At 39.7% G+C, this 288,358-nt stretch overlaps 13 protein-coding genes and 1 pseudogene across 23 annotated transcripts in view; 5 read left to right on the top strand and 9 right to left on the bottom strand.

The window, feature by feature from the left end:
* The window catches only part of grhl1 (grainyhead-like transcription factor 1), a 21,133-nt gene extending 6,342 nt beyond the window's left edge, over positions 1–14,791 (bottom strand). The window contains exons 1-12 of one of the 2 annotated variants that reach the window (XM_066673614.1): positions 14,629–14,791; positions 11,587–11,773; positions 11,161–11,234; positions 10,709–11,087; positions 10,113–10,186; positions 9,679–9,835; positions 9,479–9,590; positions 7,921–8,015; positions 4,934–5,180; positions 4,548–4,675; positions 1,621–1,649; positions 1,320–1,405 (exon numbers count right to left, since the gene is read on the bottom strand). In XM_066673614.1, the coding sequence (XP_066529711.1) occupies positions 1,320–1,405; positions 1,621–1,649; positions 4,548–4,675; positions 4,934–5,180; positions 7,921–8,015; positions 9,479–9,590; positions 9,679–9,835; positions 10,113–10,186; positions 10,709–11,087; positions 11,161–11,234; positions 11,587–11,773; positions 14,629–14,648 (1,588 nt within the window). In that variant the 5' untranslated portion in view covers positions 14,649–14,791. The remainder of the gene's footprint in view (positions 1–1,319; positions 1,406–1,620; positions 1,650–4,547; positions 4,676–4,933; positions 5,181–7,920; positions 8,016–9,478; positions 9,591–9,678; positions 9,836–10,112; positions 10,187–10,708; positions 11,088–11,160; positions 11,235–11,586; positions 11,774–14,628) is intronic. The other variant, XM_066673622.1, reaches the window with a different exon arrangement.
* A 54,346-nt stretch (positions 14,792–69,137) lies between these two features.
* On the top strand, positions 69,138–81,192 carry ywhaqb (tyrosine 3-monooxygenase/tryptophan 5-monooxygenase activation protein, theta polypeptide b). Its single transcript, XM_066673603.1, has 6 exons — positions 69,138–69,278; positions 71,448–71,893; positions 76,282–76,405; positions 77,850–78,013; positions 78,100–78,195; positions 79,631–81,192. Exons 2-6 carry the CDS (start codon positions 71,600–71,602, stop codon positions 79,688–79,690), a joined length of 738 nt encoding a protein of 245 aa, XP_066529700.1. The 5' UTR covers positions 69,138–69,278; positions 71,448–71,599; the 3' UTR covers positions 79,691–81,192.
* A 2,766-nt stretch (positions 81,193–83,958) lies between these two features.
* On the top strand, positions 83,959–95,144 carry gcfc2 (GC-rich sequence DNA-binding factor 2). The gene is made up of 18 exons (XM_066673593.1): positions 83,959–84,376; positions 85,508–85,615; positions 85,713–85,850; positions 86,488–86,724; positions 87,105–87,205; positions 87,313–87,422; positions 88,137–88,320; positions 88,848–88,971; positions 89,970–90,030; positions 90,137–90,222; positions 91,244–91,443; positions 91,942–92,086; positions 92,548–92,669; positions 92,755–92,831; positions 93,469–93,535; positions 93,917–94,063; positions 94,174–94,313; positions 94,976–95,144. The coding sequence occupies exons 1-18, from the start codon at positions 84,028–84,030 to the stop codon at positions 95,127–95,129; spliced, it is 2,550 nt and encodes an 849-aa protein (XP_066529690.1). The 5' UTR covers positions 83,959–84,027; the 3' UTR covers positions 95,130–95,144.
* A 2,035-nt stretch (positions 95,145–97,179) lies between these two features.
* Positions 97,180–109,261, bottom strand: LOC136708963 (RAS guanyl-releasing protein 1-like). The gene is made up of 16 exons (XM_066683898.1): positions 109,189–109,261; positions 107,507–107,612; positions 107,006–107,068; positions 106,579–106,710; positions 105,152–105,302; positions 104,515–104,688; positions 103,980–104,096; positions 102,382–102,657; positions 101,548–101,628; positions 101,311–101,415; positions 100,738–100,847; positions 99,766–99,910; positions 99,647–99,683; positions 99,083–99,220; positions 97,977–98,299; positions 97,180–97,323 (listed from the first exon to the last, which is right to left on the bottom strand). The coding sequence occupies exons 1-16, from the start codon at positions 109,259–109,261 to the stop codon at positions 97,180–97,182; spliced, it is 2,175 nt and encodes a 724-aa protein (XP_066539995.1).
* Positions 109,262–110,774: 1,513 nt separating this feature from the next.
* Positions 110,775–128,776, bottom strand: LOC136699111 (zinc finger protein DPF3-like). Of its 3 annotated transcripts, none has more exons than XR_010803608.1 (11): positions 128,720–128,776; positions 120,740–120,900; positions 120,460–120,567; positions 120,043–120,143; positions 119,577–119,672; positions 119,318–119,381; positions 119,117–119,158; positions 115,806–115,949; positions 115,575–115,685; positions 114,295–115,150; positions 110,775–113,457 (listed from the first exon to the last, which is right to left on the bottom strand). XR_010803608.1 is itself a non-coding variant. In XM_066673578.1 (10 exons), the coding sequence occupies exons 1-10, from the start codon at positions 128,749–128,751 to the stop codon at positions 114,990–114,992; spliced, it is 1,020 nt and encodes a 339-aa protein (XP_066529675.1). In that variant the 5' UTR covers positions 128,752–128,776; the 3' UTR covers positions 114,291–114,989. The 3 variants fall into 3 exon arrangements, 1 of the variants encoding a protein (XP_066529675.1); XR_010803611.1 differs by lacking the exon at positions 128,720–128,776 and adding an exon at positions 128,183–128,267; XM_066673578.1 differs by lacking the exon at positions 110,775–113,457 and having other exon boundaries at positions 114,291–115,150.
* A 4,105-nt stretch (positions 128,777–132,881) lies between these two features.
* Positions 132,882–198,950, bottom strand: LOC136699102 (signal-induced proliferation-associated 1-like protein 1). Of its 2 annotated transcripts, none has more exons than XM_066673555.1 (21): positions 198,703–198,950; positions 170,793–172,431; positions 170,521–170,651; positions 167,250–167,438; positions 166,774–166,948; positions 164,399–164,502; positions 163,511–163,668; positions 155,738–156,317; positions 152,797–153,071; positions 151,749–152,018; positions 150,654–150,803; positions 148,763–148,893; positions 147,789–147,880; positions 147,280–147,701; positions 143,751–143,954; positions 139,674–139,833; positions 137,469–137,649; positions 136,742–136,891; positions 135,972–136,086; positions 135,467–135,545; positions 132,882–135,204 (listed from the first exon to the last, which is right to left on the bottom strand). In XM_066673555.1, exons 2-21 carry the CDS (start codon positions 172,234–172,236, stop codon positions 135,061–135,063), a joined length of 5,154 nt encoding a protein of 1,717 aa, XP_066529652.1. In that variant the 5' UTR covers positions 172,237–172,431; positions 198,703–198,950; the 3' UTR covers positions 132,882–135,060. The 2 variants fall into 2 exon arrangements, with proteins under 2 accessions (XP_066529652.1, XP_066529660.1); XM_066673563.1 differs by having other exon boundaries at positions 147,280–147,698.
* A 6,976-nt stretch (positions 198,951–205,926) lies between these two features.
* Positions 205,927–207,295, bottom strand: gpx2 (glutathione peroxidase 2). The gene is made up of 2 exons (XM_066683848.1): positions 207,074–207,295; positions 205,927–206,358 (listed from the first exon to the last, which is right to left on the bottom strand). Exons 1-2 carry the CDS (start codon positions 207,293–207,295, stop codon positions 206,005–206,007), a joined length of 576 nt encoding a protein of 191 aa, XP_066539945.1. The 3' UTR covers positions 205,927–206,004.
* An 8,587-nt stretch (positions 207,296–215,882) lies between these two features.
* Positions 215,883–224,662, bottom strand: LOC136699075 (protein max-like). Of its 4 annotated transcripts, none has more exons than XM_066673529.1 (6): positions 224,435–224,662; positions 224,131–224,157; positions 221,986–222,093; positions 220,750–220,812; positions 219,010–219,133; positions 215,883–217,765 (listed from the first exon to the last, which is right to left on the bottom strand). In XM_066673529.1, exons 1-6 carry the CDS (start codon positions 224,615–224,617, stop codon positions 217,581–217,583), a joined length of 690 nt encoding a protein of 229 aa, XP_066529626.1. In that variant the 5' UTR covers positions 224,618–224,662; the 3' UTR covers positions 215,883–217,580. The 4 variants fall into 4 exon arrangements, with proteins under 4 accessions (XP_066529626.1, XP_066529618.1, XP_066529639.1 ...); XM_066673521.1 differs by having other exon boundaries at positions 215,884–217,765; positions 219,010–219,148; XM_066673542.1 differs by lacking the exon at positions 220,750–220,812 and having other exon boundaries at positions 215,891–217,765; positions 224,435–224,656.
* Positions 224,663–229,404: 4,742 nt separating this feature from the next.
* LOC136665920 (uncharacterized) lies at positions 229,405–231,596 on the bottom strand. The gene is made up of 3 exons (XM_066643790.1): positions 231,497–231,596; positions 230,763–230,887; positions 229,405–230,151 (listed from the first exon to the last, which is right to left on the bottom strand). Exons 1-3 carry the CDS (start codon positions 231,497–231,499, stop codon positions 229,560–229,562), a joined length of 720 nt encoding a protein of 239 aa, XP_066499887.1. The 5' UTR covers positions 231,500–231,596; the 3' UTR covers positions 229,405–229,559.
* A 3,123-nt stretch (positions 231,597–234,719) lies between these two features.
* Positions 234,720–237,388, top strand: LOC136676949 (hepatic sodium/bile acid cotransporter-like; annotated as a pseudogene).
* A 4,456-nt stretch (positions 237,389–241,844) lies between these two features.
* On the top strand, positions 241,845–246,562 carry LOC136665034 (hepatic sodium/bile acid cotransporter-like). Its single transcript, XM_066642584.1, has 6 exons — positions 241,845–241,900; positions 242,546–242,972; positions 243,904–244,108; positions 244,665–244,843; positions 245,134–245,333; positions 246,182–246,562. Exons 2-6 carry the CDS (start codon positions 242,563–242,565, stop codon positions 246,232–246,234), a joined length of 1,047 nt encoding a protein of 348 aa, XP_066498681.1. The 5' UTR covers positions 241,845–241,900; positions 242,546–242,562; the 3' UTR covers positions 246,235–246,562.
* Positions 246,563–248,861: 2,299 nt separating this feature from the next.
* LOC136699058 (sushi domain-containing protein 4-like) lies at positions 248,862–260,688 on the bottom strand. Of its 4 annotated transcripts, none has more exons than XR_010803596.1 (12): positions 260,554–260,688; positions 258,443–258,589; positions 257,416–257,607; positions 256,599–256,793; positions 256,095–256,280; positions 255,765–255,962; positions 255,206–255,397; positions 254,905–255,099; positions 254,620–254,758; positions 252,401–252,789; positions 250,831–251,586; positions 248,862–249,535 (listed from the first exon to the last, which is right to left on the bottom strand). XR_010803596.1 is itself a non-coding variant. In XM_066673501.1 (11 exons), the coding sequence occupies exons 2-11, from the start codon at positions 258,558–258,560 to the stop codon at positions 251,561–251,563; spliced, it is 1,830 nt and encodes a 609-aa protein (XP_066529598.1). In that variant the 5' UTR covers positions 258,561–258,589; positions 260,554–260,688; the 3' UTR covers positions 249,592–251,560. The 4 variants fall into 4 exon arrangements, 1 of the variants encoding a protein (XP_066529598.1); XR_010803599.1 differs by having other exon boundaries at positions 248,865–249,535; positions 251,448–251,586; XR_010803597.1 differs by lacking the exon at positions 248,862–249,535 and having other exon boundaries at positions 249,592–250,966; positions 251,448–251,586.
* Positions 260,689–261,638: 950 nt separating this feature from the next.
* On the top strand, positions 261,639–277,951 carry mthfd1b (methylenetetrahydrofolate dehydrogenase (NADP+ dependent) 1b). The gene is made up of 27 exons (XM_066683824.1): positions 261,639–261,819; positions 265,230–265,314; positions 266,036–266,095; positions 266,215–266,268; positions 266,566–266,702; positions 267,141–267,241; positions 267,546–267,682; positions 268,571–268,682; positions 269,030–269,157; positions 269,970–270,067; positions 270,540–270,713; positions 271,296–271,432; positions 271,545–271,591; positions 271,682–271,789; positions 271,899–271,973; positions 272,393–272,495; positions 272,618–272,694; positions 273,046–273,186; positions 273,521–273,589; positions 273,827–273,938; positions 274,107–274,246; positions 274,667–274,708; positions 274,897–274,997; positions 275,948–276,125; positions 276,215–276,322; positions 276,508–276,660; positions 277,051–277,951. The coding sequence occupies exons 1-27, from the start codon at positions 261,782–261,784 to the stop codon at positions 277,138–277,140; spliced, it is 2,805 nt and encodes a 934-aa protein (XP_066539921.1). The 5' UTR covers positions 261,639–261,781; the 3' UTR covers positions 277,141–277,951.
* Positions 277,952–280,614: 2,663 nt separating this feature from the next.
* Positions 280,615–281,531, bottom strand: si:dkey-248g15.3 (holotricin-3). Its single transcript, XM_066641692.1, has 3 exons — positions 281,498–281,531; positions 281,356–281,369; positions 280,615–280,935 (listed from the first exon to the last, which is right to left on the bottom strand). Exons 1-3 carry the CDS (start codon positions 281,514–281,516, stop codon positions 280,702–280,704), a joined length of 267 nt encoding a protein of 88 aa, XP_066497789.1. The 5' UTR covers positions 281,517–281,531; the 3' UTR covers positions 280,615–280,701.
* Positions 281,532–288,358: the final 6,827 nt, after the last annotated feature.

Raw genomic sequence — 288,358 nt, 5'->3', positions numbered from 1 at the left:
TAAAACTTTAAAGCAACACAATCTTTGGGATTGCTCCACAGAGCTTTAACAGGGAGCACAGAACCTCTGTCATTGCTACTGCAGGCTCAGCACTGCAGAAACTGCACTATGTAATTTTTGGAGGAGGGTAGGAAACCACCACCCTTCCCTCTCCCCTCTGCCTTCATTTCAGGACACTGCCACAAAAGTGAATTACAGTCTACAGCTGTAGGGGGAGCTCAGGTGCAAAAATACCAAATCTTATCTAGTGTTGTTTTAACTGCTTCAATATTTGAATATTCAACTGTGGTAATGGTATCCCGTATTTTCTACACATTTTCTTTAATACAATTGTAAACACATTGAAATCTGGATGTTGTTATATGTCAGTAACATTCCATAAATTGTAAAAAAAAAACTGATTCAAATTGAATGCATGATTTTTTGACATCTGTAGCACTGAAATGTGACACATATTAATCATTTCTGACTTCTGTTTGTTCATGTAGGAGAAACACAAAACAGGGCAGAGCAGGTTGTCTTCTGGGACTAGGGTCGAGAACCACTCTCCTGGGTGTTTGGATGTTGCTATTCCTGTGTATATTCAGTGTATGAACATATGTGACTGATACTGACCGTGTAATGTATATAAAAAACTTAAATTAGCTTAAACGTGATGAAGCTTAATTTGCAAAAGTGTCACCAAAAGCATGCAGGGTTTGACCTACACCTGAACATGTTGTTCTACAAAATACAGTGTCTACACACAGAGGAAGGGAGATGCATTGCATCAACCGAGAGGGATTATTTGAGGTGACAACATTTGTTCTAATGGGACTGCACCATGGTGACAACAACAGAAGTATGACAACACACACACACACACACACACCTATTCAAATGATTAAAATCTACTGGAATCATTGATATTTTCATTATATACAGTAATAACTTGTAAAATGTGCATTTACATTAATTAATTACATGATTTATTTAATATTCAATATTAAAATTACATTTAATATGGTATGATATATAATGTTATCTTCTGCACTTTCCCAATGTTACTTATTATACAATAAAGAATTTGTGTACAGTTACTTTTTCAGTCTTGATGCCTTGCAGTTTCTCAACATATTTCAATTTTTCAAAGCTTAAAAACAATGAAAATCATAGAGGCCCAAGCCTATCATATTAGAAACTTACTGTACATTTAACTGTAGACAAACTTGTCCGTGTTTTTGAAAACATTGATTTCAAACTTTTGAACCGCTGTGTACATTTCGAAGCAGCGGCACCTAAAGTGTCAGCACAAAAATCAGCACAAAACCATTACACACCTTTTTTAGGTTCATCCACCCTGGCCATTTTATTGGGAGGAGATCCAAACTCCTCCTCTGAGTAAGGTAATCTCTTCATCCCAGAGCTGAAAGGTAGAGAGAGAGAGATTAGGTGGATGAGTTGATTTCTGAGAAAAGCACATCATCATCTATTGACCCAAATGGTGCCTCTACTTTTCCTGGTAGTGCTGCAGGCTCAGCTAAAGTTGACTTTTGCCCTACAGGACACATTCTGAACCCTCCCCTTACTCCCTTCACTGAACAAGGCATGATTAGCAGAGGAAGAGGAGGGCAAACTCACCCATCTTCGGCATCTTCGGGAGCGAAAGGCTGTAAGGAGAAAGAAGATAACAGAGGAAACAACATTACTCAGCTGTTGACATGGAGTGTGGAGAATATTAACACATAATGGGGCGATCAATCATTAAAAATAAATGTAAATATAAAAATGTAAATGGTGACTAATATAAGTAACACATTTATATTAAACACTAGACCTGTGGAATAGTGCAGGGTCATGACAGTGAAGCTCAGGCAGCAGCAACAATAAAACAACTCAAGCGAAATTACACCTTAATCAATTAATGAAGCTTTAAAATACAACAGGTTACGAGAATTATAATGTATTCCTATTTAACTCTTATCCTGGGACTCCACTGCTCCACTGTAGCAATATGAACAAATCTTTCTGAACAGTTTCAGTTAATACAAAACGTGAATCCAGTTATTGTGTTGCTTAATCATCATCATGAATCAGTCTCGTAAATTTCAAGATGAGGTCACACTTCCATGAATAAGGAATTACCTCTTTGAATTCCCATAAATTGGGGGTGGGGATAATTCACCAGTCTCAGCTAAAGGCAGTGCACTCCGAAGACAGAAATGACTGCACATTAAGTACAGCACAGGACACTCCTGTCATTTCTTTAATGAAATATTTGAAACCAAACCCTATCTCTGAATGTTATCAGAGCATTAAATCCGTTGGATGCTAGTTGTTTGGTTCGCACCGTTAAAGAGTTGAATCAGACATTTGACTTACTCAGCTCCCCATCACCGCTCTACACTACTTCTGCTAAAGGACTAAAGAGATCTTTATAAAACACTCAACCAATCACCAACTTGGTGTTTTCTTGGGGGAAAATGAATGAATAAATATAGAAACACATAAATGAAGCGGCATATTTACCTTTTACATGTTACATAAAAAACTGCTAAATCATTTATTTATTTGTTTGTTGGTTTTTTATTTAATTTTGACCAATAAAACTGTCCAAATATAGCTGTATGTAAATATTTGAGTACCAATGGTCAGATTTTGTGAAAAAATAAGTCCACTCTACAAAGAACACATTTGTGCAGGTGGAAACATATTTAAAATATCTTTAATGCACTAGAAAACAAATATATACACATATAAAATCTTTCATGTAGAATTTATGCCACATATTTAATGTTCTATTATTTTCCTGAATGTTAAACTGCATAGCAACTGCGTGCTAAAATATTCCCTGTAGAGAATGTGTAAATTGTTTCCACTGCGTGAAATTTGACCAGACGTGTTCTGAGTTTTTGAAAAGGACCAGAAACTGAAAACCATAGTGATATGCACCATGCACTGAGCAGTAAATGACTGCGCCTCAGTGTGCACTTTATTTAGGAGCAGTACTTCGCCACCTACTGCTTAGTAACTGAACCCAACAGGGGTTCAGTGGGTTGCCATTAGAGCTTTTCCAGCATTCTGAGCTAAAACAAATGTTTTCCTGTCTATGCTAGGACAGTAAACAGGCGAGAAGGTTTATTTTTGGCTTCTGCCTGAACTGCGGGTCAATGCCACATGATCACAGGAGAAAGACTGATCTCCGACCTGCAATCGTGCAGCAGGAGATGAGGTGAAAGGTCAGTTTCAGGGAAGCCTCTCACCTGTGCTTTAATAGAGGACGTGTGAAATCAGCAGTACGGGGAAGGGTTGAATGGAATGGATTGGGGAATTTCAAATCATACTGACATTAGAATGAATTATAAAGCTCTTAGGATTCAGCAGGAGAGGCAACGAATATCTCTCTTTGTCTATTTATTGTTAATATTAGAATCGCTATTCCCAGACCCATGGAGAAAAAAAAAGCCAAAGTGTGCCCATTTTGACAACTACCCAGTTTAGGAATCTCCTCCAGAGCTATCAAAGTCATATCTTACAACCAAAGGTCTGCCATAAAGAGCTCATTCTATGATACTGATAGAGCACGCAGTTCCCATGTGCTTCCAAAAAACGCTACTCAGGTCACTCTGACCTAACTGTGGGTTTGTTATCTTCAGTGTGAGTTTCCAGGAACATGAACTGCTTACATGAAAAGCACAGCACATGAGCATAACACTCAGAAAGTTATAACTTACACAGCAGGTAGCAAAAATGTATTCAAAATTGTCCCAACCTATTTACTGTGTACTGTATAATTAACACACATAAAAGCGTTTTGATATGGTTATCATTTCAAATAATTCCCTTTGAATTGATGTTTCATTGTCTTTATTAGACAGCTGTTACAGTTCACGTATGTAACATTGTGTAGATGTTTTAGATACTAATAAAGCTTGCTAAGTCACAAATATAAAATGTTTATTTATCTGTTTTCTGTCCAGCCCTTGGGACCCAATCCAATTATTTTCTGTAATCAAGCTTCCACATTTGCATGTGTCAAGTTTGTCTCCAGAGTGGACCCTCAAGTCCTACACTCTGAGTCCTAATCAAGTCAAAGTGGTATCTGGTTAATCATATAAACAAGTGCAGCTGGCTAATGAGAGCAAAGCTGGACAGACTCTGAATGGAATCTTAGACCTGGTTTACACCAGGACAGTGCTCTTAATGTGAAATCAAGTTTATTTCATGTTTTTCGTATTTCAGAGTCATGAAACGTGTGACTCAAGAATTAGTCGGGTCACGTCCACAACCCTGAAATGACTGTACATTTTTACCAGGTACTCAGAGTTCCTAATAGCTTGGCTTACGTTTTTTGGGGGCTGTGACAGAGCAAGTGTGAGCCATCAGATGGCCTTCAATTGGCTGAGTTGAGAAAGCCTGCTGTGTAAAAAATAGATGATGCATTGTGTCTGACTCAAATGTTTAGCACTGTGCTGGTCACTAACTCCACGCAGCAGCAGTAACTGCTGCTTTAAGGAACGAGCTGGTTTCGAGCATGCCTTGGGTAAGAGCAAGTCGCTGGTACTCACATGGCGCTGAAAGTTGGCAAAGTGGATGTCTGGAATGAAGAGGACGGGCTGTGTTTCCAAGTCTGTCATCATCTTAAAGGTGGTGATATCACTGCGCTTGTGCATGATGGGCACCTTCACGTCCACAACTGGTGGAGAATTGAACATGGCAATATATACATTTACTGAATTTACTCCCTATGGAAATATTAGATTTATTTATAACTGATACTAACAATCATCAGAATACCTACAAAATACTAGAATAATCCACTCAATACACTTTTTATTAATACACTTAACCATTAAGATGATTAAGAAGTCCATGGAAACATGGTTAGCATGTCCATGGTTAGCATCATCATTGCTCTCTACTTTCTTCTCTCATTATCACAGCACACACTCACATGAAGCCAGGCTGGGATTGACTTCAGGACATTTGCCCTTCCTGCGCGACTGCTTGCGCTCCTCATCACGGATCTTGCGCTCGGCTCCCTTGTCGCAGAAGACCTTGATCTGGCAATATGCTCGGTGGATGGGCTTGTTGCTGCGGTTGTTGTAGCTGTAGGTGTCAATCTGCAGGTTAAGGGGGAGACCCTTTACTCCCTTCTGAGAGGAAAAATCTGTGCTCAGGCAGTTCACTGAAATGAAGATCTGTGGAAAGTGGACAGAGAGAAATAAGGAGGCATTCTTAGATTTCATGGGGGAAAAAAAACAAAAACAGAAGAGAACTCTGCATTTGGTGTGTTCCTCCACTTAGTTTAATTTTTTTTGAATATTTGGACCTTTGAACACCTTAAGGTGGAAATCCAGGACTATATCATTAAGACTGTTAAGATAATGATTTTACAGTGGTTAGACATTTGATGAGAGACTTCAAAGAAATGGTCAAAGTGGTGGTGATAGGAACCTGATATCTGAATCAACTAATGCTTCTAAAAGCTACCACACAGACTACTACACAAACTGCATGTAAACGTACCCTGCCTGATGTCTGAGACATCGCTTTACAATAGATTTGTGTTATATTTTTTAGTCCTTAAAAATATATGTAAGCCAAGAGAGAGAACTAAGGCCTGTAAGGTTGAACTTTCACATTTGTAGGTCCCCTAGTTGTTTTGCAAAGTAATACATTAGCTTTGTATTATTATTATTTTTGTATTACAATCCCACCATTGTGAGGGAATGTGCCAGGAGGTGGTAAGGTTCACAGTGCAACAACTGACAGCAAACTGCTCGGAATGGCCTTGTTTGGATTACTCTGATTTAATTATACAGACGTTTTGGTCTTTAATCATCATGCAGTTGCTCTATCATTTACGTATTCCCAAACAATTGTGTAATCTGCTTGAGGTACTGCATGTACACCCGTGCGGAACACTATGGCTAGGAAAATGGAGTTGTGTCGCCCTCTATTGGTTCAATAACGCAAGAACACATTACTGCGGTTAAAAAAGTGCAACATTTAAACGCTTTAACATTGTAAGCAAGGTACAGAATGTAAGCACTGTAAGGAAAACTGATTAAAGCAAATTAATATATATTTTGAAAAATCATTATAATATTCGTACGAATAATGTATGTAAAATATATATAAATAATGCCTTAACACATCAAGAACATGATGGAGTGTTTCTATTCTTGACGAGTGCTCTGAGACGTACTGTAAACAGCTAAGAAGTATAATCAGACATTCAACAGAATAAAAAAAGTTGACAGTTGCCCCGACGACAGTTGACTGGTACTTCTAATGTGTCCACCACTAGGTGGCGCCAAATGCACATTTGTGTGTCTTCAACCTGTTTCACAAGTTCTGTTTCTGTTATTTTTCTATGACTGTAGACAAGTGAGTCGATTCTTTCAGTGGTGTGAACTATCAGTAATATTTAATGTGTTATTACTGTCCGGTACGATGATGTAATTCCTTGTTTCCTGCCATTATTATGTTCAAATTAACAAACACAAAAAATAATATCCTTGACTCTGACTCATTCTGTCTGGTTCCTTTGTCTGTTTTATACACACACACACACACACACACACACACACACACACACACACACACACACACACACACACACACACACACACACACACACACACACACACACACACACACACACACACACACACACACACACACACACACACACACACACACACACACACACACACACACACACACACACACACACACACACACACACACACACACACACACACACACACACACACACACACACACACAGTAAACAGACAGCACTTTGGAGACTTTGTGCACACGGATGAGTATCCTATGACCCCACGCATATCTTGTGATCTACATCCTGGATTTTAACACACATCACATTTAATTTTGGATATGACTCACACAAATACATTTTGTATTATCCTATTTAAACACAGATCTCTGTAAACACAAAGGGGTTCGTCCATAAAGAAAAAGATACCATGGACAACTACAGACCCAAAATTCTAAGTCAAACCGTAAAGAGACTGAACTAATCAGTGCAGGTTAATTACAGCCACAACCTGTCTGTCACTCTGTGACAAGTTGTGACAGACTCTTCTCGATGTACTCGTTGAGCGAGATTCCGAAAAAAAAGGCATCAGTGTCTAAGTCCTGGCTCTCTGATCCTCCACTTTGTTTCCTCATTCTTGTTTGTTCCGTTGCGTTAGTGAGCTGCGTCTCACTCAAACGTATTCATCTGAATGCATCACCTCAGCACACAATAGAGCTGACAGGTGAAATGGTCTAAGAGCTAATTCTCACCGACTAAGACACACGCACACCCACACACTGCACAATAAGTTTCTGCCTTTGTCCACCTCAGCCAACTGAATTTTCTGTTTCATCGACTGTTCGCCATGAAGTATTAGTCAAAACGGGAAAACAGTCCGAACAAAAAAGAACCTAAGGCTTGGAAACTCCCTGATTTGCACTCGTTCACACATTTCCAACCTGGAGAAAGATCGCTCTGGGTTTGTTTTGCCTGAATGACGCCCATTGTTTGACTAATCACATTGTGCCCATCTATTTTGAGTATAAATCTACAGCATAGTCCTTCATTCCTGAAAGGTCAGGCTTATTTTTAAGATAGTCTCCTACACGCATAACATAGCAACACTGTAGTTAAAAATAAGGAGGATATTTTTTTAATTCAGTTGTACACTTCGAATTTGTCTGTTATCTGAACCTGACTGCTGACGTGTTCTTTAAGTAATGCTAAAAGACATTTCAATGTCATGACTAACCAGAATAAGGTGGGTTGTAAACACAGTGTAATGTAGAGGGGCTGACCAACCGACCCAGTTGGAATTCTCACATGAACCCACTCAATCGAGGTTAACTGTCAGTGAAAAAAGTAAGTGCTACAATGACTTCAGGCCCTACCTTTGCCTCCTCGTTGATGTCCCATGTGAAGGAAATAGCATTGTAGGCGATCTCCTCAATGTTACTGATAGTATTGAAGCTTTCTTTGTAGTCAGCTGTGGGAAATGCAGAAGATGCAAATGTTACGAATAAAGCTGTGAGGGAAGTGAAGGACAGAATGAAGTTCCAGGAAAGAAGTGGAAACAACTGGAGATGGATGAGTAATGCAAAAAAAAAAAAAGAAGAACAACCACAAATTCTCCTAGACTTAGTGCTGTGAGCTATTAATAGAGGACTGGTAAAACTGGACTCCAGCCTGCTCCTCAAGGCTTCTGAGAGTGTAGAAAATCTATAGACTGTAGAATTACAGTGACCAGCAAAGTAAACACCACAAGTAGCCATGTCGGAGTTGCCTAGGCCTTGCCATTTATGGTTTTAATATAACGCCATCATCAGGGCAAGCAGATACTAACTAGAGACTATTAGCCACGCTGATGACCGCCTTTACTGTAAGTTACTAAATTTACATTCACAGACAGTTGCCATAGAGAGGAACCTCACAGCCTTCGTTTATGTTTTCTCTGACTTTTGTTTTGTGTTGAGCGTTTAGACTGCTCGCAGCCTCTCTCGTTTTCCAGGTAGGTTCAGGCCGTTTGCCTTGTCCCCACCTGCTGCCCCCATTGAGCTTGGTTTGTGGATGGTAAACAAACAGGATCATTAAGCCCTGTCTACCTTCACGCCCCCCCCTCACCCACCCACTTCCAGTGTAGCATGACTGTCCTCTTTGATCTACACTTCTTTGAGTCCCTCCCCAAGCTAATTGACAGAAAATCTCTTAATTGTTCCATCTCTTGGCTTAAAAATCTGTGAACACTCTTTGCAAATAAACAGATATTTACAGATATTTACTCTTTGTGAATGTTGGTTATTAATGTGTAAATATATCATATGCATAAACACCCTGTTTTACCTTCCAAACATAGTAAGTTTTAACACTTACCATGCCCATACCGATCAATTCAGATAGATAAACATAACTGTGAAAGCAGCTTGATTTAAATTCACTGTGTTTATGATGCACAAAAACATTCACATATATCTGCCAGGTTAGGTTTCCACAGTTAAGCTCCACCCACTCACTGTGAAGGTATAAACAGTGTATATGCTTTTTGAAAGAGTCACAACACTGTGCAGCCAATAAGAACAGTTTTCATTTACACATAACAGTTTTAAAGACACAGTTACATAAACAGCCTGTTTAATTTTAAAGAGAGGATGTATAATTATGTTTAAATAAATGACAACTCTGAGACCCAGGCCCAAATGAGACAAAACCAAAATGTAAATGGACCTCAGGAACAAAGAGATCATAAAAAATGTAAGATACGGCCCTTAAATAGATGGTTGAAAAATGTGGTTATCCTTGCTCTTTTGAACATGAAACAGAATAGTTTGTCAAAGCAGTAATAAGATGACGTCTAGTTATAACACATTGTTCACCAGTAAAAATAATGACAAACAGCAAGCAGGCTTTATGAGTGATGATGAAAATGACCAGTGAACTGATGAACCTCCTCACCAATGTCAATGCACCTCTGTTTGGCTGTGTGTTGTCGGGAATGCCAGTACTTCCAGTGCTTAAGCTGGTCATCTCTGCATTTCTCTTCACCGAATACTACCATCACTACACTCTGAGGAAAAAAAAGTGCATGGGGAAGGTCACATATATGCAGCACACCAGTGTGCGTCAATGAACCGTGTGTGTTATTCTCCACTTACCCTGACTTTGCAGATTGGATGATGGAGGACTTTGCTGTTGTCTGTCTCCTTTAGAGTGATGGGGTAAAACTGACCCTTATTGAGGTATGTCATGGTGCCATCCCCTGACTTCTGCCGCAGGGACTTTGAGGCTTCCAGTGTGTATTCAAAATTATTTCTGTGAAGCAAACAACAATATGTTACTGGTCCCACAGTGACACCAATGTACTTGTAACTAAACACATCTTCTTCAAACTTCCACTATGTTTGATGAGCTATGTAAATTGCCCTTTTCATACTTGCTGGAGGCTTACATTCATTTGTTTGCAGGTTTCAATCATTACATTCTAGCAGCCCTGTCAGATTTGCATAGGCCCTGACATAATCCGTTCAACGCCAGAGGGCCTGCCCTCTAGTGATGGTGTCTCTCTGGAGTCTAATGCATGGTGGCTTACCCTGACATGGTGTCGAAAGTGGGGTACTCCTCCTGCGACATCCGTAACTGGAGATCCCCTGGGAATGAGAACACCTGCAAAGCACAAAAGAGCAGGCGAGAGGACAAGGCATGAGTGCAAACAGCCATGCCGCGGCCCTGCTCCCAGCCAGCTAGAGAGCAGAGCCACAAGACAAACAACGAAAAAAAAAAAACAGCTCTCCTCCGCTCCCTGTGTGTGCAGGGTTTTGTTGGGTCTTTCTAAAGTAATCCCCCCATCTATGTTTAATTCAGACAAGGGGAGAGAGAGAGAGAGAGAAAAAGAGAGAGAGGGAGAGGGAGAGAGAGAGGCCAAGGCTTTTGTAGGGAGAAAAATACAGCACTTTATTGTGCCAGCGAGACAATGGCATAATGACATGCTAGCCGCTATTCTGGCTACGTTCAAATAACATTACAAGCAGCGCACCGCCCCGTTCTGGAGTCTCCTGTAAATGCGATATCATATGAGGGTGGGAGTCAGAGGGGGGGGCTCTGAGTGTGAGAAAAGAAGAGATGAGAATGATGTTTGGGACACAATGGATAGCTAAAAGAATCGTGGGTTACATCATCCTGACCCACCTCTTGATGGCCATCTTTGAAGGTTTCTGGGAAGGTGGAATCAGGTGTGCGAGGCTGAGTATTGGGGCTGAACTGACTGTGAGTGATCGGCCTGTCAAAAACCACCGCATGGTTATCTGGTTCTGAACAGTGTGGGTTGGGGACGGTGACAGAGAAACCATGGGAAGGTCCTTCAGTCTTGACCGGATAACTGGGTACTGTAGCGATGGACACTGTGACAGTGGTATCAGGAGAGGGGAAGAGCGCTCTCTTGTCCTGTGCCACAAGTTGGTTCCCTGGGAGGACGATGTTCCCCGGAAGGACGACACCCTTCAGAACCTGGATCCTGTTGTCAGCTGGCGCCATGGAGGTCTCAGGAAGCTGAGCCATGAGGTTCCTGCTGAATCGGAACACAGATATTAGACAACAGGTACAACAGCAGTGTACAACCACTGCTTTGAAGAAGACGTCACCTTTTGTTGGGATCCACATCAGAGCCCAGGATGTCGGTTTTTGGCTGGGATATTGTCCTCTTATCCCGTGGCACCTGGGGAAGGCAAACAGCCTCTGTCAACCATTTTATATAATCCGGTGGGCATGCAGTGCGTGTGGCGCCCCAGTTTCTAAATCAGGGAACTGCATTGTTTAATCTTACAACAGAAGGTTGGAGTAAATATTTTTGGTTTTGAAGTTGTGATGATTAAACAAATGACAAAAGCAAATGTCTTGTTTATGAGTCGTCTGCTGCACATTGCATGTACAACATCTTTTTACAAGTCTCTTATATTCTTCCTTTGAATTATTATGTATTCATAATAATGTATATGTATATAGTCATACAACCATGTTGTGCAAAGTGTCCAAACTATTATGGACCCTCCGGGACTCCGGTTTCATACCTTGTAATAATCATAAAGCAGTCCCAGAGCAGCTGCACTGTCCTCATCTCCATTGATGCTCATCATGGCCTTGGTGGCTGCCGTGAGAGGGTTTTCCAGGAAGGATTTCCAGGCTTCATCCTCGCTGGTGAAGGCACGGCGCTGGCTGTAGGCTGGATCATTCTGTAGGACCAGCACCGCCCGCTTACTGTTAGAAATAAAGAGGTGGATGAAAGAGAGAAGCAGTAATAGAAAACATATGCAAAGTTAAAAATCCCATGTGAAAGTATGTAATAGTAAAAGCAAGGGCTTGAGGAGAACCAAACTTAGGTAAACTTGGGTGAATATGGGGGCAGTAGAAACAAAAGCCTTGTTCAACTGAAAGGTGTCATGCTGGCTTGATTGTGTCATACTGCCTTCTGTTAAACTGAAAATGATAAAAGTTTTGCTGTTGCATAAAAAAAACAGTCAAAAGGTCTTTATCTCACAGATTTACCACAAAACCTGTCCACATGTGAAATAAATCTCAGCAACTTCCTGTCTGACAAGATGCTCTACTGGCTTGTCCAGTAAAACAGAAAAGTTCAGTTTCTCATTGGTTAGCTGTCAGGAATCTTGATGGAGTGATTGGTCTTGACATTCCACAGATTTGTGACAAATCCCTACAGTTTATTTTTTAAAACAATACTTTAACTTTACTTCAGTTATTATTCCTTTGTTGCCCTCACCTTCTTTTTCTATAATAAAATTTGACATATATTTGTCCAGCATTTTTTGCTTTGTTTACTATGCTGACTATAATTAGGTACAGAGTGCCTTTAAAGGGTGTAGCTGCTTAGGATGAGAGGTGTTGTACAAAGATGAAGGGAGTATTATTAACACCTTTAAACTGAGATATACAGCACTGCGTAATAAGTGTAAGGTATTTTGCTTGCGAAAGCGAAACTTATAAAAATGCTCAGAAATACACAACAATTAATGTAACAAGAGAGATTAAAGTTCATAAACGTAGAAGAACTCCACACTCATCGTGTTTTATTTTATTTACTTTCATGAAAAAAAACAGTATTGGTTAGGAACTATAAATGATACAGGGCTTTCTCAAGGAGTGGTTTGAAAATGGCTATAAGATTATACTTGTGTACCATCTTTACACTATTTGTAATGGTAATATTATGTGTATTTATTTTTAGCAAATAAATGCAAACAGCTTAGATACACAGCATGCTTTATGGTCTTTCTCAGGTACATGAAACATTTGCACAGGACTTTAGATTGTCCAGTTTAATTTATTTCATTTTTTAAGAAACATAGGAAGAACCAAGAAACCAAAGAGCCAAAAAACAAAGATCCTCGAAGCCAACCCTGAACCTTCACCATGGGAACAACTGATTTTATTTTGCTTGTCTGTTGGTTTGTTTTGGAGATGATCGTACATGTTCATTTCGGTTAAGTGGTACTGATTGACAGGCCCCCAATCAGGCCAATGTTATAATCGTGGTATCCAACTCTGAGTGCCTGAGTTGCTACGACGCGTCCATATAGGTTAAAGCAAAGAGGGATTATGAGTAATGTGATAACTAATTGTGCCATTCTTTAAATTTCTGTTTGATTTTATCCCTGCAACCCGATAGATCCGTTATCCTGGGACAATAAGCCCTGAATGGACACACAATCCCACCGCTAAAACAAGAGGGGTGACCAAGCACAAAATGTGTAATGACTATCCATGGTTTAAACCGCATCATGACCAAAATCCAAAAGGAAAAAACATAGTTTCTGCAGGAACTCCAGGTACAGAGATTCAATCTCCTGAAACTTCTGAAGGACCAAGGGATCACTGGGCCAGGGGAGTATTCCACAAAGCAGGACCCGGTTTAGGCAGATAGCTTAAACTTAAAGTCAAATATGGCCAATAAGACAAGAGCTAAGGGGCATTCCAATTAGACAATCCTCAGCTCTGCTAAATTAGAAAACCTACTTTGTACCCCACCCTTGATTGGAAGGCAATACAGTTGCATTTATAGCCTGCGACAAGTGCAGTGATTTGTCTGGGTTTTTTTGTGGTTGTTGTGGTCATCCAACGGTTTTCTGACATCGAACTGTGTTTATATATGCGAGTTTTAAACAATGTACAAAGGCCTTAAACACACTTTGTCCCGGGCAAGGAACAGGCAACGCCTAACAGGTGTACAATTTCACTGGAGTCAACAGCCTCCTCAGCTACAGCCTGAAAACAAGAAGACTAGACTGGTGCTAGAAAAAGTTTTTTTTTAATATAATTATTAACGATAATGAATATTATTATAAATAGAAAACTTCTTAATATTTCTCCATCTCCGTTTATCCTCCAAATTAAAAATAAATCGAGAACGTGTTTAGTGTCAGCTTTGAGGAAAGTTTTTCCAGGACGTTGGCTAACGTTATGTAGCTTAAATTGTTTCTTAACTTTAAATTTGTGGCTCCCTCAAAACAAAATTTGTCTAATTAAACATTTTTATTACGCTATAGACGTGACAAAAATATAAATAACAATAATATTAAGTTAAACGTATCACAGTTTCCGAATAACGTTTATTCCCGTATAAAGTATTTAAACGTTTCTGGGACTATTAAGGAAACTGAACATTCTGAACGTTTTCTAAACAAAATATCTCCATTATAGCCGACATACAACCGAAAAAAAACTCGACTCCGTGAGAAATAGGAAGATTTAAAACGAATCTCTCCTTCGCTGAAGCAGCCTAATAACGGCTCTGAGGCGGCGGTGTGGAGGCGCGCGCTCACTGCGCGTGACTGAGCTCGCTCCCGCGGCAGGTGCATTTACACCTGTGAACAGGTGAAAGAAAACCGCGCAGCTCCTCGAGACTGTGGAGGTGGCTATGAGGCCACGGGCGAGAACTACTTCTGAGAGGCACAGCTCCACTGCCGCTGGCCCAAACCACACACACAACCGACATTTTGTACAAAACTCGTCCGGGTCCGGTCTCTAGTCCTCTGGGAGAGAAGCAGGTCTAGCTCCGCAGTAGAGGCTACGCTGGTTTACTGACTGTACACACTTACTTGTCATGCTCCTGTGACATGTCTCTCGGTCGGACTGGACTTTCTTGTTGGTTCTGTAAATCCGACCCGTCTTCTTCTCCTCCGCAGCAGCGAGAAGGCGATGAGGGCTGTGGAGCTGCGTGTGTGAGAGAACGGGTTTTGGTGGCTTTTCTTGCTTTTTGGGATACACTCAAAATTCGGGGCCGGTTTTACCTGTGACTGGCCGCGGATTGGGTTACTCTTGAGGGGCGGGGCCTGGTATGCAACTAACTTCAAAACACTTGTGATTGGTTAACAAGCTTCGAGGCGCGCCGTAAAAACTGAGACCAAGAGCCAATCACGAGGCAGGATGAGTTTATAGCGGGACTCAGTGGAGTTGGATTATTCATGATCCTTCTCCATTAAGACCAGCTCCTTGTTTCTCACTCACTGTCCATGCTCTCAGATCCACTTTGTCCATACTTCTTTATCACAGTAAATTCACCAGTGTTAAATCAACACTATTAGTTTAATACTGAGAGTGTTAAATTATTACACTAATAGTGTTAATTTAACAATAATGGTGTTGATTTAACACTGGTGAATTTACTGTGTAGCCTACTTTTACCATGTGCTTCAGTGGTAAGGTCCACAACAAAGCAGGTATTATTTGGGTCAGTGCTGCTGTGACACTGACATGTTGGTGGCCTGTTAGTGTTTTTTGCACTGGAATGAGTGAATGTTTTTAAGTCCCTCACTGTTACTGCTGCACATGAGAATAGTTCACCAATCTTTAATATCCATCTAACCGCATCCTTTCGGCACCATCCGGTGTCTGGCGATGAAAGACTAGAGGACGACCAACACAAGCTACGGCAACAGAGTGGAGAGTGACAGGACACAGTGGTTGAAACGTCTGTGTCTGATCCACTCATACCAGTGCAACACACACTTACAGCTCACCACCATGTCAGTGTCACTGCAGCACTGACAATGATCCACCACCCAGATCATACCTGCTCTGTAGTGGTTTTGACCGTTGAAGAATAGGGTGAAAAAGGGCAGAGCAAAAGGCTGCACTCTGTAATAACAAGGAGGTGGTCGTAATGTTATGGCTGATATTGAATTTAGTACAACATGTATGTCATACTGCTATGTAGTGTAAGATAGTCTAAGATAGACTGACTGACTATAAATATGAAAGGTATAAATGAACATTCACTTCAAGCTCAGTCTTTGCTAAAAATAAATAGGTAATTGCTCATCACTATAGGCAAAATTTGCGAGACATTTGTTAACAGTTCTAACTGAAATTTTTTCAATGCCCGGTTGCAAATAAGTTAGGTGTTTCACCATCTAAAATACATTATATCATAAAAATATGGAAAAGGAGTCATGGAAAAGCTTGGTGCCAAAGGTGAAAATTGCTGCCGAATGTGTTTGACAATCCTTCAAGACATTACTCCTGGAGAAACCGTTAGAAATGAGAAAATGCTACTGTAATGGACATAGTCACATGTGTTTGGGAGTACCTTGGGAAATCATTGTCATTTATCACAGTCTGCCACTGCATCGAGAAATACAACCTGAAATTCTATTGTGCAAGAACAAGCTGTATGTTAAGTTCTCTGGGCCCTAAATCGTCTGAGATGGCCTGAAAGCCGGTGAAAATTTGTTCTGTAGTCAGAGTCCAAGTTTCAGCTTGTTTTTGGGAAAAAAGACAGGATTCTACATGCCAAAAATGAACAAGATCATCCAGAGTGTTACTAAGTGAAAAAAAAAAAAAAAAAACGCATCTGTGATGGCATGGGAGATATCAATGCACACAGCATAGGTGATCATGTGCTGCCATCAAGGTGACATCTTTTCCCAGGCACTCCATGTCAGCAGGACAATGCCAGGCCTTGTTTGGCATGACTTCAGTCCAGATCTGTCTCCTAAAAAATTTGTGTAATTAAAATAAAGGGTGATGTGACTCAGTGGTAAACATGTTCCTTTCCCAGCTTTTTGAGTGTGTTGCAGGCATTCGTTTTTAAATTTGTTTACTTTTGTCATCATTGAAAACACTGAGAATCTCTTTTTTGTCCTCTTGTCTGTTAAATAAAAGTTAAATGATTTGTTTAGATCAGTTTTTATTGCATTTCATGGAGGTGTCAAAGCGCTTCTGGAAATGGGGTCTGTACAATTTTCCATAAAGTTTATAACCGCTGTGTATTAACATTCAGTTTTAATGTATTGCCTCTTTCCAGATTGTCTTTATAATCTCTGATCTATAAGGCCAGAACTACATGTTCAGACCGACAAATCACAAAGCATTTCCTGCCTGGAGCCAATGAACAAGTTTCACATTTTTGCCTCTCATCCATTGCATATGAAAGGGGCAGTTACTTTCTGTTGAAACCACAATCAAAAGGGGGGCTATTATGCAAAGGGAGGGTATCTAGTCATTAAGAAAGTAGAGTTTTCCTCAGAACTGCCCATAAATGTAATTTTAGCTGTTTCCAGATCTTCCAGATCTTTTAGCCGGATTAATCTATTTGTCAAGAAAGGGCTACACACACATTCTCACAAGTGTCACATCCGTAAGAAAGAATGAAAGGGGTAAAATATCTGTTTTCCAAATAAAACAACAGCCAGATAAACAGACATATATATTAGTATGTATCATAGGTGTAAAGTGCTGAGAATGTGCTTGGAGATTTAAATCAAGGAAGTAGTTACGTAGTAATAAGTAGCAGCTTCACTATAGAGACCTAATCTGCACACTAGTGATAATTCTAACCCTAAACATAAACCTGTTGGTAATCAGCCATGTTTAAACATATTGTTAGCCATTTAAATTTGCGTAGAGTATCAGTAGAATTATCCATATAAGATTAGATTTTATATATTAAAAAACAATGATCATAATTGTGATAAAAAAATATTTTACTGATATTACGTCACCGTTTGCTGCTCTCCAGTCTGTTTGAACACTGAAAATCTGTCTAAAGTGTTTACGAAGTGGGTGTCAAGTAAAAAACAAAGTGGGTCAGACATGCTAGACATCCTCTCTCTGCTCACTGCAGAAAAATGGCCAAAAAATAATAACGAAAATAGATGAGGATAATGCTTTATTCCTGCTCCACACATGGTTAATACTGACTTATTTTTGCTGTTTGAGATTATTGAGATAGGAACCCACTCTAAATTCAGGGGAGTGCTGACAGCATGAAAATAAACACAGACCGAAAACTAAACAACTGGATTTAAAATCAAGTTTCTGTGGTATTTCAAACTTTATGTAAAAGCTTACAGACAGATTAAACTTCAGCCACATAATAACGGTTGTTTTTCTCCTTATAAAAAACCTAAGCTTCTGAACATACACAAACTAGCGAAAACTGCAGTTTCCCACAATCATATACATTCTATTTAAGTACTAGACAGATTCAGCTATTTTAGAATATCACTGTAAATACTAACTACCAAGAAATTCTTAGTGGCTTTAACTGATCACAGCAATTACATTACGTACAAAGTATGTTTGATGCCTTGAAAAGAATTCATGCCTTTAATGTACAAGTAAAATAAAAATCCTGAAAATTGGCATATAAATTCATATATTTAATACATTTACAACATTAGCCTTAATTTTGTTTTCGTAATGGACTCTATTTGGGGGAGATGCAAAAGCCAAAGTAAACTAGATCACCAGCAAAGTTTGTTTCCTAAACACACATTTGGACAGCAGCTACCAAAGAACAGCAAGGAGTGGGGGTGAGGGGGTACATTCCTTATGGATCCCCAGGGACACATTTGCATATGCTTTGACTTGGAAAAATATATGAATGTAAGTAATAAGCAGGTAGAGGTAACTTTGACAGTTACCCACACATAGGACCTATGATTTACTGATTTTAGGTTTTAAAAATAAATGAACGAGAGAAGACTTTCTGCATCTTATTGCATTTTTCTGCAAATTATATTTATATTTATCTGTTTTTTTTTATGTGTTTATTATTGTATGCTTTTTTAATTTAGTGGGTATTTGTTTATTTACTACATTTCAGATTTGATTAACGTGTAATGTTTTAACAAATGAAAGTGTATTATGTTTTAACTTAATTGATTTATTTAATTGATAGGAATTTATTGATTATTTATTACGTTGTATTATTTGAGTTGACTATGTTTTGGGTTTACATTTTTGTTTACTACTTTAAATATTTTGTATTTGTTTACTACATGAAACAATGTTTTATCTCTTTACTCTGTTTTTTTTATTTATTTGATGCATGGAGCACTTTATATGTGTGTTTATTGTACATTGTTGTTTGTTTTTATTTTTCAATATTTACTTTATTTTCTTTCTGGCAGAATTGTACATATTAGTTATGTTTACCATTTTATGTATTATCTGTGACATATTTTTGCGTTTACTGTGCATCTTGAGATGTTCTCACACTTCTTCGATGACTGCTCTTCAGGTATTAACTTGCACATGTACTTTTTTATTTGAATAACTCCATAAAGCTAAGATAATCAATTATTAAAACTTTTAAATTATGCACAGATAAGAGAGAAAACAAACAGCTCTTGCACTTAGTAGAAGAGGGCTTTAGAGATCATATCAGACAACTAGAGACATCACCCACGTCACACACACACACACACACACACACACACACACACACCTCTTCGTTCAGCGTACTTGTGTAGGGTTTATTTATCCTAACAGAAGGACACCTGCTTAAGCTGGCTGAGTGTTTATGTTTGTGCTCAGGTTCTGGGATCAGTTCAGGAAGAGTAATAATAACACCGTCTCTCTGCTCATCAGAGCCATACTCCACCGCATTATCATGAGCAAATGCAGTATACAGCTAAAACAAAAACCAAAACATGACAAACATGAGGTTGTTTTAAGAAGGTTGTTAATTAGTAGGGAGTGTGATTGGTGTAGCATGACACTGACTTCAGCAGAGTAGAGCAGGGTTCCATTCCCTGCCTGGGTAAACAAATTACACCTATAAGAGTCAGTCCTGAAGAGTTCCTACAATTTGTTTTTTTACCTCTGTATGATAATTAAAATTGAGTCAGTCTAGATAAGAGCATCTGCCAAATGCTGCAAATGTACATCATGTCATCTGAAGAATTTTAAAGATGTTTAAGACGATTTGCACGATTTTAATAAAAGACACCTTTTATGAAATCCTGAAGATGTTTCCTTACCATTTGCTGCTCTCCAGCCTATTTGCGTGCTTGAAACCCGTCTAATGTGTTTACGAAGCCCCAGTGTCTGTAAATGGATGTTTAAAAAAACAATGTGTCTCAGTCCAGTATGCTATGCTCTCTCTCTCTGTCTCTCTCTCTCTCTCTCTCTCTCTCTCTCTCTCTCTCTCTCTCTCTCTCTCTCGCTCTCTTTCTCTCTCTCTCTCTCTCTCTCTCTCTCTCTCTCTTTCTCTCTCTCTCTCTCGCTCTTTCTCTCTCTGCTCACTGCACAGAAAAGGCATCTTTAGACAATGAAGACAATCCCAAATGTTGAAAAGCATGAACCAAGATAATGATGTTGCTCTATTCCTGCTCCATAGGTGGGTAATATTGATTATTTTTGCTGTTATTATTTTGCCGTATCACCAAATTCAGGAGACAACTTACAGAAAGTACTAATTCCTGTGGTGATTCAAAATAGTGAATAAAAAAACACAGACAAATTACACTTCAGCTACTGTTCCTCAAACATATCAATCCACCTTAAAAGACGCAGAGCTTCTGAATCTAAACAAACCAGAGAGAAACGCTTTCCTGGGCAAATGTAGACATCCCCTTTAAAAAGGAGGTTACAGATTTGTGACCTCATGTAAACAAGCAAACTGTGTGTTACATAAAAACTAAACTTTCTGATGGCGTTGGGTCGCTCTCTGTAAGGAGTTTGTTGTGTTCTCTCTGTGTCTGCATGGGTTTTCTCTATTTTCTCCGGTTTCCTCCCACAGTCCAAAAGCACATGCTGATAGTTTTGATTGGCTATTCGAAAGTGTCCATAGGTTTGAGAGTGTAGTTCCCTGTGGTGGACTGGCACCCTGTCCAGGATGTGTTCCTTCCTTGTGCCTAGTACCCAACACAGAATGAAGCAGATACTGAGGAACTTTGACTAAATTAATAACCTTGTATATGGTGAACTCTAGAGTCCTCTAAACTGAAATGTCAGTTACCTCAAACTTTCTTTTAAAATACTGGCCAGATTTTATTTCGTTTTTTACCCTCTGTTCATTTGTTCTGCCTTTAGACATTGATTGAAAATGTACATTGTAGTATCAGTGAATCAACTGCAAAGAGTGAGAAATATAAGAAACAACATGGTGGCAGGTTCCAGGCTGTGATTTATTTATTTATTTATTTATTTATTTATTTATTTAAATCTTTGTTTACAAAACAATGTTACACACATTTTCATAAAAAAGTGAGACCAACTTGGTCACCCACTATTAAATTAACGAACAACACAGCAACACCCATGAATACACCCTACAAAACTATGAAATTACACACACACACACAAACAAACACACACACATACACACACCCTTTTAAACCTCAGGATAAGCATAAGTGAAATCATTCAGTTCAACAACAGCTATTTGAACTAAATAGTTCTCAAATGGACATTAAAAGCCAGTGGATGTGTTGGCAATTGCAATAGTCTATAGCATACACAGAACAGAGCAGACAGAACATGCTAAACAGCAATGAATCAATTAATAATTCTGTGAAGCTGCTTTGTGACAACATCAGTTGTGAAAAGCGCTATATAAATAAATTTGATTTGATTTGATAATAATCCTGACTTTAAATCAGATTTTCAGTTCAGTTCAGTTTTATTTATATAATGCTTTTCAAAATGAACAGTGTCACAAAGCAGCTTTACAGACATCCAGGTCCAGCTCTAGGAAAAGCAGCAGTGACAAGGAAAAACTCCCTCAGAGACCTTAGAGCAGAGGTCTTCATGTCCGAGCCTTGGATCCAGGCTCCGTGCTGGGGTTTCAAACAGGGCAAATAATTAGCGAATCAGGCTTAGGACTGGAAGGTTGATGGTTCGATTTACACTGGTTGAGTTTGCCTTGAGCAAGGCACCTAACACCCCAGCTTTTCTGGGTGGTCACTGCCCTTAATGTGTGATTGTGTGTTCCACAGATTGATTAAATGCACAAGACAGATTTAATTTATTCATTCATCCATCCAATATCTGTAAGCGCTTATCCAGTTCAGGGTTGCGGTGGGTCCAGATCCTACCTGGAATCATTGAGCACAAGGCGGGAATACACCCTGGAGGGGGCACCAGTCCTTCACAGGGCAACACACACACACACACACACACTTTTGAGTCTCCTATCCACCTACCAACACTGTGGGACTGTGGGAGGAAACCAGAGCACCTGGAGGAAACCCACGCAGACACTGGGAGAACACATCAACTCCTCACAGACAGTCACCCGGAGCGGGAATTGAACCCACAACCTCCAGGCCCCTGGAGCTGTGTGACTGCGACACTACCTGCTGCACCACCGTGCCGCCCACATTCCGTTTAACATTGTAAAATGATAAGTAATTGTACATTTGAGATTTGAAATGGCTGACCGAGATGAAACTATAGCTGCAACTGATATGTACCTAACTGGCCAGGTACTGTGTACTGGTAGCCATTTTAAAATTCCGGGCTGGAACCTAGATCCATTGTTTTTGAAGATCTCTGACATAGAGGCACCAAGACTCAACTAAAATTAATATCAATATATTATTCACAACACCTTTTGCAGTCTTTCAGTGTGTGGTATGTAACTGTCACCAATGGTGTGTATTGTTGACACCAAACAACTCTATTTGTACCCCATCCTGAAAATGAGCGTACTTGTTATTTGTTGACAATATCAGCACCTGATTTGGATGTTGTAGCTCATTTGGGACAAAGCTTAAAAGTGGTTCTACACTGACATACTTCCTCAAAGTGATTTGTCAATTTGCATACTGCATTTTTCAGGGCACAATTTTTTATTTATTTAATTATTTATTTATTGGCAGATACCAGACATAGCCTACAGCATCCAAACATATAGGGAAATATTTTATATTTTTCCACAGACATAGTTGAGCTAGCTTATTTCCACCAGATTACATTCATTTAAACTTTGAGATGGTTTTTATCCAACATCAAGCCACGACCCTCTCTCTCTGTACAATCTGATGCTAGTTAGCTTTCTGTTTTCTTAATATCAGGACATTATTATGTGTAACTTAAATACTAACTGACCTCTGATTGGCAAGTAGTGTCGCAGTCACACAGCTCCAGGGGCCTGGAGGTTGTGGGTTCGAGTCCCGCTCCGGGTGACTGTCTGTGAGGAGTTGGTGTGTTCTCCCCGTGTCCGTGTGGGTTTCCTCCGGGTGCTCCGGTTTCCTCCCACAGTCCAAAAACACACGTTGGTAGGTGGATTGGCGACTCAAAAGTAAGTGTGTGTGTGTGTGTGTTGCCCTGTGAAAAACTGGTGCCCCCTCCAGGGTGTATTCCAGCCTTGCGCCCAATGATTCCCGGTGGGCTCTGGACCCACCGCAACCCTGAACAGGATAAGCGGTTACAGATAATGAATGAATGAATGAATGAATGAATGAATGAATGACCTCTGATGGTGGCGTCTTGTCAGAACCTAAATTCAGATTGTTACTGCTGGTGGTAGATCACTCAGTGTTATGGTATAGCTCTGGAACTCTTAACCACAAAGCCATCACCTCTTCTCTCAGTCCTTCTGCACTCCTCTGCAGGTCTCTCTCTCTCTCTCTCTGGAGCTCTGTTAAAGTTTTGACTCATCTGATGTGCTTTCTTCCATTTATAAGGCTTCATTTCTAGCATTTGGCAGATGCTCTGGTCCAGAGTGATTTAGGATTTTAGCCTGATTTAATCAGAGTCAAGCTAATGAAGCATTAGGAGACTTTTTTTACAGGTTGATGATCCAGTTTTCAAAGCTGGGAACAGAACCATAGTCTTCAGTGTGGCATTCAGGGAGTTACCCAATGGTGCTTATTCACTGCATAGTACATGTTCTACTCAACTCAACTAGGTTCTACTTGCTTTTTGGTCCCTGGTACCTGGTTTGTTTTCACTAGCACAGTTTGTGCTGGATGTCTGCATTTAGTTGTGATTTACAAGTCTCTCTGGCCATTGAGTGCTTTACGTTTGGTCCCTACTCAGCTCACCTGGGACCAGTGAGCAGGGACTAAAAAAGCACCCAGTTCAAGGTACTAGGTGCAAAATATGCTAATGGGAAGCAAAAAAGTTGAGTAGAGGCAAGTAGAGCCATGTAGGTACCAAGCAGTGAAAAAGCACCACAATACAATATACCAACTGCTATAACTGCTAATGCTAATGGCTATATAATCAAGTATAACAAACATGATCGAGTTATAGGCTCTAAGGCAAATATTTCTAAACTTGTCTTGAAGCCACACTTTCACAGATCACAGAACTGAAGCTGATGTCTAGATTCAAACCCAAAATCAGGGGTCATCGGATTATTAGCAGTGGCTCCATTCATATGGTCAGTTCTTACAAGTAGTTTTGTGCATTTGGGAGAATGTAAAACATGCCCTGGCTGTTAGATTCTATGCAGTGTATGGACCCCTGTTGGGAATGTGGATTTTGTTTTTTCTTTTGGCAGTTAACAGTTCCCCTAGGATGTGCGATTCCTATCTATTTGTTCTGTCTATTTACTCAATAGGATCCAACTGTTGGGCAAGGAAAGTTTTTCCCCTCTCTCTCTCTCTCTCTCTCTCTCTCTCTCTCTCTCTCTCTCTCTCTCTCTCTCTCTCTCTCTCTCTCTCTCTCTCTCTCTCGCCTTAGACAGTCATGCTCAGTTGTCCACTCAGCACAAAGCTGTTCTCCACCAGGATGTCAGGATGGAAATAAGATGCAAATGGGGATCTCTTTCAAGGCTTGTCAAGGCTTATCACTACTGCCTTTAGGGGGCTTTAACTAGGGCCTCAAACTCTCTACACAGCCAAATGACACTGTCTATACAAAGCAGGGGTGGGTAAAAATGCCATAAGATGTTTCTTAAAGATGTTTCCTTGCTACAGAGTATTCACACCACTAGTATAATTGTTATCTGATTATTGATATGGAATTATCTGATTATTCAAATTGTTCTATTATATCATTCTTTTACTTTTGAGAAATCTGAGAAGGAGGCGTGGATTTTAGCTTAGTAATCTGTTTTTTCCGCACATGTGTACACTTATTCTGATAGCGGTCATTTTTCCACATGTTCTTTTCTACATGAGTGCTCCCATTGGTGAGTTAACTCAGCCTTTCTCACTCGGGGTACTGTGGCACACTGGTGTTCAGTCTGGCGTTGGTCTAATTTGAGGCTCAGAGCATTTACTACCATTGGCATAGGTAAAAGTGGTTGCTGTCACTATGATGAGTGTGGGGTGACGAAAACGAAGCTATGCCACAAGCTCCCCTCGCCTCCCCATGCTGCAGCTCTGAGTTTGACACATGGGAATGTGTACTGTACGGCATGTCTGCATTTGTACAGCATTTTATTCTCAAGCAAATTTATGAATACAAAACTCTTCTGTATGTGACCCAGATGCTTAATATATATATATATATATATATATATAATTGTGGTGACTTTAAATTCTGCATACGTTTAAAGGGTGGCGTGATCAAAAAACTTTGATAAACTCTGTGTTAATCTGATCAGATGCATTCTGTTAGTGAAAGTGTGAAAAGAAGCGGTGGGCTGGCCTCACACGTCTCAGAGGGAGCATGTGTCTGCCTCTGCGCTCCTGAGGTTCTGGGGGTGGAATTGAAGACAAAAAATAATAATAATAATAATAAATATAAAATATTTATTAGGAGAAAAATGACATAATATTTAAGTGGGGCACAGTGGTGCAACTGGTAGTGTCGCTGTCACACAGCTTCAGGGTCCTGGGGTTGTGGGTTCGACTGTCTGTGGGTGTGATCTTCCAGTGTTTCCTCCAGGTCCTCTAGTTTTCTCCCACTGTTGTAAACCACACGTTGGTAGGTGAAGCAACAATGCAAATGTGTCTACAGCTGTGAATGTGGGATGTCTGGTGGTGGACTGGCACACTTTTCAGGGTGTGTTCCTGCATTACGCCCAATTATTCTGGGTACATTTCAGATCACAGTGAAGCGGTTACAGAAGATGAGCAAATGAACTGGGTATTAGTGCAAGCTGCTAAGCATTGATAAACCAGCTTGTCCAATATTTAGAAAAAAAAAGTTGATTAGTAATTGGCTATAGCCATTGCTTATCAAGATAACAATAAATTATGATTATACTGTCGACTTCTAGAGCCAGGCATCGCTCTGCCAAAAGACCATTATCCGTGGCACATCATATTTACTCTGTGTAACGGCGCTTTAGTCCTGGCGCACTGTTTGACCAGTTATGCCCTCTGGACAAAAGCCTGTGTATGGAGTGAACATAGAAACACAGGTGGGTCCTGATAAACTCTGGATGTCAATACACCAACTGCTCTCCCTGTTGTTGTGTATGCAGAGTGTTTATTTATTATTATTATTATTATTTTTGTAGGATTCAGGAGAATAGACCATCCTCCAAAAGAGTCCAATTGGGATGAACAGCACTGTTTTTACTTTTTACTGTTTTTTTTTTTTGGGTGGGGGGGTGGAGAAGAAGCTTTCCTGGGAAGATGTTATCAGCGTGATTACACTGCAAACAAAGCGCGACACCCGTATGCCATCTACCCCCACTTTCCCCTCTTCCTTTAACCATGAGGTCAGCACTGTGGCAAGGCGTTCTGGGATTCTGAGCGCCTGGCCACTGCTTTGTTGTACATTTATACATGACTGAGAATGAGTCTGCCTTCAGGAAGGAGAGAGAGAAGTGTGTGTGTGTGTGTGTGTATGTGTGGTGGGGGGTGAGTATTATATGTAGAGAGATAGAGAAGGTGAAAGGGAGACGAAAAAGAGAGTAGAAGCCAGAGAGACAGGGAAGGAGGGAAACACAAAGATGTGTGTGTGTGTGTGTGTGTGTGAGAGAGAGAGAGAGAGAGAGAGAGAGAGAGTGAGAGAGAGAGAAAGTGTGTGTGTGTGAGAGAGAGAGAGAGAGAGAGAGAGAGAGAGAGAGAGAGAGAGAGAGTATACAGTGTGCCTGGAAGCCCAACAGTAAGCCAATAAAGGCCTGCATGTGTGATGTTCTATCAAGACATAATGAGGCTTGCAGGAGCTCTTGCCAACTGGGACCAGCAAATATTGACACTATTAATACATCTCATCAGTGGTTTAACCCTTGTGTTTTTTCTTTCAGCTGTGGAGTAAATCCCGGGTTCTGCTTTTCTGCTAAAGCAGCACGGCTACAAACATGCTTTAAACACAAGGCAATAAACTCCCCAGCCTTGGTGTGTATAAATATGGGGAGTTACTGAGGCTCCGAAACCACACTTACTGAGTGGATATAATTCGTACAGGAAAAGTGTTACCGTGCTGTTACAGGGCGGTGAGCACCCAGGTCCTATGTTTGCTTTCCTTCACTGGAGGATATTCTGTGAAATAAGCTGTGTTCACCAGCATGTCTGCCTGTAGCCATAGCACCTGATCACCAGAACATGCAAATCCACTGAAGCTAAGTAGATGGGGTGGACTGGGCAGTCCTTGGATCTGCGTCCTCCCAAATCCTCCTAGAGGGGACACCGCGCTGAATAAACCACACCACCCTTCAGATCAGATGTAAAATCTATAGGTCTTGGTTTTCTGAAGCCATAAAAGGTAATCAGTCCGTCTCATCATTTCTCTAATAGCTGATGTGTGCTGAAGGTACTGGTGAGGACTGGATGCTGTCACATCGTGCAGGTGGATGCTGCAAAGTGACAGTTGTTGAGGTGCATCCCTAATGTCCCAAAGAATGTAAAGCACTTGCATAAGCACTGTATTCAGTAAATGTAACTATCATCAACGTGCTGTAGATATGCTGAATAAGGCTGAAGTCGGAGGGTCACAGGAATGTGCTGAAATCTGCTACAGGCTCCAACATTTCCCTACACTAAATACTGAACTGCAGCAGATGGGGCATATTCAAATTAGCCAGTTACCACTCCGCTCTCTCTCTGTCTCGCTAACACACCCTTGCACCCTGCACCCTTATGTGGGGGTGTGTATATATATATATATATATATATATATATATATATATTCATTTATTATCTGTAAGCGCTTATCCAGTTCAGGTTCGCGGTGGGCCCGGAGCCTACCCAGAATCATTGGGTGCAAGGCAGGGACACACCCTGAAGGGGGCGCCAGTCCTTCACAGAACGACACACACACACACACATTCACTCACACCTATGGACACTTTTGAGTCACCAATCCACTTACCAATGTATGTTTTTGGACCATGGAAGGAAACTGGAGCACCTGGAGGAAACCCACGCGGACACAGCGAGAACACACCAAAGTCCTCACAGACAGTCAGCGATTGGGTACCTTCCCTACAGCCTACAGTACATCCTCAGCCATGGCCTGAAAGAGAAGGACAGTGCTGTCCCTTCACTCCCACCACCCCCATTTTTCTACCAGTTGTGGGAATCGAACCAGCACTTCACTCGCACACCTATGGACACTCTTGAGTAGCCTATTCACCTTCTAGGCATTAGTTACCATAAAATGATACATCTGATAAATGATCAATTTCAATTGTAATTGATCATATAGTTTTTAAATATTAATTGTATACCTAATATATTATACACTGAACGATCACTTGATTAGGAACACCTCGTACCTACACTCTGGCCACTGGCCACACAGGACCACTTTGTAGTTCTACAGACTGTACTCCACCCTTTGTTTTCCATACTTTCTTATCCCTGTTTCACCCTGCTCTTCAGTGGTCAGGACCCCCACAGAGCAGGTATATAGGACCAGACACAGCAGGGCGACTACCGTTTCATTGTGATATAAATTAAAATGTTGAATGATCTTCTGAAAGCAGTAGTTTAACAAGGTTAAAAGAGATCATTTAAGAGAAATAAGCCCAGCTCAAAGAACAGAAGTTGATGCTGAAAAAACACAGATACAAGAAGTGAGCTGGTGGAATGCTGAGGAACCGAGCACACAGCATTCCTCGCAGTCCTTCGCCATCAGCTTCTCCACAGAATCCTAACACCACAAAGTCCACTGAAGTTCTTATAATAACACTTTAGGAGTAATTGTCCAACACAAAACACAAAAAATTACTAAGACCCCGTTGCCTTTCTTACATGCTGCGCCACACTGCACCAACAGGTTGGGTTTTATTGTTGTCCCTCACCAGGGGAGTCACTAGTTTCCAAGGGCTGGTGTTCCTCCATGACTTGTGAGCTGGTTATATGGTAGCACAGGCAGAAAATATGGACCCCTGTGAGTAAATATTATAAATTATAATACAAGTTTACATGAAGCACATTGGAAAGCTTGTAGGACACCCACCCTGATTGACTTCCCATCTTATAAATCATTATTTGTCTTTTCTCTTGTGATCATATGTATCTCTTTAAGATCAAGTTTGTGTGTACACAGTTTCTAAAAGCATCTTCAGAAGTCCTTGATGAGCTGGATGTGGGTTATCACTGACCTCGGCAGGAAAACTGATCTCCAGGAGGAGGGTGGATGTTCAGAGATAGACAGATAGTCATTGTCATAACACTACCTTATCACTTATTTTTACAGTTAGAAAATGCCTGCTGCACTTTACAGTGTATAAACTTGTCATGCTGAACGGGCTGCACACAGCTTCATCTTCTCCTGCTAATGCTAAACCTTTAGACAGCTCAACACCCCAGAGGAGAAAGCAAACTGCCTAGTCCTATCACATCAGTTGAACAATGCTCATTTAAATGGGTATTTTTTTTAAGTTTTATTCATGTGTGCTGTAAGTATGCTTCTTTTTAACTAAAAATAAATATACATTCAGTTGAAATTTTATGTATTTATCAGTGTACAAAGCACAACTATACAACTATATATATGAGTCAAAAGTCTCAGGACACCCTTTTATATCTTTGATAAGCTACATGACCACTTTCCCACTGAAAAAAAAACACCCTTGATCCAAGATGGTGGTCATGATCTGGACACAGTCTAAAAGATAAGCCCCTCACCCTTTGCTTGCTGGGGTATTCCACTAAAAGTGTGTCTTGCGACTCACCCTGTACTTAGGCATAATAGATAATACACCGATCAACCATAACATTATGACCGCAGCACTGACAGTGATCCAATCCTACCCAAATCATACCTGCCCTGCTGTGGTTGTGACCATTTGAAGAACAGGGTGAAAGGAAGCAAACAAAGTGTAGAATATGGCAATAGCAGTCTGGGTTGCTGTTTGTGAGTTTTTGTAATAGGTCGGGAGGTTTTCGAGGTAACACACACACACACAAGGCTGTAGTACAATATGCATCGAGCCAAGTAAAGGAAACATTGCCTGTCGCTAGTTGTCGTCTGGTTCTTCCTCTTTCATACCTCTACACAAAGTACGCAGAGCATGGGATGAAGCACAGTCTGTAATTGTAGAACCATAAAGTGATCCTGTATGGTCAGAAGAGATGAGAGAAAGAGAAAGAGAAAGAGAGTATTGTTATTTCTTCATATCTCATGTGGATGAAGACATGAGGGTCACTGTAACATATGAATATAAACATGTATTTTTCCCACACTGTGTAGCTTCCTGTGAAACAACTGTGAGACCATGTTCCTCACTCACTCTCACACGTCTTACACATTGGCCCCGCATGCACCCACACCCACACACACACACACACACACACACACACACACACACACACACAAACACACACACACACACACACAAAGAGAGGATTTAAAGTTCCCTTTTAACAGAAAATGGGTTCAAGCTGTAACCGTTTTTATTCTCTCTCAATGCACAAACTTATACATATACAAACATATGATCCCCGCACGCTTCTACACTCAGCAAGTGATACATGATGCTAAAAGCCTGGCGAAATTATACGAATATGGAGGTAAAATTGGAGGAGCAAGTCTTAACAAGCTCAGGGCACGCCCAGTCACTTCACTCAGTGGATGTCAACACCTGAACTGTCACTGAATAACAAAGAAGTGGTAGATACTACTCATACCATTTCAATACCCAGTAATGCTAAGATTAAAGATATCAATATATAACAATGCAGAAATGTATAAAAATCTTCTTTGGTGCTTCTACAAATGTGACATCTACCATAAAATCCAGAAAACCTGGACGCAAAATTATATTTGAAACCTTTTGCATTTAGTCTTAAAAGAGCAACCAGTCGTTTCTCAAGTGATTCCTACTCTTGTCATGAAACAGCAATTATACTGACACCTGTTGGCCTAGATGTATTAGAGATTCTGCTGTGAACATGGCTCCATGTGGGCAAACCGCTCAGTGGAGCCTAAATATGGCCACTGAGGGACTACCAAGCGTTTAGCTTAAAGGATCACTACAAAGTATTTTTATCTTAAAATTGCAGCTTCAAAACCATTATGATGCTTTGATGAGCTGTAATAGGCAGAACAAAGCATTTGTTGTTGCTACTCTGTGCTCAGCACTGCAGAAACTACACTATGTAACTTTTGCATCTCTCAATTTCAGGACCGTGCTGCAAAAGTGAGATGCAATTTCCAACTGTAAGAGGAGCACAGGAGCAAGAGTACTGAATCTTACTTAGTGTCCCTTTAATCTCACATGAGATGGACTTTCTAAAAGAAAAGTAAAAAATAGTAAATGTTCACTTTCTATAATATTTCTTGGCTAATTTGGCTGATTAAAACTGGCTTTTTATTCAATTTAACAAGTTTCCAGAAATTGTGAAAGCATGAGGCCACAAAGAAAAATATATGTAACTTTAACCTCATAGGTGCATTCTGTCTAGTAAATGGCTAGAAAAAATATGCTTAAAGAAAAACACTCAATATCAGTTTTTTGTGTGCAAATTAATCCCCAAGAAAGTCCAGGAGGATCCGAAGCATTTATATTAGGAAATGCCCCAACCCTCAGGACTGGGCGAAGTATTGCTGGAGTGAATGGCTGAGATTGGGGCCTGTAGAACCAGCTACAGTGGAGAGAACGTGTTCCTCTGCTCTACCCGGTTTAGCCTCTTTTACAGCTCTATCAGGTTCTGAGACACTGCTGAATTCTAAAACACACACACACATACTCTTTTAGTGGACAGATTATAACACACTGGATGAGCACAGTGGTTTGAAGACTTGGTTAATCTCTAACACACAAGTCCTTTGGAGAGAATCCCTGTTTCAGAGTCACTGAAGGTTTGATTGATTAGGTATGATTCAGGATATTCCACAGTGCAGGCCTATACCACAACACTAGGGCTGGACAATAATTCAATATAAAAAAAATATCGCAATATAAAACATTTCAGTAATGTTGAAATGTTTTTAAACACATTTTCAATATTTAAATATACAGTAATTACAACATTTGTCACTAATTGTGGTTTAGTACAGGGAAAGGTCATCATACTATCTTGTGGCCTCAATATATTATTTTGTGCCCTCAAAATACTATCTTGTGGCCTCAATATATTATTTTGTGGCCTCAAAATACTATTTTGTGGCCACTATATAGTATTTTGTGGCCTCAAAATACTATATAGTGGCCACGACTTGCTAAATAAACCCACCATGTCACCTTAGGGGCTCCGCGGCGTTCATTGAACACGTTAATATTATATTTTTGTGAATGCTGAACTAAACGACTCGGTTTACAAATAATGAATGTGAACATGAGTGTCGTTCAGTCTAGCGCGACTGAACGTCGCTCACGTTTACGTCATGCCGCATGACGTCATCAAAACACAGCCAAGCATGGCATTCTTTGCACTTACGTGTTGACTCAGATGGGAAAAACAAGTCCGGACGTCGCCCGGACTGCATCGAATTTAAACCGACACATTGAGCTGAAGTATCCAAGCAGGAATACATGATAAGCATCGAAGGCACAGTAATGGAGGTACAGATTTGCACATTCATTATAATACATCCATGTTGTGGTATTGAACTGCTGCATAAGTTAATGTTGTCTAAATAAAATGTCATACAGTAAACTTTCTCATTGTCAGCACAATGTGATACATTGTTTAAGTATTAAGGCATTCTCAGTTTCAACATTGGTATAAGCCATTTTTTGGGAGTAGCAATGATTTTGGGCTGATGATGGATGGGAAGAAAGGTTCAATTGAATAAGAATAGCAGCCTATTTTTTTTAGGGAAAAGAAAACAAATGAATGTGAACTAGGTTATTTAAATTAGTATGAAGTGAACTTTGAACTACTTCATTTTAAGTGTAAACAGGCACAACACTGTATACAGTGACTAGATTGTGTAGGATGCTACACCATCACTCCTCAAGTATGATCTATGTCACTATATATCTCGTGACTCGTTTTTATGTGCTCTGACAAAATTAATTTGTTTTCAGCTGGATTGCTGGAACCACAGATTAAAATGATGGAAAAAGCAACAGTTACAGTCCCGATGCAAATCTCTCCCAGAGCAGTTAGATCCTTATTTGAATTGAAATGGTACACCAAGTGGATGATAGGGTTTCAAACCATTTTTATTATCTGATGGCTTTATTATAAAAAAAAAAAATCTACGCAAATAACTTAATAACACCTGGAGGGTCATGCTTACACAGGTTTTCAGCTCATCCCAAAATTAATTCAACACTCTTAAAAGAATGTCTAAGCCTCTGAGGCTCTTTACAGAAGCAGTTCTGAAAAAGGTGTCTTCCTTTTTCACATTTTTTGTTCTATATTTATATTTTACTTTGAGATGCTTTGTTAGCACCTTTCACACTAATCTTCAGTGTTCATGACCTACACAGGACCTCCTCCAAAGAAGCAGGTATGGCCCTGCAGTGACACAAATATTAAGGTGCTGTGTTAATGTGTGTTGTGCTGGATCAGACACAGCAGTGTTGCTGGAGTTTTTAAAAACTATCTCCACTCACTCTCCAGTCTATTAGACACACCCACCTGGTTGGTCCAACATGTAGATGTAAAGTCAGAGACAGTATCTCATGGGTTACTGGGGTTTGTATCCGTAGTTCTCTAGTCCTTCATCAGTGGACACAGGATGCTGTGTGGGACCCACCTGTACCAGTGCAAAACACACTGACGCACCCTCACAACAATGTCAGTGACACTGTACTCCATGACCCAAATCATACTCATGCTCTGTGGGAGTTGACCATTGGAGGGAGTCCTGACCACAGAAAAAAAGGGTGAAAGCGGGATAACAAAGTATGCAGAGCAACAGGTGGTCAATGGAGCAGATAAAGTGGGCAATGGTTGTAGAAACAAGCTGGTGTTAATGTTTAGGCTGAGTCTGTGTATGTAAAAGCCTCATTTTGTGACATCACATATCATTTTCATGTATGGGCTGTGGAGTGAATAGTATGTTATGTAGCTCTATTTCTAAAAACTTTAGGATGATTAATTTTTCCATAGTGTTCAGCAGAAGGGTCAGTCCAGTTTTTATTTCTTCACAGTGCACACCAGAGACTCTGCGTCTTTAAGAACTGGGACAACCTCAACAGGTGAGTTATGAACCACAAATATGTGACACTTCCTAAGAAACCTGGGCAAGATTTTGAGGGAGGGCAATAAATACACACTCAAACATGCAACGTCTTTTTTTTCTCTCTCTGGTAGAATAAAGCACCTTGTGGAAATATGATCACAAAAATGCCTAAATCCCTCCTTGATACAAAAAAATTTGCAATATGCCACTTTCAAGAATTAATGCTAAGCAAAAATATCCAGCAATGGCATTAGACATTTTCTCCTGATAACAAGTAAGAACTGTCTTGATGAAATTGACTGAGTAACTGTGTAATGTTCTAACAGCAATCTCATAATGAGAAATGCTAGATATAAGAAATATTATATATAAGAATTTAATGTGATTTCATTTGCTAAAATATCAGTTTACAGTGCTTAAACCCACAGGTATAAAGAATGGTAGATAACCCCACAAAAAGTCCAAAGAACCAACACTCACACACAGAAAAAGCTACTTCAGTAAAAGGACAACTGTTACAGTTTGTCTTGAAGGAGAGAAGCGGAGACCTGTTGTGTGTGAGCAGGTAGTGACATGCAGGAGTTTCACTTGTACAGCAGCCAACGTCTCCCCACAGAGCTGATCATCAGTAGTCACCTCACAAAGAGAAAGAAGCCACCAGTGGCCCTGCACAAACACACACTCACAAGCACACGCACACACACAAACACCTGTCTCACCTTCCAGGCCCTGCACCGCCCAAGTGGGTGTAGCTGCACAAAGAAAGAAACTGTCAAAGGAGCTCTGCTATGAAAACAAGCTGTCACAGAAAGTTACAAACCACACATTAATCAATTCAGAAACTTGACCTCTTCTCGGTCACCAGTGACTTTCAGAAGGTCAGCTGCAGTCTACCTAGTTACCACAGTTTAGAGGTAGTAGCAAAATGCTAACAGTAACATGGTAAAATCACTGTGCCAGACGGCCTTAGTGCTTTTATGAAGTATTAGCAATACACAGTGTGATCAAATATGTTCAGTGCGTTACTCATAATAATAAACTGTTTCAACAATAGTTCAATATTTCCCTCAATTTGTTAACACTTTAGGCTACAAGCTAAATACTGTAGAGTAATACTATCATTCAAAACAAATAAAAATTGATTGCCAAATATATATATATATATATACTGGATTCAGACATAGATTAACTTAATATTGCACGTACATATTTGTGACAGTACTAGTAACTGTGGTGCTACAGTTTCACTGTCATGTTCTTGGCCCCTGGATTCAATCCCTGCCTTGAGTCATAGTCTCTGGAGTGTTTGGTGTGTTCATTTCAGAATAAGGCAAATTCTGCGGCTTATCCTCTTGCTGTGTCATCAGCACTCATCAGCACTCAAATCTTTCACGACCTCTTAAGATTTCAAAGTATTAATAAGCAGCTGTTCTGTGTTAAAGAAAACATCATCTCCCCTTTTCCCCTGAAGTGAACCCAGTTCTGGCATCTGTGACATCCTTTACCAAAACACCACAGGGTCAAACACCACAGCTGTGTTCTCCACCATCTAAACAGCTCTGCCGGTTTAGCGCCTGTTCGTTTAAATGTGAATGAGCCACAGCTGCACAAGAGCCCACGAGTTAGAAGCAAGAAGCAGAATCTCTGGATTTTGGCCATTTTTACCTGGTGCTCGTTTTTTTTCTGTTCTAGTTTTTGCCATTATATAATTACTACTCTTTCCATGTTCATTGTGTTTGTATTGTGGTTAAATCCCTCCTTAGCTCACATAAACACATGTCCATGTCACATGTCCAGCTCTGTGATTGGAGAGACTAAGATAAGGGGGCGGGATTGTTCAAAAGTCTTCGAACTTGACATCAAAATCAACCCTGCGCATAGGCCTCTTTTCTGATTTAGGTATCTTATATAAATAAATAATACTGATTTTGTCTTGTTTCACAATTTGTGTGTTGGTGGGCTCTGGATTACTTAATCCATTTAAATGCGCACATGCGCTGGACAAGTTGTATTTATAGTTATTTTTATCAGGAAAATCAAATCTCAAAGAAGACCTCAAAATCATTCCTCAAATATTTACTGCAGTTAGAAAATGAATACACAAATCCTTCAGAAAGAAAGAAAGTCGAAAGTTGTTTTGAGGTTTTCTGTTGGTCTCAATCCAGGAGCCTCCTGAGTCATTTCTGGAGTATGACTGTCTCAACATGACGATTCAATCTCTCTCTTCTCACATTAGAATCCACTTTCTGTAAAGATATGAACAGATTAACCTCTTCAGCAGGTAGGTAGTTTTGTTTGTGTGTCCCCACTATACACAGCAAATTCATCCGTGTTAAATCAGCACAGTTTGTTTTGAATTAACACAAGAGTGTTGGTGAGTGTTAAATTCATTGACTCACAGTGTTAATTTAACACTATAAGTGTTGATTCAACACTGGTTAATTTACTGTGTAAAAAGTAAAAAGAGCGACTGTGCAGTTGAGCAATTCCCAGGTGGTTGCTAGAGTGTTGCTAACCAGTTTCTATTATATTTAAAGTGGTTGCTAGGTCATTTCTGTGGTTGTCTTTTCATGCAAGTCTAGTCTAGACCCCTCATAGTTTCTCTAAAAGTGACACTTTAAAAAAACATTTAGCATGAGAAAAAGTGGTATAAATCACTCCATGCTCCCTATGTAGTGCACTACACAAGTCAGGAAATTACTGAATCTTAATAGTGCTTTATATATTTGTCATTCAACATCATTTATATTTATTCATATGTGAGAATCTGAAATCTAGAGCTATATGCATGTATACATTGTAGTTTTATAAATACTTTTAAAACACATAAAAAATTGTGTTTTAAATTATTAATAAAATATAAAATAAATGTCACAGTAGTATAAACAATCCGAACATGTCAAAATAATTACAATACTACAATTACAATACTTGTAAATGATAAGAATTTGACTTATATAACACTAGCATATAAAAATATTTATATTTATTTATTAAAGTGTACTTAGAGTTGCAGAACTAACATATGACTAGTACACTCAGTATATGTATATTCAATGTAATTTAAATTACATAATAGTAATAATTAAGTACAAATTAGTGGTTCAATAATAGTACACTTTAAGTACACTTTCTTTTTCTAAGGTGTCCCCTAAGCAAGCTGTCCAGTGTTTTTGTGTTAGCAACAGTCCAAATAGAGATGTTTTGGTGTTTTCTCTCTGTGTCTGTGTGGGTTTCCTAAGGTCCTCTGGTTTCCTCCCACAGTCCAAACACACATGTAAGATGAATTGCTTATAAATGTGTCCATGGAGGACGGTATGGTCTGGACCCATCATGACCCTGAATTCATGAACATGAACATGACCCTAATGAGTATTAATAAAGACTTGATTTAAAAGAGGACTGTTTTTTTTTTTACTTGTGTTTCACCAAGCATGAATTCAGATTTTGCTACTTGTATTTAATAAAAGGTCCAAGTCACCTCTTCAATGTTTAGAAGTTAAACTCTAAATTTAAAGCCAATAGAAGAGGGTCCATAAAGTGTAAACAGAGCCCTACTCCACTCTCTTAATGATGCATTAATTATATTTAGAGAGTGTTAAAGGCAAGAAACCCATTTGCAACTTGAGTTGTTTAGTTTTGTAACACTTTTGGTTTGTGTTTACTTTCATGCAGTTATTAAAGTAAGTAAGTAAGTTAGTTAAGTAATCTGTAACAGCAAAAAAAAAAAAAAGTCAATATTACCCACATAGAGAGCAGGAATGGAGCAACATCCTCATCTTTTCAATATTTGGAGGCCTCTTTGTTATCATCTTCAGAGGCCATTCGTGAGCAGGGTGAGTGAAATTCTAGCATATTGGACCGAGACCCTTGGGTTTAATATTTGTTTCCAGCATGCAGTCAGACTTGAGAATGATGTGGAAACATCCTCAGAATTTTATAAAAAGTGTTTTTTGATTAAAAGAACATGAACACTACCTTTAAAACTGCAGTGTCATAAGTTACTCAGTTATGAAAGGAACAAAAGGTTATATTTTTACCATAAAAGTACAGCTTTAAAATCATTTTGATGATTCACTGACCTGTAATCATGCAAAAAGAGCCTCTGTCATTGCTGCTCCAGGTTCGGCACTGCAGAAACAGCACTAACTTTTGAAGGAAGGCAGGGAACCTTCCTTCCCCTCCCCCTTGATTTCAGGACAGTGCTGTGAATGTGAATTACACTCTACAACTGTAGGGAGAGCAAAAATATATTTTTAAGGTGCTACTTTTTTGTTTCCTCTCAAGTTGTGATTTTGGAAGGCACTCCTACTTTTACTGCACTCATTTTTGTTAACCTAATTAACAACACTCGAGCCCCTCCTCAGCCTCAGTGTGAATTTAAGATGAGCAATATGTTGTGACTTTGCTGTTCATCAGGATTTCTGGGTCGCTTAACAAAGATGCTTAGAAAGGAGTTTTTTTTGGACGACAGCACAAAAACAAACAAGTTTCAGTTGAACTTATGCCAAGTCTCTTTCCCCTTAAGGGTAGTGTGTGAGAGGAGGTGTGTTAATAGCTCTGAAGGCATTATCGAGCAGGTGATGATTCACCTTCATAATGACATGAGCACCTAATACAGATTAGATCATTCCCTAAACATGAGGCCTATGTTTTTCTGTAGAACCTGGTGCATGATTGTTGACTGGAAGAATGAAAATTTGAAAAATCTACTGAATTCGGTGCTTTCCTGGTTTCTGTACTTTCCTGGTGTGTGGAAGGTTATTTTCAGTGACAGTGGTGAGTATTGTGACTGAATGGGATATCCAGTGCCCCCTCTGGTCATAATGGTATCTGGAACTTTTAATCCACGCTTTCATAATTGTTGATGTTATGCTGAAGCTTAAAGGGGAAGTTTAGTTTTTCAATATTTCTGCATTTCAGGAAAAAGCATTTACCGAAGATGAATGAATGCATGAAATATTGGTAATATTTGCTTAAAATAACACTAGGTAGTATTTTTACATTCAAATTACAGCTTCAAAATAATTGTGATGATCCACTGACCTGTAACAGGCAGAATAGGGCCTATTCCCTTGTGAATCAGGCTTCAGCACTGCAGAGACTGCACTATGTAACTTTTTGAGGAGGATAGAAATTTGAAAATATTGGTTGTGTTGTCTCCAACAAAAATACAGCCATTTTAATACCATTCAAAAACAACTGTTAAATCTATACCTGAGCGTTGTGTGTAATGTTTCATAGTAAATGTAAATCTGAAAAAGTGGAAATACATTACCACTTATGTATTTCTGCATCACAATTTTAAAAATTTACTTTTGGGGCTAAACACTTATTTTAGGCCAAAAAGCATGTCTCAGGAAGCATGTATATTTTTAGTTCAAAGTAATGCCTTGGAATGTAATTAACATATCATTACTCTGTTTATTTCTTTATTGCACAGTGCCTCCAATAATAAAGAAGGTATTGTGCATTATTTTTTACAGTGAATGGGATTATGGCGCACACAGAAAGATCTGATTCTACTCTGATCTATTTCACTCTGCACAGCATGAACATGCACACACCAGGACCCCTCTATCGCCAGATTTAAACCAGGAGAAAACATATTTGTGCCAGGGTATTATTAGATTTTTTTTCACTTTTGCTGCAGTTCTAGCTTCTACTCTTCTGGGAAGATTTAACATTGTTGGAACATTTATGTGAGGATTCATTTGCATTCAGCCACAAGAACATTGGTGAGGTCAGTTACTGATTCTAACGGATAATGATTTTTAGTTAAAATTGCAGCTCCTCATTCCATATGAACTGAATGATTTTTAATTATGTTCTTGGCACAGGGCACGGTGACCTCAGGTGCATGTGCAGCTACTCCAACGGTGACTTTTCATTTCATGCTTTTGACTACAGATTTTTTACAGGTTGTGTATAAAGTTTTGGACAGTGCTTAAAATCCAACTTTTAAGATTAAACTCCACCTTTTTTCATCATGAGTGTGAAATCACTGAATACGACACCTCAGCTCTGGTTTTATGTCAAAGATGGAGTATCTTGTCATCACTTAAGCAATAAACAGATGTAAATCTATTGTCACTGAAAGTAAACCAGTTGGACTTGTCATGTACCTGCCTTTAACTGCTCTGTGTCAAATGCCCTTCCCAAGATCAAAATCAAAGCTCTGCAAAATAATTTCTTCCACTGTCAGGCTCGTACAAAATTATATTTCCTGGTCGACAATGCCGCCTGTTTTCCTAATGTTAGAAAGCAATATGTGGACCTAATGTCTGCATGTAACATCACTTTCTGCAGAGATACTTTTAAGTTGGATGATATGAAATGAGAAACAATATACATCTTAAAGTAAAATCAAAGGATTCAGCTACTTCAAAGTAAAGCATGCTAAGGCAAGTATAACAGAGCACCACATTCAAAGTGCTTTATATAAACAAGACAGTGAAAGCACAGACATATATAAATATAAAAAACACAAAAAAACATCCATCCATCCATTATCTGTAACCACCTATCCAGTTCAGGGTCACGGTGGGTCCAGAGCCTACCCGGAATCATTGGGCGCAATGCAGGAACACACCCTGGAGGGGGAACACACAAAAACATAAAAGAATAAAACATTTTAAAATTCAATAATAAAAAATTCAGCAGAACATCATTATAAAGCATACATATGTAATGAATATGCAGTGAATCCTTGCACCTTCTGGGCACTTGAGTAGATAAACTGAGGGTGTATATAAGTAAATCTCAGCAAGTCCTCATGCTTTTGGGCATGAGTAGATAAACATCTTAAGGCGCATATATGTAACGAGGCACAGCCATGTTTTAAAAAAAAAAATTAGAACATATATTAAGTTGTGGAATATTAAATGAATAGTTTGGAATTAAAAATAAAAAAAGAATAAAGTACAAAAGGCAATTAACTAATTAATAAAAACAGAGTTCCCTTGTGGCCAGTGATTCTGTAGGCCTCGGACCCACCCCAGCCCTGACTCAGATAGGTGGTTCCAGACAATCAATCAATCAATTAATTAAACACAAATTACTTAAACACAATAAATAACAAAATTAAAGGTATGCTAAGTCTTCTGGTAGTTTGTTCCAGCAGTGGGCAGCACAGTGACTTGGTCAATGTGCTTGGTCCTCTTTGTTCTAACATCTACGTATTAAATGGGCTGTAACTGTGTAACTGTGGACTTGGGAAGTTAAGCAAAGAGACCATTGCAGTAGTCCAGTCCTACTTGCTTGTATAGTCTCCAAAGAAAACATGCAATGAAATTGCTTTGAAGCAGCTGCACATGTGCTCACCATGCTCTGTTTCAGGCATCAACCAGAGGAATATAAAGCCCCCCAACAGTGGGCTGTGGAAAAATGGAACTGTGTTTTATTTAGTTACAAACCACCAGCTATAGGATGAGCTGTAGAGGTGTTTTTGATCCAAAACTAATTATTCAACATTAGTACATAGCCTTTCTGATCATGCTGGGGTTAAATGCCAACAAATCCTTACAGACATTTTCCAACACCTAGTGTTAGGCCTTCTCAGAAGAGTAGGAGCTGAGCAGCAAAAGGGAGAACATCCTTCATTTCAGAAGAAACGTTCAGTGACGTAAATACTTAGCGTAAAAATGCGTATAAATTTCCATATTGTTTTTGTCCAATGAAAAACAAGTATGTCCATTTTTGTCTGTTTTTTTAACCATCATTTGAGCACAGTAGCTGTCATTCACATTGTGTGAACAGTTTTTGATGAATGGACCAATAGAATGCTCCAAAATAAAATCATATTACATTGACCTCCATTGAAAGTTAAGAAGGTTTTTTTCCCTTCTCCTGCACTATTTTTGAGATACATGTTGTTCATTAGGCAGCAACGATATCCAACAGCCAATAATAACCTTAATACCCCCACACCCACATGCTGTCTGTCCTTGTACATTATTTGAGAGTTGGCTGGGATAGGCAGGATGGTCACCGTCGAGACCAATAACAGTGTATTACTTGTACCAACAGGTGGCGCAAATAGTTTTAACAGTGCTATGGTGTCGTTGTTTCTCTATAGGGTGCTCCTGCAAGGGCTCACCGCAATGGATCAACGGATCACTTATCAATCTGGACAAAATCCACACAGTAGACAGGTTTTACCTGGATTCTCCTCTTGATACAACCCTCCAATTTCACCAGGGCTTGGGACAAATACCGGTAGTGCACAAGCACAACTCTACACAGATGCTGTGTCCAAAATTGTGCCTTATTAATTATATATTACATTGTTTTGGGTACCGCCATTTTTTGTGGTGCCTTAAAAACAGCACTTTACAATGTTTTTGCTCTCAATCCTACATTTCACCGCAAAAGATAGTGTACAGCTGATGTGCACTCGCAGACAGGATACACATGCTGTGTCCAAAATGGCTCCATATACCTCATAAGTTTTAAATCCTCATTGTTTAACATATAATTTTAATTTTAAAAATCAAACATTCCTCTGCTCATTTGTCATTTTATGATAACTGTTGTGTAGTATTAAAAAAATATTGTCATTTTATTTCACACAAATAACCTACAAATTAAGCATTAATAGGCTAGGCTAACGATCGTTAACACTAACATCACCATTTTTATTTGTCTAAACCATAACTAATGTTCTTTTGGGTACAATATTATCCCCAAGAACAGAACAAATTGATGCACATGCTTTTGCAGGACTGTTTCCTTGATGGAGCTCATAACAAATGCAGTGACGAATAAATTCTTACTGGCCATCAAACTACTTAATTTTCAAGTTATGACTGTTGAATAAAATAACAACTGTCATCTGTAATACTACCCAGTATATACCATACCATAAATGGCATATATTACAATTATATGTTTATATGGATATGGATATACAATTATTATATTTGCAAACTCAATATTGTACACACAGGCCCATTTATATTTAGGACTTTGTTTAAAACAACAATTTGAGACATTCCATGAGTGCTTTTATATAGTTAGGGTCCTTGTGAGTGTGACCAAATTAGAGCATGTCCAACCAGACACGTGTAGAGCTTTCAGATCACAAATACGTGTGTCTGAACCAAGCACTCTTGAGGTCTGCATGAGGTTCACAGGGCTGAGGGCTCCATTTTGGACTGGACCTAAAATCAAAACAGTTGAAGATGTTGAGGTGTTGAAAACGAGTAACCTGTGATACTAAGGTTTAACCACTAGGGAGAAGCATTTATACAACCACACGTAAAACTACTTCCACTTCTTCTTAGTGTTCATAAGCCAGATTTTCTACATCTCTACATTGCACTTTTCTAAATTTGATTCTTTTTCTGAATAGGCTATATAAACTACGGGGGCCCAGAGAGTCAAACCCCAACAGCATTTGAGAAGTACTGAGATAAATATACATTATAGCCAAACCTCACACAGTACTGAGTTGGCTGACGCATGTCGGGTCTGTATCCTACTTTTTATTTCATTCATTGTCTTTAACCACTTATTTAGCTCAGTGTGTGGATCCAGAGCCTTCACAAAAACAATAGACTCTGAATCAACAAGCTTTGCATCCATATACGGACATGAAATTGTACATTCGAAACGTGAGAGTGAAGAAAATGTTATTTTCCTAGCCATATATGTCTTTTAAATCAAACAATGCATACACAATTTTTTTTTTTTTTGCACAATTCACCTAGGATGGGGGCTATCTGTCACTATCTGTGTTGTAATAACCAGGATTAAGGCTAGATGATGTGGCGTTATCAGCATCAATAGAACTCTGAATATAAACAGCATGTAAAGCTATAGTTACCTGATGCCACCTGTGCTGTTTGCCTTGGTTCCCACAGCTCTCTGTGGAAACCTGCATCAGGCGCTATACTGCTGATGCAAGTGGCAAGCTAATATGTACTGTCGTGTGCAAAAAATATAACAACCCTGGTGAAATTCCATGTTTTCTCCTAATAGTAACTGGTGCTCACCTCATAATAAATGATACACACCTGATAGCATTTGGCGCTGACATTAAAACTTCTGGTAGTTACTGAAATATATGGTGCTTATCTCTAATATCTGGTGCTCACTTAATAGTAACTGTAGAAGGAGCCCTACAAACCTTAAATAAATATAACAAATGAAAATAAGTTGCCCTGTGAAGGACTGGAGCCCCCTGTGCTTCTTCGTTCTAGTCTCTGCTCAGATTTACAGTTTTACTGCACCATGACCCTTCATGACTTACATGGCCGATGCTTTCTCATAGCCTGCAATTTTCACATTGATGTACTGATACTAGTCCTCACAGATAATTATAGCCATGCTCGGAGGTGGAGGAATCATAAAGCAATGTGGAGGTAGTAAAGACTTTACAGCACAACATTTTTTGCTGGAGATCAGAACGTGTGATGTACCATATTTATTATATCATTCCATGTGCAGATGAGCCATGTAAAAACCATCAATGTTGTCTTTCCATGAGCACCCCCCTCCTTTCCCCTGTTCATAAATTTACAGGGATCTTTTGTATTAGCTAAAGACATCATTATCACCATGGAGACCTGCATTCACTCTCGCAGCAACCAAAGCATAACTGTGATATGTGAATACATCATGAATATACTGTGATATCATGAATACACAGAGCCAGTCGTGGCCTAAAGGTAAGAGAACTGCTTTAGGACTGGAAGGTTTCCAGTTAGATCCTTTCAAATGGCAGGAAAACTGTGGGTGGGCAGGGAAGGAGCAGGGCTTTCTCCTCCCTAGACATCCACACTTAACCCCCAAATGCTCCTCAGGCATTGGGATGCTGCCTGATGCCACAGGTGTTTGTGTCCACACGGCCCATTTTGACTAATGTCTGTGTGTGTGGTTGTGTTTGCGAGAGAGAGACTATAGTGGTCACCTCCATGCTGTTTTGTGTGACTGCACCAGTCTTTTTCAAGACTGAGATTGCCAAGTTCATTTTTAAAAAGAAATAAAGTCCTTTGTCTTCCCCATGGGGCGGCACGGTGATGCAGCAGGTAGTGTCGTAGTCACACAGCTCCAGGGACTTGGACGTTGTGGGTTTGTGTATGTGTATGTTGTCATGTTATGTATGTTGTTTGCATTTAAAAAATGAATAAATTAATGAATGAATTAATAAATTGTAGGAGAATATGTTAGCGTTAAGTGGCATTGTCACTTGGAGAAAAAAATAAAACTTTGTTAATTTTTTTAAAACGTAAACAACAGAGACTTAAATGTCCAAAGTAGTCATTGACAAACATTAAATCTTATAAAATTTGTAATTTTATATGTGGGACACACTCTAAAAGCTGGGAGAGTGTGTGTTACATCACCTGTCCTTTTAATGGCAATTTTTAATAATTTGGAAACTGAGGATACGAATAGCTGCAGTTTTTTACATTCTTGTTTGAGACTTCAGCTGCTCAGTGGACATTCTTCATGATGTTCCCTAGGAGACAGATCTGGACTGCAGGCAGGCCGGACAAGCACATTCATTCTAAGTCTATAAAGCCATACTGTTGTACAGAATGAGTCCTAACATTGTCTGTCTCTTTCTCTCTCTCTCTCTTTTCCTCTTCTCTCTCTCTCTGGAAGAAGTGATTCTCTCTCTGGAACTCTGATTTCTCTCTCTGGTTTCATGACTGATTCAGTGGAAGAAGTGAAGCTTGTTTACAGTGTTTGGTAACCATAGCAACAGTTGATCTCCAAACACACACACAAACAGGCTGAGGAAGTTCTGCAAGGACATATTTCAATTTAATTCCACTGTAATATTGTGGAGCCCTGTCTGCCGTTGGTTTGTTTTAGCTGGTGTTTCACATTTGAAAGGACCTTTCCTGTTACACTGACAAATCCAAAAAACAAATTTGAATAATATAATTTTTCAGTGGGAAACTATAGTTATTTTTCTGTTGAAAAAATCCATTTCTATTCAGCCAGGCTAGGGATGGGCTCCTAGATCTGGACCCCCTCAGTCTCTATCGTAAGCACTCATAACAGGGTGTGATTTGAAGTGAAAGCAGCAGAAACTTCCCAGTGATTAATGTTTATGTGACAATGTAAGTGCCTCTTACACATCACCAGTACTATTATTATGTGTCCAGGGGAACCAGAAACAGCATTGAAACTGTAATATTATGCATAAAAAAAGTCAAACAAGTGTGAAATTACTACACATGATTTGGCTACACATACATTTGTTTGATTTATTGTTTAATGCAGGGCTTAAAGGGGGTGTCTGATTGTGGGGAAATGCTTTTCTCTCTTGTTTGTTTACTTTCCGAAGCTCTGCGTCTTTTAAGGTGGAATAGAGTGTTTGAGGGACAAAAATGAGTGTTGTTTGTATGAGGCTAAAGTCTTTAAATTTTTATGCAATCCTTGAATTAACACAGAAACTGTTTTGTAACTCGTTTTGTTTAGTTTTGTATTACTTTCAGTGATGTAGTTAGCAGTCAGAGACATTCCACCTTAAGGTATCCGAAACACCAAAAAAAAATTCAGTATTACCCATTTGTGAGGCAGGAAAAGCACAAGATCCTCATCTCAGTTAATGATTTTCAACGTTTACTGGACCAAGTCACATTGGTTTTGAGCACACAAACCGACTGGAGAGCTAGTAAATGGTGAAGAAACATCGTTAGAATTTTATATAAAAAAGTGTTTTGAACATCACCTTTATTTCTCAATAATAAAAATTGGGATGAAGTGTCAGTACTTCCTTCTGCTGCCAGTAGTAGTGGTAGTGATTCTTTTATTCAAAAGTAACTCTCTTCCATTTGGTTCAGGAACTGAAATCAAGTGTCTGTCTACACACAAACAGAATTAGAACCTGACACAGGAATAACCCATTCACATTCTAATGTACATTCAGATCAGTAATATGAGACAAATGACACTTTAGGCCTTCTGGATGTCCTAGACACACGGCTGCGTGTGAGTATGCATGCTAACCTGACCAGTGCATTTTAATCAAATGGAAAACTGTGACGGATAGCTTTATGCTAACGGATAGCTTTATGCTAACATCCTGAAGGAGTAACTGTAAAACACCTACATGACCAAAAAAAGGTATGTGAGTATGTCTGTACAAGCTGTGTTTAATATAAAATTCTGTGCTAAATGTTCTAAATTCATTCATTTCTACATTTGTGGCTCACAGTGAAGGGCAAACTGTACAGATGTGTCCTCCACTGCTACTGAAGTCGGTGAAATCACTAGAGACTGCTTCAGCATAATATAGATGTGTGTGAGAGAGAGAGAATATATAAGTGTCCCACTCATTAGCATGAGCCTGATCTCAGATGGTAGTTGTGACTAACTAGGGTGGATGGGAGACTTGAAAAGGTCTACATGGACCCTGAACACATCTTGAGAGTTGGTAGAGCATTGCTTCCCAATGATCAGAAAGCCTGGTCCATATGCTGCCTCTGGTGACATTTGTGGTTGTCGCTTGTGATTGCACACTCAGGTTCCATTGGGTCCAAGGCACTCCCTTGCTTAAAGGCAAGGCCACCCTGTTCCTCCAGGTGGGACTTTCCCCTCATCAGAAGTTCTCACCTTTCAAGTTTCTGAGTTTCAGAATTCCTCAGGGTCTGTGGGGCTGGGTCTGCAGGAGTGAAAGCAGACCGGCTGGAGTTTTTAAACACTGTGTCCACTCACCGTCCAGTCTATTAGACACATCTAACTAATTCGTCCACTTTGGATGTAGAGTAAAGTCATCTGAAGATGCACAGTTTGTATAGGTCGTCCTATAGGCCTCATCCTGACCATTGAAGAACTGACTGAAATGGAGATAAGAAAGTATCCAGAGCAAAGGGTAGACTACTGTCTGTAACTATAGAACTATATACTGCTCCTGTACGGTTAATGGAGCCAATAGAATGAATAATGAGCATAGATACAAGATAGATTTTCCTAATCCAGTGATTGCTCAGTGTAGTATGCAAATGTTTGAACCCTTTGGTTGATCTATAAAAGCCATTCATGCTTTTAGTTATAAAGTCTCTGGGACCATAAAGATATAAGTAGGTCTGTGCAAAAGGCAGTCCTTGCCCTAGTCTACCCCAGAGCTTTTCTGCAGACCTTGCACATTAAAAACCTTTTTTTTTTCTTGCCACTTATTGTATTACACAAGACTGTGAATCACTGCCTCTGCAGCAGGGTGCAGCATGCCACGGCATTGGCTGGCTGGGTCTTAGGAGAGATACAGAAGGAAGCATTAAAGAATGGAAAGTTCTGAGCCACACCCTGCAGCACTGTGTGTCTAACCCACAGCGGCTGATTCGGCTGTTGTGATTAAAGCCTTTTGAATGGGTTTTTAAATGGCCAGGCGTGTCCCCAGAACTGCCCAGAACTCTGCTGACTCAGCCGCACACCAGCCAATGGAATCCAACCAAGGAGCTGTCACTCACACACACACACACACACACACACACACACACACACCACACTTTCCCCAAACTTCCAAGCTCCTAAAGAGAAGACATCCCCTATCATTGGAACCAAACATGTTTTTTTCTTCTTCTTTATTTTCTTTTTTAAATATAAATCTCAGTTACATGTATCCAAGGACTTGTTTGATAAGATCTGGCAACCCAGGGAGGGAATTGAACACACTACAGCAAACATGTCCCCCCACCACACTATACCATCACTTCTCCCATGGGCAGTTGTCCAACAATTTACAGAAATTTTTATGTAATATAAATGAAACAAACACTGGAGATAAAATAAAAACGATGAACATGAACATGGTGAATAGAGGCCAAGTTATTTTTGGTATATTTTGTTAATGCTGATTTTGCTTTTATGCCACATTAAAGGAGCACTAGTTTTTTTTGTTGTTTTTGTTTTTTGTTCATGGGGCTCCTACTAGTGCGATTCATTTGTACAGCACTGTACTGTAATGTGAGGAGGGGGAGGGAGGGGTGGTTTCCTACCCTCCCCCACAAGTTATATAGAACAGTTTCTGCAGTGCTGAGCTCAGAATGGCACAGACAGAGGAACTATTCTCCCTATTTCATGTCAGTGGAGCATCACAGTAATTTTGAAGCTGTAATTTTAAGGTAACAATATTACATACTGTACCTTTAAACCATGTTTTGTTTGCCTGACTCTCTCTCTCTCTCTTTTTTTTATTTATTTTTTTTCTTTCTCCCTCTCTTCCAGCAACTGTGCAAGCTGTTAAAAACAATAAATGAATGAATTAATGAGTTTCTATTCTGTCTATCGTAATAAAACACACACAAACAGAGCACAAAGCCCATACTTTTGACAAAAATTTGCAGCAGTGCTCAGCGTTTATGGTGTGTCTTCTGCCTTGCAGCCAATGATTCCATGTAGGTCCTTGACTGACCAGTGACCAGTGACTGTCAGAATGAACTGGTCACATAAAATAACATTAAAAAATGTTTTCTGAGAAAATGGCCACGCATTAATGGAAGACTATCTGCTGGGTTCTCCTGTGATCCAGACCAGCTGCTCACCCTCCATCTACTGCTGCCAGCCTCGGACCCCTCACCTTTACCTACCACCATCAATTACACTGTAGTAGAAACAGACTGTTGGTTTTAGTAACACTCGGATGCTTCCTGTACTATGATTGTTGCCACTATCATTTTTTATGTATTATTATTATTTTCATTAATGTTACTATTGTTGCCTGAATGCCCATTACTTCTAGCATGTTTACATCAGTACTCTACTAACTACACTGAAGCATAATGACAGACTTAACATGTGATGCTGTTCTTTTCTATCAGTAGTTTGATCAGAGAAGAATGGGTTTCTTGGCTCCTCCCAAGGTTTCTTCCTCCAGCTTCGAGGGAGTTTTTCTACATTCGGCTTGTTTGCATGGGGCTTTCTGATCCACATTATCTGTTCTGACAACAGTTCTGTAAATCTGCTTTGTTACAACATCAGTTTTAAAAAGCACTATATAAGAAAATTATTGATCGATTGATTGATAAATTCAGCACATAGCTGAATGTGCACTACATAGTAGTAGAGTATTAAAATGATTAGAAATGTGTTTTCTACAGTGGAAGCCTGATTATTTTCACTTATAAAATCCTCAAAACCTGTCTTTGACACATCTGAAAAAACGTAGCACATATATGAACCAGCCAGCTTCATGTAAAGGAACAAAGAGAGTGGTGCATTCTGGGGAATAAAACTAATGTACTTTTTCGGCCATTAATGATGCCAAAGACCTACAGTATAATTTTAGAATACAAAGACAAGAACTTACATAAGGTTGGAAACGTCTGAGTTCACTTTGCATTGCGTGAGTGGGAGGGAATGTTGCTGAGTAAGGAGGCTCCAAAATCAGAAACTACAGTGAGTTGCTAAATCTGTCTCTTCAGTGCGACAAACTGCGGGTTTAATGACTGACCTATAATCTCCCGTTCTTTCCTTTGGCCTCTCAGTTTTCTGCCTGCAATGTTCAAAGTGTCTGCCTGCAAAAATGCATGATGTGGCAAAGCTCAAGGGTGCAGTTACTGTAATCGTTTGGTTTGATCTTGTACGGTAAAAGCCTCACTTCAATTTCACTGCATGCTTGGAGTTACCAGCTCCATGTTCTTCCTCAAATAATTTCTGTTTTTTTTTTTTTTTATTAAGCACGGATGCTGACACAGCGTTCAAATGGTTTCAAGGAATTCCTCTTGGGAAGATGTTTGTATGGTATGCTTTCTGTGTGTGTGTGTGTTTGTGTGTTATGCAAGTCAAGGTATAAACACTGTGGATAAGGGGTTGCAGAGATTTATGAGAATAGTATGCAGGAGAGAGAGAGAGAGAGAGAGAGAGAGAGAGAGAGAGAGAGAGAAGAAAAGGAAAAGTGCTCCAACCTACATATTACTGTACTACAGTCAAATCCATAACAGCTGGTAGGAGGTCGCCCACCTGTTGTGCAACACTGTTCCTCCTCCACATGGCCCAGCGACTCACTGCTCACACACTCCTGCTTCATCTTCCCACATGCTCTGGGCCATATTCCTAAAACTTCAGAGAACAGAAGAGCTGTTCCTGAACCAGTCTATTTACTTTCATTCCTGTTCTGCAATCTGATTTTGGATCCTTTATTTGGTTTCCTCCAGCGAAAACACCCAAGAACCAGAAGCTAGGTACCGGCGTGTTTTGCATATTGGATAAAAATTTGCCCCACGTTAGAAAGCCCTCCAGGGTCAGTGATTGGACCAGGATGGTAAACACAGGGCCAATATTGGCAACTCACTGGAAAACACAAAATTTTGAAATAAGAAAACCCAGTATAAAAAGGGAGAGTTACTGTGCTGCCTGCGTTTATCTGATATAGGCAGCCCATCTGATACCCCATCTAAAACACATCTAGATAATGTTCTATCCATGAGGTTTTCCCATTCAGACTTTGTACATTGACTACCAGTATTACCATGATAATTTGATATTTGTAGGTCACCAATAAAAGTTAATAGTTTTAACTGATTAATTTATTGTGTATAACTCCTGTTTTTGTGGCAGATGTGTGTGCTTTTTTATATAAAGTAAGCTGCAAGTGTGCTATTCATTTAACTTTGACACAAGGTATGAATTCCTCTCACAGCAGACGGTTCTCACACTTTTCTTTTCACTCATCATTGCTCTCTAGCAGTTCAACGCAGTCAGAAGGTTCTGATAATAGAGCTCCAAAAAGTTGCACATCTATCACCACTTGGACTGGCTATAGCTTCTAACATTCAGATATGTGTGTGTAGTAAAATTTTGCATTAGCTTCTGCTAGCTTTCATCATCCTAACCTGGTAGCAGTGTGTATAAGGGAAAGAAACTGTGGCAAAATTAGATCTACCATGACAATAATAGATAGCACTGTTCCACTATATGATACCTATTCTGCTCTGCCTGGCTTTTTTTGCTTTTCCATTAAGTAAATTTGCTCCCTGGTACCTGAAACTGGGTACTTTTTACTCACTCCTGGTTCCGAGTAAGCTGAGGAGGGATTAAACATGATTTGTAAAACATTGCAGAGTGCTGATTGGCCAGAGAGACCTGTCTGCACAATGATTGGAAACATTCAGCAGAATCTAGCCGCTTGTAAAATCTCCAGGTTATATCACGTATGTTTTAATCTGACTCACAATGGCAGCTTGCAAAATTACGCTGTGGTTTTTTAAAGTAAGTTCAAACATTTCTTGGAGATATGGCCAAAGAAACAATCCAGATACAGCTGGACGGTGCATCAAGGAATGAGAAAACTATACTGACCTGTCTAAACTGAGGCGCAGAGATGTATTCAGTCCCAAACAACAATAACACACAACAGCATGCAAATACACAGAGTAAATCATATCAAATCAAATCAAATTTATTTGTATAGCGCCTTTTACAACTGACATTGTCACAAAGCAGCTTCACAGTTTCAAAACAGAACATTTAAATCAAAGCCCAATGCAAGCAAGCCGAAGGCGACAGTGGCAAGGAAAAACTCCCTCGAGACTGGAGAAAGAAACCTTGGGAGGAACCAAGACTCACAAAGGGGACCCATCCTCCTCTGATCAAACTATAGATTGAATTTTAAATGATCACCAATGAAGTGTCATTAAGCTACATAATAATAATAATAAGGTGAGCAGCTGGTCTGGTCTGGTCTGGGCCGCAGGAGAATCCAGCAAACAATCTTCCATCAGTGGGCCACCATTCTCTCAGAAAACAGTAAAATAGTAAAGGGAAGCAGTTAGTTTAGTTGAGTGCAGCAGAGAATAAGAGCATGTGAATATTTTCTTTAGTGTAGGGAAACCAGAAGGAGCTCAGGCAAAGACATCCTTTCGTTCCAAGCAAGAGAAATTGTGAGCACATCATCCAGGTTTACCCTGATTCTCCATGTCCATGAGTTCCTGAAATGACAACCTTAAACTAGACAGAGGTTAGTTGCCAAAGGCTAAACTGAACAAGTGTGTTTTGAGCCTAGACTTAAACATAGTGACTGTGTCTGCATCCCGAACGCTAGCTGGAAGATTGTTCCAGAGCTGAGGGGCTTTGTAGGAGAAGGCTTTTCCCCCCGCTGACGTCTTATGTATTCTGGGTACTAGTAAGAGGCCGGCGCCCTGAGATCTGAGTAATCTTGGTGGTTCATAGTGTGTGATGAGGTCTTGCAAGTATTCAGGGGCGAGACCATGTAAGGATTTATATGTGAGTAAAAGAATTTTGTAATCAATACGGAATTTAACTGGAAGCCAGTGAAGGGCCGATAATACTGGGCTGATATGATCAAATTTTCTAGTTTTAGTGAGGACCCTGGCTGCAGCATTTTGAATTAAGTAAACAGCGCTTAATGTTACCACCGCCATTGTTGTGGTGTTTAAAAGCCTGCGGTTCCCAGTAGAGATTATTTGTAATGTCAGTGGCTACATTTCAGGGGTGGGGTTATAGTGGAAAACCTGCCAGCTAACAAGTGAGTAGAGCTGTGCAGAGCCAGGTGGGTTGGAGTTGAGTAGGTACCATGCAGTGGAAAAGAAACATAAGACAATCAATCCAAGATTTTAATACTTTATCATATCATAGTTCATCATACTGTGTTGAATGGGCACTTCATCCATGGTGAGTCCCTGCATTGGACCCAGTTATTTCCAAGTCAGCTCTGAACTCACCATAACCCTGAACAGGATGATGCATTTACAGAACATGAATGAATGAATGATATCATAGAAGCACCGTTTGAACATCTGAGAATACAATTAAGTTGTATTCAGAAAACACTGAAAAAAATCAAAACCCACAATACGTTGAGGCCTGACGCATTTTAACAAACCAGACACACTTTCAGAGAGCAATTATACCAACCAATGTTGATATTTTATCTGATATGTTTGTCACTCTATCTCACCCATTCCACTTACTTTCCATGCTGTCAGTCTATTTATCTCCTCTGGCTTGACTTAGCGAGCATGGGCCATGGGCTATGGGGAAGAATGGGTTTTGTTGTACAGTCTTATCTGCTTTTCAAACAGCTGTTAGATTCTCTGAGGTCCAGCTCATCAGTGATGCAGAATGAATGTTGCTGATGTATATAGGCAGAAAGTGTGAGATGTATTTCTGATGCCATTTCCATGCGTAGGCAGAAACATGTTGAAATTAATAAGAGAGTATATGTGCATCTACGTAGACACACAAGCAGAGTCCATAAGGTTCATTCCTAATACATTGCAGTCCATCCTGGATCTGAAACCCCTATGCCAATAGAAAATTACAGCCACACACACACACATACACAGAGTTCAACATGCATATACAAATCATTTAGTGAATGTATACTGTGTAAACCAATTAATATTTATAATGAACAGACACAAGTGTTGCAGCTTCCTGATGATTAATAATAAAAATAATAATATTTTATTTATAGAGCACTTTCCATGTACAAAGCATCTGAAAGTGCTTTATAATTTAAGATTAAAATTAAGACAAAAAAGCAGACACAAACAAAAATAATAAAACAGAAATAATTAAAAAATGATGATAATAAAATGGTGGGTTTGATTCCCGCTCCGGGTGACTGTCTGTGAGGAGTTTGATGTGTTCTCCCCGTGTCCGCGTGGGTTTCCTCCAGGTGCTCCGGTTTCCTCCCACAGTCCAAAAACACAGGTTGGTAGGTGGATTTGCGACTCAAAAGTGTCCGTAGGTGTGAGTGTGTGAGTGAATTTGTGTGTGTCTGTGTTGCCCTGTGACGGACTGGCGCCCCCTGCAGGGTGTATTCCCGCCTTGCGCCCAATGATTCCAGGTAGGCTCTGGACCCACCGCGACCCTGAACTGGATAAGCGGTTACAGATAATGAATGAATGAATGAATGAATGAATCATAATAAAATGACAATAAAATTAAATAAATAATAGCATTTGACAGTATTTTTAAATGAAGGAATTAGTAGACGTGCTGAGCTTAAAACAGCTATACCAAAAACAGGGAGGTTTTTCCCTCAATTGCCGCATTAACACCTTTTCTGCAAAACCTACTTGCCTGGAAACGCTATGTTGTAACATTAAACATTATTGAAACCATGAGTGTTCGATTGCTGTGAGCCATACTGAGGATGTAAATGAATCTATGGAGAAAATTCAGACTACATGTGTACTTGAGCCTCTGTGTTGTTGGATTGAGGTGTTGGTTGAGGTTGTCGAGAATGAATTAGACAGAGTCACACTCGTGTGAAGAGAGTAAGGATGTTTTATTTTAAAGTAGAGATGGAAAAGTTTACAGAGATGTTTCTTATTTGCGACTTGGTTACTCTCTCCCACCGTCAGTGGGAGCAAACACATATTATAGAAAATGTTATCACCCTCAATTGTTCCATAAACAATCTACCCCCCCCCCCCCAAGCATCAAGGTTATAAATCGATGATACACAGGCAAAGAAGAGACAAACAACTCTGAAAGAGTTCACAGTGACCTAAAACAAAGTATAACAGAATCAGAATAAAATATGGAATTAATATAAAATTAATCACTTTCCAACAATCCCCCTGTGATCATGTAATGAAAAAAAATGATCAAGGACATGCAGTTGATTAATTAAATTTAACACTACTACATATTCTGGACTAAGCTTACACACCCTGAGTTCTAAAAACTGAGTCGCTTGCTAATAACAGTTACAACTACATAATAATGATTTGATAAACTTGATTAATAAAAGACAGCACCCTATGGACCAGCTGTCCTCATCAGATCAGAATTTGATCAGATGTACCCTTGACATACCACACAGTGATTGGCTGAGCGGTCACAGTAACCTTGCGTTTAGGTAGTAATTGCAAAAACCATTTTATATTGTACTTGCACTAGTACAATTATCAGAACCAGGATGAGTAAACCCAAGGGAGTATAAATACCTGGGAGTTCACCTTAGCAATAAACTGGACTTGTCAATACACACAGATGTCTTGTACAAGAAAGGCCAAAATCACTTGCTGAGGAGGCTGAGGTCCTTTGGGGTGTGCAGGACACTGCTGAGGACCTTTTACGGCACTGCGGTGGCTTCAGTGATTTTCTACGCTGTGGTCTGCTGGGGCTGTGGAAGCTCTGATTGGGACAGGAAGAGGCTAAATAAACTGGTCAGAAGGGCTGGCTCAGTCTTAGACTGTCCTCTGAACTCCATAGAGGAGGTGGGGGAAAGGAGAATGTTAGCAAAACTGACATCAATTGTGGATAACCCCTCTCACCCCCTATATGCGACAGTGGGGGCCTTGAGCAGCTCCTTTAGCAGACGACTGTTACACCCACAGTGTAGGAAGGAGAGATACCAGAGGTCATTCATACCTACTGCTGTTAGATTATACAACACTTACAATATGTAATATATACTATTATCTTGCATATATTTTTTTGCATCTGTCTTTGCACTACCAGTATTACTACCTCTGCCCTTTTCCCAACAATGCTTCCCAACCATCTCTGTATGGTTGTATGGGTTATATGTTTTGTGAGTATGTAAGATTTTTAAGTCTTTTTCTCCATTGTTTTTATTGCGTTACTGTTTTTTTTTTCCACTTCTTGTCCAATGCTGCTGCAACAAGTGAATTTCCTAGATTGTGGGATCAATAAAATCAAGTCTAAGTCTAAAGTCCAAAAGAATATATTCCACAATTAATTTGCCCATTTCCCCAAGACTTTCAGCTAACCAGTCAAACCATCCACCCTGAGTAGATGGAATGTTATGGACCACCTGTAAAATATTTTGCAATTTGGAAACTACATTTTTTAGGTCACCACCATTGTCTGGAATGTAAGAACAACACTCAATACCCACTATAGCACATGCTCCCCCCTGGGCTGACAGAAGATAATCTAGAGCCATTCTATTTTGCAAAGCAACCATCCTAACAGCTGTCACTTCTTCTGTGATTTTACTAAAACCCATGGCAGTGCTATAGGCTAAAAGTTCCACTTCTTTGATAAATCTGCAATTTGATCTAGAGCAGACATAAGTTGGAAGTAGTGCTCCCTATCAGTAGGGTGAATACAACACAATGTGAGCAAATGAGAGTAAATCACATAATATGTTTAGTTATGTGAATCTGTGTGTAAATGATCTTCTGGTCTGTTTATGACTGTATGTCATGTAGAACAGACAGCGGAGGCTACTGGGGAGAGGTTACTAGCACTTACACCCAGTAACTTGTTGGTCTAGAAGTTTCTCCTCCTATCGCAGGATCTATCTTCCCCCCCGGTCACTACTAGGCGAAGACTGATGTGGTGATGTATCAACCAGGATAGAACAGACCATCCACCTAAACAGGGAGACAAAGAGAGAAACTCACTGCAGTATCTTCAAGAAAAATTCAAAGTACATCCACATAAACTTAGCATGATAACAAAATTCCGCCATAGCTGTCCCACGAGCAGGAACATAATATACCAGCATATACATATACACATACATATACAACATAATGTATCTTCATCCTTCTAGCAACCCACAGCCATAAGAATGCTGGTTCTGCTTCTTCTGCTTCAAGACTCTGACTGGCATACTGCCCAAACTTGCCTTAGTTAGTAGGCGGATTTGCTAACTTCAGATGATTGGCATGAATCCATTTATCTTTCTCTTTTAACTTTGCGGCTGCATTTGTTACCAACAAAACTTGATAAGGACCTTCCCACTTAGCTTCAAGAGCTATTCTTTTGGGTTTATGCACCATTACCCATTGGCCTGGCAATAAACTATGTCCCCCCTGAGGTAGCTCTTCCCATGCATCATGAACTTGACGTTCTGCTCGTCGAACCGCAGTGCTAAGAGCTTCACAGTATTCAATCAGAGTGTCAGAGGTCAAGTGGACATCAGCTTTGCGCAGATCAATAGTTCCTGGTAGTGACATTGGTTGTCCAGTAATCACCTCAAATGGACTCAAGCCAGTTTCCTTATTATGAGTAGCATGGATGCTACAAAGTACTGCTGGAAGGGCTACAGGCCATGGAATGCCTTCCTAATGCATCTTTGACAAGCATTCCTTGATGACACGGTTCATTCTTTCTGTCTGACCTGAGGCTTGAGGACGATAAGGACAGTGAAGTACCCAACGGATATTCAGCATTCTGTTTATTTCACTACATACCGCGCCTGTGAAGTGTGTTCCTTGATCAGAATCAATTTTGTCTGGGAGGCCCCATCTTGGTATGTCTTTCACCAGTACCTTCGCTGTGTGGGTTGCCGTTCATTGTCCCGTTGGAAAATGTTCCACATATCTCGAGAACTTGTCCACAACGACTAAGACATCTTGAAACCTTCCACATTTTGGAAGAGAGATGTAATCCATTTGAAGGTGTCTGAATGGACCAGGTGGAGCAAGTGAGCCTACAGCAGGAGTTACTAGGTAGGGAAGTAGACATTTCGGAGCCACTAGACATGTCCCATGTCACCAGATGGCATCTTTATGCAACTTGACACCATTCTCCATCCAGCTCCAGACTTCCTCTCTTGAAGCATCCTGTTGCATATGTTTGATATAAGAAATGGCTCGAATTTCCTTGTCTTGTTTGAGTTTAAGATGACAGACTTTGGTGTCTTTGTTCATATTTCCATTGTCATTGCCGCCATGTTCGTTGTTGGAATCTCCCTCTCTGGCAGCAAGTTTTGCATCGGTATCTGCTAGTGCATTTCCTTGAGCTGTAGGTGTATTTTCTTTTGTGTGGGATTTAACCTTTAATACTGTTACTTCTTTGGGCAGTCTTAATGCTTCCAAAAGTTCTTGGACAAATTATCCATTTTTCACTGGTGTTCCTGCAGTGGTTATAAAACCACGCTGTTTCCACAGTTGACCAAAATCATGGACGACACTGAAACCATAGCAGGAATCAGTGTAAATGTTAGCAGTATGGTCTTTCGCCAGTTTACATGCTTCAATCAGCGCTTTTAATTCAGCTTGTTGAGCTGATGTTCCTGGTGGCATTTGACCTTTTGCCAGGATATCCACTTTGGATGTCACTGACCATCCAGCTCGTCTCACCCCGTCTTCAATTGTTGAAGAACCGTCAGTAAAAGGAGTGAAGTCAGCATTTTGCAAAGGAATTTCTTTGATGTGCTGGTCCACTTCCAGCGTAGTCACAACTTCTTCGCACTCATGGTCGTCAGCCTGTCCAGGCATCATCAAAGTGGAAGGGTTGGACACACTGTCTCTTTCGAAAATAATGAGGGGTGCTTCCAAGACTGCTAACCAATTTCCCCATCTACTTGCCGTTACTTGAGTGGCTCTGCTCATTGTCAACAGAGCATGAACAGCATGAGGACATTTCACTGTTTGCTTTTGATCAAGCACCAGTCCAGCCACCATTTTTACTGCCAGATAAACTGCTTGGACGGTTTTCAAACATGGCCCAAAACCCAGAGCTACATGGTCCAATTTTGCTGAGTAATAGCCCACTGGACGTTGCTCACCACCATGATCTTGTGTCAATACAACTGTCATGAAGTCGCTCTTTTCATTGACATACAGAGTGAATGGCCTCTCGATGTTAGGGATACCCAGTGCAGGTGCTTCACACAGGGATTTCTCCAGCACTTTGGGGATTTCTGCCTTGTCATCGAGGACAATTCTCTCAATTGGATGAGGATTACCTTGAAGGAGTTCAAACAGTGGTTGAGCTAATTCAGTGTAGGCATCCACCCATGCATAGCTATAATTGCATAGGCCCAAAAATGATCTCAGCTCATGGATAGTTTTTGCCTCTGGAGTTTCATGGATTGCTTTGGTACGATCTGGAGTGATTGCTCTTTGCCCTTGTGAAATTTTCTGTCCCAGATAGATAATTTCTTTCTGCATAAGTTGGGCTTTTTCTAGGCTGACTTTATGGCCTTTGCTGCCCAAGTTGAGAAGGGCTTTAATGTCAGCTTCATGCTCACCTTCATTTTCGGAAGCAATCAAAATATCATCCACAAATTGGATAACAACTGATGTTATGTTGGGCATGTCTGAGGATCATAAATGTGTTTGCAGAGCTTGGTGGTACAAACTTGGGCTTTTGTGAAGACCTTGTGGAAGTCTTGTCCAGGTGTACTGGACAAGTGGGACTGACCAATAGCTGTTGGGCATATCGATGACCGAAAACCACTGATGTTCAGGCTTCAAATTGTTGAAGATTGTCAAAGGATCAGCCACAAGGGATGTTAGCTTTTCAATGCATTTGTTAGATTCACGATAATCAATCGTTAGCCACCAGTTTCCGTTAGCTTTCCTCACTGGCCACACTGGACTATTAGATACACTTTGGCTTTTGATGAGAACCCGCAAGCTTCAAGATGTTTAATGATTGGTTTGATACCAACAATTGAATCTCTGTTAATTGGGTATTGTCTGGTGCAAGGTGGTGCTGTTCCAGTCAGATGAACTGCATGCATGTCCAAAAGCCCACAATCATTTTTATCTGTTGACCAAATTTGGTGCTCTGAGAGATCATTTTTCTGTAGGCTTCTCAAATGCCAGGTGACCTTGCCTTCTTCAATACACAGAGTTGAGTTCAATTACACAATACATCCAAGCCCAGTAGGCAATAAATTCCACCTACCCAAATGCTAGTTTTCATATCGTAGGGTCCAATTGTCATCACAATAGGCTGGGTCTTTTTAATATTCCTATTTCCACCACCATTTACCTTTAATGCAGTCATTGGTTAATGGTAGGTCGAGTTGTTTTGCAAGCTCTGAAGTGATTATTGTTATTTCAGCGCCAGTATCTAGAAGGAAGTTGATGTCATGATTGTTGATAGTTGCACAAACATAAAAGCCATCTGCATTTTGTTGTAAGGCTGCTAGCAGAGGCTGCAGAGAGGGATCATCTAGTTTCCCTGAAATGCTGAATTCATCAGGGTTTGCCTCTGCTCTGGAGACAGTTGTTTGACCTTTCCAATAAGGTTGTCAAGTCCTGAATCATCAGGAGTTGCATTTTGTTGATCTTTGAACTTCTTCCTACATTCTCTTTCCCAATGTTCTTGTTTTCCACAGTAATGACAGTTTCCGAATTTCTCTCCTTTCTTGTTGGAAAAATCACCTTTATCTTGACTGTTTCCTTGTTCTTGTGATTTCCCTTTACTTCCATGGAACTTCTTTGAAGTTGCAGGTCCACTGAGCTGCAGAGCTCTAATTCTCACTTTTTGAGTCATCTCAATATCACATGCCCATTGTACAACATCTCCAAACCTTCTGGTTCGTTCATTCCATCCTTTGTGTTTTGTTTTCAGGGCAACAGCAATATCTGGTCTCAAGCCATTGATAAATCCACTCCTAAGGGGAGGGGCAATGACTTCATCCAGAGAGCCTGACTCAGTGTTGATACCAGCATGCTCTAACCATATTTGTTTAAATCTTTCTTCATAGTCTCTGACTATTTCATTTACATTCTGTGTACATTCTGAAATTTTGTTCCAGTCAATCTCTTCTGGTTTTAGGGCTATCAGAAAGAGTCTGATGAATTCCCATCCTTCATCACATCTTTCCTCCGTGGTTCCTACAACATGATTCACATGATCAGACAACTCTGTCCGCTCTTTGTCTTTCAATAGGACAGACAAGATCATCACACCATCAAAAGTATGCAGATGATAAATATGTTTCAGGCGTTTTAATTCGTGCTTTTCTTGGGCTACTATAAATATTTGGCAGTGTTTGTGACCACTTGTCAATCAAATCAGGAGTGGGAGGTTCATGATAGTACCTGGTTTCATAACAAGCTTTCTTTTGCCTTTGAACTTGTGGTCTAGATGCTTGTTCTAATCCCTCATCCCGTTCTTGTTTTGCCTGGGATGATGAACCTCCTCCAGCATTTTCATCAGCCTAGTCAGGTTGAGGATTTGGTTGTGGTTGAGTACCACTTTCCTCACTTTGAACTGTGACCTTTTCACACTTTATCTTGATTTGAGCTAGTCTTTTAGCTTTAGCATCAGATTTGATTGGTTTCACTTTGGCTGAGGCCATGTGAGTGTGAGAACTGGGAATTGGATCCTCCCCAGATGATACTGAATCATTTTCAGTGTCAGTTGATTCATCATTTGAACCTGAATCTGAATCACTTTCAACATCAGCACTTTCAACATCAGCACTTTCAACATCAGCACCAAAAGCCATCTCAGCTGTTAGTTCCCGATGCTCAGAGGTTGCTGCCTCAGTTTGTTTAAGTTCTTTAAATGGATACAATGATTTCTAACGCGTCTTTTTTGCTCGGCCCCTTGAGGCTTGTTCCTGAGCAGTGAGCTTGTCAGGCATTTTGGATGCAGCAATCACCAAGTTAGCTTCTCTCAGCTCTTGTTTCAACTGAGAAAATTCTGACTTCAGCCTGTTAACGTCAGTGACTAGCTCATTTTTTTCAACGTTTTCTGACTGAACCTGTCCTTCCAATGCAGAAACCTTTGCCTGTTCTGCTTTGATTTTATTTTTCAGCCGGTCATCTCGACAACGACTCATGTGAAGTCGAATTTTAGCTACAAGCAAAACATGTAAAGCATCTTTAGCGGCACTATTAGACATGCGCTGTGACTTTCCAAACATTCGTTTGATGTGTTCTAATTCCCAACTCCCATCTTCTTTCTGACTGATGGTGTATTTATTACAAATTTTTTTCACACTGCTCTTTAAAGCCAAACCTTGCATCAAAGTATTGGCTTATACATTCAAGCATCTCATCTATTGAAACTTCTGGAGGTGCAGAAACATGTTTCTCAGTAGTTGGTCTTTCAACAACTTCAGAAACTTTGTTTTCTTGCATTTCAACTCTGCCCTGCTCCATTATAGTTAACACAGAGACAAACGCACACACAAAGTGAGGGAGTCAAAAAGGGAGGGTGACAGATAAGACTTGCTGAGGGAGTCTAGAAGGCAATTTATAGCGATAAGATGTGCAGCACAAATGAATTTAGCCCCCCTTTTTCTCCACACGACTGAGACAAACACTTATGGGATAATTTGTCAAATGCTACAATAAACAGAAAAGGACTTATGTATTTACAAAGAAAGTAGGTCGAAATTTTTACAAGTATTATACTGGAGTCATTTCCAGCACCCCATGTGAGGAAGAAAACCACAGTTACCGCTTTCACGTTGAACAGCAGCCTTAGTCAATTTACCACTTTCTCTTTGAACAGCCGCCGTAAAAAATTGTATTGACTTCGAAGTCATGCCAACTTTTAAGCTGTTAATCGATCCTTGGGATAACCATTTACCAATATTTTTCAAACTTCCAAAGAGTTGATAAAGCTTAGGATCCCTATCTCATGTCTACAATCCTATTCCAATAACCTCATTAACCTCATAAAATGTAGTTAACTTAGCATCAAATAAGTTTTAATAATTAACCATTATTTGATTATTTCCTTCAGCAAAGATAGCACCATTCAACTCACCACTGCGTGGTTTGGACGCATGTTACTGTTTATAGGCCCTTCGTCTCTCACAGCACAGCAGGTGTTGAAGTCTGCACAGCTAGAGGCTCAAACCTGACTTTGGACTTTTTCAGAAGATGAATCTTGATTGATGTAAAGGCTCCTGGCTCTGGCTCGGCCAATTGTTGGATTGAGGTGTTGGTTGAGGTTGTCGAGAATGAATTAGACAGAGTCACGCTCGTGTGAAGAGAGTAAGGATGTTTTATTTTAAACTAGAGGTGGAAAAGTTTACAGAGATGTTTCTTGGTCGCGACTTGGTTACTCTCTCCCACCGTCAGTGGGAGCAAACACATATTATAGAAAATGTTATCACCCTCAATTGTTCCATAAACAACCCCCCCCCCAAGCATTAAGGTTATAAACCGATGATACACAGGCAGAGAAGAGACAAACAACTCTGAAAGAGTAAACTAAAACAAAGTATAACAGAATCAGAATAAAATATGGAATTAATATGAAATTAATTACTTTCCAACAGTGTCCACTATCAGTGCACTATAAAGTAGCTAAACCCATTTATTATAAGAGATGTCTACAAACTTTTGGACATATGGTACTAACATATGGTGCTATAACGAATTACAGATTAAACAAATTGCTTCTGTAGCAATGTTTGCTTAAAGAGGTGAGGCAAAAGAGACATAAGTGTTGACCTGTTAGAATATACAGCAGAGCAGAGGGCTTACAGTAAGTTATGCTCGTGGTAATTGAGCATGATTACAGTGGTGAAAGGGCAACGAACTGAAGTAGAGTAATTACAGCCCCCTCACACACACATACAGGCCATGAAGACCACCCCCTGCTCATTGAGTCAGATTGCCTACATGAAATTCCCATCATCCCACACATGTGGACTAACCCACTACACGCACACACACACACACATTAGCTAATGGCAGAAATGCTTTTTGGTATAGATGGGTATCTAATTAGCTGAATAGTAGCACTTTCACCACTGTCTTTGATTGTCCATACAAGGTTGTTAATGTAGTGTAAGCTAATGTAGTGTAGGCACTAATGCATCTATAAGTAAATATAATTTCTATATACATGTTCATATGAAAATTTCACAGTTTAATACACAACATTTTGTGTATTAAAATGGGCTAAGTTACATGGTTCTTTGTTAAGTTCACTAGCAATAACAAGTCCAGAACACCATCGTTTTAGCATGTAAACTGAGCTCAGAACTAATTAGTAAACTGCCACCAGCATCTTGCAGTCCATAGAAATATAGCTTCCAGTATAACATAAATTATTGAATCTAAATAAGAAACTATAACCCACAATGGTTGTTATTGGCTAACACAAGCTAATGTTTAGCAGTTTCTGGTTAGCCATGTTTCCCATGTCTTTATTTTTTGTGCTACCTATATCATTATGGGTTTTTTTTTACCAAGACTTTTATGGTTTCAAATATATTTAACAACTAATCTGTAAATTAAAATTAGTTTGTGCAGTGAAAGCTGTAGTGATTTATTATTGTGCAAACCTGGACTTAGTCAAAGCTACGTTTATGGCTACGTTTGGACTACTGCAACACTGCCCCAGTGATTACCCTTAGATTATTGAATTAAAGGTTACATCAGGGTAAAAGCAGACCAGGATGACCTAAACACTAATAGAAAAATACCATAAGCACTGATATATACGTGGCAGTATTAGATCGCAACATATCCTAGCCCTAACATAAACACTTCACAGATAACACAATGATCAAGTCTAAGTTGTTAGGGAAAAGCTGACGGGCTCCTTTCTCTGCGTCAACATGCTGATGTAGTCTATTGATCCCCCTTGGGGCAGTATGAAATGTGCTGCCTGCACCAAACTTCAAACCTCCGGGACAGACCTATCATTGCTGACTTAACTCTCTGATGGTAACTGTTCTTCAAATTGAACATTACTCCAAAAATTATTACTGTTAAGTTGAAGTGAAAGGAAACTGATCACTCTGGAGCAGCTGCACATGAGACCAATTTCTCCATGCTCATTGCCAAGCATCAGCTACAGGGGTATAATCTCTTAACTAGGGTGACGAGATCTGAGATGGTGAAAAAGAGGATACGTCTCCAGTGGGGGTGGGGCCACGAAGACGACTACTGACGTGCAGACTGACCAATTAAATGTTTACAGAGAAGTTTATCCACCAGTAACGGTAGCTCTACAGTCAGACCGTACAATACGAAGATTTTACGCTACTTCACCACTCCCCCTTCTCACACAAGCGAACCAATCGGAGTAGGGGAGGGAGGGACTAGTTTGTGAACGAAGCGCTTCTCGAAACTCTATGTAAGCTCTAGAAAAACTAAATTTTTGTGAAATTCCGCCCAGACATTTTTTTAAGCCTAAAAAAGAGGACATGTCCGGGTAAAAGGACATCTGGTCACCCTACCTTAACATTGAGCTAGTAGTGGTGTTTGTGATCCAGAACAATCCAATCTTAGCACCTGACCTCAAATGCCTTTATGGATTAATTCCATGAAATCCTCACAGAAATGTTACATTGTCGGGTATAAAGCCTTAGGTGGATTGCTACTACTGATAGCCTAATATTTTAGAACAAACGTTGGATGACTAGCTGTCCAGACCTGTGTATCAATGTAGCAGGTATCAGCTTAGCCTTTTTAGCATGTTAGCTATATTCAATTCTAGCTCCAGCTGAAAATGAAGAAAGCAAAATTCAGACACCAGTTTTGGCTGACTACGTCTGGAGTGAGGGTATAATAAAATGTAATGTAATGTAAATTAAACCATGTCCCACAACAAGTACTTTAATACGGATAGAATTCACAATGTAGCGCATTAAGGTTCCAAGCCATGCCTGTTCAATATGCTTTGAAGACAACACATGTTGGTGTGTTAATCATGAGCTGATCCTCATTTTGAGGGATCAAAGAAGCTTTATATGGGGCTGTTCCTCCATTATGTCTGTGGGTTTTTTGTTTGTGCTGACAAGAAGTCAGCAGTATTCCTTTTCTATGAATAAGAAGAGTAGCTGTACTCCAGCCAAACAGGGTGTGAACATACTGGGGGCAACAAAAGGTTGAGTCAAGCCAGCAGATGTGATTCAACACCAAAACCACTGAGGAGGCCGATGAATCAGCTGAAGAAAAGGGTGTTACAACTCAACAAATCAGCCATCGTATAAAACATGGAATGTAAGTGTGTTTCTTGGATGAGGCTGCGATTTCCATAGTTTCTGAGAGATTACGTATTACAATCTGAAAGATTTATTGTGCTCCAACATGAATGGCTACGTGTTCAGACAATGGTAAGTTGTCAAATGCTTTCTTTGTGTCATGTCACACCCCACCTTTAAACCAACTCTGATCCCTTAAAGGAAGTTGGGGGATGCCAAAGCAAGCTTGGACTTTTAAACAAAACAGATGTTCATGTACAACTGAATGATCACTGGATTAGGAACACCTACCTTGTGTCTGCACTCATTGTCCATTATAATCAGCTCCACTGACAATTACAAATACTTTTTTTTTTATTTTAAAGTGAGACTAGTTCACCAAACAAAAATATCCAGCCGACAGCATCCTGTGTCCACTGGAGAAGGACCAGAGAACGACCAACACAAACTGTCCAGCAACAGATGAGCTACTGTCTCTGGGCCAAGCAGGTAGGTGTGTCTAACAGAGTGGACAGTGAGTTGACTCCAGCAGCACTGCTGTGTCTGATCCACTTGTACTAGCGCAACACACATGCCCACAACACCACGTCCATGTCACTGCAGCACTGAGAATAATCCACCACCCAGATCATGCCGGCTTTGTGAGGGTCCTCTAGGGATCCTGACCATTGAAGAACATGGGGAAAATAAAGTATGCAGAGAAACAGGTGGAGTAATATAATTACAGAACTACAAAATGCTCCTGTATGGTCAGTGGAGCAGATAAAATAGACAGTGAGTGTAGAAAAAAGGTAGGCGTATTTAATCAGGTGATTGTTCAGTGTATTTCACTGTCACAGTTTCTCTGATGCCTTATGAGTATGTATTATGTCCTGTTCGCGCTTCAGCATAGTCAGGCCTTAATCTTCTCCTCCTCTTGGACATCTGTGCCCTGCCACACCCGGCTCTGCTCCGTGCTTTAACCATTATTCAGTGTGTCAGACAACGGAAAGCCTAACCAACCCAGATGAGTCACTCATGCTCACGTCTGCTGTCCTCTCCCTTCATCCTTTTATCTGAATGTTTAAGAGATTTTCACTACAACACCGCTCTTTGGTCCTTTGTCCTCTTTCCACTTCCTCATACATATTGTATGTAACAGTGCTGTGTCAGAATATTCCGGGAGTATTTTATGGGGTAAGTAATGTACCGTCTAGAAATGCAGTCCAGAAATACAGCAAAAACAGAGACTTTAAAGCATGTACAGCCTAAAGTACTGAATAACTAGAAAATAGACAACCGGGTTGTCTCTGACTTTGAATGTTACTGTGTAAACTGTTATACTACCCATTAGAACAGAAGGGATTCCATGCAGTAATAGCCTAAATAAACAGATGCATACAAGAACTGTTTTACAGCACAGAACCAATAGGCGATACAGCACAAGGTTGTGTACATTCCATTGTTTACAGACTGAAAGAAATTACCCACTTGACTGTATATTGTATTGTTTGGTAGAAAATAGCTCAGAGCATGTAGCAGAGAAAAGTATTATTTTCATTGTCAAGGTTCTCATTAGTATTGTAAACTCTTTGAAACTATGACTTTTGGAAAGGCAAAGGCTCTAGCAAAATACAGCATATGATCTCACCGACGAGAACGAGACCCGGGTCAAAGCTGATTAGACATTCATTTATTCATTCATTTACTGTAACCCCTTCGTCGTGTTCAGGGTCACAGAATGCCCAGAGCGCACACTGAATCTTTTGGTGCAAGGTAGGAACACATCCTGGACCAAGTGCCGATCCATCACAACGTTTCACACACTCACCCAGTCGCTCTCACACTCACACCTCTGGACAATTTCACACACTTACCCAGTCACCTGTGTGAGTGACAGGCCGAGTATGTAATGCCCTGCTGGTGTTCCCTTTTTGCACCCAGTGATTCCAGGCATGATCCAGATCCACCATAACCTTGATTAGGATTCACTGGTTACAGAAGATTAATTATTTCACATCTTGTGGTATCACAAAACAGCATTAGCACAGAGTTTGACGGAAAGGGGGGTGTTTGGCAATGGGTGGGCTGGATTTTTGTTTTCCATTTCATAATATGGGGGGCAGCATCTCCTTGCATCCATGCTTAGTTCACTAACCTACTCCAGAGAGGAGAGGCTGCTCTACTCTCAATTCCTCATGATGCTGATGATGCTGGACGGGGGAGGGGGTCGCCATGGCAACAGTGACGTCGTTCCCCTTGCTCTAATTGGAGGAAACCCCGTGTGTTCGCGGTCGCGGCCTTCGGGCCGATCGAACATGAGGTTTCGGTCCCGCCCCCTGGCCCACCTCCGCTGGACGCGTATTGGCGGATATTTTGAACACTAACGGTGAGGGGCGGGGGCTGTGCGGTGTGATTGGCTGGAGGGTGACGTAAGGCGACGCCCTTCAGCAACACTTTCGGTTGATGGTGACTAATGTATTTTCTGATCATCTCGAGTCTCCGAGCGTAAGGAGGGTCATCGCTGCAGAGCGGATATCATCGCTTCTCTCGGAGGTTAGAACTGTTTATCACCTTCTGTCTAACTCTCAGGGTTTTGGGGCTGTTATTATACGGTTATCTGGCTCGAGTCGGGTAAGTGGGTTAATGCAGGTCTGCAATCTGCTTCATTAACGTTCACGTTTACCTCAACAATGAATCGAAGGAGGCTGCTCGAGCCATACACATAGACAAATAACGTTAAACATATATTCTGGTAACTTTACGCTAACGCTACTAACGGTCTGAGCACGAGAATAATGAAAATATAAAGCATTAACGTCGCGTAAATGTTGCTGATTAGCTGGCATTATACATATACAAACTTGGCCAAATAAAACCGTTAATGTCCTGGGAGGCTAGCTACTTGTTTAACTGTAAACCGGGGGGTGGTCAACGAGGCTGCACTTTCGCTCACCTTTCGTTTCATATCCGAACTTTCCATTCCACCTTAAGACACGCACCATTTAATGTGGAGGTGAAATTTCGAATACCACCCAAATTTGAGCTTTGTGTAAGCGGTAACATTGAGGTAAACTAATAAACTACTTCGGGTGGTAAAATCAACTTGAGCTGGTTCTGTTTAACTCGGATACTTTGAATGAAACCTTGGTTGAATTGGATTTCAGAGAACATGTTTTCTGGCACGATATAATTTAGGCTTTAACTGAATTTTCAAAAATGCACACCTTTTTATTTTAAGCCTAATTTTCTTCAAACTACACCAAAAGTCTTGTTTGTTAAACCACCTTCTGATTGTTTGAATTAATGACTTTATTCATTGTTGTCAATCTCCGGCACAAAGATTTGGAGCCAAAGTCTCGCCCCACAAGTTGACAGGTTTAATTTCTTAGGTTTATGACATCAGAAACCCCTGCTGCCCGATTCTGCACATTCTGAGACTGTCTTGGGAATGCTGCAGTTTCAAAGTGGAATTGTTCAGACTATTTCTAGGGCTGAAAGATTAATCATTTGTATCAAAACTTAGTATAGACTACACTCTCAGAAGAAAGGTATGGTGGAGGTACATTATTGGTCACTAAAGGTACAACAGTGCTGTTCCTTAAAGGTACTTTCCATTCTCTTTTCCAAAAGGAGAGGTTAATATCTGTAGAATTTTTTTATAGAACTGTGATAAATAACAACATAATATAAGTCTTGGAGATGAAGTGGGGTGTATAAAATCAGCACAGCTTTAAAATGTACAATTAATATGGAATAAGGTAAAATTGTGCTCCCTAAATAAAGTTACTGAAATGTACCCTTAAGGGTACCACCACAGTGACCATTTTATCTTAAGTTTTATGCAGTGATATTTAGCTCCTATGAAATGGAGGTACCCTGTCCTTAGTACATGGAAACCCCAACTAAATTAATTAATTCATTCATTGTCTGTAAGCTTATCCCATTCAGAGGCACGGTGGTTATGGAGCCTACCCGGAATCACTGGGCGTAAGACGGGACTCCAACTAAATGATTCACTAAATTAAGGCCAGATCTTGTTATTCTTGGTTTTGAAAAAACACTTTAACTTTATTTTATAAAAAAAATATTTCAGTTTAAATTGCAATCACAATTATGGTTGGAAAAGTTGCAATCTCATATTTTCCCCAAATCGTTCAGCCTTATTACACTGACAGAAAAATGCAGTACTTCATTTTGGTGCATTTTGTTTGCACTTACACATCCAGTCATATGTCCCTTGTATTAAGTATTTTGATATTATTTTCTTGTCACATTGCCCACCCCAAGTTGTAGCAACAGTAGCTTGGAGTATACCAACATGGCCCAATGCAGAAATCACTCTTCAGAGCTGAAGGGTGTAGGCCCTGGCAAACCTATTGACTCAAATGATAGTATCACTTGTCTTAAAAAAACCCACTGAATAAGCAGGGGCCGACTTGGGAAGTTTATCCAAGCCCCAGATCTAAACCTGGTTTTGGAATGTGCAGCATAACATATTGATTCGCAGTATGTGCAAGGGGTAGGCACTAGGGGTGGATGGTGAGTGAACAAGTAAACAACATGCATAGCATTATCTATGTTTAGGTGGTATCAGTTCAAATTTTACCATGTGCCAACTACACCACCCTTCAGTATAACTGTCTTCTTATATGATTTTTTTTTTTTTTAAATCTGTGTTCAGAACCAAAGTGACTAATAGCAACATTTTCCTTGTTTCCTCAGCTTCTTAGTTGGCCAGGACCAGACCAAACTGTTGATAAAACAACTGTCACATTTCTGGTCTCCTAAACGCCATACAGGCTTTTGTGGCCCATAGACTTCTGCTGTGATAAGCACACGTAAATTAAAGAAAAAGAAAAGAAAGCAAACACAGAATGGATAAAGCACAGCTTATTCAGAAGGCCAAACTGGCAGAGCAAGCTGAGCGTTATGACGATATGGTGGCTTGCATGAAGCAGGTGACTGAGGCTGGGACTGAACTGTCAAACGAGGAGAGGAACCTGCTGTCCGTTGCTTACAAGAATGTCGTTGGTGCCAGAAGATCGGCCTGGAGGGTAATATCCAGCATTGAGCAGAAGACTGAGAACAGCGATGAGAAACTTAAGATGGTCAAAGAATACCGGGAGAAAGTGGAGTCGGAACTCAATGATATCTGCAAAGATGTATTGGTAGGTATTTTATATATTAACAGAACCAAACACTCATTCTTTTACAACAATTTGATTTTGCAGAGCAGCATTTTGACCTGCTATTTTTCCCCCTCCTTACCCTGCCTGCATGGACATGTCTTACACAAAGTGTCCTCTTTTTTGTGACGTAAGAGCAGCCTAGTTTTTCTTCTCACTTGAGAGTAATGACTAAATTAAGTGGAGCTTGTCCTTTCTTGCCATAAGGGAGTCATTTTGTATATTTAGTGATGTAAGCCTTTTTTATTGGTTGAATGCTGGTAATACAAGTCTTAAATAAATAAATATATAACATTCCAAAACAAGTACAGGGTGCACTTCCACATGGAACATTATACTGCTGACATTCAGATTGATTGTTTTGAGAGGGTTCAAATAGCATGCTCCAGGTTTCTTGTATACTGTTCTATTTTTATGATCACTTCCCCAAGATGGGAAGTGACTACCTATATTGGGCTAGAGCTATAGGAAATGCATATTGTTTTCTGGAAGGCTGCTTATCTAATGCTGACAGAAGGAAACTATACATGGTTAAAGTCCTCTGTTTTTTTTTTTTGGGTGTGTTCAGATGAGAGGTGTGGAGTTGAGCAACAATGACAAGTTGGATGTTGGAATATGCCATGTGTTCCATGATTTCTCGTATTTTTTTTGTGGTTCAGATAGTTTTGCTCAGTATATGAGAGGAATTGCTGTGGCCTGTAGTATGGTATGGTAGCACATGGTGGGAACTCCCCAGAGGTCAGGAGTGATCCAGGGAATGATCTTGTTTTTTCTACTGAACAAGAGTACAAGTTTGTATGATGTGTCGGATGTGTGAAAGGTATGTTTAACAAGATTCATCTTGCTGACTAGGGTCACTTTGACTCATTGGTGCTTGTAATATGAGTCATTTAGAAAATGGAAGTAGTCCTTGGCTATTCAAAGGTGAGTTGTAAATGATCTCTTTTCAGTCCTTGTTGTAACCTTTGGAAACCATTGGATAGCATGTCAGACATGGTCTATACTTTCTAGTCCTCACTGGGTTTTGAAGCGCTGAATTTGATCCCTATACTTCTGCATGATTTTTGTGAGGACTTTGTATGCTTGTATACTCCCTGGCCCCTCGTTTGAAGGGTGTGTCACTGAGTCATCTTCAGTGTCGGTTCTGGGAGCAAGCCAGTCCACACCCTCGTCCTGTCCAGACAATCTGCCGCATGCCTTCAGTTTTCGTCCGCCCTTAGAAGCCGGACAAAGAATGCTTCAGGGTTATGCGGTTAATGGTGCAGTGGTCCGTTATGTGCATTAGTAACTGACTGGTATGTCAGTATTTGAATGATTGTTGCCAATTATAGGAGCTTTTCCTTTGGATCAGTGGTTGTAGAATAGCAGTAGTTAGTTTTCAGCCCATAATCTTCTGATTTATAGCCAAAATCTCTATGGTCCACATTGATTGTGGAATTAAATTGCATCACGTGGTATGGTCAGTTGAGTAAAGCTGCTGGTTTAGGTAAAAATAAAAAATGTAATTACATATGGCTTCATTCTTTCTCTCTCTATGGGGACGAAATGTATGTTTGAGGACCAAAAGAGATTTTAAAAAGTATGTTCATTTACTAATGTATCCCCAATTCCAAAAAAGTTGGGATGCGGTGTAAAATGTAAATAAGAACATAATGCATTGCATTTGCCAAACTTTTTTTGTGTGTGTGTGTGAATTAACCCCACATTTCTTTCACTATATAACTTCCACGTATCAGTTGTTGAATTTGACACATTTTACCACTTTGTGAAAAATAATATCTCATTTAGAACATTGCAGCAACACATCTTAAAAAGGGTGGGACAGGGGCAACAACACATTGGAAATTAAGTGGGACTAATAAAAACTGCTGGAGGAGCAATTTGTAACTAAATTTGCACACTCAAAACAAGGGGTAGGAGTATCTTGTTCCTGGGAACTGAGTTTCAAGCTGTAGTGTTTAAATCTTCCCCTATGAATCTCTGCTCTGCTGCCAGTCTGCGGTGATATCAGAGATGTGCTGCTGGACGACGCTAACATAAATTTAGGGCATCATATCCTTCAAAAACCCCATATTATCACCCACTACTAACTCTGATATGACCCTGGAGCTTATTCTGTGGGGTTTTTTTTCCCGGAACCTTCCAGTTCCACCTTAAATATTGCAGCAGCCACTTTTTGCTGGAATGCAATTGCTTCACCATTTAAGGTGTAACTGGAATACTACTAGTACTAGTGATGTTTCATTCCTGTTATGAAGTAAAGGGAAATGAGGCACTTAACCTAGAAGATAATATACAGGAGAAAATACTGACATTTGTGGCTTTATTTAGTCACTTGTGTTGCCAGCTTGCCGGTGATTCACAAGGAGTTCATAGCATTTTGTTTTAAGTGTATCCTTAAAATATCTGTTACAAGTGGTGTATAGCCCTGCCCCTTGGTCCTAAACCTCTTCCCGATCGAGAATTGAGGCGCTCTACCCTTGTGCATAATGAAGGGGTAGGGCTAAGGGGAGAAATGGGACTCTTGCTTTATAATTTTTTTTGACACCTTCTGGTGTGAGGTGGGGATGTAAAGCAAATTGGGACTGAAATGCAACAATGTCACGTCAGAACCAAGAACACAAATGCACCCTAAAATTTCTAACTTTGGCTTAGCACTGAGCCAGCTGCTCTCTGGACATGAACTCCCTGAGGCTGCAGTGTCCGTTTCTTCAGAATCTCATGAATGCTAAGAATGAAGGAAGGCTCATGGCAAACCTCCTGGACTCCTTTGTGCGAGATGGAACAGGCCTGAATATGCAGAACCCTTTTTTCCTCTGGAAGGACTTTGTGTAAATCTGGTTTGGCACCTTAGGACATAGCTAATGGTGAACATTTCTTAAGATGTTTTTAGAACACTAACAGAGAAATGGTAATCGGTCAGTTAATTGTAGGCAACTCGGTTGCAGTTACTTGAGTGCACTTGGTGCATTTCAGTATTGCTCATGGATGCATAGATGGCACTTTTGGTATTTCTTGGGCTGTGGTGGTCATTGCTACTTATGATCTCCACCTTTTGTTGTCTTTGTTATAGATTTTTTTATGTGGTTTGACACACACTTTCAGGCATTGTTACATTGAGGCCTTTATATATACACAGTTCCCTGGAGTCCTGATTAAGTGTTTGTGAAATTTTTCACCCTGTCTAAACGGCACTGTTCAGAACGACTGGTTTCAGGGCCTGGTCTATTGAATGACAATGAGCTATACATTGCTGGTCCCAAAGCAAACACCACCCTCTGATATTGTTTTAACTGATACTAAATATTCTCCACTTTCATTTTGACATTTTTGCCTCAGTTCTATTCTATTCTATTTTTTGGCTCTGCTTTTTGCTTGGCTTGATGATTTCTCCTCACTTGTTGTTTTTTACACAGGTAAAGTGCAGTGATTAGAGAGACCCAGGCCCTGTCTACTTGGAACCAGATATTTTAAAAAGAAATTAATAAATAAAACACAGAAAACTGCATTCCAGGCCATTTACATCCAAGGTGTTTGAAAACGCTGTTGTTAGTGGTGTCATGTTTATGGCCAAAATGCATTTTTTCTGAAACAGTTTGCCTGTTTCTGGCTGAAATGTAAATCACTCTTCATTCCCTATAAATAGAGTATAAATACAGCTAGTCCAGTCTGTGGTCAGAGGTCTGATAAGAGCATTTTTTAAAAATTATATTTCTGCTTTGTGTAAGACATTTAAACTTTGCTGAATACTTCACATAACCCCCAAGTTTAGTATTAAGCAAAAACAACATCAATAAATCAACATGTTCCCTGAGGATTTAAAGCTTTAGTAATGCAGCTAAATCAAATCAACGAGATTGAAAGATGTGGACTATGACACTAGGATATCTCCAATGTTCTACACTTGATGGGTAATATTTTCCCACCTCTTGAAGTAAAGAGGAGGAGGGGAGATCTGAAGCAGATTTTCGTGTTAAGCAGACTGCAGGCATGGTTTGAATTTACTCTGTGCAGTGGTGTATAGTTTTTAAGGGCATCTGGTGTAAAAACTGTGCCAGATCGATGATGCGGATCTTGGTTGATCCGCTGTGGTGACCCCTGATGGGAGGGAGCAGCCGAAGGAGGAAGTGGTGGTGTATAGTTCTGTAGATCTAGGGTAAAAGCTGGGTCAGCTCCTCAGGAGAACTGTGAGTGCCAAGAGCATAAAACACAACTATAGTAATGTCCATCTGTTCTCTAATGTGTTTTACATAATCATATTCATACAGTCAATACACAACCTTGAAGTTAATTTGAGTACATTTTAGTGGTGATCCTTGTCTGTATGATACTTTGGATTAATTTATTTCAATGCTGTATCTTTTCTGCAGGAGCTGCTGGACAAATATTTAATTGAAAATTCGTCAGTTTTTGAAAGCAAGGTCTTCTACCTGAAGATGAAGGGGGATTACTACAGATATCTTGCTGAAGTCGCCTCTGGAGAGGACAAGGATAGTAAGAGAACAAGCCTTTTCTTGTTGTTTATAATGTAGTTTTATCAGCTTTTCACATCCCCATGTTTGGTTGTGGGGCTAGATCACCTACCGTAACCAAACATCTAACCTGATTTCCCTAAATGCAGTGAAGGCACAGACAGCTCCAGTCACACTCCAGTGACCCTCTTCTTTTTCGTGGCCATTTGAACAGCTGCTATGGCTTAGTCTAAAAGCGATGGCGGAGAACTAGAGGATTTAAAACAAAACACAAGTCGTTTTTTCCATAGAATTACAGCTTCAGAATCATTGGGATGATTCACAGACCTGTAATGGGGAGAATAGAGCCTCTGGCGGAATAGGACCGGAAACCTCTGGCGAGGACTGCGTAACACCTTGGGGCACATGTCACACACACCAACAACTGAGGAAGCGAGGAAGTCTAAAGGCTGTATCTTAAAGCCATACATTGTGCACTTCACAGATAATAAAACTAAACTACACTCAGACACTCAGTGCACAAGTTTTACAGGAAGACGTAAAGCTTCTAACTGAATAGAAATTGTCTTATGATCCAACACGAACACGAGTGTGAGTACATTCTTTTTATTTAGCCAGAGAGTGACTGACCGAGTGAGTGGCTTGATTTCCTTGTTTTTCTCTCTCTCTCTTTCTTTCCTCCTGCCTGGCTTAGTCCACTCATTTATCTCATAAAGTTGTTGATGCTGGAATATGGAGATATTTCATTATCTGAGCTGTGAGCCGCATGCTATAATTTTCTCAATTAAAGCTTGTGTCCGAGCTTCATTTTGTTTGGTGGCAACACCTTCCCTGAAACCTTTACTCAGCAAATTAAGAGATTCTAATTCAAATATCATAAAAAATGATTCTGAAATGTTTGGTTCCTTTTTAACCAGTTTGTCATGCATACAAATCTTCATTTATTTGTTTTATCTCGCTTACTAAAAAAAGCAAGGAAATACTAGCATATTAACTCGATTTAATTCAGTTATTGTGTCTGTTTGCTTACTTTAGGACTGGGTAAAATTTGCTTTCTGGCAGTAGTCCTCTAAACAAGCCATGCAGCACACAAATAGATATATAACAGCAACAGAATGGAAATTGTAGCAACATCATACAGTGACCAGTCTCAGCCACAGACTCTCCACCCACATGAAGATGGATAGACTGATATATTTAGTGTGGTAACCTTGCCACACTGTCAGGTTTCTGCCAGTTGCTTTCTGACTGGCTATCGAAACTTCTGCATAATTGATTTGTACTTGTCTTTGAACTGGTGGAACATCTGTGGCTGATAGTACCTCCTCCTATATGTCATGGCAGAATAGGAAGCTTGAGGTCATTTTTGTAGTAGGTGGTTCTTTTTAATGTGATCTGATGCATTTAAATGAATTCTGTTTTCTGTTAACCACAATCCTAAACTACTCGTTTTCTTTGCTTCTCAGAAGACATACGTAATTCTGAAGAGGCGTACCAAAATGCATTCGATATCAGCAAGACAGAGATGCAGCCGACACACCCCATCCGCCTGGGCTTGGCCCTCAACTTCTCTGTGTTCTTCTATGAGATCCTGAACAACCCAGAAAAGGCCTGCTCCCTTGCCAAAAATGTATGCCCCACTCAGCCATAAGAGAACAAAAATCTCCTCTGTCACTGTCATTTCAGAGATCATTAAAGGGTGTGCTTGGTTTGCAGGCATTTGATGAAGCCATAGCAGAACTTGATACACTGAATGAAGAGTCTTACAAAGACAGCACCCTCATCATGCAGCTGCTAAGAGATAACCTCACAGTGAGTGTGGTTTATCTGTTGTTCTCTTTTCTGTATGTGTATGGTCTATTTCTCAAAATCCTCTACTTGTTAAAAGAATGTTGACTTTTGGATGTCACAGAAAATAGTGTTTCTGTGAATCGTTGCTATGTTGACAGAACAGTGAATTGGTACCCTCTCCATTGTGTGTTCTTGCCTTGTACCCTGTGAATCCAGGATTTTTAGTTTGTGGCAAGTGCTATATATATATATAGATATATAGATAGATGGATAGATAGATGGATGGATGGATAGATAGAGATTTGAACTGAGCATTGAATTACATGATGATGAAAATAATAATATATTATTTTTATATAGCGTTTTTCAATGACTCAAAGATGCCTGCAATAGTCAAGACAGAACATTTGTATACAGATACAGTACCCAAAATATTAACAGACAGTACAGAACGAGCATGAAAAGTTTAGGTACGAGGAATATTATAAGTGTGTTTTCCCCTTGTCTGCGTGGGTTTCCTCCGGGTGCTCCAGTTTCCTCCTACAGTCCAAAAACACACAGGTGAATTGGCGACTAAAATTGCCCATAAGTCTGAGTGTGTCGCCCTGTGAAGGACTGGCACCCCCTCCATGGTGTGTTCCTGCCTTGCACCCAGTGACTCCGGGTAGGCTCCTGACCCACCGCAACCCTGAACTGGATAAGTGCTTACAGACAATGAATGAATATTATAAGCAAGGGAGAAGAGATTTTTTTTGTGGTTTGATTTGAGTATAGAGAGAGTTGGAGAATGTTGGACCTGTGTGGGAAGAGAGTTCCAGAGTTGTGGAGCAGACCTAGAGAAAGCACGATCACCATAGCTGTGGAGGCTGGAGGGAGGGAAAGTAAGCAGGAAGACCTGAGAGTGCGCGTGGGTTTGCAGTGTTTTGAACCATCTGAAGTCTGTGGACAGAGGAAGTGCTGATCCCATAGAGAAGAGAGTTGCAGTAGTCCCAGTGGCTGGACGTGAAGGCATGAATAAGCATTTCAGCGGCAGATTGAGAATGAGATGACGTTTTAATTATAGAACTGATGTGAGCGCTAAGTGAAGAAGTTGAGTCGAACCCAGATTATGAGCCAGGGAAGAAGGAGATACACTTGAATCATCAATAGAGAGAGAAAGGGAACCAGTGTTTTTTGAGAGTTGGTTCAGTCTTGTCACTATTTAACATGAGAACGCTGTGATCCATCCATTTCCTGATTTCTGATAAACAGGTTTTTAACTGGTCAAGAGGTGGGTTTTTAATGGATTTAGGACTAAAATAATTCTGGATATCATCCACATAGCAGTGAAAGTCCAGATTAAAATGACACAAGATGTATCCAAGGGGAGGCATTTACACAAGGAAGATCAATATAGATCGTAATGTTTAACTATGTCTGTTGATTAACATGTTTTTTTCTTCTTATCTTCCTCTAGTTATGGACATCTGACAATACAGCAGATGAGGGAGAGGGAGGCGAAGGCAAAGAAAACTAAGGCTCTTGAAGAAGGGGAAAAGGAAACCTTTTTACACATCTTCATTCCTAATTACTCTACCTTATTTCTTCTAGTAAAGAAAAAAACAACCCATCATTCAAGAGCTGTTAATGGAAAAACACAAAATCCAATCATTTAGTCTTTTCACAGTGCAGCTTTTGTATGAGGAAAGATATTGATTTAGGTGGGAGACCTACCATTTCTTGGTTTGTGTCCGGCCTGTGCCGTCTCTGCTGTAGAAAATTATGATAATTATTATTATTATTATTTTTTTTTAAACATACTAATTTAGTTCAAAAGAAAAGGAGAAATAAGACAACACAATTTAAAGAAGCAATTGATTTTTTTTTTCCAGTTGATAAGTTTATGACTTGTTGCAGGGATATTTAAGACTTAGATGACAGTTCTCTCACACACATACTGTTCTCATATAGCCTATATGTCACATTTCACGATTGTCTATTACACCGTGTTATGGGTCATGCCACTAAAATTCACGATTAGTCCTACTACTAATCCTAAGTCAACTCTCAAGGCGGCCACCTAAGGGAAAGTGACGTACAGTTAAACCAATATGACTTTTTCTTGTGTGTAGTTTGTGGGTACCATCAGGTAAAGTGTTTGCTCAGTGTGTTTGGTTTAATATTTACACTCTCATTTTCATAGTGCCGTTAACATTGGTGTGGTCAATTTAGCTTGTGTCCATTTTTAATGGGGAAGAATCAAATGCACTAATTAGGGTGTAATGTGAATTGAACTGAGAATTAGAACTTTCTTAAAGTAGAGTATTGAGGATAGAGTATAGAGCAGTTATTTGTAGAGATACTTTTAACTTTGACACTCCTGTTGAGTTTGTTTCTAAAACCGGCAGCACCCAATCTCCCAGTACCTGGGCTTGTTCAGCAGGGCATAATACCGCACAACACTTAGAACCAGATTTTATAGTTGGTGCTTGCTTATTTAGTGATGTATGTGAGCATGTGCGACCTGTTGCTAGTATCTCTGCTGCGTTTCACTACTGAACATTGCCAAATTGACTGACGTCTCACAGTTCAGTGAATTTACTTTTCAGTTTTTTTTTTTTTGGTATTATTCCTTTGAGAGGTGCTTGAATTCAAAGCTCACATCCCACTGTGCTTAAAATACATGTCGATTAAAACATGAATTGTGCAGGAAGTGGAAACCACAGTTTGGCACTTAGAAGATTAAATTAACTGAGGTGATTGGAATAAGGTTTGACTAATGCATGTCCTTGTTTAAGTACACACCAGAATGGGAATCAGTCTACATGCCAAGATCAGGGGGCAGTTTCAGTACTTTTCATTGCCGTTTTGTGCACGTGTGAGGGTGTGTGGTTGTCCAGTGAGTGTCGGAATAGATTTGGACCACTTATTGTGTTTTGGCTAATCACCAGTTGTAGTCTCCAAAGCCTTGTGGACATGTTTTACTCCCTGTGTAACACTTCTGTAACATGAATAAAAAATTACATTTTATAAACCAAACTGACCTGATGTTTGTTTGAAGCTGATTCTCATTGTTGTAAAATGTTTAAATGCAACTTCTTTATGTGCACTCTTATTATATTGTCAACTTTAATAAATTAGTATCAGTTTACAGAAGTTAGTATTTTGATCTCATTACCAAGTTAAAGGGTATTTTGTCAGCGCCACCTTCTGGGCGTTTTGTGAATAGTTGAGATTCGGATTCACTGTAACATCTCCATTATTTGTATATCAGCCTTTATAGACAGCGTACTCCAACTGTACCTCAGGGGGGAAGTTAATAAATGACCAAACAAACATCTAAAATGCTGTGAAATTAAATAATCTCCACACATTCCTTCACCACTTGCCTGTAGCTCATAAGCCCCCACTCAAAATCAACTGGATGCAACTAGTGCACAATTTAAGGTCAAACAGAAAATTCAAATGAATCGATTGCTTATCCTTTGTATCCTGGATGTGTACTCTGAATTTATTAACCTTGAATAACAACAGTGAAAACGTGTTCTTGAAAATACATGAGTTCAATTCAAGAGCAATTATATTCAGATGCAAAATATTCAGAGGTGGAAATCTGAAGACTTAAATTCAAGTGCACAAAAAATCAGTGCTACAAATTCAAAGGTAATATTTCAAAGTCTGATGAGACAGATTTGCATCCATAGAAACTGCTCTGCCATGGGGCTAACTGCATATTTCACACGATACATCTAGCATATAAACAATGCCACAGATTTTAAAAAGTTTAAACTCTTAGTTTTTACAGGAGTGTGTCTTTACATAATTACTAAATAAAAATCATTTTGTGCATTACAATGTTATTTATTTGTTCATTTTTTAGTAATGGCAACGATAGGCCTAGATGTCACAATAATACTGATTTAGCGTTCAGTATGACATTTGCATATTTGCAGACTTTAACATTTTTTAACAATGTCTTAGTTGCTCTTTAAGTGGTTGCTTGTATATTATCCATGGCATAAAATGGTTTTAAGGCTACAATATTTATAGCAATTATTTCTGGGGAGGGCGGCACGGTGGCCTGGAGGTTGTGGGTTCGATTCGCGTGGGTTTCCTCCGGGTGCTCCGGTTTCCTCCCACAGTCCAAATACACACGTTGGTAGGTGGACTGGCGACTCAAAAGTGTCCGTAGGTGTCCGTGTGTCCGTGTGTGTGTGTGTGAAGGCTTGCCTTGTGAAGGACTGGCGCCCCCTCCAGGGTGTATTCCCGCCTTGCGCCCAATGATTCCAGGTAGGCTCTGGATCCACCGCGACCCTGAACTGGATAAGGGTTACAGATAATGAACGAATGAATGAATGATATTTCTGGGGAAATATCTACCACAATATATATATATGTCTGTGTACTTCTGCAGTGTGCTGCTTGGCTGAAATATTCTGAAGTACTTGCTACTATTAATGTGTTCTGCTTAGTGGAGCGGACATTTCCACTGTGTGAGACGCATTGAAGTTCCTCTTTTCCACGCCACAGATCTGGTTTTCACATGTGGTCAGCTTCAAACTGACTAATGAATATGTTCCTCATATCGTAACCTTAAAACAATATAAACTATTGCCTCCAGTCTAATGATACACAATGATACCGTACCAAATCTTTTATATCCTTGAGCAAATTCTGTCCGTTTAAGTTTTATCATCGTTTATTTGTTTCAACATCAAGTTGTTTTAAAACGGAACATCTTCTGTATTAGAAGGCTGTGTTTTGACTTGGCTTTCTATTGGGAGAAAATCGAAGACCATGTTTTTGTGTGATTTTGTTTTAAATTTTGAACCTTGCTTAAAAGTCACATGAACCTGATGCAGTATTTAAACTGTTTCTTATGTGTTTGGCCAGAGGAGTTATAGCTATATCTCATAATTACGGCATACTATGAGATCTCATAAGATCTTATTATCTCATAATAATGTCTTACAGTAATAATTCCTTACAATCCCATTATTATAACTTACTACCTCTTAGAAACTCATAATTTTGTTACTGTCGAATAATTATGACATTGTATCTCACATGACTTACTGTGTCATAATTCTGACTTAGAATGTCTAAATAATTACTGTTTTATAACTAAGACTTAGTATCTCATAACATAGGCTGACCAGATGTTCTCTTTTCCCCGGACATGTCCTCTTTTAAGACTTAAAAAAATGCCGGGCCGGAATTTCACAAACGTCCGGGATTTTGTTTTTCTAGAGCTTACGTAGGACTTCGAGAAGCGTTTCGTTCACAAACTAGTCCCGCCCTCCCCTACTCTGATTGGTTCGCTTGAGTGAGAAGGGGGCGTGGTGAAGTAGCCAAAAATCTTCTGATTGGACGGTCTGACTGTAGAGCTACCGTTATTGGTCGATAACCTTCTCTGTAAACATTTAATTGGTCAGTCTGCACGTCAGTATTCGTCCACACCCCCCCTCCCTGTTTTTCACCATCTCAGATCTTGTCACCCTACTTATAATACATCTCATGACTTATAAACTCATAATAATGACCTATAATCGAATCATGTTTAGTTTCTCACTAAGACTTTAATTGACGTGGCTTTTATTAAATTACTTTTTGGTTGGTTGTTTGGTTTGGTTTGGTTTATATTTTTCCAAGTGGCGGGAACATATAAGTAATGTATTTCTGGTTTAAGATTTTGAGCGCGGTAGGGTGGTGACCAGTAGGGCGGCGCTACAGTAAAATAATGATAATAAAAGAAACTTTAACTGGAGTAGTGCAACGACTTTTATTTTGAAACGTGCTGGCCGGGACTGTTAGAGGGTTGTGTTTAGGTCGGTGTAATGTGTGAGTGTAGCTGAGATGTGAAACGTCTTCACCATGTTCAAGAAGAAAGTGCGCAGGAATTTCCGAGCCAGAGCCGAGGAGTCCAGCGACGAGGAGCGAGGAGAGAAAGCGGGAGAAGAAGCGGACACAGCGCCCCACAGAGCCGTCACCCAGCAGAGGAGAGGGGTCTCCTTTAACTCTAAACCCAGCTCCACACCTCCACACACCTCAGAGATCGGCCTCAGCTCTGATAAACCCGGGAAACCCGACCGGTCTAATGAGTCTGATCAGTCAGAACGCAGCGGCGACGAGGAGCCGGCGTCCGCGGTGTGTAAACCCGCGGAGAAGTGGAGTAAAACCTCGGTGAAGTCTCAGTCTCTCAGCTTCACTCCGCACTCAGACGGTGAGATACAGCTCTGTTTACATCCTCCCTTCAGCTCTCTCACAACAAAAGACAGACGTTTATTCAAAAAGCACTGATAAATATAGAATTGAGAGTAACCCATATCTTTTAAGAAGGCATTTATATAATAACTGGAAGGGTCTAACTGTAGAACAAGAGGCAGTAATTAGACACTGCCATCTAGCGAAGTGGACATGGAATAGATGGATGACAGACAGTATGTATGTATGTATATATATATATATAGGAAAACCGTCTTAAAAAGCACCGAGTTTCAAATTCTTGTTGTGCCCTGCTCCCTAATACAGATGGTATTGCATGAATTATGGTGTTTGCTTGTGTGTGTATTGCATAGGTATTTAAAAGGTGATATTACACATGCATGCAATTACATGGACATGGACATGGTTTTTCATAAGTATTGTAAAATAGGCATTACATGAGTATGGTAGTACCTGGATATAGCATAGGCAGTATTACATGAACATGGTGTTACATGATTATTACATAGCTAGCGTAACACGAAAAGTGACATTGCATAAAAGCCAGTAAATTGCCTGTCCTTGACACACTTTTAGACAAGACCCTGCTTAATATAGTGTTATATTCTGGCATTCATAATACACCAAACTATTCAGAGTTATTAATACTTTAGCTACTTCTTTAACATGATTAAACATGATTATGTCCCTCTGTAAATCAGGGTCTGTGAAATGCTCTAACTGTAATAGATGTCACCAGTATATAAGTATTAGCTGATAAAATCCTTCAGAAAGGAATAGAGAGTCCTAAGAGCAAGTGACAGAAAACGACAAAATCAGAACTCTTACACTGTAATCAGTGAAGCTCATCAGAAGTGTGGCAGACTTTGGATAGATGCCATATACCACTTTAAATTGTGTGGTTAAATCAAACACCTTCCATCAAAGCACAGCTAATGTAATATTGGTCAAAAGCGTATGAGGACAAACTAATACCAATTAATATACAAAAGCCTTCTTAAAAGATCTGGGTTACTCTCAATTCTTCATGTGAGAGAACTTGTAAAGGTGACACGTTTCTCTTAGAATGACTGTTATGCTATTATCTAAGCTGTGATATTGCTAAAATTGTTAAAATATTCTTTCCCAGGTGCTGAAGATTGTGACTTCAAGGTAAAAAGGTCCAACAACAAAGCTGTGATTTTCCAAGCGCGCAAGAGAGAAGACTCACCCATCAAGGAGACACCTTCGCAACAAGGTAAAAGACATTCATTGTATTTTGTTACTTACCAAAGCTGTTCACAGCAAAGTGTGCTATTTTTGTTCTGCACATAACTCACATTCATTATTCTTAGGTGTAAAAGATGTGGATCTTAAAGAGTGCTCAGAGAGCAGCACTGGCAGCTCTGCTGAGGACATACCCCCAGACAGCGACAGCGAAGTGAAGTCTAGATCTTCCAGTTCTTCTAATTCTTCTCCAAGAACACAGACAGGTACTGAATCCCGGCCTATTCTCTCCACTTCATGGATTACTGAATAGCAAATATGTAAGGTTACACTGGTCCCAACATTTAATTAGATTCAATTCAGGATGCAGTGTCCAATAATCAGTGCTCACAATATTTTGCACAAATGTTAAATAAAGAAAAATTATGACTCTAAAAACGTTGTTGCACAGCTTACTATGGGCACTAGACTAGGAAGCAGGAGGAGAAGTGGTCATGTGAAGTGACCGTGTGCAAATGTTGTTGTTTAAACTATGCAGCTGCTGAGGCTCCTCAGTGACACAGCGCTGTAAAGGTTGGCCTTTCCCCCCCAGAGATCATAGGTTTGAAAGATTTGAATCTAGGTGATGCCTCAGAATTCCAAAGCCGGGAGTCCTAGATATCACATTTGGTACAGGATGGCCCACTGTCCCCCCCCATTTCTGCTCACAGTGTCAGCACAGGCATCTGACATGTGATGTGATAGATCTGGACAGTTTGCATTCTCCTATTGCGCTTTAAGTGGTTAGTTCCAAATGCATTAGACATATTTGGTTGATCATTTGCACAATGCTGACATACTAACACATCACTACTCAGTATGTAACTGTAACTGAGATGGGTTTACATAATGTGTCTTCTGCAGTCAACATCCCAGATGCCAAGAAGATCCATGCGGCTAAGGAGCAGAGGCGCAGAGCCAGAGTCCAGAGAGATTACATTCCACTAGACGAGGATCAGGAAAGCACTCCAGGGTCTGTAGAGAGAGAAGAGGACAGTGACAGAGAACGTGACAGCGATGATGAGCCTGATGACCATGAGCGCAGAATCCAGTTTGCACCCAAATCCAAAACACTTCGGGAACGAATGGCTGAAAAGATGGGTAAGAAATTATATGTTATAAAAAAAATATCATGTACATTTAACAGTTTACCACCTTCCTCCGGCTTCTCAGCAGGGTATTAGCCAATGAAAGCATCTGTTAATGTTCTCCTCCATTCATTTTAAGCTGTCCAGTAACATTGTTAACAGCAGTTTTTAAAAGATGTGGTTACTGACTTCCCAAGTCTCAGGTGGATGTATGGGCTAGATTTAAACTTCACGCCTTGGAAGACTTTGTGTGATTGGGAGAATCTAGCTATGGGTAGAACTGCTAATAACTGAAATTAAAATTAAAATGAGCAAGACAGCTGGTTAAAAAGTACAGTTGTTCATATATAAGCACCTGAATTTGAACTATTTTATGTAATTGCTTATGTGTAGGTGAGAGTGACAGTGTAGGGAGTGGGTCTGATAGCCAGGAGGATGAAGATCAGCACCTTTGGGAGCAGCAGCAAATAGGAAAAGGAGTCAAAAGACACCAGGTAAGTATTTAATCTTTCACAGAAATTGTCTCTGTACATAGCACTGTGAGGATTTTCTCCAGAGCAGAATTGCAGTTATTTTAAAACTGGCATGTATTTGTTTTCAGAAGCATAGCAGAGATCAATTCAAACCTCTGAGACAGAAGAAGATGGTTGAAATCCCTGAGACACTTCCACCAGTCAGCCTTGATATCATAAAGAAAAGAATCACTGGAAAGTAAGTGTTTGTTAATAATGGTAGTTCTTAAAATTGCAAGGTTTGAGTCAGTTCAGGTATTTCCAGCAAAGGAAGAATTTATTTTCTCTAAAGAATGGTGGGTCATGTACAAACTTGCGGAGATGTGGTGCAAAATGTGCCTTGATGTGTTTGCAGCATGCTCTAAACTTGTGACTAAATTGAGCAGCTTATCATGCAACTATGTGAAGAAAGTCATAATATTGGAGCCATCCACAAGATGAGTGCTTTTTTCAACCAAAATATTATACTGGGGAAATACTAGACGTTTACTCACAATTGACAAAGTGGTCCATGAGTGGCTTTAGTTTTTAAACACAGAAGAAAGTCAACACAAAACTTAACATAATGGCACTGTGAAACTTCAGTGAATCGAGTGAAATATGTAATAATTAGAATATGTGATGAGGAAGAGAAAAGCATTTTGCCTTTTACCATGCACACATCCTATAAACAGCCCTTAGACTTCTGCAGAAATGTAATAATTAATATGAAATTCTTCTACTTGAAACTGCTGCAGAAGGTTTAGTGCAGGACAAGATCATTGCTAGGAAAAAACCCCAAGCCCACGTCTCTAACATTTTAGCCATGGCTGCTTTTGAGCAGAATGAAATGGTTATAAAACTGCATAATTTTACATTGTTTGTATTTATCATTGATCTGTTGACTTCCTAATATGTTTTCACTCTTCTTTAGGCTCGAATCTCTGAAGGAAGTCCACAGGGCACGAGAGGCCGAGCTCAGGAGGATGCAGCTGGACATGGAGAGTGCAAAAAACACTCTGGAGAACCTGGAGAACCATGCTGCTGACAAACAGCTCCACTTCTACCGCAGCATGAAAATCTTCTCTCAGAACCTGCTGGAGTGTCTGTCTGAGAAGGTTGGGAGAACTGTGCCTAATTCTGAATGTAGGAGTAATCTAAATTGCTTTTAAAGCTGGATTAGATTTAATCAGACTTTAATGTCATTTTGTGATGTGGATAGTTCTGAACAGTCCCATGTCATGTAGAATACAGTAGATATATGAAGTCTTGATCAAAAGCTGTTTAACATTAGTAGGAAATTTGTGGCCTTGCCTGATCAGTCCTGAATTGAGGAGCAATTCCAGCTGCAGTGATTAAGGAGTTTAGAACCAGGAGCCAGGTTAGCACCAATAACAGCAAAGTATCCCACAGTATTCTCTAATTCTGATCAAAGATCATTTGCAAATTTCACATTTTTGTATTTAATACTGTGATATAGAATATTTTAAAATGATTAAATACGCTTCTCCTGCATTTCTACCTTATAATGAGCTTCTAATTGTCATGAGCAGGGAGTTTTGAAATGTAGAAAAATGGTGAATGGTAGAAAGCTGATCTCATATCTTTTATTCTACATATATTTTTTATTTTTTTCCCCCTCCAGATGGTGTTAATAAACTCAGTGGAGCTGGATATGCACAGTCTGTATATTGACCTGGCAGAGTCGCTGGTGTCTCAAAGGAGACAAGGAATACAGCAGGAGTCCACACACCTACAGCAGTTAACCTGTAAGTGTTTCGCCTTTGCCAAGGACAGTTTCAGTGTTACAATGCACACTGCACTGCCAGAATGTAGAGGATACCTGCTCATCCAGCAGGTAACAGCTGTACCCTCTATTCTGGAAAGGCTTTTTGCTGAAGCTTGGATAATTGCTGTGAAGTTTTGTGAGCATTGAGCCACAAGAGCATTAGCGAGGTCAGACACCTAACAGTTCAACTGTTAACACAGCCCAGTACTCTTGGGTTTATACAGGGTGGGCCATTTATATGGATTTATAAGCACCTGAAACTACGGATATTGGAAGCCTGTGCTAGCATTTCTCCTGCAGTGTTGCTATCAGTGTGTGAAAAGTGGGAGAAGAGGGTTGCATTGACTATCCAACACAATGGGCAGCACTTTGAACACATTTTATAAGTGGTCAGAAACTTGTAAATAACTCATGAAAGAATAGACTTACATTAAAAGTACACCATTGTTTTTCTTGTAAAATTCCCCATAAGTTTGATGTGTCACATGACCCTCTTCCCATTGAAAAGTTGGATCCAAAATGGCCGACTTCAAAAAGTCCACCATGGTCACTACCCATCTTGAAAAGTTTCCCCCCTCCCATATACTAATGTGCCACAAACAGGAAGTTACTTTCACCAACCATTCTCATTTTATTAAGGTGTATCCATATAAATGGCCCACTGTGTACAACTCTAGCATGTGCTTGGCATTGAGCATGGTGACCTTAAACCTGTGTGCTTCTGCTATAACCTGAACATTTCATTTTTTTATTTTCTGTGGATTAGACAAGCTGTATGTGCACAAATGACTTTCTCTGTCCACATTGTGTGAATGTTAAAGTATCTGCATCACACATAATGTTGTCTAGAAATGTTAGGATAATAGTGGGGATGTTTTTGTAAAACTGGGTCAGTCAGTTTGATCTATATTGACTTGATCATCCACTGCTGAAGATTTCACATGAACTGTCACCTTCTGTATTGTCTTTGTCTTATAGACAGAACTAATGCAAACACTAATGGGGAAACACTGGGGAAACCGGACACTCATAACGACAGGTGAGCTAGCCTTCGCTCAGTCTTTTATTATGTTGTTTTTTTTTTTGTTTTTTTTTTAATTAAAATATATGTGTGTCCTTATGTCCCTTTTGTGTATATAATCCAGTGCACACTTAGAAGACAATTATGGGAGTGTCCCAGCTGATTTGGAACCAACTACTGAGCAGGAAGCAGAGCTGCAGGGCAAAAGAGGTGGGACTACGTTAAGGAGGTTATTACACTGAATAAACTGTATATCCCTGTTTGGGCAGGACCAAATATCCATGGGTCCTGAAGTAATTTCTTCTCTTTCCGGATTATCCTCTGTGTTTTATTTCCAACCAGACTGGCGAAGTCAAGTTTTTTCCCTACTCCCGTAATACATTATCACAAGCTCAATTACTTACTGGTTTTCACTAAACTCACCATTTGTCTGATAATGTTAGTCCCATCCGGATTTAAATCTCCTTAATTTTTCACTTAAAAAAGAAAAGAAAACTCACCAGTGCTTTCTCAATTTTTTGCTTTGACAAAGGCCGAAGGTACAGAGAGACCACTCACTTCTGCCTCAGTACAAAAACTGAGCCTAGTCTTGGTTTAAATGCCACTAGATGAAGACCCACATGTCCTGTACTACACTGACCTGTATGCTAAATACTGGACGTAAAAACAAAACTTGACTGGCGGAAGAAAACCGTCACCGATTGGCTGCTGGAGAACCCCTGTACTGCCTCTGGGGGCAAGAGTGTCTTTGAAGAGCTGGCAGTAAAGTCAAGGGGTTGCTGCAGACTTAATGCAGTCAAGATGCATGGGTTTTATCTTTGAGCAGAACCATTCCCCTGATCAACTAAACCAATATCTGTTGGACGTTTTTCAAATTTTTTACAATTTTATGCGTGGTATCCTGGGTAGAAAGAGACAGCACAATGCTGGGTGGATTTATAACCCCTCTCACCACTGACTGGTTTGAGCATGATGACCTTAGGCCCAAGGGTTCACCTTAATGTAGCTAGGTTTACTACTTATAAACTTTAGGATATCAGCATTGCTTCACAATTTCTATATCATGGTATGATCATTTATACATAAGAATAAACTATAGATGGAAGAAACTATAAATTTAAAAACAAACGTCATAATCTAACACCGGGAGATGAGAAAATACCACACTGATTACCCCTCTGTTTAAACTACAGATGTTAACACTGAATCTTTTTCTTCTGTTTCTCCACAGTGGAAATTTTAAAGAGATCTCAGGAGATTTTTGCTGATGTCCAGGAAGACTTCTGTGATGTGATGAAAATTCTGTCCAAGTTTGATGAGTGGAGGTTTTCCTTTCCTGATTCCTATAACAATGCCTACATTGGTCTGTGTCTTCCCAAACTTCTAGCACCTCTGATACGACATCAGCTTATTGGCTGGAACCCTCTTAAGGTATTATAGTGCATTTTTTTCTTTAATAATTCCTCACTAGTTTTGATATCAGTGTTTTTTGTTTTGTTTAATTACGTATGTACTGCCATGCAGTTTCCAGACAATTGGGTAATTTAGGTTTTTTTTGTGTTTTAAATCAAGCTAATGTGTATTCCCCACGTAGTGCAGTCAATGTAGGATGAAAAAAAAAAACAGTGAAATAGGGATCATCGTTTACTTTTACCTTGCTAAATCCGACAGGATATTTATTGTAAAAAAAAATTCACAGTCACTTACAGAGGTTGATTATCGTAATGTTAGGAATTTTTATATTTACATAATAAAATGAGGTTTGTCAGTGAAAACACAACACTCTTTAAACTCTTTGTACATTCATCATTTAAATAAACATTGAAGCTTTTAATAGTTTTAAGAAATTGCAGTTTTAGTTTTTAGGAAATGGTCCCAACTTTTCTGGAAATGGGTTTTGTAGGAGCTTTGTTAATCCTTATCTCACAGGCAGAAGGTGAAGATTTTGAAGCATTGCCTTGGTACTCTGCTGTTGAGAAGTTTTGCCATGGCCAAGGTTATGAGGAATCGGAGAACCCTGATAACAAAACGCTGCCTGCCATCATAGAGAAGACTATCCTTCCTAAAATGCAAGGTAAATACTTCGTTTCCAAGGACTGAGAAGGGTATTGATTCCAAGAATGTGGTTTGTCCCATTTACCATGGAGGACCCTTGCTTGTGTTATTTTATTGTTTTACACAGTCAAAAATTATAGATTTAAAAAGTTTTCTTGAAGTAACACGGAGCTCTACGTTTGTGGCTGTGCTCCAGTGCAGGACACGCCACGTTGTGCTAATTTCATGAGGTATAGATGCCGTTTTGGCCATTTGGTTATTAGGAGGGCAGAAAAAGTTTGTCTGGAACATGGTTTGAGGTGCACACATCCAGAGGTGTGACAGTTAAAATCCACATATGTGGTGCAAAGACCAATTCTGCATTTACATTGTGTTATATTTATGAAATATCACCTCTACTACCATCACATATGCTTTAAATATATATAAATCCATATCCGTATAAATGTTAATTTATTGTTTTTCTGGTATATACCAAAGGTTTTGTGGAGCTTGTCTGGGACCCATTGTCTTTACAACAGTCTCGGTGTCTCACGGCACTTTGTCAGAGGATAGAAGAGGACTACTCTGTATTTGGTGGTGAAAAAAGCAAACCTGTCAAGGTATTATTCTGCAGTTTTGTTTCTTGTCGGTATTAAAAAATGTTACTTTATGAAAAGTCTAATGAGGTTAATATGGTCTTTTCAGGCCTTTATAGAGGCTGTCATTCAGAGACTGAGGAGTGCTGTGGATAATGATGTCTTCATCCCACTTTACCCAAAAATGTAAGCATGCGAATTGTTCTTTTCCTTTGTATCTTTCAAACAGGCCGCACAGACGTTATAAGGTTTTTATATACTCCCATTTGTCTCCTGGCTGTATCATCACAACTCCATGACCTCGAGTGAGGAGGCAAATTACATAACTGCAAACGTGTTGCGTGTTGTATTTCAAGGGCTTCTTGGAAGATTGCTGTAATTTAGTCTGAGAGTCAATAACGTTAAACTGATATAAGCTTTCATTCCAAATTCATTTCACCAATGTAACAGTATTTTGAATACTGTCTATTTATATTCAACTCTCAGAATGCATTTGCACTTTTATAGTGGAAAATTAAAATGCATAATGCTTATGTATACATACACCAATCAGACATAATATTACAGACCCCCTTGTTTCTGCACTCATTGTTATTCTTTAAACTTCATGGATCTTATAGGTCTACTGTGTAGTTCTACAATTACAGATTGTAGTTCAGTGGATCAGGTACAGGTAGTTCAGTGGATCAGACACAGCAGTGCTGCTTAGTGTGTATAAAAATTGCTGTAAACACAAGAATCTCCAGTAGCAGGCAATGAGGCATAGGGTATGAGGAAAGTCATTGTTTTTTTTTATATATATATTATGTTTCATATCTTTCAGCTGTTTGGAAGACAAGTCCTCCCCACAATTCCAGTTTCAGAACCACCAGTTTTGGTGTGCTGTTAAGGTACAGTATTTTCCTTTTATTTCTCCACTCAAATCCATGATCTGATCTGAGCGGTCTTGAGCAGTTCAATTTAGAGACCAAGATGTAGAATTAGAGACAGCTCTCCCCCCCCCCCCCCACCTTTTATAGCATGCGTAAATTATTAACTGCATTGGCAAGTTTTATGTGAATAGTGTGATATTTTTCGTCTTTTGTGTAAGCCTTTTTTTTGCTGCAGCAGTAGGAGTTTAATTTCTGTGGCATTTCCTTTTTAAAAATCAAGTTCCAGTGAAGTGTAATGCTTGCATGAATGGCCTCAGATTGCCTTCAGGTTCAGGTCCACAGCCTGCATTAAATCTACTGAAATCTTACATCTTTATTTCATACATGTTTGTTTTTCAGCTGCTTGGAAACATGGCATTATGGGATGGCTTGGTTTCTGAAAGTGTTCTGCAGGAGCTGATGCTGGACAAACTTCTCAATCGTTACCTAATGATGACCCTCCTCAACGAGTCCAGTCCAAAGCACATTATCTGGAAATGCAAAGTGGTACTTTGGCTTTGTGTCAAAAGAAACAGCTAAACATTGTGATCATTTTAGTGTTTTCTTGTTTATTACAGTATAATCTGTACATGAATTTACTGAATATGTTCCAACAGGTCACAGGTTGTTTTCCAAAATCTTGGTTTGTGGATCTGAGTGCTGGATCATCTCTACCGCAGCTTCAAAACTTCAGCAAGCACCTTGTGCAGACGACACATTTGTTATGTAAAGGCAACAAGGACGCCACCAGCTGCAGGTGTTGTGAAAGAAGTTTGTTCTTTGACAATGACACGTTACACCACAGGCTTTTAAAGGCTCTGAAAATACACTACATGTCCTAAAGTTTGTGGATTACTTTTCTTTCAGTCTACTTTACATTATGGATAACTTCCTTGTTGTACGTACACGTATTCACTTATATAACTGCCACATGAAATGAAATTAAATGGGCTGCTCTAGAATAGCCCCAAATCAGCCTAAGGCCACTGTGGTCAATGCTTAGCATGGGCTAGAGCTGTAAAAAGCATTGGTCTACGGAGCACTTTTGGGAAATTTCATGGAAAGCAAAGAAATTGCAGGCAGATGCAAAACATTTCCAAAACAAAATAAAACAGCAATGTTGACAGAATTTCTCTGTGATTTCTTTAAGATTTTTCACATTTTAGTGTAAAATAAAATGGTACCATTTTAAACGGCAACAGTGACCTATTTTTTTGTCTAATACTGAAAGTTTCAGAGAACTTACTGAAAACATCAAGGTAAAGAATAAACTCAGACCAGAGAATGTGAATTTAGTCATTTTATATGTTAAACACCACATCATCAATGGGCCCAATAAAACTAATAAGCACTTTTTCACTTATGCTTTCAAACGAAGGTTTTTATTAAAGGGGCTAACACTGTGGTGTTTTCCTGCAGGGCTATTCTCTCTGATGTGATGAATCTTCTTGGGACCATCAAGGCATTCGAGAGTATGGAGACTATTGCTCAAACCTACAACTGTCAGGATATAATGGAATCACTTCACAAGTCCTTGTTTAAGGAGAAATATATTTTTATAAATAAGAAATAAATTGTAATTTTTTTGAGGAATGGCTACTTTGTCTTTTTATTAGCACATGAATTGAGCTCGCTTATGAATGTAATTTTTTTCCTAACATTTATATAAATTGAGGGATACCTACTGAATATATTTGGTCAAAAATAATCTAAAGGAGAAAACCTTTGCCAACAGTAAAATCTTAAAGGCTAAGCACCACTTAATGGACCTCCATGAATATTTCACATTACTTTAGTTACTGACATATATAAGTATGGATTAAAATGAAAATAGCAGCTTCATTTGCTTTAAAACTGACAATTTTATTAAATTGACCGAAAAACCCGAGCTCGCTACGGAAATTCTTGAACGCAACCGTGACGTCACTGGTGGACAACAGCTGAACAACGCCGCGGTAAAACACCGTTATGACTGACTGTTATGACAGTATCTAGCTAAATAACCAACATTATTCATGACAATAGCCTAGTAATAAGCTAAACTCAAATGTAGAGGTACCGTTATTCTTGTAAATGTGATCGAAGTCGAACTCGAACTCATCCGACACTATAAACCTCCGTAATGCAGCTACGTAGCCGAGTATAATCTGAGCCACCGAGTTTAGCGAGTCAAGCTAACGTTAACTAACACCAACTAAAACAGGCGAAGTGAGTGTCCTTACCCTGTTTACCTCCATGTTACAGAGGCTCTTGAACACCTTTCGTTGGTGTCCTTACATGCCCATATTGTTGGAAAAGCGCCAGTGAAATGAGCTACAGATAACGGAGTGAGCGGATGGTCCTTTCCAAAGTGCCCGTTTAAAGTTGACAAATTTAGTCCATTTTCTGGATATTTTGGGATCTTTGGGCCATTTGTGCACAGATGTCCCACTGTACATTGAATGATTGCAGCCAAAAACAACACACCTTTTCGTCATTTTGCATTAAATTAAGTGTAACTTCTAGAGTTTTTCCAACGGTCTTTTAAACCTTATTCCTTGAATTAGTAAGAAATAACGTTTTCGGACTATCAATAAACACAAGTTAGGAACTCAAATTCCACTGTATTTATTTGTTTGACACTTTCATAGAGCTGGTGCTTAGCCTTTAATATAAATCTTTGGGAGCTCCCAAGTGGCACATTTATCTCTGGTTGACTAGGATAGTTCTCCTTTTAGAATGAGGTAATAATGTTTACTAATTAAACGTACTGAATATGTACCACTACAGTGACTGTTTTCCTGACAGTGTAACAAGTGGATCAGACAAAGCAGTGCTGCTGGAGTTTTAAACACAGTGCCCACTCACTTGTAGATATAAAGTCTAAGACAGTTGCTGTCTCTGTTGGTCACCCTCTAGTCCATCAGTGGGCAGAAGACACAGTTGGGTGGTGGAGTATTCTCAGTCCAGCATTCACACTGAGGGGTTTAAAACCTCCAGCAGCAGTGATGTGTTTGATCCACTCCTACCAGCACAACACACACTAACACACCATCCTCGAGTGAATCTCCCCCAATTACACAAAGTGCCACCTACCTCGGGAGGGTGGAGGTAAAAATAAAGTTTCCTCTTACACACAAGGCAAACCCACTGCTACTTTTCAATCTTCCAAAGATAGAATGCAACTGAACAGCGTCTCGAAAGAAAGTTCAAACTGTTCAGATCTGTCACATCAGTTGACGGACCCCAGTGGTAGCTAGCACCATGAGCAGTCATAGGGGGAGATGGGGACATCTTGCCCACCCAGAGAACAAGGCCAATAATACCGCCTAGGACTGAGGCATCACCTGGATTTTAACGGCCAACGTTTAGACCACTGCACCACTCAGGAGTAAAAAAAAAATAAATAAATAAAAAAAAATACTGTTGGCCTACTTTGAAGTTTATCCAAAGAATAATTTCCAGAGAGTCACAAATATCCAAACTGATAATTTCCACTGTTATAAGGGTCTTCAAACAAAGTGTATTTGTAGCTTACTTCAAAACTACACAGCTCACGAACACGTTAACACCGCTCTATTGATTCAACTTCCTAACTTTTATCCTTGGTCTTGGATTTTAAGGGAACAACAAAAAAGATGAGGTTAGGAAGAAGAGGAGGAGGAATCCTCTTCCACTGGATGAAGTGTGTGTCGTTTCAGCAGCACCTTTAAGATCTCCATCTCACGCTCAGCTTCCTTCAGCTTCCGCCGGAGGCTCTCGTTGGTCTTCAGAAGAGTCTGGTTCTCCTGAGGACACGGATATGAATAATAGGGATGGGATTAAAACAAAATAAATACTAAATAAGCTCATACGAACATATACACTGATCAGCCAAAACATTAAGTGTTAAAATGGCTTGTCTCTATATTCAGTGTAATATTATATACGGGTAAATGTAGTTTTACAACTATACACTGTAGTCCATATGCTTTACATATATTGTAAGCCCCCTTTCACCCTGTTCTTCAATAGTCAGGACCACTGCAGAGTAGGTATTATTTGGGTGCTGGGTCATTCTCAATGCTGCAGTGATACTGACGTGGGAATGGTGGTGTCTCAGTGTGTGTTGCGCTGGTATGAGTGGATCAGACACAGCAGTGCTGCTCTGGTTTTAAATAGCTCAGTGTTACTATCCATATACTATCCAGTAAACATTGTCATGAAGGACTAGAAAAGCTATAACTGTTGTCTCTGACATCAGATCTATTATGTGGACATATACAGTGGTCAGTGAGTGGGCACAGTGTTTAAAACTTTATTTAAATGAACAAGATTTATTTATGAAAATGTAAAGAATGGGAATACCTTATCAGTTCAGAGCCAAAAGGCTATTCCCCAAAATCCCTAACAAGATATGTTAGGTGCATGTGATTTAAAACCATGTGAATACAGTACCCACTTTTTCCAAAGATTCATGGTTTGACTTGGTATCCTCTCCAGGATTCAGGTTGGTGGAGCACTTGCTGGCAGTAGCTCGTTTCCTCTGAGGCACAGGGCTGGGGCAGGGGCTAAGGGATGTGGGGCTGGGGGAGAGCAGGGTGGGTTGCAGAAGGCTGGGTGACGATGTTAACTCTGTCTGGGTGCTCCTGTGCACCATTAAAATGGCTGAGGTTTCGTTTGAGGGATTGTAATGCGAAGCAGAACTCTGGGTTATAAGTGTGTGTTGCTGAGGATTGCTGGTCTGAGCATCGCTTGCATATATGAACTGGGTTCCTTCTGAAACTACGAGACAAAAGAATCTGGAGTTAATACACAGCTGTCACACCTAAAATGTGCAAATGTTTAAGGTGTAGCTCATCAAGCGGTAGCACATTATTTAAAATTCAGTCAAATATGAAATAAACATTGTTTCAATGCATATGTATATCCATTTGGGGATCTGGAGCCTACCCACCCACAAACTCTGAAATAAGACCACCCAGTAAATTTTTGTGGGAGGCCTAAGTCTATTATCATTGAGTAATTTAAGTAATTCTGACCAGCTCTGCTTTCTATATCAAGAAGTGAGACTTCTTGATATAGAATTTTCCCGCCCCTTCATCTGAGTCTCTCCAATCACAAAAACAAAACAGACAAAACGAGCATGGAGAAAACTGTAAAAACGAGAACGGACAAGTGAAAACTATAAATGTTCTGCTTTGCACTCTGGCTGCGGCGAACAGTGGATCATTATCATTTAAAGGAACAGGCACTGAAACCACCTTTTCTGAACAGGGCAAGAACACTGCTGTGTTGTTTGATCCTTGTGATATTTTGACCAAAGCAAATCAGACATTTCATTGAGGCCCCAGAACTCTGTTCACTTTTTGAATATGTTTCCTTTAAATGTTTTGCAGCCTGGTAGGTGGAGGTGTGTGAGCGTATGTGTTGCCTGTGAAGGACTGGCGCCCCCTCCAGGGTGTGTTCCTGCCTTGCACTCAATTATTCCGGGTAGGCTACAGACCCACAGCAACCCTGACCTGGAGAAGTGCTTACAGACAACAAATAAATGTTTTGCAGTCTCACAATCTTGACATCCAGCTGCTGTGGTATCTGTCGTGTTCGAAGGTGGACTCCAATCTGCATTGCTGCTGGCCTTTGCGTTCTTATTACACTCAAATGCCACCTGATCCTTGCAGGACTTATGGCAGTTCATTCCACAATCTGCAGAACCACAATCAAGAGCATCAGTAGAGATGAAAGACACCAAAGACAACAGTGAACACACCCTTAATTAAGCCCTGCCACTTTACTTACTGCTAATGTCTGACACGCTTTTGAGCTTTGACGTTTTCTATGGAAAATGTTAAAAGCCTCCAAAAAAATTGAAAATGAAATATCTACAATAATGTGAGAATGTGTGAGTGTGTGTCGCCCTGTGAAGGACTGGCGCCCCCTCCAGGAAGTGCTCCCACCTTGTGCCCAGTGATTCCGGTTGGGCTCTGGACCGACAGTGACCCTGAACTGGATAAGCGCTTACAGACAATAAATTAACGAATGATAATGTGCATCTTTGTTAGACCCCACTGTGGGACAATAATCTCCAGGTTAACTATGCACACATTTTTAAATAATTGTATTAACACCCACCTCTGCATCTGTAGCCTTGTTTAATGACACCCCATAACTATGAAAATGAATATAAACAAATGTCAAAAAAATGAATCCTGCATGTATAATGTTACTGTTATGATTTGTACATGACTTACAAATCCAGAGCAGTTATCACAGAAGGTAGGCCTCATGTATGTAGTCTCCTGGAAGTTGTGAGAGAAACCTAGACCGAGTTTGGAACAGATAACACTGGCCCGCATGAAATAGGCTGTGATCTCCTCTCTGCTGATGAGTCCGTCTCTGTGGTGGAGACACAGCAGGGTTTACATTCTTCTTAACAACATTCATTTCCACAAAGGCATTGGTAGCGTTCTCACTTGATAACTAGCTAATGTAATCCATCTGCAAAAACGGCCATTCTATTTCCATCTCAACTTAGATTTTTTACACAGACTCTAGATGATGGTACACAGATGGACACATAAACAACAGACATTTTTAATTATTATTTAGTGTGTTCAATTTGATTCATTCATTCATCTCCTGTAACCACTGGGTCAGTGTGTCCATGGCTTATCCAGATTCATTGGGATCAAGGCAGGAACACACAACAGAGAGGATACCTGGCTAGCTCAAGGAATCACACACACCTGTGCACAATTTCACACACTCACCCAGTCACTCACACACAACTGTGGAAACCTTCACACAGCCAATCCAAAGCTGAGACCTGCCGTGACCTTGAACACAATGAAACATTTACAGAAGATGAATAAATGAATGGGGCGGCACGGTGGCACAGCAGGTAGTGTCGCAGTCACACAGCTCCAGGGGCCTTTGGGTTTGTGGTGTGTTCTCCCCGTGTTCGTGTGGGTTTCCTCCGGGTGCTCCGGTCCAAAAACACACGTTGGTAGGTGGATTGGCGACTCAAAAGTGTCTGTAGGTGGGAGTGTGTGTTGCCCTGTGAAGGACTGGCGCCCCGTCCAGGGTGTGTTCCTGCCTTGCGCCCAGGTAGGCTCTGGACCCACCGCGACCCTGAACCGGATAAGCACTTACAGACAATGAATGAATGAATCAGTGATCTTTATATCCATGTCACCAGGTCTGTGTACTGAGACAAAACTCACTTGTCCTTGTCTGTCACACAAAATGAAAAAGGAAAGCTTGCAGCAATTTTCTCAAAGTCTTCCTGCGAAACGAACCCCCTTCCGTCGTGATCGTAGTTTGTAAATACAGACTGTCAGAAAAGAAAAAATACTAAAATTAACACTTGTCATCTCTCTAATAGACTAACAAAAATGTTGGGGTTTTTCCACATATGAATATACGACAGAGTTTTAGGGTCACGGCATATAAAAAAAAAAAAAAGATTCCGAGAATAAAGTCAGAATTCTGAGAATATACAGAGATTTTTCTCAGTATATTCCCAGATTTTTCTCCGTATATTTGGAGATTATTCTCAGAATTCTGATAGTATTCTCTAATCTTTTTTTTTTTTTTTCCAACGCCGTGGCCCTAAAACTCTTGAATGAATGAATATTAACAAAAATCTAAATAAAAAACCAGCCTGATGATCTAGCTTGGCAGTTAGGTCAGGTGACAGTTTCTTGTTTAACCCTCTAACCCCACTGAGCCGCTCTTCAAAACACAGACAACAATCAAAAAAACTGTGGAGTACTTATGTGCAGTGAACCACATACGTCGACCATTCGCTGAACGTGTTTGCTGATGGTCTTGGGGTCAGGCTTCGGAGCCACACCTGAAGCCCAGTCCACTACCACCGGGGGCCTGTAAGGGGTTGCTGGCTAGTGGAGAAAAAAATAACAAGAGATGAAAAAATTCACTGACACTACAGACTGATGCTAAGTTTAGACCTCTAATAAAGTCTTTCCTGGTGGTGCATGGTCTGGTCTTTTTAAAGTGTAAATTTCACTCACTGTAGCTCTGTGGTTCCTTGGCTCTCTTGCATAGGACAGTTCATAGATTTCATCCTCAGTGTAATACAGGTCAAGAGACAACTGTAGGGGACAACAAACACTGGTCGCTCTTAATATTATGAGTTTGAATTATGCAGGAGAAGCACTGATAACTAAGGTGTAGAGGGATTTAATGAACCCTTTTGTGGATAAGCCTGTTTACACCTTGCATTAACATGTGTTTTTGGGGATGCGATCACATTCGGAATTCACATGACAGGACACATTGTGATTGGATTATTAGTTGATTACATTTTTCAGTTTTCACAATCACTAATCACTAGTGCAGACGATCTGTGGTTTCTATTTTTTGATGTTTGATAATACTCTGGAATTAGCAGCCGTGAAAACATGATGACATTGGGAAGTGGTTTTTATACTTTCATTTAAAAAAGTGGATTCATCTGGTAAAACTGCTGTTTTGTTTTATTTGTTTTCCACTTGGAAGAGAACACTGACTATCCTGATCTGGCTAACAGAAGCCAGCACTAGCTAGCATTGTGAAAAAAGAAGGGGCATGTTACCCACTCCAGAATTGAGACAGATTGAACTGGATTCCTCTTGGCCTCAGACAGCTGAGGCATCTTCAGAGATTGAACCTGCAATCTTCCAATGTAAGTGATAGGAGGGCAGGAACACACCCTGAGCAGGATGCTAGACCATCCGTATATTAAACACATGTAAATGTAAGGTTCTAAACAGGCCTTCAGACACTGATATTGGGAAACAAATGCAACCTAAATTATAAATGCTTATAGCAAGCTGAGAGGTTTAATAATTAAAGGCAGTACTGACTGTCAATAAGTGAACCAGGTCTTTGTTCGCATCCAGGAGAGGTGGGTTATGCTGTAGTTGGACAAGTTCATTAATGTGATTATATAGTGCTTGAAGTTTCTGCACGTTGATTTTACTGTTCTCCACATAGTCCGCCATGGCCTCGTTCACAGCAATCAGGTCTTTGAGATGGACACCTAAGATGGGGATCTTAAAGCCTGTGCACTTGCTGTACATCTGTCTGTAATTCTCATAATTTCTGGATGACGAGAGGAGATCCATCATTTCATTCAGAACCTGTGGATACAAAAATGATGCAACATCTTGAGCAACAAAAAGATTTTGAGAGCCACAGTGCAGTGAGCCAGGGTTTGCGGCTGCTAATTTTAGCCAGATTAGATCACTTGTTCGACATTGTTAGACATCGATTCTGGTAATAATTGCATTTCTCCAGTAGCTGTGCTGATAAAATTGCTAAAGTTACACACCGTGCCAGTGAAACCCAAGCTTTGTTGACTACAAGGTGTTAGATTTAGGTTTTTGAGAGTTACTGATGAACGAGGGCGAGTGTCAATGCCTGCTAACTTTAGCCAGATTAGCTCGCTTTTTAGCATTGTACTTCTGGTAATAAGTTCTTTTTCTGTCAGTTGCTGTGGTTATAATGGCTAGAGTATCACAAAGGTTTAATTTTATGGTTGTAATATCATGGTCCAGTGTATATGAGCGATATATGAGTTTTGTCATATTGTCCAACTTTACTTTATATATAGAGAGGTGTGTGTTTGTCTGTGAGAGAGATATAGGGAGTTTGTGTGTGTGTTAGAAGAAGCTCATTAGCCCGTCGTGTTTATGTGAGTGAGTGAGAAAGAGAGAGAGGTGTGTGAGACTTGATTTCACAACAGTATTGTAAACGTGATTATACTCAGCCGCAGATAGGGGGTGCTCAAGAGACAAAAACAAAAAACAATTCTTACGTTGTATTCCTTTAAGTGACAGGCTTTAACTCACGTATCGCTGCAATATTTTTTCATTGTTGTCCATTGAAAAACACTCATCTCTTAAATAAGTAACTTTACAGGAGGAGGGAAAAACACAGTGCCACCCAAATAAAGTGGTAGCTGGCTTTAAATGTCTCAGAGTAAGCGTATGCTTGCCTTTACTCTGCTAGTTTGGAAGATCTGTGTGGGATTGAGGGAGTCTGAGCTAATGGGAGAAATTGACAGGAAAGAAAATCTAACAAAATACAAGAATTACAATATCATATTCAAAGCATTGGTTCGGACAGGGTAATGAAGTGGAAAAATAAAACTTGCAGTGAAGTGAGTTTGCTAGTTAGGTAACTAATCATTACATTTTTTTAGCTACCTAGCGCATATAAACACTAGTCAGAGTTCAAATGTTTGAGCTGCTTCAATCAGTTGATTTTATCTTTTAAGTAAACTAGAATAAATTGCTTAGATTTATACAGATAACATTTTTGAGTTTGCTGTTTACCTAACAACATCTTAATGATAATTCTCTGACAGTAATATTTACTGTCAGCAACTGGGCATAAGCAGTAAAGTGAACTTAATGCAGTTTACAACATATTAATACGGTTTGCTGAAACAGATGTGTACCTTGGTGGTCTCAGCTGGCACATATGTACAAGTGTCTTTCAGTCTGGAGATGGAGCTGTGACAGAGGCCTCCCACCACAGCCATCAGTGTGTTAAAGTTCTGCATCTGCTGCAGGTTCTGCAACAAAGCACACAATGTCTGCTGATGAATGAAATGAATTAAATTAAGTGGGAGCACTAGGCAGCTAATGCTTTAGAGATAACAGCTTGGTATGTGGATGATGTGAGGATCTACAGTCAGGAGTTTATCTAGCACAGCCATTTTGTGACAGTTGTTTCCAACATTTGCTGGAAAATAATTTCATAAGAAAATGTGTGTACAGATGCTAGAGTGCAGTCCCTCCAGTGAGAGTGAAGTTTTAACATTGTTCAAACATCTGTGTGCAACTGTTACTAGCAGACCTAGGCTAAAGGATGTGAATCATAGAGTAAATTATACAACTCCAGTCTTGATTGAAAACCACTGGATTAACAGATTTAATTTGAATAAATACAGAGATTATGTCGGTAAAACAACATCAGTTTATTATTGTTACCTGTGCAACGTAGATAAACTTGGTGAACACTTCAGCTCTGAGCTGAGGAGTTGGTCGGCTGAGCACCATGAGTTGAACCCATTGAGAGATTCCATTACACAGTGCGATAGAGCGCTCCATTGTGGGGTTCTCTGTCAAACACTCATTTCTGATGTATTTCTGGAAATCTGAAAACTGGATTTAAAAATAAAGGTAGTCCATTTGTTGCTCTGCTTATTTTCACAGCATTCTTCAATTATTAGGACCCCTACATGATTTTAAACTGCTTAGTGTCACTGCTAAACTAAGAATAGTCCAGCAAACAAAAATATCTAGACAACAGCATCCTGTGTACACCGATGAAGGACACTATAACTCCAGCAGCACTGCTGTGTCTGATCCACACATACTAGCCCAACACACACTAACACACCACCACTACATCAGTGTCACCGCTGTCCACCACCCAGGTTTCTATCTCTTCTCTGTGGTCGGCCTGTTGGGGTACTGGCCAGGTACCAGGTACTGGGGTACTGAAGAGCAACAGGAGGACTACAGTATTTAACTGTAGAACTTAAGTACTTTTGTATGGTCTCGTAAACAAAGTAAAAACATGATCACTCTTTGGGAAGAGGCTAAGAAAGAGTGATCCACTCACTGATATTCTGCAGAAGGATTTGAACTCCAGGAAGGTGAGGTGTTCTGCCAACTCCACTGGCTCCAAATGGTCAAAAAGTAGAGAAACTTTCCTCTTCTTGCTGCTGGCCTTGATTTTCTGGCTGGCTTTGCGAGACCACTCTCTGTCACCCCTAAATCATACCAGTGTTTAGAAGTACATAGAAAGCTGGGCTAATACTTTACATTTGTTTACATACACTTCAGAGAACTGGACACTATGAAATTTCTTAAACCTTTTAGGAGTCAACATACCATCACATTATATTTTGGTATTTGTAAAACTAAAGTGAATTAAAAAAAAATATCAATAAATAAATATATAAACAGATCACCTATGGGCAGATATTTGAATAGATTTGACTGCAATTTTAAAACGGATGCCAAAATATATATGTTGTCAGTGACCCTAACATCTACGAATACTGTCTTTTTAATTATCTACAAGCACATTCATATCACATATTGCAGTTATAAGGAATTATAACCATGGTCAGCAATATTTATAAAAAGTACATTACAGTTTATAATCATCTAGATTTAGTTACTTTTGCTGTTTATTATTATATAATGTCACTTTATTTAGAGCTCACAAACACAGTTTATAAGTTCTTATATATGGGGCTATAACCACATGTATATGTACATCCATAACTAATAAAGCATGAGAGACATGGTATTTACAGCCATTTTTATAATGTCTTTTGAAAGAATTGAAGCATTACCAAGCAGTGGACCTCTATCCAGACTAGGTTTGAGTGATGGCTCTATGTGGATCCCTGACAAGTTTGTAATAAATTAATGCAAATAAATAATAATGAATATAGTTCATGTTATTTTTTCAGACAGTGAAGGCAATAGATTATGTGCAAAGGCTAATCCAGTTAATGCAGCAATAGATTCGCTCAACTGTACCATTTAAACTGATTGTTGAACCTGTGTGGCCTGTTCACTAAAGAGAACAAGAGGGACGTGAGAGTGAGGATAGCGTGGCCTACTCCAGAATAAGGAGAACTGAAGCAAAAAAAAGCCAAATTTTTGAAGATGAACCAATGGAGAAAATTATAGTCACTCCTATCACAGTCTTTTTCAAACCAGTGAGTTTGAAATGTTCTGAAAATAATCAGCAGCAGTAATGTCATACTTATGGTATAATATTAATGTTATACCATCATAGGGCCAAGCAAATAACTTGAGGTTTAAACCTTTACTGGGTGAAAATATTAGCACTTATAGCACTTTATAGCACTTATAGGTATGAACAGATTCATAGGTATTCATAGAAAATGTTCCCAAAAAGGTATAAACAAATGGTCCAGAAATGTCCTTTTTTGGTTTGGGCTCGGTTCTTAAAGGGTTAACGTAAACTTTGATTTAGTAAATACATATCACATTACATCATACACTTACATCCATTTTGTCTGCAGTAAAGAGCATAGCTTCTCTTGTCCATGTTCTCTCATGAGCTCTTTAAACTGCTCCAGTGACTCTGACAGACAACTGTATAACCTGAACATAGTCCAGAACTCACTCATCCAGTATCTGGAAAAACACACACACACACACGATATAGAGTACAGAGCCAGTACAGATATGTATCTTTATTCAGAGCTGTTTTCATTCCTGAATTTTCACAAGGCCACTGTTGGATCAGAGGAATACAGTCCATCACAAGGCCTCACACATTAACCCAGTTACCCCTGTGAAATATATCGTACAGCCGATCCATCTGTGATTTTGGATGGCGCATGGAAACCAACGCACCGAAAGGAAACATAGACAGACAATGGGAAAACACTCTCAACACCCAAAACACCCAAGAAAGAAGAACACATACCTAATGAAATAGCATATTTTCACACACTCTGCAGACTTGTCACCCTCCAGTGTAATTTTGAAGGTAAGGAACCAAATTTAAGAAAAATAGCCAACATTTTTATACACCAACTGCAGATAAAATGACTTCCTTGTATTGACACTCATTGCCCATTTTATCATCTCCACTGACCATACAGATGTACTTTGTGGTTCAGTTGTAGAGAAAATGGACCGTGAGTGTAGATAAAAGGAGGTGGTCATAAAGTTATGGTTGATGGGTGTATGTCATGAATGCACTCATACAGATGAACAGACGTAAACAGTGCGTAAACATGGGGCTGTAATGCTCAGAATAAAAAGAGGAATCCCTGACCTGGCTTTTACTTACTAGAATCATTTTGGAAGGGTCCTACGTTATATTCACTGCATTTAGTAGATGCTTTTATCTAAGGAGTCTTAAAAATGTATGTTACTGACTGTGTGTTGAAAGTTAAAAGGTCTCTGATGACTTAAAGGATATAGGATAGCCATCTTGTTGAGCAGCTCTTTGGAGGACAGCAGGAGCCTGTGCATGGTGAGGGTGATGTTTAGTAAATGGCTGCTGTGACAAATGTTACCATCAGCATCTGAAAAGAAAAAGACAAAAAAGAAGAGAGTAAATACAGTGAATGAAACACGTCCCATGCTGTGGTGGGAGAACAAGGGCAAATGGAAATTAGTATTTCCTCATCCATCCTCAGTGATCCCTCAGCTTTCTGAGATATCCAGCCCATGTTTTTCGAACTGCCACTAATGCAGCCCCATGCGCTGGAGGTGAACCCCCACTGCCCAGGTCTCTCAAAACAGCTGACAGACGCCCATGCTTGCTAGTACAGTTCTGTGAATCACTGGGACACTAAAAGTCCCCTGAACATTGCTCATTATACTTACAAATTTCATTTGTTGATAACGATTTGATTTGTTTGCTTGAGTAACGTCACCTAGGACCATGTGTCAGTGTACATCTGTCGTGTTATTGTTTGGGTTTGTTTTGTTCCATTTTCTTCCCACTGAGCTTGTGAAGTGAGGGTGTGGGGGCAGGAATGTCGTCACACTGTATTGATCTGGCCCCCTGAGAGCATCAAAGGCTGACCATCATCTGAGGGGGCTCCATTTGGGGAAGTGACCTTTCAGAGCGAAGTGCAGTCCAGGTAATCCTTCATACGGCCCTGATGTATACTTTCACATTTCAAAAAGGGCTATGAGCCACAGGGATTCTGGCGTAACTCTCTGATGTGAGAAAGGAGCAGTAACACCGATAATACCATGTTTTAAATTATATTTTTTAAGTGTGACGTACACCATGACAATATACATTATACATAGTGACTGTTCTTTAGTCTCCTGCAGCAACATTTATGAGTCCCTGAAGATCATACTGATTCTTTATAACATTTAAACCCTCACCTTTTAATTCTGATTTAAATAATGTTCTTCTCAATAAACTAGTGCAGTATTTATAATACGCTGTATACGATATTATTTATATGAGAAAATGTGACTGCATTCTTAACAACCATTAAAGACCATCATCACATGAACAGTATTTAAACTTTCATCTTTGAGAGAGAGGAGAAATCAAGCGCTTCACTTGCTTTAGTGGTGACATGGGTCTGAAAGGATGTGTTGCTTTCAAGATTGGTTACTGAGAAAAATAATAAATAAATATTCAACCCTCACTGCTATGTTTAACTGGAGGTTGTATTAAAGGCAAGGGTTGGACACATTTAATACAAAAAAAATGTAAATAACAGATTGGATTTCACCAGAAATTAAATTAAAGGTCTCAAACATGAACAGTGCTGTATATAGCCTGTAGTATATAGATAAACAGTCTCATGTTGCCAAATAAATGCTGTAAACTGTGTGTGAAATAATGTTCCACAACGAAAAGCTTAATGTAACCAAACCCAACCACACAAGAGCAACGTCCAGGAAAATATTCAGGATATTCACAACCTCTCAGATTAGATTCTGTTCATAGCTGCCAAGAAGTGAATTAATGTCTGTGTGTAAACTGTTTACATTTAAGTCTTTAAGTTTCCCTTAACACAGTCTAAACGTAATGCATTTTAGATCCAAATTGATGTTACGTTATTATTCCATATTGAAATATAGTACGCTGCATAAACAGCGAGATGAAAGAAGGGTGGCTTTACTTACCAAAGCACTGGACACATGCCTGAATGAGTTCCTCCCAGGAAGCTCCCTTCGAAAACTGGCCCAAAGCTGACATGATCTGACCCTGAGTCCTGGGCTTGACTGGGCTCTGGATCCAGGAGTTGGGAGTGTGAAGAGCATCCAGCGGAGATCCATCTAAAACATCATTCCAGTGGAGTGAATGTGAGAGAGAGAGTGAAAGATGACACACTGTGTGTGCACAAGAGAGAGAGTGAAGAGCTGAATGAGATTACCTGTCAATCACCTGCTGGTTATGAATAATGCACTGGGGTATTGCGCAAAACTGTATCAAAGCATCTATCTGGATGTACGTAATAGAGGTTTCAGAAGACAAACCCTTATAAAGCATGTAGACACAGAAGTAGTTCCATCAATAAGTAAACATGTATAAAATAGTGGAGGAGCTACCTGCAAAAACATACATACGCAGGATGTTTACTCTAGAGGAAATATATTTAAATACAACAACAGGAGCTTTACCTGTAAATGAAAGTACAGATATTTCAGTACTCCGCTTGTTTGAAACTTCTGCATTGTGAAACTCTGAGCTACATGACGTGGGTATGTTTTAAGGGGGAATTAAACATTATTGGTACCACCAAGGCCCCTGTCAGTCACGCCCCTTAGAATCATGTTATATATTGCCTATGAAATTTAAAAGAAATAATAAATAAATAAAATTTCACATTGCCTTTCTTGATGCAACAGTGGACAAGGATTTTCTGAAGTTGCCCTTAGCTCGAGTGGCTAATTTTATGGCAACTGCATTATGGTTTCTCATAAAGAAGGACAGTCCTTCTTTACCTGCAAAGACAGAGCCACTGGTGAAGGTTCCTATTATAAATTATTATTGTTTATATATATATATATATATATATATATTGGAAAGTGTCAATGTCATTTTATAAATTTTCACTCATTTTTCCTCTGACCAAACTCTTTTTTTGGGGTGTTTTGCAGTCATCAAAATATTAATTGGTTCCTCTGTGTGTATTGAAAATATCCAGTTTTACATTTATAACAATATGATTAATAACATATTACCTCAGCATTTAAATTACTATAGCACTAAATTTAACTATGGAAATGTTCAGTTTTAAGCACAAATATATAAAAGTTATGTAATAAAATTCAGTAGTGTTTTATTGTGTAAGTCCACTGTGCAGTAAAAGCTATGCTAGACGGTTCCCACTAGCATCGAAGTGTTCATGCTAACATAAAAACATTGCTTTTCCAATCCAGGTTTTGATCTGGACACACATTTCCTCTCTCTTAACAAATAAGAGCTAATACATTGTGCTGAAGTGCCAACACTTTGCTTAATAGCTTCATGTTCAGACATTCATGGCAGCCTTCATTTAAGGCACTTCCTTAGCATTATTTAAACTATATTAGCGTAGACCCTAAGCTCAGCATAGCTATTGCTGTTGTTTTTATCCAAAGCATTGCTTTAATCATCCTGATATTTATTTTCGTCAAATACATTAAATGTTTTTGAGTGCCAAAAAACGTGTTTCCACAAGGAGTCAGAGAAACAGAGGATTACATCCACACAAGGCAAACGCTCACTTGTCTCATTCTTTAATTCCTTTATCCACAATAAAAATAACCACTAACAAAGACTTCATTTGGATTACAATATTTACAGATGAAGACAAAAGAATCAGGTAACTCCTTCACCTCATATTGGCTCTTGTTCCAACCCCAGGAATGCACAAAAACATGGGCCTATTGCTGTCATGAACTTTTCTGAGGTATAGAGGCTAATTCAAAAGTATTAGTAGACACGATCAGTTCAAGTTCATCTTCACGATCACAACCCCTCAGGAGGAGCAATAGTTGTTCGAAAAGTGCACAAGATCCATTGACCTGGAAGAACTCATCAGCAAATGCATACCATTCTCTAACAGTCAGTCGAATCCATGATGAGCTTCCACAGATTCCAGTGAAGAAGTGAGACTGACAAGAAGCATATTTCTTATTCCGGGAGGTCATCATGAATGTCCATTTGCTTTAGTTTATGTGTGGATATGGTCCCTGAGGGGATTTTTGGGAAAGTTAGTTATTGTGTGTGCATGGTTGTGTCCTTGCTTGCCAATCCTCTTTCACGTTGGATGCAGTCATATACAGTACCCATTGTGTCATTCATTAAGTACCTTCGTATTAACTAGTAATCTTCAATATATTTGCAGGTGTTGAAGACAGGTCGATAACATTGCAGGGTATTGTAAGCTTACTACACATACAGCAGATGAAGCCAACACATCTGTTGTGTTAACGAACAAAAAGGCAACACAATGTTTATCACAGCTTTAAACTTTCCAGCTCTTACTGCATGTACTACTGCAATCTTGACTTCACATCAGCTGTATTCCATCAGGCCAGACACTCAGAGTGAGAGCAGAGTTCACATTTTAGAAAAGTGACAAATAAATTATGGCACTTAGTTTTTTTGGTCTTGATGTTCAGCCTCTTTTTCCTTCCAGCCAGTGTCTCGGACGTGCGTTTATGATTTGAATCAATCTGTCACAGCAGTGGGTGTAGCGATACAAAAGGAACAGCACAGGATTATCCTTAGACTTCAGCTCTAGCCCTGGGTCATCATACAGTCACTTCTGCTGTAAATACGTTGCTTGTTAGAGCAGCTCTGCAATTTAAGATCTCAAGTTAAAAGGAAACGTGAAAAGTTCTTGCTTGATGTTGTAAAAGACGGTGACCTGAAAATGCCTATAAATTTGGTGACAATGATTGAGCAGTGGCAGAGGCATGACCCCTACAATCACGGCTATTTTAACATTCTAATTTATCAAAAAAATAACTACTGTTATTATAAGAATGACACATTGTGCTCTGAATTTGTTGAATTTGTCTTTTGAAGACGTTTGGATGAAACGTCCAACGTTGAATGAGCCACCAATGAACACAAAACTGCACATTCTGCTGCAATGCTGAACCTTACCAGAGTGCAGTTACCTTTATTTTACTCATTCTGATCCAAATGCACAAGGACTGGCTGAACCTGCTCTGACTTTTCATTAACGGCATGAGAGGAAGAGGGAAAAAAAAAAGAAAAAGCCTGAGTAGACACTGGGGTTCAAATACGGAGGGGTATTAGAAAAAGCCTGAAGAGAAAAATTTACATCAAGAAACTGGAAGTGAAAAAAAAAAAATCAGTAGAAACAAAACAGTTTCTGAATGCAAGTATCAAAGCTTTCACTGGCAGAGGATCTATGCTATCTGGAAGATTTTAGAGTGGTGTGAGTTTTCAGATATGGCTGTCAGGATCGGCTTCCCCTGAGAGACTGGGTTTAACACAGTGAGTGCTACGCTATCCACTGTGTGCATTTAGATCATTAGAACATATTACAAACTTAATTTAGTGCAGTAGGGCCATGGGAATAAAGATTATCTTTTCAGTTCACACATTTGCAGAAAAACCTCTGTCGTTGGACAGCGCTATGTTCCACTGATCTTCCTGGCACGATGTGAAATATCACCACAAAAAAAACCTGCTTAACATTGGGCAGTGACTGGAGAGGGACACCAGCCATGAAATCAGGGACAAGAGAACACCTCTATAGCACCACAACATCCAACCAACCAAAACGGAGAGCAAAAATTGTAATCGGTGTGGTCACATTTGTAACAGCTAGCCTACTGACTGGATCCATTTGCGCTTTCACTTACGTTAGCTTGGAGGGCTTCGTATATTCAGTTCTAGTAGCAATAGCAGCAGCAGCAGATTAGTTTTCCTCAAATGTGTGAACGTATCACACAGTGGACCACATTCCATGTTTCTGTATCACTGACATCAAACAGCGTCTTTATATTCGGTTTCAATTCGTTTTTTCTACAGTCTTTGTTTTACCCTTAAAAATGATGGTTCAACCCTAGCAACAGTGGCCGATACCATAAAGCTATGACGAGTATTTCTCCTAGAATTGTGAGACACTTCTCTAGGACAGGAATGGAAAGCTTCCATATGGCTCTAATCACTTAATCACAGTCTCAGATCCACGCCAGAGACCACCAGCAGGGGAGCAGCAGCAGTCTGAAGTGGGTGGGTGGGGATCAATACTTGTCCAAGAGTCTGAAACAGAGTCTGCTGTTCATTCGGCTGAATTAGGGGTTACTCAGCTTCACTGGGTCTGACATTCAGAAGACTGGAGAGGTGAATTCTGATTTTGAAGCACCTTCTAGTTGCCAGTAGTAGCACCACTCTCCTCTCGCTTCTTGACAGCTACCTCTCTGCTGTGGAGAGAAAATCATTAAAGCACCATTAGAAATATCCATACCATGAAACATCTTCAGAATGAGACCCTGCAAATAAAGGACTGATTGATTATGGGAAGGAGGGAACAAAGCAAAACAAATAACTAAAATCCAGAGCTTCTGCTCCTCACTCCTGGGCTGAACTCAGCTGTGGCTTGCTCTCATTAAAATAGGAAGAGGTGCTGAAGCCAGTCATTCTGAACAGGGCTATTTAGACGTGTAGGGGTGGAAATCTGCTGTGGTGTTTTTAATGTGTGCAATTACTTGTCATTGTACAACGTACAACGAAATGTGTCTTCTGCATGTAACCCATCTGTGGCAATGAACACACAAACATACACTAGTGCACTAGGGGCTGTGAACACACATCCAGAGCAGTGGGCAGCCAACCCCGGTGCCCGGGGAGAATTTGGGGGTTCAGTGCTTTGCTCAAGGGCATTTCAGCCATGGATGTTCCCACCAGTTCTGGGGATCGAACTGGCGACCTTCCAGTATTAAGCCCGGTCCTGTCCTGGGACATCTGTGACAGTAAAATTATATAAACGTGTTATTGCAATGTGACCGGGGGGGGGCTGTTTCAAGACTGTTTTACAAATAAAGAAAACCCCGAAAGCTGGCAAATTTATGCCCAAAAATTCTGGATCTGACTGCAAGTTGTCCTTGTCCTTGTCAAGAGTTGTCCCACTCTTGGTGTAAAAAATCCTGCATGTTTTATTAATACATTAACTCAAATCGTTACACACTGGCAAAACAAGCAAAAGGCGAAGAAGCCAAGGCAAATATAAAGTAAGACATAACATGGACAGTAACTCTTACCTTCATACCTCGGGCATCACCACTCCTACTGTTGATTTACAGCAGCTTGACAACTTCATCTGAGCAGGACGACAGACAGTACATCTGATATTCCTCTCCATAAACTTTTTTCCAGCTCCAATTTGGCGCCGTCATAATCCACAAAGCACCGAGTCGACTTATTTAAGAGTTCTTGCTTGCATTCCGTGGCAATTCCAGTCACAGACTACCATTTTTTAGTAGACTCCTTGTCTTCATAGAATTTTACTTCTTGCCATAATCAAGGTCAGCTTTCTTTTTTGTATTGTTTCATTTTAAGTGGAGTTCATTTTCCAGAAATAAATTCAAAAATCACATCTGTCCGTTCCAGCGTTTGTAATATACGATCATTTCCCCTCAAGGGAAAATAATTAAAACTAAGAATTTAAGAAAAAAAACTGTCTGTTCTAATATGCTCTCAATGCTTAAATAATAATAACAATAATAATAATAAAACAGATCCATAACTTATTAAATGGTGTAAGCTGTCCAAGAAAGATAACACTTTCATATCTCTTCTTTTTGATATAATAACTTGTGCTTTCAATAAAAGGAAAAAAAAAAAAGAAACACAAACAAAAACATGAAAAAAGTAAAAAGAAGCAGCAGAATTTTTGTAGGGGTTAGGGATGCACTGTTTGTTAGTTAAGAGTTTAAAAAGACCCGCAAGTTATTTTCTATCTGCACTTTGGGAAGGCTTCATTGCCGTTGGACAAAGCCTCTTCCAACTCATCTTCCTCAAAGCCATGAAACGTGGAAGTGTCACTTTCCGAAGTTGTACCAAACAACTCCTCGGCTCCAGCAAAACTCTTCTCATCCTTCTCGCCATCATATCCACCTAGCAAAACACATTCAACAATGTTATGTGCTATTAATGATACTGTAACTCTTATTTACAATTCAGCAATGATGAAGAGTCTCTGTATTACTCTGAGATCTACTAAGTAGTGACTTGTATTCAAAACAGTGAATGTAGAAACTGAAAAACAGACATTTGGTGAAACTGAAAACAGAGAACTGCACCTGTCACTACTTCTGTAAAGCTGTAAGAACTACTAACATTCCATATTTTAGACCAGTTGAATAAGTGTTACTAACCTTATATTTCCTGCATTTAGATATACACCAACCAACTGTAACAATATGGCCACCTCCTTGCTTCTACACTCACTGTCCATTCTTTCAGTTCCACTGACCCTACAGGACTTTGTTGTTCTGCAATTTCAAATTTAAGAAGCTGGGTTGTCGAAAAGCACTTTTACCTGAGGAACCACACTTGAGGCACTTGCCCTCTTTCAGTTTGGAGCCAGGATCTGCATGACAGACCTCACAGAAGTTGTTGCGTGCATGATCTACATCTAGCCTCTTTTGATCTGTGAGAGTGGAATGTCAGAATCAGAAGGCAACATAAACATACATACACACACACATATACACACACAGCAAAAAAATATTATTTAACAGTAATAAAAGGGGTCATTTTTGGAGCTTACATTTACGACTATGAGGACGGTGGTTGATGGGCGGAGACTGTGAGGGCTCAGAGTCTCTGGCCTGGGGCTCCTCCTTTTCAGCAATATGGGTGTGACCATAATGGTAGCTTAAGCCAGTGCGATTCCTGTAGCGCTTCCCACATACTATAATACAACAGAAGGAAATCAGCTGGAGTTCACAATAACAAAATCTCCTGAATGATGTATGGGCCATTTTCACAGTCATTATTATTTTTTTTAAGCCAAGTGTTGGCTTAAAGAGTAAAAGAGACAGGCTAGGAAAGAGTAGGCAGAGGAAAGCAATCTGTAGCAATCCATAATTTAATAACTGCACATAACGTAATTATGCAAATGTGAGGAAAGTCCATAACTTAATTAATTTCTTATAATGTAATAAAATCTTCAACCAATGTAATAAGATTTTTGCACATAATGTAGTAAGCTATAATTTAGTCTAAATATTATTAAGAATAACGTGTTGTGTTTATATATTATGTAAAAAATATATCACACACACACACACACACACACACACACACACACACACACACACACACACACACACACACACACACACACACACACACACACACACACACACACACACACACACACACACACACACACACACACACACACACACACACACACACACACACACACACACACACACACACACACACACACACACACACACACACACACACACACACACATCAAACATTTATTCTATGGACACCACTAGTTTGCAGACAAAACTACACAAATGTATCCTTTAAATCAGCTTCTTTGAGCCTTTTGGGCATGTACCAGTCAAGGACCCTGGGCTCTGGCTGGTAAGACATATGACATCATTGTAAAGCCCTGAGAAGACAGTGCCATGTTCCTGTAGATGAAGGATCAAAAACCCAATGTTCTGCTCTCGTTCGACTGTGAAAACATAGGCACCTGGCCAGCCAATAACATGCAGGAAAAGTTATTTAAGAATGTTAAGACATCAGCACTGAAAACAATTGAGAAAAGGGGTCTTGATGAGACAAATGGCTGTAGGTGCAAGGCAACTGACTGTACTGACCCTATCGCTCCCTAAACGGGACAATGTCCAGAAAATACTGGATAGCACAACCAAACAGCACAAGGCTAAAATTGGAAACATGCAAACTCCAAAACCCAGCAAAGCCAAATGTCAACACCATCAATTTGACCTGTTAGACATGGGAAAAATCAATGTTAGACATCTCCAAGCCACATTCAGGCATAACGAAGAGAAAGAAGACTGAGAAAAAGAGCACAAAAGGCCACAAAAATGAGTAACTCACTTTCTGTTTAAAAATTTAGGGATAAAGACTTAGTCCAAGTAAAGGGCACAGGTCAAATACTTGCAAAAGGTCACACTGTACTATCTGGCACAAAAAAATACAAAGACAATTTTTGGATTATTTGAATCCTTTGAGCTACAGATTTCACTAGACCCTACACCAGAAGGTAGTTGTCAGTTTGCTGTCATGTCTGACCAACTGGCCTCAGTAGGAATTTATCAGTCTGCAGAATCCCTCAGGCAAGAAATTGTGGAAGATCTGATGAGTCATCATGTGGAAGGTTTATGGAGTGACAGTGTAGAGAATATGGCTCAAGATGGTACACAAGTACCCCTTTTCTAACAAAAGAACTCAGTTTCCAGAACATTTTCCTTTGACGATTCTTGGAAAACTGGTACTCTCCAGCCAAACCCCACGTGATTCCACCTGTTTTGCTGGGCACCAAGGATATGTCATCAGAGGGGACGTTGTGGGGTTGCTCAATTCAGCACCTCAAGCCGTGCTGTCCACAGAAAACAGGAGGACATGCATGACATCAAGGAAATTATAACACCGCAAGACCCCTTTCAGCTCCACTGTGCCAATGTGCACATTCTGGATCTTTGGTAGCTCAACACACCCACGTTTCATCATGGTTAGCGCTGAAGAACCAGTCCCAGATTAAGTTTGCAAACTGGAATGGTAGCCATATAACTATCCAAATAGCATCCTCAATTTTTTTATGCTGAGTTTTTGATTGGTGGTGGTATTGATGCAACCTCATTACATTTCTGTAACTGTGATCTAACTTACCATTGTTAATACTTGGACACACTGCTGAAGAATATGTAGAGCACTGTGCTAATCTTGATGGACCTGACATGTCCTTTGTACAGACTATTAAGGAAGCAAAGCATGAACGATTGAATAAAACTTCATTTTCATTCTGATGTGTTGTTGTTTTAAAAAGTCTCCTATCTCTCCTCCTTATACTGAATCTCCCATTGGTCCTGATGCTGACTGTTCACCCTCGGACTGGCTCATACATCATTTGTCCTCGGTCTAATGTGGAAAATTCCACCCATACTGACACTGGAACTCTCTCATTTACGCTGGTGTTGGACTTCCAGTTGGAAGTTGAGAATAAACTTATTCACTTCAGTTTCAACAGGAACACATCTACGCTAGAAATCATCAACAAAGTCTCCCACATATTCAGAGAGCTGTCATCTCTTTACCTTCCACGCATATTATTAGTGAGCTCCTGATCAAATCTCTTTTGCCCCTGATCCGAGTCTTTTAATATTGAGTGTCTGCCGATAACCAATTCCCATCCGATACTTATATTTCCCTAGATAGTACTGTTACACAGTGCACAGTTCAAGTACATTATAGTTATTAAGATCAGCTCTGTGCATCTGCGTGACTGATATAAAAAAATGATATAAATTAATTCTTAATATTATGTTTAATAATATATGAAATTATCTAATGTAGTTTGATTCTAAAAGTCAATCCATTTTTTGTCATTGCAGATGTGTTGAGAGAGAAATAAAATGTAGTTTCTTTAAGATGTTATAACGTTTTTGTTTTTTTAAGCACTCACCCGTTTCTGACAGCACTGCCGCAAAACAAACCCCTGTAGGTGGGACTGTGACTCCATTTGCTGCAGCACTAAATGATGCACAGCTGCTGATTGGCTAAATAAAAGTGACAACCAAAGAAGAGTGCATTCTCTGTTTAGGAGCCATGGAGTATTTGCCCCTTCCCCTGGTTTTATATAGCTTTATTTGTTACTTTATGCCCTACTCCAGAAGACACTGTTGTAATCAGGGAAATGTGCATGAAAAAAAAACCCAGAATTTTCATCATTGCGCAAAAATCTTATTGCATTTTTGATTGAAGATTTGCCACAGCCAGTTAACATGTGTTGTTTAAAAAAAAAACAAAAAAAAAAAAAAACAAAAAAAATTCAACTTTGAGTTCAACTTTGCAGAAAAAAGAACCACAAACCTGCGGCTCCAGCTTTTGAGTTATGCTTTTGTTTGTATCTGCCTGAAACATAGAAAAAAAACCTCACAAATCAAGAATCAATATTGAACTGAGAGAAGCAATCAGACTCTTAACACTGGTGCTTACATTAACCTCAACCTTAACATTAGATGCCTGATGGCCAGCAGGGAAATGCATTAAACTGTTTTAGATGTAACTTACTTTCATAGACGTATGGCTTATCCTGGTCATCAAAGTCTGCCTTCCGGCGTCCTGAACCTCGACCCTGCAAACACAGAAGGGTCATGCAAAACTAATTAAATCAATATGAAGCAATTTTTAGTGTACAGAAATGTAATGCTTTGAAACAATCAGCTCAATTCTATAATATCATAAATGTACTGTACTCACAGCAGCAGTTTGTGTGTGTGTGTGAGAGAGAGAGTGTTTCTGACAAACACAAGTGTGGTCAGTCACTTACTCTGCCTTTGCCCCGATGTTTCCTTTTTGGTATGTCCACTTCAAAGTCTTCGTCGTCATGGTAACCATCTTCATTGGCATCAGCCTCCAAAACTCTCTGTAATCGATAATGAAGTGAGGGAGAGAGTGAAAAAAAAAGGACAGAAAGCATGAGAAGAGAAGCAAAGGCAGGGGCCTGTTGCCCTGCCATTATGGGATTTATTTCCAAGAACCAAGTATTATACATTCACTATCATCTTATAGATATTTACTAATGTACAGCAACGTTTACAAGTCATGGGGAAGGGGGAACCATCTATACACCAACATACAATTATTGGAAATATTTTATATTTCAGTTCTTGTTTTCATTTCAGCGGACAACCATTAAACTTTTCCTCTAGATTAAATCATTTCTGCCACACAGTCACTGACTGAAGAAACGGCCATAGATGCCATATTTAATAAATAACGTTCAGCTCCCCTACCTGAATCTCCAGAAGGCTCTCCTCGTCTCTCCTCTTGTCCAGACTATCCCCCCTCAGCAAAGCCTCCAGCGTAGTACTCGGTGTAGGCAGAGCCTCTTTACCTGTCCAAAGCAAGATGAGTAAAGACAAAATACAACACACTTAACCTAAAACTCACTCATCACTCATTCATCTGAAAATCAGACAGTGGCAAAAGCCAAAATTTGGGTGTGCATATTTACAAGTAATCGCACCCCTTCAAGCCACATTAGATTATTGTGAAAACCCCATTATGAAAAGTTTAGACATTTTGTAGAGTGCTGGAAATTAAGCTTAAAACAGAAAACATAACAGTTACAGATAGCTTGATTTACCACGTTGAAAACTAAACCACTGAAATCACAGGAGAGAACCAGTGTGATGACGGCAAGCTCTTACCTATATGTAGACCATAAAGGTGAAGGCTTGAATCCATGGAAGTGTGCAACCTCCTCTTCTTTCTCCAGCAGCGGGCTGGGTATGTGTACATCTGGCCGGCCGCCAAACCTGAGCAAACAAACGCAGAAGAACTCAAGGAGTCAACTGTGAAATAATTCAGGATTAGTTGAGCTCCAACAGTAGACTATGAGAAACAGCAGCATGATCAATAAAGAGATTGACTTTCTGGTTTTTATAACCTAAAAGGAGGGAACTATTATTTGTAACTGTTGGTTCCCACCTGGCCCGCGATGGTGGCGCTCCATCCAGATGTAGCAGTTGTTCTGGGCAACACCGGTCTGTGAGTCGAGGAACGGCAAACGGACGTTGCGCTCAGCACACAGTCGAGCATTATAGCTGCGACAGTGCTCAATGGCCTCTCTGTAGAACTGGTCACCCAACCTGAAGAGAGATAAGGCATATCCTGATTTGCCTTTTGTGGTTTACATGTTCAACCATTGACGGTCTGTGAAAACTGTGTTTCATCTGGTGTGTATAACTGCATTTGCATATGGAAAGTAATTAAACAAAGCTCTACATTACGGTCTTAATTAATGCTGCTGTGCCATATAATAAACATAGCTGTTTATCTTAAAAATAAGCTAGGTATTAAACATTTACCCATGTTGTATTTGTTATATATTTATACATTAATGAAGTTCAATAGCATTTAAAACCTCTAAAAATCCCTATCCGTTGCCAGCTCTGAACTCTGAAGGTGGGACAAATCGTAAAATGATTGACAGTGGTATTGATATGACAAAGCAGCATTCGTAGTAGAGCAATGAATAGCACTACAGAGAATGAAAACTCCCTGAAGCTAGTCTAGGTTTGGAGGTCCCTGCAGAGGATGAGAGCTGAGGGGCATTCCAGCAAAGAAACCTGAATGCCTGCAAGGTACCAGCAGTAAGGTTTGGAGGCTTGGGTTTAATGTCATGACTTTAAATGATATCCAGATGCATGAGTTTTCAAAGAGGACACGTGTAACACGTTTCTTTACAACCGCCCATTGATAAACTCGTCCAGTCCCAACAAGGTTTAGAGGCTGAATGTGCTGCATGGGAGTGACTTTACTGGTGTGAATAATATAAACATATCTTTGGTTCTGTGACAGATCTGATATCACAGAAACTGCCCAGTAAAAATCCAACTGAGGAAATCTGTGATATCATAAATAAAATAAAATCCTAAAAAGACAAAAGCATGAATCCTTCCCTCTGTGTCACATAAGAGCAAACGTATAAAACATAAGCAATGCTTAGAAGGAAGAAGAAAAAAACAAACAAAAAAAAAAACCCAAAAGTGTGGACAGAGGCCTTAAGGAAGTAATTAAAGAGGCAGAAACAGTGTAGCCTTTTTGCCCACTACTGTCTGTGGTAATTCAAACGCTGAATAAAAAGACAAGATAATCTTTAACCACATACAAACAACAGTCGTTATTTTCCCCTCAAATGTTCCATTCCACTTTAAAAGATGCAGAGCTTGTGAATGTAAACAAACCAGAGAAAAGAACTTTTCCCCTCAATCATGGACAATCCCTTTAGGTATTATGCTGGTATTAAACTTTTATTCTTTTGGTTGTTTATGACTGTTGATGTTACAAATGTCTCTCAAAGCCTCCGTCAAGTCATGACACTTGACGTCATCCTGGCCTGGTTAGTTCCAAAAAATAAAAGCATACCTACTCCATTCAGGCAAAACAACCTAAATGAATTTTTAGGCTTTTTTTTGCTGCAAAATTCAGTAGGATTAACACATACCGTAACACTATAACATGTTCTTTAAGTTTCTTTTCAGTTTTAAGTATGTTGTTGTGGCTTTCAAGGGGTCCAAAGTGTTCATAGTGGGGCCTGCATCCCCCACCCCAGAACCCCTTGTATTTCTCACCTTGATTCTCCCCATTCGTTTTTTCTAAAACACCACATACAGTGTGTACTGTGCACATTCTGGCACAAACACACACCCCCTTCTTCCCGATTACACTGAGAACGGCAAACAAAGGACATGACAAGCTTAGCTTATCCTCTCTAACTGAAAATAATAATTTCTTTCATTCGTTTTAGCTTTTTACAAAGATGTGCGAAATTAGTTTACTGTTTAAACCAACAAATTGGTGCCCAACATAAAGCACAAAAGGTTAGGCCCATTGTAAGAAAAACCTGTGAGATTCAACCGGAGAATACACTATTTACTACCCACCTTCACCCTCCAGAATAACTGTCCAAGCCATGGGAAACCTCTTTAATAATAGAAACTTGGCCAGCTGAAGGGCAGACACAAGCCATTAATCTTTTCCACTGACCCTTCTTTCAAAAGCCAGTCACATTAATGCCTGAAAGAGCTCTCAATGCCTTAAAGTTGTTCTTTATTACAGAGGCTAATATGCAGTCTAGTAGAGGTTCACTGTGATAGACGGGCAACATGAGTGAGACTGGCAAATGAATGGATCCGGTGGTTGGATGAAGCCTGTACTAGCAGAGCATTCTTGTCAACTCTGTCTGTCGTCACATGTCAGTGTCCATTTTCTTCATGCTGGAGTTACATAAATTTGCATGTTTGGAAACACACACACACACACTTTCTGATTATCCGTTTCCAACCACAAAAACGCAAAGAACCTGTAGATAATTTCATTGAACAGCCATTCTCTAACATGGTTCTAACTATTCCTAGAACCACATTCACTGTCCAATTATGTGAAAAGGGGTCAGAATACATTCTAAGTCAACAAGAAGTTGCAAGCACTGAGAAAGGCTGTGAAAGCACTGCATAATGACATGAGAACCTGACACTTTCTGTATCAATGCTGGCACTTCTCCCACCATTAAATTCAGTCTGGGCTGAGACTCAGGCTGTATCTCTTGAGACCATGCAGGTGCACTCTGGCGTTTTAACAGGAAGTGAGCCTAGCTGCAGCAATGCAAGATGAGGGATAACACATAAAACGTCTCTAAAAATCACACACCAAAGAACTCAGAAGCAAGTGCACGAGAAGTGTAACCAAGCTGGAAAAATGATGCAAACAACGGTCAGATTAGAAAGTTTAATCTTAATAGCTCTTCATTCACCTCTCATTCATACAGACCTCAGTGCAAACTTAGTAGCACTGCAACCAGTGATTGTGATATGACCAAACCCAGTGTAACAGGGTGTTAAGACAATGTCACTAGCTTCAATCTGAGTCTCCACCCGTCACTCATTCTAAAATAGATAGCGAACGATTCTCCTTAAGCAGCAGTTACGCTACATGTACGGTTTACAGCTGGGTGTGTTTTATATGTGATAAACCTTTTTGTGATGTGCCTACTGACTGCATACATGTCAGATCCTACATACACTGAGGTGCAAGTTGTGCAAGAAAAGATCAGTCAGCCAGGTTCGTTCTATGATGAGGCTAGAAGATAAACCAGAAAACAAAGCTGTGAAAGTTAAAGGCTACTGTTGAAGCCCTTTCATGTTGGGGCCAGTATAAAGGGAGATAAGCATTAAAATGTGTGACAGTTAAAGGCACAAGTGCCTGAGCCATTTCAGCTTGCTAGCACTTGGCTTTCTTCTCCACTCCTACTCTTCCACCCCCTCCTCACCTCCTGTTGACTGTCACTTAGAAAGCCTTGCTTACAACTCGTACCTGCCGTTAAAATGTGGTTAAGCTGACCTGGTCAAAGCGGTGGCTGATGGCTCACAGCGCAAGATGCAAAAACAACGGATTCTGACATCTTGAATATTCTGAAGCCAAATGATTCTCCTTGTTGAAACAAGGATGGTCCCGTTCATCATGAAATTGAACAGATTATTTACAGTTCTGTAAGTGAAGTACTTAAATGAATACAGGATTGGTACTCGCTCCAAATACTGACCTTAAGATCAGACATTGGTCAGATACTCTTTCCTAATTATCATTCATTCATTCATTCATCATCTGTAACCGCTTATCCAGTTCAGGGTCAGAGCATACCTGGAATCATTGGGCGCAAGTAGGGAATACACCTTGGAGGGGGCGCCAGTCCTTCACAGGGCAACACAAACTCACTCACACCTACGGACACTTTTGAGTCGCCAATCAACCTACCAACGTGTGTTTTTGGACTGTGGGAGGAAACTGGAGCACACGGAGGAAACCCACACGGACACGGGGAGAACACCTTTCCTAATTATGGTCATTCTAAAATATTAACACAGTACATAGGCTACCATTTTATACACATACTGAATTATGAACCTGTTTCATAATGCAGTGAATACACCAAGTCTGTCCTATTCTCTCATTTTTGGATGGGCATTACTAGAGCATTACATAGTTTACAGTAATGTGAGCCAGCCTCAAGTTAAGGAACAGGTTACCCAAGAAACCAACACAGTGGCAATATGGCCAATATCCACATTTTTATACCATCATACTGTCTCAAAATATTATCATGGTATATGGCATTACCATGTGTTGGGGGTGCACTGTCAGGCCCGACAGTGAACACCGACACAAGTGTTGATGATACAAACCCGTTTCTGAGGGAGCACATTTCTGTGACTTGTGCTGGAGGAACAGAAAAGTCTGAAAATAAGTGAAATAAGACAGCTCTACACTGTTTAGGGGCATAGCTGGCCAGCTAACCAGCACTTATGGTTTAGCACACTACAGCAGATGGTTTATTATCGTTTCAGTATCAAATATATGCTACCAATAGCAAATATACCAAGAATAATGACGACTGAAATATCCACATTCTAGAGCAATATCATTTACAAATCTACACAGTACTTGAAGTAGAACTCTAACATTTTTTATTTATAAGTATATTCAGTGCACAGGAAAACTAATCAACATATTAGTTTATCTAAAATCCACTGATACATATGAATTAATGTTTAAGTCCTTGTATTCAGGAGTAGTTTTCTCTTACAACATTTTAACGCTTGTAGACTTCCAACTGCACATCTTTCATAACCCAGTTTCCCCTTATCTTTTACTACAAGAGACGTTCACTTCCAGAGGTCATGTGACTGCTACTTCACAGCTCCCACTGCGTCCAGATACAGAGTGCCGGGGGAATGTAGGCTACATTCCAGCCCTCTGCAAGTTTACAAGGCGCACTGAATTATGGACTGCATGTGGCATGAGCTACAGGCACCAAACTAGGTATACACCTTGATGGCAAGAAAGTAATCACAGAACCCTTTAAGAAATGTATAGAAAGCATGTTCAAGTCTAGGATTCATGAGATAAATCATGACTGCTTAACATGAAGATAGTTTGAAAATGTAAATGCGAGAGGCAGCCTGCACAACAGGAACAGGAAGAGGGGGGGGGAGGGGGGGACAAAAACAAAACAAAACAAAAATTATTCAGGCCCTCATTACAAACCTCTGAAGCCTTCAAAGAACAAACATTTTCTCTTTGTCTCAAAACTGCTTTGCAAATGGTGTAAACACACTGAATATACCATGGAGAAGTGCAAATATTTACTCATTTATATTGCTGTTTGTAACACAATAGTCAGAATGAAAAACTCCCTCTGGAGCATGCCTCTGGGTAAAGTATTACTTTCTCCCATCCTGGCTCACTGAATAAATAGTCTCAATCGCCCTGTTAATGTAATAATTCCACTTGGCATTGTACTACTCCAGCAAAATAGGGCTTGAGTTTTAGAAAGTGACAGGAAAATGTTCATGAAATGAAACACACATGCATTTGAAAACCCTATTCACTACCTGAGCACAGCGGATTGAGGGCTGGAAGGGCAACTTTGGGCAAAACTTTGACTTCCAAACCATTACAAAAACAACATCATTGAGATAAAACGATTATTGGGCTGCACCCAGAACACACCTTTCCTTTAGAGTAATGTGCTTTCGCCCCTCCCTAAAAGTGCAACTCACTCTCTGTCATCTGAACCACTGTTAAAATGACAAGTTTTTAATAAGTTAAATAAACACAGGAGGTAATGAAACCCTGTATCAAACATAAAAATTGACCAAAATTATGATTTTTGCCAAAAGTAATATGGGGGTCTAAACTAGAACTAAGCACCAAAAGCATCAACGTTACCCCATCATTTAAAAATGTGGAAATACATAGGCCTAAGTTTATTTTTGTGAGAAGTCAGATTAAAAGATATTTCGAGCAATAGCACTTTAGTGAGCTAAACAGTCTGTTATTTCAGAGTACAACATATACATAGTTTAATGCTATTTTATTCCAGGAACCCACTATTATTTCAGTAACCCACTCAGAATCACTGGCTAAAAGGCAGGAGAAAAAACCTATTCCTTCAATATAGATCTGCTCTATTTCCCATTCGCGAACCTAATTTGGAATTGTTGGGCTTCCACCAACATAAACTGGTTCCTGAACCAGAAAAGGTTTTTCCAATTGAAACCAAGGAATAATCGGCTCTTCAGCATGAACCATGACAGTGACTATTGGTTTGTTGAGCTAAAGAAGCTCCAGAAATAGCTCAGAGCCTCAAATATATTGCCCTGTAGTGGAGATGGACAGGGTAATTAACAGTGTTACACCAAAAAATACAAAACAGGTAAAACATGTGTGTTTTTTTCTGGTGCTGGGGCATGTTGGCTATATTTGTCTGGTGTTTTCAAGTTGAGTAGGATGGTTCAGAGCTCTGAAACATTTACAAACGTGCATCACATATCGGCATAATCTGAACTAGGTGTAAATGTTGGACAAACCATGACTTTCGCCTGACACTATGTTCTTATTCTATGGCTCTGGCATTGTATTCAGGCACAGCAACACTGGAACTGAGCAAACCTGCAATGCCACCCCACTAGTCTCAAACACAGACTAGCAGTTATTTAGGTGGAAACTGGCTACATATGTCATTTGGGGAGGAATCATGGTAAACTGGTCAAATCTCCAATTACAAGCACCGTTTTTTTTTTTGTTTTTTTTTTGAGGCAGTCTGGCAAGTGATTTAGGATGTGTATTACAGTTAACTGTGATTAACAGATGGACCCCCTGCCTAGTCCTCCATCCTGCTGGCTCCCACAGCCACAACCAGCAGTCCAAACCTAAAGCTTATTCCTGGCGCCTCTGTGCCTTTAATCGCATCACAAAATTTCAAAGATCATATTAGACCTGACAAAAGCACAACAGACTCTTCCACAAGTCAAGCAGAACGGTTTCTAATACTGTCTGGTTAAGAGGCAGTGTGTCCTTCAGAAAGCACCAGGTCAGTATTAAAAATACTGTTTACTCTTTCTAAGGCCTGACCAGAGACCCGGACAACAATCAGAGTGAAGGAGATAACCAACAGACTTGAAACTACCACGTAAGGTGGGGGCTGATGACATTCCTTCAAAAGAAAGAAAGGCGTGGGAACAACTTGACAGTGTGTGCGAACGAGATATATACTGCGTGGAAATGACATTATAAGGCGTGGGAACAGGTTATTTACATATATTAAGACTTTAACTTATTTGCACGCCGTTATTTATTATTCTAAAAGGATGTCACCAGCAGGGCTCCGTACGTTATCGTTACTCGTGGACAAATTACACATAACCCGGGCGACTCTTCGGCACCTACGGGCTTCACGTTGAAGTAAGAGAATACTGAAAAAACTTATGTCTGCAATTCCGGCACGACGTTAGATAATAAACACACGTAAATGCAAGTTCCACACAGTAGCAGTTATTGGCTGGATCACCATAGGTTGCCAATACTTACATTAAGTCCTAGAAAAAGCACTCTCCTAATGTCATTCGTCAAAACCAACGCCGTCACACCTTTTTCCCAGTGCGCAGTATTTATCTGTAAAAACGTTGAATAAACGCAGCTAAACAGCAAGTATACACGGGTTAAGTCTCAAATGGCTCCCTGCTCCCTACAAAGTGCCCTACGTAGGCCACGAAACTGGCTTCGACAGTCCATTAAACATAAGACCGCGAGTCTTGGGGATCATGAGCTTACATTTATATGACTTTCTATTCGCCCTTTGACACGTTGTTTCGGTGAAGAAGTTTTTATTCCCCTTCCTTCATAGTGCACTAGGCAGGGAGAATGGAAGCCATTTGAGACCCGGCCTCCGTCTACAAGCGACAAACGAGCCCAATTTAAGAAAACCTGCAAAGAGCACAAAGCAAACGACGGCAAGCCTTTGCCATTTTGCGCCGGCGCTGCTTTGCTCTCTCCCCGCGGGCTCCGATGAGGTTTGCCGAGCTCAGAAGATACTCTGCTCCGGTTAATAATTTCTTAATTACTTACGCGTTCAGTGGATTCTGAATGACAGCCGCCATTTTGCCTCACTGTAACGGAATAGCAGCGCTGAAAGTCTCGCAGCTCTGGGAAGGGAGGGGGAGAGCGCAAAGACCTCAGCCAATCAGAACGCAGTTGGGGAATTTAAACCAATCCGGGAGCCGTATTTGTGAGAGGGGTGTGTTCTTTGGAGTGAACTGTCAGCCACAAAGCACTGTTTCTGAGAGGCATTTTTAAAGGGAATCTCCTTCTTTTCTTTGTGCAGTGAAACAGAATAAATGCGTGCTGCACTTTACTCAACAGCAGCTTTTAATGCTTTATTTCTGGAAACTAAAAGTTAACGCAAGTGAACTGAATTCTAGCCCCTAATACATTAAATGGGGCCTAATTAAACTGGATTTTTGTGCGTATTTCCATTTAACCAGCTTTTAAAGTAATAGATTAAACCTTTAAAACCCACCTGTGCTCATTAAAATAACACATGTATGAGTTATTCTCAACGAAAGGAAGACCTTAATGCCTTAAAAGCATCTTTTACACCTTCCATTTTATTCAAGACACACAGATCTATGAATATCTAGTTAGTCCCTGCCTCTGTGTTCACTGACCGCCCTGCCATTCATCTGAAGCTTGAGAACCTGCCCACCCTGTATGTTCATAGGATTCGTTTCTTATGTTTGTGAGAGTGCCTTTAATTGGAACACTCAATTAAAGATTGAAAGCAGAAATTTCACCCATGGCCTCGATTAACTCTTTATCTTCAACTGTACACAATGTTAATAATTGTAAACAGTTGATTTTCTTTGGGGGGGCACTGTGGCGCAGTCACACAGCTCCAGGGACCTGGAGGTTGTGGGTTCATTTCCCATTCTGTCTGTGAGGAGTTGGTGTGTTCTCCCCGTGTCCGTGTGGGTTTCCTCCGGGTGCTCCGGTTTCCTCCCACAGTCCAAAAACACACGCTGGTAGGTGGATTGGCGACTCAAAAGTGTCCGTAGGTGTGAATATGTGTGTGTGTGTGTGTCTGTGTTGTCTGTGTTTGCATTTTAAAGTCTAGCTGCTATAGGGCATTTTGTATATTCATACTGATTTGGTGAGAAATATCAATTTTTAAAAAAGGTACAACTTTCTTTCCATTGCTGGTGACAGGAAGCAGGGGTCAGAGGTTAATAGTACAAATGTGACAAAGTCTTCAATTTATCTGGAACTTTATGGGCCACAGAATGTACTGCTCTGCCTAAACTTCAAACCCTTATGACTATCATAAAATGTGCCTCAGAGAATTTCATGAAATTTTTTTTTTGCAGTGTAGTGTTTAGAACCACAGTGAACTCTATTTAATCTTTTATTTCTCTTCATTTTTGTAAAATTGAGCATTTTATTTTTAAATAACATCAATTCCAAAATAGGAAATATTTCTTTGGAAATTGTAATATAAGCACAAATGAACAACAGGCTGTGTCTAAAAGTCTGATTGTAAACTTATCATGTTTCCTCAGAAATCAAGGCTTGCTGCTGTTAAAAACTGGAAAAGACCTTAAAACTACGTTTTGGAACATTGCTTTAAGGATTTGATTGCTTTCAGTCAGAGGAGCAGAAGACAACTCCAGTTTATCTCAAAGATAGCTGCTCTGTCACATCAGAGAATCCAGTTCCACTGCTTCACAGCCCACACTTGGCTTTTGGTATATTTTGCAAATACAGCCCATGTTAAATTCATGATTTGCATAAATGTGTTCTCATTAAAAGGCATGTTAACTTGTTTACACAAATTAACAAAACATACAAAAAAACCTAAATAAGAACTGTGCAAAATTTGCATAATAATATATAGTGCAGTTATCAGTTGTAAATGGAGACATATACTTCCTTTACATTCTGGGCAAGTTCATATCTAAAAATAGCTTTAAAAAAAAAAAAAGACAATAGGATGTGCACTAAAAGTGGCACTGAGTGGTACTGACAGGAATCAGTAACCCTGCAAATCAGGTTTATTACCAAGAGGTTTAAAACCTATTTATTTGTGACTTATCAGGGTTGTCTTAAATACACATGAAAATGCACTCATCTGAATCCAGCTTAGATAAAACCCGACAGAGCTGCAGTGGCAGTGGGGAGCTGCATGGTGCTTTTCTCCCCTGAGGGAAGCATGGATGACAGGAGAACAGAGAAAATCCTCCTGAGAGAAAGCACCGGGGAGAATCGTGTGGAACGGGAAGAAATATGAGAAGAAAAAAAAAGGGAAGTTTGAATGCCTCTCTATCTGAAGTTTGTGGCTGGACTATGACAGGAAAACCACTGCAGCTGATAAGCTAATTAATACCCACTTCATTGAAAGTCTGTTTTTTTACCTTGTTAACATGTCAGTGTGATGTTGTTTATCCCAAAATAGGTCAGGCGGAGCTTTTCCGCATCGAAACTGCAGTGTTTCACACGGGCAAATAGAAACAGTCTGGGTTTTGTACATAGACAGAACCCATTCTTTCAAAGGCTATAGAAGGTTTGGTGTAGACAGAGGTGGGGACTAATTGCATATTCATAGAGCTGTGTATAAGGCAATTTGTCGAGTTACATCTATATTTCTCCCCTCAGAAATAACTTCTAAACATGTAATTTTGATAAACAAAGAGGTTGGGGGGTTTTCTGATGACTGAAGGTGGATTTTAAAATCTTTTGTCCAGAAGTCGTTGAAGCTTCTGTAGTAGACAGCAACTATCTGAGATACAAATTCTACAAATAATCTTCTCCTTTTGGATGTTTGGTCTAAAATAAATGCTGAATTTCCAATGTCAGGGCAGAACACCAACTTCACAAAAAAAGTAATAAGTAACTAAACATGTTTGATTAAACTGTAACCAATACGGTTAGTAGAATAAAAGTAGTACTTAAAATACTCGTGTTGCTTACGTGAGTGACTTGAGTAATTATAACTAGTGTGTTCTGTCATTTAGTTATTTAACTCTTTAAAATTAAGCTTCTTTTAATTTTAAAATTTAAGCAAATGTCTCTGAAAACGTTTTGCCATTTAAACTATTTGTTAATCAATCTCACCCATGACATTTTTTAAATCACAGAATTAGCAAAACACAGAATGGTTAGTTAGCATTCATGCTAACAGATGGAGGACATCATAGACATAATGCTGAAAATCATTCATTGTCTGTAACCGCTTATCTAGTTCAGGGTCACAGTGGGTCCAGAGCCTACCCGGAATCAGTGGCACAAGGCAGGAACACACCCTGGAGGTGGCGCCAGTCCTTTAGCAGGGCAACACACACATTCACTGACACACCTATGCCTATGGACACTTTTGAGTAGCCAGTCCTTATGCCAACCTGTTTTTGGACTGTCGGAGGAAACCAGAGCATCTGGAGAAAACCCACACAGACGCACATAGAACACACCAAACTCCTCAGTCACCAAGAATGGTACTTAAACCCACAACCCCAGGATCCTGGAGCTGTGTGACTGTGACACTACCTGCTGCATCACCATGCTGAAAATGTTCTTAAATAAATAATTTATTTAGGGTTTCTTTAAATGTCTATTCTTTGCATTATCTTCATTCTCATGATGCCTCCTACTGAAAATGTAATAAATGGATTATGTAAATTCATGGAACTAAAATGTTTTTATATAAACTCCTAGATAGCATGAAGACAGCAGACCACGGTTGGTCCACTTAAGGCATACTAACCCAGCATCAACACCTTACCTCAAATGCTTTTGTGCCTGAATGCAATCAAATCCTCATTGCAATGTTCTAGCATAGTGCAAAATGCATACATCAGCAAAGAGGAAACCAAACTGTTTATTATAAAAGGCATATAATATAAAAAGCAAAGCACTGAGAACAGAATGAGATGCTCTGGAGCAGCTGTACATGAACCCAAGGTCAAAACCCCCAATGGCAAGTCCCATGTATTAGGCTACTGAGTGATGGAGCACGATTACATTGCTTTGGGATTAGAGGAAATCATGTTTGTTACAAACAAATAATCATCCAACTTCAGAATCTGACCTCAAGTAAATGTTATAAATGGCAGACTGCAATGTAACAATATTAAGTGTAATGCCTTCGCTGAAGAATACAAGTTATTACTGCAGAGAAAGGGAAAACACTCTGAGAGTAGGGGTCTGAAAGCAGCAAAGAAAGCACTCGACAATGACCAAAATATTTTTTTAATGGAATAAATGTCTTTACATGTCAAAGGTTAAAGGAAATATTACAACATGCTACAGCACGTCAAAAAAGAAGTTTCCAACAGGAAAGAAGTTCGAGTCATGTCTGTAGATTATGGAAGATTCCAGACAAGGGCAAATGGGCTCTGTAAGGAGAGCAACACAAGTCAAATCAAGAGGTCACTTTAAAGAAATGTGAACTGTGTCTTTTTTCAACAAACATAATTACAAATCAGTAAACTTTCATGGAGGAAGAGAAGGGGAAATAAAAAAGCATTTTGGACAGTTGCAACCTGTTTAGAACAAAATGAAAGCAAGAGAGGCATGAGGCTTTTTTTTTTTTTGGAATATTCATACAAAAGCCACTTTGGAATGCTAGTGGTCTTTATAGTCCAGTTCACGTGGCATCTTCAACACATGGCAATGCTGTGCCTATTCAAAAATCCAAACAAATTGGGGATAAAAAAAAATTAAATATAATCGTCCAGCCCGATATTAACTCTGAACATTTACAGTTCTGAGATTTGCTGAATCTCCCGTCTGTGTCCCCAGTTTACAATGGTTTAATACATTCCAAATGACAGTAACCAATAAATAAATCTTTTTGTAAAATAGTTTTCCTTTGAGTGTGGCAAATGTACAAGGAATGCCATTTATTTATTTGCAGTTATACACAGCTGGATATAAATATTAACCTTATGGCACCAAGTTTTTTTTTTTTTAATTTCCATTTTCAGTAATATTCCTATTTACATCAAATAACGTAAATAACATACAGAACATCATCTTACATGTAAGATTACCCATCAAATCTTTAATCTTACTATTATTTCCAGACTGGCAGTGGACTCTGAAGCATCATAGAGTCTCACTGAGCACAGACACCTCTAGGCTGAGAAGGTCCTTGGTTTCATCTCAGTATGAATATACAGACACGAGTAAAATTTTTCAGACCCTGTTGCATTTCACTGCTGTCAGAATGGATCTACGTTTTTTCCGACAACATAAAAGACTGCAGTTATTCCCTCACAGATGGAGTAAAGCTAAATTAGTGGTCGCTAAACTCAATTCAGCCATTACAGTTGTATTTCTTCCAGTAGAACTGAAAGAGTGTTCCCTTCCCAGCCGTTATTAAGTAAACGCAAGACTCCGCAAAGCAGCCAGTGGCCAAAGATGTAACAAGCAGTCACATGAAAGCACATAACAGAACTTGATCCAGGGTGAATTATGTTGTTGTGAATTTAAGCCACATACAAATGTTCAAACCTTCACAATAATCACGTGGACCTAGGGGGGAGGAGAAGAAAAAGAAAAAAAAAAAAACAATTAACAAACAAACCCTCAGATCTCTTCTTTTAGGTGACGGAAGTTATTAAGTCTGTCGCACGCCTTGCATAATTTCATGAATGCAAACATTTGACCTTATTGCAAGTGTTTTTCACAGATTCACGCGTTTTCAAAATGTTTTCATGTGACATTTGTGAGTTATGTTGATTAAAACGTGCAAATAAAAGAAATCATGAAGTACACTTGCTGAACCAAATTATGGATGTCACTAAATCCATGCAAGTTCCATAATCTGACTGGGATAACACATTTAGGGGGCAGTAGTGAGCCTATTTGCTCATTTGAGCTCAAGCCTTGCTGTCAATTTTGGAAATACTATAGGAAGCAGGACAGCTATTCCAGTAATTAATAAATTAATTTAACTGATATTCACCATGCTCTCCTTATAATCCACAATCAGGACAGGCCTAGGGGCCATTCTGACCTTAAGGACCACCCATTTTTATTTCGTTTTTGAGGCAGAGTATCTGACTTCAAGGCGATCAAATGACTGATCTGTTGTAAGACTTTTCATTAATCAACCCTGCAGAAACGGTGCATTCCTGTCAGTGTGATAAAACAGCATTTCTTAAGATTAAAAAGAAAAACACTGTTTAATCGGGTCTGGCACCAGCGAAATTAGGAGGCCAAACCCAAGGGTAACAAGAACACAGAGACATGCTTGGACACCTGACCAGAATTCGGGAGATGAGGAGCACATGCAGGTCTCTCATTTGGACTCAAACGAGCCACGATCGAAACTGTCTCAAGTCCCGTTGAACCACGTAAATGATGTGATTCGCCACTCCTTTGTGATTGAATAACACTCCGCTGTGGCCAGTGATTCAGTTCATGTCAATGGTGTTGAAAACCCACTCTGTGAACTTTTTGAGTTTGGCTGAAGCGTTATGAGACTCCTCCTGCAGTCGCTGATTGTCCGCCCTCAGGCTCTGAATCTGAGACTGCAAGGATGCCTTCGCATCTTTCTCCTGATGAGAGAGAGAGATGGGAATAAATAAATAAATCAATGAAAACATGCTACAAATATTTGGTTTTCAATACTTGAGAGTTTAGAATGTGCCAGAAATAGTCAGCAGAAAAGAAGGTAAGCTCACTTGTTTAACAGTGAAAATAAACATGAAGCTACGCTTTCTGTTTATTACGTAAGCCGGAGCTAGCAGCACAACTGAAAGATACACTAGAGTGCTCTGCTCCTGCCCACAACAAGCACTAATCCTGACATTTTCCCACCTTTTTCAGGTCCTCCTGTAGCAGTTTCACCATAGACTCCAGCTGAGTGACCTTCCCTATCAGACAGGCTGGACTCTCACTGAATAAGAGAGGAAAGAGAGGAGAACGGTTAAATAAGGCTCATAAAAATTGATGAAAAAAAGTTCCAAGACCAGAAAAATAAAGGGTCCAGTCTTGCTTCAGATTTGGAAATTTCCACAGGTATTTATGTCCACTTTACCACAGTGAGAATACAGCACAGTGGGTCTGAAAGGATGCGTAGCAGTCAAACAAACATTACTTAGAAAAGAAATTGCAAACAGTGGACACAATAAAATAACATTACATTTTACTCTGAGCACTAATGCTGAAAAATGATTGAAATAAAAATAACTAAGATTTTAGTCATGTAAAAAGGTCAAAATAAAGGCTGAAAATTACAAACGTACGTTGAATTTAATGTATGTGATAGCTGCCCATAAACGCAGAGTGCTGAAGAAATGTAAGGTGTGAGGCTGGCATATACCTGGGTGAAACATGCGGCTGGGGGGCAGTCTGCTGCTCTGATTTCTGGGAGTTGGAGGATAGTGACTCTGGCCTGGAACTGGCGTCTTTGGCGGCCAAGAACGTGGCTCTCTGAACTACAAGCACAAATAGAAAAATACAAAAACAACTTAAGCTGCTGCGACAGTTTTTTTGGACTTTCAGCCTCCATGACTGTCACATTGTAAATATAAACGTCTCTTCACACTGCCTCTGGAATCGCTGCTCAACATAAAAGTTCTTCTAATATTTAGTCTCAAACGAAGAGTATTTACAGTTTTTACACTAGATTTTGGAACATTGCTGTAAAATATAATGGCAATCTGTTACAGGTATATTACATGGCTCAGGCACTGATGTTGGTGGATTAGCTCTGGATCACAAACCCTACTCTAACTCAACCCAAACGTGTTGAATGGAGTGCCATTACACACACTCACACCTATGGACACTTTTGAGTCGCCAATCCACCTACTAACGTGTTTTTGGAACGTGGGAGGAAACCGGAGCACCCGGAGGAAATCCACACGGACACAGGAAGAACACACCAACTCCTCACAGACAGTCACCCGGAGCGGGACTTGAACCCACAACCTCCAAGACTCTGGAGCTGTGTGACTGCGACACTACCTGCTGCACCACCGCCCTGATTCTGTAAAGTTGCCACAAATTCAAAAATCTCTAGAAAGTTTCAGTTTATTTAAAGCCCATTTACAGTGCATGCTGGAATTAATCTCAAATGACCATGATTACCTTCAAAGGCCTTGGCTGCGTCCACCAGGTCTGACCAATCCAGCCCACTGTCTGCACTTGCGTCTGGAAGGGGGATGAGAGGGGGATCCTGCAGGGGCTGCCTGTGGGACTCCTGCTCAAAAATACTGCCGTCTGTGGAGGTGAGGTCCCCTGGAGAGATGGAAAGTGAGAGTGAGAGAGAGAGAATTGAGAGAAACAACATTATAGCCATTGGGAAGGCGAAAGAAGGAAAGCCTCCATCAATATGCTTAACCTAAAATGCCCGCAGCCAACTATATTACAATATGAAATGGGATGGGGTTGGGGGGTGGGTGAATCTTATAGGAGGCCGCTGTTCCCAGTAGTGTTTATAATTAGTGTTTATTACTGAATGACTACACTAAATGTGATATGAACTAATAAAACTGAACTACCGGGAACATGCTTACAGTATAAACACAGTGCTTGTGTACTATATAAATCTAAACGTTGATTAACAATGATACTCAAGCCAGAGATGGCACGGTAGGAAAAGAAATCTATTTCCCCCAAAATATTAGCTAATCAAATTGTTGTGGCAACACAGCTGTTGTCAACCCAGGAATTACAAGGTCATTTGTGAGGAAACGAACATCTCTGAAACTCTCATTCTAGGAAATAAACACAGCCACACAACACTGAAGAAACAGTAGTGACTCATTTGAGAATTCCAGTCACACTGTTCAATCAACCATTCTTTGTATCTCACCCAGAGACTTGGCTGCTTGTGTGTAGGAGCTCTGGCGCAGGGGGCGAGGCATGGTGGAGCGGCCGAACAGGTTTTCACTCTGCGTGCCGCACACAGAATCTCTCTGGACACTGAAGATGCTCTCGTCTGAGAAGGTGCGCTGCAGGGTGCGGGGAAAGGGTGTGGACGCCGAGAACAAGGGCTGAGGAAAAACAGCAGCAAGAGAGAGTCTTAAAGAGAGTCTTATGATTTCACAAGTGACATTTTTGTAAAAGTGATGTGAGAGTGTACAGTCTAGTACTTTAATGTCCTTTTATTTAAAACTGTACGACAGTCAATAACAACTTAATTTATACAAGGTCAAGAAAAAAGGCAAGGCAAGTTTATTTATAGAGCACATTTCATACACAATGGCAATTAAAGTGCTTTACAAAGGGTACAGTGATAATAAAGCAGTAGAAACATTTCAAAAATTAAAAAAAATATTTTAAAAGCAATTAAAACAGGAAATTAAAATTAAAACAAAGAAATAAGTTAAAAATGATTAGAAATGATTCAAAGTTATAAAACAAACAGAAAAACATTTTAGTAGCAAATAAAATGCTGTTAAAATACATAAAGAAACAAAAAATACACACAAAAAAAAAAACAGATTTAGAAGTAGGCCACAAGCCTAAATCTCTGTAAGTATTTAAAAACACTGCTTATATGTGGAAAAATGCACAGCATGAATGAATGACGTACCTACTTTACAAGGAATACCTCACTATTTCACACAAGTGAAATCAGCTCGTAGATGAGACCAGAACACAGGATAACGAGGCTGATTCTGAGAACAATTTGCTGCTCCTGACAATCGAAAATGCCTCCCTATAGGGTGATCTTAAACGATGATCTTCACAGAGTATCATATGGCGGGTGGTGTCTACAATCCTATCTTTGCCTCTCTGATCTGCTGTGTGTACTGTCAGGGGCCTCCTTGAAACATGTTCTATATTTATGCTAGTGTCACAAAGCAGCATTACATAATTCTGGGTTCTAGCCACAAGTGAGCAAGACGATACAACAGTGGCAAGAAAAAAAAACTCCCTCAGAACATAACAAAGAAACCTTGAGAGGAACTCAAGACACAAAAAGACCCATCTTCTTCCGTTCTGCACCTATGTACATATTCACCTGTGTATTTATATATCAGTGGTTCTCGGTGGTGGTCACTGCCCTGCATGTTGTAGTGTGCTCCTCACTCAGTCTAACCCACTTCAAACTTGGAAGGGTTTTGTTAATCAGCTCATCACCACTGATAACCACTTGTATGTGTGTGTGTATATATGTATAAGCCCTGTTGGCTCCTTGCTTCCAGGTGTGGCTTAACGGAGATTTACTCTTGTGCTCAGCTTTTTCTATACAGAAGGCATTCATGAGACACTCCTGCAAGATTTTGAGAATCTGAACCACCTGACAGGATGCACCTTTGTGTGATGTGTAATGTGGGGACTTTGATGATTAACAACAATCAAGGACAAATAAATCCTGTTGTAATAGGCCACCATCATTCTGATCTCCCCCTCCAATATTTAGTGTTCAGAAGACAGTTCAAAATGGTGCCTTTTATTTTTTACTTTTTGGCTGTGAGTTCTGTGTGACTACATAAGGTTTTGGCTTTAAAATCTAAATTCGGATACTGTAATAACCCTACACAATATCCACGTTTAATGATATTTAGGCTGGGTCTGAAATGTCATAGGTGCTGTCTGCTAAGCCAGGATTTTGTGGGACGAAGGCTCAGAGTGACGAGAGAATCAAACGACTATATAAAAATGCTGTCTGCTGAGGTTCCTTTGTTTGTTTGGTTTCTGAAGGCAATGTACACATATCCTTCACTGCCCTAACTTTTCCATAATCTTGTGTGTCAGCATGGTCAGCGGCGCTCGGGTAGTGAGTAATTACAGGCACTTTCCTATCTCCAAAAGTTGGATATACTCTGGCTAGCAAACCTTAGGTGTATTGATATCTTAGTACGTTTGTGATGTACTACTAACTTCGAAGCATGTATCTATCAAAACACTGCCTTCTAAGACACTGACTCATAAGACAATATGGTAAGCAACACACCAAGAAAGCTACACACTGTTTCAGACACAGCTGCAGGGTGTTTTAATTCCTGATATTTATATATTTTGCTCTACTAAAGGTGACTGGATGAGCATGAACAGTGTGCAGCAGTACCTTAGCTTTGCTGCAGACAGGTGGAGGGCTGTCCAGAGTGATTAGTTTCTTTAGGTCCTCCTCTATGGTGGATTTGGGAATGTGCTGGGGGGACTGGGTCACCCTCATTGTGGCCCGCAGCTGGGGCTGCCCACCCAAATGTCCTTCACTTTGATGTCGCCTGAACCAGAGAAGATGAAGACAAAGCAAAATAGTCATTTACTAAAAAAAAAACTATTACAAAAAATGTCATTTAATAAAAAAAATGTGTGTGGTTTCTTCACAGTCATTAAGCTAAAGAGTGGTGAGATGAGAGTGTACTGGAGGAACTACATTTAAAGTTCACAATAGCCATAAGCAGTTTTATACTTTATTCCTTTATATATCCGTAGACATTTCTTTTAATAACGAATTCCCTCTACTTTAAAACGCACCTACAGCTCTTAGCTCATAGATCTTCAAATGTAAACACACGTTTTGTACAATCCCCGCTGTTAATCCATGGGTTGCAGGTGACATCTTTGTATATAGAAGCTGCAATAATGAGTACTTAAATAACTCAAATTATAACTGTGATTTTAAATTTTTGAATTGTTTATTTCAACACTTTTAGTCTTCATTTAGATGTTGAAATTAAAGAAATATATGTATAGATCCCAGACACATTTATCCACATCACATTTGTAAACAGAGCTCTGTTCATCTGAATCAGTCAGTAGAGAGGAGCTCAGGCTGCATCCCAAATAGCAAAACTGAATGTACTGCACCCAGAGAATACACAAATTCAACACGGAAACATAACATTATAGCAGTTTTCACAAATAACGCACTGTGTGAGTGCAGAAACCGTTATTTTATAGACCCACACTGTAGGGCGTAAGGAGAGAACTTGGATTTGGCCACGGAATAATAATACTCACAGATCACTCACATTTTCATACAAGAAGTACTTTATCAAACTAAGCCAAGTCAAAGAAATCATTTAGGCAGACAGTCGTGATAAAACATCTAAGAATCTGTCACACTCTCAGAGAGCAGGGGCAGCAGGATCTGATTATTTACCCTGTAAACAAGGGGGAAAGTCTGAGACAAAAGAATGTGGACTTTGCTTGTAATCTATAACACACTAAACCTAAACATGAGTGAAATAACAATTACTGAAGCTTACATATGATCAGATTCAGTCACAATAACAGAGAGATGCATTGGAGACTAATGTGCTAAAATTTCAGATCCTATGACAAATGCTAATATGGCTAACAATGAATAACATTTAGTCCTCATTATGCAACACAGTGCAATCCTTTACCCCATGACGCAAAGTAGCAGTGGGCTTCTGAGTGTTGTGAGACTCTCTCCAGCTCAGGAAGAGGAGCTGTGTATGAGATAAATCTAGCCAAGATTTATGCCAAGTCCTGAATATATGAGTATAAAGCCCCCAGGCATTGAGCTTGGAGTGGTATTATCTGAAGTGACTGAGATTTGAGATCTGGAGTGGCTTTTGTGGCAGAGGAGTAGTCAGTCAATATCAGAACCTGACCCTAACAATGTTTGTGTGGCTGAAAGCAATCAAATTCTTACATCAAATGTTCCAATACACCTCATAAAGCTTTCATTGAAAAGTAGAGGTTAGAACTGCAGCAAATGGAGGAAAAACTTCTGAAGAAACCTAAGAGGTGTCCACACCCTTTTGCCAATAGAGTGCAATAGCTATTAGTAGAAACGCCAAGAATATTACATGTGTAGAGGAGGGTGTACTCCTCAGAGTTGCTCATTTCTTTAATAAGCTCTAGCTGCTAAGATGTTTGAAGTGCACTATTTCTTTGCAAACTGAAAGAGCAGCTGTGTCGTATAATGTCAAAGAAGTAAAAAACAAAACAGCTGAACACTGAGTATTTTGCAGGGTTGGATCCCTTCCACCATCTATTAGCCATGACTAAGTTGTATATAATGAGTTACAAAAGGTGTGGCAGCTTAAGATAAAATGGGAATTGCCGGGAATAGGAATTTGAGAAAAAAGTCAACAACTTATTAATAACTATGCAATGGATATATATTAAAAATAAAAATACAAGCTAAACACAAAGTATCCTCAAAGTTCTCTCACTTGTTTCAAATCAACAAGACATTGAGCCAGCAAAGACTGCCATTACACATTTGTCCACTAGATGGAAACAATGTAGCTTCAGCTGAACTGTCATTAATGAAGTGCTGACTCTGCTGCAGCAACTCAGAGATGTTACTTGGCACCTCATAATAAGAGAATATAAATATAAGAAAGGATATTTAAGTCCTGAGATAAGCAATTGTTTTAAATGCTAACACTGGCAAAATGCTGCAGTGACACGTGCTGTGATGGTGTGCTAATAATGTATTTCCCTGGTACGAGTGGATCAGAGAGCTGCTGGAGTTTTAAAACACCTCAGTGTAACTAGTGCACTAAGAGTAGTTCACTAACCAAAAATATTCAACCAAGTGTCCTGTGACAACAGATGTGAGTGAGTGGATTCCTAGTCTGATCCACTAGTACCAGCACAAAGCACAAACACACAACCACCACGTCAGTGTCACTGCAGCTCTGAAAATGATCTACCACCAGGGTGAAGGACTACAAAAATATTCAGAGCCACAAACAGACCACATCATTTAACTTTAGAACCACAAAATTCACTGAGATCGACACAATGTGTAGAAACAAGGAAGCATTTTAATATTTTGGATGATTGGTGTATATTTTGCCTAATAAATAAAAAGCTGAGCCAACTCAGCAAAGAGTTAACTCTATATATGAGATGGAAATGAACAACACTGTTTATTATTATTACTAGGGGAAATATATGACATTTAGTGCGTTTTATTAAACTGATTCACTTATCTGACCTGGGCATCAAGCAGCATAGTGCTACACTGTTATATTCATCGAAATCTATTCCAGGAGGTCCTCGGGTTACATCAGTCCCGAGTTTCGATGTTTCGTGGTTACGACACATCTCCCATTTACTGTATAAAGCCTTGTTTTGACTTAAGTGGTTTTGCGTCGTAAACGTTGTAACGCGAACTTCGTGTTTGGTGTGCGCGGCAGAAGAATACACGGTTACACGGCTTGGGACCGAGGAGGATAGGTATTAGGATAGGATAAGTGCTTACATTATGTTTTTTTACGTACAGTATGTACGTATGTTCCGACTTACACCAAAAATCGGTTTACGATGTGACGTAGCAACGGATCAACGTCGTAAGTCGAGGACCCCCTGTATTTGTTTCAGCCGGTGTCAATTTCATTAATGAAAATTGTGCCGAAAAACTGTTTTCACAAGGAAAACTACACAAGAATTAAATAAAAACAATCATTTGAAGACAAGAACCAAGACTGAATATTTTGCATTTTTTGTCAAGGAATGAAAACTGAACAAAAATATTACACTGATTTGGAAAAAGAAAAGCTCAAGGAAAATAATGTTAAACAGGAAAATGCTCCGTCTGTTTACTGTTGTCAGGGCAACGAGTCAAATCTCAAATTCATAGAGTTCGACACAGTCTATGTTTGCAGCGCACTTTGAATAACAATAATTTGAAACTAACAATAATTAAATATCTAAAATGAGACTAAAACTAATACACATTTTTGTCAAAGGACTAAGACATACAAAATCAACATATGATTTGCTAGCAGTCACCCTGCAGAAGTGTTCAGTTTTTCTGTGTTCACCAGAGGCGTTTGTGTCATGTAAGAGTTGCTAAGCTGTGGCTGGACAATGAATACTAATGAAAACACTGAAACGAATGACTGCCTAACCACAAATGACACCAATGAATATGACGATGCAGCTTTTGAAGATTCAAAAAACTGCAAAAACACACCCCAGCGAGTTCTCAAACTTGCTGCTGCAGCACCCTTAGCATCATCCACTCCTCAATGTAGCTCTAACACATCCGGTTCAACCCTGCAGGCCATTCTAAAGCCGTGCATGAGCTGGGTCATCTGTGTAAATGCAGTTTAACCACAGACATGCGATATTCTGGGTTCCCATGACTCAGGGAACCACTGCTCTATAGGGAGTTTCCAAATTGCATTCTGGCCTCTGTTTTTAGACTTACTTGCGACCGTTCCCAAAATCCACAGAATTGATTGTGCTCCCAGGTTTCTTCCAGCCAATCAGGTACTTGCTGGTGGCTCCTTGGCGTGGGTAGAAGCTCTTGGGTCCAGGAGAGAGGCTGGGATGTGTGGGGGAGGAGGCTGTGGGGGCCGACTCTTCCAGAGTGGAGCTCAGTGGACTTCCCGAGCGCGCTGAACTCAGAGTACTTTCAGAGAGAAAGAGGGGGAAAAAAGGGAGATGAGAGACAGAGGACAGAGAAAGAAGAGAAGAGGGAGTGTAGAGGAGAAAGTGACAAACACAAAGCACACAAAATCAATAAATATATTTAAATTTCCTTCAGCCTTTAATAAAATCTTCATAAGGTATAATCTCATAACTACAGGCCACAAATTAAATTCACTCTGTGAATCAGGAGCTTACAGATAAAATACTGTACTTTTATTTGTAGTAATTTATATATATATATAAATAAATTACTACAAATAAAAGTACAGTATGTTATCTGTAAGCTCCTGATTCACAGAGTGAATTTAATTTGTGGCCTGTAGTTATGAGATTTTCAGTATATATATATATATATATATATATATATACACACACACTGAAAATTTCATAATGATAATAATAATAATAATAATAATAATACAGAGCTAAATGGGAATCTGTTTGTTACAGCCACTTTGTGCCAGGAAGCAGAGCTCAAAGCCAAGCCCTGGTCTCTACAGACTGAGGATGAATGAATCTCCTTGCTCAGTTTGGCTCAGATAACCTGTGCACTCTCAGTGAAAAATAAATGGCAGAGGCACACTGACAGATATGAAGAGCCAAAAAGACTTGAGGGGACAAGCAAGAAGGAGAAAGAGGCTTATTTTCGCTTAAGGTTTCACTGAAAAGCTGTCTATTTTCAGTTTAAAGGCACTGTGTATGATTTTGTTTTTTGTTAAATTCAGCGAATATTTCCTCATTTCCTTCACTAACTCCGGTCTCATTGTGCTCTGGGAAGGAAAAAAAAAAGTCTGGTGTTCATACTTACTCTATAAAGAAGAAACAAGCTTAGTGGATTGTACTGAGAAACACAACACTATTCTAGCCAATCAGCAACAAGGGGCTTTTTTATTTATTTATTTATTTTTGGTACGCAAGTCCATCGTTGAGCTTCGGAAGGAGCAGTGTAATGAGGAATGTGTTTTGTTTTGCAAAAGTTAAAATATCAACATTCGTTCTTCAGAATCGTATGCACAACCTTTAAATGTTCAATAATGTTAATAATGCTAATGCTCCCAGCACATACCTTCCCGTGACAGTGTTCTCTGCCACATTTATAGTCTGTACATTTTTGTGATCAATAATATAGAGCTAAAATTACTTATAAGAAGTGATTCATTTTGAAACCCCTCTTTGCATACAGAGGGAAAATACACCAAAACTGACTTTTTTTTTTAACATAGTGTTTAATACTTCAAAAATCAAGTAAGATGTCCAAAGCATGTAACAACTGGTTAAAGGACTCATTTGCAAACTGTAGCCTCCTGTGATTTCAGTGTTACAAAGGTCAACACTGATTATTGTTTTTGAAAGGAAATACTGTCCATTTCTAAAGGTCAATGATCAAAAATTGAGTGAATTTTGCAATGCTTCAACAGCAAAACAAAAAAGTGAAACTACTTTTGACTCGTCAAACCTCAAACAGCACTGGTCTTTTTTAAGCTGACAGATGCATAGCTAGTGAGGGCACTGGAGTTCAGGCAGCTTTCAGAAGACGAGATTCTCTCATGCTGCGCATTCCTGAGCGATTTGTGCGGTCTCTCCTCTCTCCGAGACAGAGGAAATATGCACATCCTGCTAAGAGCAAGCTCGTGCTTGTTGAGCATAAAAATGTCCTAAGCATGCTGCCTATACGTGGTTTATGTCTCACAGTGGAGGATTTCTAGGAAATGGTGGCAATCTTTAATTCGGAAGTACCCACTTAATGTTTATAAAAAATATTCATAAATGTTTACATCTACACGGTCTCATATTTCAACCTAAACATCAATATGCCACTTCTGTTACATCAGTTAAAGTCTCAAATTATTTCTTCATGCCATCCCCATCTTGATCCCTGAACAAGGTAACGTTACCTTGTTATATATTATATAACATCATAATATAACAACATTGAATTCACTGCCATATTTATTTAAACAAGAACGGGCATCAGCAATATTTTAGCCAGTCATACAGTTCTGTTCTCTGGTTTCTCTATTCTGAGGCCATTGTATTGATTTGTTTGAAATAAGTGATTTTATTTTATACCGCGACCCTGAAATGGAGAAGCGGAGAAGAAAATGATGATGATGATGATGATGATGATTTTATTTTAGTTGTGTTTTATTTATGTAGAATTGTTATATTATATAAAAATATTTATTATAGTCTAATTCCAATGTCTAAATATTCTTAATATATACATTTGTGCCAAATGTTCACTGCTATTTTAAAAGGGGTTTAATTGCATTATTATTCCAGAATATTATTATTATACCAGTGGAATAATATGATCTTAAAATTACAATAACATGATTAATCACAATTATTTCTGGGACAACATACTGACCACAAAATGTTGCTATTGGGATTATTCAGTGCTTATTTACTTGGATTTGCCTTATAATTATTCAACCAGTTTTAAACAAAATGGAACTATATTTATATAAGTATTGTCCATCAATTAGCTAAAAAATGTATATCATAACAATGCTAGTACATGTATTTTTGGGAGAAAGATAAATGTCTAGTGTGATATGCATGACAAACTGGTGAGAGGAACCCAGTCTTTTTAACTTTATTATAATATCTGCATGTAGTTCTGATAATTTTTTAATTAGAATCTCTTAATTTGCTGAGTAAAGGTTTCAGGGAGAGCTTTAGGATTGAACACAGAGTTTAACATAAGAAAATCAATGCTACCTCACGGCTTGTGGCTCAACGTGTTTGAGTGTGCATGTGTGAAAATGAGGGAGAGGGTTTGGGGGGCATAGCTTGAGTAATATTTGTGTACATATTATCGTTATTTTAATACATCTATCAATCTTCTGAACTCAACAGTAGTGATGCTGTATTTACATATTTAAATAAAGCCACTAATGGGATGGGAGTGAATTATGGCAGGAAATCATGGCCAAATTTGGTAAAAGGATTCATTAGCGTTACAATAAATTGATGCCTTAAAATCCTGTGTGCGTTAACACAGTGCTCTCAGAATTACGCATTAACGCACATGAGATTTTAAAGTGTTTTTTTTTTTTATTAACTCATTTTACCAAATATATATATGAAGACATACGCAGCATACCATCACTGTACCTGCACATCTATAGTATATAAAATAATGTTCTGTTTGTTTTTAAGTAGGAAAATAGTACAGTTACCAAATGTATCTTTCAATACAAAAACATGTCCATCACATTCATAATTCTGCATGTTGAGATTGCAATAAAATAGCATATTCACACAGGCTCTAGTTTCTTTAAGTGGTGATATACATGTACCTGGAATGGGAGGCTACATCACTGAGAGTCTGCGAGCTTGTGTCTGGGGGACTTTTAGTGTAATTCTCAGTGATGTCTGCAGGAACAGAAGACTCGGAACTGTCAACAGGAATCTCTGAATGTAACCGATCAGTGACTTCACCCCAGTGAGCAGAGGCTTTCTCTCTGGGCTTGGATGTGACGCTGACTGGAACAGAGTCTGTGTCCACAAGGCGACCCAGACTTTGTCCATAGGACTCGATTCCACTGTCAGTGGAGGCCCCTTGTAGGTAGCCCACCGCAAACCCATTCAGGTCCATCTCTGGCTGAACTCCAGGCCTCCCACCAATCTCGAACCACTTCTCCTCACTGTGGCCAGAGCTGGAGGCATTGCTGGAGAGCGTGTTGCTGTTGGACAGGCTAATGGAGGTAGCATCATTCTGCTGAATGACAGACAGAAGTGTCAGATTTAAGCAGTAATTGCTTCACGTACATGCTGGAGAAAGCAGGTACACGGCCCACAGACCTACCTTAGGGTTGTTGGGGTACAGTGCTGTCGTGTGGTCTTTATGAAGTTGATCAGTATTGGTTGAGAGTGGCTTTGCTTTCGTTGGAGGTGCATCTAAACCATGGAAGGAATGTTAAATTATTATATTTTTACAAATTAGATCATAGATGTGTCTTTTTAATTTGCCACTACCAAAACAAATCTTCATATCTCCACTGTAAATGTTACAGGAGAAGAAAATACGACTATAAGCTGAATGCAAAGTTGGCTAATTTTCTCCTTGTAAGCAAGCAATTTTCAAAAACTATAAATGTACATATGTTACAAGTGCATATGTATGTATCAAAAGAGCAAACTGTGGTTTGTGTGGTCTTAACAAAGAAAGTGAGGAATAACGCCTGAGTGAAAGGTATAAACTCTGCGGTTTGTTTGTTTTACATGAAGAAAGTGAGGAATAAGGATTGTGTTACTTCAGCCTTGAATAGTCACCTATTTAATGTGGAATGGAATATTCATATTAGAAGTTGGCAAAAAACAGCAATATTTGCCTCTGACCCATTTAAGTCAGAACTAAAGGTTTGGAAAGGAAAATTGTGAATAAGAAGCAAACATTTCCTTAAGGTGGAAATGGAAAGGTAGACAAAGCTGGTTTAAAAAAAAAATAAATAAAAAAAATAAATAAAAAAAACCACAGGAAAATGTCGGTGATACATTAACGTTTTTTAGGTAGAAATCTTTAGAGAAATTATGTACACATTTCCAAGTAAATAGGTTAAAAAATAATAGCAAAGCAGGTCCTAAGTTATTAAACACATCTTGTGCTTGCTCATGTAGGCTAAGTTTTCTTCAACCTGGAAACCCATGTGAGCTTCACATCTGTGGGAGGAGGCAGACACTCTCTAGTGTTTTGAATCTGTATTGCAGTTCCCAAATGAACACACAAAAACCTTCTGCACAACAAGTTGAAGTCTGGAAGGAAAAGTCCCATTAGATTACCTGATGTCCTCTCAGAACTCCTACTCGATCCTTCTCCCTCCACCACTCTGGCCCAGCTTGGGGGAACCCGCACATTGTCTTTTAGATTCTGACGCTCTGCAATCAGTGGCGAGTTACGGTTGGCATTAAATCTAAAGGAGGAGATAAAAGGAACAGGAACAGCGAACTAAAAATAAGACAATAAAAAAGCTAAGAAGGAACACAATGTAATATTTGGTGATTTTGCTCCTGAGCTCCCACTACAGTTCATTTTCTGTAACCACTTCACCAGGTCAGGAACAGACCCTGGACAGGGCTTTAGTCCATCACAGGGCACCACACATTCACCTAGTTGAACACACCTATGGAAACTTTCACAAAGCCAAACCATCTACCAGCACGTGTTTCTAGACTGTGGGAGGAAACCAGAGCACCCGGAGGAAGCTCACACAGACACTGGGAGAACACACCCAATTCCCCACCCAAAGTGACCCCATGAGGGGGTTGAACCCACAACCCCAGGACCAAATTACTCTTAGGCCATAATCATCTGTGAGAAAGCAGCTACACCAACTGCTATATTCTGGCTATACCAATTGTTTGTGTTGTGAACTGCCCCAAAGGTAAATCAGAAAATAAAATGAGAGGCTGATCCTATGAGTGAAAACATGTCCTAAGGCATCTCTAGTCTGAACCACTCTGTGCAGCTGAACTCCCTTCTGGCGATCTATCTTTGACCAATTTTCATCAGTAAGCTTATTGAACCCCGTCCATTAGTCACTCTGTTTGGTCTGCACCCAAAGACCCCTTTGGTCTCTGCTGCCAGCTTGATGCCTTAGTATTTCAGACACTGACGGGAATAAGTCACCTCCCCGTATTATGATCAGTGACAGAATAACATGCTCCTTTTATTCTGAAAAGGAGGTTTAAGAATCATAAAAGACCAAACAAAAGTTTGTTGTACCTGGGTGTCCCTCTTTTCTCTTTAAATCTGAAGTATCTTGACAATGATTTTAAACGCTGAGATTTTAAAAGACGACTGCACTGATGTGCCTCTCTCGCTCTGTATTTAGAGAGCTGTGATGCATGAGATGCAGGGGCTAGACACACGTGGACTGTATTATTATTAGGAGCTGACACACAATCATAGTCAAAAACAGCAGGGGTCAAAACACAGGTTGTCAAACATAAAAGAGGCAAATCCATGATCAGTAAAGCAAGTTAAATTAACAATGCAAGGTCTGCAACAGAGAAACAAAGCAACACAAACATGGCTTAGCACTGAGTAGGAAAAAAAAAACAGGGGTTTTAACAAAGAGATTTTGCAACATAGGCATATAAAGGAGAGTATTCATGAGTCCTTGAATCACTGCAGGTGTGAACTGTAGCCTGGGGATGGAGCCAGGAGGGAGCTGGGTCAGGCCAGGTTTCCAGGAGGGGGGTACTTTCACAAAAGGCAGCACAAATCAGTTTTTTTCTACAGTCTTAACTGCAAATAGTCATATAATGTCATCAGACAAAAGCCACAATTGTAAGAGGATTCAGCTGTCTTTGAAGATTCATGTCAGTACATTATGATCATTATGACTGGATTTTGTGTTTGTGTTCAATCAATGTCCGATTATTCTCACGTTCCCACCTTCAACTTACTCATACCTGTGTTTATACTAACAACCAGTGTTAGCTGCAGGAGTTAAGAGCAAATGAATATCAGATTTGAACATTATGTTAGGGTTTGCCCTGAAGCACTGTCCTGCATGAGTGCAGGTGGGTATTAGAGTTCAGATTTTAAATACAAGCGATGGTTATAAGTGATGGTTATAATTGGAAGGATTCTAACATCAGTTTTTATGAGCTCAGGAAATATATAAATATTTTTATTTTATTGTGAGCGAGTATTTGTTGCACGTACCCATCTGGAACAGACTTCTGACGCCAGTGACCGGAGCTGGAGCTGGTGTCGCTGGAGTATGATTGGTTGTTGGGGGAGTTACGGGTGTGAGGAGAACGGCCCATCACAATGGAACAAGCCAGGGCATAGTTATCAGAGCCTGGAGAGTACCTGAAAGAAAACAGGGTCACATCAGCCAAACTGCTACTACAAGGGGCCAGAGTTTTTTTGATAGCTTTTGTAAGCTATCAAAAACATTCACTCTCTCAGCATCCACATGTCTAAAACCATATTTATATACAAAGGATAAAGTGTGTATGATTTTTACTTTATGGTCCTCATGAATTAACTAACATTACTTCAACAATTTGTAAATCAAAGCAGCTAAATCCAGATATGACAAAGATAAGGTTGTTTACATTCATGTTTTAATTCCCAATTGTTTTATTTTTACTGTATATTTAAGCTTTGATTAATGGCAGTGTAGCTGTATATCGTCGCTGTCCAATTAAAAACACGTATCTCCATTTTTGTTGATTTTTAGTTTACTACATCGTTGGAATGCAGCAGCTGTCCTTCATAATATGTGAAAATTACATGATGAATGAACCAATAGAAATGATCCATAATAATTTGGATTAAAATCTTTTTACACTCACTTCCATTGAAATGTAAAGTTTTTTCCTTCTCCTGTAAAGTTACTGTTTTGGGAGATACATGTTTTTAATTGGACAGCGATGATATCTTTGGTGTTTTGAAGCACATTTCCTAATTGAAATTAAATGAATTGCCTCTATAAAAATTAACTTAAGAGAACAGTAAAATTCTAAAGAGAACAGCAACTTAATATAAGGTTTGTGTTTATCAGAATGATTTAATTCCTAATGTTTACCTGCAACATGAACTTAGGGCCATTAGGTGTGGCTGTAAAAGGGCTACATATAAATCATTCAAAATATTATCCTAACACTAAATAACTTCAAACGTATCATCTAAAAGATGTAAAATGTTTAGATATAAGTAAATCTGTAGGTCCAAAAATTATAATATACAGACAATCACTTTATACAGACATAGCGAACATAACTACATGAATGTAAGTCTTTAAATAACTACCTTTTGAGGTTGAGAGGGCGCCCATCACTGGACACACTGCGTGGAATGATCGAGCCTCTGCTGGCGTAGTCAGAAGTCTGGGCTTTACTCATGGTCGACCCCAGGGTCACATTACGGTTCTGAGAAGTGGAGACTGCAGTCTGGGGGGCTGCAGTGGAGCGAGGCCACTTGTTGTTATTGTTGCGAAACGGGAACTTGTACTCGTAGGGCATCCCCTCCTTGTGGTTTTTGTAGTCCACCAGTGGCATGTGGTATATCTCTGAACATCCTCTTTAGAACAAAGGCAAACAATCATTCAGAAGTCACCAACCACACAGTGCAAACAAACAGGTTCCTGCAAACCACAAAAAGACTGTTGGGAAACACTGCAGTCATCAGATGAATTTGAGTCGACATCCTCATAAATTCAAAACAAATAGAAAATCCTTTATAAAGCATCCCACAAACATTGATAATCTATTATATCTCCTCTCACATCTAAGCTCCTCCTTAGATTTGTTTCTCAGATTGATGTTCTATCTTTTACTGAAGCAAATTCATGCCAGAATACTCTGTCTGAAACCTTTAATCAGGTTGCAGAAAACACATTGCATAACCCCCGACAACAAAGCCAAAGATTACCTCACACCATCCTTCCATTCATACTCACTTAATACACTTAAATGGAGACACCTTATACCCTTTTCAACATTTTGTTTCCCAGCAGTTAACACACTCCTGGTGTCATGAATGAGCCACAGTCCAGTTCAACGCAAGAGCCCAGGAGCGACGAGCAGAAGCCATTGTTTGTAATGTTTGTTTCTCTTGGGTCTCTTTCTTGTTTTAAGTGTATTTAGTCAATGCCCTTATTTCATCTATTTTACCTCATATTTGCATTCTCACTTAAATACAGTTCCAAGTACAGCTGTGTGTCAGAAGCAGCGTAAAGAAACAAGTTTATATATATATATATCTCATATCTCGTATATAAAAAATCTCATTGGTCACAGTCTTATTGTGTGATTTAAAATGGATCCCCACTTATCATAATCAGTATCATAGGGTTCACCTGCGTGGTGTGGAGTCCTCATGTGGGGGAATGATGACCACTCGAACTGTGACAGAGGTACGCAGGAGGTCAATCATCTGCTCGTGGGAGAGGGTTGCCACGGCCACCTTACAGATCTCCACCAATCGGCTGCCTTGCCTCAGGCCTGCTTGCCAGGCGTAGCCATACGGCTCCACCTCAGCAACGATTCCCTCAAAGTTAACATGGAAGCCCAGCTGACCCAGCGCGTTCCTCCTCAGTGTCATCTCCTTTGTCTGGCTGCCTTTGGTCACCAGCTGAGAAACAAATGGCAAGAACGCAAAAACAACACTGTCTCAGTGGTTGTGCTGCTGGTAAATGGCCAGAGCTTTCCTGTCTGGATTGGAAAGTACTGGAAATGGAGTTGGCACTGCTCTGATTTAATATTTCTGTCCTATTTTCCTTTGCTCTCCAAAATCTAGTCAGATTTCAGAAAACTTCTACTGAATTTGACTGGGTTTTAATGTGGTATAGTGATATCTTTCTGCTATCTCAGAAGAAAATCTGATGAGAGGTTCAGTATTTGTGGCTGCATGCTGACATTCTTCTCAGATGCTTGGTTTAACAAGAAGAATCCGTAAAAGATATGAACATCATCTCTGTTTCTTAGGAAAACCTTAAAATCAGATTCTCCTCTTAGGAAAAATGAGCAGGTTCGCTTTCAACAATTTTGAAATGGATACATTTGGGACTGGGCTTTGATAAAATTTTTAGATCTCAGTACCCAGGTACTGACTACTAACTGAGAATTTTGGCGAGTTATCTTTTCACCCTCCAGTCAGAAAAGGAAAGAATTGCATTAAATAATATTTTGCTGGAATTGTCTGACTGTAAAATTAACGTCAGAACAGTGATAGCTATGACACATGACAAATTTTTAGACCCAGCTCTAGAAACGTGAGCATTGGTTGCTGGGTTATTTCAAGTATGGCTTGCCTGGTAGTGATGAGATAATGGCCCAAAAAATGGACAAGAAAGTTCATAGTCTGGGAGATTCATGCGTGGAATCTGACATTATTTAATATGACAGTGAGACACTGTCTGGTCATTCTTTTCTGGGAGAAACATGTTAAGAATACAGCTTTAAACACGAGGTCTGTTATAATGTTATGATGTTCAGCAAACCTCATTATGTTCCCACCTAGAAAACAGACCCAAACCTATTAGGTGGGTCAGCAGGACCACTTTTGTTACTGAAGCATGCTTATCTGTACATTTAGTTATGAAAATACAAACATGGTCGTATAATTCTTAACTGGTGTCTCCAGATGGGCTGAGCTGGCTTAAGAGGCAAATGCCAATTTCTTTAAAAGGTTTAAACATGCTATAGAGCAGAAATATTCTTTTGAATATTGGAGCAAGCATACAAAAATGTATTTAGGCAATCAGAAGCACACATTCCAGCCCAAATAACCTGAAATTCTACTTTGTAAAGGATACCTATTTTTTACACTTACATAAAGTGATAATGTGATATTGCTGGCCTGACTATTACAGCCTTTAATTATTAGTTGTGTGTGTAGAGCTTTAAATGATACCATGGTCATTAGGCTGCACCAGTATGACACTGCTGACAGCACACTTTGCGTGAGTGTGTGTGTGTGTGTGTGTGTGTGTGTGTGTGTGTATCAACCACACTATTACTGCTTTGCCAGAAACAGCAATCAAACCTGGGGAGCAGCAGCAACAACAAAACCTGTTTGAGCTGCCAATGACATGTGCAATGTCTGCGTGAGCGTGAGCGAGACAGGTGAATGTAACCGAACATCGCAAAGCATGGCAGACGAATGGCTATTTTGAAACTGCTCCTGAAACAATAACATGTCATTTTAAGAAGGGCGGGGTCATCAGTGAATTACTGTGAATGATGAAACCACAGAGCTTACAGGTCCAGTGTTTACAAATGCTTTGAGAGCTATTAAATAGTATAATACATTTACAATTAATGTACTCTTACTATAATATTGCAATAATTGTGTGTGTAACACTCTGATCTCTAGGGCTCAATTTAAATCTCAATTCTACAACCCAATTTCGCAAAAAAAGTTACATTGTGCAAAATGTAAATGATAAAATGCAATAATGTGCAAATGATTTAAACTCTATATTTAGTATAAATATAAAAACATTTGAAAAAGTTAAAAAGTTTGAAAAATGTTGCCATTTTTAATGTGATGCCAGCAACATTTTACAAAAAAAGCTGGGACAGGAGCATATTTATCATTGTGTTGCATCACCTCTTCTTTTAACAACACTCTGCCAAAGTTTGGGAACTGAGGAGACCAGTCGCTGTCAAATCAAAGGTTTTTCCTGATTCTTGCTTGTTTTTGCTTATTTCAGACTCTTGGGTGAAAAATTTGGACTAGTTTAGCTTCCAGACTCTTTTACTAAGAAGCCATGCTGTTACAAGTTATGGATTGGCCTCGTCTTACTGAAATAAACAAGGCCTTTCCCAAAAAAGACTATTGTTCCAAACCCCTGTATATATCGTTCAGCATTAACAGTGTCTTCACAGATGCGCAAGTCACCCATACTATGTGCACTAATACCTACTCAGGCCCAGAGAAGGCATCAGCATTTCTAGATTCTGTTTATATATGGTGGTTTCTTTGCTTTTGCGAGATTAACAGAGCAGTAAAACCTCCCTACCTTTACTTCTGAATGACTCAGCTTTTTAAAGATATTTTTTAAAGCCTAATTATATAATTGGCCTATTGCCAGTTAACCTTTTTTTTGTAGCAATACACACATTTACCAGTATTCTGCTGGCATCAAATTCAAAATGGGGTTGTACTTATCAATTTATTAATAGCACTCATGAAATTTATTTAAAATTTTTCTTTATATTGTCAGTTCAGCGGACCTAATTACTTCTTGTATCTAAAGATCAAATTCTAATAACTCTTTGGCGGAACTGACTGACCTCCAGGCGTTTGACCACCTCACTGAAATCCTCCGTGTTGTTGTTGATAGATCGCAGTGAGACACTTTCGCCGCGCTCGTAATAAATCTTCATAGAAGCAGGACTACCCAGCGACCAACCAATCACATCCCTCACAGAGCAGTTGAACACCACAGCTTTGGCCTCCTGATCCAGTATGATGACAAATTCATTGGAGATGGCTAAAAGCCCCTCCCTCTCAGCTCCTGCAGTCTGGTCCTCCACATGGACCACCCACGTGATGGCACCCAGGCTGCGGAGCTCTGCACCCCCGTAAGGCCGAGTCCTCTCCTTCCGCTTGTGTGCCAGAGAGATGAAGGGGAACTTTCCGGAAGACTCTACTGGAGTGCTCGTGACATGGCGCTCAGCCAGGTCTCGTAAGTACTCCTGTCGCGTCCGCGTTGCCATGGCACCAAATTTGTCCGACTTGTGAGCTGCGTTCTCTGCGTTAATAATCTTGGTCAAGAGGAAGTCTCGGAAGATGGTCGATTTGGGTAAGGTCACGTCTTTAGGGATGGGAGGACCAAAGGGGGGAACATCACTCGAGCGACTGACTGCCACACTGCAGACAAAAGAAGGACAAAAATAAAAAAAATCTTTTGAGTGACTTAGTGCACAAGTTTATCATATTAATGATCAAGATAAAAAAACGCCTGAAATTAAAAACATAAATACACAAAAATAAATAAATAAAAAAGAACTCACATGAGGTCCCGTTCTAAGTCTGACGGCGACAGGCACATCAAGCATAAAAAAACATTCAACAAATCCTGAGAATATGTAGTATTATCAAACTTAAAACATAAACACAAGCACAGTAGCAACAGGACGTTCAAATTTTAATAGAATTTGCCACGATAAGTGATTTCGCCCCATAAGCATCCAAGAAGAGCACATTTTGTGAGCGAAACTATGCACCAACTTCAAGTTTGCTGAATCATGATTTGAATCACAAATTTACACTCTCAGTCAATAGTGCTCATGGTTTGGTTGTAGTAACCTGAAGGGACGGGGCAGTCTACAGCAGTTCTGTAAAAAATGGAGGAAAGGCTGCTTGTACGCAAAAAAATTTAAACAACACACTCCAAACTAATTATAAAATATTGTATGCATATGCACATGCATTCTTTGAGATGTGGTATGGCAAACAAGTGGAAGACTATTGGACAGTTTAACAGGCCTGGAGGAGAACATGAAATGCTTATCACCAGCCAGCACTAGGGATAAACCAGCATGGAAACTGTGGGCTGATGTAGATATCAGATGTTTTTCATGTACACTTCTGCCAATGTTCAAACCTAAATATTTATAAAATAGACGAAATTGATCCTACAGGCATCTGTATCAGCAGTATGGAGGAATTTAAAATGTATTTCTGAAGTGCTGTAGTATAGGATATAGTACACTTAATAAAATGCTGTTATTTTAGCGCAGAATCGCTTAGTAGGCATAACATTCATCAAATATCAGTTTGAAATTTGGGTTATATCTGAACATCTTTCCAATGCTGATCATTTCTTAAACCAAATATTAGAACATGATATGCATGACATGATACCTATGATCTACGCTGACATTCAGTAAGCCTCTTTATTATAGCATTCATCCCACAATTTAATAAACTCTTGAAATCCGTACACACTGCAGCATTGGTCTGGTTCATGTCTACAAAATTGAGTACTTTTGAGTAAACACATACAAAAACTCATTGCCAAACACTATATAATCAGGTTTCTTGTGTGGCAGTGGGACAAAAGAAGTAGGTTGAGTGGATTTTCCCTCAGGATAAAGTTAGGAAGAAGTGCTAGGGAGAGGTCAGAGTAAAGGAAAGCAAGAAATCCAGCATTCTTAAGTGGAGACTTGTCCTTTAGCTATTGTTCTGAATAAGCCCTTTCTTGACCAGAACACAAAAGGAGGGTGTGAGCTCTCCGGTGGCGAGGGTTCATCTTGGGTTACGAAGTGCTCCTTCCCAAAATCTAAGCTCAGCTACTGCCCTCAGGGAGCTATAGCACTGAGACAGAGCAAAAATATACTGGTCAGGATATGCATTCCCAAGCAAACTCTACAAAAAAATATGATGATGTGTACACAGCTGTGGTTCTCAGTTAGAAACTTGGGAACCCTCTGCTCTGAGTCACTCATCAAACTCTGTAGTTCACTGGGTCCCCAGTACAGAGATGGTACAGAATTAGAGAGCCACTCTGGGACAAGACGAAGCGCAGTTGCTGTGACGTAACATGAAAAAGCGCAACCTACTACTAAAGTCTCTCTACTTGGAAGTTAAGTCAGCCATCCAAGAACTTTACCTTTACTGACATGTGCGCTCAAGTGGGGCGCTAGTCATTTGCAGGCGAGCTAGCCTAGCATCTCAGAGAGATGTTCAGTGTTGCCCATTCTACTGAATAATAGTGGGATTATCTGTCAGGACAGTCATGCTGAATCAACATCCAACACTGCTGCCAGCGTCACAAAGCAGAAATATATGTAACATATCTAAGATTTCCCAAACATCAGAATTTGCAAAATAGTAACAGCTTATTTAGCATTTAGGAATATTCGTCTGGAACATAAACCTGGAATACAACAGTAGGATAAAGCATCACTTTAGGGTTTAAGGTATAATTGTAATTCAAAAGGCAAATTCTTATGGTAACTGTTACATAGTACTAAAAATGACATTTGTAATTTAATTAAAAACAACATAAAAAAAAGTAATAAAAGATAAAAACACAAAATTAAGTAGTTTAAAAAAGGGAAGCAAGAAGAACTTTAGACAAATGTAGACATCACTGCATTCGTTATGAGTACCATGGAAGAAAAATGGTGTAAACGCATCATTATGTTCTTAAGGAAAATACTGTTTCAAAAAGTATGTGTGAGTTTTGGTTTAGACGATTTAAAGATGTGATTTTGATGTCAGTAATCCAAAATGTAGTGCATTAATAACAATTATTTTATTAATTAAAATGTCATTTTTAATACTACAAAACAGTTACCATAAAACAACAAAAGAACGTAAACATTTTTGAGTTTCAAATTACAATATGCTTTAAAACTTATTTGTACACAATTCGAAGAATAAAATATTCATCTTAACGCCAAGTGCAATCTAGATCATTTGCTTGTTATTCTTGGCTATCTGCCAAGTAACAAGTTCTCGGTCTGAAATGTTCACACTGCACTGATAAAACTGATGGCACAGGTTTAGCACATGCTCTGGTTTAAAGTGGCTTTGAGTGGTTTAAAAAACTGATTAGGGCATGATGCCAGGTTTAGTATTTGAATGCACTTATAGAATTTCAACTAAAAGCTGAACAAAATAAACATTAGAATTTAACAACTGTTGAAAAAAGATCATGACTTATATTTAAATATAATGACAATAATAACAATAATAATAATAATAATAATAATAATAATAACCGCGACCCTGAAATGGAGAAGCGGAGAAGAAAATGATGATGATGATGATGATAATAATAATAATAATAAAAAGCAAAGATTTACTTATTTAGGTACTAAATATTCTTATAGAAAACTTAAATATTATACATGTTAAACTTTTATAAAATAAATATTTCTTTAAGAAAAAGTTAGGAAATGGAAATACTTAGAGCCCTACATCACTTTAGAGTAATCAAATGGTGCTTAATTTTAATTGTTGATAACTTCACATTAAATCGTATTTTTAATATATAATATTCAATCATATTTTAACACATCTATATTGTACAGTTCTCTTACGGTGCTACCCAAATCAAAAGTTTATTCCCAAATGTATGCAAGATTGAAGATTTTCTGAAAATAACACAAACAGGATGCAGGACAAAAGACAAAAAAAAGTGGTAGCCAACCCAATAACTATGGAATAAAGAGGGTTTATATCCAGTTGCAGAGGGTCTAAGCTAATCCGCACTTCCAGGAAGAGCCCAGTGAAGGTTCAGACGGACAAGTGATGCCTCAGGAAGAGCGGCATACAGCTACAGGAATGAAGCCTCACCAAGGACGACAGCAGCTGGCAGGCGATCACAATTGTTCCCCGTACTGCTAAAGCTGCCTCTGCGAATCTCGGGTTATTTCAGAACAAGCCACCTCTTCTCCACTCCTTTATTCCAGGCAAGAATAAATTAATCTGAACGTCCCAAATGCACAACTGCTATTAAACAGTGGGGAAAAAATTAACTTGTCTTTCCAAGAACAGTTAGACGAGGATGTCAAAATAGGAAAAAAAAAGTGAATCCAATTAGCTCCATTGTGTCCCGAGGGGTGCTACAAAATCCAAATTGTTCTCCGCCATTCAATACCTACACGCGAGAGGAAGAAATAAGAGTCCTCAAAGAGAGTCTGCAGCTGAAGATGCCACTTTTTGTGTGACTCTCATGCTCACAGGGGAAGAGGAGGGGTGCTTCCAAATAAATCAGCTCTATTAAAGTGTGACGAGAGCCAAAGCAGAATCTCAAAAGCCGGTGTGTGTGTGTCTGTGCAGCGTGGGTGAGAGAGTTGAGCAGAAATGTGAGCAGGGAGCTTGATGAATTGGTGAAAAACTGTATGAGCCTGTGAATGTGTGAGAGGGAGAGAGAGAGAGAGAGAGAGAGAGGGGGGGGGATGAGAAAGAGAAAGAGAGAGAAAGAGAGAGAGAGAGAGAGAGAGAGAGAAAGGGAGAAAGCGAGAGAGAGAAAGACAGAAAAAAAGAGAGAGGGAGATGGTGGCGGTGGCGAGGGGCTTCTCTTAGAGAGTCCTGCACACTAACTGCTTCAGACCGCTCCATCTCAGCCGCCTGCAGGCAAAGGAAAGGAGAAGTGCAGGAGTGGTGCCAGTGTGTATGTGTGTGTGAGTGTATATATGGTGGGTGTGTGCGTGCGTGCATGCGTGCCCATGTGTACATGCACACGTGTCCAATCCATTTTGTATTTATTTGCAGAAACCTGCACTGAGACTCACCACTGGTTACATCTCCAACCTTAGCACAAATAAAAGGGGAATAAGGGGGTGGGGGGGACATCAGATTTTAGGGTAATATATAAAAGAACCATGAAGCACAGCAACATGGAATGGAATCGGTGTCTCCATCCCATTTAAGCAGCAATACAAGGAACATCCTTACAGTCAAGCAGAACATCAACAGCACATATACATATACACTACTCACACTGTACTGTACACTGCCTATAGAGCCTAACTCCTACTGACACGAGTACGTGACGAGCCAAGCCTTTCACTAGTGGTAGTAGTAGTAGTGACACAGAGATCCAGCAAACCTCCAAATAACAAAAATAAAAGTATGATTATTTATTACCTCTGTCGCTGCTACTTATGGCTCAGAACGGCAGAAACTGCACTATGTCTATTTTAAAGGGGGGTAGGAAAACACCCTGCTTCCCTCCATCTCCCCCCTGATTTCAGGGGAGTGATGTAAAAGTGAATTACACTCTGCAACTGTAGGGGGAGCACAGTAGCAAAAATATCCTTTATTCTTCTTATCCTGTATTCCCTAAATACAGTAAGAAAACCATGGAAGACCTTTCATTCATTCATCTTCTGGAATCACTTCACCCTGATCAGGGTTGTGGTACCTCGGATCTGGAGCCCACCCAGAATCAATGAGCGCAAGGCAGGAACACACCCTCGTAAAGGCACCGTCCACTCACCCAGTCACTCACACTTGTGCACAACTTCACACAGTCAGTCCATCTATCAGCATGTGTCTTTAGAACCTTAACACCCAGAGTAAACCCACACAGGGAGAACAAACTCCTCACAGATGGTGCCCCAAGATAAGGATCGAACCCAAGACTGAAATACCCCGGTTGCAGAGGCGATTGCTTCAGAATCAGCTTCTTATCACTGGTAAAGACGCAGCTTTCCTCTCAATCATTCCCGCAGTTTCACAGTGCTTTAAACAGTGTGGACGCTGAGCATCCACAGAGTTCAATAGCGGAGCAGCGAAGTGCAGCACAAGGAGACGAGTCATTGGATAATTGCTGGGCTTTGTCCCGCCCATCGGACGCTCAGCGTCTCTGGGGGTCTATGGGGCAGTGGGCTGGCCTCGGCTGGCCCGGGCGCTCAGCTTCTGCATGATGATTGGATGATCTGTCTGAGGCTGAATCCCTTTTTGATTGACAGCGAAATGAGTGAATCAGCGATCCTTTGGTGTAAAGATCCAAGGGAGCATTAAATTTTCATTCTGTTCCGAGTTGAACCGGAGACTTTCTTAATCCTTTTAGCGGCATTTTCTTTGTTAAAAATGACTAGCGACAAATCAAGCTTCTATTTCTGGTGGGGTTTTTTGTAGCTGCTTGTGTTTGGAGACTGACTTCTATCGCAGTTTCTGTCCAGCGTGTGCTGCTGAGCCCCTCCACCGTCACAAAGCACTCACAGGCGGACACACTTCACATGGGCCAAGGCCGTTAAAGCAGCCTAGCTCTGCTGGCCATTGAGAGGACACTAGTCAAGTCCCTGGAAAAGACGCCTTGTTGGAACGATGATCATTTTCTTGAAAAGGAACAGAAGGTAGAATTTACGTATAAATAAACCGAAATATTTTATGATGAAATTGAGCTTCCCCTCCTTGAAAGACCAGCATCCGCCACTGCCCGGTTGCAATGTGGTAGTAAGGGTTGAGATATACTTGCCGTAGACAACGGTTATGTCATGAACCTAACTGTTGACATACTTGCTTATGAGCCACGCTTGTAACTGGAGGCTTTCACTAGAGGGCAGACCAGAGAAAGACACGAGTTATTGCAGATTAGGCTCTGAGGCAGTTTGCGTCTGCACTGCACCTTGCGTACGCGTACCGTTTATTTTCTGAAGACGTGCACAACCTATGTACCAAACGGACGCAGTATGTGCAAGGCAGCCATGATGCGTATGCGAACGCGTAGTTAATAGCAAGTATTTCTCTAATCTAACACTACCCTGCAGTGCCCACAAAGTTTGAATGAACATTTACACCCTTAATAATGTATTTAATTAATTTCTCCAGTAAGTTCATCTTTAGCCCTATTCAGAGAGGATCAATTTTACCTGTGGAAGTGAGGTAACGTAATTATTACCAAAGTACCTCAGTAGTTTTTGTCTGGTCTGAACAGACCATGTCAGTCATTCAGTCAGTGCACGCTCCTGTTTCTGGAAAGATTCCTGAGCATTTTACATACTGTAAAAATAGCTGCAGGTTATATTAATCTCATGCAAATTGACGTGTGAGAACATGCGTATAGTAATAATCAAATTAAGTTTGCCACCTTCTCTGCCATTATCTATTTGAATTGACTAGAAAATAAAGTCATTACAGGTTGTATATTCTTTGGGGGAGATCAGTAGTAACGGTATAAAAACTCCAGTAAGCTCTGCTGTGTCTGATCCATGCTATGGGACGGCAATGTGTCTTGAGTTGCCACTCCAATCCCTGTTATTCTCATCAAGATTTTTTATCCAGTGTGAATCCATGATAAACATTATGGTCGCCCTGTGGTAAAATGACATTACTCCAGTTCCCCACCTAAAACAAAACCTGTCCAAATAGGGTTTATTTTCTGGTTGTGTAAATGATGTATTAAGAGTTTTCTACGTTCCCCCAAACCCTGCCACTGCTATAATGTTGCCCTAATATGACAACATTCACTGCATCAAATACAGAAGCTTGAAAACCTTGAAACTCCAACCTCAAAACCTCTCATTTCAAACTAGGGTAAGAAAGCTCTATTTCACAGTACAAATGAACCAACCCCACTTCAACAGTTCTCTAGCATTTACCTGTAACAGGTGCTGTCAGAGCAGGGATTGTGAACACGGACAATGATGAATACGTGCTGAAAATGTGAGCGGATATTTTTAGGAGTGAAAGGATGAGCTCCAGGCTCCTGAAAGACGATGGTGACGATATCGTTTCCGATGTGTCTTTTTCTCAACAACTGCAAGGAAAAAGAGAAAAAGAAATTAATTTAATGAAATATGAGCAAAGGCTCAATACTGACCCATCATTAAAATCTCAAAGTGCACCACATTAAAAGGCCTCATACAACTGAAAGCACTAAACACTATATGAATACACTAATGATTGCTTAAATTTGTGGATAAATCCTATCTTTTGAGTCACAGTTCCTCCTACATTTTCTTCCTCTCCCTTTGTGGGAGATTTTCTTGGCGCTGTCACATTTGGCTTGCTCATTTGTAGTGTTCGTTTTGTTTTTCCTTTTTAATTCCAGATGTCCATAAAGCTGCTTTGTGACAGCATCAGGTTCTAAAAAGTTCTTTACCAAGCAATCCGAGTTCAAAGATTTAGCCCAGGTCTTACAGGTTCTACTTGAAAAACCCTGAATGAAGGAAATGACCTTAAAACTAATAAACAGACAATATAATTTTTTTTGTTTTGTTTTTAAAAAGAACTATATTCTTTTTAATAAGCATATTCAGCTGAGTAGGCTATTTCATAAGAGAATAAGCACAAATAATAGTGCCTCCCTTAATTCCAAGATCTAATTTCATTATAATCAAGAGACCTCATTGGTCAGTATTGACTGAGGGTAAAGACACTGATTTACACAAACCCAGAGGATAAAACCCAGACAGTAAAACAAAGACGTTTTAGATACTAATACATAGGGGGGGAGGGACGTGGCTTCACACACTCGCACACAGTACCTGTTGTTTGTTGTTCGGGGTGTAGGGCAGCATAGTGGACACATGAAACATGATCTCATAGTCCTTGTATGCAGTGTAAAGGGAGTGTGTTCCAGTGGAATCCGCTGTAAAAGGAGGACAGTGAGTGTCACTCAGCCATACTGAGTCACTGTTCAATCACTCCATACAACCACTAGGCTGTGTATGTGTTGAAATAAACCCAGAGCCTTAAAACCATCCCATAGTTCATGTTCATTTGACGTCAAAGTAATATATTATTATTTGTTCTGTGCAAAGGTCAGTGACTCCATTTATTTAAAGTTCTAGTTCCCTTTTCAGAAGGATTTTCTAAGGAGTTAGACATAACATGCCCTGCTTGCATAAGGAAGGTGAAAGTGATACAGAAAAAACGAGATTCCTTATTGTAACTACTAACACTGAATGTTGAAGGTGAGAAAAACATCCCTTAGAGCTGTTTAGAAAACCTTAGAAAGTCTTCAGAAAGAAGCAATACAGGCAGAAAAGGATGCTCACACACCACCATGTCGGTGTCACTGCAGAGCTGTAAATGTTCCACCAACCAAATCATGCAGTGTGGTGGACCTACAAAGAGAACTACAAAGTGCAACTATATAGAAAATGGAACTGATATAATGGACAAGGAGCAATTCTACTACTTTGGCTGTTCTGTGAATATTTAGTGTTATATATTTGATAAACGTAAAAATGCAAATACAAACTAAGCCTAATCTACACTTTAAAAATAATAATTTTTATAAAACAATTATTAATTAGTAAAAATATTTTGTTTAGTATTTGCACTGATGATGTTGTATTCTCTAAACAAGATGACAGCGCACTTTTGTAAGTCACTATGTATCAGAGTGTCTGCTGAATGCCTTAAATGTAAATGTAGGATGTGTGAGAAAAACGGCATCTTAAGTCAATGTCAAGGTAATAATCTATATCCAAAAATGCCCAAGAATCAGCCTCTGTTTGCCTGATGCCCTTTGAAGTAAAGAGCTATTCAGTCAGAGAGGCTAAACTCAGGTTATGAAACATAGGAAGGGCCATTTCAAAGGAAGTACACAGACATATAATTAAGTGCATGGTTAGAATTATCTGCCATTTCTTGTTTTCATTAGAAGCATAAAAGGCTCATTCACGCAACTGAACCATGTGTACTAGGGGGCACGGGGAACCATACGCATTTGCTGAGGTTTATTTAAGGGCTTTTGGGCAAGAAGCAGAAGAGGTAGAAAATGCAGCTGCAGAGGAAGAGAAACATTAGTGAGAAAGAATTCAGGGTTGAGGGAAAGGACAGTGCCAGTTAAAAGGCAAGCTCATCTTCAAAGAGTAAAAAGAGAAGTCATTGTTTCTGAAGAACAACTAGAATCATTTTGTTTTTAACACAAGTTGTTAAAAAAATATGTATCTAGTAAAATTAAGATTTAAGGAACCATCTGTTAAATAAAGGCCGAGTTATTGAAATTCTTCAGGACATATTGTTTGCTGGGAGTCACATGACTGATCAATTCCCAAAGAGAGATATTTCCATTGTGCATTATTCCATACAGATTACTTCTAAGTAGTCATTTTTCTTAATATTTCATTAAGCTTTGGCTTAAATTTCCCTTCGAGTTCATTAACGCAACTCTCATAAGACACAATGCTCATTTATTAACTCTACTCTCAAAAGATCTAGCAAGACAGATATTGTCTCCAGTGAGTGAAGCAGGTTTAATGGTCATTTGATTTGATGGTCATGTAAATCAACCAAGCAAGCACAGATTATTCTTTTGTATGAAGGGTAGTGGCAGGACATTGTCAGAACTGTGCTACAACAAATCGAACCAACACAAACAAAACAATACACCAGCCAACAAATCACAAGGTCTCATGCAGTGTCTAATAACTCAACACGATCTGCCATAACACTTACAAACATTTTTAATTGAGGACATTAATTTTGTTGCTGACCAATATCTAGAGTGAAGTACAAAATACAAAAGTATGTAGGTAGTAGTAGGTAACATTTTTTTGGAAGGGGAGGGAGTCATTTACACAGTGCAGTTGTTGCTGTGCTGAGCCCAGAGTAATGGCAAGAGAGGCCCTATTCTCATATTACAGCTCAGTGAAATAACACAATGACATTGAGGCTGTAATTTTAAAGTAAAAAATATTACGTAGTACTCCTTTAACTGACAAAACTTACATCTTTGGCAACTTAAAACGTAATAAATATTAACAGAATACAGCCCAATAGAAAAGGTCTGGAATTGCTGTAACGTTAATATGGATTACCATTTAAGAACTAATTCCCTAGTCCTGCCAAGTTACAACTGTGGCTATTTTACAGCCACTGTTAATATCCACCTTTATTTATAGTTACTTACTCTTTGTGTCCAGCTGAGCCCGGTACTTGGTGAACCCTTTCAATCGTACTTTCTCTCCCAGCAGCTGCAGGAACTCTTCAAAGGCAGGACCGGCGGTTTCATTGTTGTACATCTCCTCCTCTGTACTCTGGCCTGCCCTGCAGTACATTATCCCCACCTTCACCTGGAAGCTGAGCTGGAAAGTGCAAGAACAGCCAGGAGAAAAGAGGCAGGATTAGTAAGTAGTCTACAAGGACAAGATCAGTTATGCAGCAGTGATAGAAAGGCAGGTCATTAATCTCAGCTCATTTAATCAGGACTTGCCCAGATCCAAGGACAAAGTAGCAGAGGAAAAAAAAAATATATATAGCATACGAAACTCACAGCAAATGAAAGCTAAAGTTATCAGTTGAGCTCAGGCTACATCAGGCTTCACCAGCACTTTTAATTAAAGGCAACTTTAAGTATGAGAGAGTCTGCTCTATTCTCGTACATACCCCCTGTTCATCCAGTTTCATCAGTTGATCTGTGACTTTGGGTGTATTGAGGGCAAGACGCAGACAGGAAATGTCCATCTCTGGCAGCAAGTACTCCAGAACCTCTTTGAGGGGGATCCCTCGGGTCGTACCATGTTTGGTGCTGGAAGGCACTACGTCTTCGAGTATAGAGCCACGCAAGGTGGTCAGCTAAACCAAGAAAAGGAAGAATTCATTAGTTTGCTACATGTGATCAGCCATTTCACAATATGAATTTAAAAGGGATAATGTCTATACCTATATGTCAGAAATGAGGTAGCAGAAATCATTTATATATATTTTTTAGCATTTTGCTTGGTTCTCTGCATTTGCTACTCTCACTTTTGCTTGGATCTTGTATTTCTTTATGTTTTGTATGGTATAATCTTGTTTTTGCATGCCCATATAAACATGGGTCCAATGCTGTGATTAGAGATTCTCAGATGAGGAGATGGGATAACTCTAAACTGTCTGCACTTGAGGTAAGGAGCAGCCAAAATCACGACGACTTGTTCTATCACATGTGTATTGACTTATAACACCGCTGTCAGTTCCTAAGGGCTTTATATTTCACAGTTTGGGGGTTGACAGTCAATCCAGATATCCATGTTAATGGGCAAATGCACTGAAAAAGTTATTTGTTTTCACAATAGGTCCCCTTCAAGTGAGACGAATTTAGTAGAGATAGCATCACTTCAACATGCAAGAGAAAATGCTGGATTTGGTGTTTGTGAGAAAACAAAGAACAGCGGATCTGTGGATGATATACATCTGATTGAACAATCAATAATAATCGAAAGACAGAGGCAAGCAAAGCCTGTAAGTTTCACCAAAATTACAGGTAAACTGAAAATATGTCTTTTACAACCTAGGCTAGAAGCCCCCAGGCATTAGAACAACATCCAAAACCTTGGGATGAGTTGGAATAGGGTTTCTGATCCTGAAATCATCATCAATTAATAGTGCCTTGTCTCGTTTATGGCTCAAATGACTGAATGCAAGCTAATCCTTAAGGAAATGTTCCTTCTTCAGCTGAGTAGAGGCTTTTTATTGCAGCAAAGGGGTTTTCCCCTTATCTCCTGAATGACCTGTTTCAATATACACAAACAATTCTTGGCCTGAATCGTAATAAACTACTGTTGCAATAATCGGCTCCAAGAACGAATATTAAATAGTAGTCAACACAAGATTATAGCCATGTACAATATATAACATCTATAAATGTGCTGAACTGAGGACAGTGCATATTGAGTTTTACTCATTTCTTTATATAATAAAACCTATTCTGCATTTATTCCACTCCGAAAGGCAGCTCCAGATTACTTAGCTCTAGAGTGCCACGCATGAATGTTACACTACATTTCCAGCTCCTACTGCTCTCCGCCAGGAGATATAAATGCCCTGGAAAAGTTGCTTTACCAAACAGATTTCACAGCATCCCACAGGAGCTGTACTGGATACATGCCTGGGACATGAGTCAATAAGTAGGGAATTAAGGCAATATCTGAAAGACTGGAGCAGCAAAAATAATATCTAATTAAGTAGGACTCTAATTGACTCTAGTTTTTAGGTCATGAGGTGATATTCAAATGTTAGCTGGATCAATGTCAGCCTCTCACAGTGCAAAAGTGTTTATGTCAGGCAGAAAATCTTGTCGAGGGGCACTCAAATATAAACCCTGGGGGTCCACTTAGCAAATTTTCACAGTGTGGAAGGCCTAGAGATGACAAATGAATGCATGTTGTTGTTTTAGTCCAACTATCCTTAAAAAAAGCAGTTTTCACTGTCAATGTTTCTTATTATCGGGCAATACAGGATGTAATGTTAGGATACTTTTGTCGATTTGCTTACCAACTTTCTACAAGCATGGGTCAACAAACTTCTGGCCTGTTAAATGTTGTCTCTGTTTTAAATGTTTGGACCACAAGAATCGAAAGGCAAAATTTCCCACATATCCCAAGTCTTCCCCCTCTCTGATGTTTTGTTGTTGGTCTGTTATAAACTGCAACTAGGTCTGGGCCTGGACCAGACTCCACCTATTGAGTAGCACTGGTCTAGATTAATAATGTGATCATTTCTCTATATAAAAGGTGTTTTACATATAATCTGAATGTTTGTGTGTGACACAAATGTAAACAGTCCCCACTTTATGGTAACTGTTGTGTAAAATAAAATAATAAATAAATATATAAAAAAAATATTAATACACTAGGTTCACAATCACTAGCATCAGCATCACCATCTTTAAATCATCTAAACCAAAACTCACACAAAGTATTGGAAACAATACTATTCCCAAAAACAGAACAAACTGATGCACATGCTTTTGCAGCCGTTTTTTCTTAATGGAACTTAATGGAAATGCATGCCATTTTCAAACAACTTCATTTATAGGTTATTTTTTGTTAAATAAAAGTGACAACTATATGATACTGACATTTTTAATATAACACAACAGTTACCATAAAATGACAAACGAGTTGGAGAATTCGGAATTACCACTATATTACACAAAAAAAAGCTTTAAACATTTTTACACCAAATAGTAGCAAAAATCTAATTTAAAACACTCAAAAAGAAATGTAAAAACAATCACAGACACACCGCTCAGTGTCTTCTAGGTGTGATGGCATTTTGCAAATTACAGATGTTGTTGTGATTCGTGGGGGGTTATTTTGTAGGGAGTTGGTTCAGCCTGTGTTAAAGAGCTACTCTTATTTGTGCTGCTCCAATTTAACCAAAGAATAAGTCATGGAAAAGGACTCCAAAAACACACTGTATTTTTATAGTGCTGTAACTTACATCTATGTTCTACATACTCAGGAAAAATCTCGTGGCCTTTATTAGACAGGGGCACATCATTTGGTGCATGCATGGAACATACGATAGACTACAAAGGTTATGCCACAGCGCTCTTTTGCATCTAACATTGGACATTACCTCGGAGTCCAAATGATATCTCACAAACTTCTAATAAAAAGGGTATTAGTAGATTTTCATTCATATACATTAGGTTTTGTGAGCAGATATAGACAAATGTAGTGTAGGAGTTTTGATCACAGACTATTATTAGTGTTGTGTGGTGCTCTGGTTTGAGTACATGGACAAGGCTCGTAACAACTGATGTAGCACATAGGTTGGCAATCCAAACTGCATAGCGTCTGACTAGAGTTCTACTGATACATCTCTAGTGTAGATGTGAAGCATGTTATATGATTTATTTATTTTTTTATCTGGGGAAGAATAAGCTCACCTCGCTGGTTCTGAAGATAATACGGTAGTTGTACTGGGGACCGTGCTCCTTGTGGTCATCCAACTTCTCTCTCCTTATGCTCACTGCCACAGGGCCTAAAGCTTCATCCAAGCCAAAATAGTTCCAGTGATCTGAATTGTAAAGGATGATAGAAACCAAACCAGACAGAGTATGTATAAGAAATAATAATATAATAAATAATAAAAATAGAAATAAATACCAGCTCCACCCCTCAAAGCTTATGTTCCTGCATCCTTTTCAAAATGTCTTACCTCTAAGGTAAAAGAACTTCCTGTAGTAATATGCCCCAAGATCCACATGTTCAATAACATACTGCTTGTCCCGGTCGTTTAATACGCTGGGTGCATCTTTGGGGCCTTCTACAACAGCAACACCTGCACTGTTGCAGTGGAGGCTCAGTGTAGGATCGTCGCCGGCATGTACCCTAGAAATCCCACCGCCCGCATCCCCTGGTAAAGAGAGTCCAAACCTGTGTCTGATGTCCCCCCCTGTTTCAGTTCGAAAACAAGGACAATTCAGCACCAACCCATTGCCCTCATCGTCAGCTGTGTCCAAAGAGGGACTGTCTTGAGAACTCAACTCCTCCTGGCTGCCACCAGGTGAGCTGTAGGGTAGACTGTGGGTTGAAGATAGGGTGGAGGTTGCCGAGGCAGAAAACGCTGAAGCAGCAGAGGCACCAGAAGTAGTGTTTTTGCGAGTAGCTGCGGAGCTCTGTCTGTTCTGAATCACCTCATTTAGGTTAAACAGCATGCTCTGCACATCATAGTGGGCAAATCCTTTCTGACACACCCAGCGCTTTAAAGGAGGCTTAGAGTCTTCGAGACGCCCATCCTCGCCATCAGAACCCAGCTTTGGAGAATCCACATCGGGCCTCGCGCTCCGAAGTTTCCTGAAAATGGACTCGCCCCCCGTTTCCGATTTGGATCTTCTCTTTGGGTGTTTCTCCCTCGGCCGTCCTTTCACGTCCTCTCCCGAGTCCAGCAGATCCGGCTTATGACTGACCGTTAGCAGCTCTGCAAGTCTTTCAGGCGCTGGACTCCGCTGGTCTTGTTTATCCCCTTGATAGCTCATCAGCATCTCAAAAAAGCTGTTCCCTGAGACGGCAGAGGAGGCGAAACCATGCTGATCAATGGATGATGTGCTCCCATACTCCCGATGCAGCGGGGACCACTTGGTCCCCACAGAGCCCCAGTCTTCCCCGCTCTCCCCACTACCATCAACCTCACTTAGGGTCATGTCACTGTTGCTTCGTTGTCGGATGCGTCTAGTGCTCCTTTGCGAAGTACCGCCAACCGTGAGCAAGTGTGCTTCTGTGGAGTTGCCTGAATTTGCTAACTGCAACTTACTCTGAAGAGTCCTATGTATGCTCTGGAGCATCGAGGAATCCTCAGGACTCAACACTGTCCCGAATTTGGGGTGACCACCCAAGCCCCCTGCTATATGGCTTGTGGTTTCAGTGTCTGAACTGCCATGCCGCAGAGATCCTCCTTCTCTCCTAGGAGGCCACTCAGCGACTCGAGCTCGGACTCCCATTTTTGGTACTCCGAGCATGCCGCCCGTTTGATAAAGGTTCTCTGGCCGTAGACTGGACGCGCCTCCATTGGTGAGCCGTAAGGAATGAGTATAAAAGTCTTCAGAGGCACCGACTGTCCCCACGACAGGCCGATCAGAGGGTGAATGCTTAAGGCTCGTCATGGTGATTCCTCACCAAGCGAGCATCTCAAGTGTGGCACATTTTTGGGGGTGGGGTAGAAACTGAAGGCTTCCATTCAAATGAGAGCAGCAAAAACCTCTTAATCCTTTGGTTCCGTTACCTACAGCCGTTAAGGGACTAGGCTTCTGGCCTTCGTGGTCTTTTACAGTGATGATGCCTCATCGTATTCTACACTCCTGCAACACACACAGACAGATACAGGAACGTTAAAAATGTGCTCATTCAGGAAAATGATATATAAACTGGACACATTATACCTCCTTTCCACAAGTGAACATAGTCCTGGGGTTTTAATGAAACATCTGTGACATGCTTTGGTCAAAACATCACAAGGATCAAACAACACAGCAGTGTTCTCCCCCTGGTTTCAGCACCTGGTCCTTTAAAGGATAATGAGCCACAGCTCAGTTCAGAGCGAGAGCCCAGGATTAAGACTTGAGGAGCAGAATCTGTCGTCTCTCACAACAACTTTCATTTCTCCATGCTAAGTGCGTTTTGATATGTTTGATCTTTGTGCTGGCACGTCAACAAAAATCTGTCTGGGTTTTCTTATTTCACAGTTTATGGGCTGGTGGGCTCCAGATCCCAAAATTAATGTGAAAATGCACTGAACAATGTTTTTTTTTTTCTTTCATAATATGTCCCCTTTAGAAATTAATACAGTGAATGTATCCAAAAAAAGAAAAAGATACACTCCAGTTTCGAGTAGGTCACTTCTTTTCTACGGGCCTTTAATTAAATAGCAACTCTCTTTTTCACTGAGATGTAGGGTGCTTTATCCAAAAATGAACACAGCTTATTTGTGAAAGGTGTGAATACCTCAGGTCCAGCATGAAAACGACCAACATCGCCATTTCACTCAACTTGAAAGGTGTATGAAGGTTATGCAAACCTGTTTGTAAAGCAGTATTTGGCCATGGTTCCCCATCCCTGTTATCTAAACTAGTCTACTCAACTGGACAAACTGACATGTACTTTTCAGATAATGTGTTCCTCTCAAGGTGATTTCAGCAGAACCAAAATGTTAACGTGAGGGCAGTATCTTCTAATATTTACTTACAGAAGAAACTTTATCAACTTTATCGGGGCTCGAACCCATAACCCCAAGCCCTGGAGCTGTGTGAGAGTAACACTACCACCGTGCCATTTACATGAAATATTTTTAAATATTTTTATTTTGTTTGACAAATTGGAGCTACTTATTTTAAGTTTTGGCTGATGTATTTTATTGCTTTGAATATATTTATGAATTATTTTAATAAATAAATAGCAATTCTGTGCATTTGCATCTGTGTGTTGATTTGTTATAATTTGTTTAATCAAATTAGTAAAGTAATGTTTAAGGTCATTCCTGATTCCTTAAGTCTCTCCCACATGGTAAAGTAAGTTTATTAATTCAACAATGTGTATACCCAATACGAATCCAATACCAAAGTTTAAGTATTGGTATCAGAATTGAAAAGAAATTGAATCGGTGCATCCCTAAATATCATGAAAAGTTCTTTATTGTCCCTGAATTGCAGTGTAAAATCAAAACTTACCAAATCTAATGTACACAATGTAAAAAAAAAAAAACATGAACCCTGGCCCAGATTTTCAGGTTTGAGAATACGCATAGACATATCTACAATCTCTGATCACTAACCATATGAAAGAACTTTATCAAGTATCACAGATTGTTGTCCATCTCTTTTTTTGGTCTTATTTGTTAACTTTCACCTTTACTTCATTAATCAGTCTCCACAGAACCAACACTGAGCAGGAATCATTTCCATCATGAATCATACATAGTGTTGCAGTGACCCTGACAAGACAGTGGCACGTTAAGAAGTGTTGCTTCTACAAGTGGACCAACATGTTGCTGGAGTTTTAAACCACTCTGGCACCTAACCTCTACTCTACATATGCCTTCCTTGTTGATCCATTTGATGACAACTCCTCTGTTGCTGCATAATTTGTGTTATTCATTCCAGGCTTTCATCAGTGGTCAGTTTCTGACCACACGACACTGTGTAGTCTGCTCTACTATATCACCATCACGGCAGTGTCTGAGCAGTGACGAGAATGATTCACTACCACAGTCAGTCGTGGTGCTGTGAAAGGTCCTGATCGCTGAAAAACTATAGGAAGTAACATGTTATGCAGAGAAACAGCTAATACAGTGGCCGTAACGTGGACAAACACACTTCTAGCATAGGCCAAAACAACCTAATCCACCAATAATTCCTCTCTCTGATGTTTATATAACTAATTAAACCTAGCTAATAGCAGGTCTCCAGCTTCCTGCTGACTATGACTTTGAAACTGCACTCGCAGTGTCTCAAGTCCCTTTTCCCTGGCGAGCTCTCCTAATCAAAACCACTCTGTTACAGTTTTGTGATATCAAAAGAAGCCCTGCACACATCAGAGCCAGAGGAGGGAGCTAAGTGATGTGTGCAGCGCACGGCTTGGGCTATGTCAGCACACATGCACGCTCCTGAGTCATTAAGACCCTCCCTCAGAGCAGCGGCAGCAAGGCTGTCATCAGATTAGTCCTGAGCTGTCGGCATGTCGCCTTCGGAGGCCTTCACATTTGGCAGGGAAATGCAGCAGACATGATAGCAGCCAGGAATAATAAACACTATCACCCATAACTAGAATTACAAGAACATCCTCAACAGGCAGAGATTGCACAGAGCAGGTCATGGAAATACTTTAAAAGACTACAAGTATTTTTGAAAATATAATACATAAGAACAATAGTAAACAAACAACCGAATAAAATTCTTATTTCTTAGTTCTCATGTTCTACCTGGTTTTGACAAGTTTACACATATCTGGGGTCTTATTGAAACATCTGTGACATGCTTTGATCAAAATGCCACAAAGATCAAACAGCAGAGCACCAGACTTCCCTATTCTAAGCAGCGCTGTTCAGAATGGCTTCAGGGCCTGAATGAGAAAGAGCCACTATTTTCTATAATAAAAGGTGCCCAAGCAGGGAGGTGAGAGTAGAAGCTCCAGGTTTTAGCTATTTTCACCTGGTTATCTCTCTTGTCCATTCTCCTTTTCATTTTTGCTCTGTATTTGAATTCCTTAGGCCCTGTCCACACAAGACAAAAGTAATTGGACGTTTTTGAAAAATGGAGTAAAAACGAGATTTTCAACATCACAGTGTGCTTTTTCTGTCTGAACAACTCCACACCCACAATATAGTGAATTACTTAAGTCATAAACGGAACGTCTACGATTGTGGGGAAACACAGTTCTAAGCCTTGCGTCTTTTAAGGTTCGATGGGAAAATAATGACTGTTTGTACATGACTGAAGTGTAACTTGTCTGTACGTTTTTATTCACTGTATGCTCAGAATCTCAGAATCACAGAATCTCATTTGTAACTTGGAGGTTAGTTTTGTAGCACGTTTGGGAATGCAGTTAGGTAATGCAAGGCGGGAATACACCCTGGGCACCAGTCCTTCACAGAGCAACACACACACACACACTCACAAATTCAGACACACTCACACCCACGGACACTTCCAAGTCGCCAATCCACCTACCAACGTGTGTTTTTGGACTGTGGGAGGAAACCGGAGCACCTGGAGGAAACCCACGCGGACACTGGGAGAACACACCAAACTCCTCACAGACAATCACCCGGCGCGGGAATCAAACCCACAACCTCCAGGTCCCTGGAGCTGTGTGACTGCAACACTACCTGCTGCATTTGTTTGGTCCACGTCCGACCTTTTAAACCCAAAGTACCTCCAGACAACAGACAGCTCCTTTTTATGGCAAAAGTTCTCCTGGGTCATCATTTACTTCATTTTGGAACAACTTCAGGTTCAGATCTTCCCATCCATTTTCAACGCGCTCTACAATTCCACTACTACTAGCTACTTGGAGCGTTCCATGCGCGTTTAGCACTGCAGCAATGAAAAACGTCCCTGTGTTCCGGACATGGTTAGGTGTGGCTGGTATATGAAAAATTCATATCATAACAAAAATAAAAACAGGTTTCCTGTGCAGACCGGTATACCGCCTAGCACTACTGTCTGGCCTTTTTTCACAATTTGCAGTTTTGCAAAGGCTCCAGAAAATGCACTAAAATGTAATTTTTTCAGAACATGACCCCTTTAAAAAAGCTGTACTGCCCGCCACATAACTTACATAATAGTTATCCTAGTCAGAAATAGTGAGCAGGTGAGCATCTTTTTCATTATGACTAAGAATCTGTCACAGCTGTTAAAAACCTGGTCTGCATCCAGTGGGCTAAGGCAGCAATAAAAAAATAAATAAAAAAAAGCCACAACTACAGAATCATCTGATCAGCACATCTCTAGCTCTGGGGAACTAATCTGTCAAGATGTCAGCCAGCGTACTGTAGAGCACCCTCTGTGCTACACTGCTAATCCGATTTAGATCCAGTATTCTATGGCTGTACAAGAGATTAAATAAAATGAATCCCATTCCACAACAGAAACAAACCATCACAGGGAAGATTCTTAAACACCTTTAAACCACAGCTGCTCTTACACTTGAAAAAGTTCTCTGTGAAAATCTTATATAGTTTAAAAAGGTCTGTACACGAACAGATATCCCTCAAATTATTCATTTTCATGTCAGAACAATATTTAGCTATCCATTTTTCGGGAGATAACTGGACATTAATTATAACATAACGCACTTAGAAAGAACTTTCTAAAATTGAAATTCAAAACAGTTATTGACTCCCAGCAACTATTCAAAATCTGGTGAGCCAACAGAAATGTCATCATCAGAGAAGCGCATTCATCTCTGAAAAGTAAGAAAAGCAAGCTCTGATCTTTCTTCATATGTGACAAAATTTTCATACAGTACTTTCATTTGTTTACATCCAATTTTATGGCTTCATAAAAGGGCTACGTCACCAATGTGGTTCTCCTGTGTATATGTAAATATGCTTGAATTATAAGCTGTTGTCCTGTAAGCCTTTTCTCCATTACATACATGTAGCGCAAGTATAAAACAAATTTAATATTAAAAGCATCGCAACCCTGAACTGCATAAGCGGTTACAGATAATGAATGAATGAATGTTAAAAGCAATATATATAAAACAAATTAAATTAAACACACACAAGTTAATGACCCAGAGAAGACCATTTATGTCGGGAGTATTTTTCCTTAGGTGCCAACGTGATCTTAAATATGCAGATCCAGTCTAATCCACCAGTCCCTCTTGGTCTTGCAGATTAGTTGTAAGACATGACGCCAAAGAGGGCAGTCTGCCCACAGAAAGTTGAATTCACGTAATCAGCTGGCTGACTTCCCAGCATCTCCTCGGTGTCCAGCGGATTGATTATGGAGCGATGCTGGCTGCTGGGCACCAGCGGTTGCGCAGAGAATCCGATCTGGACGCCTGCCTCTAGGGGCAGCGTTCTTGGGCTGTTGTTGCATCAGTCACAAAGACGTGCATAATGCCTCAGCTCCCCATACTTGTAGGGTCCCATGTGCTTTCCGCAGCATAATGAGGGGAATGTGCATGAGGTTGCCAGGCAACAAACATCATGGTTTCCTACAGGACGAGGTAGTAAAGCAATAGTGCAACATGTTATTTGAGCCATCCTCTTTGTTAGAGACCTATGTAGTTCTGGGATGCGGTTATATTTTCAGGTGCAGACCCTACCACTTGGCAATGGATTTCTTTTGTTGAATATAACTCAGTGTAGCTCAGTAGCTATAGCACCATATCTGGCTTGTAGTGAAAATACTACTGTGAAGCCCTATTTAGAGTTGCAGTATAAAAGAATTCAACCCCTACTGTAAATTAGGTTAAAAGGATAAAAATACAAAACGATAGCAAAAAGCACTCAGTGTTCTTAGAGATACTGTTGGAAGCAGAGTGTGCAAGCCGAAAGTTAAAAGAACACTGCCTACTCTACCAGGACGCAGCAGAATGTGGAAGCCATCACCGTCTGCCAGCAGATACCTGAGGAGGCAAGTGGTCACAACCCCTCCTATGTCTGCAAAAGGCACTGAGGTTTTAGTGTGCACAGTAAGGTGCATACTAAACACGGAAGGTCCCATGCCAAAACTAAGACATACACCTTTACTGACCACAAAGCAGGAGAAAAGTTGGCTCCAATAAGCCAAAACGATATAAATAAGCCGCAGACATTTTTTCAGTTCTGTGGCTTGATGAAGAAGACTGTAATTTTCCAGACCTATGGTTCAGTGGCAGGTCTGGAATATGAAAAAAATCATGCATGTGCTAAAAGGATCATCCTGCCTACAGTGAAGCATGGCGGTGGCTCTGTGATTCTCTGGGGCTGCTTTGCTTCCTCTGTCACAGGAAACCTGCAGTGTGAAGGACCAGAATGATTAAAACAAATATCAGAAAATCCTAGGTGAAAACCTTATGCCTTCTGTGAGGAAGCTGAAGCTTGGGAAAAACTGGACCTTCCAATAGGACACTGATCCTAAACATATCTCAAAGTCCACCATCGCTTGGCTACATCAGAACTCCTGGAAGATTCTGTAGTGGCTGTCTCAGTTGCCTGACTTGAACCCCATAGAAAATCTTTGATTAGATTTGAAAAAGGCAGTAGCAGCATGCAAACCCAAGAACATTAGTGAACTGGAGGCCATTGTCCATGTGGAATAGTGCAAGATTCCTCAGGAACGCTGCCAGAAGCCAATGTCTGACTATGCAGCATATTGCAGCAGGTCAAAACCACGAAATGGTGCTCTATGAAGTACTCAAGACTTAGGTCACAAAGGGGTTGAATAATTCTGAGACTGCAGTAGTCATTAAAAGCAAAATTCTGAGTTGAACTTGAAGAAGCCACTTGTTACATCAGTTGTACTGAGCTATTTTAATTGTTCATATTGATTGGCTTATCATGAACAGCTTGAAAGTTAAACTTTGCTAATAAATCTAATTGGCAATTGGGGGGAGGGGTTAAATCATTATGATTGCAACTCTACACCTGGTATTAAAAATGGAGACTCCAACCCCTTGTTGTGCTTGATGTCAGGAGAGGGCGGGGTTTGGGTGTCAAGGCCTGAAACTGGTCCCTAGATACAGATAGAGATACTAACAGAGACATAGACAAACAGAGAGAAAGACTGACAGACAAGGGGTGAGAGTGACAGAAAAAAACAAAAACTAAGTGATAGAGACAAATTACTGCCAGAGACAAAACGGAGAAAGACAGAGAGATATAGAAACAGAAGTCACAAATAGTTCATCTGAGGGGGGGGGGGGGGGGGGAGAGTGAGAGAGAAAGAAAGAAAGAAAGATGAAAGAAACACCATTGTAGACATTGGACTAGGCTGTGCTGCTGCTTGGAATTTCTATTTAATGTTATGCAATATAACAAACATTACAACATGAAAGGATTACATCAGTAAATCAATATGAAACTCAGACGAGTGGATTAGTATCCGTTTTCTAATTGCTCACCCATGAATGACTATTCCTCACATCACTTCTAAATTAAAGATATATTTAATGTTCTGCTTCATTAAATAAATATCTGCAAGTTGTTGGTTTTTTTTGCTTGGAGAAGCTTAGCCCTTAGATTGTAATATATACACACCCAGACCACACACAAAAGCTAATAACCACCAACTGTGGACTGTATTCTTCTCTCAATCAATTATTGATCCTCATCCTGCTTGTTTCCCAGTACTCACTTGCTTCCCCTGTGCACTTACCCTCTTTCACTATTGACAGCAGTAATGAACAAACTCACTGCAGAGCTCTTGCAACTAATGCCCATCCTGCCCACTTCAGCTGCGTACAGGAATATATGCACTGTCTTACAATTCAGCAGGTTCCTGGAAGAAACAGCTTTGTGCCTGTTATTCCCAGCCTTCACAAGAGAGCAAGGGACATATTGTTGAGTAACAACAAAAAATAAATAAATAAAAAGATATTGATCTGCAAGCTGTCCTTTGGATGTTGTCCAGTATCACTACAGGGCACAGTGAGAACATTATGGCAAGAGTTCCACAAAACTGTGGGCTTCCCTGTTTCAGCCAGAAGCCCTTACACACCTCTTATACACCAAAGTATGGGCTGTAAAAGTGACAATATGCTACACTCAAAAATAAAAGGTGCTAAACCGTCCTTGGATTTAAAGCAAAGTTTAAAGGGAAACTAGGTTGTAATTTTACCTTAAAATTACAGCTTCAAAAATCAGAGAGAACAGAGACTAACTAGTTCAGGCTCAGTACTGAAGAAAATGCAGTACGTAACTTGTGGAGGAGTGTATGATGATTCGTACCAGCACAACACACTATCACCAGCGCTGAGAATGATCCACCCATATTATACCTGCTCAGTGATAGTCATGTGGAGGTCCTGATCATTGTAGAACAGAGTGAAAGAGGGCTATAAAAAGTATGCAGAGCAACAGAAACTACAGTGTGTAAGTGTAGAACTATAAAGCACACCTGCAATGTATGTGGACCTGAGAAATAAACAATGACTTTTGAAAAAGTGTAATTGTAATGTTTTAACTGTATACCTTTATAAAATACAAATATAAGAATGCTTAAGTACATTTTGTCTTTTAAAATAAAATGTGTAAATCTTTTAAAGGAATACTTTGTAATATTTCTGCTTTACAATTCCAGCTTCAAAATAAGTGTGATGTATCACTGGCCTGTGTTCGGGAGAACAAAGCCTCTGTCTTTGCTACTCTGAGCTCAGCACTTCAGAAAGTGAACTATGTAACTTCTTGAGGAGGGCAGAAAACCAACACAACTCCCTGCCCCTCTCCATTGATTGTAAAATTGATTGTACTAGGGGGATCCCCAGGAACACACCAAAAAAAAAAAAAAAAAAAAAAAAACCTAATCTTACCTACTGTTCCTTTAAGGTAATCTTAAACGTAAAGTTCATGTCCAAACACCCCTTCTAACGACTGAATTTAGCTGTCTGAGATCACCATGTTCAAAACCAAGCATGAGATTGTGAGGTACAAATCTCCCAGCATTGAGCTCTGGATCAGTGGGAGTCTGTTCTCTTGCGGACCACCTAATACCTTTAGGAAGGATTGGAAGGGTGTCTGTGATCCAGAATTAATCGTTCAAAATCAGTGCCTTGCTAATGCTGTCATGAGTGAATGCCATCAAATCCTCACATAAAGCATCTGGACACGGTGTAAAGCCTTGCCAAAAATGCAGAGGCTGTTAGTGCAGCCAGGGACTTGTTTCCATTCACTCTGAATGGTATCTTGATGTGTATTTTTCTCCTTCTCATGACGTATGCAGCTTACACACGAGTTAGTGTTTGTTCTGGGAAAAATACCTTTCCCAGACCTGGCTGAGAGTGGAGGCTACTTCCGGTTTCTAGCAGTGCCAAGAGCCATGTGACTGGCAATGAGCCAGGGTGTGTTATTTACAAGCAACTGTGGGTGTTACTTGTAGGTGAAACTATTCTGGAGGGTGTCGTCAAGATAAATGTGTAAAACCAACTATGAAAGGATTTAAAGGCCACTAGAAAAATAACAGTAAGTGGAAGACACTATTTATCACTGGATAAGAAACACCTACATTACATCTACACCCATTATCCATTATAATCAGCTCCACTGACCAGACAAAAACACTATGCAGTTGTACAATTACAATTACTGTAGTCCACCCGTTTCTCCACATACTTTCTTACCCCCATTTCAATCCAGTGATCGTTCAGTGTAGGTATCCCATGACACCACTCATGAACTCATTTCGCAAGTACACACAACACAGAACTACAAAGGCTTTTGGGAAGTCCTCACAGCACAATGCCAAAGAAAGAAAGCAAAAAGGGTTTGGAAATCCTGAAGGGAAAAGTACAGCTGTCTGTCTGAACAAACGGTGAATGTGACACTTCCTGGGGGAACACACACACAGCCCCCAGCAAGTAAACGAAGCCAGAGGAATTTAGATCTCAGGGGAAGCGACAAAGATGAGTAAAAGGAGGCGGGGTCTACAGGCCCAAACAAACTCAGCAGACTACCTAGGTGCAAAGATGCAGCAGATGTCTGGAGAAAACTGAGCAAACAGACCTGGAATCCAGTGGAATCTCAGATCAGTAACAAGGGTAGATTTAAGGTGTGTTTATACCTGTCAGCTCTGGTCCAGTTAAAACTAACCAAGATTGCTCTGTTAAGGATTACACCTTTTCAAACTCTGGTGCACAACAAACAAGTACAAGAGGCCATCTGAACAGGGGAGGCTCAGTCAGTTTAAGTGGTTTCTGATGTGGTTAATTTCAAGTAAGAACACAATACAAACCAAATTCATCTAAATAAACCAAACAGGATGGGAATCACAAGATTTGACACTAAACATGCTGCAAGAAAACTGCGCTGAAACAGCAGTGTAGCTTTTTTGTTTGTGCAGCAGTTGGATTTGGGATTTTAAAGCAGCCATCGGACGTGGATTTCTATTCTTGGAATATTACGACAGAAGTTCCAAAGCACTAAAAGCAATAGTAGGTAGTACAGTTTCAACATCATTGTGATGCCCCACTGACCTGTATTAAGGAGAACAGAGCCTATGTCTTTGCTACTCCTGGCTCAGCACTGCAGAAACTACACTATGAAACGTCTGGAGGAGGGTAGGAAACCAAACTACAAGAAAAAAAACACCCTTATTGTCATCTCAAATCACCTATAGACAGAGTGCACATAAAAGAAATCACACAAGAAGTCAGACCCCACTTTCTCAAAAGGATCCGTCTCTGCTGCAGCTTTAGCATATCACCTATTAGCATAGACACCTAGAGTTGGTCAACGCGGTTCATCTATTGTTTTGTTTGAGTCCTCTTTTCTTGACTATTTCCCTTTGATCAGTATCGCTGTATTGACAACACCAACCCCACGCCATTTTACATTGGAAGGATGAACAGAAGTCGATACTGATTCTCTCCAATCTCTCAGAGTGCTGTTTATTTGATGGTGAGAGTTCTGCTGGTCTACCAGGTCACACACAGTTGTTAGAAGTCCCAGTTACTTTAGATCTTATTTTCCTTACTTTCTCCATCCCTTATGCAAGTGGATTATCTTTAATCTTCTTAGAAAAACCTCTTTAAAAAGGATTTTCTTGTATTTAAAAAGTCAGTTTAAAGGAAAAAATTAATCAAACTGAAAGAAAAGTATTGGATACAACATCACTCCACTATTCTCATCATAGGGATCAGCATCCCTATAATTCATGGTAAAAAGATCATATAATGAACAGTCAGACAGGTTAAATGTCTAACACACCAGTGGCCTGCTGTATACACACTGTGAAGCCTGGTTTAAATAGAACCACTAAATTACAAGCATCTCTTCTCATCACAGCTGTAAATGTGACTGACCTGTGCTGGATTTATTTCAGCTTCTGTGATTAGGGACAGATCGCTGTCTGTGGCTAGAAGAACAGCGGGCAGCCTCTTAACTGACTCCCATGAGAGATGAGCTGTACGATGCAGCAGCACAACATAAATGATACACACTCTCTCTGCCTCTCAGTGACCTAGGTTTCAGCTGAGCAGTAACCAACCAAATTTACTCTGCCACTGTACACAGGTTTCTACACTTTCAATTTTGACATGTAGACAGTAGCATAATGGGGAATCACTATCTGAAATCACTGGGCACAAGTCAGGAGCACAACCTAGACAGAGCACTAGTCCATAACAGGATATTACATACATTCAAATAGGAAAATGGTGTGATTTTCATTTTCTTCTATTTATGTATATAACATGCCGCAAAAGACCTGTCCAGTTCCACTGTGCAACAAAGCTTTATTTAAGGCTCTGTGCTCTTTCAGCTGAACACACCCATGGATGCTATCACAGTTCTTTCTAAAGGACCTAACAACAATTTTTTTTGTTCAGGAACCAATTTACATTGGTGAAAACGCACCAAATTCTTCTGAATTAGGTTCTGTTTGGACTGTATGAGGAACACCACACAGACACAGGGAGAGCACACCACACTCCTCACAGACAGTGACCCGAGGTGGGGATTGAACCCACAATCCCAGGACCCTGGACCGTGGAAATGTCCAAAAACTCCAAAACAGTCCATTTCTAATCACTAAGATTAAAAGACTGCCAAATGTCTAATTCAGTGTTTATGTTGTATTCATGATCAATGCATTTTTATATTTGACTATTCAGCCTACAGTAGTTCAGAGAGAATATTTAAGGAGTGTTTCAGAAATAACTACTTTTTGAATGAGCCATAAAACATGGCAGCAGACATGCAAAAACGAAGTCTGGCTGGTTTTGGTGTACAGACCCACTGAAAATGACCTTGAAAAAGATGTTGCTCTGACACTGATGGAAACACAGAGGCAAACTCTGAGACAAAGGCTACACCCTGGACTACGATTACAGCATCTCTTTGATGTGCCAGTCTCCCGGACCCATTCATTACAGCTTATGAGTAATGTTAAACGCAACTTCTTTGTGCCATCCATTTTGGTCATAAACAATAACAGGTGTGCAAGTGCATGGGCAATATAGTGGAGCCCGGGTTATAGCTCAGTTCTGTCCATATCTAGGCCCATGGTGCACAACCTTGCAGACTGTGAGATTGTTCACTTGTGCCACAGCTTTAAAAGTCAACAACCATCTCAGCCTCCTTCACTGGCCGAAGTAACAGAGTGGAAAGTAAGCAGTGCTGGGAGGTAGAGATAAAACTGAGTACTATTCCAAATATACACCTTAAGCTAGGCCTGAGTGGTGTGGCCAAAAATGTGACCACACATTTAAAAAAAAATTCTGGTGGTTTCATGATATATGAGAGTATTATTTCATTATTTATTTTTTTTGTTTGTTTATGGCAGGACTGGGATCTTACATAGGTTTGCTGCTTATTTTTGTGTCAAGAGAACATAAAGTACAAAAAAAAATTCACCGTGTATATAATGAAGGTTTAGGTTGTGTTTGGCCACACAAAATGACAATATATGAAGGTATGAATGTAAAAAAAAGGTGTTTAAGTAGATAAACTACTGAAAGATCTGCAGCAGCCGGGCGGAAAATCTGGGTTTCCACCAGTGTGAGCATATCTGGAGGACAGGGAGAAGAGGCAAGAGAGAGAGAAAGAAGGTACAAACAGTGTAACAGTACCTTTAAAAAAGGTACAACAGTGATGTTAAAGTCCAGATGCGTTCCCAAAATGTCCATTACATTCCCTTCTCCAGAAGGAAAGGTGAATATTTGTAAGCTTTCATTATAGAACTATGCAAAATAAATGGATTCCTCCATGTTAAAAATAAATATCCATGAATCCTGGGGTTTCATCTTGCTTTCAATCTTTAGACTCTCTACAGGCCCCTTGGCATTAAACCGTGCATGGAGTTTGTACAGTCTCCACAGAAAACACGAAACACTCTAAAGCAGCTGCATATGAGCCCATTTCCCCCTGCTCAGTGCAGTTAAGAAGGGTATGGTGAAGCTCTGAAGTGCTGTTTGTGATCCAGAACTAAACATGCAACATCAGGGCTTGAGCTCAGTAACATTCCTATGGCTGGATGCAATTAAATCTACACAACAATGTTCCAACATCAAGTATAAAGCTGTCTCAGAAGAACAGAAGCACTTATGGCAGCCAAGGGGGAACAAACGCTCTGTTATTGACCTCCTTTTCAGAGTAAATGCTGGATACGCTAATAACAACATCTCCTTGGTCATACAGTGTCACTACAGCTGTCTACCAATAGCATATGATCAATACCGCAAGTACAATCTTGCATGTGCCAAAGATGATCATAAAAATTATTTAGCTAACTGACTACTGTTCTGACTCACAGATTTATAAGTCTTCACACAAGATTAACACAGCTGCTTCAGCTCTTTTTTTTAATGTGCCGCACAGCTGGAATGAATTCCAGACCAGCATTAAAATGCAGTCATTACTTGGGCTAGAAGATATTAACTCTCTGCTAAAGGACCACTTCACACAGCATGCTACAGTCTTTTTATAAGATTACAGTTGTTTATAGCGCATTTTATTGAAAACCATTAGTTTATGCCTCTACACATACTGTTTAATACTTGTTTGTAACACTTGCACAAGGTTTTATAACACTGTGATAGGTCATTTGTGGCAGATACTCCAACCTCAATTGGGCTGTAAACACGTGACACTGAGACTCCAGCTTCATGTTCCTGGTAGCCAGCTAAAATACTGCCCGGAACAGTCAGGCTAAACAACCCTGTTTAGAGCGCTTGTTCCTTTAAATGATAATGAGCCGCTCTTCACCCCAACTGGAGTGCACAGCAATGAGGATCACAGAATGAGCAAGGATCAGAAGCTCTGTTTTAGTCACTTTGTTTTATTTCTTCTACTTTCTCCTTTTTTTCACCATGTTTAAACAGCACTCCACTACTTCTCCATGCTCATTGAATCTGTTTTACTCTGTTAGAACTCACATTTGTACTCTCACAAAAGGTTCAGCCCTAACACTAACCCAGCTCTACTCAGATGAGAGGGCGGGACAAAAAAAAAAATTAAAATAATATATAAATTAAATTAAATCTAAATAATAATAATAATAATAATAATAATATAAAAATTGTTTATCCAATGATTTCAAACTTAGACAACCCACAAAAAAAAATTATTGGCTGGACCTCTTCCATAGTTTCTGGCTAAGTCTGTACCAGATCCCCAAATTTACATGCACAGGCACAGGCTTCATTATTTCCCCTTTTAAAAAACAGCTTGGTGTTGCTTTGCAAACAAATTTCCAAAGGCAAGTGACCACTTGGAACACAATCGCTGCCCTTCTAGTGGCCAAAATATGAAATGTTGTAGCCAGGACATCGGGCCATAAGCAATCTCCACTCAACTTGCAACTGATATGCTAAGAGAGAAGAGGGGAAAAAAAAGGATACCAAGTTGAAACTCATTTGTTCTTTAACTTTTTTTTGTTTTAGTAGTTGCCCAATTCTCCTGCTGAATTCCAGTCCATTTTGGGTTCATTTCACATTCTATCCTTTGAAGCCTCTTTTTTCCTGTTTTCACGCAATAAGTGCAGCAAGTGGCAACACAGCCATGTGCGTTAAAGTAGAACCACATGCATGGCTCTGTAATTACGCTGGCGTGGAGAAGATGAATAAGTGTGTATGTATATGAGTAGGCTCCTATAAAAACTGCACACATTTCAGACACTAAACGCTGTAGGCAGATCAAGTGCAATCCGACCTCAAACTTCTATACAAGGATTTCTCAGTGAGCAAAACAGACACAGTGACTATAATTCCTCCTCTCTTTCCACATCACTCAGCACATGGTCAATTAAAAAAAAAAAAAAAAGTAAATATATAAATAAGTCAAAGAATGCCGGGGAATGCCGGAATGACCACCATATGACTAATAAAGTCCTAATACTCCAAGGTCTCACTGAACGCAGCATATTTTCCACTGATTATTTTGAAACCCGTGCAGATGTTACACATGAGTTTGTTTTGCTCTAACTGAGGATGCCAGGTGATTGTTGGTGATAAATCGACCCCTGAGCCAGAAGGTCACCATCATGGAATGCCAGCACTGCAGCATTCGGAAACACCCATAAGCCCCACCCCCAGTCAGTTTGACAGTAGTTTAGAGCAAGAGTCCTGTGGACTAAAGCCAAGTGTACAGCAGAGTACATTACACAGATTACAGCCCAGAGAATAAATAAAATCTGGTTTAAAAGGAACAGGGAAAAGAGGGCATTAAAGTCCAGAAAACAAAGCAAGTTGAAATCTGAAATTATTTGTGATTTAGAAAAGGAAAAGTCTTACTAAGTTGGCAACTCAGACTGTGCTATAGCTCAAGTTGTTTGGGAAGAGTTGTTTCTAACATACAAACACCAAAAAGCACGTTTAACATAATTGCACTGACATTAAGTCAGAAATAAAGATGAAATATCTGACATATTTTAACATAACCTTGCAACCAAAAAACTGTAAAGAAAAAGAAATAAATAAATACCACAAAACCCCAAAGATAGTAAATTGCATTTATTATGTATTTATAAATGTCCAGAAAACACATGTTGGTAGGTATATTGGTGACTCAAATGTGTGAGTGAATGTGAGTGTGTGCCGCCCTGCGAAGCACTGGCAACCCCTCCAGGGTGTGTTCCTGCCTTTCCAGCAGCAGATGTTTAAACACCTTCATTATTTAAAACCTATCCTGCATCCACTTTGCTGAACAGTAGCAATGGTAAAACATGATGCACCCACCACCATGCTTCACAGCAGATAGGGTGTTCTTTGGTGGCTGAGCAGGCTTGATCCTGCGTCAAACAAACTCAGATGCTGTGATCTAACACAGTGTTTGGAATCATAACATTTGCATGGATGGTCATGTTTTGTAAATCATGGCTACACATTTCCAATTCTACCCCACAACACAGATATATGTAGGATATATTGAGGACTGGTGTTACACGCATGACTAGTACTTGCTAGAAACTGATACAGGTTGTGTCACTGTCACACAGCTCCAGGGACCTACAGTTGTGGGTTCTAACCTCAGTTTTGGTCACTATCTGTGAGGGGTATAGTGTGTTCACCCTGTTTCTGAATGTGTTTCCTCCGGTTGCCCCGGCTTCCTCCCATGGTCTGCGGAAAGTGATTCCATATTCCTGCAGCGATGAGCGACCCTGAACAGGATGAAGCAGTTACAAAACTTAATTGTAGGACATATTTCCACCTATAGAGAGTCTGCATAGATGTGTGGCCAATGCTTTTCATATTCTTTTATACCACTGCCCAACTTTGTACACTTTAAGGAAGCTTCTTGTAAGACATTTTGTTCCACTGTATAAACCCATTATGCCACTAAATATACGAACACACCTTCGGTTTACCTGGTTTCTTATTTGGAAGGACTTTATTTTGTCTTTCAGGATAGCACAATGCCTAGACAATGGACAAGTAAGGACAATTAAACCCGACTGTAACTTGATATGACCTGAAAACAAAACCTTGGTACGTAACCTGGCTTGGAACATTCAAAGGAGAACTTGTAGGAATTATTACAGGAGCTATCGCTAGCTATTATGAGACCCTATATTTCATATGCACATATTGTGGCTTTCAACAGAAAAACACGTATCTCAGTTTTTGTCAATTTTTAGTTTAGTACAGCATTTGAACAGAGCAGCTTTCCTTCACACTGTGTGAATATTTCATGATGAAGGGACCAATAGAACTGCCCCAGAATTAATTGGAATAAAATCTTTTAACACTCGCTTCCACTGAAAGTTAAGAAGGTTTTTCCCAATTCCCTGTAAGGTTGGACAACGATATTTGAATACCTCTATCCTGTCTATCCTGGCAACCATCATAATATCTAGATCATTCTGCCCCTACTTGTACCCATTTGCAGTCTTGTGCCATCCCCCAGGAAGACTGGTGTGAAGATCCAAGGAGAGAAACATGTTGGGACACATCTGCTCTGAGACAAGCACCCTGCTCTAAAGTGAGATGCGTACCGAGGATGCATTTTCCTTCTCTTAAGCCCCATGACACTTGTCTGGTTAGGCAGAGGTCTGCCAAGACTTAACTATTTTCAGATACAGTAGGGTCTGGGAAAGCGTCCGAGACAAGGAAACATGCTCCGTCTGGTCATGCTGCGGTTCTGAGTTAAACCACACTGTCCATTTTTTCTTCCAAGTACACAAGGTCGAGATTACTATTTGAATGGTGCTTTCTCGGGTCAGTGAAGATATGAAAACAATATATTTGCTTTGGGATGGAAAGTTCTGGCCATCTCAAGTTCTGTTGGTCTTCGTGAGACTCTATATGTGCTCCGTTAACAACAGGGCAATCGGGACTAAAATTAGCAGAGTCCGACACACTTGCGAGTTCAGGCTTTTGTAATTTAACACTTCAGCACCTACTTAACTCTAAAGTCTGGTGGTAATTAATTATGTGGAGTCAGGAAAGGCTCTCAAGCTGCACATACAGCCCTTTTCACTGGGAGGCAAATGCCCAAATAACCAACCATTATTATCACTCATCACAGCCTGTTAAATCACTGAAGAAACATGGCTTTTCCCATCGCTCTATCTTACTCTGATTCTCGGGGCAGACACGAAAACGATAATGACTCGACTGCCAGAGAGTGGGGAAAAGAATCAGGTCAATGTTTAATGCACAACTCAGCTCCATGAATGGCCACAAACTGTTTTGTGAATGAGGACAATATGCGACGGAGGAGGTAGTTTTCATTGTTCGTGTGCTTTTCCTTCCACACGGGCGCTGAAAAAGATGACATCACCTCCACTGAGATCCACAAGGCTCTGTTCCCTCACTCCATTGGCTGCTGCACAGTAGCTCTAGGTACACAAAGCTTTACCGTTCCCAACAGTCCAACAGGAAGCACAGTCCTGGGCATTATTAAAGAACACAGGCAAATTAATCAAACAATGGGCAGAGAGAGCACAGCCAGGCCACGTTACAGAGGGGCATATTGACTTGCAAATCCATTCTGCCACAGCCCTGGATCTGGCAGATAAGCCATTTCCAAAAAGGCAAAAATGCTGAATCTGTTTTTCTATGCACCTGAGCTAAATGGCTATACAGTATACTGTAAGATAATCTCAGTATTAACCTTTAGAAGATTATAACAATAAAAGGCTGCAATAATCATGTTACATTTTTACACTGAACTAGTGCTGGGCAATAAATATCAATTTTAAAGTTAGTTTAAAAATATTAACATTGCCAAAACGTTTTAGGTTTGATGGTGATGTCATGTTTCTTGTTTGTTCTTGGCTGTGTTTCTGTAGCTTTTTTATTGTCCGCATCGATACTGGAATTATACTTTATCAACAGATATTTTATATATATATTATTTTTATTATTATTATCGTTACACTTATATAGCGCCTTTCTAGACACCCAAGGACGCTTTACAATCTACACTGCTCAGAACGCTCAATTCACACACACTGGCGAGAAGCGGCAGCCAAACGCGCACAGCGTACTCTCAACCAGAAACAACCGTCCACCTGGAGGACTGCATCGGGCACTAGGGTTTAACCCAGGACATATCTGGGCTCACACATACAGACATTCATTCAAACACCAGGTCAGTTATTAGAGAAGCCAATTCACCTACCCTCCATGTTTTTGGACTGTGGGAGGAAACCGGAGCCCCCGGAGGAAACCCACGCAGACACGGGGAGAACATGGAAACTCCACCCAGATGGGACTTGAACCCAAGATCCCAGCGCTGGGAGGCGAACGTGCTAACCACCAAGCCACCGTGCCGCCATACACACATACATACATACACACCACTGTGTCTCTGCCTGTATATCAACATACACTGTAGTAATACGCACAAACTGGACACACATCCTCTGTATATTCAGCGGCTTTCAGGGGCACACATTCATGATGCTCCACTGCACATACACAGCTTGTTTCAGAGTTAACTACTGTCAAATGTGGTTTGTGTATCCCCTACACACAAAGCCAAGTGTCAGCTAATGGGGTACAAAAGCTGCTAGCATGGGACTATGGGGCTGTAAAGCTGTGTTCTCTAAAGTGATGGAGCACCATCTAATACCTCTGGGATGAGCGCTGGAGTGTTTGTGCTCCAGAACTAATCTTCTAACATCAGTACCCTTGCCCTCACATACGCTCTTATGGCTGAATCCCATCAAATCCTTACAGTAATGCTCCTGTATCTCACAACGTGTGACTCCACAGGGACAAATTGGCTCTTGATGGCCTCGATTAAAGAAAAATGCCCTCTACACAAAATAGGGATATTTTTTTGAAAAACCTCTCTTCCACAAGAAAATGGCATTTTAGGTCAACAAAGATTGTCAAAAATGCCTGCCTTTTTTAAACCTCTGTTTTCAGTGTGGTGATGTGGAAGGGACAAAAACACAACTTTCAAAAGGCCAAAACCATGTACATGTTTTTTTTCTGTTTGAGTAGGTTTCTGTTTTTATTAACTGTGCACTGAGTTCAAACTAACCAGGGGAACCACTGGGCTGCTTCTTTTTGTTCTGAGAGTTGGGTATTGATCAAATTTACAGCTGAATTTTACTTCATTTGCACATTAAACTACAGCATGGAAGTGCAAGAATCCACTGCATTCAGTACTTTTAAATCCATGCAAGTGTCTTAGATGTAATCCTACACTTTCACCTTTGCAGTATGCTCATATTTATGAATATGCACATTGTCTCCACCTATAGATACAGACAAAAATATATTTGAAGCTTGTAAACCCAACCTTGCAAGAAGACAGAACTGGTTCTCTTATGTTTGTGATGTGGGAAGTCCTGGCTTCCTGAATCCACCCATTTGAGACAAACTGAAAATGCTCTGCCATGTCATTGACAGCTTATTTAATGTATGATACATCATGTAAATGACCACATGGACAGGTCTTTTCAAACATGTGGGCCTTTTTAGGAACAGGTCTCCCAACAAAGAATGGATATAAGCACAGCTTGGACACACGTAATACTTTAAGAAATAAATCATATTTCTTTGTGGAGCCTTTGATGTAATTTTCTATTACATATACAGGACCAGTCAAATGTTTGAACACAGGCTCTCATTCAATGTTTTTTTCTTATTTTCTACCTTGTAAATGAATGTGAAAGACATAAAACTATGAAGGAACCCATATGGATTTATGTAGTAAACAAAAAAAGTTAAACAAACCTGAATATATTTTATACTTTAGACTCTCCAAAGTAGCGACCTTTTGCTTTGAAGACAGCTTTGCACACTCTCTCCGTTCTCGCAGTCAACTTCATGAGGTCGTCACCTGGAACGGTTTTCAGTGAACAGCTGTGGCCTCGTCGAGAGTTCATTTGTAGAACTGCTCACCTTCTTAATGTGTCTGAGACCATAACTTGGGTTGTGCAGAGGTAGGGGCTGGTACAAAGTTCTATACAGTGACTAGTGAGAAGGTGTGCCCAAACTTTTGACTGACACTGTATTAACTTATATTTTGTGACTTTGAAAAATGTATAATTTGCACTTAATATTCAAATTTGGTTCAATGTGGTTATTGTGTATGGGCTCTGAATTGCACAAAATATACTTTTGCTAACTCAAGTTTAAAGTCATAAAAATTTCTTTTCTATGTATTTTTACTGTGTAAACAGTCCATCCAGTCACTTTCATGCTGCCAGCCACTTCATGAACGCAACTGAACTAAATGAGTGTGAAATCGGGGAGAGATACAGCCCTGACGTATTACAAATGTATCTCCCGATTATTGGAAAAGAATCGCTAACATTTAAGATAGGGCTGGGCAAATAATCGAAATGGACATACTCTTTTCTATATCGATTATTTTTATTCAGTTATGCCCCCACCTAAACGCAGAGGCCAACCAAGCGACTTGAGCAGCTAACACCAAAGTAAAACACAGAGTCTGTGGTTTGGACGTGCTGCGTTTTGACTATAATTAAGACAACACTGAACAGAAAGAAATAAAAGAAACAGAAAAAAAAAGCTTTTCAAAACAAGAGAGGAAACACTAATTTAAGATGATGAGTGGAATGGAATATTCACCAATTCCTCCTGCATGCACATATTTCAGACAAGAATCAACATCTCAGACACTGGGACAGCAGAGGATGGCAAGTTCATTTACCTTGTGACATGCCCCTGACCACTGCAGCTCTGAGCCATTAAAAACAATATGGCATTTCAGAATACTCTTAAACACACTATTCATCTTCCAGTTTACTCACCTCCTGCCTTCACAGAAGAGAGAAAACACCCATTGTGCTGGTAAGACTACAGGGCCACTCCTAAAACATGACTGCAAATGATGCAGTACTTTTAGGAGTTAATGCAAAGCTCAGTGGCAGCTTTGCAAGTCCAGCACTTTTTCTCCTACTTCTAGTTAGGTTCTGGTCTTGTGCAATAAACACGCCTCTGGTTATACACATAAATACATTCCTAAGCAAATTAACAGCACTTCTGTTATGGCCAACAAGATCAGTAATCACAAATCCAGCCTCAGCTCTCAAGATTTATTCATGGATATTAAACTTTTCAAGCCTTTATATCAAAATAATGGCTTTAGATGGCCACAAATTGTTCCTCACTGTTTAATTTAAACTGACAAAATGAGCAAAGTAAGCCAAGTAAGTGAAATGTGTGCACATCTTGGTTCACTCATTAATGCTTAATGCAAAGCCTGTGCAAAAGCATTCCTCTGTGTTCCCTCCTCCTTACACCCCAGCTTGAAATGCAGGAAACCCCAAGACGCGCTAGGGATGGAGAAGCAGATTCCTGCCTCTTCAGTCCCTTCCCAGCCTCACACTCGCCTTTAAATAGAGCTCTACACCTAATTTAAGAATTCACAAAAATGGCCCCGAGTGACTGACTTGGGAACAATGGATTTTCCCATCCATCCACTTCACACAGACGCCAAGCCTTATCCTGAAACTTTGAACTATTCCCAGCGACTGGGAGCTGTCATCAGCATGCAAGGCAGGTGCCTCCACCGGGGATGAGTGGAAAGCACTAAAATGCAAGTCATGCTCCTCTCACAGAAAGAAGAATACTCAGCTGCAATCTGGTCGTCACTTAGAGCCATTCGAGATCTCAGCAGTAAACACTTTATCTGTGCTACTGAGTAATATGACGTGAAAAGTATTTAGCAGCTGGTTCTGTTGTGTCTTCATCTGATGGCTGCTTTCTTGGGAAAACGACCTGTAAAGCAGGTAAATGTGCCTTAAAGCAACACTGCTTTTGCTCCTGGGCTCCTCCTACAGTTGCAGAGTGTAATTCACTTCTACAGCACTGGCCTGAAATCAAGGAGAAGGGTGGGGGTAGGGGGTGGTTTCCTACCATCCTTTACAGTTACATAGTGCAGTTTCTACCATGCTGAGACAGGAGTAGCAATGACAGATGCTCCATTCTCCCTATTGAGAACCCAGTGGAGCATCACTATGATGCTGAAGATGTCATTTTAAAGTGAAAATACATTCTAATGTTCTTTTAAAAGGGAATGTAGACAATTCTGAGGAGCCACTATTCACACAGCTAAACAAACTCAGAAGGTGGAATGGTATGTTTAGATTTCTAACTTGAGCTGTTTAGTTTTGTAGCACTTTCAGTCTGCATTTACTTTCATGCGGTTAGCGCTCTGCTGAACTTGGAGCGAGTTCAACGTTAAGACCATAAACAAGTCAGTGTTGCCCACCTATCAGCAGACTTTCTGAACTCTCTCTGCTCTCCAAACACCTCTAGGTGCCTTTAACATGGTTTAGCCAGCGACACAATGAAAGTCTAAGCCATTTCAGACCGAGACACTGTTTTTTTCCCCACACTTAAACTAGTGCTGCGTACAAACAGCAGAAACCTTTCCGACCTGCAAACAGACCAGAGAATTAGCATATGATGAGGAAACATCCTCTGAATTTTATAATAAGAGTTTAATATAAATGCATTTAAGAGTACAATGTTGATTTGTTTTAAATATAATTTCGGTTTTAATCCAAGTTATGAAACCAAAGTATCTCAAACTGCCATCAGGTGGAGGTGTATCAGACTGATTACAGCCAACATGAACAACAGGAAGATTTTTGAGAAAGAGCAGTTAGGTTCAAGAACCAAGGCTAAAAATGGGTTCAAAAACCAACTGAAGTCACTTTACTCACACGTCTCTGAGAACTTTATCTAATCAGCCAAAATCAGTCAAATTCTCAGTTACTTACTCTTCTTATTTACTGTTACATTAAACTACGGCTGTGACTAAAACCATGCATAAGACTACACAACACGTTAGTGAGAAGGCTAATGTAAAGGCCATGAAGGAATCAGCACCTTTACACTCCACAAAAGCAATGGGCAACTGTCCAATCTGTTTTAGTTTGGCTGATAAGAGCTTTTTTTTGTGAACATGTGGGAACAGACCAGAAAAACACAGTGCTACATCTAAAAAGAAAGTGAACAATACAGTCCCTGGGCAAGGCACTGAACCCCCAAATGCTACCCAGGCGCCAAGGTGTGTTCACAGCCCCTAGTGCACTAGTGTGTGTGTGTGTGTGTGTGTATTTACTGCCACAAATGGGATAAATGCAGAAGACACATTTCATTGTACAATGACAAAGAATTGCACATTAAAACATTATACTTTACTATTATACGGATGCATAAAAGATACTTGCCTCAAAGAGCATAGACAATCCAAACACACAATTATCAACTGTCCAGTCTATAAGTTTAATTTGAGGCAATCCGTGATGCAGTTCTTTGATGTAAATAATCAAATAGTAGGTAAGTAATGTCGCTTTTCCACTGCATAGGTCCGGCTTTAATAGACTCGACTCTGCACGCTTAAAGCTTGTCGCTTTTCCACGGGCAGGGCTCCTCCGCGAAATGGACCCGGTGACATTGCAAAACCCCGTCTCTAACAGGAATTGCTGGCTTTTCAAAAACCACAACAACGGCAGCAGAAACGTTAAGCGCTGTTTACTCATAATGTATTCACGTGTTGTTTTTGTTTTTTGGACTGAACATGGCTCTGCGCTAAGTTCTCACAGATCAGTTTTACTTGTTGCATGTTTGGCTTTCACTGGAAATTTTCGTTGGCCACCAACCCAAGGAGCATATAAAGGTCTACACCTCGGGGTAAAGTTACAAGCTGCTGTTGTGAGTCAGTTGTGAGACTTATTTTATAAAGATAAGAGTGAAAACGCAGTAATCTAAGGTATTTTACAAGCAGTGAGTTTGTGCTGGATTTGATGCTTGATTGGCTCTGGCCAATCAGTGCTCTGCAGGGTTTACACGTCACCATTTAGTACCTACATGGCACAGTAGGAACCCGGAACGAGCTGGGACTGAAAATCTACCCGGTTCCAAGGACCAGGTACTAGATTTGGCCAGTGGAAAAGAAAAAAGAGCCGTGCCGAGTCGAGTAGTGTATGTTACATGCAATGGAAAAGCGCCATAAGTGCACTGTATTTGAACACTTGTGCTAAAGCTACATGGATGTGCTTTTTAGAGCAGTGATTGGTCCGCAATCAGAAAAACATTTATCAAATTAAACTGAGGAAGTCCAGAAACAAACTCCTCCACAGAGAGAAAAATACAGACATCTCAGGGAGGAAAAATACTCACTACGAGGAGCAGGAACACTGACTTTCTATTTGTTGCTTTCCTGGTAGTTCTTGTAAACTACACTCTGTCGCAAACAGTGTCCTATTCCCTAAAGAGTGCACTTTACAGATTTATAAAAATAATACAGCTATACATTCTGCACTGCAAGGGTTGAATAAGATATTTATGATTCAGTCATAGTGGTTTGACTGTGTAGTGCAGAGCGACGCACAAATATATTTGCTTACAACCGTGTAAGGCACTTGTGCAGCTTAGAGCTTAGGCTGAAGCACAAATCTGGCTTTACTTCCCACATATCTCCACCCATCCCTCCACGTTTCACCTGCAACTTGAAGGCCCCGCCCTACAAATTGACATGATTGGCTCATTTGGTTTATGATGTACGAAACCTTGGCTGTATAAATCTGTGCTTTTGATACTGTGTTTTGGAACACTGCATTCGCATATGATACTTCTTCTAGTGTAAAAACACAGCATTCAGATGTTACCAAAATTTTTTACTGGAAGGGGATTTAAAACAATTTCCGACCCCTAGGTTATTCGTCTTTTTCTAAATGAACCGTGTGCTTAAAGAAGAGTTAAAACAGTAATGTCCCGTATTATTGTATAATTTAAAAACTAAAAGGGCTCCACTGCCCACAGGTCAGTACACAGAGACTGCGGATAGCTTTAGCTCATGCTAAACCCGGGTTCAGTCCCCAAACACGAACAAAAAAATAAAGCTCTCTCAGCTCAGTGGTGGAGGGACTATCACTCTGAATTTAAAAATTCCCCCCTCTCTCTCTCTCTCTCTCTCTCTCCGCACCAAGGCGCTGCGTTTAAACTGGGCCCACCTTGGTCAACATTAGAGGCACCTGAATTAGCTAAAAACTAACTGAAAATAACCTCGCAAACTCCACGTTCTAAATTAAGCGCACTTTGCTGCCTTTAGTGGATGTATATAGAAAACAAACCAAAATAAATCTGTAGACACCGTCGAAGTGTTTTCGTTTTCTTTTTGTTTTTTCTCCCCCGTTTTTGCATGAAAGGGGGGGGGGCGCCTAGCCCTCATTCCGCATTGGAACTCCCCAACACATCCAGGATTCGCCTTAATGAGTCTGAAGTTCGGTTTCTTACTGAAATTATCGGTTCCACCTTAAATGGTGCAGTACTTACATTCTAGAGCCTCGGGCGCCTGTTTGTGACTACTGCGCCATTTAAGGTGGACCGGTAAATTCCAATAAGAAACTCAACTTCAGTTCTTCTTTAGGAAAGAAAGGTATAAAGAGATGGTGGCAGCTCTGCTAAACCCAATTACTGAATGAATGTTTAACGTCAACACTGAAACGTCCACAGTTTAAACGGCAGCATCAGCATGCACTGAGCTCTCCACTCACCTTTCTCTCCTCTTCTCCTTCTTTTTCTCTTCAACTGCTGTCTGACATGAACAAAATACTAAGCAGTGATTTCCCCCGCCGGTTCGCTTCCGAGCGGAGAAAATCCCGGAGTCTTCTCTCCCAGAGACTCCCCGCCACTGTCCGCGATAAATCTCCGGTATTTGACTCGGGAGGGACCTGAAAGTTTGCCTCAAAGTTGTGGCTGGCACCAGCAGCTGCTGCACAGCGCAGTCAGTCCGTCTAGCGGTGAGATCACCGAGCTCCTCTCAGCGCTCCTCCTCCTCCTCCTCCTCCGCCTCTTTCTGCTCCTGCAGGAGTATCGCGAGAAGGTGGGAAAAAGAGCGGGAGGCTAGAAAACAACACACGGTTGTGTCCTAAACCAAGTACAAGCGCACTACAGAGGTGTCTCAGAAACATTACGTCACAGCGAGTAGTTAATTTATCAGTGTAGTGGCTGAAGTGTAGTAGTGTGTGATTTTGAACGTAGCCAAAAATTAACGTTACTATAATATACCACACTTACTACACTCAGGAATGTAGGCTACTTCTAAGTGTACATTCATTAGTATAGTATGCATAGTATAGCAGTAGGGTATGTGGCTTTGACACAGTCACAAGTTACAATACTACACTATACTATACATTAGAAAACGTGTAAAGTGCTAAGTGCGACATGGTATATCAGTAGGTTGTGTGGTTTTGAATTACTATAGCTATTACTATACTACACTACTTCTAAATGTAATGTAGAGTACCTTGATTAGTGCAGTATAATATAGTAGTATAGGCTAATGGGTTTTTGTTCACTTTAAACTATACTTCTTTTGTACTATTTTTATTGTAATGTGTATAATGTATTATAATGTAACAGCATGTGCTTCTGGACACAAAAAAATTCTCTACTACTCTTTATCTGGCTAATTTGGGAGCAGATGTGTCCTTAGTGTTGAATGGAATGTTGTGTGTCTCTCTCCAGGACTGACAGGAAAATGGTAGAAGTGTACCAATAAATAAAGATCCACCCCCGATCCATGTAAAAAGTGATTAGCAGCCAGAATTTATATATGAGAGATATTTTTGACATTACTTCAAGTTCCAGGATTCAAAAGTTGTGCTCTAAGGCAGTTGTTTTCAGCTACTGACCTGGGGTCCAATTGCACTGGATCATTGCAAGATCTCTGCCCCAACATGCCAGATCCAAGTTATGATAAGTTAAAACTACCTAATGAATTCAGTGTGCTGAGGGTAAAGAATGGTTAGGAAGCTGTACTGCAGTGGGTTCCCAGGACTGAGCATTAAAAAAAGCTTTGTTCCAACTGATCCCGTATAAAACTTTTTTATATTTCCAATCTCTATTCAGTTTCCAGTGTTTTCAAACACCATCACTCTCAGTTTTATCTTTTTTTTTTTTTTTTTTTTAACCTGTTTTGTCAAATCAGACCCTTCCCTTAATATTTGCTCAAAGTTCTCAGGCTCATTTACTCTCCCCTCCTAAAGGCACAAAGTCTCTTTTCATACTGCCACCATATATTACAGGCATAGTTCAAATTCATAAACACTGCTCAAAAATGACTTATCAAAAGAGGTCCAGCACTGACAAAGTTGAGTTATACAAGTTCTGGTGAGTTAAAATAAAAGTTTCTTCCACACTATATTGAGCCTTTATGCCTAAGGACCACATTAGCTGATGTACATTAAAACTTGGTGCATGTTATTTTCTGTTATTCTTTACAGAATTTGCCAAACCCTTTTCTTTAAGAATGCTGCTCACTCTCCAGGAAGGACTGTATTTCAAATAAATGTCCACAGACATCTGGTCACGTGACCTCAAACCTCCCTGAAACAAAATTCTTCACAAATGTCTGAAACTCATTTGGCTAAAAAGGAAATTTGTGTATTCACATATACAATGTTTACTCAGTGAGGGCTGTAGTGTTTACAGGTGTTTGTTTTTTTTAAAAAAAAAAAATTAAAGAACCATTAAAATGCAACTTTCTTAATACAGAAACCTATATTTTGATACATGAATGGAACAAATCATTGTTAGCACAAGCCTAGAGGAACATACAATGTTTCCTTTGCAGTTGCTTGATTAGGTAGCTAGTAGTGCTAGTGACACTTGGCAATGCCTTTTTTTTAATCAAAATAAATTTTTTATCAGAAATTCATAGAATATTTCCACACAATTTGCTAGTTCTCCTGTCTGTATGCATGCTGGAAAAAGCTCCAGTGTTTTTATGCAGCCCTAGCTCAGTGAATGGGGAAAAATTTGAATCTTGGTCCGAAATGGGTCACACTGACCCTCTGTGTGTCACTGGCAAACCCATGGCTGAGAAATGGAATCTGGAGGTGTTTGGACTGTGGAAAGATCTCCAAAAGTTCAAAAGCATAAAAAGATATGAGCATATTGCTCTATTCCTGCTTCATACAGATTCCTTAAAGTGAACTGACTCCAAATTCCGAAAACTGCTAACTGCATTAACATAAATGCAGACAGAAAGTGCTACAAAATTAAACAGCGCGAATTACAAAGGAGTTTCTGTGGTAATTACACGTTCAAGCTACATCTGACTACTTCCTCAAACATAATGTTCCACCTTAAAAAATGTGAAGTTTCTGAATGTAAACAAACAAGGGGTGTTTGTTTTAAAGTGGTTCTCCAGAATCATGTATATTGCTTTTAAAAGAGACTTATTAGAGCCTTTTTCCACAAATTAACACAATCTCCTATAGTCTTAATGAAACTTCTGTGACCTGCTTTGGTTAGAATACCTTAATTATCACACAATACAGCAGCTTTCTCCACCTGTCTAAACATCACTTTTCTGGTTTCAGTACCAGTTCCTTTAAATGATAATGAGCCACCGTTTATTCCAGTGTGAGTGTACATCAGTAAGAAGCTGGTGAACAGAAGTTTTTTGTTTTGTGTTTTTTTACCCGTTTTTGTTTGGTTCTCATTCTTCTCATTTCTCATTTAAGAAATGTTTTCTCTGTAGTCTAAAATCTACATGTTTGTTGTATTATTTTTACTCTGTTTACCCTTGTATGTGTGCTCTCACAGAAATGCAGGTCCCATGCTGTAATTGGAAAGACTCCGTCCAGGGACTGGTACAATTTTAAAATCATTTGATGTCAGAAGTGGAGCAAAATGACTGAAGTGACTGAAACATCTGAACTCAGTAAGTGGGATTGGTGTACACATACTTGATCTAACCGTGTTCATAACTGATTGCAGTCAGATTACTGTTATTGTGGGCAATCTTTCACATTCAGTTCTAATTTTCAACTGTCACATCTGACTGTAATATAAAACAGTGCAGCAATATTCGAGTGAGCTGTGCCAGCTTTATCTGAACAAAATATGTGGGAAAAAAGCTTGCTGGAACCAAAGAGAATATTCCTACTACTTCTTTGTATTGCAGAAACCTTTGTTTCTTGGCCAATGCTGCATCCTGTCAAACAAGAACTTTTAAATAAAACTCTAGCTGAGAAACTGCTGACATATTGTATAAACAAGCTGAGGAACCATATTCTGCAATGTGTTCAGAATTGCAAGAGATGCTTTTCTTCAGCATTTTGCTTAATATGAAGAAAGAAAGTTATATTACATTTATATAATCTCTGTTATGTTGCACCACAAACAGGCGTACTGTTCATACACAATCTGATTTGGGTGGTGGATTATTCTCAGCACTGCAGTGACGCTGAAATGTTGGTTGTGTGTTCATATTTGTTGTACTGGTACAAACAGATCAGACACAGCAGTAACCTATTATATATAATGTTTCATTCTGGGATTCAGACACATACTCATACTGGACGCACATACTCTACATATACTGCACTCTTTTGAGTAAATGCTAACATTTCAGCTCCTACACGATGAAGGAGTCTTTGTCTGTCAGCCATTCGCTAATATATGAGTGTATGTGTGTTGTGCTGGATCAGACACAGCAGTGCTGCTTGAGTTTTTAAACACGATGTGCTCAATCTATTAGACACACCTACCTTGTTGGTCCACTTTGTACATCCAGAGTCTGAGACAGTAGCGCATCTGTTGTTTCATACATTGTGTTGGTCATAATTTAGTGGTCACTGGACACTGCCCACAGGATGCTGTTGGCTGAATGTTTTGCTCAGTGAATATTTCATTAAAACAGTTTTGTGTATGACCCACTCGCAGTAACACACCACCACCACATCAGTGTCACTGCAGAGCTGAAGTGATAAATGGTCAGTCAGCATAGAAATAAGGAGGCATTTCTTATTTCTGATTGGTGTTTGCCCGTGTAGACAGACATTTCTGTCTGTATGTTTGTTACAATGCCAACAATAGATTTTTTGCCAATGTGAGAATGATTGATTTACTGGAGAAGGTTAATCATGCTTAACCTTTAATATTTAAAACAAATTTCGCTCCATTTCTAATAGTCCATTCATTATTAGTTCAAATACTGTTAAAGACCACTTCCATAAAATTATGAAAGAAGTCTAAAGTGGAGATACTTCATATTAGGTGAGGAGTAGGAAAGTTATGTTGCAAAATTATGGTGTACGATGATACAATAACATGGACATACTTGTTTTGTTTTGGATAAGCAGTGAGGGGAGAGTGGGAAAAAGAAAGAGATAGAGAGAGAGAGAGAGAGAGAGAGAGAGAGAGAGAGAGAGAGAGAGAGAGGAAAGAGAGGAATGAAGGCTGGAATGTGAATCGCAGATAAAGGTTAGGTAATCTTGATCATGTGATAGCTTGCTCTGGACCGAACGGAGACAACAGCTATCAGACTAGAAGAGACTGGAGCAAATGTTACAGGCATATCTTCAGGTGTCCTGTTGAAAGGGAATCTGTGGTCAAAAGGTCATAACCATAGGTCTGTAACAGTATTCAGTGTTGAGTTAGGAAAGCAGAAGAATTGTAGGCTGGAAGTACTTCAAAAAAGCAAATCAGCGACTTAAAAAGATTTATCTTAAAAATAAGTAACAGCAGATGGCCAGCAATGTCTCTGTTGACTATGCATTACTGCAGGAGAAAAGTGGACTACTTGGACTGAACGATGGCGCTAAATAATTCACCAGCTGTGTCCAGCACCATGGGAACAAGAGGGAGCTGAATGCGATGTTCACTGCAAATGAGAAGATCCTCAGTTCAGAGACAGAACACCTTTCTACTGTCAGTGGCAGAGGCATCAGGAACAAAAATGCCTCAACAGCACTACCTAATGGACAGAGTAGGTCTATCAACAAACACCATTCACCTTGTACAGTAGGTTGACACATTTTTATTAAAATAAAACTGTAAATTATTTACTTAACCATTCATATTAGACACAGATTTGAGCAATTTTATGGTAAATGCTCTTTTACCACACAAAGAACTGTAGTCTGTGTGTACAATATACTCTCAAAAAAACGTTCACTGTTGTGGTACCCACATCCAGTACTTTTAATTTGGGATCATAATTATAACATATAATAGGTATTTATAATAGGCCAAATTGATATTTTACACATAATTTCTTCTTCAGGACTTATATTTTGCTTTGTTTTTATTTCAACAGGGTGAGTAAAAAGTTGCAGGACACCTTCTATGTTTTTTATATTTATTGATATTGCTACATGACCACCTTCCCATTGGAAAAATTTGCCCTTGATCCAAAATGGCGGCTTACAAGCTGGCGACTATTCTGGACACAGCTTAAAATATAGGCCCCTAGGGTGATCAGACGTCCTCTTTTACCCGGACATGTCCTCCTTTTTAGAGTTAAAAATGTCCGGGTGGAATTTCACAAACGTCCGGGATTTTGTTTTTCTAGAGCTTTCATAGAATTTCGAGTATCGTTTCGTTCACAAACTAGTCCCGCCCTCCCCTACTCCGTTTGGTTCGCTTGAGTGAGAAGGGGGCGTGGTGAAGTAGCCTAAAATCTTCTGATTGGACGCTCTGACTGTAGAGCTACCGTTATTGGTCGATAACCTTCTCTGTAAACATTTAATTGGTCAGTCCATCTCAGATCTGGTCACCCTACCCCTCACCCATTACTCGCTGGGGTATTTAGATAAAAGGGCGTAGTGTGACTTTTTATTCACCCTATATAATGAAAGCTTACAAATATTCACCTCTCGTTATGAAGAGGAGTATGTAATGTTCCTTTAAGGAACACAACTGGACTTTAAAATGATGATAGTACTTTAGAAGGTACATTTACACAGTACCTCTTTTTTTCAGAGAGTGTATAAGGGGAATGTAAACAGTTACTAAGAGTGGTTTGATATGAAAAATTTAAACTTAATAGTGATTACAATGGAAATATAGACCATTTATTTGCTAACTAAAATGATCACTGAATCTACATGTGTTTTGGCATTTTTAATTGTAATATTGATAATTTAAAATTTGTAGTAATGTTGGGCAGCGCACTGGCACTCTATGTATTTTTCGCTGTCGCACAGCTCCAAGGTCCTGATGTTGTGGGTTCAAACACTGCCTTGTGTCACTGAATCTACCAGTGTCTGCGTGGGTTTCCTCCAGATGCAATTGTTTCCACCCATCATCCCCAAACAGGTTTGTAGGTGGATTGGCTGTCCACAGGTGTGAGTGGGTAAATGAGCACTGCCCTCATGTATGTGTGTGTATGTTCCTGGCTTGCGCCCAATGATTCCAGGTAGGCTCCAGATCCATGGCCACCCTGAACAGGACGAAGCAGTTACAGAATATGAATTAAAGGATTTTAAAGTTGTGCTTTAGACCCAGTGGGTCTAAAGTCATCAAATACTCCAGAATCAGTTCCCAGAGGTACAGTCTCTGTCTATGAGGAGTTTGGTGTGTTCTCCCTGTGTCTGTGTGGGTTTCTTCCAGGTGCTGTAGTTTTTCCCCCAGTCCGAAAACACTTGCTTGTAGGTGGATTTTGGCTTTGCAAAACTGTCTATTGGTGTGAGTGAGTGGGTGATGCCCTGTGACCGACGGGCGCACCAATTGCAGGGTGTGTTCCTGATTTCAGGCTCCAGACCCACCGCAACTCCGGTTAACAGGATAAAGTGGGTACAGGAAATAAAAGAATGAAAAAACAAGGTTCCATGTTCCATTTAATTTTTTTATTAAAGTTTTCCCATAGGTCGCTGTTAGCATCCTCTACATTTCTTTAATATTTACACCATCTCAGATGATACTCCTTTTGGGTTTAGAGCATCCTCCTCATTAAGTAAATTAAGAGAAAGTAGAGGGTGTCACAGTGGTGTCAACATTAGATGAAATACATTGAGTCAAAGTGTTACAACAAGCTTAGAAGAGAGAGACAGCGGATTTGGTTAGTTCTTGGTCAGCCTCAGTAACCTCAGGATGTCAGGTTCAATGGCAATGGTTTCAAACTTTTTGCTGTATCTCTTGAAAGGCTCCCCTTCAGGGCCGATGAGGAACTTCTCAAAGTTCCATGAGATATCAGTCCGACTGACCGGGCTCCAGACAAGGAATTTGGGGTCCTGCATAAAGGAGACTGGGTCATCGTCAGGGTAGGGGAGTTTGTCTTTCAAGTAAGCGAAGACGGGATGAGTGTTGGCCCCGTTCACGTCGCACTTCTCAAAAATGGTGAAGCAAGGCTCGTAGCCTCCTCCTGGGCGCACATGCTTCAGGGAATTCAAGATTTCTCCATTTGCACAGTTTTCCTGCAAAGAGAGGTTACGAACTATAAATTATTTACACTATAGATACACTATACACTGGCTGCAGTAACAGCTTCTCTTTCAGGAAGGCTTTATACCAGATGCTAGCACATTTCTTTGAGAATTTGGGAATATTAAAGGACAGATACAGATGCTGGATTATGTAGTTTCGGATCATAAAAGTTCATACAATTCGTCCTGAGGTACTAAATAGAGCTACATCACTTCACAGGCCAATGCTCTTGGTATAAGGCATGGTGAACTTAAAGTCATGGGCAGCTGCTCTACATCCTGTACTCAATATAGTCATGAGTGGCTTTTGATGGCTGTTGATGTTATGGAGTGGCCTTCAAGGGTCATACCCACCACTGACTGCAAAATCCAGAGCCAGAAAATTTGTTTGGGGTTTTCCTACCCTCGCCCAAGAACTTACATAGGGCATTTTCTGCAGTGTTGATCCTAAGGTTGAGCCTCAGTTCTCATGATTACACTACAGTGGAGCAACACAATGATTTTGAAGCTATAATGTTAAAGTAAAAATATAACATAGTGTTCCTTTAAGTGCTGAGTTAGGGTGTGGAGAAAAGGGGGGAAAGAAATGACTGTCCACTTAAGATAAGAACAATATAAATCTAATCAAACCCATTGCTCTCCAGGAACAAAGCTGTAGACCACTGTTGATCACAGAGCAAAACTGATGATGAATTCTCCTACCAACCTGGTAGCCGAACTGGTTACAAGGGAAGCCCAGGACCACCAGCCGGTGGGGGTACCTGCTCTGGAGCTGGTTGAGCTGGCTGTAGTCCCGGGTGGTGGTCCCTCAGAGCGAGGCCACATTCTGAATAAGCACCACTCGTCCTCGGTAGATGTTGAAATCTATGGATTCCCCCTCAAGTGTGGTAGCACGCAGGTCATAAAACGTCTTGGCTATGAAAGTCATGGTTGACGTTGGCCAGAGTCTGGATGTGTGTCCCCTTCCCAACTGTCATGCAGGTCCTCGTTGCCTGGCTTCGACTATAAAGGTTGGGTTTCAAATGACACTGAAGAAAGCAGATATACAAGTGATACACGATATGTCCATGTGGTGAAAAGCCAGAGGTAGGCCATCTCAGGTTGTAGTGTGTAAACCTGCACCAGTCTGTACACACCAGCCTTCGATGATGAAATATTGCTGTGAACACAAAAGTGATTTTTAGGGACCTCTGCAGAAAACCGTATGGCTATAAGGTCCCCACAAGTGAACTAAACTGGACATTCAAATAATGATGATTCAAATTTGACATAGGGAGGCATTATGTGAGCTTATATAGCTTTGTAAAATGTCAGAGAATTCACTTCATTTCTTCAATTTCTGGTCAACACAGGAATTAAGTGCAAGTTATTTATTTTGTGCTGCTTCTTACGTAGAAAGCAGAGACTTAGGAACTGTCTCACCTCCTGGGCTTAGTCTTTGCAATCATGTCGCTGGACACGCACTGATGTGAAAGCACAAAGACAAGGTTAAATGGAATAAAATAAACCTGACAATCATGCAGATATAAGAGCTCTGAGTAAAAACGGAATACTTGAGAATGGAGAAGAAAGAGAACAGAGTGAAAATTGCTACAAATCAGAGCTTCTGCTCCTCACAGTTAAGCACTGAAGGTTGAAGCTGTGGCTCAATCTGTTTTAGTTTTCAGACTCACTGAAAATATTTGATGGCTCATGAGACCCGATATGTTGAGCATCAGAAATCTTATACTGAGTAAGAATGGAAAACATTTCACTTTCAGGACTACAGCAGATGGTTTCCTCAGTTCCCAAACACTTAAAGAGTGTAATTTAAAGAATAGGTTATGCAACACTGTGGTAAACATGCCCTGTTTTTTTTATTTATTTTTTTTAAAGCATTACTGGCATTAAATGGGGCGGCACGGTGGCGCAGCAGGTAGTGTCACACAGCTCCATGGACCTGGAGGTTGTGGGTTTGATTCCCACTCCGGGTGACTGTCTGTGAAGAGTTGGTGTGTTCTCCCTATGTCCGCATGGGTATCCTCCGGGTGCTCCGGTTTCCTCCCACAGTCCAAAAACACACGTTGGTAGGTGGATTGGCGACTCAAAAAGTGTCCGTAGGCGTGAGTGAATGTGTGTGTGTGTCTGTGATGCCCTGTGAAGGACTGGCGCCCCCTCCAGGGTGTATTCCTGCCTTGCGCCCAATGATTCCAGGTAGGCTCTGGACCCACCACAACCCTGAACTGGATAAGGGTTACAGATAATGAATGAATGAATGAATGAATGGCATTAAATGAAAATGGGCAAAAAAAAAAAAGCTAAATATAATAAATTAATTAATTAATTAAATCATTGATTTTCATGTTTGAAATGTTTTTAAAAAATATACTGTTTAAATGAGTGGCACATAACATGATTTTTAAAAATTTTTACTATTCATTGAAAAATGTATAACTTTTCAGAAAATGATGTTTGTGTATTTTTGACTATTTTTTTCAACTTGAGTTCTGGAAACTTCTTTCCTTTGACCTTCCCTTTCCTTTTGAAATTGTAATATTTATATATAATTTCATCTGGTATCTAAGCTTGAATGCCTGGAAATATCTCTTGAATAAGAAAGATACTATGCATTATGTCTGTTCTCAAAGAAAATTACATAAAACAGTTAAAGACGTCCTCTGTAATGTACCTGGTGCTGTATTTAAGAGACATTCAGTATGCTATTCCCTTCATGACGAAGAAGCTAAATTATTGTAGCTATTACAATCTTCGCTAAGGCAGCAGAATGTGAGGAGAGGACCACAGTACTGAACTCTGTGTGAGCTTTAGAGGCTGCATCCCTCTCTGAGGCATTAAACATTCAGCAAGTCATTACCTATGTTCCTGTGTCATTAAAAATGAATGCCTGTTCCATCTAATCCCTCTTCAGTGGAGCCGGGCCTAAACTCTGATTCTGTTACACAGAATCTTTAATTTGACGTCATTGCTAATCCACCAAAGAGCTGATGTACTAAGGGTGGTCTAAAATATATATCTGACACTTGCTTTCTTGGCTAATGGTAGTCTGACCATGAACAAATCAAGGTCACGAGTGGGATCTTTACATAAGTGTTTTCACTGTTACTGATGGGGTAGTATTCAGTCTATATCGAAATGAATTGATTAAAATGTTTTAAAGTTCTTAATAGACACCATTTATACACCAATCAACCATAACATCATGAATAGCAGCATTGTTTCTGCACTCTCCATTCTCTAAGCTCCACTGACTAGACAGCAGCAGTTTGTAGTTCTGCAATTACAAACTGTAGTCCATCTGTTGTTTGCATTCTTTGTTTGCCCCCATTGACCCTGTTCTTCAATGCTCAGGACCACCACAGAGCAGATATGAAACCCTCAGTGTCACAGCTGGACTGAGAATAGTCCACCAATGAAAAATATCCAGCCAACAGTGTCCTGTGTCCCTTGATGAAGGACAAGAGGAAGACCAACACAAACTGTGCATCAATCAGATGAGCTACTTTCCCCGATTTTACATCTAAAACGTGGACCAATGAGGTAGGGGTGTCTAATAGAGTGGACAGTGAGTGGACACGGTAAACACTCCAGCAGCACTGCTGTGTCTGATCCACTCATAAAAGCACAACACAAAAAACACACCTCCAACACGACAGTGTCACTGCAGCGCTGAGAATGATCCACCGCACAAATCATACCTGCTACGTGGCGGTTCTGACCATTGAAGAACGAGCAGGGCAAGAGATGGACTCCAGTCTGTAATTGTAGAACTACAATGTGCTCCTAAATAATCAGTGGAGCTCATCAAATGGACAGTGAATGTAGTGAATGAAGGTGTAACTAATAAACTGGAGTGTATGTTCTAACTCAAGCTTTCCCTGCAGTATATTGCCCCTCAATTCATGGCCTACACCCTAGGGACCTATTTAAAGTGCAGACTTTTGTGATATTCATAAAAAAAATGAACAATGTGTGTGTGTTTGGGATTAATGCATCAGGAGGTTGAACAAAAATCACCATAAGATTAAATGCATCAAAAGATCACATTTGATCGTGGGTAATAGTCTTCACCCAGAGCGTGGACTTGAAAGACGGGACGGAATTAATGATTTGCAGCTGTAAACAGAGATATGCTTCACAGTTTACTGCCCTCTATTGGCAGAGGTCTAGAACTGCCGTCTCCAAATGTTTGTTTTCGTCCTTTTGCTTCTCGGATGGAGCCATGAGACAAAACTACAGATGCAGGAATGAGAGGTGACATATTCTGATATCTTTGAGCCAACAGAAGAAGCTTATTCAATAGTAACCATGGCCACAGTCACTTTATTTGCTTTTTCAACAGGTATGACATACAGATCAATTTAATATGTCGTGCTTCAATAGTTCCCCTAACAAGGGTAGACGGCGTATTTCCCCTCCGCTTCAGAAACAGCAGGGTCATCACTGGATGGGACAGGGTTATCCACCTCCTTCCTGCTGGCTTGCAGCACTAGCGCAGACAACCGAGTTAATGACTGGGAATGACACAGCACAAACAGTAACTCTAACCCAACATTGGTCGAATTACAGTGGAACACTAAAGCTGCTCGTGTTAGAAGTCAAAGAGACAAGAAAGGAATGAAAGCTACAAATTGACCTGTTTGATGATGTAATGGGAACATATTGTCGTCTCAAAGAAATACATTCAGACAGTTTGTGTCACATATTAGCACAAAGCAAATGTATGTTAGGGGTGTAAAGTATTTTTGTGTAACTATAAATCATTCAAAGCTCATTCTCCCACTCTTGTGTCATTTCATGGTAACTGCTTTGTCATATTTAGGGTGACCAGACGTCCTCTTTTACCCGGACATGTCCTTTTTTTAGTCTTAAAAAAATGTCCTGGCGGAATTTCACAAACGTCCGGGATTTTGTTTTTCTAGAATTTATTCGAGAAGCGTTTCGTTCAAACTAGTCCCGCCCTCCCCTACTCCGATTGGTTCGCCTGAGTGGTGGCGTGGTGAAGTAGCCTAAAATCTTCTGATTGGACGGTCTGACTGTAGAGCTACCGTTATTGGTCGATAACCTTCTCTGTAAACATTTAATTGGTCAGTCTGCACGTCAGTAGTCCTTGTTTACGTCAGGCAAAGCTCATGTACCTACCTTCATCTGGAGCAGCTATGCCGAACCGTTCTCGGATGAATTAAAAAAGAAATTCCCATGTTTTGTGTAGCAAATAAAGGTGTAAAGGACCTAAAAGCACACATTGGTTCAGCTAAGCATACAACGGAATGGTAGCCCTCCCGAAACGTGTCCTCTTTTTCACCTTCGTAGATCTGGTCACCCTAGTCATATTAAAAATGACAATTTATTTATTTTTTTTAAATTGATTTAACACTTATACAATTCAGGGTCTTGAGCACAAAGTGGGAGCACACCCTGGAGGGGGCGCCAGTCCTTCGCAGGGCGACACACACTAACAAATTTGCTCAGACACACCTAAGTCACCAATGCACCTACCAATGTGTGTTTTTGGACTGTGGGAGGAAGACACGGAGACACGAAGAGAACACACCAAACTTCTCACAGACAGTCACCCGGAGCGGGGCTCAAACCCACAACCTCCAGCAATTGCGAGTGTTTCTTCACAATTTTTTAGTCAATTCTGAGCTGTATCAGAACCCCCTGAAAAATGGCTTCATGGAACTCAGTCCTAAAGGGAAATTCCACCCATTTGTCAAAATGTCTGCTTAATTCAAATGTTAAGCTGCAAACAATTGTTAAATGATTTGATATGAAAAGCTCCATTCCAGAAAAGTTTAGCCTTGAAATGTTCACAGTGCTAGAAGAAACCCGGAGGGGGGGCGAGGTGGACACAGCTTAAAGGCCACGACAGAAGAACACTTTTTCCTTGAGGGGACAGGCTTCCGAAATGTAAAATGTATAGAATTTAAATAAACTGTTAAGAAAATTCATATGTATTCAAAATACTCATGAGATTTAGGGCTTGTAGAGCAAATTTAAATCAGCACCTAGGACCTCTGCTCTGTAGCCACCTGTCTTCTGTGTTTCTCATCATTTTTATCCCCTATGACTCTTCTGCACTGTTTGTGGTGCATATTGTGGACAAAGGGATGAAGGACAGATCAAATGTTCGTTAACCACATGTAAAGGGCAGTGTTAGTGCAGAAGAAACAATGTATGACTGAGACCATATGTGAACATATCAGACCTCACCCATGTCGCTTGCCCACTTCACTGTGCAGGTGATGTCATACACTAGGATGATTCTCTGTGAACAGAAGGAACACTTGCCCCACTGTAGGTGTACGTAGAAAACCCAGCATACCAGGCACTTTCATAGTGGAAGAAAGCATAGGCCACATGAACTACACACTGATCTTTGCTTGTCTCAATGTGTCCCTGAAAGACAGTTGTGCACCACATCAGGAACCATTCATTCATTATCTGTAACTGCTTATCCAATTCAGGGTCGCAGTGGCCTACCTGGAATCATTGGGCGCAATATGGGTGGGAATACACCCTGGAGGGGGCGCCAGTCCTTCACAGGGCAACACAGACACACGGACACTTTGGAGTCACCAATCCACCTACCAACGTGTTTTTTTTTTTGTTTGTTTTTAAACTGTGGGAGGAAACCGGAGCACCGGGAGGAAACCCACGCGTACACGGGGAGAACACACTCACAACTCCTCACAAACAGTCACCCAGAGCGGGAATTGAACCCTCAACCTCCAGGTCCCTGGAGCTGTGTGACAGCGACACTACCTGCTGCGCCACTGTGCCGCCCATCAGGAACCAGTCAAAATGTATTTAAAGTCAGAAAAAAGTAATTCTATTATTATTAGACACAGAGAACATAGGCTCTTATTCATTTATTTGTAACTGCTTCATTCTGTTCAGGGTTGTGGTGGGGCTCTTAAACTTTCATTAATTCATTCATTATCTGTAACCGCTTTTCTAATTCAGGATCATGGTGGGTCCGGAGCCTACCCAGAATCACGGGGCGCAAAGCAGAAACACATCCTGGAGGGGGCGCCAGACCTACACAGGGCAACACACACTCACACCTACAGACACTTTTGAGTCACCAATCCACCTACCGTGTGTTTTTGGAACGTGGGAGGAAACCGGAGCACCCGGAGGAAACCCATGCAGACACAGGGAAAACACACCAAACTCCTCACAGTCACCCACCCAGAGCAGACAACTCTGGAGCTGTGTGACTGCGACACTAGCTGCTGCGCCACCGTGCCCCCCAACAACAGTTCAATAAAAGTAAAATGAACAGCCTTACTAAAAAACATTAGATATATATCCCTTTAAGCTTTCATCTAACTACTCCCGTGTGTTAAATGAATAAATTAATTTAAAATATAAAAACACCCCAGCAGTGTTTAGCCTTATCAGGTTAAAGTTCCCATCCAATGATCAATTAAACCCACATCTCATCAAAATATGAGTTTATCAATAATATTCTTTAGTTATTTCCCAAAACTAAAATATTCCCTAATGATTAAAAGGGGGTAGATTTATTAATAGTAACTTTAGACTTTTCTCTTCATTCTGTACTTCATTCATCTTCACTTCAGCTTTAAATCCCCTAGCTGTGACAGGATTGGTGCCTTAGGTTTAAGGCATAACAAACCCTCTCTGTCTGAATCTGACCTTTAGAAAATTGTCTTTGCAACACCACACCTTCAAAGCAGAAATGGTCTGCCATGGTGTTGCCTTCTTGTTTTGCAATATGCAATAAGTAGTGTAAAAAACACACATTTTGAAGCTGAAAGACACAAGCCTCTTCACATTTGGCAGATTTTCTTTGCCATGGATCTATTTTTACATCACAATTAAGCCATAAACTGGACACGTTACAACTGTGTGGTTGTCTAATCAGTGGCACACTGGCCTTCCTGCAGTCAAGATCTTCCTACTGGTGCTTTTCCACTGCATGGAACCTACATGACTCGATTTGACTCTGCCCTTTGCTTTTCCACTGACCAATTCTGGTGCCTAGTCCTGAGCCGGGTACTTTCCTGCTCTCTTGCGTTGCAACGGAGCCCAGTTGGTACTAAATCGTGACGTATAAACCCTGCAGAGTGCTGATTGGTCAGAGAGACCTGTCAATCACCATGAAATGCAGAGCTCCAGTACAAACTCACTGCTTATAAAATCTCTTAAGTTACAGCAGATTTTACATTCGTTTTGGACTCATAACGGTAGCTTGTAACATTACCTCAAGGTGTTTTGAAGACCTTTAAGCATTTCGTGGGTTGGTGGCTGATGAAAATCTTTGGCAAAAGCTATTCGTGAAACAACAGCAAAAAAAGAGAGTAAACAGCAGCTAACGTTAAAGCCCACGGTTCCCGTTAGAGATGGGGATCTGCCATGTCACCGGATCCAATTCTTGGGGGAGCCGTTCTAGCGAATACGTGCCCAACTAAAAGCGAGTACAGCCGAGCCGATCCCATGCAGTGGAAAAGCGTCATATGACTGAAAGTGTAGGTTGTTTTTTTTTGTTTGTTTAAAAACTGCTGAAACCTTATTTGTACTATGAAATGTGTTAGAAGACGGTAAGACAAAGATCAAGAGGCTATAAACTAAACACTTTGATACAGACACCCACCAGAAAAATACATTCAGTTGCTATCTTGTCCGTGCCTAAATGATTATTAAAAGGTGTTCAAAGTTGTTATATGTTTTTTTTGGAACTTGTTGCAAGAATCAGATTTGAGTGGCGTATTTATACAAAAATATATGCCAAGTGCTTTTTTACTATTAGGACTCCTAACAGCCAAATAGTCCTGTTAGATAAGGAAGAGAACTCCATTATGCACTTTTTAACAGCAGTACCAGTGTTTTAAGGAGCTACTGTAATGAAAAGATGTCCGTCCTGTAATCTCAGACATATATAATTATTAACCTTGATTAAACCCATTTATGACCATCACAGTGAATAGGTCTGATAAGAACCCGCATGACAAATTATGTCAAAAGTCCAACACCCCAAACTGGACTAGTCTAGAGCCAGTCTAAATCAGCACGCTGAATCAGGAATTATTTCCCCCTTTTCCAGCGGCAATATTTGTCAGTCTGATGAGGCCACAGATCCACCAGGCAAATATACTGCTAATACTAAGTAGATTTATTAAGTAGACAGTTGTTTTGGACACTGAAGTTTGCTGAAATTCTGGCATTTGGTCCTGCTACTTTATACTTAATATAATCATTTTTTTCTCCGCTTAATCCTTTTCAAAGTTGTGGAGGCAACAGGGTGAGCAAAGAAACCTAGGCATCTCTGTCCCTTGCAACTTCCACCAACTCCTCCTGGGAGCCTCCCTAGGCGTTCCCAGCCCAGCCGGGATATATAATCCCTATAGCGTGTCCTGGGTCTGTCCTGGGGCCTCCCTCCAGTTGGATGTGCCTGGTATACCTCCAGTGGGAGGGGTCCAGGAGGCATCCTTATCAGATGCCCGAACCACCTCAACTGGCTTCTCTCAACACAAAGGCGCAGTGAGTCTCCTCCCTAATCACTGAACACACCTGATCATGGAGAGTGCCCCCAGCACACCATCAGAGAAAATCTATTTCAGATGCTTGTGTCCATACTACATTATATTTATTACATTATAATAAACTAGCACAAACAAAGCAATAGCATTTCCCAATTTTGAAACACTTTTCTTGCCCATTCACCCTATTAAAGCTAAAATTAATCATTATAATCTGTAATTATTCACAACCCGACAAATGCAGTCAGTACCGCAATCCAAGTAATGTCTACAATCACCAACGGATGACTAAAGCTATCAACCAATGCAGGCTTAATAAATGGTGAAGGCTGACAAAGTTTACTGGAACATACTATAATTATGTTAATTACATGGTTGAGGATGCCTGTTTATGCCTCATTTCTAATGTACATCCAACCTAATTGATGAAGATTGTGCAACAAATATTTGGCACTTTTCAACACTGATGAAAAATCTGTCAATTTAAATTGTGCTTTATCAATTTTCCACTGTCAAACTTTAAAATACAAAAGGTATAGCAACGCCTTCCATGAACTGTGCACATTGCGCTCCGGTAATGTGCAACACCATAAAAATATCATAGCACCTTCGGAAGGTATTAAACCACTATAGCACTTTAACCCCTTCCAGCACAATTACACCTGATGTGGATAAGGATAAAATAGTTTTATTTGTAGTCTCATAGTAAAGGTACGCCTCAACTCGCAAGACAACTGTTGGCAGTATGTACAACATACCTGTAATTTCCATGGAATGGAATAAAAGCAATATCTATTTCATACACACTATGTCTTTTAAATGAAACAACTGAAGAGAGAAATATTCCCCAGTCAGGCAAAAATTTCCAGGGAAGATTTTTCGGTTGAGAGGATTACATTACGAGTATACAGTGCCAAGTACTACATACTGAAATGAACAAACTTACCTGTAATTAAGTATTTAAAAAAACCAAAACAAAACACCTTACAACCGCACTGGGTAACATTCAAATTCCTGCAGGGAATATTACCTGTATTAAAAGTCCTCATTTGGTGCAGTAAAAAAAAATAATCTAAAGTTCCAAACTATGAGGTGAGGATGTGTAAAAGTAGAGGCCATCAAATTCCACTTACAATCTCAGGCAAAACAATGTACTACACAAGAACAAAATACAGCCTCAATGTTACATTAAATAAATTTTGCAACATTTTCCAAAAAGGGGAGAATATCAATCTTCTAGATCAGTGAAGTGGATCAAATGGCCACAAACCCCCGCCCCACCCCCCATTCTTTTTTTTTTTCCTTTTTTTTTTAATTAAAAGCACCATATTTTGTGGAAAAGTACAAATCTTACAAAGGTAAACTATTTTTTCCCCTCCTCAACTCCAAATAGGCTCATCTGGGTAATAACAATATGGGGCCATTTTGTAATTTGTACACAACTACTGAGGAGCTTATAAAAGGTAATTGCAGTCTGTAACTGTCAAACTCCCACCTTTCAGAGGAGCATTGGCTGGATTTGATCTGTGTGCAGAGCGGCATCAGTGTTGGGGGGGTGAAAGGCAGAAACTTCAGAGCCTTTCTCAGGACCCGCCCCCAGTTTCTGAATGCACAAAAGAGGGGAAAGAGGGAGGGACAGGTTGTGGAGGACGAGACAAAATGCGACAACTGAGAAGAGAGTCTGAACCGAAGGGTGGGCTGGATCTAGCTGGGCTCCGCACGCACTTTCTTATTGGTGGGCGGTTCTTCGGACTCTGACTCTGAGCTGGAGTCAGAGCCACCGTCGAAGGCTGACACGGCGCTGCCCTTTGGGTTGGTGTACAAGCTGCTGTCTGAGGAGTAGCTGGCCTGGAGCTGCACGTTCCCCTTGGCTTTTTCCAGAGCACGGACTACAAGGAGCAAAACACAGATACGAGGTTTATTGAGGGGTCAGCAAGCAAACGATACATTTTCCTGTATCCATTCAACCAAAACTAAAATGTATAATTTTACAGTGGTAGGTTAATATAGCCTAAAGCTCGGGATACACTACATGATTTTAGCCTGATTTCCAGCCTGGACCGAGTCTGTGCAAATTGGCTCTAGTCTGCAGACTCTGGTGCAGTCGCAATTGTTCGTTGGGTAGTTTTTGAGGGGCACCACCTCCAAATGGTAAGCACAAACATGTGAGGTGGAGCCCTACATTTGAGCATGGATTAAACAGCAAAACCATGGAAAACTACAAGACATTACATGAGGCTGGAAGCACATATCCTCAAATAATGAGTATTACCTGTGAGCCACAAAACACAGAGTTACAGCCTTTATTCCAAATGTATTCTAATTTTCCATTCCTTTTTTTTTTTTTTTACCTTAAATGACACAGCACTATTTATCTAGAATGCACATCCAAATGGATGCAAGGACCCAAGGTTTCGCAACTGAACATTGTCTAGAGGAGAGATCTTCATACCCATACCATGGATTCCGGTTCAAGGCCAGGATTTTAAAATGGCTAAGCTGTATGACACTACACTTGGCCAGTCAGGTACATTAAGCAGTGGCAGCTATAGTGTTATACTGGCCAGCCAATTTAGAAATCCCATCCTGGAACTTGGAACAGAGGTCCAGATTTGAAAAACTCTGGTCTAGAGCATCACACTGCTTCCACAGGCTTGCCTTCTTCTCATAGTGAAACATGGTTCCATTTCAGGTAAGCACCCCCCAAGTTGTCCAGATCTTGTAAAAGCAAATGTCAACATGGGCACACATGGTTTTGTTGGTTCAAAGCCCCATACACAGCAAGCTGCAATGCACAGTCCGGGTGGGGTAGCCTGGACACCCAAAAAAACTCTGACCAACACATCTGATCAAAGTAACTCAGATTATTACACTTGTTCATTTTCCTACTTCCAACACATCAACTTCAAGAACTGACTGTTCACTTGGTGCCATATATTTCCCACAACGATGTCATGTGTCAGTGTAACAAAATAATTAATGTTACATGTATTTTATATGTTTTGGCTGATCTGTGATTCCTTCAGGGTTCACAGATTTCAAATGCATTTAAACTCATATATGGTTTATTTTAAACCAGCTGTACTGAAATTCCAAAAAACAAAAAATGTGATCACTGTCCAACACTACTCACCCTGCTGCTCCAGCAGAGCGTTCTGTTTCTTCAGGTCGTCAATGTCCTGCTGGTGTGTGTGGTTCTTCCGGCGCATGTACTGAATGTACTCTGTGGCTTTGTCTAGAATCTGAGCTCTGGAAGCCTGTTTGAAAGAGTGCTGTTAGAGAAAGACAACACTAAACCATGACGCAAGGTTGCACATTCCAAAGCCAACAGCTTTCATTTCTGAATTGTACTTGCATGCAAAAGCCATTTTATTAAATTGAGAACTAGTAAACTTCCTCCATAGCTTAGCAATTATAAAAACACAACACTTGTAGTAAACCCAAACACACAGTTCATGATTAAAAAAATAATAATAATAACAATAACAACAATAATAAAAATTCAACATCCCTAATAAGACTTGTGCAAACAACTGGCACCTTACACCATCAACACACTGCATTTTAAACCACAGCTTGTAAAACTTTAACTAGCTAAAAAGTCTGAAATCCTACTGTTGTATATCTCTGCCAAAAGCTTCTAATTCTGAGATATTACTGAATCATCCTACATGAACAATTTATTTAAGGTCAGGCCACAAATTATCTGTGTTTTTTAAACTGTGAGGGCCATTAAAAGCTTCAGTTTGCACCTATGAAGGTCCATGGTGGACTCTCTTAGATTTCATCTTGACATCCACTGTTCCTCTGAACAGCCTTTCCTTAACACACTGCACAAACAGCTATCTTCATACAGTCTTCCCCTGACTTGTGGTCATCAGTTACTCTCTCTTTTTACACAGATGCTCTGAGGAGCCTATAGTAACTGAATTTTAGCACAAGGTCAGAATTTATAAAGTCTGGAAATTAAATGTAGCTGACAGCTGATAGTTACAACTGGTGACACACATGAAACCAACATAAACATTTAAACTGTGAAAACTAAATAGTCGCTGTAATTTAGATGTCACAGTACATCCCAGTAATCTATTAATTTTGTTGACACATGGGCCAACTCATAATGAGTATAACTCTGTATAACTCAGTATGGGCCAACAGAGATATTATACTAAGTTCATGCAAATAAATATATGTCAACTAGTATTTTTACTAGGGGTGGGACTTGATTAAAAAAATAATCGAATTAATTAGAAGCTTTGTAATTTTAATCACATTTCAATATTTAGCATGAGAAATATTGATTTAAGTTTGGTTGATGAATGAATCAATGAACATAAGTTTAAATTAAAAATCTTTATTTTTATTTTCCCACCAGTTTACTACAAGTGAATTGGTCAATTTGTCTGACGTGGACATTTGGTTTCTGAATGTGAACCCCGACATGTGGTTGAGTGTTGACTGGCGACACTGTTTGCGTTACAGTAATCCCTCGCTACTTCGCGGTTCATCTTTCACAGATTCGCTACTTCGCGGGTTTTTTCAAGAGGGCTTTTTTATTATTTACTTGTATTAGACTAGGCCTGTAGGTGACAAAATATAATATTTACAAGTATTTCTTAGGTACAGTACATGTATTGTTCATGTCCACATCCGAGTAAAATTTACTGACGCTAAATCAAAGCTTAGGAATGACTCTATTAAAGAAACTGGTAGGATCTCACATATAGTTCCAGCTGAAACTATATGACTGTCTAATGCAAAGGGTGGGTTGTTAACAGTTGTTAACACTTTGCGGAAATTTGTTTTTCGCGGGTGGTCTTGGAACACATTCCCGCGAAAAATGAGGGATCACTGTACTGTTAACATTACTGACCTGCGCGCTAGCCCCAACATGTAACGAACGGTGAAAGTGCTCCTGTGATAAGCAAACTCCTTCCTGCATAAAGTGCAAATAACAACATATTTGTTTGTACAAGTTACTTGTATTTAAATTTCCCATCCACCAGCATAGTCTCTTCCGTCATCTCCATCATGTTCATCACATTGCGCGTCGTTATAATCTGTATGCCTGGAACTCATGCACTGAGAAACTGTCCATGGCACAAAGTGCTATTAAAATGCATTAAATTTTTATTTCGTTATTTTCCCCGTAATTAATTAATCGAAATTAACGCGTTTAAGTCCCACCCCTAATTTTTACTATTTTGAATGATTTAACTACCAGTAAGTGTCTACATAAAAATGCAGATATAAAATGAGACTACCAAGCATATTGTCTACAAACAGTACATATAGCAAGGTGATTCATGCTTAAAAGCAAAATAACACTTAACCTGGTCTAAAACAACCAAAGTTTACTAGCACAACATCAATCAACACTTTTTAACTGAGAAATGCTGCATAGTTTAGTTTAAAAAATGAATAATATTATTATAAAATATAAATAAATTCCATAATTACACTGCCCCTTGGCAAAGAACAATCTCTGAGGCCCCATCCACACAGATCTTTCCACACAAGTTTTTGTCTGCGTTTTGGCCTTGTGTCCACACAGTTTTAGGACATTGAACACTCTCCAAGGTGGAGATTCTTTAAAATCGTGTGGACCAAAGAATATGGATATTTTCCAATACGCTGACGTCACACAGCGTGCCATTCTCCGGCTGAAACACAAATAACTCCTCACTCCCTATTTAGTGAAGTCCATAAGTCATTAAACTACAATGTACATACAGTTAGCTCTAAATTTCAGATTGCCACATATGAATAAATATAAATGAAGCTGTATTAGAAATAGATAATGCATTATTAAGATCCAGATTCAGTTATTTTGTGACTTGTGTAGTGCACTACATAGGAAGTCTGGAGTGATTTGGGATTAAACCCGTTTCTCTCATGTATTGGTGTTTTGATGCCTCTCTTTAAAAAGTACTATTGCCTCCTACTGGACTGGCATGGCAACAATGCTTTTGTAGCCACCAGAACATCTCCGTTTTTGTAAATAAACAGATCCTTGTGGATGGGGCCTGAAAAATATCTTCAATCAATTTGAGCTGCAATAAGTCTGATCTGGCACACAAATAGCTGAATGAGCAATCTTAAATCCAACCTTCTCTCCTTGTAAAGAAGGCACAGAATCACGTAAACTGTGAAAACTGTCTTTGATGTGGTCCCTGCGCTTGCGCTCCAGTGCATTGTGGTGTGCCCGCTTGTCTGCCTGGGGTTTAAAGACAGAAAGAAAATAGTTAATATTCTTATATATCTAAAAAAAAAATCAAAGACATTATATTACATTAATTATGCAACAAATGAACCCAAGACCAGGGACCTAGAGTCTTCAAACTAATACTAATCATCAGACTTACTCCTTACACTATGGTCAGTGTGTAGTAACGCAACAGTTTTAGATCAATTTCAAGATTTTGTTTACAAGATGTAGATGTATATCATTTATCTTTGATAAAAATCCTAGAAACAATACTTAGTCTCAAATTAGTTGTCATTATGATTATCTGCTGACAACAAGAAGATTTACTTATCAAGCACAGCAGGGGTATGACATGAAAGCATATGAAGAGCATGTGCTTCACTCCCTCTATATGCAACTGCACCCAAAACCAAATATCTCGTGTGAAAACGCAACAGATACCATCATTTGATACCTCTCACTTCTCTGAAGTGAAGGAGAGCGGTCATTGACCACACACTATAATTAGACTCGTAGGTCAGTGTTCCCAGGTCCTGGCCCAAACATCTCACTGCTCAGTGTGTGTTTTCTGTACACACACATACTACTTTCAAAATGAAGTGTCTGATAAGCTGAATCTGTGGCTGTATACTATAAACTGCAATGCAGACAATTTCTAAAACAGGGCTAGATGATGAGGCTGCAGAATCACCCATGACTAGTTGAGTTTTCAAGGCCATTTGAGGGTCGTTTTACCTCAACTGTTCTCAACAAATATGCAGATGAAAATTATGGAGTATGACGAACAAAGCTTTGGGAGTTTTAACACAAGAACCTAAGCTTGCCAATTTACCTTAAGTGGTTAGCAGCATGAGAAGAATTAATACTCATTAAAGGAAGACCACACTGGTTTGCAGAGGTGCTTGCTTCGTTGCTAATCTCTAAATCTTTGATCCTTTTGACCAAGATATTCCTGTATATTTAAGATCCAGGCCTGTTTGTTTGTTTGTTTGTTTTACGCTAAGAACACCAGCAAATTAAACAGTCAAAATTTCATTATTCCAAAATTTTAACAGGAGAAAAATCCCTAATGTTTAATATAATTACTGTATTAATTCAGTTTACACCAAGCAACTGTAGAGCATTTGTATAAACACTCCATATTTTTCACATTATTCCGACAAGTGGGAAATGTATAAAATTGAGATACAAGAATTTGTTCCAACAGAAATAAGATTTCTTTTCTAACTGGAATTGCAAACATAATCTGAGAGATCCGGCTGTGTTGTTATATCCACAGCACAAGTGTTTGGATGATTCTGATTGGCCCAACTCATCTACAGGAAGTTTACAAGCTTTATGTTGTCAGGGTATATTCACCCAGTATGAATGTCTGAAGACTGCGTTGGGTAAACTTCCGTTTTTGAGGTCTGTATTTTTGCTATGCATGTGCATTCAAACACACTTTAATTGCTGTGCACAGCGATATTGGAACCAACACTATAATGCTTCAAATTCTACTTTGGTATATATATTATTGCCATATAAATACATTGATTTACATTTTCATAAAAAATCTGATTTAAGATCTCAAAGTAAGAATAGCACTTCATTATTATGCAACAGAGCCTAATGTTGAGGTTTGTATTATGAGATGAGTCGTATGAGTCGATAGACTTCATTATCACGAGATAACGAGTCAGATTTAGCTGGTGTGATAGGCCCTCGTTATTATAAAACTGCAAATCATTCTTATGATATACTAAGCCATGAAAGATATGACCTCATGTTTATGAGAATCCAAGCATTAACTTAAGATAGTACATCATGTCTGACATATCATTATTACACAGTAGGAAATGTTTTCATTATTAGGACTTATTAAAATTCTTTATTCTCTAAGTGTGTATGTCTGTGTGTGTGTGTGTTTGTTTGTTTACCACACACATTCACACATCACTCCCTAAGGTTCCTGGAGCTCGGGCTCAGCCAGCTACAAGCTACAGGCCACGGAGCTAACGTTAATAATGACGTTAAGGCATTTTATTCACTAAAGCTGATACCTACCACAGGGTGAAACCTCGAGGACTCTTCCTACAGAGAGAAAACAGAATTAGAGAGGGCTTCGGACTCATGAACGGCACAGAAAGTGAAACAGGGGAGAGAAATAGCAGACACAAGCACGGCTAGCTTCCTGAAGCTGCTAGCGCCTCAGTGAGGAACACAGTGGAGCGAGCACGCGCCTCAGCGCGCGTTCACATGGCGCTCCCTCTCGGTCCTCGTTATCTCTACCTCCGCGCGCCTCTCTCTCCCTCTCTTCACTCTGTGTTTCAGAATGTGTGAATCTCTGGCAAAAGGCGCCTTCACTCACGTCGCTGTCGACCTCGATGTCGTCGTTGTCGCTCATTCTCCGTCGGAGCGGTTGAAGCTGATCCTTCGGTCGAGTCTCACGCACACAACAGCACCCTGAACACACAGGGACACGTGACTCCTCAACGCCGTCGCGCCGCACTGCTCGATGGGTAATGTGGTTCTTAGTGGGGTCCCCTCTCATTCAAAAGTGAAGCGGGGTTCTCGAAGAGAACTACAGCGGAGGCAGGGAGTTGTTGTCACGTCACCGCAGATTGCGCGTCACATGAGCGTGGACAGTGCGGCACGTGTCACTTAAATCCTCCCTGAAGCTCATGAGATATTTATATCAGGGAAAAATATATACACTATATGTGTATGTATGTATGTATGTATGTATGTATGTATGAATGCACACACACACAAAAAAAATCGTTTTAATATTTATTATACATTTTAATTATGTATTTTTATACGTTTACTTTTGTTTTTATTTCAATTAATTATTTTTCACATGACAGAAATACTTATACATGTCTGTGTGTGTGTGTGTAAGTATTACTAAATTAAGATTATAATAAGATTATAACAGTTTCTGAAAAAAAAACAAATATATTGTGCAACAGTTTCTTCAAGAATATTTTCCTCCCTTATTATGTTCTGCTAAAATCATGCTCATCTCTGCTACCATTGTTATAGCAGTTGTGTTCACATTTTATGCCAGTTCTATTAAACCGATGTCAGAAGCTTATAGCAGACATTCAAAAAATTGTTATACTTTGTACATATTTTTTTTTTTTGTTAAAAATTATTCTGTAATGCAAACCTTTATAGAATTATTCACAGAATGTAGTGTTCTTCCTGCTCTCACATGAGACTTGCCAAGGACACAGCAGAAGTAAAGTATGTATCTCAGCTGTTAAGTCATTGTACACTTTAAGAGCCTACCAATGTTCTAAAAACACACCTTTCTGAAAATCTGACTGGTGTTTCTTCCCAGAACTTAAGTCACCCACAATCCTTTGTGCACAGCACAAGTTTTTAAAACCACTTGAAAACTACTCATAACAGCAGCACAGTAGCAAAACAACTGCCAGGCTCAAGCTCTGGGGACACGTCAGGTGGGTGTGGATACTCTTTTTGTTGTGTCTAGCTTTTGAGGATATCTTTGGTGGAAACAGGAGCTAGATAACTCCCACCAGGGGGAGGAACTTTACCCCAGCACCTCATGGACATTATTCCTATCAGAATTTACTCATAAATTAACTGTAAAAAGTGAAACATACATGTTGCTGCTGCAACAAATGCAAGTTAAAAATTAATAAAAATGGCTATATGTTTTGCACAAAAATATCTAAAACAGGCCAAGCTTGGGGTGAAAAATTGGTATAAGGACACTAAGACATGGACATTTTACACACTATAGAAATCCTGGCTGAATGCATTTTTCACTTTCCAATAAAGAGGACATGTTTGGGAAAAGGTAGATGTAATGTCACGTTACAAATATCACTAAAACATTCAGGTGTATACTCTGTTCACTGGCATGCAGCAAAGGAGGACCTTAACAGACTCACAGATAGAGTTACTCGATTGGTAGGGTATTCAAAATCGTTTTGACTCTAATGTATTTTAATGCAAGTAGATAAACTGTTACCTCCATATTAGTAGCTGTGGAAAATTTGTATATACACTGAATAGCCGTAATATTAAGATGTAATCATCTTAATATTTTATAGTTATACTGTATATTAATAGGGCGGCACAGTAGTGCAGCAGGTGGGTTTCCTCCGGGCGCTCCGGTTTCCTCCCATGACCCAAAAACACACGTTGGTAGGTGGATTGGCAACTCAAAAGTGTCCGTAGTTGTGAGTGAATGTGTGAGTGTGTGTCTTGCCCTGTGAAGGACTGGTGCCCCCTCCAGGGTGTATTCCCGCCTTTTCCCACATTTTCCCACAAAATGAGACAGGATCACCTCATGGAACCTCTGTGTGGTTCTCTGTTGTTGGACTTTTATCAGACGCTCATAAAAGAAAATATACGTTGTGACAGAAGAGTAGAGAAGTCACAGAATTCAAGCTGAAAACATGTCTAAATAAAATTTTAAAAGTCTAATAGGGGTAGGTTTACTAATAATGTAATAAGATGTGACCAGTCAGAAGAATATGAAGATTTATCCTTGCAAGTATGTGGCTTGTTGTTGTTTTTACCTCTTGGGGAACAAATGTCACAAATTATTTTGAATCATCATCATCATCAAAAAAAGTAAGAGAAGCTTCTGAACTGGTTCTTGGCTTTGGAGGCTTCCTCTAGCAGCATGTCACCAGAGATGTGATATGTGAGTGTGTAAATCATGATAAAGCAGATGCAACAAGCAGACACATCTAAACAATGGTGCTATATATGAAAGATGGAATATTATTACATTATTATTACTTTTATGTGTGTCTACAGGCAGACTGGAATACCTCCTGGTCTCCCTTAGACCAATGTGAATGTTTTCACAAGCATCATTTCAAACTCCCACTGCTGTGCAAAGACAGAGACAGGAAGCATAGACTTTTTCAACCTCATGACTGGAGTGTGACAAGGATGTATTCAATCCTCTCCTCTTCCTGTTAGCGTTTTTTCAATCTTATACTAAAACAAACAACTAACGGACCTAGCAGAAGCATACCTTGGAAAGACCAGACAAGAATGAGTGATCTGGACTTCCCTGATGACATTGTCCTTCTGACAGAGAATGAGGTCAAGATGCAGATGCTCACCAGAATGCTGAAAAAAATGCGGAAATGCTGCACAACCACAAAACTCCAATGGTCATTTGATCAGCCAAACAAAAAATGAAAATATGAAACACTTTATGTATTTGTGTAGCACAGTTTGCAACAACAGAGATATAAACTTCAATGTTAACTTGATCAGCAAACAAATCCTCTTGTTGTTCCTAGAACTGGAGCATCCTCAGCTACTATTCAATTTAAGGTTAAAGAGAGAAGCTAAATCTGACTGGATACGATATTGGTCTTTTTTGGATTCATTTGATATAAGGTTCCAGAAACAAGAGCAACCTGAAATGATCAGATTGTGCGTCATTTTTGAGTGAGAATAGTCTACGAAACAAAAATATCCATCACATCTATTTTTTGTACCGTTTTGCACATCCTTCTGCACTTCTCCTGGCCTTACGTTCTTTAAACACAACAAAAATCTGTGACACGGATTTGGCTGCAGGGTCAGGGATTAAGAATGATGGTCTGCAGTCAGCTGACTGACTGGCCTAGAGGCAGCTGACCAATCTGTTGTGGGAAAAATAACCTTCTGTCCTGCAGACATGAAGCTCACTGCTGAGAACATGCTGAGAATAACAGCATGTGCCTTGTTATTATTACAGTAATTGAACAGAATTGAACTGTAGATCCATGTGGATAAATTAAGCTGTGCTCTCTTCACTGACTTGTTTCACTTTTGTTGCTGGTCTGAGATCAGTCTCCACGAAAGCATTATATTAGTTCTGCTGGCAAAATATGTAATTGCTAATTGAAAATGATTTATCAAGTAGTAATTGTAAGGTATTTGCTTACCACTCAGAACGACTTTGTATATATGAAGTGTGATGTAGTTATTTGTGTGAGAAACAAAAATTGAAATTATGAATAAATAAATAAATTCAAATTTATTCACTTTTAGATTTCCCTGCAGGGAATAACTAAAGAATAATGCCATAGATGTAGAGCGAAGAGAACACAGTTCCTTGTATTATATGTAATTGTTTGTTTATTTCCCAATTAAATTCAAATTTAGGGCGGCACGGTGTTGCAGCAGGTAGTATTGCAGTCACACAACTACAGGACCTGGAAGTTGTGGATAAAGTCATGCTCCGGGTGTGTTTGGTGTGTTCTCCCAGTGTCCGCATGGGTTTCCTCCCAGTCCAAAAACACACGTTAGTAGGTGCATTGGTGATTGTCTGTATATGTAAGTGAATGTGTGTGCGTCATCCTGTGAAAGACTGGTGCCCCCTTCAGGTTGTGTTCCTGCCCTAGCCCAGTGATTCCGGGTAGGCTCCGGACCCACCGTGACCCTGAACTGGATACGTTTACAGACAATGAATGAATTAAATCCTGTTAAACAAAGTGTTTTAATTTATGCATGCATGAGGCATTAAAAAACTGAATACTTTTACTGGTTTGCTCCCAAGCAAGTCACTTATGGTGTTCAGAGTTGAGTAATTAAAATAAATCGGGCTTAATTTTAATATTTTTTTATAATGTATTATATATATAATATCATCATATTTAATCTTTTTGTTTTCACAATTTCTCTGCAATCAAATAATTTAAATATAACATAGTTCATGCAGAGTGCTCTAACTAGAAATTAGTTGTTTATGTTAGTAATATTACTTATAAACTTATGAGTATGCAGCCGGATGTCATACATTTACTAGATTTACTATTTTTTCCCACTGTTTTTTTTCCAGTCATGTTGTTTTTGGACAGTACTTGGTCAGTGTTGAAATTAATAAAATGATGGTATTTGTGTTGTATACATTACACCTGGTCCCTATTATCATCAATGTTTATAGGACAGTAAAATACTAAAGGCACTTTTATTTAAAGATCCCATAAATTAGGGCTGAACAATTTGAGGACAATCTGATTTTTCATATCAGTATCGCAAACACAGCTTAAATTGCATCCTATGTTTCCAGCCATGATTATTTATTTAGTAGTCATAGTAGTAGTAGTGATATCACAGCACATATGTGTTGTGCTATAAAAACAATAGTACTAATCTTTCCGTAAGACAACAAAACAGAGGAGCCCCATGAAGGACTGGCGCCCCTCCAGGGTGTGTTCCTGCCTTGCGCCCAGTGATTCTGGATAGGCTCCTGACACACCACGACCCTGAACTGGATAAGCGCTTACAGATAATGAATGAATGAATGAACAAGACAGAAGAATACTGTACACAGCAACAAAATATACTGAGCAAAGTCTTTTAATTCAAAGTACAAGATGAAAAAAAAAAAGCAGGCTAATCTATTTAAAACATTTTATTATCTGTAATATTACTGAAAAAAGCCATTTCTAGTTCAGACGCTGAGTTAAAAGCCTGAAAATAATATCTGCCCCGTATCAGTAAAGCTACTGCACGCATTTATCCATATCTGCCCCCTCACACTTGTAGCACTCCTCAGCAGAGACACAGCGATACAGAGGCACGTACTTGGTGATTGCTTTGAAATTCTCTTTGAGATCTTTCCTTGTGTCAAACTTCCAGATATCTTTGAAAACAAAAGCCTTCAGCTCCTCACGTTTGCCCCAAGTTTCAAGCATCTTCAGGATGTTGTAGTTACCGTTGATGTCGATGCAGGTTTGTACACAGGGAGAGTTGTAGGTGTAGAACACCACACAGCCTTCCTTTCTTTTATTTAAGAGGGTTGACATTGGGGATTTATCAGGAGGGTTCATGAGAGTGGATTCTGAGTGTCTTTTGTACGTCTTCTTCCCCTCTGTTCTCTCTAGTGTTCCTGCAGCAATGAGCTCATCACCTTGGTACAGGGCCAAATTTGGATCATAGATCTTGTTTTTCACATTTGTAGCCTCCTCCTCCTTTTTTAGGAAGTTATTCTGGTCAGGAACAAAGCCTGATTGGCATTGCTCTTTAGGGACGTTAATGGCTGCAGCATACTGCCGTACAATCTCTATATTGTCCTTTTTTTCAACTTGTCTGTAACTGCAAGAAGAAATTGGTGTTAATTAGTTGTAGTTTTAATGATAATTAATAAAGTGATAGGTGACATGTCATTTCCTGAGAGAGGTATGTAGATCAGATTTGACAGGACATGGAAAGTGACACACAGACAGAGCGATTTCTTTACTTTATACACATTGTCGCTGTCCAATGAAACACAGGTATCTAGAATTAATTTATTGTTAAGTCACAGTTAAATCATAATTTTACACTTGGCAACAAATGACACATACGGCACTCCTCGAGACAAGTAAATACTTCCTCTGTGAAGTGTGAAACCAGCAGCCACTTCTCTTTTTTTTAACTGCTGTAAACACATTGCTTCTTAACATTAGCACTAACGTCCTAGATCTGATATGCCAGCTAACTCACACTTGCCCTGGCTAGCATGAAGTTGACTGATGGCAGTAGATGGAAAGTCAGCACATCCACCCAGAGAAAGCAAAGCCACTCTTATGGACTTGTGGTCTCAGATGGCTACAGCATCACCAAAAAGCAGAAATCATCTCCTGATAAAAGGAGTCCCAGAAGGTGAACTGGAATTATATTATATTCCCTTTGTTTTAAAATGGTGCAGAAGCTACAGTACTCACTTGTTGTCAAAGAACTGGATTATGCGTGCAAGGGTATTAATGTCCACATCTTCAGCTTCGACACTTCTGCAAACAAGACCAAGTAGACAAACCAGAGAAAGTGTCCTCAGAAAGCCAGGAACACCCTAGAGAACACACACACACACACACACACAGAAAAATATATGGTGGAGATATGACAATCAGAAGAGGAAAGTTTTAGTTACCAGAGATTAAGAGATTTAAAAAGCTATTTATCTGAGCAGTAAGTGTTTATTTGCTAAAAACAAACAAACAAGCAACAAATAATGCTCAACATTAGAATAAAACCAAATAACATTATTCCAGTGTGATATTCTGTGTTGGTTCAACTTTTTCCAAATCTCTCCTCGTGGAGTCCATATTATTTGAGGATATTGTCCGATACCTAGTTTTACCAGTTAATAAATAATGATTTTAAATAATGTGTGCTGTTGATTTAACAAATTCATGCAAATCAAGGAGAATCTGAACAAAACATTGTTCTTCAAACTCACGCTCACCTACTACTTTAGAGAAAAATCAATGAACTTATATATATTTTTTATGCTATTATTTGTTTGTACAAGCACCACATTCACTGAGAAAATTCACTAAATAATAATAATAAACTAAATTCACATTAGTTTAAATATGTGTGTGTTTGCGTGTGTGTGTGTGTGTGTGCGTGTGTGTGTGTGTGTGCGTGTGTGTATGAAAGAAAATATATAACTTGCCATTTTATCTGCAAAGAACCTCAAGTTGAAGACAAAGCCTAGTTCAGTTTTCTCAGTCACCTCTGACAAGGAAGTGAGTCTACTTTTGTAACCAAGTCCCAGCCCTAGAAACGATTTGCAGCCACAGAGGTTTACCAGAAATATGACGTAAAACAAACAAGCCAAAAAAAAAACTTCAGTCACAAGTCAGTGCACAGAGAGAAAACCGTCAGAAGGAGACTGCAAAACTAGTCTATCTCTGAATGGAGGGAGAGGTCAAACCTACAAATTAGTGGTAAAAAACTTTAGTTATATGTTTCAAATAAATAGGAAAATCCAACAGAAACCGCAGAAATTGTTTTAGTGTTTGATTCAAATAAAATATTAAAAACTGTTTTCCAGATTCTGTCTAATTTTTTGTGCATATCTCCACAAAGATGGAGGGCTTTTCCCAACTGTAGCTTTGTCGGTGATCTATTTAAACATGCACCGGTCAAACTGACCCGGGAACACCATTGCTGTTCCTGACAAATGAACATAACAGGAGGGTTCTTGAAGGGCAGGGATTCCACTCTAAACGGACACTATGTTGAGCATTAAATGCCAGTAAAGTATCTCCTCCTCCTAACAGACGTACAGCAAACTACTACATGCTTTTGCTAGATGTTATTAGAGGTTTGCTACATTATTACAAAGGCACTGTGCATTTTCAAAGTAGCAAATATTTACAGAAATATGATGTATATATTGGTGGCATGGTGGCGTAGCAGGTAGTATCGCAGTCACACAGCTCCAGAGACCTGGAGGTTGTGGGTTCTATCCCCGCTCCGGGTGACTGTCTGTGAGGAGTTGGTGTGTACTCCCTGTGTCCGCGTGGGTTTCCTCCGGGTGCTCCGGTTACCTCCCACAGTCCAAAAACACACGTTGGTAGGTGGATTGGCGACTCAAAAGTGTCCATAGGTGTGAGTGAATGTGTGTGTGTCTGTGTTGCCCTGTGAAGGATTCCCGCCTTGTGCCCAGTGATTCCAGGTAGGCTCTGGACCCACTGCGACCCTGAATTGGATAAGCGGTTACAGATAATGAATGAACGAATGAATGAATGAATGATGTATATTACAATTTATAGAAAATTGTATATTTCAGTATGCTCAGTTGTACCACATACTTTTTTGACCAGCCGGGAAAAGCAGTTTGATGAGAAAAGCAGCAACAGTTATATCACACCCAGTGTTCCCCAAGGAACATGGCCTTCGCTATATTCTGCCCTTACACTGCTCAGACTAGAATGAACTGGTTTGACTGTTTTAGCAAGACTCATTTGCTAAAACATCCCTCGTATGTGTGACTTCTCACTTAGTGTTCTTTGAATGTTTGCTTTGCAAATAAGCTGCTGTCACCACTGGAAAAACCCATTGTATGTCCAATTCTGTTATACCCTTTTTTCAGTTTGTCACATAATTTCGGTGCCTAATTTGAGCTGAACTCAGCTGGAACAACATCTTGCACCACTCTTTATTGGAGCGCATGCGTTTTACATGAATTTACTTGGATCCAGCGCCTCTGCATCTGTCCGAAAGCACTGCACAGCACACCACCCCTTTCTACGTGTTCTAGGGTTTTTAACGCTCCATGTTCATTTGCTGAATCACTCTACTCTGTGTTTTCTTACCTCATGATTTACAAATAAAGCCCTGAGTAGTTCCAAACCTCCAGCTTTACACTGTGTAAGCTTTTCTTGATAAACAGAGAGTAGAAATGCATTATTGCTGGAATGTAATACATATTTTTTTTACACAACTGTCAAAAAAGAAAACCCATGTATTTCCTTTTTGTAGGCATTTTATTTACTTTACTACATCAATTGAACACAGCAGATGTCCTTCAAATTGTGTGAATATGTCATAACTAACAGACCAATAGAAATGCTTAAAACATTACCTAGAATTAAAATATTTTCACTTTAACTTCCATTATATGTTCAGAAAAGAAAACCCATTTAGCACAGGTCAGTGGGAACAGGGTTCAGTTAGCCCAGGGTCCAGGGCACACACCAGGACGCAACAACCTTGACAGGGCACCAGTCAATCACAGGGCAGTGTACATACACCCAATCACGCACACACTCACAACTGCTGAAAGTTTCATACACTTACCCAGTCAGCTTACACCCGTAGACAAATACATAAATTTATCAGGGTGAAAGGTGGCCAACAAAATGTGCAGAGCAACATGAACTACAGCATCTAATTGTAGAACCATGTACTCCTCAGGCAATGGAGCTGAAAGAATGGATAGTGAGTGCCAGGAGGCAGTGATATTGTTATGGCTTATTGGTGAATATTACCCAGTATATGGGTTACATTGTGCCCAGCTGTAGGGTTAATGTCTGGTTTACCCAATGCTGGTGTAAGCCATCTCCAGAATTCACACTCTTTCCTCAGTTTAAATGTGAGCAGAAGACAATAGACAGAGTGGCTGTGTTACAAATTTAAGGTGAGTGTTAAAATTTACTGTTGTAATTATAGTTTAGTGAGATTTATTGGAATAAAATGTACATTTTGGGTAGTGCTGTGGCCCTCCTTTGTTTTCAAATTAGCTCTCAGTTTATGGTTAGCATGTTATTTAGCTATTTTAGCAAAATGGCTAACAAGCAAGATGAATCATGATGTTAACTGAAATAGCGTGAGGGGGACAAAATGAAAAATGTAAAAGAAAAGTCTTTAACAATACAATTTCTATTTTAAGTAATTTATTTATTTATGCATGCTTATGCTTAAAGGCAATTTGTTAGGCTGTGTCACTGTAAATAATCCAGCCACTATGGCTGCGTTCCAAACTTCTCTGTGCTCCACTGGTAGTGCCCAGGGTGAGAGCTGAAATGGGTGTTTACACACAAACAGTGCAGTGTATGTCAAGTACGTGTAGGAGTTTATTTCTTGGGTATTTTAATTTTCTGCATTTAAAATTTGCATATATTTTATTTAAACCACATATTTACCACACTCATATATTCTTTATAAACATAAACATATACGCTTCATATATGTACCATAGCTACTATGGAAAGAAAGATGAAAGAAATAATTAAATATAAGGAATAAGCAATTCATACCTTATATAAAGATATATAAAGGAAATAAGAAAAGAAAGAACAAAACAAAGAGACCCAAACATTATAAAGAATAACTTTACACTGTCTCATCTAAGTCAACAAAAGAGGTATATTCTCAGCGTGCATAGAATGATGGCACTGAGCTACAGTAGGTACTCGCTCAACTGTCCTCCTTGTCTGACTCTGAGCAAAGCACACACTTCCAAATATTCAGTGATAATATCACAGCTTTTCTGGTGCATTTGTATATTATGCAAATGAAGCATTGGTGCAATCCATATATGTAACTAGGTATGTCTTGACTAAATAAAAAAAACTTGGCTCCTGTATGGTCAGTGGAGCGGAGAGAATGGACTGTGAATGAAGAAACAAGGCTGTCATTTTCCTGTTTTAGGTAAATCTCGTATCACACAAAATAATAACTTTAATGGAGACTGGAAAAACCAACCACATTTTATATCAAGTAAGTAACTAAATGTAAAGTTTACTTACAGAGTCCCACAAAGAATTATATAAAATGTGATATTAATTCTTTCTCTTTTCTACAGCATCGTGATGACCACATGCTCTACATTTGTGGCACTGGGCGCAATGCCCTTTCTCCTTTATCTCTACTGCCAAGGGTTCTCTGGACTGGAAAATGCTGTCCCCTATGCTGGAATCATCATTGCCCTCATCATGACCTTAGTGCCATGCGCCATTACTGGATCAGGAGGACACACATTAATGTAGTGTCAGTGCTGCTGAGTGTCACGCTGTGTTCAAAACTGTTCCCTATTCATTATGTAGTGCGTTATTTGGGGTTTCCGCCATTTTATAATAGTGTCTGTACACTCAAACAGTCTTACAATGCACCAGAAAAAGTAGTATACAAACCATGTATACTCACAGATAGCAGTTTACCCATAATCCACTGCATTGTTTTGGTAAAAACCAGCATGAGGTAGTGTCTGAAATCATACACTACCTTCCTCATTTTCATATAATAGTGCACTATCTAGTCTCCCTACTGTATAGGGAACAGTAAATAAGGAGCCATTTTGGACCCCGGGCCAGTCTGAAAAATCTGAAATAGTCAGTGCTTATAATTCACAGATGTGGAGTCAGCTTTGGAGATAGTTGTTAGGAACATGTGATATGCCTTCTTTATGTATTAAATCCCTACAAACAAGCTCAGAATTAATATAATACACTGATATCTTAGAAGACATGTTCTATAGTCCGAAAATGCTCACAAGCATTGGATCGTCACAAAACATTCTTCTGTGTGCAGTTACATATTGCCACCAGAGAGGTCTTCATTAATAACATCTAAATGTTATTAAGTGCAGCTTTAAATAGGAATTTGTTTACACATTTACAATTTAATTATGCAGAAATATTTAAAAGTGTTTACAAATATTTACAAATATTAAAAATATTTACAAATTTTGCTTTAATATGACTTTAAATATGAATTTGAGTCCAGGTGGACAAACTGACCAATGAGTACAAAATATTCTACAATTTGCTTTGGGATGAATAAAGTATTATCTCCCTTATCTTATTATTGTCTTCAACAGATTGGCCTTAGCATCTTGCTTATAGCCTCTGTGGCACTTGTGGTCCTGTCTGGCATCATCAATGGTGAAGAGATATGGATTGTGCTCTCTCCTCAGCTCATGGCAGTGGTTTATCTCATGCCTTTCATAAGTTATCTGCTTGGATACATCTTGTCCATTATCTTCAAACTGAACGAGCAGTGAGTATTGAGCAGGTCTTCTTAGGCAATGTGAAAATGTAGGCAAAATGTTGCCCCCCCCCCAAAAAAAAAAGAAAAGAAAATCTCAATCAATCTCAATACAAATGCATTACAGATAGATCCATAAGCTCTGGAGCAAGCCTATTGTCACTATGTCCAATGCCAGGTCCTGGCTAGAGGAGTATAAAGTCCTTTAGCATTTGGCTGTAAAACAGCGAATCTACTCTTTCCAGTACGTTTAGTATGAGTTAGCATTTGTTGTCCAGACCATCAGTACCTGACCTTGCTATGTGTTATGTGGCTTGAATAAATTAAATTAATACTTAGGGCAAAGGTTTCTTAGAAGATTAAACATTGTTGCTGCATCAAAAAAAGGACATATATTAATCCTTTTGATATTTGGTAACAACATGGATTTTTGTGATCACACACACAGTGGTCCACTTTGATTGTTATGAAAGAAAGACTGGACAGTTCCAATCGCTTTGTCTCTCCCCAGGTGCAGGAGGACTATTGCGATGGAAACCAGCTGTCAAAATGTCCAGCTTTGCACCGCAATTCTGAAAGTGGCATTCTGTCCAGAGGTCATTGGACCCCTGCATTTTCTTCCACTTATTTACGTTGTATTTCAGGGTTCTGAAGTTATGTTCTTCATCATTATCTTCCGAGGATACCAGTGGTGTAAATCCCCAACTGAAGGTAAGTTACATATCCTTGTGTTCATTGGCTACATTAGCTGCCATTTTGAGAATCATAAACACACAACTCAAACAAAACCTGGGATGTTTGTAAACCTTCATGTTTGTAAACTGAGCACAGTTCTGCCCAACTATGACAGAACACAGTGGCTTAGGTTCTGTTCCAAATAGCACCCTACATCTATAAGTCTCAGTCAAGCTGTGACACCAAGGCATTACAAGCCAGTGAACTGTCTTCTCCTCCTTTATAATGTTTCTGATCTGATTTAAGTCAGTTTCTCACTGCCTCAATTTGTTTGCTATTGGCCAAATATTTGTGGAACTCTTCTGCAGGTTCACACAGATCTGAAGCTCTGTATTGACACTATGTACCTCAAGATATTTTTTATATCACTCATAATTCACAGATTCATTTGAATGTTTGCAAATAGGCTGCTGTCTGTTAGAGCAAAACCTTGTGTGTCCAGTTTTGTTATTCCCATTTTTCAGTTTGTGACATAATTCTAAATTCCAGCTTTACACCCTGTATATATCAAGGGTTCCTGATCAATAGCCAGTAGAAATGCTTTATGGCTGGAATACATTCATTTTATATTCTGTTACACTGAAAGTTATGTTTAAGCCCAGTTAGCACTGAGTTATCACTGGGGTCAATTAACAGATCTGTTAACAGTGGCGTCAGCACAGGGCTTTGTTAGCACAGCGGGTCAGTTATGAGAGGGATCTGTAAGCACAGGGCTAAGTTAGCACACAGGTTTAGTACCAGTCTCGCCCCTTCGCTGCTATTGTATTTTTAGCTGAATCTATGTGTGCTTTTAGGTCCTTTACACCTTTATTTGCTACACATGGGAAAACATGGGAATTTCTTTTTTAATTCATCCGAGAACTTACATTTACGTTTCGGCATAGCTGCTCGAGATGAGGGTAGGTACATGAGCATTGCCTGACGTAAACAAGGACTACTGACGTGCAGACTGACCAATTAAATGTTTACAGAGAAGGTTATCGACCAATAACAGTAGCTCTACAGTCAGACCGTCCAATCCGAAGTTTTTTTGTCATTATTGTGGGTCAGTTAGCACAGGAGTCGATCAAAGGGGTCAGTTAACACCAGAGATTGTTTGTACAGGATAGCAGAAATATCCAAGAGTGTACTTTCAGATAAAACTGACCTCAATTTCAACGTGAACTCAGATCAAGTCAGATAACGTTCAGATGATAAGCAGCTCTCCTTTAGCTTGCATTGCATGCTCATTTGTCTTCTGAAAACATTTCTTCCTCTTTAGGGTTAAACACAACACATCAAAAATATGCAACAAGTTTTCTGTTTGTTCTGGGGCCTTTTTGCATGCCACACTTCAATGTAACTCAATGCATTTCCGAGAAGGACACCAGCAGGAAAAATTTGGACATCTTTTCACTCTGCTGAACATTTTGTTCTATTTGGTCCACTGGCTTCTCTCTGATGTGAACATCAATGGGTAAACAGCAGTGAAGATGAACTCTGTAAAGAGGCCCAGGCTTGATTGTGCTCAGCACTAAGGAGGGTGAGTGCCAAGAAGCAGCATAGCCACATGAGGTGACACGATCACAATTAGAGCCTGTATAAATAATTGGTGCTAACAGTCCTGTTAGTATCTTTCCCACAGTTCTTAGTTCCTGCTGTAAAACGGAGGCAGTCTATACTGAAAGGGGATCTCTGTTCTGGACTGAATGGCAGGTGCTTTGTAGACCATGGTGAGATCAGTGTTGACTCTGGTCCAGATACAGATGTGGCTATACTCCGAAACAATGACACAGCTAAACTGAAATATTCCCCTAGAGTCTGGAATCAGGGACCTAATGTGTGGCTGGAAATGTACCAGATGTTTTCCTCTCAAATGAGTCATCCCATTTTACCACTAGGACCTACTCCTTAGCCATACCCCTCCATTTTGACTAGGGGTGGGTTGTATCAGTTCTTGTTGCGAAAGAAGGGTACGGCCAAGGGGTAGGTATATGTACCTTGAAACAAAGATTATTTTCAAGTGTACACTTCAAACAAAGGGCAATTAATACTTTGTAAATCACCAACAATACGACTGCACAAGCAACCACATAGAGCCACGAGAGCCAGTATTTTCCCCATTAAAAGAAGTGATAACCGCTGTATTATCATAGTTTAATGTAGTTTCAATGCATTATGCTCCTTTACTTCATAACAAGCATAAAACCTTGCTGGTAGTTTGCCGATGTCTCAGAATTCCCATTTCCACCTTAAATGGTGAAGTAATTTCATTCTAGCCCAGTGCCCAGTGGTTCTCAAATATTTTCTACCATTCCCCACCTCACCCCATTCCCAAAATATTAGCTAGCTATAGGCTGATTCCTGTAGATCAGGCAGGAAAATACTGCATTTATAATCATGTGGAACAGCATTTGATTAACATTAACGTTAGAGAATGAGACTGTGTCCCAAACAACACACTATGGAACTTTACATACTACAGTAGAGAAACACTGATAAGGGTCATATATATATATATATATATATATATATATATATATATATATATATATATATCCTATAAATTTTGGATTCATTAATATAAATGTGGGTTCATTAATAGCCCTTAAACATACTAAGAGAACATTAGCGAAGAGACCAGAAAAATGTAGATTGCCATCCTGCCAGTTCTCACAGTATTTTCATGTTAACTGTATGGCAAAACTATGCTTCATTAAAAGTTGTAAAAAGTTGTATATATACAGTAAAATATATCAGTTTTACAGTGGATATCTGTTTTTGTTTTTTTGCACTGTAATGTATTGCTAACAAATTAGTCCTTAAATATAAATATACTGTTGCCAAAAAGCATACTGTAATATCAACCACAGCTGCCAGTATTGTATTTGGTTATTTCTGACTGGACACAATAAGAGAATGTTAGAGTATATGATGCTGACAAAACAGCTGGATGTTCATGCACACGAGTGTTGTTACAGTTGTATGTAGCACAGAAGGAGGTTTCACCCCATGTGACGCTAAACCATCATGTGATGGGGATTGCAGTCTAAAGAGCAAAGGGGTTAAGTAGAATACCTCTGGGTAGGCAAAAGGGGGCAGAAACAGAGTTGTTATGCATAAAAGAGGGTGAAGAGTAGGAGGGGGCAAAAGAGTCACTGAGCGCACAAGAGTGAGACTAAGACTCTTATTGATTCTTGGGGATGCATTCTCACTAAAAATCATCCTCAGAGAAATGAAGGTAAGGAACTCAGCTCTCTGCATTTGTAATTTATGCAGCTGTTCTTAGTATAATATTGGGTTGCAGAATATATTAATGGTCTGTTCAACAGCTTTTGAATAACTAAATACTTTACATAGCTCATGCTAAGCGTAAGGAACCTACAGTACAGTAAGTTAACTGAGCTTTCAACAGTCTTCAGATTTATGGTTATGTATTGTTTCATATATTCATAGTTTTTATCAGTAATGCCCAATATCGGAAATGGTTGTTCTGAGGTAAAATGACCCATGAGCATGTTGTCACAGTGCTCAGATCTGTGGGTTGTTCATTATTTATGTTCTACCTTTAGCTCAACGTCAACAGGATGATTAAACGTCTCTATTTTGTTTTAGGACAAGACTGCCAGGTTTGCAGTAGATTCATATCAAATTGGATTTAGTGTACTAATGATGCTTGAACCAGAAATAAAGACATGGAAGGAGCAATAGAACAAGGTCTTTAAATCCAGACCATGGTGGGATTTTACAACGGCTGGTATGACAACACATCTGGTCAGGTGCATTAGTAGTTGCAGCTATACTGTCATATCAGTCGACCATTTTAAACCATAGCCTGGAACCTGGACCCTTTTATTACCTTCTGGTGTCCTTGATTGATATCATCTTCCACTGCACAAGTTTCATTCCAATTTATTGTTCCTGAGGCAGAATCAGATTGAGAGTTTGAGTTGAACCTGAATGTTCTGTATGTTCCTCCATGCAAAGGCCAACTTTTGCATTGTCTGTACTGAGAAATGCTCTAGGTCAGTGGTTCAAAAAAGGCAAATGAATGAGGTGTGTTTGAGCAATGCTAGGATACAGGACCAAGACCCACCTAGTCTTAGTGAAATCCCTGTCTGCGAGGTTATGGGTGCTGACAGACTCTAATCTCCTTCTTCGCTATTCCACACACATTTCTGCCACTCTGGATCCTTTTTTTTTGTTGTTAAAAACAAACTACATATAGTACACACCCCAGTCCCAACACCCCATATTGATAAAATATGTTGGGAAACCACTGCTCTGTGTGATTTTTCTTATCCCTAGTGTGAACAGGCATACTTACAATCACATCTACATTTTTCTGCTAGCATAAATAGGACCAGTCCAACACCATTCATCTGAGTATCCAAGGAAACAGCACAACAGTATTAATCCATGTAAGAACGTTTCACCATGTTGTGACATTAGGAAAGGGATGCTAAGTGCTGTTTGTTCCCAGACAGAGCTATAATTCTTTTAATGAATTAAACTTTCCAATCAGCTGTAAATATTGCGCTGTCCAAGGTTTAATCCCTCCATTAAAATCCCAAACACTTGCCTTTGCCTCTTCTGATAAAAAGTCTTTTTTGTCTTCTGGTATGCCTTCCGTCTAAATGGAAGTGGTTTTTGCAGTTTCTTTAGCAGCTGAAAGTCACAAGCTCAGCTGAAGGTTTCTCAGCCCAGCAGCCCTTTCATTAAGTGACAAAAAAGACCATTATACTTTGTTTAACAGCCCCGATGACACTTTTTGTGCAGAGCGTCACAATTAACTCTGACTTTAATCACATTACAGAGTGCAAGAAGAGAAGGTTAATAGGTCAAGAGTAAAGGAAGAAGGAAGAAAAAGGTGAGACATCTATTGAAAAGCTACACTGAAATATTCAAATCACAGTAGGAATCTCTATGGGACAAAAATCCTATATGAATAAACACAAATACCAATGTAGGTAGTTTGTAAACATCTTATTGCTATGTCATAAAGAAACACTACATAATATTTTGACCTTAAAATTACAGCTTCAAAATCATTTTGCAATGCTCCGCTGACCTGTAATAGGGAGAATAGAGCCTCTAGCTTTGCTACTTCAAGCTCAGCACTGCCGAAACTACACTATGTAACTTTTGGATTCTTTATATAGTGCACTATTTTGCGGTTGCACCATTTTGTAGTAGTGTATAAAAACAGTATATCATTTTCAGTGCACTCAAACAATCCCATAATGCACTTCAAAAAGTAGTGTACAACCCAGTAGTGTACAACATTACCCATAATCCACAACATTGTTTGGTTAAAAACCCACATGAGGTAGTGTCCAAAATTGTTCACTAGCCTCCTGAATTCAGTTCCCTATAATAGTGTATAGTGAATAGTGAATAATTTACCAGTATAGTGAATAATTTAGGGAGTAGAGATTAAGGAGCCATTTCGGACACAGGGTCAGAGTTTTAGAATATGATAAAAAAGAATTGTAATGTGTTTGACATTTTTAAGGAGCACCTGATGTAACTATGAATGTGACAGAAAACGACCAAAGTAGGGTCCGTTTTGGCTTCAGCGATGACCTCCTCAACACTACCTCAGAAAACACAACCACCCACCAAGGATTCCAGTCTCCTCTTTCCCCAGCCATGGACAAGACCATCAACGGCATCACCATCATCATCCTCTTCATCACCATGGTCTCCCTTGGCTGCACCATGGAGATCGCCAAAATAAAAGCCCACATCCTCAAACCGAAAGGAGTAGTCATAGCCCTGGTGGCTCAGTTTGGCATCATGCCTCTAACTGCTTTCAGCTTGGCCAAGGTCTTCCGGCTGAAGCCCATCGAGGCCGTCACTGTGCTGACCTGTGGATGCTGTCCTGGGGGGAACCTGTCCAATATTTTTGCCTTGGCTCTCCAAGGGGACATGAACCTAAGGTAATTTGAATGGATTGTTATGGCGGACCCATATAACGACCTCCTTGTGTCTACACACATTGTCCATTTCACGTGCATTGACCTTGTTGTGGCATTTTGTAGTTCTTCAGTTAAAGAACTGTAATCTGTTGCTCAGCATACTTTCTTTGGCCCCTTTCACCCTGTTTTCAGTTTGATTTCTGCTCAGATTGAATTTGGCTAACTTCATGGTTCACATTTATAAATGTAAGTGATCTCTATCTGTCTGTAATGTGAACAAACTAGTCTTTGAAACAGCATGCATACACACATAAATATATGTGTGACTATGTCCCAAATGGGTCCCTAAGCCCTGTGTAGTGCACAATGTAGGTCCTTAAATAAAGGCTTCTACACCCAGGTACTTTGCCATATGTCTAACACAAATCCATTTATATTCAGTTGTCACCTGCATGGCTCCTTTTCTAATACTCAGTGTATTATATTGGTTCAGAAGCCATAGTTTAATCACCTGCGCAGTGCACTATATAGGAAACACAGAGCCATTTGAGACCCACCCTACATGTCACTGTCATTGCTGGCTAATGACGACAGAACTAATGCCTGCATACAGACAAAAAGACACATAAAATCTGATCTGAGCATTCACATTCACCTCGCATGCCCATGTATTGAATCCCATCTAGGGCCACATATGAAAGTGACTCAAGTCTGTAACTGAAGAACTACAAAGTGAAGAAATATGGTCAGTGGAGCTGATCAAATGAACAGTGAATGTAGAAACCAGGGGGTCATCTTCAGGTTATGACTGCTTGGTGTGTTGTTGCTGTCAGAACAAATTATTGTATCTCAAAAATGTTAAATTTACAGAAGATAGCAGCTTGTAAGCTTCTTTCCCAGAGTGTAAAGAATTAAAAAAAAATATGATATTAATTCTTTCTCTTTTCTACAGCATCGTGATGACCACATGCTCTACAGTCGTGGCTCTGGGCGCAATGCCCTTTCTCCTTTATCTCTACTGCCAAGGGTTCCCTGGACTGGAAAATGCTGTTCCCTATGCTGGAATCATCATTGCCCTCATCATGACCTTAGTGCCATGTGCCATTGGCATTGCCATAAACCACTGGGCTCGACGTTACTCCAAAACCATAATTAAGGTAGAGTTCTGGAAGATAAGCTGCCAGAAAAAAAAGCTTTGGTTTTCACAGGAAAAACAATAAAATCTTTGAAAGGAACACTAGGTATTATTTCTACCTTAAATTACAGCTTCTAAATCCTTGTCATGCTCTAATGACCTGTAATAGGGAGAACAGGTTCTCTGTAATTGTTACTCCAGGCTCAGCACTGTAGCAACTGCACTATGTAACTTTCTACTCCTCCATGTAACTCCTTTACATGGAGGAGTAGAAAACTCTTCCAAAATGCTTACAAGCATCAAAGTAACTTGCTCAGCCAAAGGGTAGAAAAGACTGCTTACGTCACAAAATATTCTTCTTTTTGTTTTGTGTGCACTTACACATTTCAACCAGAGATGTCCCCAAATCCTCAAATTTATTTAAGTGAAGCTTTAAATAGGAATAAAGATTTTTTATTTTTTAAATCAGTGCAAGATTTTGCTTTATAGTGGCTTTATATAAGCCTTTAACTCAGCATTTGATTCCATGTGGATGGAATGATGGAATAAAGAATATATAATACTCATGCCTTCAACAGATTGGCATTAGCATCTTGCTAATAGCTTCTGTGGCGATTGGGGTGCTGTCCAGCATTGCCATTGGTGGAACAGTGTGGTTGGTGCTCTCTCCTCAGCTCATGGCAGTGGCTTCTCTCATGCCTTTCATAGGCTATCTGCTTGGATACATTTTGTCCAGTCTCTTCAGACAGAATGACCAGTAAGTACTGAGCATGTCTTCTTAGCAAATCTGAAAATGTAAGTTTTAAATAATAGAAAAATGCTGTGTCCAGAGCTTTGTAGAGATTTCTTCTATATAAAGGCACCCATTGCTGGCACAGGTGTCCTGCTGTGAAAACAGATGTACAATCGCATTACCAAAATTTCTAAATGTAGTGCAAGGACATCCTAGAAGAGGACACAGGCAACGTAGTGTATTATTTATTATGATTACCAACACAGTGGTCCAGTTTGATTGTTATGAAAGGCAATCGCTTTGTCTCGCCCCAGGTGCAGCAGGACCATTGCAATGGAAACTGGCTGTCAAAACATACAGCTGTGCTCCACCATTCTGAAAGTGGCATTCCGTCCAGAGGTCACTGGACCCCTGTATCTTTTTCCACTTATTTACATTGTATTTCAGGGGAGTGAGGCGCTGCTCTTCATCATCATATTCAGATGGTACCAATGGTGTAAAACCCCAACAGAAGGTAAGCTAACAAATTACACAGAGCAACAAATGAGCTTTGATCTTTAATTGTACAAATAAAAAAGTGCACTTAAATGATCAGTCTAGCAGATAAAATGGTCATTTTAGGTTTTGATGGTGTGCAGTGTATTTAAAGGTGACATTTACGACTGTAAAAAAATGTTTTCAATAAAATTCAGATGATATTTCATTACTATTTGCTGCTCTTGTTTGTTTGTGTGCTGGAAACAGGTCTGATGTGTTTACGAAGCCCCAGTGTATAGTAGTAAAAAAAACAAGCTGTCTGCATCTGCTATGCTAGGCTTTCTCTATCCCTGCTCAAAGCAGAGGCATCTGTCATTCTTTCTGACAACGGAGAGAACGGCAACCATTCAAAAGCACAGACAGAAATGAGGATATTGCTCTATTCCTGCTCCATATGTGGGTAATATTGACTTATTTTTGCTGTTTCAAGTTTACTTAAGGTGGAAATATCTACAAACGCGGGAGATGGCTAACTGCATTGCCGAAAGTGCTACAAAACTAAACAACTCCAGTTACCAATGAGCTTCTGTGGTAATTCTAACAGTGAATAACAATTTACAGACAGGTTACACTTCAACTAAGTTCAAATAACAGTTGTTCTTTTCCTTCAAACATACCGTTCCACCTTAAAAGATGCTGAGTTTCTGTATGTAAACAAACCAGAGAGAATTGCGTTTCCCCACAATCGTTGATGTTGCCTTTAAATCTATTGATATTTTATCCTGAAAAAACAAAAAGTCAGATATAGTCATCTACCTCTTACAATCATTCAGAAATACCCAATACTCCTGTCATTTAATTTGTTTTCTTTGATGTTTCCAATAGAGGAAACAGCGTATCTGTCCGTGGACAAACCAGAAGTGGCCAAAGTTTCCTAAACTGTCTCGTGGATGGTCCAATCATCTTGAAGGATTGTGCTTCCTACCATTAAAACGGACCAAAATCAAGAGAAACAAACCCTTAAGATCTCACATAATGTAGAACTGCTCTCAGCATCTTGTAAATAACCTCACTGCTGACTGATGTGTGTCATCTTCTCATCTGAAAATCCCCTTTGGGCATTTCAGAACATTACTTACAAAGGTTCAGTATTCCTGGAATACTCACAGGTGACATTCTAGGAAGGAGGACTTTAAAGCACATGTGCCTAAAACGTTTTGTCTTGGGGGATGGAAGAGCAATGTTTTGTGATCGACCAGAAGCCGAAAAAATACATACAAAGAAATAAACTAAGTTTCGAATCATGTCTTTGGAAACTCATTTTCAAATCTAATCAAAATTTACTTGTTACATACATATTCATACACAGTAAAACTAGCAGTGAAATCCTTTGATGACTGCCTGCTCACATGAAATAATCAAAAATACAATCTAAAAGTAAACAAAATTAAAGATTTATCAGTACAAAAAAAAATCTAATAATTGAATGGCAAACAGCTGGTGTGCAGTGCAGAGGCAAATTGTAAAACGCAAAATGTGCAAAAGTGTATGTGCAACAAAGAGCAGGAGGTAGTTCTGTGCAGTTTTTGCGTGTGGGGTATTTCTAGTTTACTGTCCTGAAGATCAGGCCCACCACAACAGTGTCGTCTGCAAACTTGCCAACATTGCTAAAGCTGGAAGTGGCTACGCAGTGTACAATGAGTACAGCAGGGGGCCCAGGGCACAACACTAGGGATGCTCCAGTACTACTGATGAGAGGGTGGGTGAGGCATGTTTGCCTACACACACTGCTTGTGGTCTGTTTGTCAGGATGCTGGAGATATAGTGACACAGGGATGGATCATGCCCCAATCCTTCTGACTTGGTGGTGAATTTGCATGGGATAATAGTATTAAAATGATGAAATGTAATCGGTGGCACGGTGGTGCAGCAGGTAGTGTCGCAGTCATACAGCTCCATGGACCTGGAGGTTGTGGGTTTGAATCCCGCTCCGGGTGACTGTCTGTGAGGAGTTTGGTGTGTTCTCTCTGTGTCCGCGTGGGTTTCCTCCGGGTGACTGTCTGTGAGAAGTGTGGTGTGTTCTCCCTGTGTCTGTGTGGGTTTCCTTCGGGTGACTGTCTGTGAGGAGTTTGGTGTGTTCTCCCTGTGTCTGTGTGGGTTTCCTCCGGGTGACTGTCTGTGAGGAGTGTGGTGTGTTCTCTCTGTGTTCTGCGTGGGTTTCCTCCAGGTGACTGTCTGTGAGGAGTGTGGTGTGTTCTCTCTGTGTCTCCGTAGGTGTGAGTGTGTGAGTGAATGTGTGAGTGTGTGTTGCCCTGTGAAGGACTGGCGCCCTCTCCAGGTTGTATTCCCGCCTAGTGCCCAATGATACCAGGTAGGCTCTGGACCCTTCCTGACCCTGAATTGGATAAGCAGTTACAGATAATGGATGGATGGATAATGAAAATGTAATCAATAAATGGCATTCTGACATATATCCCCCTGCCAGTGTCCAGGTGTGTTAGTGTTGTCTAAGATGTCATAATTTCCTGATGTGCATACATGTGAGTCCTGCACTGAAGCCGTGTTGAAATCGCAACACAGATTTTTAAAGCACTTCATCATACTGATGTTAGGGCTACAGGATAATTGTCACTGAGGCAGGGTGCCTGGGGTTTTTGAAGACAAGGTTTTACATCACACTGGAGGAAAATATTATATTTTAATATAATTACTCAGGTTAGTGTGGAACACATAACTATGACTGTATTCCTGATCATCTGCTTTTGTTTTAACCCTGAAGCTGAGAAAGTATTTGATTGTTATTTTAAAGACCACTCTCACAGCCAGAGCTAGATAGAGCAACCCGAATCCATACGTAGTATAAAATTCTATTTATTTTAAATACTGACACGTTACTAAAGAACCAAAGTCCTAAAACAGCAGCTTGAAAAATACTGAAAAGATCATTCATTCATTTGAGACGCCAAGTGGCCTGTATGTGAGAGAATTCTTTTTTTGTACTATAAACATGCTTGTATTATACATGACTGCCTCCATGTGGGGGATCCACAACATGGGTCATAAACTGGCTCATTCAGGGACTAGTTATTTGATTCTGGATTTCAATGTAAGTTGAGCTTTGTAGAGAAAAATAAATAATTATAATTATCATTATAAATATAGTTTATATATTTTGGAAATGCAATTATTAACATTTTAATAGATTTAAAATTAGTTTATTCGTTATGATTTGAAAATATTTGGGATACATATTATTATGTAAACGTACTGGAGCAGGTTTAATCAAACTGGGTGGTTCATAAGGGATGATGTTACAGAGAATTAACATTTAAGAAACTATGTCAAATGTGTATTGATTTCTTGCTTACGGACCCCTTGATGAGAAGCAAGTATTCTGTTCTTATGAGCAGAAAAGAGAAGATCATATCATAATGCTTTTGTTTTAAATATACACCATTGGTTAAATATACTTTAATTATTTATGGGGTTTTACAGGATTCTTTTATACATTGTCTGCATCAATTTGCAGATTGACAAGTTAGTTTTAGCTGAGGGGTGTCCCCAAGTTCTCAAATAATGGCAACTGGGGCAGCTAAGTGACAGTTAATAACCAGCTGATGCTGGATCTAATGTAAGTTACACTTCATCATCTGTGTCTTTGTGTTAGCAAATATTTAAATAAAAATTCTAATGACTGACAGTCCTGAGTAATTTAACAGACTCAGCAGCTTGATTAAGAAAAGCTGATCTGGGATTTTTCTGCAACATTATAATTTAAACATAATTTATATTTAAATATTTTTAGCAGGTTCAAAAACCACTGAAATTTGTAGCCTGTTAGAACAAATGTTAGAGAAGATACCAGCTGACATATAATGAAAGTTTGGAAGTAGATATATTAAATAAGGGAGATGGGACTTTCTTAGAGTCTAGCATTTTCTATCCAATATTCTCAACAATTTTATTCTTCATAGCATGTCTCTAAGCTGTCAATGAAGTGTGAAAGCAAGCACATGCTTCCTCTGAGACATGTAAAGCCAGCCACCACTTTCTGAACTGCTGTTAATGCAATGTCATTAGAGAATACTAACTGTCCAGAATGTTAGCTACAGATGTCTACATTGCCTCGTATCCTGCTGAGTGACTGGGAGAATGGAGACCCTTCCTGGCCACAATGAGAACTGGACCTGTGATCTCCTGAAGACTGGTCCATTGGTTAGATAGTACAAGATAATGTCTCTATAAAATAACAGATTAACTTTGATTAGTGTCACAGAAAGAACAAGGCCATTGCAACTGATACATTTGCACAATTAAAACAATATTTAATCAGAAATCATCACAAGTTATTTACAACGCAGAGATAAATTAAACATTTGTACAAACATAAATACTTCTCCTTGCAAGTCACGTCATTCTGCTCCGAAATGAAAACAGACATCATACAGTACACAACTTCACTTTTTTGGTATTCAATAAATCTATTTACATTAAGTTATGAGTTTGCTTCTGCAAAAAAAAGTGTCAGTTCTTCCTTCAATGAAGCAAGGAAAGTTTACAACTTATTCCTCCTTGCACAAATACAATTTTACAATGCTAATCAATAGCACTTCATTTACAAAGCAATTTTTAGTTTACTAAATAAAATCTTACACAGTAAAATGCCAATGTAAAATATGAAAAAACGAAGCCTGCCGTATTGCCAAGTGAAGCACACTCACCCGAGCTGTAAGATGCCATGAGAAGAGTAAACAATTGCTTACTGTTAGGCAAATCCATATGCAAAACTGCACACTGAGCTATTTACTATATTACTGCCACAAGGAAACTTCATCCCGTGGTCAGGACTCTATCATTTCAGAACAAAACCCTGCATCTGAGGACCCATGTATTGCCAACCATCTCATTATCCAGTCCTAAACTTTTTAAAAAATATGATCAGTGACAAATGGCATGCTGTATTACTTAACCAATGGAAAATGTTCTTAATGCATGCTAAACTGTCACGTCTGTCCAATAGCCAATTCTCATTTAAAGGGTGTGAACTTTACTTATCAATAAATCAATAGTGTAGGAGAAATATGACGGTAGAAATAGCCCTTTTTACGGTATGGCAGGGTATACACCATAAAGATTTTTTTCCATGTGCCACTTAAAAGCCATGAGTGAGATGAAACATTCAATCAGGTCTTTAAAAACGAAAAAGACAACCCCCCCCCCTTGCCCGAGTGCTAGCAAAAGCGTCCATGCTTCATTCACAATGTCAGGTGATTGGGCTCTGAACTCCAGAAATTCTGGAGTAGAGTCTGACTCTGTTTATAATTTATTAGGTATCACTCTATTCCAAGATTTGATTCCACACAATTTTCTCAATATAAGAAATCAGGACATGAGGCCTTTTAACACATCAATACAACAGTGCCCAATATTGTCATGGAAAGGGTTCATGTCTAGATTTTTTCGAGACTGATAATGTGCTGTCATGGTAGGCTTCAGTATGTCGCCAAAATATTCAATATTATTTACTCACTGACATTTTATTACTGTTGATTCATATTGCTCCACTGGTGTCCCTCTTTTGCGTCTTGGATCCTCTCTGGGTTTTTTGATTCTTGCTTTGGAGGAGTTTTGCCACTGTCACTTTCAGCAACGCTCATTTCATTTGCCTTTCTGTTTATTTTTGAGAAGCTGATCAGTTTGAACAGAAAATCAATACAGAAACAGTGTAGTGCTCTAATGCAAGATTTCAAGATGCCCAAGAGAACTAAGTCTTTAGGTTCAACTCCAGCCCTACTATAGGTGCTCTGCATGTGTACATGCCATGGTGCAATAGTAAGTGAGTGTAAGTGGTGTGTGGGGTGCTTGAAAAAAATAACTGTGGTCTCCAATTCACAACAGCTTAAATCCCACAGAACAACATGTGCAACAATAAAATATCATTTGAATGCCTTTCAAGAATCTTTCACTCTCTGTACAGTATTGTGTCTCTGCTACGTTTCGAACTCTGTAGACCTGAAGGATGCAGAGCAGAACAATCATCTGAAAACTTGTGGGTTCTGAGTATGTGTGCGAGTGTTAAAAGCTGGGTGTTTCTGACGGGACAGTATTGGTAATGCCTGTTTGGCATTGGGCCTGCCTAGTTCATTATCACCTGAGATGGCTTGGGATTATGTTGTAGAGGTGCAGCACAAAAGGGGATCACAGCAATAAGTCCTGCAGGGTAGCAGACAGGCTGCATTTCAGCCGATGGCAGTCCAGGAGCTCTCAGGATTCCTTTAACAGGGGAATGTCTACAGGGAAAAAAGCGTGGGAATACCCGTTACTATGTGTACAAAGCAGACATAACACAGAATGTTAGCTGAAAAAGACAAGCCCCTTTCACACTTTTACCCAGGTATTTGCAGGTTATTAATGTATGCCAGAGTTAAAGCAGACCTAGCAACTGAAATATGAGACCTAGTAAAATCCTCAGAAAACTACAGCAAGAGTTCACATGGGAACAGAAGCCAACACAATATAAAGAAATGGAGAGGCTCCTGTATTAAAGGGACACTAGGTAAGAGTTGGTATTTTTACTCTGATTTTGTATAGGCTCCGCCTATAGTGCAGAGTGTAATTCATTTCCAGTGGGTGTTTTCCTACCCTCCTCCAAAAGTTACACAATGCAGTTTCTGCAGTGCTGAGAAAAAAGTAGTGGAAAAAGAGGCTCTGATCTCCCTATTACAAAGGCAACAAACCATCACAGTGATTTTGAGTAACTTTAAGGTAAAAATGCTACCTAGTGTTGGTTTAAAGCAAAAGAAGTTGAAATGTTTTGTGAAGATTTAGATTTGGGGACATAAAAATGCATCTCTCTTTAAAAGGGGCAGAGAAATTTGTCAATGTGACATTAAAATAATACATTTTCAGCCCTTTGATCTAGTGTAACTACTGAGTATTTTATATTTGTTTTGCGAGTGCACTGCTGGTGAAGTCCCCACCCCACTCTGGGACTTTACTGACACAAGGCCCAAACATTACTGGTAAAAGTAACATAGTAACTTAGGTTTTGAGTATGAAAAGGGCATGAAGGGTGCTAGAATAGTTAAAGGAAAGCATGCCTACCATCAGCCAGGTCCTGCTCTGGGCTATGTAGAGACAACATGCTTTCCTGTGGAGTGGTATATGCATTCTGGTTCTGTAATGCTGCCGATGCTGCTGTTGCCCCCTGAGCATTGTCCAAGGACCAGGAGGAAGAAGAGGAGGGGGAGGAGGATGAGGAGGAGGAGGTGGAGGAAGGAGGCCGATGCACTACCGCGATCTCTGAGTGCTGAGTGTGAGCAGTTAAGGCCTGGGTTGAAGGTTCCTCCAAGGTCTCCAGCTGTGTGTGCGTTTGTCCTTGAGGCACTTCCAGACCGGCAGCTCCAGATACAGCCTCTTCATAGGAGGGTAACGTCACCTGAACCCCGTCCACCATGATTGTCACAGACTGACCGGAGCTTCCATGCTCACGACTACAAGTAAAGAAGTACATTGTTAACATTATTAAGATCATTTTATAACAGACAATAGCTCAACACAAATTATAATTAGGACAAAATGTGACACACATGATACTACGTGCAGGGGGGGTGATAAAAAATTGCATCACTGGGAAGCAGACAGTGTTGAAATACTTCCATTTCATGACCATATTAGGGCTGTTGCCATGAAAGAATTTCCCATGCGGTGGTTTAACAGGTTCAACACTGATATGTGATATTACATCCCCAAATTACTTAATTTATCCTGAGTCTAGTGCTACACTCCTAACTGTCACCTGAAACCGGCCTGAACTGTTCTTTTTGAGGCTGTATCATGACGTAATGCTGATGGAGGCAGCTGGGCTTCGAAAACAGGAGGATGGGTAGCTAGTTGAAATCTCAAATTCGTATTTTCCCATTTCACAGCGACATTTGTGGCACAGATTTTGTATATTGCCATAAATTTGCTGGCTCTCACATTTCATTTGGTTGAAAGCCTTTTTTTAAACAGATTTATTTAACATTCATTACACACGCACTAAAATGTAAAACAAGAAAGACCTTGCAAAAGAAATGGAAAAGGTGTTTCATGGTGGTGGAGACGGTTGTTGTCCATTCCTTGTGTTTGGCTGGTCAATAGCCAATAGCAGGATTACCATATTTCATGATTGCGACAGACCTAGACCGTATGTGATATAATTACTATCTCGTTCCCCTCTCTCTTGTGTCCTGGCTTTAATATTTTGGAGATTTCACCTGTTTTCATGTAAACTTAAACAAAAAGCTGCATTTTACTTAAAAAGCACGCAATTTACTTGTAAAACATTCTGTAATGATCAGCTGTGTCTGTGTATTCGTGTCATTATTGGGACAGAAGAGGCAACTTCCAGATTTGTAAAATATAAAGCAGAAAATTAAAGGCTCATTGGTCAAAGAATCACTTTCCAAACAAGAAGAGATTATGATAAATTATCTTACCCACTTTTAACATATTTCTGGTCGAGGCTCTAATAAAACACTGTAATGTTGTGTGGAGCTCGGCTGAAAACCACCGAACTGTGTTTAAGTCACAGCGATGTACACAGCTGAAGTGAGTGTGTCACAGTTCTGCTCTCAACTCTCTGACCCTTGGAACATTTGTGCTCCTTTTGGTCACCAACAACAATGCCATCAAACATCTTCAAAGTGCACACTTCAAGAAAGTGCTTAAGGCAAGAATTGGGATGGGAGATAGAATGAAGAGAGCAAAATCCTGGACACTTTGACGATATATATTTTCGGCCAGACACATTTTTGGTCCCAAAAAGACCAAATGTTTGGTGAAAAGAGGGGGGAATGGGATGTGTGGGGATTGAACCAGACACATCCCATTCCCAAACCCACCTAACAATTAGGCCATGGCTGCACCAAATGAAAATATAGTGCAATGTTAAACAGTACTGTTGTATCTTGATGGAATTATGAGAATTAACTCAACCAGCCATTAAAAGTACATCCACCACTTGCCTGTTTAGCTTCTTAATGAGTTCAATATGCAGGGCATGTTTACAAATGAAAAGCCTCACTCTCTTATGAGTATTGCATGCACTGAGGATTGTAAGGGGCTCTCCTGAGGTTTGGGCCCCTAGGCAACAGCCTAGCTAAGTCTGTACATTGATTTGCCCATACTCACGACAGTAGTTCTTATTAGAAAACGAGGGAAAGAAAGAAGTAATATATAGCACACATAGTGATATAAAGACAATTCTACTCTAAATTGCTTCTGGGAAGCTAGTCCTTGCACACTGGCATGTTGTGGTTTTGCCTGTTATGATGGCTTACCGTCCATGATGGAAAGTCTTCAGTCTGGGTTGTAGTAAGACTAATAGTACCACCAGCAGGAGGGCCAGTGCCACAGAGCTGGCGGTGGAGGCCACAATAGAGAGTGTATTCATACCAAGCAGAGGAGTTGGATTCTTATCTGCTCGAAAGAAAAAGTTTGGAAAAAATTTGGAAAAAAAGCAAACGCGGTCTAAAAACCTCTTACATATCATGGCACTCTAAATAAAACTGAAATCGAATCATGAGTTTAGGAAGACACAGCATTAAACAGGCAATTTCATTTACCGTGACTGAGAACACAGCTGATCTGCACAGGGCTGTCCCACTCTCCATTCTGGCAGGTGAGGTATTTGTAGTCCCCCTTTAGCGTGTAGCCCTCATCACAAAAATACTCGACCACTATTCCATGAGTCAGGCGCGGACATGGAGACGGATGGCAGGTATAACCTCCGTTCTCGGGTTCGAAAGGAGGACTGCACACTGCAAAACAGGTAGGGAGCATGGTTTGATTAAGTGCTAAAAGTAAAAAGGAAAAACAGCTGGCAGGTCAGGCAAGAACACTAAAAACAAGTAAAGTTACACGCACGGTTGTTATGTAGACATCGTGGTGGGCCAGAGGACCAGAGACCGTCTCTGGTGCAGATGACAATGGTGGGACCGTCCACAGAGAAGCCTGAATCACAGCTGTACTGAAGCACAGTGCTCACCGGAAAGAAGTCTCTATTGGTCTCACTCACATTCACTCTGCCATGCTGAACGGAAAATGGTCTGGCACAACCTGGGGTCAGAAAAAAAAAGCAATTTTACTTTGAGGTAAAATACTGCTCTTGCAGAAGGATCATTAGAAAATGACAAAAAAAAACATGGTTTACATCTAGCATTCACGCTGTACCTATTTATACTGAATAAATAAACTCTGAGCAAATAAAAATGGTGCCATTACAGTTTAATAAAAAATTTAAAACTTGAATAATTTTACTAAATAAATAAATAAATAAATAAATAAATAAATAAATAAAAATCCCTAAAACCAAAAGGAGTCAGGGTTGTTCCCAATATAACAAACAAGCAGGAGTAATGTATTCCAAATACAGCACTGGCTTTCCAAAGCCACAGCTCAAAACGATTCCAGAACTTTTACTAACCTTTAGTGGGCACACAGCTGACTTTAGCGGAGTTGTACCACTCTCCATCATTCAGACAGGTGATGTATTTGTCGTCCCCTTTCAGAGCGTAGCCCTCGTCACAGTAAAACTCCAACACTACTCCAGTAATCAGTTCTTCACACGGTGAAGGGTGGCAAATATAACCACCGTTCTCTGGCTCGGTTGGAGGACTGCACACTGGAACACAAATACAGAACATGGTTTGATGTTGATATTTTCAAGATATTTACACATTCTTAAATCATGAAACATTAGATTCTCACTAAAGAAAAAGGCCTATCTTGAAAATTAGTTTCAGTGTTTACACACATTGCAGACACCGTGGTGGGCTCGATGACCAGAGACCCTCTTTGGTGCATACGATGATGTTGGCACCTTTCATGGTTAAGCCTGAGTCACAGCTGTACTGAAGCACAGTGCCCACTGGGAAGGAGCCTCTGATGGTTTCACTCACATTCACTTGGCCATCTCGAACCGGAAATGGTCTTGCACAACCTGAGGTCAGAAAACAGTAACATATAATACATACACCTATTAGCCACAACATTAAACTGACAGGTGAGCAAATAACATTATTCTCCCTATACAATGGGACCATTTGAGGGGTGGTACGTATGTGGCAGCATGGGAACAATCAGTTCTTGTAGTTGATGTGTTGTGAAAAAGAAAAATGGGAAAGTAGACTGATTCAGAGCATCTCCAAAATGGTAGAATGTCTCAGTCATTGTAAAACTTAATAAAAACATTCCAAATACAGAATTGCATTAATGCCCTAATATCCTTAGCCTAAACGTGATTCTATCACATACTCACCTTGAGTGGGCACACAGCTGACCTGTGTGGAGCCGTCCCATTCTCCATTCTGGCAGGCGATGTGTTTGGAGTCCCCTTTCAGAGTGTAGCCCACATCACAGAAAAACTTAATCACGGTGCCCGGAGTCATATAATGGCATGGATGTGGGTGGCAGGTGTAACCTCCGTTCTCTGGCTTTGGCGGAGTGACACAGTCTGGGGGTGGGACACAGAATCACATGAATTTATCATCCTGACTGCAAGTGCTAAATGAAAAATTTAATTATGGTACATTTAAAGCATTGCAGTAAATGCTACCTGATGTTCCCAAGTTAGACAAACATTCTGTCACCTTGGATTTCATGTTTATGTTATTGTAACAGGTTGGTTGTCTACAGGTATGTCAATATCACACATTGGGCTTTAAGAGCTTGTCTTTCTGACAGCAGGTGTACAAACCCCAAATATGATAAGATACATTTCTCAAAAGGCAAGTTGTTATTCGCTCAAAACAGGTAAGACTGCAACACTAAACAGCATGATGAATTATGCTTTTAAAGATTCAGAGTCTGTATATCATCGCTTTCCTATCTCCATTTTTGTTTAACATATCTTTTGAACACAGCAGATGTCTTCTACATTGTGTAAAACTTGATGATGAATGGATGAATAGAAATGCTCCAAAATGACTTGGAACAGAATCTTTTACATTGACTTCCACTGAAAATTAAGAAGGTTTTGTCTCCTGTAAAGTTGCTATTTTGAAAATACATGTTTTTGACTGGAGAGTGACGATATGTTTTGTACATATGATATATTTCTTTTATATGTTACTCACAGTTAGTATGTACACAGCGTGGTGGGCCTGAGGACCAGAGACCGTCTCTGGTGCAGACAACGATGCTGGGACCATCCACAGTGAAGCCCGAATCACAGCTGTACTGGAGCACAGTTCCCACCAGAAAGAAACCTCTGTTGGTCTCACTCACATTCACTCTGCCATGCTGGACGGAGAATGGCCTCTCACAATCTGGTGAGAAAGAAGCGTCAGACAATTTCCAGACATTAATTAAGCTACAGAATAAGCAAGGTGTTTGAAATACCAGTTTAGATCTATGAGCAGAGACAGCACAATGATTACCTGCAGGCCTTTGAAAAACAAGGCCCAGTGGGTGGTGTGGGATTATATAACTATGGTGAGTCACAGAATCAGTAGGCTGCTTTATGTTCCATTGAATACAACCTTCAAAAGAGTTATTTCAGCTAGAATCAAAAATGTGTTTTTTTTATTGAATGGGTTTGTATAGGAGTGGGAAAAATGTAATTTCAATTCAAGGCATGTTTGCAAAGCCCTAAAATTGTCCAAAACATTCCATACTGAAATTTTACACCACAGCATTGCTGTCATATACCTTAAAAAAAACGCGGATTGAGGTCAACCCCTAAGACTGCCGGTGGTGTGGTATGATCCATGGAGTTAGTTTAGTTTTATGAAAAACAATGGCTCTGTGCATAATAATGTAAACAATTAAAATATCTTAAAATACCTATCACACAATCATCACCCTAATAAAGATTTAGCTGACCAAAAACACCAATGTGGAGAATCATCAGCCTGCTAAAAGTGTTTTTGAAGGAGTATGTTTGTGAATGTGTGTGAATAAGGCAGCTATTCAGTTATTTACAAGCCAGATCAATAAGCTGCTTCATATTTTAAAATATTCGGTCCACTTAGCTCAGGATTAATCATCCGTTACAGCTAAGCAATAGGTGTTGCTGTTGATGCCAGTTTTTTCCCCCGAATCCTGCTCATTAACATTACAGCTTAAGATACACAAATCAGAATCTGGTTAAAAGAAGCTTACTTGATGCCTGGGAAGTAGACAGCAAAGCCAAGAAGAACAACAGAGACCAAGGCAGGGCAGGAACTGGTGCTGAGGAGACCCGGACTGATGAATACTTCTCATTAATTCCTTCTGACATCTTACCCTTCACGCCAGGGCTACTGTCTCCTGTAGAAGATTAAATTACATTCATACGTTCACATTAGATGCATTTCGAACCACCACAGTATAACTGCTGATGCAGCAAAGACTTATGTGTTGTAAAGACCATTATTTATCCATGATAATGTTGTAAAGGAATATTACAACAGGAGATTCATTAAGAATAATATAAACACAATGGTTGTATATTTGAACTTACATTGTACATTTGACCAATAATGGTGTAGAAAAGCTGGTTGATTATTGATTGCTTTACAAATTGCCTTATCAAAAGAGGAGCTAACAGAAGACTTAATGAGCTGGTCTTTATGGTAACAGAGAGGAAAAAAGATGCACCGATTAAACAAAAATGCTAATGATTAAAGATTGTACAATAACATTTTGGAATTGTGTTTATTAACTGACACCAATCTGATCAATCCAATAAATTTTATTTTTATATTTAAGCTTTAAAATTAATTGACAATATTTTCTGTACTTGTTTTTCATTGGTAAGAGCATCAATAATGAATTACCCATTATGTACAATCCTTTTCAAGCACTGTAATTTTGGTGTTTCCCTATGTATTTTACAAAGTCATGTCATGTATATGTAATGGGACAATCATCCAATCAGATGACAGGTACAAAGAATAAATGAGCATATACTAATGAGTTAAGAATGTAAGGGAGGGAGTAGAGAGAGAGAACTGGGGCTAGAGCTATTGCATCTCTCTTTTTGGTTAAAAGTTGTTGGCTGAACTTCAAAACAAGCTTTTAAAATGAAATAAGAGTCAGGAGATTCCAAGGCTTTCAACTTTCCCAAACCAATTGTAGTGAGCAAGGGTAACTTTAAACATGAGACTGCTGTGTCTCTTCTGTGGGTGTTCCTCGGGACTCCACTGCTTCATATGTGCAGACATATTTTAATGTATAATTATTTAATAGTAATGAATTCCCTTATAAGTAAGATGTCACATTATAGCATCACTTTACATTAGCACAGTGAACATATCCAATCCAGCATTTTCCCATGATATCAGTGAAATAAATAGCCTGGCGTTGCATCTGTGCCATCTCCAATAAATACACATCAGACATGTGTTAATATTCATTGATTGGGCTTCATAATGTCAGTTAAAAATGTACATGTAAGCCAAGTTAACCATGTTTTATTCAACCATGGGTAGCTAAATATTTGGTTTTATATTTTATAGTATTTATTACACAATTGTGTATATAATATTATACAACGTAGGGAAGTTTTAATGGTGTAATGGCAATATTCCTTCTGACTTCATGTCTTCTTATGGTAGGTTTCCTACAGAAATGTTTAATATGCATTTCATTATTGACAGGCTGTTATACTGAAAGAATATCGGTCTCGTAAACCGGTTATCGTCTCTTTGTGTAACGTTAATAATAATAATTCCGAGTACAGAACAGTCCCAGTTGATCAGCTACTATCCTCCGAGAACTGAGGAGACAAAGAAGACAGTTTACAAGTTGTGTTTCGGGATATAGCACAATGTGACTTAAAGCTGCCATTATTTCAAAACCATTATCATTACTGTTAAAAAATAGCCCGAAAGCCAGTTGACGTTACCTTTCCTGTTTACCTTTAACCTGGCCAACTAACGACATACGTTAGCTAGAGAACGACACAAATTCCAACATAACAACTGACCGTTATGTTCATGGTTTACGTAAGATAAAATGCTGCTTCAAAAACATTTTAAAAATCCGTTAAATAACAAACCAATTTCACCAGCTTCGCCTACGAACTTCCTGCTCCACCTTAAATAATAATGTAGATATTAACGGACGCCTGAGGCTTCGGTATGGAACAGTGGTACCATTAAAGGTGGAACGTGACATTCGTCTACAACCTGTCAAATAAACTAAATTCATCCGCTGTTTCAGGGAAACAATGGCCATAATAACGGATATTTTCACTGGCTACACTCTCAACAGTTATTGGACAAACTGACCTTTCCACGGGCTCCGTAGCTAGCGGTTCTGCCACCTCCTCAGGTCTGTCGATCTGTCTTTGTACAGACGACCCGTCCGTCCGTCCGTCTCCAGTTCGCCCGCTCCCTGTGCTCAGGGGATCCGTCCCAATAAACCGTTAGAAGAGTGGACTCTCTTTACCTATCCACTGCCTTTTATTTGGTCTGATCTCTATATCATGCTCCCCGTCAACATGCTAAAGGGTAAGGAAATACACATGGTTAATATATCAGGCAGCATAGGCTCCCAGGATGGGAAAGAAGTGTCATTAGTCGGACACAGCCCAAGACAACAGCCTCAAAACACCCTGCCACAATATGAGTACTTGCAATCACTGATTATCGATTACATATGTTCATCAAAATTACATATTCAGACGTTATTTCCAAGAAAAAAATGTCCTTAATGCCGTAAATACAGATTATGAATTTGCAATAGCTTCCCACATCTGTCACCTCCCACCCCTCAACAGCTCACCTGCAGCTTGAAAGCCCCGCCCCTCAAGTTGATAGGAACGCTCCAGGTTGATGACGTCAGAAACCCGGACTACCCAGATTCACTCTTTTGAGAGTGTCACTGGAACGCGGCAGTTTCGAAGGAGAAATGCTCAACCACAGCGTTTTGCTTATGGTGCGGCTTTTAGAATATAAATAATATCACACCGATCTGTTAAAAATGTTGAACACTTTATTCTCAAAAGAGGGGATCTTTAAATACTTGTTTGTTTATTTTAACCAGTTAGACACTAATATTAATATCTCATTCTCTTGGTTTTGTAAATTGTTCCCTGTTTAAATATGCAGTCTCAAAATAATTTCTCCTTCCATATGACTAACTGAAAACATTGAAATAAACTGGCTAAAATTATTTATCAAAGTGAGGGCACGCTAAGCTATAGTGAGGGAATGATTTATCAAATTGGGAAACCCATAATCATAAGTCTCAAAATATTCTTGTCCTGCTTTGACGTCTAGTTTTGTCAAGAGACTTCTGATTGGTGCAAAACGTTACGCCTTCATTTTTAACGTTGGGATCCAGCGGTATTCACGACGCTTTTGGGGCGAATGTTGACTAGCTGAGTCCAGAGGTTTAGTAAATTAGAGTAGTGTAGTATCATAGTGGGTTGGGAAGGTGTGAAGTCCGAAAGTGTAAAAGTTTTGAGGCAGAAACCCCGAGTTCAGTCTGCGGTTACAGAGCTCAGGAGCCGAGATGTCTGCTCAAATTATCAGCGGGAAAGAAGTCTCAGCGTAAGTCTGGCATATACTTTAATTTCTTATTTCCAATTTTTTATTCGAACTTTCCGTTCCACCTTAAACGGTGCAGTGGTTTTAATGTACGGCTTCAGGCACATGAATGTCTGCTGCACAGTTTAAGGTGGAACGGAAAATTTGAAGAAGAAGGCAACCCCAGCTGCATATACAAAGGTCTTTATTATAAACTGCGAGGAATTAAAAGCTGTGTAGGATGTGCTTTAAATGCCTGGAATTAAATATTTAGTTAAATATTTCTCCACATTGAAATCCAAAGAAAATTCAAGCCACGTGCAGCACTCGTGCATTTCATCATTGAGATTTATTGTATGAACGTGATAAAACATAAACCCGGACCGCTTCACTTCTGTGTATGAAGTTATTTGTAGTTACATTCATATTCACGCTTTCTGCCTAGTTTGTGCGTACATGCAATATGTCTTTTAGGTGTTCTCGGACCTTTCATGAGCCCCTTGTTGCTTAAAACTTGCGATAGTTCGAGTTAATCCCTCCTGATTTTACAGGCAGTTTCTGGATATTGAACAAGGCTCCCTATTCCCTACATAGTGCACTACGTAGGCCTTTTACACCAAAACCGTGCGCTAAAATCCTAGAAAGAAAATAGTTGACTTGGTTTGCTTTCTCTTAAAACACGTATATTTTGAAATTGTATGTACTGTTTTGATGTGGAAGCCTTTATTTCATGACATATATAGTGTACTACACAGGGACCAGCTAGACATTTGAGATTCGGCCTGAGACAGAGAGAGGCTTTGGCTTTTAACACCATCTGGTGGCAAAAGACCAAATTAAGCTGCTAATAAATCTTAGTCCTTTATATTTTAATAACTTGCCAGTTGCCATACAATTTATATACCAGCAAATGTACACCATTTAGCCATAATTGTAAAAGTATCACCTTGTTTCTACACTCAATGTTCATTTTATAAGCTCCACTGACAATACAGGAGTGCTTTGTAGTTCTACAATAGCAGAATATAGTCCAGCATTTGCTCTGTGTACTTTGTAAGCCCCCTTTCACCCTGTTCTTCAATGGCTAGGACCCCCACATCACCACCACAGAGCAAAGCAGGTGTTAATTGGTGATGTGCTGGTAGGAGTGGATCAGACACAGCAGGGCTACTGGAGTTTTTAAACACGGTGCCCACTCACTCTCCATTCTGTTAGACATATGTACCTTGTTGGTCCTCGTGTTACTGCACAGTTTGTGTTGATTGACTTCAAGTTCTTCATCAGAGGTCACCGGACGCTGTTGGCGGTGTTTTTATCTGTTTGTGAACTATTCTGAGCCCAGCACTGACAGCGAGGTGTTTAAAACTCCAGCACCACTGCTGTGTCTGATCCACTTTGGAATATTGTATTATGGTCTAAATTAATTATTTCAGTAGAATGATAGAATAGATGTGGCAACATGTAGCTGAAGGCCCAAATGTGCTTCCTAACATTTTTCAACACACAGTCTAACAAGCTGGAAATGATACAAGAAAATCTTTAGCATGGCACTTCTGGAGTTCACAAAATTCTCTTTAAAATATTGTAGGGTATGGGATAAATTGAGACTGAATAATGACATAAATGTGTCTAACGAGAGTCCTTGGATTTGAGGATTTGATTTTGCTGATTAGTCAGTGGTCACAAGACTGAGCAACTCCTGCTTCTGCTGCATGACTGATTTGGCTTGGCTTTTGTGGTCTCTGAAAATTAACTATAGGATGGCCCTGCTTAAAAGAGATTGAACCTGTAAAACATGTTATTGATTGTAGAATGATTACATGCAGTGTGTATTGTGATCTCTTGATAGTAAGTTGACCTTTGTGCATGTCAGGTTATCATTGTGAGATAAAGTCGGGACAGTGAACCTGTTGTTGTTTCATTGGCTTCATCGTGACCCTGATTAGACACTGAGAGTATAGCCCTCCCTCCCCCTGGCTGGAGTTAAGCAGTGTTAGTTAATAGATTTCTCCAATCATTGAAACAGTGACCCAGTTTAGACTCAATGGGCTCAGTAATGTGGTTATGTAATGTCAGGCCTTTCTTTTAAGAGACAGAATGTGCATACCTGATTCCCTCCACGAAAATGCCCATGGTAAGTGCCTGAGATAAAGAATTTAAAATGATTAATCACATCAGTCTATGTGGTTAAACGAGATTAATCACAGTGGTTTTATTTGCTCATATTTGATTATAACATGTAGATATTTCTGTTTAAAATAAGTGCATTTACAGAACAACTCCACGACATGGAACACTTCCTTTATAGAGCAATGCAGACTGACCTTGTAGCAACAGAGTTCCTTTAGATTTCTTTTAGATTTCCTTCAAACCTTTATTCTTTGGAGTAACTTACCACGCCTCCAGGTGTTTTAAATAGGAAATATATAGGAGGATGGCCTTGCCTCACCCCTGTCATAACTTAGTGTCACTTTATTCAAGGGTAGACATCTTTCAGCTGTCATAAAACATCCTGGGACTTAGCTTTCTTTGTCCAGTCTGTTGGCAGCAGTACGAAAAGAAGTGATAATTGGCTTCTCATGTCTCAGAAGAGGATGCACTTACTGTTACCCTCCCAGCTTGATGATGTTAAGTGAAGATTTAGCTAAAGGGTGGAATTGGTGTTAAAAATTCAGGCAAAAAATGAGTGACGTCAAAGTGTAATATATAAAGAGAGGACAATTTTGCTTGGGCTTACAGTGCATTCACACTAGTAGACGACAAGTCGCTTACGTCGCCCCAAGAGATTCAGAGAGCAGAAGCTGGTCGAACTTCAGACCCTGTGTCTGCGATTGGTTCAAATAATTTCTTGCAGCCAATCATTTAGAATGTTGCTTCACCGAGCCATAACTCATTTGCATAAAGTTGAGAAAATTTGTCGCTTGTCACTCTGTTGCTTGTCGCTGAATCACGGCTACAAATTGTGTTCTTCCGTAGGAAATGACTGGACGCTTCTCGCTTTGGTTCAGATTCGAGTCAGAAAGTGTGTGAAAGAATCTGCAATAGAAAAGAAGGGACCTTGTTTTATAACAAAAACATAAGTGATTGTTCAGTGTGAGGACACATCTGAGGAATAAAGTTAATGGATGATTTGAAGGTGAAATTGTTCATATTGTGTTTAATGCTTGAAATTAGTGCAAATTGAGCCTTTTGATTTGTTTAGAGACTGTCTACCCTTTTAGTCATAGAACACTTTTGGACCTTTATGGGTCTTTATCTTGATGCTTTCTGAGTTGCTTGGCAAAATTTCTGTTGCTCTATTTGTGTCAGGCAATTCTACAATGGTGTAAGGGCACTGTCTGTACATGGCCCTGGATTTATGGTGCCTAGATGATTATGATGTGATGGTGTGACCTTGGTTTAATTGCTGCTTGTTTTCTTTTTTTTTAATCCAGCCAGGTGAGGGAGAGGCTGAAGAAGGATGTGGAGGCTATGAAGAGCCAGGACCCGAACTTCAGACCCGGCCTGGTGGTGTTACAGGTCAGTGTGAGCAACTACACCTGACTAAATTAAGGATTGTGATCTCAGAAGATATTTTTATAAGACGAATAACTGGTTTAAAATGATTTGGTATGTGCATGGCAGGCACTTCAGATTTGTCCCGCCTCTTCCTCTGAGTCTCTCCACTCAGAGCTGAACCTGCCTTTATGTGAGAAGGCAATGAGAAGGTTAAACTGAGCATAACAAACACAACAAGCACAGAGAAATAAGTGTACTGTAAATGTAGCAAAAATGAGTACGGAGAAGAAAGACAACAAAGAGAAAATAGCTAAAAAAAAAACAAAAAAAAAACAGCTTTTCTGCTCCTCACTACTGGGTGCCTTGCATTTGGAATGAACAGAGGCCCATTCTAATTTAAAGGAACAGGTGTCTTAATAAAAAGTCTTTGACATGCTTTGTTTAAAATACTGCTGCAGCATCCTGTTCCAAACCTTAATGAGAACCAAACTGTCCGATTGTGCTAAAAAAATTAAAGCATTACAGTAATGCATAATATTATACTTGAGTCCTTGAGCTGAGATTTATGGAAGTGGTGATGAATTGGGACGAGTTGTGATTGTGGCTAGTTTAGAGATTGTGAATTCAATTCAGACTTGAATGTAGTGTTGGGAAGTGTGATCATTTGTAATCATTTTTTGTCACTGATTACAGCCATTTCCTGTCACTGATTACAGCTGTATTTTTTTTATTTTTATTGTAGGTGGGAGACAGAGACGACTCCAACCTGTACATCAGCATGAAGCTGAAGGCTGCTGCTGAGGTTAAGAGCTGTCTAGACTACGTTGATTAATGTTTATTAATGAAGAGTGTTTTTAAAATCCTTTGCTGTTCCTTAATTCCCAGATAACACGTTTGGTGTATTCTTTATGTTGAATTTAGATTGGTATAAATGCCACGCACATGAGGCTTCCCAAGACTGCTACTGAAGATGAGGTGAGTAAAATATCCCTTAAGTAATATTCCACAGTTACTTTTTTCATCTTAGTTCATCTTTCTGGTGATGTTAAGCATAACTAATTACACTAACATACTGAGTGCTAAGCAATGAAGTGCTAACTGCAGATAATTCTTAAAAATCCCTGCCTTTTTTGAGCTGATACTTATTTGATTCACAGTTAAATTTATATATGTCGTAATATGTGTCAAGACACCGTCTAGTTACTAAGAAGCCTATAGCTCCATATAAAATGAATAGTAATATTAAGCTCTGTCTCTGATACACACATTCAGATCCTGCAAAGCATCAGAGACGTTAACGAGAACTCCAGTGTTCACGGGCTCATTGTGCAGCTCCCTCTGGACTCTATTCACCGCATTGACACAGAGAAGGTCACCAACGCTGTGGCTCCAGAGAAGGACGTGGATGGGTAAGCAGCTTTTAGCTTTGTGCGTTATGATGTCATCATGGTCAGCATGGCTTCTGTTTAAGACCATAGTAATATTAGTAATGCTGCTGTTATAATAGTACCTTGCAATTCTGAAGTGGTTCATTTATAAGTACAATGTTACTATGTTACAGGCACTCTATACGACTGCAGTCCAATACATATTTTGGTCTGTTTGTGCATTAGAGAAAAGTCTGGTGTTCGTACTCAACCCTGGCTCTGTAATTGAGGAAACAAACAATGTGACTTGGTCCGAGAAACACAGAATCACACAATCATTTAAAATTTCAATTCAAAAAAGAAATGTTCCATGTAACGGTTAGAAAATGCCAAAAGATGTGTAAAGGCAATGCAAGGTGGTTTATACTATTAAATATGAAATAACATTGTAATAAATACAATATATTTCTGATCTTCTAGTCTAACAAGCATTAATGCGGGGAAACTGGCCCGTGGTGACCTTGGAGACTGTTTCATTCCCTGCACTCCCAATGGCTGTATGGAGCTCATTAAACAGACAGGTAGGCTCCAGCTACTCTGAGTGTAGCTGTGGTTTTAATATCATTCAGTACTTGTCTTGGTTTGTGATTGGAGAATGCCATCAGGGACGTTCTTGCACAAGCCCTGGTTTATTTATTTATTTATTTATTTATTTAACTTCAAAGGAAATGAATTTTGACACAACATTTTTTGTTTCATAGCAGAACTTTCTGGCTCCCAGATCAAATGAAATAAATGTTGCTCCTTCTTGGGGCTAAATACAGAGGCATGGATTTCAGTTGTGTCAAATTTGTGCACAAGTAATGTTTTGTATGCATTTCACAGGTGTCTCTGTGGCAGGAAAAAGGGCAGTTGTGATTGGCCGCAGTAAGATTGTGGGTGCACCTATGTATGACCTCCTGCTCTGGAATCATGCTACTGTGACCACCTGTCACTCAAAGACTGCTGACCTGCCTGCTGAGGTAAACACAGAAGCAGATGGAGAGCAACAAATATGAAAAGCTGCCTTGTTACCTTCCTCCAGAAGATACCTGGTGCACTTTCTGCTGTGCTGAGTAATGACAGAGGCTCTGTTCTCCATATTACATGTCAGTGAAGCGTTACAATTAGTTGAAGCTGTTATATTAAAATAAAAATACGACCTCCTGTTCCTTTTTAAAATCTCCGTTGTGTTGCTCACGTCCTAAATGCTGCTGTGGCATTATTATGAGGGAGTAAGACACGGAATTGTGTCTGATTTTAATATTCGTATATAATCTCGCCTGCTGTTTACTCATTTATCCATCCTGGCAACTTCGAGGCGTATTTCTCATTTCGAAGAGCGCCCTTTAAAACTAATTGGGATATAAGTAATTTCATGTCAAAATGGTACCTGTAAAGCGCTGATATATGAAACTGGCTGGGCAGCAAGGCATCGAGGTTGCTACCTACAGGTTCAGATGCAAAGTTTGTTTTTGTTAAGGTTTCATTTAAATACAGGTAAAAATTGCTTTCTAGATCACATCTTTCTGTTTTATTTTCATGGATTCTCCTGTCCCAGCTTTCTGTAATTGGGTTATGTTACAAAATGAACTGCCCACAGGTTTTGGGCTTTTGTCTTTTTCCTGGACCTGTTGCTAACTTTACCCCATAAGCTCTTAAAGTTAATTCACAGCCCCACCTTCCGGTAGCATACTTTCATAACTTCCACACTAGTTTAATAGCAGTTGCTGAACAATTCAAAGACAGTACTTTTAAATATTTAGTGTTTAAGTGGTTTCTTAATGAGAATGTAAATCTACAGATACAAATGTGTACATTAAAGATATTAACATGTAAGGATCTTTAACTGAACGTAAAGTGCTTCACAGGTAGGAGGAGCCGACATTTTGGTGACTGGGATTGGAAAGCCTGAAATGGTAAAAGGAGACTGGATAAAGAAGGGAGCGATAGTCATTGACTGTGGCATTAACCATATTCCAGGTAAGTGTTGAGGGGCAAAGCATGTTTCTGAGCTTATGTGAAACTTACTAGGACTGTAGAGTGGCCCAAATCCATACACAAGAAAAATAATTGTTACAAATGTTAAAATGGTGACTCAAATAAAAGTAAATGTGCTTTCCCAAAAATAAAGTTGAATAAAAATATTTAACATAATAGCTTAAAGACACCTTCATATGTTTAGTTTGGTCATAATTGTTATATTCTAGATAGGGATTTTAATTGATGGAGAATATTGGAATATTGGGGTTGTTTAATTTCTAATAATTAGCTGCTGTGTTTGCGCACTGTCTTTTCCTGACCTCCTCTGTGTTTGAATCTCCTCACAGACAGCACTAAGCAGAGCGGGAAGCGGGTGGTAGGAGATGTTGAATTTGCTTCTGCTAAAGAAAAGGCTGCATTCATCACGCCAGTGCCTGGAGGCGTGGGCCCCATGACTGTAGCCATGCTAATGCAGGTATACACCATGTTGGCATATGGTACTACCCTCTTCTTCTCACTCACAATTCAGAATTTTAAATTAGAAGAAGATACCAGATATGCATTAGTGTCAGAAATGTGGTACGGGAGACTAAAATGGCAGTCTCTGTAAAGCTTTTATTACATATGTCATTTAAGAGCGTAAAAGATGCTGGAATTTAAAAATGTGTCCCCAGTCTCCTGTATTAATGGCGCCAGAATGTCCACGTGGGTTTATTCCAGGTGCTCTGGTTTCCTCCCATTGGCCAAAAACACACATTGGTAGGTGGATTGGCGACTCAAAAGTGTCCGTAGGTGCGAGTGTGTGTTGCCCTGTGAAGCAGTGGCGCCCTCTCCCGGGTATGTGATTCCTGCCTTGCGCCCAGTGATTCTGGGTAGGCTCTGGACCCACCACGACCCTGAACTGAATAAGCGGTTACAGACAATGAATGGATGAATAATGTGGGGCTGTTAGGGCTGTTTCCTACATAGCCAGTATGCTGGCTAACGTTTAGTACTGTACTGCCTGAAGGTTTTGGTGGTTGATGCCTTTAGTTAAATTTGGTTAGTCAGTTATAATGAACTGTGTTCAAGCACAAGTGCATTCATCTCATTGGTTTTGAATATACAAGGGCAGATTTAATATGAATTTAGGATGACATAAGAAATGAAGACAAAGATGTGAGATGCAATGATATTTCCAGGTTTGTTTTAAGATTTTTGTTGTTTACTGACCATCTTGCATTGTGTTCAAGGATGAAGGTTTTTTTTTTTTTTTTTGTCTTTTTCTTTTCTTTCTGTTTTCCTCAGAATACAGTCCTTAGTGCCAAGCGCTTCCTCCAGGCACACAAACCAGGCAAATGGAACATCTCCTATACCAAGCTCAGCTTGCAGAGGCCGGTTCCCAGGTTCAGTGCTTTCTCTGTTTAAGGTGTATAATTTTCCTTAGAAAAAGAGATGGATCATTTCTGGCAGAGCTTTACAGTAACAGTAGAGATCCACCATGAAAATTCTGTGAACAAATTTCAGTGATCTAAAAAAAAAAAAAAAAAAAAAGAATTAATTTGAATACTTAAAATTCAAATAAGGACTCCACAGATGTGTCTTGAGCACTGATATCCGCACTGGAAGATGATGGGTGTAATCACAGCCTTAGCCTTTCAAGCCAATACAATAGAGCATGATAAGTATTATGAAATTTCTACGAAAAGTACCATTTTGTACAGTTTTCAGTTGAATAGTTTCAATTCCAGGACATTATGTATTCTGAGTGCATCTTTGAGTCATAGTTCAAACCTCATGTTGTCACCATTGAGGGTTTTGCCTTTAACAACCTTCTTTGTCACACTAATTTGGCATGTGTTGGGTTTTTTTTTTTAGTGATATTGTTATCTCCCGCTCCTGCGTGCCCAAGCCAATAGACCGCATGGCCAGGGAGATTGGACTTCTCTCAGATGAAGTGGAGCTCTATGGCAAGACCAAAGCCAAAGTACAACTGCAAACTATTGATCGACTGCAGGCTCAGTCTGATGGCAAATATGTGGTTGTTACTGGGTAAGAAATGTTACAGTCTATTTAAAGGTGCTTTATTTGAAATAGTAGACATTAATATAGCAGCAAACAAATTTATTATGTAAAGATATAGTGGTGTAAAGGCCTCCTGAGCAGAGCATAAAGTCACACAACCTCTGTGCGTGCTGTTCTCTGCTCTTTGTTTTCGTAGCCGGGCTGGCCATGCATGGATGTTAGTCCAGACCTTAGAAACATTAGCCCACCTCACGTTTTGTTTTGCCATCCCCAAGAGACAAGACAGTGACATATGTTCTGGTAAAAGCAACCATCCAAATAGTCATCCACCCAAAAATAAAAAAACATGTTCTATAACTAAAAAGGCCTCTGATTTACTCTGAGCACTGTTCTGAGACCCGGAATGTGAGGGGGGAGGCAGGGCTGAAGGGAAGGTCATAGTAAATGTGAGAAAATTAGTTTTTGCCTGAAATGCCGGTGCTCTTGTGTGACATATATTTGCAGAATGTTCAATATGTCATCTTTAATAAGAAGCGTCAAAAGAATTTGCATAATGTGCATATGAGATTATAAATATATGAATCATATTTTAATTTTTACCTTTTGTAGAATCACTCCCACACCTCTGGGAGAGGGAAAAAGCACCACTACGGTTGGACTAGTGCAGGCACTAGGTGCTCACCTCAACCGAAACGTGTTTGCTTGTGTACGCCAACCTTCCCAAGGCCCAACCTTTGGCATCAAGGGTAGGTCTTTTACGTGAGCCATCTTGCAGGATTTAGCGGCTTTAAAATTCCTTAATGTAACTTGGGAATTCTCCTGTATAACTCATGTCCCTTTCTGATGACTTATCCATAGGTGGTGCTGCTGGAGGTGGTTATTCTCAAGTAATTCCAATGGAAGAGGTAGTGTTTCTTTTCAAAGACATATTTTACCAAGTTTCATAACATTTGTTGGTTTAATATCTTAATATCTTGTTTTTCTTATGATTTTAGTTTAATCTTCACCTCACTGGTGATATCCATGCCATCACAGCTGCCAACAACCTGGTGGCTGCCGCTATTGATGCACGTATGTTCCATGAAGCCACTCAGTCCGATAAAGTAAGGACTGATATTCCTTGGAACAATCTGAATTACCTGTGAAAACATCATGGCACTGTTGTTATTGTTGCATTTCTATTAATTTATGCTCTCTTCATGATTGATTCAGGCACTTTACAACCGCCTTGTACCACTAAGTGGAGGCCAGAGGAAGTTTTCTCCCGTACAAATCAACAGATTAAAGGTAAGAACAACCAATGTTTGCTGTGTCTGAAACACAAAGTAGTAACCTTGATGGCTTATTGCACGTTCAGACTCATGATTCAGTGCCTTAGATGGCAGTATTTTAACGTGAAGGTATCAGGAATAGAATTGTGTTTGAGACACCATCATATGCACAAATACATCTTGACTCCTTTTATTCCTGTAGCAAAGGATTCGTATTTTATGTTCCTTTTCCCTTTATATCTGTTTTCCTAAAGTAGCACTGGCTGTTTGCCAGTGAATATGTTCTTAATGACTTGCCTGGTATAAAAAAAAATAATAATCCCATTTTCACTTATAAACACCTGTTTACAATATCCACCATTTATATTTTATGATTTATACATCTATTCTTATGCTTGTTTATCATGGTTTTTATCCTTTTGTGTCGTATACAAGAAACTTGGCATAGATAAGACAGACCCCTCCACACTGGGAGATGAGGAAATCACTCGATTTGCACGGCTGGACATTGACCCTGAATCCATCACCTGGCAAAGAGGTACCACACTTTGTGAAGCTTTAGAACCGATGCTAAAACATACAGATATTTCAGCCCTCTAGAAGATCCTATGCCAGAACTCCATTCTTAACTTTTTGCTCTTTGTTTTCCCCACTGCACAGTTTTAGACACCAATGACCGTTTCCTGCGAAAAATCACTGTAGGCCAGTCTCCCACAGAGAAGGGCTACACCAGATCGGTGAGTACTGTGAATGCACTTACTCCAGGAACTAATTTAATAATCCTTGCAGCTTGCCATTAATAAGCAGGCCTCCTTTCTAACGATGAATCAAAAATTGGGAACTTGTGCAACTAATTTCATCTGGGTGTTTTGTGGGGCACGGCATGCAGATACAGGCACAAGAACATAGAGTTACACTTTCACAGTTACAAGAGCAAGATATATCTCTTTACGTATATGTGGTTTATACATGACGTCTACATTAGCAGCCTCAATAGGTATGAGGTAGTAAACTAGTGAAAATGATTAAAAAGAGGTAGGAGTGACTGCATTCAGTTTAAAGTACAAAGTATGCATGTGTTCTTTCAGGCTCAGTTCGATATCACCGTGGCCAGTGAGATCATGGCTGTTTTGGCTCTCACCAGCAGCCTGGAGGACATGAGGCAGAGACTGGCTAAAATGGTTGTGGCCACAAGCCGCAGTGGAGACCCCATCACTACTGAAGACCTGGTCAGTAGGGCAGCATGGATGTAGTTTATATCTATTGTTGTTGAAAACCTTTCTGTGTAATGCACTAGTCTCTGCATGGAAAAACAAACACGAGTGTAATATATTGCAGACCTCAAATTCAAAATGAGAGAATATTTGCACATAAAAAAAAACAGTGTATCCGTTTGAACATTAAATATCTTGTCTTTGTTGTGTATTCAATTCAATTCAATTCAATACTGTTTTTATTTATGTTTTACACAGTGTCCCAACTTCATTGGAATTGGGGTTGTATTTTTATAAATGACTGTACAGTTTTGGGTTTACAGTTAATTCACTCTTCATCTGTTTCCAGGGTGTGTCTGGAGCTCTGACGGTGCTAATGAAAGATGCCATCAAACCAAACCTCATGCAGACGTTAGAGGTATGAAAATCTGCCTCTTTTTAGTGTTTGTATAGATACACAGATCAACCATAATATTATGAACACCACCTTGTTTCTGTACTCACTGTCCATTCTCTCACGTTTTCTGACCATACACGTTGTATACACTGTAGTCCATCTACACACATTGTTTGCCCCCTTTCACCATATTCTTCAATGGTCAGGACCCCCAGGGAGTCTGACTTCTGCTTCTTCTGTGTATGCTCACCTCTTTAGGGAAACCCTGTGTTTGTCCATGCTGGACCTTTTGCCAACATTGCTCATGGAAACTCCTCCATCTTGGCTGATAAAATTGCTCTGAAGCTGGTGGGCCCTGAGGGATTTGTAGGTAAGTAGTAAAGCTAAATCTTACTGATTCCACTTGCTCTGTAAAAACACAATTGCCAGCTTTAATATAAAGAATACTGCAATATTCTTGTAAATAGATGAATTTGCTGGCTGAAATTGCTTGAAACATTAGCTGTTCTTGTGTTCTTTGTCTTTTTCCTCCTAATAGTGACGGAGGCAGGTTTTGGTGCAGACATTGGAATGGAGAAATTTTTCAACATTAAGTGTCGTTATTCTGGATTGAGGCCTCATGTGGTGGTACTAGTGGCCACAGTCAGAGCACTGAAGATGCATGGAGGAGGACCAACAGTGAGTGAACGTATTTGCATTTACTGAAAATTAGGATTCTACTTTAATACTTTCAGAGATGCTTTGCCACAGGGGCTAGTCTGCCTGCACCAAAAGTGGGAAAGGAAACTCCAATCAGGAGTAAACTGGGCAGCCTTGCCCTTAAGCAAGGGGGTGCCTTGCAATGTGCAGAACCAGAATGCTCAATCCAAGAGGTTGTATATGAACCAAATTTGCTCAGTTGGTAGAACATCGGTCCAGCAAAGCAGGTTTGTACAATCTAGAGTCTTCCTCCAGGTTGATTTTGGGTTCCACATGGTGGGACATACCTCCTCACTTAGAGGCAAGGTCGCTCTGTTCTTTTGGGCTGGGGTTTTCCCTGGAATTTTACTTTAAAATTTCAGTGTATTTTGGATCTGAATCTCGTTTCTCTTTTTCTAGGTCACGGCTGGAATGCCTCTACCAAAGGAATACACAGAAGAGGTAATTAGGTGCCTGTATGCGAACAGATTTTACACATTTTTACACATTACACATTTTTACAGTTACTGGAGGCAATATCCAGTTGAGTTCTAACTTGGTAAGTAACTTACAAACTGTAAGTCAACAGTTTCATGTTCATATTGTTTTTAAACCATTCTCCAAAAATTCTAAATATGTGAACTTTTCAGAATCTGGAACTTTTGGAGAAAGGCTGCAGCAACTTGAGGAAGCAGGTGGAAAATGCCAAACACTTTGGGGTGCCTGTTGTTGTAGCAGTCAATGCTTTCAAGTAAGAAGCCACAGAGAATTATAATTTCTTCTCCTTTCATCACAAGTCTTAGATGTGTTGTAAACTACTTGACACTGTAATTTCTCAGAATCGCGGTACTCATCACACTAGACAACGTTTATCACTGGCAGCATGTTGTTTTTTGGTGTGACATTAAGTCACTACAGAATAGACCACAGATCAAGTGCTCACATTTCGTAGTCTTTCACCTCACGATAGTTAGGACAGAACATGACTCTGTTGGTACCTACATTACTCAGATCTATTTGACTCGATTGGTAACGTGGTGGTTTCCCACTAAAAATACCCCCTCCCTCTGAAATTTAGCCAGGGACTTTGCAAAACACCATCACTAACAGGAACCTTGGGCTTTGGCAACTACAACAATTGCGATGGTAAGGTAAAGTATTGTTTACTCATCTGGTGTTCCGGGTAGTTGTTGTTTTTTGGGACTGAACAGAACTCCGCACCTCGGTTCACACAAATCAGTGTAGTTTTTTTCCTTGTTGCACCGTCTGGCTCTCGCTGGAGTCTCACACTGGCCACCAATCCAATTCAAAAGACCACGGCATAGTTTTACATGCTGCCAGATAAAAACAAATGTGATCGCTACTGTAGCTTGGTAAAGTCTCTCTGGCCAATAAACATATCATGTTTAGTCCCTACTCCACTTGCTTGGAACCAGGAGCGAGTTGGGACTAAAATGTACCCTGTTCCAGACTCCAGATTTGCCTAATAGAAAAAAAGCACGTCCGCTGTAGTCAAAGTTTATAGGGTTTCTTGTTGTTGTTTTAGGATTTCAAAACTCTCTCTGATTAACACTGGTCCCACTACTTCATTTTATTCAGTCTTATTAAATCTTATAAAATAAATAATACAAAGTATATTAAACTATAGATTAGAGAATCAGTGTATGTTCAGACTGCATTTTCTATGTGTGTTTATCAAAGGACAGACACTGAAGCTGAGATGCAGCTGATCTGTAAGCTGGCTAAAGAAGCTGGAGCCTTTGATGCGGTGCCTTGCACTCACTGGGCAGATGGTGGCGCTGGAGCTGTGGAGCTGGGGAAAGCCGTGCAGAAAGCAGCAGATGCTCCCAGCAACTTCAGCTTCCTCTATGACACTGAGGTATAAGGCACAACTTGCTTTTTCATATTGTTTAACACCACAGTGTACGTCTTTTGTTGGTACTGACTATAAAATGTTTATTTCTTTAGCTGCCGGTTGCAGATAAGATTAGAATCATTGCGCAGAAGATTTATGGGGCTGATGATATCGAGCTTCTTCCAGAGGCTCAGCATAAAGTGGAACTGTACACCAAACAGGTAATGCCATTTATGTTATTAAGTAGACATTAAAGGGATGCTTGTTTAATTACTTTGAGGTAAAGTACTCTGAGTGCGTGAACCCTTAACATTTAAATGACTCAGTTATTAAATATTTAATGTCAGTGAAATATGTATAATATGCATCTCTCCATGTCTCTTGCCTTTTTCTTCTCCCACTTTAGGGTTTTGGCAATTTGCCAATTTGCATGGCCAAAACCCACCTGTCTCTTTCTCATGATCCTGAAAAGAAAGGCGTGCCCACTGGGTTTGTTCTGCCTATACGTGACATCCGAGCCAGTGTTGGCGCTGGATTCCTCTACCCACTGGTTGGCACGGTGAGCAAAGACACTTCAGAAAGAACTGTTTCTCTCCTCATTGGCCCCTTTACGAAGACATTTTTTTTTATTATATATTGTAGTGAGATAATGCCAGTTGAGATGAAGCTGGAAATATAATGCTTCCCTACATGAAATACCCTAATGAAATAAAATGCCTAGTGCATGTTTATTAATTTTTTTTTATTTTACATGCTTCATATGTGTGCCCTCTACAGCTGAAGCCAAACATTTGTCTGTGGACTCAGATGAAACTGTTTGCCTAATGTTTATTAATGCATGTATATAAAGTGGAAATTGCACATAGATAACACCCTGAAATCAGTTTACTATTGATTATGAATGCAAATGCATGATTACACTTTTCACTTTGCTATTTTCCCAATGCAGATGCCGACCATACCGGGCCTCCCAACACGTCCCTGTTTCTATGACATAGATCTGGACCCAGTGACTGGAGAAGTCATCGGACTGTTTTAGAGGAGAGACATGTTGAGCTATAGAATGCACATCCTTTACTAGATAATCTTTAACAATATAATTAGGGGAATCTTCCAGCATTTATGACAACCTCAAGATTTACTCATAGTTTCCACATCATCTTAGTAGCCTTAAGATCTTTCTGCTGTGGTTAATGTTGCAGTTGTATCAACTTTTAAGAATCGTAGGGAAGTTAAATAGATTTGAAGAAATTGTTTTCACATTTTATAGTTTCCATTTTTGAAAATCTGTTTTTTAAAACTGTAATACAACTGATACTCCAAATAACACCACTGGCTCCTTGAAGTTGCTCAAGAGCCTGAGTAAAGCATGACTATGTTCATTATGTTCATAAAACAGAGGAGGGATTAAGAAAGATCTGTTTTTATTACCTGCTGTTATTGTGTGCGCACACTTCCTGGAAAATGTGGGATTACAGCCTTTGGCATTACATACCCCCACAACAAGCACCTTGCAATTCCTCTGGTAACTGGAAAAAGAATGCAGATATCTTTTAGAAGTGAAATATAATTGCAATGATAAACTGAGGTGTGTCATGGAGAGTGCATTGTACACTCAGTCATAACTGGCTTTTGTGCAAAGAATACTGTGAATACACTGGTCTATTTTTACAGTTCTTGTAAACAGCTTCATCCTGTCAGGTGTCTTAAACCAAAGAAGAACTTAGTTGGGATGTTTTTGCATGTGTAAATGTTCTAGTATTTCCTTCACATCCAGTATTTCTCAGTATATGTATTTACGCTAATATGTTCATATTTTGTGCATCAATGCTATTTCAATTAAACATCATGGTATCCTTTGTAAAGCACTTGATTTCTGTATTATTATTATTATTATTATTAAATTATGCAAAGCCTATAAATAACAGAAAAACCTAGAAGAAACCTGATATCTGCAGAGGCCTTCCAGGACTTGAGCATGACACCCCTGATCTACACCAGTGTTTATTTGTAGAACCCAGGCTCTTTGTAAGGGAATGCAGTATTGAGTTTTATTCTGCAGAGTGATTATGAATTATGGAATGCCACCAGAGGGCAGGGTGTTGTCAGTGTGAAATGGCAGCACAGGCTGCATCTGTTTACAGTGTGCCAAAAAGCCAACTGTTTCCTAGAGGAGTATGATGTCACCCACCGCTGGATTGTGGAGCAGTGGATGTGATGGCTTTTGTTATTGAGAACTAATCAGCTGCAGTACCTGACCTCACTAATTTTCATGGCTGAAGATAAAGTCCTTATAGTAATGTTATAATATATAGCGTAAAGCCTCCATAGCAGAATAGAAGAAGTTACAGCAGCAAATTGGGGACAAACACCCTGTGAAAACGCTTGGTTTTAGCATCAACTTTCCACCATTTTGTATCTAGCTTCCCTGCTCCTGAAGTAAGCTAAGTACAAACAAGGTCAAAGTGTGTGCTGCTATCTACATTAAGATCAAAATGCTGCTATTTTGAAAATGCTCTATTCAAGACTAAACACGTAATGGGATTTTTTAGTCTGTTGTTTGTAATAGCATGTTTGAAAAAATAGCTTGTTTCCAGTCTGTTCTTGCTGCAGTTGGCACAGAAAATGGAAGTCGTCATAATTTGGTGGATTTTTGGTGAGTAGAGTTGAGTAAAGCTTTTTAAAAGCCATCATTTTTTAATACAATATGCAGTGTGCTCCAGGTATTCTACAAAGCCACATTTTCTCAGCCTGAATATTTAAGCCAACAGTTGAAGCTCAGATAAAAATGTCATTTCACTCTTATTTTTGGAAAAGGCTTAACTTTGGGCTTGAAGACCCCCTCCAGTGAAAGTCAACATGTCTGTGTGAGGTTACTGATACACTGAAAGAAGACATTAGTGAAACAACCAGTCAATAATATGGCTGAGCATTTTTGTCTTTAAAAACACTCAGATAGCCATGGTTTCTTACATCACAAAACTGAAGAACCAATCCTATTAACTTGTGGGGTGGGGATTTCAAGCTGCAGGCAAATGGTTTAGTAGTAGGTGAAGATAGAGATGGAGACTGATTGTATGTTCATAATGACATAAGACAGAAGTGGGTTACATCTAATCCACTTTTAATTTTAACTTTTTTAAAATAATGGTTAAATATATCATATGTATATGAAATGAAACCTATGAAACCTTAACGTCCTCACGCATGCCACATTTAATCAGTTTGACTGGGATCATTGTTAATCACATGTATTCCATAAACAGGTTTTCTTTGTACTGAAACATGTTGGTGCTCAGCGTTCTTTCAGGCACATGCCATTATTTTTAAGTCTGTAAACCCTTCAGTTCTTGCAGTCCTAAAGATAAATTGTCCATTTTTAATTCACTATAATGTCCCGTAGTTTAACCGGTTTAAACTGCATCATTACCTCTGACCATTCACACTGAAGTTATAAGGAGTTTTGCAGCGTGGACTATTTCTTGAACAAAGCACAGAGCCTCCATTCAGAACAAAGCACATTTAACATTGTAAACAGCCGGTTCAATACTCAAGGGTGATGAATTAATGTAATATACATACTCACTCACAAATGATATATTTAAGCTTTGTGCTGATAATATGCAAACTACGCTCAGGAAGTCATGCTACTAAGACATGGGTTAATTATATATCATTTATTAAACACAAATAAACTCATAAAACTCAGATTATGAAAGACGTGTCCCAGGTTTTACAGAGGGACTGGAAATGTAGGCCATTTACTTTTAGTGTCATGTAAAAAATAAAACTAATTATAATTGACCAAAGAAAATTGAAAAGAATATTCATTAAGACTTAAAGGTTTTAATGATAATTCTTCTTAACTTCCTTATAATATTCCATTTGTTAGTTGAATGTGTTAGTTTAATTTTTCCAAATCTCTCCTCATGGCAGTCCGTATTATTTTAGGGTTATTATCCAATACCAATTTAACCAGTCAATGTGTGCTTTTGATTGAACAAATCCATGCAATCAAGAAGAATCTGGACAAAATAGTGACTAAGACTTATGCACAGTACTGTATATATATATATATATACTGTCTTTAAGTCAGCTATAGATAAACATAGGGGTAAATCTGGGCATATTTAAGCAAATCTGAATCCAGTGTGAAATGTTACTGAGATCTCCAAGCTCAGTAGAAGACAGCTGTAAAATTCCTGGGCTCTTTTTCTCAGTAGACTTCATCTAATGTCTCCTTTGTCTTTCCATCTGACCTCATGTAGGCTTAACTACAGTGACGTTCCCAGTTGTGATTTTTATCACTATGAATATACACAATTAATGCAGTCAACACCCTATCATTATTCAATTATTCTCCAGCATTGTGTCCTTTGACAATCCTCTTCAACACACACCCTCACCTTGACACACCCACACACTCTGGTTCAACCCTCATTTAGACATCTCAGAATTAGTTTTATACACAAAACACCAAATCCCAAAATGAAGACAAATACACAAAGACAGATGAATTATGGACATTTTAATTCCAATATTGTAATAAGGAAAGTAAAATACATAGTGTCCACCAGGACTTCAGAGGCTTTCACACATCTCAACACTTCCCTGGTTTGCAGTCTCCTTTGCCGTGTTCTCCTTTGCCGTGTTCTCCTTTGCCGTGCTCTCCTTTGCCGTGCTCTCCTTTGCCGTGCTCTCCTTTGCCGTGGCCATGTCCATGACCCTTGCCTTGACCGTGACAATGATCCTCACCCTGTCCGTGTCCATGTCCATGGCCATGATCTTTTCCTTTGCCTTTACCTCCGTGGCAATCCTCTCCCTTCTGGCCACACTGTGGTGGAAAAATAGGGGCATTAGCACAATAATGCATTAATGATGCCGCTGCTGTAAAGATTGTAGCAAATATTTAATTAAACTTTATCGGTTTTTATGGATGTACAGAGTCATGTGCATAAAATCTTACTACCTATATTCTGCACGTGCATTTCTCTGCAGATGTTAGCACATCCTGTTTCAGTGAATGCTTTTCTGTGCATAGTGCACTCTTTCTATATAATATAAAGTGTAAAATATCCATAATAAACTTGTGTGGAGGCCCCATTTTTTCAGGATGTGCATATTGTGCATATATAACACTTTACAAAAGTTCTCCCAAATTTTGCATATGACTGTATAGAAAATAATGCTGTAATTAATGCGATCACAAATGAATATGTATCTCTCTGTGTGAGAAAGGGATGTGAGACGGTACCTCTGGTTTTTTGTCTGTGGAAAAAAAAGATGAGCAGAGAAAATCAGTTCTTAACTCCTTTAATAAATAAATAAATAAATAAATAAACAAATAAATAAATGCTCAATTTTACAAAATATTACAGTGATTTACAAGCACTCACCAGGGTTTTGGTCACACATTTTGAAGGTCTTTGGTTTTATAGGATGAACAGTGTGCTGAAAAAGACAAGTAAAAATCATGCATCTCTTTGCATCTGTTCACAGTGTATCATTATCGTTCAAATGCACTCGGAACTGAACTCATAAAACATTGTAGAGTGACTCCATGCCATTCTCCTAAAACATAAACCACAGAGTTAGAGCAGTGTGTCTTACCTGCTGCCTCAACAAGCTCACCAGTGAGGGATGGCTCTGCACGTAGAGAATTTATGATACAGCCACACCCTGCAATGGACAAACAGGTAGAGACAGGTTGGGATGGTTGAGCAAGTGCAGAGAAAAGTGAATGACAGTTCTAGTGCTGCACTAAGCTCATATAAATTAATGGATATGTTGGAGATTATAAATAAAACATTAGCGTAAATTGTAGTCTAGCTTTAGAAGCAGGGGTCAGATCTGTGTTGTGTACTCTCCTTTTATCTGAAATGTGGCCAAAGAAAATGAGTTTCCTCCTTTGCTATAGTAATACCCTGTGTTTTTTCCTGTATGGATTTAATTGCATCACATAAACATTACTGAGGGCAGATACTGATGCTGCAAACTCCAGTCCATCTCCTCCAAGGTACAGGTTGGAGCTCCATTACTCTGTCACTAAGGATGGTGACTAAAGGCTCTGGACAACTGATGTGTGTACGCACTTAAAACACTGTGTCAGCTATGGCTGCACCTTAAGATTTTGGAAATCACACATTAGGAAACGTTTGTAGATGTGCACTGATTTTGAGACATATCTGATTTGGCTCCATGTTCTGGAACTGTATTTAAAGTGAACGTAAACATCCTTTTAATTATTATTATCGGACAAGGTACAATAACATTGTGCCTCCACCTTTAAGGTATGCGTGGAAGTAAACACACCCATACACACTAGTGCGCTAGTGACAGTAAGTGTACACCCACCTGGAGCAGTTGGGGTTAGGTGGCTTGCTCAAGGGCACCTCAGCTGTGGATGTTGTGCAAGGAGACTGCATGGAAGATTGTTGTTTCCTGTCGTGCTTTGCATCTAAAACGCCTCCAGTCAGGAACAAAATATAACAAAAATAGTTGTGAATGTGAATGAATGCAACTTAAAAGTATAACTGCAATAAAATGTGGTAACATTATGTTCATTATCTAAAGGTGCTTCATGTTCCTCTACAGTGACATTAGGGGCACCACCCCAGTGACGGTTTAAAGTATTTTGAAATCTTGAAAGGCTCTGCATTGTCTTTTAAGGATCATCTAATAGTCTATGGTACTGTGTATTACTCTTCAAGATAATTATTTATTTATTTTGTTATCACAGCACTTTATACAGACAACGAATTATGTATTTCAATGTCATGAAAAAAAACAAACAAAACCGAACAAAAGCAAGGTTATTACAGCAAGGCCTGTTCATATGACTCCTACAAAACAAATTCTGGAGACAATAACATTTGGACGGTCAGGGAGCCATGAATCTCTTTATGTCAGAGGTTTTTATGCCTCTGCTCTGTTCCATTCCTGTGTCCTGTGAAGGATACATATCCAACGCAACAGGGGCAACCAAACAGGGCCCATGGGTTGTTTCTATGTGTGACCTTGAACTCACAAGACAACTAGACAGTGCGGTTTGCACACAAAATCTCCAAACTTTAATGCGACATTAACAATAATAAACAGTTAAAGGAACACTGTCATATTTTTACCTTCATTTTTAATCATTGTGATGCTCCACTGACCTGTAATATGGAGAACAGAGCTTCTGTCATGGCTATTCTGGGCTCAGCACTGTAGAAACGGCACTATGTAATTTTAGGAGGAGGGTAGGAAACAAACCCCACTCCCTCCTCCCTCCCCCTCCCCACTGATTTCAGTACAGAGGACAGAGCTGTTCCTTTTCTCTGCCTGTCCCCTGCTCCGTGGCCTTTTGAATGTTTACATTTTGACGAAAAGGTAAAAATGAAGGAGCACATTTTAATATTTTAAATCATATTCTATCAATAATGAATATTCAATATTTTATCACTGAAAATAAATGAATGTATCTCCATTTATTACATCATTTGGACACAGCAGCTGCCCCTTACATAGTGTGACTTTATGATTTTATTGTTGTCTTTATGATGAACGGACCAATCCTAATGCTCCGAAATTACTTTGAATAAATTCTTTTTACAATGACCATTGAAAGATAAGAAGTTTTTTTTTTTCAGGGTCCTGAGCCTGACTATCTCTGCATGGTTTGTTATGGAAACAAATTTTTTTTTCAAGATTAAAAGATATTTTAAATTATTTGTCATATAATTATTGCACCTCCTATTTTCCCTACACCAAACCATGACAATGGCTCAGTGTTGCTCAAACTCGGTGTCCCATATAATAATGCCAGTACAACAAGAATAAAAGTTGCTTTGTCTAACAGAAGCAATTCAAGGCTACTCATATGTATGCAGGCACAATAGGGGCAGAGGGGAATCTCAGCAAACAGGAATCATGAGCTGTTTCTGTGCACTGGTCTGTCAAGAAAACTAGACAGTGACCCTTGAACACAAGATGTGCAACAGTTAAAGGTGAGGTCTACGACTGTAATCAAAAACACTTTGTATAAAATTCAGAAGCTTTCCTCACCACTTGCTGCTCTCCAATCTGTTTCCGTGCTGGAAAGTGGTCTAATGAGTTTATGAAGCCTGTAAATGTGTGGGAAAAAAACGGTCTCTGTCCAGTATGCTAGGCTTTCTCTCTGCTCATGGCAGAGGCATCTGGAGTATTTTTATATAATGGCGAGACCTCCAAAAGACGAAGAGCACAAATTTCTGTTCCATATGTGGGTAATATTTACTTATTTTTGCTGTTTTGGTTCATTTTAAATGTCTCCAAATTTGGGAGACGGCTAACTGCATTACTGAAAGCACCACAAAAACTTAACAACCCCAGTTACAAATGAGTTTCTGTGGTAATACAAACAGTGAATAAAAACAAGTTAAGACAAGTTAAACTTCAGCCACGTACAAACAACAGTCATTTTTTTTCCCCATCAAACATACCATTCCACCTTAATAGCAGTGGCGCTTCTGAACGTAAACAAAACAGAGAAAACTACTTTTCCCCACAATATTAGACATTCCATTTAATGTATTGTAGTACTAATAACTTAATTAATTCATAATCTAAGTAAAACCTCATGCAAAACCATGCAATTGTCAAGATGAGTGAATTTTTTATTGTTTGGCTTTTTATAACAATATATTATGCTAATTATTTCATTGTCACAGTAATTGGCAGTGAGCTCAACCCTTGATATAATGGCTAAGAAACCTTTATTGAATTATTCAATACTTACACCTGTTCTGAAATATGTAGCATGAAGACAGTGAACGTGTCTGTTCCTATTCTGGCATTATATTGTTTGGTGAACTATGATAATGTGCTGAAGACTGTGCAGGTCTCTTTAATAGAGGTTATAGGTTAATGCCCCCCTCAGGACATTGATTAAATTGCTAAATACTAATGTTAACCAGAATGATGTATATTAGTTCCAAGAGAAAACAAAACCCTAATTCCTTAACAGGATTTAGATAAACCTGTAAATATATGAGAAGGACTGGTCCCCCCTCCAGGGTGTGTTCCTGCCTTGCGCCCAATGATTCCGGGTAGGCTCCAGTCCCCTGCTCCGCGACCCTGAACTGGATAAGCGTTTACACACAGTGAATGAATGTAAATATATGAATATAAAATTAGTCCTCGCCTACAGCTTGAAAACTTTGCCCCTCATTGACAGGATTGGTTCCTTAGGTTTATGACGACAGAAACCCTGGCTGTCTGAAGCCATGTTTTTGAAACTGTCTGCAGTTGCAATGCAGAAATGGTCAGCTATGGTGCTGAAAATTGTCCAATCGTTTTTCAAATGCCTTTATATCACTATATGTTCCTTATGAACTGACTGCAAAATTAAAAGATGTGAATGGTGTGAAAAAGGCACACTTTTTTGCTGGTGTTATATTTGTAGAGGGAGTGGTCTGTTACTGATTTAATTAGATGAAGGAAACGCCTAGAAGGACTGCGCAAAGCTCACACTATAATTATAGCTTTTGCCTTCACGCCAGCAGTGCAAAAGCATTCCAGACAAGCAGACACCTGCTGGAGTGAGGAGGCAGCTCCTGACGTCTCTGCTATGACTGCAACATCAACCAAAACAAACACAAATGACAGAGTAGTCGAGAGTGAATGGAGCCAAGAAACATCTTCTAATTCTACTAATGTAGAACAAAGGTGTGCAGTTCTCTGGATTGTAGACTCAACCAAACAAATTACAACCTTATATTTTTAGGCTGGCTTCTGAATATACACTGACTAAAATCTGAATTTTGTGGGGGCCACTGAATAGATACAGTGCCCATCAAAAGTTTGTACACGCCCACTCAGGGAGGGTTTCCTTGGTTTTGGGCCATTTTCCAGATATAGTGAATGTACAGTACCAGTCAAAATGAACTTTTCATTTAATGGTTTTCTTTGTTTTTTACATTATTTTCTACCCTGTAAATGAATGTGGAACACATTAAAACTATGAAGGGACACATATGGATTTATGTAGTATACAAAAAAGTGTTAAACAAACCTGAATATGTTTTATACTTTAGACTCTCCAAAGTAGCCACCTTTCGCTTTGATGACAGCTTTGCACACACTCTGCATTCTCTCAAACAGCTTCATGAGGTCGTCACCTGGAACGGTTTTCAGTGAACAGCTGTGGCCTCATCGAGAGTTCATTTGTAGAACTGCTCAACTTCTTAATGTGTCTGAGACCATAACTTGGGTTGTGCAGAGGTAGGAGCTGGTACACAGATCTATACAATGAACTACAGCCCTATTCCGCCAATGACTAATGAAAATGTGTGCCCAAACTTTCGATGGGTACTATATATAAATAAATAGATTTATAGATAAATAAATAGTTTCTTCAAATTGATGGAGAATGTGTTGTAGATTGTTCTAAATAGCGCCTTTTACCAAAGGTGATCCTCCTTGGGGAAACTACCTATGAGGAGGTTGCTGTGTTCTCCCCGTGTCCGCGTGGGTTTCTTTTGGGTGCTCTGGTTTTCTCTCATGGTCCAAAAACACACGTTGGTAGGTGGATTGGCAACTCAAAACGTGCATTGGTGTTAGTGTGTGAGTGAATTTTTGAGTGTGTATCACCCTGTGAAGGACTGGCGCCCCCTCCAGGGTGTGTTCCTGCCTTGTGCGCAATGATTGTGGGAAGGCTCCGGACTCACCGCCACCCTGAACTGGATAAGGGTTACAGACAATGAATGAATGCATGAATGATTTTATATGCAAACGGATTTATAAAAAAAACTAAATTTAGAGTTTAAATTTAGTGTGTAGTGAAAGCCTCACCCTAACATTTCAGTTTTTAGGGTGTGTGTTTCAGGAGGTAATTTCTGCCGGCAGTTTCTTATAAGTGACTCTCAGAGTGTAATGCAGGATCGCCTGTAATGCAAGTTAACAGTATCAGATGCCAGGGTGGACCCATGACTTGAATACATCAGACTTTGTTTACAATGTGTTTTTTAAAAGATGCTTGTCTGTTGTGCATTATGTGTGTGGACAATCCTGTTTGTCAACTCTATCTGTCTCGCTCTGTTTATTTGTCCTTTACTGAGCCTAAAAATATATTTGATAAAGGTCAGGTGCTGATGTTGAATGACTAGTTTTGGATCACAAAAGGCCCTTCCCAAATGTATTGAATGGAGTTATATTTTATTGCTCCAAAACACTGGAGGGTTGGGGTGGAGGTAAGGAAATTTGGTAGATAATTTCTTTGTTGTAACAATACTTCTTGGCAATAAATCTTATACCATTGGAAATCCTCTTAAATTGTAAGGAACATGCATTTGTGAGATGAGCAGTAGATCTGTGTATGTGGGTTGCACCCATGAAAAATTTGACAAATCCTCTCTGCCAAGGCCAAACCGCTCACTCTGCCATTGACTCATTTGGTGTGTGGTGGACTGGGTGATTGAATTTTGAAGAAACAAGAACATATTGGCAATTTAACAGTTTAGTCATTTAACAAACAGGAGCCTCAGTAGCGTGTGAAAGAACCACACACAGCCACAACAGCCTGGCACCTCCTCACGCTGCTCACCAGCCTGGTCACACACTACTGATTCAACCAGCATTTGTCACAAGTCAGCAGACGTGGTTGTGTTGGTCACTGGTACAAACAGCACCCCCAAACTGATCCCTCAAGTGTTCAATGGGGTTGAGGTCAGGAAGCTGGCAGGCCATTCCATCCTCTGCACTGCCAAATTCTGGAGGTAGTCTCTGATAAACCCCGCTATGTGGGGGCAAGCGTTGTCGTTATGGAAGATAGAGATCCCAGACTGTGGAGATATGGGATTGACACTGGTTGCAGAATTTCATCTCGATATCTCTCTGCATTGAGATTACCTCCAATGGTGACAAGCCTTGTTTTTCCAGTGAGGGAGATGCCACCCCACACCATCACAGAAAATAAGCTGTTTGACACTGGCAGAGAGGATCTGGCAAATTTTTCATGGGCGCAACCCACATACTCAGCTCTTCTGCTCATCCCACAAATGCATGTTTCTTACAAATGTAACACCATTTAAAAGGGAAATTAACAGGATTTCCAACGGTGTAAGATTTATTGCCAAGAAGCATTGTTACAACAAAGAAATAATCTACCAAACACAAATATCCTTGCTTTTTGGGCTATGTTTACATATATAAAATAGAAGCAACTAATTGATCTGTTACACTGTTCAGTGCTTTTCATCAACAAAACTATGTGGATTTGTATTTTTGGTGCAAAATGT

The sequence above is a fragment of the Hoplias malabaricus genome, chromosome 1 (genome assembly GCF_029633855.1).
Source record: "Hoplias malabaricus isolate fHopMal1 chromosome 1, fHopMal1.hap1, whole genome shotgun sequence".
NCBI lineage: Eukaryota > Metazoa > Chordata > Actinopteri > Characiformes > Erythrinidae > Hoplias > Hoplias malabaricus.
The sequence above is the reverse complement of the archived record's forward strand: the minus strand, read 5'-3'. Positions and strand labels throughout refer to the sequence as shown.

Excerpts from the sequence above, each read along its gene's own strand:
- ywhaqb (XM_066673603.1), top strand. The coding sequence starts at position 71,600 with ATGGATAAAGCACAGCTTATTCAGAAGGCCAAACTGGCAGAGCAAGCT. Across the intron at positions 76,406-77,849 it reads CTCTGGAGAGGACAAGGATA|AAGACATACGTAATTCTGAA; the intron begins GTAAGAGAACAA and ends TTTGCTTCTCAG. Across the intron at positions 78,196-79,630 it reads TGCTAAGAGATAACCTCACA|TTATGGACATCTGACAATAC; the intron begins GTGAGTGTGGTT and ends ATCTTCCTCTAG.
- gcfc2 (XM_066673593.1), top strand. The coding sequence starts at position 84,028 with ATGTTCAAGAAGAAAGTGCGCAGGAATTTCCGAGCCAGAGCCGAGGAG. Across the intron at positions 84,377-85,507 it reads CTTCACTCCGCACTCAGACG|GTGCTGAAGATTGTGACTTC; the intron begins GTGAGATACAGC and ends ATTCTTTCCCAG. Across the intron at positions 92,832-93,468 it reads ATCCCACTTTACCCAAAAAT|CTGTTTGGAAGACAAGTCCT; the intron begins GTAAGCATGCGA and ends CATATCTTTCAG.
- LOC136708963 (XM_066683898.1), bottom strand. The coding sequence starts at position 109,261 with ATGTCAGCTTTGGGCCAGTTTTCGAAGGGAGCTTCCTGGGAGGAACTC. Across the intron at positions 101,416-101,547 it reads CAAGGAACCACAGAGCTACA|CCAGCAACCCCTTACAGGCC; the intron begins GTGAGTGAAATT and ends TTTCTCCACTAG. Across the intron at positions 100,848-101,310 it reads ACGTTCAGCGAATGGTCGAC|TCTGTATTTACAAACTACGA; the intron begins GTATGTGGTTCA and ends CTTTTCTGACAG.
- LOC136699111 (XM_066673578.1), bottom strand. The coding sequence starts at position 128,751 with ATGGCGGCTGTCATTCAGAATCCACTGAACGC. Across the intron at positions 120,901-128,719 it reads ATTCAGAATCCACTGAACGC|GTTGGGTGACCAGTTCTACA; the intron begins GTAAGTAATTAA and ends ATCTCTCTTCAG. Across the intron at positions 120,144-120,459 it reads CCTTTATGGTCTACATATAG|GTAAAGAGGCTCTGCCTACA; the intron begins GTAAGAGCTTGC and ends TGCTTTGGACAG.
- LOC136699102 (XM_066673555.1), bottom strand. The coding sequence starts at position 172,236 with ATGACGAGCCTTAAGCATTCACCCTCTGATCGGCCTGTCGTGGGGACA. Across the intron at positions 167,439-170,520 it reads TTATCTTCAGAACCAGCGAG|CTGACCACCTTGCGTGGCTC; the intron begins GTGAGCTTATTC and ends TTCTTGGTTTAG. Across the intron at positions 135,205-135,466 it reads TACAGGAGGACCTGAAAAAG|GAGAAAGATGCGAAGGCATC; the intron begins GTGGGAAAATGT and ends CTCTCTCATCAG.
- LOC136699075 (XM_066673521.1), bottom strand. The coding sequence starts at position 224,617 with ATGAGAGGGGACCCCACTAAGAACCACATTACCCATCGAGCAGTGCGG. Across the intron at positions 219,149-220,749 it reads ATGTTGGGGCTAGCGCGCAG|CACTCTTTCAAACAGGCTTC; the intron begins GTCAGTAATGTT and ends TTTCTCTAACAG. Across the intron at positions 217,766-219,009 it reads CGCTCTGCTGGAGCAGCAGG|TCCGTGCTCTGGAAAAAGCC; the intron begins GTGAGTAGTGTT and ends TGCTCCTTGTAG.
- LOC136665920 (XM_066643790.1), bottom strand. Across the intron at positions 230,152-230,762 it reads ATCCAGTTCTTTGACAACAA|TTACAGACAAGTTGAAAAAA; the intron begins GTGAGTACTGTA and ends TTCTTCTTGCAG.
- LOC136665034 (XM_066642584.1), top strand. The coding sequence starts at position 242,563 with ATGAATGTGACAGAAAACGACCAAAGTAGGGTCCGTTTTGGCTTCAGC. Across the intron at positions 242,973-243,903 it reads CAAGGGGACATGAACCTAAG|CATCGTGATGACCACATGCT; the intron begins GTAATTTGAATG and ends TCTTTTCTACAG. Across the intron at positions 244,844-245,133 it reads CTCTTCAGACAGAATGACCA|GTGCAGCAGGACCATTGCAA; the intron begins GTAAGTACTGAG and ends GTCTCGCCCCAG.
- LOC136699058 (XM_066673501.1), bottom strand. The coding sequence starts at position 258,560 with ATGTCAGAAGGAATTAATGAGAAGTATTCATCAGTCCGGGTCTCCTCA. Across the intron at positions 254,759-254,904 it reads CAGCTGTGTTCTCAGTCACG|ATAAGAATCCAACTCCTCTG; the intron begins GTAAATGAAATT and ends TCTTTCGAGCAG. Across the intron at positions 252,790-254,619 it reads AAGACTTTCCATCATGGACG|TCGTGAGCATGGAAGCTCCG; the intron begins GTAAGCCATCAT and ends CTTTACTTGTAG.
- mthfd1b (XM_066683824.1), top strand. The coding sequence starts at position 261,782 with ATGTCTGCTCAAATTATCAGCGGGAAAGAAGTCTCAGC. Across the intron at positions 273,187-273,520 it reads CCATCACTACTGAAGACCTG|GGTGTGTCTGGAGCTCTGAC; the intron begins GTCAGTAGGGCA and ends ATCTGTTTCCAG. Across the intron at positions 273,939-274,106 it reads GGGCCCTGAGGGATTTGTAG|TGACGGAGGCAGGTTTTGGT; the intron begins GTAAGTAGTAAA and ends TCCTCCTAATAG.